This window comes from Leptodactylus fuscus, chromosome 6, assembly GCF_031893055.1.
Source record: "Leptodactylus fuscus isolate aLepFus1 chromosome 6, aLepFus1.hap2, whole genome shotgun sequence".
NCBI lineage: Eukaryota > Metazoa > Chordata > Amphibia > Anura > Leptodactylidae > Leptodactylus > Leptodactylus fuscus.
In genome coordinates, this window is record NC_134270.1 from 45,744,946 (window position 1) to 46,033,303 (window position 288,358).

General features: G+C 43.3%; 6 protein-coding genes across 7 annotated transcripts; 4 read left to right on the plus strand and 2 right to left on the minus strand.

Annotated features, from left to right (window-relative positions):
• Window positions 1-2,327: 2,327 nt before the first annotated feature.
• MRPS16 (mitochondrial ribosomal protein S16) lies at window positions 2,328-9,608 on the minus strand. The gene is made up of 4 exons (XM_075278500.1): window positions 9,494-9,608; window positions 9,374-9,406; window positions 7,832-8,092; window positions 2,328-2,574 (listed from the first exon to the last, which is right to left on the minus strand). Exons 2-4 carry the CDS (start codon window positions 9,384-9,386, stop codon window positions 2,453-2,455), a joined length of 396 nt encoding a protein of 131 aa, XP_075134601.1. The 5' UTR covers window positions 9,387-9,406; window positions 9,494-9,608; the 3' UTR covers window positions 2,328-2,452.
• A 178-nt stretch (window positions 9,609-9,786) lies between these two features.
• On the plus strand, window positions 9,787-187,420 carry VPS13D (vacuolar protein sorting 13 homolog D). Its single transcript, XM_075279845.1, has 71 exons — window positions 9,787-9,944; window positions 18,912-19,053; window positions 19,805-19,882; window positions 22,980-23,170; window positions 23,744-23,824; window positions 26,983-27,099; window positions 28,159-28,263; window positions 28,398-28,568; window positions 30,580-30,680; window positions 31,364-31,532; window positions 32,586-32,687; window positions 34,029-34,242; window positions 34,458-34,637; window positions 35,831-35,961; window positions 36,506-36,572; window positions 38,286-38,456; window positions 39,787-39,917; window positions 40,080-40,212; window positions 41,198-43,411; window positions 45,319-45,470; window positions 46,479-47,510; window positions 47,744-47,834; window positions 49,108-49,234; window positions 49,332-49,512; window positions 49,595-49,777; window positions 51,957-52,004; window positions 54,688-54,871; window positions 56,111-56,321; window positions 56,419-56,590; window positions 57,654-57,769; window positions 58,824-59,036; window positions 60,054-60,316; window positions 61,382-61,515; window positions 62,142-62,297; window positions 63,223-63,430; window positions 63,729-63,803; window positions 64,316-64,504; window positions 66,282-66,371; window positions 66,472-66,612; window positions 67,211-67,339; window positions 67,974-68,048; window positions 68,508-68,613; window positions 69,444-69,596; window positions 71,240-71,375; window positions 71,874-71,921; window positions 74,833-74,983; window positions 75,534-75,744; window positions 77,857-78,104; window positions 78,712-78,903; window positions 79,608-79,734; window positions 80,165-80,307; window positions 81,597-81,727; window positions 81,817-81,992; window positions 84,417-84,540; window positions 84,829-85,064; window positions 85,150-85,258; window positions 85,695-85,858; window positions 86,340-86,448; window positions 86,551-86,730; window positions 87,432-87,542; window positions 87,625-87,774; window positions 89,556-89,705; window positions 91,152-91,248; window positions 101,863-102,011; window positions 104,838-104,972; window positions 105,804-105,971; window positions 148,315-148,447; window positions 149,231-149,426; window positions 183,163-183,294; window positions 183,959-184,199; window positions 186,777-187,420. The coding sequence occupies exons 2-71, from the start codon at window positions 18,957-18,959 to the stop codon at window positions 186,906-186,908; spliced, it is 13,161 nt and encodes a 4,386-aa protein (XP_075135946.1). The 5' UTR covers window positions 9,787-9,944; window positions 18,912-18,956; the 3' UTR covers window positions 186,909-187,420.
• Window positions 187,421-215,330: 27,910 nt separating this feature from the next.
• On the minus strand, window positions 215,331-238,401 carry DHRS3 (dehydrogenase/reductase 3). Its single transcript, XM_075279863.1, has 6 exons — window positions 238,000-238,401; window positions 219,706-219,849; window positions 219,186-219,305; window positions 218,839-219,077; window positions 218,196-218,321; window positions 215,331-217,420 (listed from the first exon to the last, which is right to left on the minus strand). The coding sequence occupies exons 1-6, from the start codon at window positions 238,231-238,233 to the stop codon at window positions 217,336-217,338; spliced, it is 948 nt and encodes a 315-aa protein (XP_075135964.1). The 5' UTR covers window positions 238,234-238,401; the 3' UTR covers window positions 215,331-217,335.
• On the plus strand, window positions 235,632-266,125 carry LOC142210585 (arylacetamide deacetylase-like 4). 2 transcript variants are annotated; one of them, XM_075279854.1, is made up of 5 exons: window positions 235,632-236,356; window positions 257,923-258,203; window positions 260,079-260,301; window positions 263,996-264,059; window positions 265,369-266,125. In XM_075279854.1, coding segments are annotated over exons 1-5 (1,326 nt in total). In that variant the 5' UTR covers window positions 235,632-236,355. The 2 variants fall into 2 exon arrangements, with proteins under 2 accessions (XP_075135955.1, XP_075135956.1); XM_075279855.1 differs by having other exon boundaries at window positions 258,106-258,203.
• A 2,884-nt stretch (window positions 266,126-269,009) lies between these two features.
• On the plus strand, window positions 269,010-274,467 carry LOC142210588 (arylacetamide deacetylase-like 4). The gene is made up of 4 exons (XM_075279858.1): window positions 269,010-269,191; window positions 270,694-270,916; window positions 272,894-272,957; window positions 273,711-274,467. The coding sequence occupies exons 1-4, from the start codon at window positions 269,015-269,017 to the stop codon at window positions 274,465-274,467; spliced, it is 1,221 nt and encodes a 406-aa protein (XP_075135959.1). The 5' UTR covers window positions 269,010-269,014.
• Window positions 274,468-277,260: 2,793 nt separating this feature from the next.
• Window positions 277,261-282,014, plus strand: LOC142210591 (arylacetamide deacetylase-like 4). Its single transcript, XM_075279862.1, has 4 exons — window positions 277,261-277,443; window positions 278,797-279,019; window positions 280,547-280,610; window positions 281,258-282,014. Exons 1-4 carry the CDS (start codon window positions 277,267-277,269, stop codon window positions 282,012-282,014), a joined length of 1,221 nt encoding a protein of 406 aa, XP_075135963.1. The 5' UTR covers window positions 277,261-277,266.
• Window positions 282,015-288,358: the final 6,344 nt, after the last annotated feature.

Here is a 288,358-nt window from a genome sequence, read left to right on the forward strand (position 1 = left end):
CAGAATATTAGATCATCTCTGGTTATCAGGATCTTCTCTTTGGATGATCAGTTCTACAGGATGTTCTGGCTCCTGTGTCTTATCTATTCACTGCTGACTGTTCTGAATGTTTCCTGGCATTTCCATGTCTAATCCAAATTTCCCATGCCGGTGCAGACACTCCACATAAACACTGATTAATACATTATGGGAGGGCAGAGATAGCCATCAACTTTTAACGTCTCTAGTATTTTAGAAGTTAAAGCAGAACTCTAATCCTGCCCAGTCTATCCATGCCACCTTTGACCCCATGTGCCCTCACACCAAATAACACTTACATAGCTCCCTTTATGCCAACCATGTGCTTAGGTGTAGGGGGACCCACAAGAAACTCCTTCCTTGTTCCTACATAATGACAGCCGTTGGTTGAAAGATTGATCTCCAAAAGGGTGTCCATTTTGCATTGTTGTATCATCGTAGTGGCCAAAGGGATTATCAATATTCCCCACTGACCACACAGCATCATAGTTGCGCTTGTGCTACGTTTTTGTAGGCAGCAGGATAAGTGCTGTCTCTGCTGCTGCTACTGTGATACATCAGTGCACAAGGGACAGCCGTTTCAAGATCCTGAAGGATCAAGGAGGCAGGTGTCTGGTAAGTCGACAGATGTGGTCTGGGTTTGGACCAAAGTCAGCAGTTAAATGCCCCTGAACTAAATTGCCATCAGAGAGAATGTGTATCTAATAGAGGCTTAAAATCATATCACTGGGCAGCAACTTCATGGCATGGTTGTATATTGCGTACGCTTAGAGTCCGAGCTCCACATTAGAGTTTATTGAACTACTGATATGATTTAGCTTCAGTTGCTTCAAAATTTCTTGCTTGTAGGAGATATACCTGGTGACAGACTCCCAGCTAAGCCTACATGGTGATACACTGTTCTACGTCTCGTTATACACTCACCGGCCACTTTATTAGGTACACCTGTCCAACTGCTCGTTAACACTTAATTTCTAATCAGCCAATCACATGGCGGCAACTCAGTGCATTTAGGCATGTAGACATGGTCAAGACAATCTCCTGCAGTTCAAACCGAGCATCAGTATGGAGAAGAAAGGTGATTTGAGTGCCTTTGAACGTGGCATGGTTGTTGGTGCCAGAAGGGCTGGTCTGAGTATTTCAGAAACTGCTGATCTACTGAGATTTTCACGCACAACCATCTCTAGGGTTTACAGAGAATGGTCCGAAAAAGAAAAAACATCCAGTGAGCGGCAGTTCTGTGGGCGGAAATGCGTTGTTGATGCCAGAGGAGAATGGCCAGACTGGTTCGAGCTGATAGAAAGGCAACAGTGACTCAAATAGCCACCCGTTACAAGCAAGGTAGCCAGAAGAGCATCTCTGAACGCACAGTACGTCGAACTTTGAGGCAGATGGGCTACAGCAGCAGAAGACCACACCGGGTGCCACTCCTTTCAGCTAAGAACAGGAAACTGAGGCTACAATTTGCACAAGCTCATCGAAATTGGACAATTGAAGATTGGAAAAACGTTGCCTGGTCTGATGAGTCTCGATTTCTGCTGCGACATTCGGATGGTGGGGTCAGAATTTGGCGTCAACAACATGAAAGCATGGATCCATCCTGCCTTGTATCAACGGTTCAGGCTGGTGGTGGTGGTGTCATGGTGTGGGGAATATTTTCTTGGCACTCTTTGGGCCCCTTGGTACCAATTGAGCATCGTTGCAACGCCAAAGCCTACCTGAGTATTGTTGCTGACCATGTCCATCCCTTTATGACCACAATGTACCCAACATCTGATGGCTACTTTCAGCAGGATAATGCGCCATGTCATAAAGCTGGAATCATCTCAGACTGGTTTCTTGAACATGACAATGAGTTCACTGTACTCCAATGGCCTCCACAGTCACCAGATCTCAATCCAATAGAGCATCTTTGGGATGTGGTGGAACGGGAGATTCGCATCATGGATGTGCAGCCGACAAATCTGCGGCAACTGTGTGATGCCATCATGTCAATATGGACCAAAATCTCTGAGGAATGCTTCCAGCACCTTGTTGAATCTATGCCATGAAGAATTGAGGCAGTTCTGAAGGCAAAAGGGGGTCCAATCCGTTACTAGCATGGTGTACCTAATAAAGTGGCCGGTGAGTGTATGTCCTCTTCATCACTGCTTGGGTTATTAAAGCTAAAATATTGGAAAACTCAGGACTAACCAGACTTTAAAAAGGTGCACCATATAGGAGGTTCTATTCCAGTGAAGCAAGTAAAGATTCTCAGGCGACTACTGTCACATCCCCCCCGACTCCATTAATATCTAAACATATTAAAATACTTTTTCATTTTTATTCTATATAAACACAAAAACTGAAATAACATTCTCCTGATCCATATGTCATGGGAATCACAATGTAATAAAAATGTCTCTTAATTCCATGTAGGAGGTCCTGCTGAGGCTCAGGCTTCGGCCTCCTCCTTAGCGCTTTCCTCAGGTTGTGTAGGCGCCTGCTCCTTGGCTTTTCGCAACCTCTCAGCTTGTGTGATTGTCATCGGGTGCAAAGGAAAAAATCCTGCAAGTCCTAGAACATGGAAGGGAATAACAAAAATGTTACATGAAACCCACAGAAGTCTCTGGAGTCTGCCAGCAGTAAAATGGTTATAAAACTAATCACAGTGCCTTGTAAAGGAGATTCGACAGGTTTCAAATATACCTGTTATTGAGGGGAAAGGGCTTTGGGGTGTCTTAGCGCTAAGTTTAGGGCACCCCATCCTTTATGAGTCAGTCACCAAAAAAACACCTCTGAGGCCCACACTTTGGAAATGCAGCATTTTTTTGTTGCAGATTTTGTTGCAGTTTATTGAGCCAAAGCCAAGAATGACTACAAAAGGAATGGTCATTATATAACAAGTCACTTCTTCCTTCTGCTCAAACCTCTCCTGGGTTTTGCTAAAAAAAAACACAGCAAAATCTGCAAAATAAAAAACTGTGTTTCCGCAACATGGGGCCTGAGTCTTAAAAGGGATGTCTAATTCACTTCACTCACTCTATCTTGCATTCACCCTCAGGCTGCAAACTTAGCATAAATTGCCCCCAACACATAGGAGAGATCCTCCAAGATCCATGGAAACGAAAGGACTCTAAGTTACCAGGTGTTTTTGTTTTTTTCCTCCTTTTATTTTAAAAACTGTTTTGCTTGGTTGTTAGTAGCAGTGTGATTTGCGGTGCATGGACTGTGTTAGGGTGAGTTTGCAGCCTGAGAAAAGGGTGAGTGCGTGATTGAATGAGTGAAATGAATTGACCCCTGACAGCAGCACCTCTTCTTAGGTCTGAGCGAGTCCCGGAAGTGACAAAGAGATGGTAAGCAATATATTGGCTGTGTTACTTGAAAGATCATGCGGCCAGACTGGGTCAGAAAATGACAGAGAGTCTGACCCTGTGATCAAAGAAAGGAAACACTAATATACAGTCCTATGAAAAAGTTTGGGCACCCCTATTAATCTTAATCATTTTTTGTTCTAAATATTTTGGTGTTTGCAACAGCCATTTCAGTTTGATATATCTAATAACTGATGGACACAGTAATATTTCAGGATTGAAATGAGGTTTATTGTACTAACAGAAAATGTGCAATATGCATTAAACCAAAATTTGACCGGTGCTAAAGTATGGGCACCCTTATCATTTTATTGATTTGAATTCCCCTAACTACGTTTTACTGACTTACTGAAGCACAAAATTGGTTTTGTAACCTCAGTGAGCTTTGAACTTCATAGCCAGATGTATCCAATCATAAGAAAAGGTATTTAAGGTGGCCAATTGCAAGTTGATCTCCTATTTGAATCTCCTCTGAAGAGTGGCATCATGGGCTACTCAAAACAACTCTCAAATGATCTGAAAACAAAGATTGTTCAACATAGTTGTTCAGGGGAAGGATACAAAAAGTTGTCTCAGAGATTTAACCTGTCAGTTTCCACTGTGAGGAACATAGTAAGGAAATGGAAGACCACAGGGACAGTTCTTGTTAAGCCCAGAAGTGGCAGGCCAAGAAAAATATCAGAAAGGCAGAGAAGAAGAATGGTGAGAACAGTCAAGGACAATCCACAGACCACCTCCAAAAGCTGCAGCATCATCTTGCTGCAGATGGTGTCACTGTGCATCGGTCAACTATACAGCGCACTTTGCACAAATAGAAGCTGTATGGGAGAGTGATGAGAAAGAAGCCGTTTCTGCACGTACGCCACAAATAGAGTTGCCTGAGGTATGAAAAAGCACATTTGGACAAGGCAGCTTCATTTTGGAAACAAAAATTGAGTTGTTTGGTTATAAAAAAAGGCGTTATGCATGGCGTCCAAAAAGAAACAGCATTCCAAGAAAAATACATGCTACCCACTGTAAAATTTGGTGGAGGTTCCATCATGCTTTGGGGCTGTGTGGCCAGTGCCGGCATCGGGAATCTTGTTAAAGTTGAGAGTCGCATGGATTCCACTCAGTATCAGCAGATTCTTGAGAATAATGTTCAAGAATCAGTGACGAAGTTGAAGTTACGCCGGGGATGGATATTTCAGCAAGACAATGATCCAAAACACCGCTCCAAATCCTCAGGCATTCATGCAGAGGAACAATTACAATGTTCTGGAATGGCCATCCCAGTCCCCAGACCTGAATATCATTGAACATCTGTGGGATGATTTGAAGCGGGCTGTCCATGCTCGGCGACCATCTAACTTAACTGAACTTGAATTGTTTGTCCAAAATACCTTTATCCAGGATCCAGGAACTGATTAAAAGCTACAGGAAGCGACTAGAGGCTGTTATCTTTGCAAAAGGAGGATGTACTAAATATTAATGTCAATTTTCTGTTGAGGTGCCCATACTTTTGCACCGGTCAAATTTTGGTTTAATGCATATTGCACATTTTCTGTTAGTACAATAAACCTCATTTCAATCCTGAAATATTACTGTGTCCATCAGTTATTAGATATATCAAACTGAAATGGCTGTTGCAAATACCAAAATATTTAGAACTAAAAATGATTAAGATTAATAGGGGTGCCCAAACTTTTTCATAGGACTGTATATATATATATATATATTATATATATATATATATATATATATATATATATATATACACATACACACACTCACCGGCCACTTTATTAGGTACACCATGCTAGTAACGGGTTGGACCCCCTTTTGCCTTCAGAACTGCCTCAATTCTTCGTGGCATAGATTCAACAAGGTGCTGGAAGCATTCCTCAGAGATTTTGGTCCATATTGACATGATGGCATCACACAGTTGCCGCAGATTTGTCGGCTGCACATCCATGATGCGAATCTCCCGTTCCACCACATCCCAAAGATGCTCTATTGGATTGAGATCTGGTGACTGTGGAGGCCATTGGAGTACAGTGAACTCATTGTCATGTTCAAGAAACCAGTCTGAGATGATTCCAGCTTTATGACATGGCGCATTATCCTGCTGAAAGTAGCCATCAGATGTTGGGTACATTGTGGTCATAAAGGGATGGACATGGTCAGCAACAATACTCAGGTAGGCTTTGGCGTTGCAACGATGCTCAATTGGTACCAAGGGGCCCAAAGAGTGCCAAGAAAATATTCCCCACACCATGACACCACCACCACCAGCCTGAACCGTTGATACAAGGCAGGATGGATCCATGCTTTCATGTTGTTGACGCCAAATTCTGACCCTACCATCCGAATGTCGCAGCAGAAATCGAGACTCATCAGACCAGGCAACGTTTTTCCAATCTTCAATTGTCCAATTTCGATGAGCTTGTGCAAATTGTAGCCTCAGTTTCCTGTTCTTAGCTGAAAGGAGTGGCATCCGGTGTGGTCTTCTGCTGCTGTAGCCCATCTGCCTCAAAGTTCGACGTACTGTGCGTTCAGAGATGCTCTTCTGGCTACCTTGGTTGTAACGGGTGGCTATTTGAGTCACTGTTGCCTTTCTATCAGCTCGAACCAGTCTGGCCATTCTCCTCTGACCTCTGGCATCAACAACGCATTTCCGCCCACAGAACTGCCGCTCACTGGATGTTTTTTCTTTTTCGGACCATTCTCTGTAAACTCTAGAGATGGTTGTGCGTGAAAATCCCAGTAGATCAGCAGTTTCTGAAATACTCAGACCAGCCCTTCTGGCACCAACAACCATGCCACGTTCAAAGGCACTCAAATCACCTTTCTTCCCCATACTGATGCTCGGTTTGAACTGCAGGAGATTGTCTTGACCATGTCTACATGCCTAAATGCACTGAGTTGCCGCCATGTGATTGGCTGATTAGAAATTAAGTGTTAACGAGCAGTTGGACAGGTGTACCTAATAAAGTGGCCGGTGAGTGTATATATATATATATATATATATTTATTTTTTTACACTGATAACATACATAGACATCTATAAAGTCGTCTGTCCCCAGGAAACCTGATCTCAAACCAGCCACAGTGAATTGTAAAAGATATTATGCTAAACACCATCATACTATTAGATAGTGTAGCACCATTTCCTTGAAAAAGCAGAGTTTAGAAATATGCAAATGAGGCTTAAGTGCAAAGGTGCCTGTCTGACATGAATACAAAGCCCTCGGAGGTTCTGGCACGTCCCATTACACTTTGCATATTTCTAAAAACTGCTTTTACAAAGAAAATGTGCATCTACTGGAGCATGTAAAAGAACGCTGGTGCTCGGCCTAATGTTTCCTGTAGCGGGTTTGATATCTGGTTTACTTTGACAGACTCTCCCATGTTTTCTACTAGAAAAAAAATGAGCAAACAAAATTTCGAATTCAAATGTTCTTTTTAACATGTGATTAAATGGCGCTCAGCAGAATTTTGCCTATGCCGCATTGTGGCTGGTTTGACATTGGCTTTACTGATGACAGACTCTCTTTAACCACCAAAATTCATACAAATAAATAAATCAAAACAAACATTCCTCTCACTTTCCTATGTATTATGTAAAAATTTCTGGGGGTCCACCTATCCCCGGTGCTCCGGTGTTGTCGCTGCATAGTTCGGTCCTTCTGCTGTGCTGTCTTCAGGATGTGAAACTCCTCACTGGCTGTGCGTTTCCGCATCCCTTCTGCTGAAGCCACCGATTGGCCTCAGTGATCATGTGCAGCAGGGACTTCCAATGCAAGACAACAACGGATCCGGAGGCACCAGAGCACCGGGAAAAAGCAAGTATGTAATTTTTTTTTACCGGCCGATTTAAATAAAAAAGGTTTTTGCCTGGACAACCCCTTTAAACAAAGAGCACATTCCCTGTTTCTGGATCTTTTCTAGAAATGTAGCTTAACCACTCATCTTAAAGGGATTGTCCAGGAATTTTTTTTTAAATTAGGCACGGGAAAGTAAATAATTTTTTTTTTTACAAAAAATCCATACTCGCCTGTCTCTGGTGCTCAGTGTCTCCCAGCGCTGTCCAGTACTGCTGCTCCAATATTTATCTCCAGCCAGAGTCCCCGCCACACGACCGCGGAGGCCAATCAGTGGCTTCAGCAAAGGGATGCCAGTACCCGACACGTCCCATGATCTTTGGCTAGGATGCTGATTGGCCTGAGCAGTCATGTGACCGCTGAGGCAAATCAGTGGCCTAAGGTAAGGCACACGGGACATCACAGTGCGGCGAGGACAAGACAGCAGAGGAGGACTGGACCTCACTGGGAGACACCGGAGCACCAGTGACAGGTGAGTAATTTTTTTGTTTGTTTTTTCACCTTCTCTGTCCTAATATGATTTTTTTTATCCTGGACACCCTCTTTAACTTTCACAGCCCGTTTCCTAGACCTGTCATTCTAACCATTAGTAATCACCTAATAACTTGGCCACCGGTTTTGTGATATGGGCTCCACAAGCAATCCAGTATTTTATCCGATCAATGTTGAGGCTGACAAGCTTCTCATTGTAGACATTCGGTAATGGATCATATGTGCCAAGTTTGTCCAAGTGCTTCCCATCCCGTGCCCGCTTATTATGGGCAGCGACAATGCGATAAAAGGGTCTGTTAACGCAGCCACCAAGAGCCATTCTGATCACCACGTAACCTCCATGATAGCGCTTCAGGACCTGAGATGCTGGAAAATAAAGATGATAGAAATGTATTAATCATCCTGTGTTATAAGAATACTTGGGAAGATTCTCCCTCATTGTGTCAGGGGTACTAGGACGCTAGATTGTGGAGTTTCATTGATTAGACATATAGGACGCTGGGTTCACACTAGTGGCCGGAGTCCGTTTTCAGCTTTCCGTCTTCTGCATACAAGAAGACGGAAACCACAGACCGGGTCCGGCCGTGAGCGCCAGTGAGCGTTTTATGCTCTCCGACGCGAAACCTTTTTTTATTTAAATCGGACACAAAGTACTGCATGTCCGACTCTGTGTCCGATTTTAAAAAAATGGTTTCGCAGCGGAGAGCATAAAACGCTCACCGGCGCTCATGGCCGGACATCTTTCAAACCCATTCAAATGAATGGATGAGAAAGACTCCTGCAGGTTTCCGTCTCCTGCTCTGTTTTGTGCAGGAAACGGAAACCTGCAGAACGGAGACCGGGCACAGATGTAAACGAGCCCTGAGCGAAGATCCAATATCAGGGAGGACACTTAATTTTCTTTACAAATTACTGTGCACTGCCTCATATAAAGGAGATACTTTCTGAGAATTAACTCAGCAGAGCAAGATCTTTACAGACATGGAGCCGGTAGAGATAATTGGAAGATTTCAGCTCTGAAGTTTGTGGACGTGAGTACAGCTTTGAAGTATAATATTGGTTCTGACTCAGGATGGATACAAGATAAGTAATGTATGTACCCAGTGACTGCCCCAGCAGAATAGTGAGTACAGCTCTGGAGTATAATACAGGATGTAACTCAGCATCAGTACAAGATAAGTAATGTATATACACAGTGATTAAACCAGCAGAATAGTGAGTGCAGCTCTGCAGCATAATAAAGACTGTAACTCAGGATCAGTACAAGATAAGTAATGTATATACATGGTGACTACACCAGCAGAATAGTGAGTGCAGCTCTGGAGTATGATACAGACTATCACTTCAGACAAATTATGATTTAGTGTTATAAGGTTTTGAGTAGTTTAAAGGGCTTTCTGGCAGACATCTTCTACTTTCTTTATTACTGACACCCTTTATTCCTCTAGCGTACTGCTATATTATTTAGCCCCCAATACATGGACACTTCAGAACCAAGAAGAGCTGAATAGGGGCTGTACCTCAGAAACATGACCACCTGCGCTGTACTGCCCAAATAATCTATCTGATGAGAACTACAACTCCCAGGATGCTCAGGTGACAACCACATGGCTATATGGCCTTGGGGCAATGACGAGCATTACTCACTTAGATGAACCATGGTGTCTAGTCCTGGATGTCCTGAGGAGGAAACACAAGTGACAAGGTCAGAAGCGGCAGCATAAACCACGTGACATAGAACAGCGTCCACCGGTGTCCCAGTAATACCTGACTGGTCTCACACTAGTAGTGCCGGCAGGTTCATTGACTGCTCCACAGGCTGCCCTTCACTCTACAAACATGTAGTACCACAGGGTGCCGACATTGACAGGAAGTCGCTCGTGTTGACCCGGAAGGAGTTGTTTTGCCAGTAGTTCATGGTCCTGAGTTTACGGGAATTGCGAGTCATGACCACAGGCTCCTCTAGAGGGCGCGCAAAGGCTGTAAAACAAACATTGAATGACATTGACAGCCCCTGTATGCCCCACTTCCGGTGTAGAATACCAACCGACCGGAAATGGGGCATGCTCGCCGGTTGTAGAATGTGTCCGGCTAGTAGTTGTGCTGTACCGGAGTACAAACATGGCGGTGTGAGTGCGCAGCTCTTCTTGGTGGGACACTACGCCCTAAGCTACACTGGGAGCTACGAGTTGGTGCTGTAGGCCGCGTTTTGTTATTGGTGAGTGGTGGTTTAGGTGACAGGTGTTTCTGGAGGAGGGGGGAGAGAATATTCGGGACACGCCCCCTAGTGGGTGTAAGATGGAAAGTGCTTGAGCTGTCAGATGAGTCCCCTGTGACAGGCAGGTGTCTGACAGTATGTAGGGCTGTGGTTGTCATTACTGTGTGTGTCAGGGACATGGACGAGCACTTTCACTTTTACTGTCATTTCCTCTCATATTAGGACAAAATGACTCCCTGACAGCAGCCCCTGTGCAGGGCTCAATGAAAATGAAAGTAGTCAGCTGATTGGTTGTTGTCAGCGCCGGTGTGCGTATACTGTGGCCTGGTATATAGGACGTGTCTAGGCTGTGTGTTCTCCATAATGGCAGAGAGAAGTCCTATATCTTATATAAGGTTCTTCACAAAGTGGCGATGAGCGCTCCAGCTGGGGGGTTGTTTTGGGTGCGGTTTTTATGTCGCTGTGGTTTTTGAGGGTGCCCTCTTTAAAAATGTGTCTGAAATGGTAAAGGTCTTATGTGTTTTGATGTGGGTTTGACAGCGATCAAAAAAATGACTCCTGTAAATGTAACCTGTGGTGGGTTACAACACTTGCCCATTACTCACCTGGCTGACCCCGGCCCACCTCTCCTTGTTTATTGGCCTGCAGTGGTGACATGATGTACATACAGATAACTGGTGTCGCCATTCACTGGCCTTAGCGGTGACACTAGTATAAATAGCATGTGACTGGCCGCAGTGGTCATGTATACCATGTCATCAGTGCAGGGTGGCAAACAGACTGAGAGGGATTACTGACACAGCAGCGATGTGGGAGAACCATCAGCCAATTGTCAAACTCCCTGCAGCGCCAACACAGGTCATCAGTATGTAATCTGTGAGGGTCTGACGCCCAGACCCCACACAGTTCAGCTGCTCCGGCAACCTCCAGGTATCAGAAGCTGCTGCAGTGGACAAAGAGCACTTGCTGTTCAAGTAATAGGAGTGGCGCTGAAGCCCTGTCCATTGTATATCATGGTTTCCAATGCAGCACCACTCCTTTTAGTCTAAGTGTGCTCCCTGTCCACTGCTGTAACTTTCTGGTATCAGACTGCCACAGATCGTATCTTGTGGATAGGTCATCACTAAGAAAAATCAGCTGACTGAAGGGAGTCTGTCACCAGGAGGAAGCCAGCAACACAATTAGACAGGTCACGCTTAGCGGAATATAACGCTTTTTTCCCCCCATAAATAATCATGTCTATTTGGAAGGGAGATTAATATATTTTCCGAATATACAAGTGAGTAATCTGGAGCACTAAGGCCGTCTCCATTGCTCCCAACTGCTGCGCCCCACACTGCTCTGTTACACCCTCTACCCCCTTACTTCTTTGAATGACAGGGCCTGGTAAGATTTTAGCACAGCTCTGACCCTGTCATTCAGAGAAGGGAGGGGGTGAAGGAGGAAGTTCTTGGGCAGTGTAGGATATAGCAGTTTTGACCAAAAGAGCCGTCCTTGCTGCTCATTTGCATATTTTGAAATAAGTGAATATCTCTGCGATGTTGGCCCAAATTTTCATGGGGAAAAGGCATTACATTTAGGTGAACCTGACCTGTCTAACTGTATTGATGGTTTATGTGATGTGACGTCACTTCTGGCCGATGGTTGCTGTTATGCCTGAACCTTGGCGACCCTTGCTGTCTCATAAAGTCCTAACAGTTGGAACCTGATGAAGGGGTTGCGTTTTTACTGAACCCTAATTACACCCCAAAACACGTTATCTAATAAAATTTAAGTTGTTTGTGTACCTCACGGTTCCAGTCTGTTCTTACGAGGAGTGCACCCTGGTTTTACTATGGAATCATCCAGATTCCACCAAGTGTTTGTATTGATGGTTTAATAGAGTTCGCCCTGGTGACAGACTCTTCATGTAATACATGGATATATCGGGGTCCTTCAGAGTGACAGACCCTTTTTGTTGGCTTTCTATCTAATCGATGAAGATTCTTCACCCTCAGTAATGTACATTGGATGACTCTATGGATGGACTCAGCAGAGGGCTTTATCTACTTGGATATTGACTCCTCCTGCACTGGGCACATTGCACTGCAGGTTTTTGTTGTAGCCTGTAGATGAGATTTGGTCAAGTCTCTTTTGGTTATCTTGCTGTATGTCCTATATGGATGTATCCTACATTTTTATTTGCAAATTATTTATTAAAGGGTCTTTCCCATTGTATACCCTTATCCTCCATTCACAGAATACAGGATACATTTTCCGACTGCTGGAACCCCCATCAATAATGGGAACTGTAAACCTGTGTGAATGGAGCATTATGGTATGGATGGGACCACCACTCATTTTACTTGGCTGTCTCAGTCAGTCTCATAGAAGTGGAGGTCACCTATGTGCACTACTACTCTATTGACACAGGGGACCTGGCTCCCTCCATACTTGTGTTTGCTGGGGGCCCCTTGGTGATTAAACACTTATCATTTATCATGTGGATCGGGGATGAGAGTTGTTAGAAAATGGATGCAAACAAGAACATTTCCATTCACTAACAGCAGACAGACATCTTGAAAGCAGCGACGAATTGAAATACAAAATATGTTAGAAAACTTTAGAACATTCTCTGCTCTCTTCCTCTGGGAACATAACCCAGGTACGTGTATATCTAGCAGCACAGAGGCATTCCACAGATTCCTATGCTTTGTGTCTGTGCATCTCAATCATCTGCCCAGTGAATATGAGCGCCCACGCCCTAACTCAGCCCATGAGTCATTTTGACGTATTTTCAGTGTTTTTAGTGGAGCAATACAACAAATGTTTTCTGATGCAATAAAACTGCTTCAGTCCAGAATCAATAAAGCCTAATGGTGCCCTTGTCCAGGGCTTTTTAATTGATGATGTCATGTTCATTGGACACATGACTTGGTCGCAGCTCCTTCCTATTCCAGTCAATGGGCTGAGCAGTGATACTAAGCATTGCCCCTGCACACATGTACAGTGATGTGCTAGGTAAGTACTGAAAAGGCTGCAACACTCATAAGAATACCGTAGACCAACATCCCTATGGCCAGGGGCCTGGAACTGATGGGTCAATAGTTATTACGCCTAAAAAACCCTTTAAGGTAGGGTTCACACTACCATTGGTGACAGCTTAGAAGGTGTCCGTTTTTTTTTCTTTTTAAACGGACACCTATCATAATGGACACAAACAGACAGTAACTGATGGCCATAGACGTCAATGTTAAAAAAAAAAAAAAAAAAAAAGTCCTGCTTGTAGGATTTTTTTGTCCGCTTGAAAAAACGGACATGGTTGTAAACGGACACTAAAGGACACAAGATAAAATCCCATTGAAATGAATGGAAATTGCAAACGGACCAGCTAGTATCCGTTGCTAAAATCTTGTATGGACAATAGCCACGGACACTGCTGAGCAGGCACCAATGGTAGTGTGAACGCCCCCTAATAACCCCCCTGGATTATAGGATTGTCACTTACATGGATGGAGAAACCGGTTATTGAAAATAATGCCAATATTTATTTCCTCTAGCTCTTGTAGCACCAACATGTTCTGCCGCGCTGTACAGAGATTGCCATCACTCCCATCTGTCCCAATACCACATACTGCAAACCACTTGCAGTCTAATTTCCTAGTCTCATAATAGGGTTATTTCATATGAGGTTACTATCGGTGTTTGATAGAGATGAGCGAGTACTGTTCGGATCAGCCGATCCGAACAGCACGCTCCATAGAAATGAATGGATGCACCTGGTACTTCCGCTTTGACGGCGACCGGCTGCTTAACCCCCCGTGTGCCGGCTACGTCCATTCATTTCTATGCGAACGTGCTGTTCGGATCGGTTGATCCGAACAGTACTCGCTCATATCTAGTGTTTGAGGATATTGGAGGAATCCCATGAAACAAGTAGTGAGCCTACAACCTCCATGGTTGTATCACCAGACAGTCGTGCTAACCACTGAACCTCTGGGTCGCCCCTGCTGTAAGTACCTCTCTGGATTATCAGACTCTGGATTGGATCTGAGACTAAAGGGAATTTACTTTTATGGTGTTTTCCTTTGATATTTGTTTTCTGACCCCCGTTGGACCAAGGGCTGACAGCCCAAAATCATCCTGGTGTCCAGGTGGGTTCCATGGTGCATAAAGACAGTAGTCATTGGCTAGTACTTGTGCCCAGTCTGTTGTTATTCTGGTTGTGCTCACCACCGATTTCCTTACTAGTTCCTACTACATCATTGGTCCCATCCCGCTCACCTATAACCGGTCAGACCCCATGCAGTTGCCACCTCTCAGTGTAGACTTAGAATAAACCACCATATTTGCACTAGGCCAGCTCATTTCTTTCCATCCAGTCCTCTGTACTTGTCTATTCAAGGCTTTAGGAAATCCAAGTGGTGACCCCATTCTTAGTAGTGTCTGCCCTGATGACTTCATCCTGTCCTTTGTACTTGGCGTGCTGTATTGTGTTGCCTTTGACGTCTTGCAGTCACTACATATGCTCTTCAGATAAATTATTCATCTTACTGTGTTGTAAAGTACAAGGAGTAGTAATGTGATGTTTACTGTCTTATATATGTCTCTACATAGTGATAGCAGCCATGATGGGGGTGGGGAAGTATGGATTTGCCGTAAGCCACTGGGCCGGGGTTGGACATGGCCCAGTGCCCAATATGACTAATAAATCTGCTTGCCTTTTACTACTGATGTCTATGGACGGGTAGTTTCTGTCTAATAAAATAGTCAAGTTGGTTCTTGGAATGGTGAACTGGATCCCCAAGATTTATTAAAGTGTGCCCTTAAATTCAGAGAAAGTCTCATCTGTAGGAATTGGGGTGCTGAGACCCTGCTGATTGATGAAACAGAGGGGGTATACACACTCAGCTGAGTCTGTGTTTGTCTCTGTGTGTCTGATCCTCGGAGACTCGAGCCTGATGTGTGGACTCATGTTCTTTCTATGAGCCTGCTAACCCCTGTGTCTGAGGAGAGCTAAGCTGAGCTGGACACAGGTAAAGAAGTATATAGGGACGAGCTGAGCTCAGGTAATGAAGTATATAGGGCCGAGCTGATCACAGGTAATGAAGTATATAGGACCGAGCTGAGCTCAGGTAATGAAGTATATAGGGCCAAGCTGGACACAGATAAAGAAGTATATAGGGCTGCGCTGGACACAGATAAAGAAGTATATAGGGCCGAGCTGAGCTCAGGTAATGAAATATATAGGGCCGAGCTGAGCACGGGTAATGAAGTATATAGGGCTGAGCTGGACACAGGTAATGAAGTATATAGGGCCGAGCTGGACACAGGTAATGCAGTATATAGGGCTGAGCTGGACACAGGTAAAGAAGTATATAGGGCCGAGCTGATCACAGGTAATGAAGTATATAGGACCGAGCTGAGCTCAGGTAATGAAGTATATAGGGCCAAGCTGGACACAGATAAAGAAGTATATAGGGCTGCGCTGGACACAGATAAAGAAGTATATAGGGCCGAGCTGAGCTCAGGTAATGAAATATATAGGGCCGAGCTGAGCACGGGTAATGAAGTATATAGGGCTGAGCTGGACACAGGTAATGAAGTATATAGGGCTGAGCTGGACACAGGTAAAGAAGTATATAGGGCCGAGCTGATCACAGGTAATGAAGTATATAGGACCGAGCTGAGCTCAGGTAATGAAGTATATAGGGCCAAGCTGGACACAGATAAAGAAGTATATAGGGCTGCGCTGGACACAGATAAAGAAGTATATAGGGCCGAGCTGAGCTCAGGTAATGAAATATATAGGGCCGAGCTGAGCACGGGTAATGAAGTATATAGGGCCGAGCTGGACACAGGTAATGCAGTATATAGGGCTGAGCTGGACACAGGTAAAGAAGTATATAGGGCCGAGCTGATCACAGGTAATGAAGTATATAGGACCGAGCTGAGCTCAGGTAATGAAGTATATAGGGCCAAGCTGGACACAGATAAAGAAGTATATAGGGCTGCGCTGGACACAGATAAAGAAGTATATAGGGCCGAGCTGAGCTCAGGTAATGAAATATATAGGGCCGAGCTGAGCACGGGTAATGAAGTATATAGGGCTGAGCTGGACACAGGTAATGAAGTATATAGGGCCGAGCTGGACACAGGTAATGCAGTATATAGGGCTGAGCTGGACACAGGTAAAGAAGTATATAGGGCCGAGCTGGACACAGGTAAAGAAGTATATAGGGCCAAGCTGAGCTCAGGTAATGAAGTATATAGGGCTGAGCTGGACACAGGTAATGAAGTATATAGGGCTGAGCTGGACACAGGTAATGAAGTATATAGGGCTGAGCTGGACACAGGTAATGAAGTATATAGGGCCGAGCTGGACACAGGTAATGCAGTATATAGGGCTGAGCTGGACACAGGTAAAGAAGTATATAGGGCCGAGCTGGACACAGGTAAAGAAGTATATAGGGCCGAGCTGAGCTCAGGTAATGAAGTATATAGGGCTGAGCTGGACACAGGTAATGAAGTATATAGGGCTGAGCTGGACACAGGTAATGCAGTATATAGGGCTGAGCTGGACACAGGTAAAGAAGTATATAGGGCCGAGCTGGACACAGGTAAAGAAGTATATAGGGCCGAGCTGGACACAGGTAAAGAAGTATATAGGGCCGAGCTGAGCTCAGGTAATGAAGTATATAGGGCTGAGCTGGACACAGGTAATGAAGTATATAGGGCTGAGCTGGACACAGGTAATGAAGTATATAGGGCTGAGCTGGACACAGGTAATGAAGTATATAGGGCCGAGCTGGACACAGGTAATGCAGTATATAGGGCTGAGCTGGACACAGGTAATGAAGTATATAGGGCCGAGCTGAGCTCAGGTAATGAAGTATATAGGGCTGAGCTGGACACAGGTAATGAAGTATATAGGGCTGAGCTGGACACAGGTAATGAAGTATATAGGGCTGAGCTGGACACAGGTAATGAAGTATATAGGGCCGAGCTGGACACAGGTAAAGAAGTATATAGGGCCGAGCTGGACACAGGTAAAGAAGTATATAGGGCCGAGCTGAGCTCAGGTAATGAAGTATATAGGGCCGAGCTGGACACAGGTAATGAAGTATATAGGGCCGAGCTGGACACAGGTAAAGAAGTATATAGGGCCGAGCTGGACACAGGTAAAGAAGTATATAGGGCCGAGCTGAGCTCAGGTAATGAAGTATATAGGGCCGAGCTGAGCTCAGGTAATGAAGTATATAGGGCTGAGCTGGACACAGGTAATGAAGTATATAGGGCTGAGCTGGACACAGGTAATGCAGTATATAGGGCTGAGCTGGACACAGGTAATGAAGTATATAGGGCTGAGCTGGACACAGGTAATGCAGTATATAGGGCTGAGCTGGACACAGGTAAAGAAGTATATAGGGCCGAGCTGGACACAGGTAAAGAAGTATATAGGGCCGAGCTGAGCACAGGTAATGAAGTATATAGGGCTGAGCTGAGCACAGGTAAAGAAGTATATAGGGCCGAGCTGAGCTCAGGTAAAGAAGTATATAGGGCTGAGCTGAGCTCAGGTAATGAAGTATATAGGGCCGAGCTGAGCTCAGGGATTGAAGTATATAGGGCCGAGCTGAGCTCAGGTAAAGAAGTATATAGGGCCGAGCTGAGCTCAGGTAAAGAAGTATATAGGGCCGAGCTGAGCACAGGTAAAGAATAGAGATGAGCGAGTATATTCGATCAAATACCTCCCCTCCCCATAGACATTGGTGTTAAAAAAAAGGTGCCAGGGGAGGTTGGAGGGGAAACAAATATTTCCTGCCTTTCCGCGTGGTATTTGACACCAATAACTACACCAATAACTATGCAAATGGATTTTTTTGATCAAATACTACTATTCGATCGAATACTATTCGCTCATCTCTAGTAAAGAAGTATATAGGGCTGAGCTGAGCTCAGGTAAAGAAGTATATAGGGCTGAGCTGAGCACGGGTAATGCAGTATATAGGGCTGAGCTGGACACAGGTAAAGAAGTATATAGGGCTGAGCTGAGCGCTTACACCACTTGGTGCATCACGTGACTTGGCGCTGTGCATCATCTAAAGAAAGTGAGGAGAATGAATCACTACAAACGGAGAACTAGAAAACTATGAGGAATTTATACAGAGAGTATGTTGGAAAATTGTAAAACTTATTATACAAACAGTAACATTTATTTGCTGGAAGTGGACAACCCCTATTTTCTAATGCTGCATTCACACTAGCGTTCGAGCCTCCCCGCCCCAGATTCCACTTAAAATCGTCGAAAAGAAAAGTCCTGCAAGGCGCAAACCTGGTGGAGTCTCATTTTTTCACGTGTAACTGCTTTACACATTATGTTAAGTTTGATTGCGCCACACACACACACACACACACACACACACACACACACAGATTTATAGAATTTGTACTGTGACCTCGCAGCACTGGAGTCGTGGGTTCAAACTGACTAAGAGCAACATCTGCATGGGGTTTGTATATTCTTCTGTGTTTGTGCGGGTTACCTCCGGGTACTCCAGTTTCCTCTCGCATGCCAAAAATATACAATACAATATGTAAATTGACTACCCATAAAATAACTAACTCCTTGTGGATGTTGGGGGTCTCCCCTACTCTTTCTCTTGTGAGAGTAAAGTGCATTACAACTGTTTGTCATTGTTTTATGCACCAACCAACATCCTTGTGCACGGCCTGTGGAGGGAGAGAGTTTAACCAAAGGCCGGGCTCAGTTTAGTCTAGAGTTGCCGATATACCATTGGGGGGAGACTCCTACGGCAGTCACACATATGTCTGGGAGAAGGGGGAGCCGTAGCGGATATCTCCTGACTCCAGTAGGACTCTATTGACAGAAGAGGAGATGTTAAAGGAAGTATTGCGTTATTATTTTTGGGTATTTTTGATTGTTCTGCTTCTTCTCGACTCATACAATTGATATGCTTTTCATTTTAGGTGTCTACTATGAGCACATGATTGGAGGAGCCCCCTACAGCCGCCATGTTAGAGGGGTTGGTAGCCTGGGTTTTGAACACCTACCTGGGCAAATATGTCAATAACCTGAACACAGACCAGCTGTCTGTAGCTCTGCTGAAAGGTAATGTAAAACTTTCTCATTGTAATCTGTGCATTGTATCTAAATGTCTGCTCATAAATATTCTTTAGGTACCCAACCCTCCACCACCCAAATGAAGCCTCTTCACCTGACCGCTAACTGGCCCAACATGTTACCGTATACACTGCTGAGCAACACAGGACATGATTGGTCAAAGCTCTCACTGAAGTTTATATCTAAGACAGATCCCACTGTCTGCCAGTACAGTATCGCTGGTATAGAGGTTGCTGCACTTGGTTAAAAATAAACGGGCTGTGCAATCCAGCATATCCTCTTTGTTCTGACTATTAGTAGGGGCTTGGGAGTCAAACCGCACCAATCATACATTAGTTACCTATGAATCAGCTGGAAAATTCCTTTAAGCTTCTATCCGGGGTGAATCTAAGCTTGTGTATTGACTGGGACTGGTCTGACTAGGGACAAAAGCAGCAAAGCCCTTCCGTCCATCACCAGGATACTGTAATAGAAATCTATGGGGAAATCGCAATGTGTGCTTTTCTCTCTAGATAAGGTCTTGTATAAACTTGTCTCTTGCTATTACATTAGGCATTGTATGATTTATCAGGCAGACAAGCCTGCAGTATGTACACCCTGTTCTGGATGGATCACATTACTGGGTTAACCCTGTCTGGTGCTGACTCAGTTTCAGGAAGGCATGGTTACATAAGGCAGGATAATAATGCAGAGACATTTTTAGATCTGTTTCATAATCCTTCTATTAATGTTTCTATAGGGGCGGTGGAATTGGAGAACCTGCCATTAAAAAAAGATGCCCTGAAAGAGCTGGAACTACCATTTGAAGTAAAAGCAGGTATTGTATGAAATGTGGAACACTTGGATCTTATGAGACATCTCTGATGAAAGTGACTGAATATTCAGGTTATTATGTGGCTGCTAATGCAGACTCTAATGTCCATGAGAAATACTTAGAGCTTTTAGTTGCTGTGTTGCCTCATTTTCATGGAAAATTCCACATAAAAGGTAACTGAACACCAGAATCCATAAAAGTTACGGATTTTAGCTAAGATTAGAAGGTGACTGTTAGGAACTAACAGTGACCCCCTGTTGGGAAATGTAATAATAATACATTTTATTTATATAGCGCCAACATATTCTGCAGTGCTGTACAATTTGTAGGGTTCATGTACAGACAAAAAGATACATTACAAAGAAGGTCATTTCACACAATGGACTGAGGGCCCTGCTCACAAGAGCTTACAATCTAAGAGGTAGAGGGGGTGACACAAGAGGTAGCAGGGGCGACATCGAAGGTAGCATTGCTTATACAGTGGTCAGACAATTTTGGATTAGAGGTTACTGTCATTACACAAACATAAAACTGTATGAGCCATCACCAGTCATGTCTTTTAACATTGTGGATGGTGCCTGAACATATAAAGTTAGTCTGAAACAGCATCAAATCATGTGGGGTAATGTGGGAGCGGGGACAGAGGAGGGTTTGTTTTAGAGATTCTAATTACGGTACGGAAGGGTTTACATTAGGAATTGTGATAGGCCTGTCTGAAAAGATGTGTCTTTAGTTTGCGCTTGAAGCTGTAGAAATTGGGAGTTAATCTGATTGTCCAGGATAGAGTATTCCAGAGAAGTGGTGCAACTCGGGAGAAGTCTTGTATACGAGCGTGGGAGGTTCTGATAATAGAGGATGTAAGTTTTAGGTCATTAAGTGAGCGGAGAGCACGGTTTGGGCGGTAGACAGAGATGAGGGAGCAAATGTATGGAGGTGCGGCATTATGGAGAGCCTTGTGGATGAGGGTGATAAGTTTATATTGTATTCCGTAATGAATAGGCAGCCATTGTAGTGACTGGCACAGACCAGAGGCATCACTGTAGCGTCTAGACCAGGCATGTCAAACATGCGGACCACATGCGGCCCTTTACAGGCATATCTGCGGCCCGCACAAAAGTTTCAAACTTTGTCTCTAAGAGACAAAGTTTGAGACTTTTGTGCGGGGCCGCAGAGGTGCAATACTCACGCGGCTACTCGCTGCTACACACTGCTGTGTAGACGTGATGTGACGTGATGACGTCACATCGCGTCTAACTCTTCAGGCGGAAGCCGCGCGGGTTGAGCTGCGCGGCTTCCGTCCCCGGCAGCACCCTCCTATGTCGGCTCATTCATTTGAGCCGACAGTGCAGGGGAAAGCCGCGACCGCGATGGTCGCGGCAGGTGGGTTTTGACCAGAGAGAGACGCGGCTCACCGTGTCTCTCTCAGTGTCAAAACCCACGCGGGCAGTTCACGTGTGAACTAGCCCGAGAGAGAGAGTGCGGCGGGGGAGCGAGGACTCGGAGTCGTCAGAGAAGGTAAGTTTAATGTGTGTACGCATAGAGGTGGAACGTGAAACTGAGGGCAGATGAAGGAGGGGACGGCATGACACTGGGGGCAGAGATGGGGGGACATGAATCTGGGGGCAGAGATGTGGGACATGACACTGGGGGCAGAGATGGGGGGACATGAATCTGGGGGCAGAGATGTGGGACATGACACTGGGGGCAGAGATGGAGAGGACATGAATCTGGGGGCAGAGATGGAGGGGACATGAATCTGGGGGCAGAGATGGAGGGACATGAATCTGGGGGCAGAGATGGAGGGGACATGAATCTGGGGGCAGAGATGGGGGGGACATGAATCTGGGGGCAGAGATGGGGGGACATGAATATGGGGGGATATGAATCTGGGGGGCAGAGATGGGGGGATATGAATCTGGGGGGAAGAGATGGGAGGGACATAAGTCTAGGGACAGAGATGGAGGGGACATGAAACTGGGGGCAGATGAAGGGTGTATATGTAAACAGATAATTTTCTTTTATGAAACTAACAAAATCTTCTCAGAGAACAAGGTTGATAATCTAAAAACGATTGAAAAAAATGATAGCAAATAAATGTTTAGTTTTTAATTGCTGTATTTTTGTTAAATATATTAGTTGCTGTTACATATTACTACTTCATATCTTGTTTTCATGACTGCTGTTAAAATACGTGTGTGACATTAGCTGCTGTGTGCGGCCCTCGCAACAACCTCTTGTTACTCATGTGGCCCTCGGGGTACCCTGAGTTTTTTTTGTTTTGTTTTTTTATGTAAATTGTGAGCCCCACATAGAGCTCACAATGTACATTTTCCCCTATCAGTATGTCTTTTTGGAATATGGGATGGAAATCCACGCAAACACGGGGAGAACATACAAACTCCTTGCAGATGGTTTTATGCCCTCGGCGGGGTTTGAACACCAGGACTCCAGCGCTGCAAGGCTGCAGTGCTAACCACTGAGCCACCGTGTGGCCCCATTAGGGTGCCCTGAGTTTGACATGCCTGGTCTAGCCTGATAGATGAACCTGGCCGCTGCATTCAGAATAGATTGCAGAGGGGAGAGTTTAGTGAGAGGAAGACCGATTAGTAAGGAGTTACAGTAGTCAAGGCGAGAATGAATCAGAGAGACAATAAGTGTCTTTAGTGTATCTCTGGTGAGGAAAGGGCGTATTCTGGAGATGTTTTTGAGGTGAAGATGACATGAGCATACGAGTGATTGGATATGGGGGGGGGGTGAGGGAAAGGTCTGCTTCAAACACAACCCCGAATTGTCTAGTTTTACAACAGCTGCAGCGCTGAAGGTTGCCGAATAGTTTCCTATCCTGTTTACAACTATGCTGCTCCTCACCTAACCTTCTGGTTATCACTGTGCCTTACCTGCTTTGTCGAGTCCTCCAATGTATCTTCCAATCACTCCTGTGTTCAGACTTTTACTGGCAGAAAGTAACATTCTTTTGCAAAGCAGAGACTCCATGTTATACTTGGTTCACGACCCAAGAACTGCATTTGGTTTGTATTAAATGCTAAGTTGTCTGTTTGTATCCACTGCTCAGTAAGTGATCCCCTTTATTTACTACTAGGTTTTATTGGAAAGATTAGAATCCAGATCCCTTTTTACCGCCCACATTTGGATCCGTGGGTTATTTCGATCTCCAAGCTTCACCTAGTTGGATCACCTGACAAACAAGAAGATTTTGATGAATTGAAGGAAAAGTTATTAGAGAGCGCACACAAGAAAGCGCTGCTGAAAGCACTGGAAGAGAAATGGAAGGTATGTCAGCAGCCGTCATAGCTGGTGTTGTAACTACTGGGCCCCCCACCAGTTATGAGAATGTGGGTGCTATGCCATTCTCTGGTGAAAGTTGACCATGCATGTTCAGTCATCCTCTGTTTAAAGAGAATCTGTCACCAGGGATGAGCATACAAGTACTGCTAGGCAAGGTTCACACTGGAGGCTCCGTACAAGACTCCACCGCAGATGGATAGTCTTTGCATTGGTGAATTTGCTCTACACGGTTTATTTGCAGCATTTGGCTAAGACGGGCGCAGGGAGATGAAGGGGGATGTTTGGTGACATGCTAGTGTCACACATGGACTACTGAAGGTGTGATTGACATAGGGACATAGAGGACAGGCGGTATCTACCAATGAACAAGCTGATGTGATGACACTGAATTCATGTGTATTTATATCCCAATTATACTAGTTTTGCTTAAATTACTTACAGTGCATTAAACACTGAGTTCTATAAATTCTCTTATATTAACTCAGTTTTGAGATTTACGAGATTGTGTCTTCTATAATGTTGCGCCATATTTTCCATTTTCCATTTACTTCACTGCAGAGCGAAAGGGAACAAAAGGGAGAATCCTATTGGTATTCTGTCACTGCTTCTATCGTCACCAGAATTGTGGATAACATTGAAGTAAGTAAAATAAAAATATGATTTGTGTTTTCTACAGTTGTATACTGTATGTTTTTCTTATGTTGAACTCCAGATCTGCTGTTTAGCCATAGGGTTATACAGTCACTTACTTTTAACAAACCTTGCAGTAAAATAGAACAGAGCCTGCTGGAGATGTCAGTTAGTTTTCTGTCTCTCCTCAAGTGCTTTATTTACATCAGTAATGTCCTACAATATACACTCACCGGCCACTTTATTAGGTACACCTGTCCAACTGCTCGTTAACACTTAATTTCTAATCAGCCAATCACATGGCGGCAACTCAGTGCATTTAGGCATGTAGACATGGTCAAGACAATCTCCTGCAGTTCAAACCGAGCATCAGTATGGGGAAGAAAGGTGATTTGAGTGCCTTTGAACGTGGCATGGTTGTTGGTGCCAGAAGGGCTGGTCTGAGTATTTCAGAAACTGCTGATCTACTGGGATTTTCACACAAAACCATCTCTAGGGTTTACAGAGAATGGTCCGAAAAAGAAAAAACATCCAGTGAGCGGCAGTTCTGTGGGCGGAAATGCGTTGTTGATGCCAGAGGTCAGAGGAGAATGGCCAGACTGGTTCGAGCTGATAGAAAGGCAACAGTGACTCAAATAGCCACCCATTACAACCAAGGTAGCCAGAAGAGCATCTCTGAACGCACAGTACGTCGAACTTTGAGGCAGATGGGCTACAGCAGCAGAAGACCACACCGGGTGCCATTCCTTTCAGCTAAGAACAGGAAACTGAGGCTACAATTTGCACAAGCTCATCGAAATTGGACAATTGAAGATTGGAAAAACATTGCCTGGTCTGATGAGTCTCGATTTCTGCTGCGACATTCGGATGGTAGGGTCAGAATTTGGCGTCAACAACATGAAAGCATGGATCCATCCTGCCTTGTATCAACGGTTCAGGCTGGTGGTGGTGGTGTCATGGTGTGGGGAATATTTTCTTGGCACTCTTTGGGCCCCTTGGTACCAATTGAGCATCGTTGCAACACCAAAGCCTACCTGAGTATTGTTGCTGACCATGTCCATCCCTTTATGACCACAATGTACCCAACATCTGATGGCTACTTTCAGCAGGATAATGTGCCATGTCATAAAGCTGGAATCATCTCAGACTGGTTTCTTGAACATGACAATGAGTTCACTGTACTCCAATGGCCTCCACAGTCACCAGATCTCAATCCAATAGAGCATCTTTGGGATGTGGTGGAACGGGAGATTCGCATCATGGATGTGCAGCCGACAAATCTGCGGCAACTGTGTGATGCCATCATGTCAATATGGACCAAAATCTCTGAGGAATGCTTCCAGCACCTTGTTGAATCTATGCCACGAAGAATTGAGGCAGTTCTGAAGGCAAAAGGGGGTCCAACCCGTTACTAGCATGGTGTACCTAATAAAGTGGCCAGTGAGTGTATATTACTTCTGTTCCTGTATGAGAGAGTGTGAATTGGAGAGCAGAATCTCCTGTTTTCTCCATGTGCTAACAAAGCCAGACATACATAGTACAGGTAGTCCTCGGGTTCCGACGGTCTCGGCTTACAACGTTTCGTCGTTACGACAGCTCCCTTGTAACAGAAAACTGCCAGCACTCCCAGCTAGCAAGGACTAGCCTGCGGAAAATCAATGCTGGCAGCTTGCTGTTACAAGTGAGCTTGTAAAATAAAAGCCTGAAACAGAATGTGAAACTTACCGTACGGTGCAGGGCGGGCGGGCATTCAGGCCTCCTCTTTCTCCGATGTTCCGTCCTCCTCCGGCGCTCGCAAGCTGATAATGGCCAGGGCACATGCGCAGTATCATGATGCTTCTATTACGGCTACTGCGCATGCGCCCAGGCCATTATCAGCTTGCGAGTGCTGGAGGAGGACGGAACATCGGAGGAAGAGGAGGCCTGAATGCCCGCCCGCCCACCCTGCACCGTACGGTAAGTTTTAAAGGGGGGGAGGGAGGTTGATCCGTTCCTACGCGGCGTCGGTATGGTAGGTTCCGACTTACGTCGAAATTCGGTTTACGACGCCGCGCAGGAACGGATCAACGTCGTAAGTCGAGGACTACCTGTATTCACCCCCAGCTAAAGGTAAGTTGAGAATTATACTTATACATAGATGCTACAGAGATCAAAAATTCAGAAGACAAGTCATATAATGTCCAGAAACAGTGTTATTCCTCATGTACACACATCAGTTTTTCCCAAAATTTCATTTTCAGTGCTTTAAAGGGGCTCTATCAGCAAAATCATGCTGATAGAGCCTCACATATGCGTGAATAGCCTTTAAAAAGGCTATTCAGGCACCGTAAATGTTATATTAAACTACCCCCCAATTTTAAAATAAAACCCTAAAAAAGAATATCTACTTATGCATCGTGCACGCTGGATGTGTCTTTTTCTTCATCCACACCTCTTCTTCCTCTGATGTCCTCCGGTCCCGTCTTCCTCCGGCGCTTGCGAACTGACACTGATATAAAAAAATGGCCTGGGCGCATGCGCAGTAGCATGTGGCTTCTACTACGGCTACTGCGCAGGCGCCCAGGCCATTTCAGTGTCAGTTCGCGAGCGCCGGAGGAGGACGGGACCGGAGGACATCGGAGGAAGAAAAGGCGTGGATGAAGAAGACGGCGCACCCTGAATGCCCGCCCAGCGTGTACGATGGGTAAGTAGATAACATTCTTTTTTAGGGTATTATTTTAAAACGGGGGGGTAGTTTAATATAACATTTACGGTGCCTGAATAGCCTTTTTAAAGGCTATTCACGCATATGTGGGGCTCTAGCAGCATGATTTTGCTGATAGAGCCCCTTTAAAATAGAAAATGTTCTGTACCTGCTGCCACCACTAGAGGGAGCTCAAGGTTGCACTTCATTTAGTTGAATGTCTGCAGTAAGCTCCCAAGTTTCCTATAGAGGTTCCTGCAGAGTACCAGAAGATTAACATGTAAGTCTATGTTTATACAGGATATTTGAAACTCCAACTATAACTAAAACTGGTCTGCACAGAATGGCGGACCTGCCATGATGTTAATAGATGCAGATTTACTTTAATACCTTTTGTTGACCCACCTGATATGGACAACCTGACCTCCATGTGTAGAGATTTGACACTTGCAGTAATGTGTGCTGTTTCTTTTTACCATTATAGCTGAAAATTCAGGATGTCCATTTGAGATTTGAAGACGGTATAACTTATCCTTCCCATCCATTTGCATTTGGAGTCTGCATAAAAAATGTTGCAGTGCAAAACGCCAGTCATGAGCCGGTAAGGGAATACACAACATGGTTCTGCAGGTGATTTTTACAGGGTCCTGCTAGTTATTGTGTAGGACTGCTATTCTATTAGATTTTAGTACATGACTGTGGTGATTCACATTCATTGACGTCAGGAGGTCTGTACAAAGGTTAGAGGTGACAACCACAGCTGAGGTCACTGCAAACATGGCAGATTCTCTGGACACTTCTCTTCTAAATTGTTGCCACACTGCACATTATATAACATACCCATCTTATACAATGATGCTGTGTCTCTAGGATATGCAGTCACTTTATGACCAATGAACATCCAAACTCTGGAAAGCCTTAGATTGAAAAGGCCACAGTGATGGTTTAGCAATTTGCCCTTTCTAAATTTTCACCACACAGCCCCCTGTCTATGGAGAGAGCTATAGCGAGTGACATTCCCTGGGGCTGCACTGTAGTTCCCTGCAAAGAAATTCTTCACCCTAAGTCTCTTGTGGGAACATCTCTGCCCTTTCTATAGGCAAGATGGTTGGACAATACAATTATAGTCAACTGAAAACAAATGATCTTCCACATGTACTGATTTTATTGCAGTTTTGGAAGAGTTTTTTTGCGACCATTTCAGGTTCAAGGTGTTGCGCCTTGACATTTGTAGGTGGGCAGAAATTTAATAAACTAGTTTGTTGAAAATCCATTTTATATGCCATTAAGATCTGTGTAGATTGCTTAGCCATAAACTTGATTGTATGGATTATGATTGTTGTGTAAAGAGGTGCCCTTATGTGGACATTTATGGCTATATCTAAAGGCTGCCTGTCATTTCTGTAGCTCCCATACATGTGAATGGAGAGACCCAGTTAGGGATCTGTCCCTTCTCTGTGGTTGCAGAATGGGTTAGCGCGACCCCCGTTCTCACTGGTGGACAGATTAACATATTTGACATATTCTGTGGATATGGCCATAAATGTCCAAATGGAAATACTCTTTCAACTTGTTGAAGGGCTGTTTATGTGTTTTTGGTGCTATAGTGTATATATGTGTCCACTCACAAATCTATGCAATGTTTCTAATTGTTCTGCAGGTAGAGAGATTAATACGTAATAAACAACTGGAGATTGAAGATTTCAGCATATACTGGGATGTGAATAGCACTTTACTGGGTGACCTACCTCCTGGGGAGCTGCAGGTATACAGAGAACAAAAAGGATACCTAATTTTATACTTTATTGTAACTGTGAAATTCCTGGAAATGCCCGACACACATGACATCTTCTGTAAAAATGTCTTCTCTTGTTTTGTACCAATGTCTGCCCTGTGCAGGATGCAATGGACAAAAGCATGGAGAGTCGTGAGCACCAGTATATCCTGAAACCGGTGTGCACCTCTGCCCTCCTGAAAAGAAACTGCTCCAAAGAGCCGTTGCGGTCAAGACAGCAGCCACGAATAGAGTGCGACATATCTTTAAAGACAATACCTCTCACTCTTTCACAGGTAACCTTGTATTCCCATGTAATAAAAAGAGTTAAGATACGTTCACAAGATGGAATTTTTCCATTGCCCATTCATTTCAGTGAGAGGCGGATTCTTTTATTTCCACAAGCTGAAAAAAAGGCGCGAATGGGAAAAACTGGCGTCCTGCCTGATCCTCTGATTGAAGTGAAAGGGAGTAGAAATGCTTTATGCTGATGGAAGGGAGATTTTGGCTGTGGATTTTGCATCCCTTAAAGGACATCTAATCTATTATCATTACTTATGTTTTCATTCTTTAAAGGGGTATTCCCACATCGCATACTCACCAGTCTTCACTGTTGTAAAATTGTCTTTCTTTCTGGTTTCTTGCGTCATTTGGTGGGCGGGGTTTCACAGGCAACCTGCCTTTTAGCTCCGCCCCAAATTACCGTGTAGCTCCGCCCACCACATAGCATGATCCTATAGGGCGGCTGAAGGGCCTGTGATGTCATCAAAGGTCCTCAAACAACACTATATGCACAATATTGGACTATGAAGTACAGGCAGGAGCAACTCCATTCTGTGTTACATACAGAGACTGCCTGTCTCTGCCATAATGAACACAATTGAATTAGCTAGCCTGATAACTGGGAGAACAGAAGACGAGTTCAGAAATGAAAGCAGCTCCCCTCCTCTATCTGAGAGCAGGAAGCTAGGTCACGTGGTGTAGACACAGGAATAGCTAGATACACAGGCTCGCTCCCGTGCACTTAGCCCCTCCTCCCTCCCCCTGAGAGCAGCAGATACATTACTTGACTTTTGAGCAGATAAGTCAGGGCTGTGGCCACATAGAATTGAATAAAGTAAGATAGTGGACAAACAAAGCTGTGTTGCTGAAGCAGTGTATTTAGGGAAAGTCTTACATCCACATTAACAAGCAGTAGAGATAGGATCCTTGTGATGGGACAAACCCTTTAAGGCGGGGGACAATATATCTTGGGTAGAAGTCAGTGGAATTGTTGTCCATTTTGGAATATTACAAATAGGTTTCTTACCTGCTGTCCATTAGGAAAATAAGAGTCATCTCTATTCTTAATTCTATTCTGTGGACTGATGAGTAAGATGATAGTGTTTGCCCTTGTCTAGCCTTGATCATATCACTGCCCTGATCATGGAATAGCTCAGGGCTCGTTCACATCTGCGCCCGGACTCCGTTCTGCAGGTTTCCGTTTCTTGCACAAAACAATGGCAGGAGACGGAAACCTGCCAGCATGTTTCAATCCCATTCATTTGATTGGGCTTGGAAAGTCTCCGGCCATGTGCGCTGGTGAGCGTTTTATGCTCTCCGCGGCGAAACCGTTTTTTTTAAACCGGACACAGAGTCGGACATGCAGCGCTCACGGCCTGACTCAGCATGACAGGTTTCCGTCTTTTGCATGCAGAAAACGGAAACCTGAAAACGGAGTTCAGGCGCTGGTATGAACCCAGCGTCACTGTGTAGAGATGTGCAAGTAACTGGCTATCTGGGATTGTGTATAACTAATATCTGTGCGACTCCAAACAGGTAATCTTTTCTTTGATCACATGTATACACAGATCATGATCATGATGATCAGCTAGAGATAGCTAATAGGCTCCTATCTTCCCTATAGAATTGCCTGCACATTTGACCTGGTCAAGTCTCATACATGGAGCGGTGAACAACTCTTTATCCCCTTCTTTTTTTCTTCGGTCTTAGTTCATATTGATATAAAAAAAAAACCCTGAAACAAAAAACAATAGAAGCTTTTTCTGTAAGATTAGACCTGCCCTTGGTCCCCTTTACTATCCTGTGGCAAGTTGTAAGACAACTGGCTGGAGCAGAAGCCTCCTTTATTCCAGGTGGACTGTTTCAGGAACGATGTGGAGAATGCTACAGGCCGACAAGAATTTACATAATGAACTTCTCCCATTTACTTGTACTTATTGCTAGGTTTTGTCTTCCTTTACGTTATTAAACATGGTTATAAGACAGAGCACAGTTTTGTTCTAGATATCTTTATTTTTCATCCAGGCACAATATCAGCAAATTATGGAATTTGTTGACGAATTTGATAGAAAAGAACGACAGATGAAGTACAGAAAGTGGCGACCGAAGGTTCCAGTCTTAAAAAAGTAAGCCTTATGAAATCCAAATGCATTGAATAAAATCAATTGCTTCTTTGTGCAAAGGGTTTGTCTGATCGCAAACATTGGTGTATGTAATGCATGACAGTAGGAGATTATTAAAGGGTTTTCCCATAATGTAAAGTCAGCAGGACCTTTCTCCCAGTCCACATTGAACCTAAGTGCAGCCAGGCTGAAGGCGGATGGGACTGGTGACAGACAACATTCCCATATACTTCAGTTGGAGCGCTGGAGGTAGACAAGTGCTCTACTTGAATGGGAGCGCCAACCACTGCCAGTCCCACCCACTTTCAACATGGCTGCGCTCAGGATGAATGTGGAGTGGGAGAAAGGTCCTGCTGACTTTACATCAAGTGACAACCCCTTTAAGTCCTGCCCTTAGGGATTAGTAGGAAACACTGGTGTTTTCTGCATGTATAATCTTGTCTCTGAATATATGACTGTTTTATACTGGAAGCCAAAATGCTTTGCTGGGTCTGTCTCAAAACAGATACCAGTTTGGCCCCAGACAGAAGCCATATGACTAAAACTATAGGGTGTATTCTTATACTGTATTTTAGCAGCGATTTTCTCAGATCTCAATTAATTTAGCAAAACCTTTGCATATTTGTTATGATTTAGCAAAAATATGTGTGTTATCTAGTGTGAACCTTTGATCATTCCCCTGACAGCTGTAGAGAATGGTGGCTTTTTGCACTGAACGCAAACTTGTCTGAGATCCAAAAGCAGAGGCAGCGTTTACGCCTGGAGTTCTTGTTGCAGCGAGCTCGGGACTCAGTTTTTTACTGCAATAAACATTATAATCGTCTGCAGGGGATACAGCTATCTGAGGAGCATGAGGTAAGCATTGTTATGTTAAATCCTTATCAGCCACTTAGTCTCAGCAATCTGCAGCCAAATGCCAGGGATAATCTGACTACCATGGAGCTTAAAGGGATCCTATCATTGGATACCCTTTTTTTCTGACTAACATGTAGGAATAGCCTTAAGAAATCTGGATTTTCTTTGGTATGCAAATGAGTTCTCTCGCAGCACAGGGGGCGGGCCCCAGTGCTGAAACAGTACTGGGGGCGTCCCCAATGCTGCAAAGAGAACTCTTTAGCGACACCTCCCTCTTCTTCAGGAATGGCCTCTCCCTGTGTCTTCTTCCATCATGGGTTTCAATCTTCTAGGCCTCGGGCAGAGTGGCTGCGCATGCCCTGGCCACAAGAAAATGGCCGTTCCAGAAAAAGATGGATGTTGAGATGCTGTTTGAGCGCTTGGGACCTTCCCCACTGTTGTGAGATAACTTACTTGCATAACAAAGAAAACCCGCCGAAACAACGGGTGGAGAAGACATCTAAAGATAGGAGAAGAATAGCCTTTCTTAAGGCTATTCCTACGTGTTAGTCAGAAAAAAAGGAGTATCCAATGATAGGATCCCTTTAAACTTAGCAAGGGGACTCGTCTCAATGGACAACTCCTTAGAATATATAATGGTACAAGAATGCTAGAAAATCAGATGTTAACTGCTTTGTTACTGCTACAAGACCTCCACAACTACATGAACTCATTTCCTCTTAAGAGGTGGCTTGTGCCTGAATGCAACTTTCTCCATTGAAGTCCAAGAGGGTTTCATTCACAGATTCCACCTAAAATCACAGAGAACTTTTCTCTTCGCTGGTTTAAGTATAACACTGGCTGTAATCCTATGGACACCCAGTGGATCCCATTATAGTCTATGGGGTCTGCAGGTAACCGCATTTTTTAGCATGCAGAACCCCCACCCTGTTCCTTATAGAAGTCAGTGTAACTTAAAGCCACGTACAGCACATACCATGTAATATTAGCAGAGTAATTCCCTATTGTCATTTTGCTTGATAGTTTACAACCTTGGATCTGCTTATGTTTCAGGCTGAGCTCGATCGGATTGAAGAAGAACAATCGTTTGAAGAGTTAAAAATTTTGCGGCAGCAAGTACACGACCGATTCAGAAAGGAACAGGAACTGGCTGAGGTTAGACGTTACTGATGGCGTGTTTCTGTGGGGAGACGGACAAGAAGAAACGTATAAGAATTATTTTAATAGAAGTTAAAAATGTCTGGTTTGCAGTTGACGCTACAAATCATCCTAAAGGTGGTTGGATGGGGTTAAAGTCAAAGCTCTGTTCAGTTTTCCAGGATTTAGCTGTCTGCTTGAGAAATCGGACATCTTTGTAAATGGACACTTAAAGGGGTATTCCCACGTCGCGCACTCACCCGTCTTCGTTTCTGTCTTCGTTTCTTCCGGCTTTGTTGCGTCATTGGTGGGCGGGGTCACATATGCAAAGCCAAGCGGCGAGATGCCGCCGGCCCTGCGTGCGCGCTCATAGACCAGTCTAGCCTTCACAATGCAAATACAGACCCGACAGGGTGTCGGGTCTGTATTCGCATTGTGAAGGCTAGACTGGTCTATGAGCGTGCACGCAGGGCCGGCGGCATCTTGCCGCTTGGCTTTGCATATGTGACCGCGGAGCGGAATAACAGCATCGCTTCTGCCGCTGCTGGCTTCATGCAGGGCAGAAGCATAGCGATGTTGCTGGCTTCACCTGTGCCGGCGTCTTAACAGTCCCCAGTATCCGCCTCTCTATTACAGCGGATGCCGGGGAGTGTTAGACACCGGCACAGGTGAAGCCAGCAACATCGCTATGCTTCTGCCCTGCATGAAGCCAGCAGCGGCAGAAGCGATGCTGTTATTCCGCTCCTCCGCCCCTCCTGGCTTCATGCATGGCAGAAGCATAGCGATGTTGCTGACTTCACCTGTGCCGGCGTCTAACCCTGTATTGGCGGCCCCTCCCCCCCCAAAGGGTAAACTACCCCCCCCCCCCCCTCCAGGCTCGCTCCCGTGCACTTAGCCCCTCCTCCCTCCCCCCTGAGAGCAGGCTGATACATCACTTGACTCATGAGCAGCTAGGTCAGGGCTGTGGCCACAAAAAAATGAATAAAGTAATATAGTGGACAAACAAAGCAGTTTTGCTGAAGCAATGTATTTAGGAAAAGTCTTACATTCACATTAACAAGCATTATAGATAGGATCCTTTTGACGGGACAACCCCTTTAAGGACAGACACGGACAGTAAAGGACACTGCATGATGTCCCATTTAAAATAATGCAAAATGTAACGGACACGGCTAGTGTGCAATGCTAATGTCCACGCAAGATTTTGCACGGACATTAGCATCGGACACTAGCTGTCGAACACCGACGCTATTGTGAACCCTGCTTAACAAGCTTTTCTTAATGGAAGAGATTGTATGAGTTGTTCTGTGAAAATTTCCAATTTCAGTGCCACTGCTAAACTTCTTTGTCTTTGTACAGAGTGTGCGAGAACCTATGTCAGACCCCGCTAGTGGCTCTCCAGTGCCGAGCCCTACAGGCAGCCAGGGCAGTGGCATGCTGCAGTATCTCCAGTCCTGGTTCCCAGGCTGGGGAGGTTGGTATGGCAATCCCCAAGAAGCAAGAGAGGATTTAGAGCGGTTAACACAAGAACAGCGCCAGGAACAGAAGTCTTGGAATCCAGAGGACATTTTAGGTGTGTGCCAGGTCTCTTATATCATCGTTTTAACCTCTCGATGGTTTTTTGAAGGCCCATTTAAAGGGGATCTGCCATCACTTTATGGTTGGGGAGGTCTGAGCTTTTGAGACCTAGTGTAATAACATATCAGGCAGGATAGGATTCAGGGAAATCAGAAACACCAATGCAAATTTCTTGATTTACAAAACAAAATTGTTATTTGTTGTTTCTAGGAACTGAGGAGTTTTTCGATCCCACTTCTGATGCTGCAAATCTAAATACATTTACAAAAAGGGATCACGTGTTTGTAAAACTCAACTTCCGCTTGGAGGGTGGAACCATCACACTTCTGCACAAAGAGAAAAACAGCTCCCAGGCCTCGGAGGCCTCCTTTATGCAACTAGAATTCTCAGGTATGTGGCTCTTCCAAATGATCCCAGAAACAGAGCAGATTTATGATCTGCTCTGGGACCTGGTAAACTCCTTTAAAGGGATCCTATCATTCATATGCATTTTTTTCTGACAAAGACGTCGGAATAGCCTTAAGAAAGGCTATTCTTCTCCTACCTTTCGTTGTCTTCTCCGTGCTGCCGTTCGCCTGAAATCCCAGTTTTTGTCGGTATGCAAATGAGGTCTCTCTTAGCCCTGGGGGTGTCCCCAATGCTGCGAGAGAACTCTCTCCAGCGCCACCTCCATGTTTGTCAGCAACGGCCTCTTCACCTTCTTCTTCCAGCGCACAATGGGGCAAAATTCAACGCATACGCAAGTCGGCTCTGCCAGCGGGCCTTGGACAGAGCCAACTTCACATGCGGGCGGCCATTTTTTGTGGTTGCTTACGCGAGCATGCACAGTACTCTCCTGTAGTTCTATGGCTGTCTTAGTCAGAAAAAAATGCGTTTGAATGATAGGATCCCTTTAAAGGTGTTGTTCCATTAAGGACATTTATCCCCTATCACAGGACAGGGAATAAGTATCCAATCGCTGGGGCCTGATCACAGGTTCTTTCAGTGATCAGGACTGAAAGTCTCCCTAAGTTCTCCTTGTGATTTGAGCTTGTGTGACCGGCGCTTTATTCACTTCTCTGGGGCTGCTGAGACTATAATCTCTGGCAGCATACACAGTCCCATAGAAGTGAATGGATGACTGGCCAGTCAAGTGCACTGGCACTTCATTCCCAAGGCAGACTAAAGGGGAAATTTTAGTCCTCGACACTCCGGATCACTGGAGGACATGGTAATTGAGCCCACAACGATCGGACACTTATTCTCTGTTCTGTGGATAAGAGAGAAGTGTCCATAATGGGACAACTACTTAAATTCATGCCAACTGAGGTGCAGTTACCACCAATACTCCACCAGTACGTCTATCTTGTATGCAAGTGAGCAGCAATTGCTCTGCTCACTAAACCCTATGTCAGACCTCCAGTTATCTCCAATCCCATTTGTGGCAAGCTGGTGTCAGTTGTATGGCCACTCCTTCCACTCTATGTGTATTTGATGTATATGTTCGTCAGAGGTCGCTGAAGGGTTAAATATTGCACTTGCATCCCATATTTTATATGTAATATGCAGAATTGCTTTGACCTTTTTTATGTTTACTATTGAAGGCATGGCGGTCAGAGTGGAGTCTTCACCTCGAAGAGATTCATCTCTTTTATTGGTGCAGCTGGGTGGACTGTTCCTTCGAGACTTGGCTACACATGGGACCATATTTCCTGAACTGGTCTACCCTAATGCTGTAGGTAATTCGGTGTCTCTTTGTCTTCTTGGCTGCATATTCTAACTACTTCTAGTAAAACATGTCTAGGATGTGTTATCTTAGATCTCCACGTCTGGTCCTTTAGCTTAGTTTAGAAAGATGGTCCTGGCACGTGCTGGGTACTAGACAGTGACACCTTGCCCTAAGTGTTGTCTATGCAGCAGCATATTTGTAAGAACGGCTTTAATTAGGATTATCTAGTTTGACAAATCCATCTCCCAATGCTCTTCCACCTGTCTACTGCTGATGCGGGGGGTCTTATTGCTTGGATCGCCTATTATTGACTGTGGATCAGTCTGGATATTGTAATACACTTTCAGCTTGCTCTATCAGACGGTCACTTTTAAGTAATGTACAACTCACCACTGTTATTTGTCATCTAGTATAGTTGTTGTGTAATGAATTTCTTAAAAGTGCTCATTGTATGGAGATGCATTTACTTCTATTATGTATGTGTTGCTTTTATCTGTATGCAATAATTATATATATTTGTATGTTAAACATTCATAACTTTCTATTTTAGCATAAGGAAATGGCATGGTCCAAGCAGTCCAGTGTATTCATGGCAGACTTGCTAAGCCCCAGCAGTTGTGAGTTCTGTTTTTGTCTTCCTATCTTTAGTCCTTTCTGTTAATTCGTTTTTTATTTAATGTATTTACTTATAAAATAGATAATTTTGCAGCAGTGGCGTAACTACCGGGGTAGAAGCTGCCACAGGGCCCGGGACATTAGGGGCCCGGCGACAGCCGCTACCCCTGCGTTTTTTTTTTTTTTTCTTAATAGGCCGGTAACGGGCCCTATTTGCTTACTGATCCTGGCAGGGGCCAGAATCGGTAAGTGATGCTGCGGGCCCCACAAGCACTATTATTATACTCGGGGGTCTTTTCAGACCCCTGAGTATAATGATCGGAGGCCTGGAAGAGGTAAGGGAACATAACAAACAAAGTTACTTGCTTCTCCACGCTCCATACAGGCATCGGGCCTAGTTGTGTGACGTCACTTGACCGGGACCTGCGTCCCGGGTCATGTGATGTCCGTACGTCATTAAAGATGGCCGACACCACCGAAGACTGCAGCGGAGCCGGAGATAGGTATGTTTTTTATTTATGTATCCCCCGGGTCTCCGATTATTATACTCTGTGGTCTGAAAAGACTCCTGAGTATAATAATTGCTCATGGGTGTTCATTATGGGGCATAATAGTGTGTGCAGGGGCCACAATGGGGCATAATAGTGTGTGCAGGGGCCACAATGGGGCATAATAGTGTGTGCAGGGGCCACAATGGGGCATAATAGTGTGTGCAGGGGCCACAATGGGGCATAATAGTGTGTGCAGGGGCCACAATGGGGCATAATACTGTGTGCAGGGTCCACTATGGGGCATAATACTGTGTGCAGGGACCACTATAGGCATAATATTGTGTGCCGGGGCCACTATGGAGCATAATAGCGCAGGAATGCGGCAGGGGGTCGGTCAATCGAGGTCTTCGGTGTCGGTCAGGAAGTGGGGGGGGGGCATGTCAAAAGTTTGCTACGAGGCCTCGCCATTCCTAGTTACGCCACTGTTTTGCAGATTATCTAAAACGGGTTTCCCGGTTACAGGTATTATCCTACTGTTAGGATAGGTCATCATTGTGGGCCTGTCCTGTTATTAATATCTGAGAACCCTCTTTAAGCCATTGCTGATAACTTATGGTCGAGCACTTTGTCTGTATAGCTGAATGGCATAGCTCAGAGATTAGTCCTGTGCAGCACATACATGAGCTAGGTTAACAAGATTACAAATGGAGTTAGTCATGTGACCCTAGTTACATGACCACTGGCCAGACAATAGAACATGATTAAAGATGAGCGAGTACTATTCGAAACAGCAGTTTCGAATAGCATGCACCCATAGGAATGAATGGACGCAGCCGGCTCCATTCTTTGCTATGGGTGCGTGCTATTTGAAGCTGCCGTTTGAAATAGTACTTGCTCATCTCTAAACATGATGTGCTGTAGTCCTGTAATTCACCGCCGTGGGCATTGTGCTGGGCAAAGCAGTATTTCTGTACTTTTCAGCATATAAGCCTGCGATCTGCTGTTATTGCTGTGAAGATTATTATTGTCAATATATTTTCAGCAATTAATATTCCTGTAAAATTGAAAAATTTTATAAAATTAAGAATAAAAAAATAAACTTGGTAAAAATCGTCAGGTTAATATAGGTAGATAAATTAGTTCAGCGCATTGGGTGTTACTTGGGGTTTATTATACCAGAATTTTCCCTTATTTGTCCTCATTTCTTACCTGGTGTTTCCACAGCCACCACTGGAGAAGATCCTGTATTTAAAATGTTGTATGAAAAAAATCCAGCTCATAGTGTGTTTGAGCGACGTCTAGAAGTTAGCACAAGACCACTGAATATCATCTATAATCCTCAAGCCATTACTAAAGTGGCTGACTTCTTCTATCAAGGGAAAGTTCATAGTTCAGGTAAGGTATCTGCATGTCGTACTGTACCGCAATGCTTGACCAGACCTAGCCCTCAACTATGTTTCTTTTTTTATTTTATTTATTTTCAACTGTGATTTTTATTGAAAACTTTTTCCACAACAGTGTATACAATATAACAACCATAAACAGTAAAAAATGGGTAGAAGGTAAAACCCCCAGACCCCAAACAGTAGACTGCGAGGTACACAAAGGGTCAGAGGAAGTAAGAGGGGGAGACAGACAGACAGAGACAAGAGGGAGGAAAGGGGAAGAAAAATCTAGAGTCAGAGACCATGCAGAGTGCAGTATGTGTCCCAGGAGGACCAGATGGATTTGAAGGCATCCAGGGTGTTGTTCAGGTTGGCAGTCAGGGATTCAAGACACCGCACATCCTTGACCCGGGCTAGAAATTCAGTGACGGAAGGAGGGTTTGCACCTCGCCAATGTTTAGCGATGAGGGTCTTAGCGGCCGTACAAAGATATAAAAGTAGTCTGGAGGTCCTGCTACCCAGATGCCTGGGAGGGAGGTTCAAAAGGGGGATCTAAGGGGACCCCTGCAAAAAGAGGGCATCCGTTATAGCACTGACCTCCCTCCAGAAGCCCAGGATAACAAGACAAGTCCAAGAGATATGGTACAAAGTGCCGGTAGAGGAATTGCAACGTCAATAGCCCTAGGGAACTGCCGGGTTTAAGGCATGAAGAAGGGCTGGGGTGTGATCTCAACCATGTTTCTAGGATGTAGACAATAGAATGTTTGCCAGCCCATCTTTCTCTCTCCAACTCTTGTTTTCTGAATCTCTCCCTGTGGCTTCTTGTTTCTTTCTTGTCTCCATCCTTCAGGCTTTACGATACTTACTATATATCATCACTGTGGAGGTGTCTCTATCCCTTACTGTCTCCATCTTCCACTCTCCATAACTATCTCTGTATCCTCCATCCTTTACTCTCTCCATCTTGGGCGATTTGGCTTTGGCTCTGGCTTCTCCTTTATCCATCGTCGTCTTCTCTCTCTCTCCATGCTTCTCTTTTTCCATCTTTTGCTCTCCATCCCTCACTATGGCTTTTTCTCTTTCTCTCTGTCTCATTCCTTCTGTCTGTTTTTTCACTCCATTTCTCCATCATTCACACTCTCATCTTTTTTTCTATCTATCACTTGGGCCCCTCTCTTTTGCTGTATCTATCCCTCACTGTCTTTCTGCTTCTTTGTGTTTTATACTTCACTCTTTCTATCTCTTGCTCTCTATCCCTCTGTCTCCCTATTAATGATAAAGCTGTTTGCTAAGATCTTGCAGTCCATTATTTTTACACACAAGTTACTTTTCTCGTACAGGGTTTGGGTACCAGTCGGAGCTGGAGCTTAGGGTGGCTGAAGCTGCCAGAAGACAATACAATAAGTTAAAAATGCAAACAAAAGCTGAAATTCGGCAAACGATTGATCGACTACTGGTCGGGGAATTTATTGTAAGTGTTTCTATATTGTAGTGACGTAACTTAAATTACGGTAAAAGATTAGAGATGAGGATTTATCGTTTTACTAGGAAATATATTGCTTTAATTTCAAGATTCTGTGATCTCTAAAAGTCTTTTATTTGTATGTTTTTGACTATTGTTATCCTTCCTCAGGAAAACAGCAGGCGCTGGACATTACGCCTTGATATCTGTGCCCCTCAGGTCATCTTTCCTGATGACTTTTTGAGCAAGGATCCAGTTCTAGTCATGGTGGATTTAGGAAGAATCTTACTGACCAATTCTCAAGGTAATAAACTTGAGATTCGATTAAACATAACTCCATGTAACCTATTTCTTAATGTGAATTTTCTATTGTATTCATTCATCATTTTTGGTGCTTGTGACTGGGTTCACATCTACATCAGTGTCTCCATTTGTAGACTCTGTCACAGTGACTGTTGAAAGTCACTTGATGTAAGTCTGATTTTTTTTTTTCAGCCGACGGTTTCTGTTTAATAGGACGAACACGGGACGGATCCCATTATAAAACAGGTGTTAAAGGAATCCTATCATTAAAATTGTATTTTTTCTGTCTACCACATAGGAATAGCCTTAAGAAAGGCTATTCTTCTCCTACGTTTAGATGTCTTCTCCGGGCCACCATTTGGTATATAAACCAGTTTTTGTCAGTATGCAAATGAGTTCTCTCACAGCACTGGGGGCGGTCCCCAGCACTCAAACAGCACTGGGGGGTCCCCAATGCTGCAAGAGAAATCTCCAGCACCACCTTCATCTTCATCTGGAACGGCCTCTCTTCTTCCGGCTGACTGCCGGCTGAATGCCCTCCGGCCACAAGAAAATGGCCGCTTACACAGTAAGTGAAAGCAGCCATTTTTTGTGGCTGGCGGGCATGCACAGTTTGAACCCAGCGCCGAAAGAAGACACGAAGAGAGGCCGTTCCAAACGAAGATGGAAGCAGCGCTGGAGAGTTCTCTCACAGTATTGGGGACGCCCCCAGTGCTGTTTGAGCGCTGGGGACCTTCTCCAGGGCTTCAAGAGAACTCATTTACATACCGATGAAAACCGGGATTTCTACCAAAACTTGATACACTGATAATGTCATATATTCTCAGGAATGCTTATCTATATTTCCACCATTTAGGGAAGCGCGCAGTCTTTTGAAGTGGGGATATAAAGATCTTGCATTCACAGATTATCGTTTTACATATCTATGAGTGCACTTACTCTACAGGGCATATCACAAATGCTTATTGCTACTTTTTGTCTTACAGACCACTGCAAACGAAAAGTTTTAGATCAGTTTTCTGATGAAAGAAATGATATAAGCGATGACGAGTATAAAACCCCTTTAGCAACACCTACCAGCAGTCCTCCACCAGAGATGGATATCAAAGCTGGGATAGAAACATCTATGGGCAGTGGTAGTGAACTGAGTGAAGAGCAGTTAGAAGCCTATTTATTGAGCAACAAAATGTATGAAAAATACACCCTGTCCTTTAAGGACTTGCAGATCATGGTCGGACATGTGAAGGACAATTGGAAGCACATTCAAGACAATGAGGTTGGACCGACCCATGTTGTGGAAAAGTTCAATGTCCATTTACAACTTGAGCGCAGACTCATCTACACCTCAGATCCTCAGTACCCTGGTGCTGTACTTTCTGGTACCCTGCCGGATCTGAAAATCCATATTAATGAGGACAAGATATTCGCTTTGAGAAAATGCTTTACCAGCTTGTCCAATTCGGAGAACAGGACAGCAGATAATATGTTACTTAGGAAGGAGAAAATATTTATTGACACTGAGAACAATGGAAGAATCCAGGACTCCGTCATGAACCTGACCCAGAGCATAGTCACTCTAGAGCAGCACACCAGGGAAGTCCTTGTAGAGTCAAAACTTCTTCTCGCTGAGTTTAAAATCAACTACATGCAACTCGGTGTAGAAAGCTGTGGCCGCTATATTTCACTCCTTAAAGTCTTTGGCACTAATGCACATTTTGTAAAGAGACCGTATGACGCAGAGGTTTCTCTTACCGTCCATGGACTTCTCATGGTGGACACCATGCAGACATATGGATCTGACTTTGACCTTCTGATGGCTTCTCACAAAAATTTGTGTTTAGATGCCCCAACCGGAAGTCTACGTGAAAGCCGAGCACAGTCTCCAGTGTCTGATACCAATGACTTTTCACCATCTAATTCATGCATGAACCAAAATATATTTAACTCGCTTGAAAACATCAACTTGAAAGATCAAGAATCTCTTATCAAGATCGAATACCAGTTTGTGAGCTCAGAGTGCCCTTCAATGAACTTGGACAGCTCCTTGCAAGTGATGACTGTGCAGGTTAATAATCTAGACATCATTCTGAACCCTGAAACTATGGTAGAACTTATTGCCTTCCTTCAGAAGTCTTTCCCCCGAGATAATGATGATGGCAGTCCTCAGCCTTTAAAAGTTGACTTTGAGACACGTTATAGTGAACGGGAGTCTTACCAGTCGACGTATGAGCAGAACACCCAAGTAGCCATTGACATTAACAGGTTAAACATTCTCCTCTTCAGGACAATCACCATGCCTGATGGTAATAGCAGTGGGCGGAAAATTGCAACCGCTAGCATTGGTGGAACGAAAGTCAATGTCTCTTTAGGAAGTCGATTTTCCATCAATGGTTCCCTTGGTTGTCTCCAACTAATGGACCTGGCACAGGATTCTTCTAAAAACCAATATGTGATCAGCATAGGTAATACAGCAGCCTATGAGAATCAAGGAAGTGATGCCGAATGTTTTGAAAGTTTTTTTGTCCGAAGTGATTCAAACTACGTTCCAATGGAGGCCTTAAGTTTTACATTTATTGAGCAGTCCAAAGAAGAATTTGCCCTTGACCTTAAAATGGCGTCTTTACACTATAACCACTCCGCCAAGTTCCTCAAAGAGCTGACCTTATCCATGGATGAGCTTGAAGATAATTTCCGGAACATGCTGAAGACCGCTGCTTCCAAAGTGTCTTCCGTCCTTGCCACCAAGACAGCAGAGTACAGTGAGATGGTTTCGTTATTTGAAACCCCCCGTAAACATCGGGACTCTATGCAGTGCGAGGTGGATGAATATAATGGGATCTGTCCTGTGAACGTCAAATTGGACACTGTGAAACTTATCTTAAACATTAATATTGAGTCTCCAGTGGTGTCGATACCTCGCAGCCCTGGGAGTCATGAACTTCTGGTGGGCCATTTAGGACAGATATTTATCCAGAATTTTGTATCGGATGATGAGCAGTCAAGAAGCGACAGGTTACATGTCGAAATCAAAGATATTAAGCTCTACTCCTTGAATAGCAGTGTACTTAGTGGTCGCAAGGAATTCCAGTGCTCAGAGCAAGCGTCTTCACGGCCAACGTCCAGCTCTGCTAGTGTCAGCAGCCAGGAGGAACCACATTTTACCCGTAGTGATTTCTTTGAATCGCTGCAAAAGAATCAAGGTGAGCTAACTTTAGTATGTATAATATCTTATGGGAAGAATATGCAAATCTGTCTCCCAAGATGTAAACAGGGAGACAGTGCCTCTGTTATTCTGCCCTCTATAGCAAGCACCCTGAACATCATGCCCGACTTCCCAGAAGCCTTTGCTGCATAATGCGAGGTTATAACCAAATCAATTTCTCAGCTACGGACGGCACCGTTTCTGTCTCTTTGGACTTCATCAGTGCAGCCTAGAGAGAATTGATTTGGTTTAGGTGAGAGGCTGAAAGACCAGATTGTGGGGATAACGTCTTTCCTTAGGGAGAGACCACCTTCTCAGGTGTGTGGAGACTTATACAGCCATAGTTGCTCCACTGCAAGGGAACATGGGAAGAATATGCAAATCTGTCTCCCAAGATGTAAACAGGGAGACATCTTGGGAGACAGATTTGCATATATCATAATATAATATCTTATTAATAGGTTTATAATAGTGCATTCTAATGGTATTGCCATTGGCATTTATAATCTTGCTGCCCCCTCCTTAATGTATAGAACTTTCCAGAAGCTGTGTTACTATGCATGCGTCTCTTATAGTCACTGATTCTGAATGTGACCTTACTATCAGACATTGCCAGGACCTTCCGCAAAGCTAAAATTGAAGTGGAAGAACCACCAAGGAGCAACAATAACAATTTCCAATACACATATACAGTAATATTTCATATATCTGGTGGTCCAGTAATCTGGAAAATCCCAACGTCAGGCTATCCAATCTAATAATCCTGACTAGAGATGGGTGAACTGATATGTTCCAGACTGGATTCAACCTGAGTATACCAAACCAAACAATTGACGAATTTTAAATTTTCAATCTAAAATGGCTGCCGCAACTTGAATTGCGACAAATTATTATACTCTTTAGACACCCAGAGGATATTAGGTGGAGGTACAGGGGAGGTAAAAATAAATAAATAAAAAAAAACAACATTATACTCTCCGTTCCTTATCTATTTTGCATTTTCTTTCGGTGTCCAGTGCTGTCCTATTAACCTCATATGCTTGGGGGTCACTTCTTAGGCCTGTGATTGGGCCGCAGCAGTCACAAGGACATGCCGAAAGTCATGACATCATCTCTAGTCTAAACTGATGAATCCTGGGCCCCTGTTTACTATAAGAGTTATTACAGTACTTGTGTGGCCAAACTCTATAAAAGTGAATGGAAGTTATAGGGGTACTCTATAGTGCCTTGTATGACTGAGGGCGGGTTCACATCTGCGTCCGATCTCTGCTTTAGCCAATCCCTGACGGGTTTCCATCTTCTACCCTGAGAAACTGGACAGGGGACGGAAACCTGGCGGTCAGTTTTCATTCACTTGAATGGGTTTGCAAAGTGACCGCCCATGTGCGTCTTCTGCCTGTCCACGGCGAAACCGTTTTTTTTAACCGGACACAAAGTCGGATATGCAGGAATGGGTTTGAAAACTGACCACCAGGGTTACGTCCTCTGTCCAGTTTCTCGGGGCAAAAGACGGGAACCCACCAAATTGACTAAAGCGGAGATGGGGCACAGATGTGAACCTGCCCTGAGATCTGAAAGCCCATATGTCAGTGGCAGGTGGGGGTGTGGAAATAGCTGGGTGGGCTTTTCTTTGCTGTTTTGTTTCGTTCAATAGAAGTGAATGGGAATTCTAGAAACATTAATGTTTCTGTGCTCTCGGCTACCCCTTGCTGCCACAGATTGATGATTATTCCGATATCAGCCTTGAAATGCTGAGATAAGGAAACTGCCACTCATATAGATGTCTCTATATATCCTGCAGATGTGTGATGAGTGGGACATTGAGTGGACCCTGTGTAATACTTGTACAATGTGGCTTTAATCTTCCTAAACCGGCTCATTGATAAATTTTGGTTTCCTCTTCAGCTTTCCATATACTACACAACACTACCATACAGTTTAAGATGGAAAAGTTCAATATAGAGCGTGACTGTGAACTGACCTTTTCCTACCTGGAAGATTCCTTAGAGGTGGGAAGCATTCTGAAGATTGAGGGAAATTTTGTCAATTACGTTCAGGTAAGTAGATTTTATTATAATAAAACTTTGGCAAGGAGTCAAAGTCTTCTGCATATGAAAAAATACATACTTTGTAAACTTCTGCCCTTTAATGTGGCCGCAAGCCATTTTCCTTGTAGAATCCTGGTGGAAGAAGTGATATTAATGTGATGTATCTTCTGTATAATATAGTGGGTAACTAATAACCGATCACATGGATCCTGGGTAGTCACCAGTTCTCTCAACCTCCTGTTGCTAAGTAACAGTTGAAAGAATTTAGACAGAACCTTTAAAAAAAAATCATCATTTAGCACTACCCGTATTCTAATTGGCCAGAATTATGAATAAACATTTGATGGTCTAATCCAGTGATGGTGAATCTTTTAGAGACCGAGTGCCCAAACTGCAACCCAAAACCCACTAATTTATCACAAAGTGCCAGCATGGCAATTTTCCTTAATACTGAGCGGATCTACAATTGTGGGCTGTTACGGACCCGCAAAATATGGTCATGTGAATGGGGCTTTACAGAGATTTTAATGATACAATCAACTTTGTACTGCATTTGGTATAAGTTGAACAATTAATATTCACTTTTTACATCGCACAGATCTGTTTTCTAGTGAACGTGCAATGTTATTATGACCTATAATAATATCACGTCTGCTATAAAACAGATACTGTGTGATATAAATAGTGAAAGGGCCCCGACACAGTACAATCTGCTCCACAGTGGTCCCCACACAGTCCAATCTGCTCCACAATGGACCCAACACAGTACAATATGCTCCACAGAAGCCCCAACACAGTATAATCTGTTCCACAGAGAGGGCTCTGAGTGCCACCTCTGGTACCCGTGCCATAGGTTCGCCATCACGGGTCTAATCTGAAAAATCGTTGTGTTATTGGTGGGTGCCAAAACCCAATTGCCAATGTAAAGGAAGGGGGTGGTACTTCTGCACGTATCAGAGCCTCTTCAGCTATTCCATACATTTGCGAAGTTTCTTAACCTTGTGCTTTCCTCCTCAGGTGGTTCTAGCAAAACATGTGTATGAGCAGGTTCTGCAGACTCTAGATAACCTGGTATACAGTGAAGATGTCAACAAACTTCCTCAAAGCTCTGCCACTCCATCCAGCCCGGTGACGCCAGAAAAAGTTGTCAGCAAAGGTACCGATGTCTTCAGCGACCAAAGAGAGAGACATTTGTTTGACAGTAACAGCTTTAGGTCAATGTCCAGCAAATCTGTTTCTATTCACGAGAAGACGCCATTTACTCAGGTTCAAGCAAATTTTCGTATCTCCGAATTGCAGATTCAGCTCAGCGGGGATCTTACTCTTGGTGCTCAAGGCTTAGTAAGTTTGAAGTTTCAAGATTTTGACATTGAGTTTAATAAGGATCACCCGCACACATTAGCTATCCAGATTGCATTGCGCTCACTCCTCATGGAAGACCTGCTTGAAAAGAACCCAGATTCAAAGTACAAGAACCTCATGGTCTCAAGAGGAGCTCCTAAACCTTCAAGCTTGGCCCATAAAGAGTATCTGTCACAGTCATGTCCATTAGTGTCACATGTGGAATATCCAGACATGCCAAGGTCCTTACCATCTCATATGGAAGAGGCTCCAAATGTCTTTCAGTTATACCAAAGACCAACATGTCCTTCTCGCAAGAAACCAAGTGAAGAAATAGATTCTGAATACCCACTGACTCCACCACCTTCTCCTACAGCTGAGAGATCAAAGACATCTTATACAAAGGACGGTTTCGATGAGTCCTTGGTACATATAAGCGTCTTCCTGGTGGATAGAAAGCATTCAGAGTTTTCTTCGAAGTATAAACGCATCAATCGGAGCGTCAATGTGGATTTTAACTGTTTGGACGTGTTGGTCACGCTGCAAACATGGGTAGTGATTTTAGACTTTTTTGGAATTGGATCAACAGCTGATAACCACGCTTTGAAGCCTGAACCTACAGATCTTAGACAGTCGGTGAGATCAGAGACAAGCACAACCAGCGATACTGCTGTCCAAGAACATACAAACACAAAGCTGGATCTCAAGGTATGAGAAGGGATGAGATACAAAACTTCATAGACTGGCTTACACACACTGGCATTCACCCTATAGTTATCTTTCCCCCATTCTCCTCCATATATATGCAGGCTTCTCAAAAACTGAATTATTTGCATGTTAACATGTTGCACCTCCAACGCTTCTTTTGTCCCACATCTATTGTGCACGGTTACACTAAGTGATTGTGTTCTACGTAAATGTCATTTTTTTTATCTTTGTAGGTTCATTCGCTTTCATTGGTTCTAAAGAAGACATCTAGTGAACTGGCTAAAGCGAGTGTATCCAAGCTTACTGTCCACCTTGAAAATATCGGTGAGTGTGGATTAGATAGGAGTGTCAGCTCTCCTGATGTATCTGTTTTACTAAATACTTGTATTTTTGCCATGAATTTTGGAGCATCTTTGGAAAGAATTTTACATTGCTCCTTTATTAATCACCTTGGAAATGTATGACAAAAAATATTATCACAAAAAATAATGTCACAGTTTCCAATGGGAATGGTTGCAGCCAGTTATGAGTTTCGCTGTATGTTTTCAGAAGGAATAACAGACAACTCCTCATTAAATCGCTCTCTTCCATTTGTTCTCCTTTCACTTGTTCATGTGCCTACAGTGGGTTGGCAGGATCTCAGTGCATATAGAGTATACCATGATCGCAGCATCAGGAGATGCAGAGTTTTGCATAGAAGCCATGTACACAAGACTGTAATGTGTATAACTAAGGCCCGGTTCAGATCTGCATTCGGGTTTTCATTCGGGGAGTTCACTTGGGGACACCCCAGAACGGAAACATATCCTCATAATATAAAAAAAAAACGCGGACCCCATAGACTATAATGGGGTCCGTGTGGTTTCCTCTCTGTTTCCGCACGAAAAATACGAAGAGAAAAGTGCTGCTTGCGGGACTTTTCTCTCCACATATTTCATGCGGAGAGGAGAACGGTATGACCCGAACGCAGATGTGAACCAGGCCTAAGATTCTTTGCAAAATCGCTTCATTTTATATTTTAGAAGTGTTGAAACAAAAAACAGGTTTCTAAAGTCTGGATATGCCTTTGCTTTGCTTACGCTAGTTTCACACTACCATTCGAGTTTCCATTTGTAATGACTTCAAGAAGTATGAGGAGTCAGGGATGAAATCCAACAGCAACTTTGTTTATTTGCATCTCCACACATAGATCTGCAACTTCTTCCTAGCAAGCAATCCCCATCTCATTCCTAGTTCCTGTTCCCATGAGTCCCTGCTCTTAAAGAGACAGGACTGCTTGCTATATATTACACCATTCTTCAGGTCCGCTAGGGGCCCCCAAAAAATGATAACTATCTGCTTAAAAAGCGGTTACCTGCAGGAAACCAGCGCACCCATAGACCCGGTTTCTGCCAATTTTATACTGAAATCGGAGGAGAGAAAAATCCTGTTTGTAGGAATTTTCTCTCCACCTATATAAGGGGAGTTGGGGGTAAAACCCCTGAGTGCTAGTGTGAACCAATCTACCACTTAGTGGAGTCATGTTTAATTTTTTAACATTTTCATTGATTTGTGTGTTTTCGTCTTAATGTTCTTCATTTTCCTTTCCTTCACTTAGAGGGAGACTTAGCCTTGCAGGGAAGCATTGGCAGCCTGTCGCTGAGTGACCTGACTGTACACGGCGAGTTGTATACCGAGCGCTTCACCACTAGTGGAGATGAGGCTCTGATCTTCCACATTTTCAAGTATGATTTTTGTTACTTGTGTGTATATGGTATTATATTGTGCTATTTAAACTTTTCATTTTTAGTATAAGCAACATTGAATGTTTTTTTTCTGCAGATATGGCCCTCCTGATCCCAAACTGAAGCGAGAGTATGACATGCGTGTGAGCCTGAGGATGGCCTCTGTGCAGTACGTACACACTCAGCGCTTCCAATCTGAAGTCGTTTCCTTTATTCAGCACTTTACACAATTACAAGATGTCCTCGGCCGGCAGAGAGCGGCTATTCAAGGCCAAACTGTAAGTAGAGAAAATCTGAATTGTCCTGCAGTGTATAAAGGGAGAATATCCTGCATCTCAATCTCTTCTTGTGTTTATTAAGGTAAGAGACCAGGCGCAGAGGGCCTCTCGGATCTTGCTGGACATTGAGGCTGGAGCCCCTGTGTTGCTCATACCTGAGAGCTCACGATCTAATAACTTAATTGTTGCCAACCTTGGGAAACTCAAAGTGAAGAATCGCTTTCTGTTCTCGGGAGCCGCAGGGACATTCTGTTTAAAAGATAAGGTATTGAAAGTTAAACCTATTCTATAACCTGTATGTCCATCAGATGTACCTGTAATAGTATATGCACCATGAGTAGATTTTCCAGTATATAGACTGGGTGCGGTGAAGCATTGAAAGGGTTATGTCTTGAAGATAAACCCTTACATAAATATAGCTTCTCCATAAGCTGTGATGGTATTGGGAAGTTTTAGCTTGCCATACAGGCCAGCCATTCAGATGAATAGTTGTTCATGTAATAGATATACAGACGGTCTCTGAAAAGGCCGGAGCTGCTCTGGATCATTGTGGAGGTCCTGAGTGACCACCTCACTCCATTCCAGGACATACAGAAAGAGTAGACTTTAGAAAATGGCCTCCTTAGTCTTGGAGCGCGACCTTTATCCCCAGACATGAATATAATTTACCATTTGCTTGTACTGAATTTCCTTTAGTTATGATCCATTGTCTCCTAGTACTTACAGTAACTTACTTGAATTAGAAGCACATTCTTTGTCTTCCAGTCATTTGCGCCCACAGGATCCTTTTCCATTGCAGCTCCTAACCACCTTTGGATGAAGTTGTTGCATGGCCCAATTCTGAGAGGGCTACAGCTTCATGCACAGCTCGAAGGCCGGAAGCGCAGCTGAGCATGGGATGCAGCAGTAAACTAGTTTATGGATCCCCACTGATCATATGGTGATAATGGATGCTGGCATATGCTATCATTTTATGAGATGGGTAAACCCTTTAACAGCATAGTTCTCCAAGTTGGCCTAGATGCCTCATAGGTATACTGCTCTACTCTGCCACCCCATCTGCAAGTTTTGCAGGCTTGTATTAAAGGAATATTCCCATGTCCCTTACTCACCAGTCTTCGCTGCTGCAAAGACTTCTTTCTTCCTGGTTTTCGACGTCAATTGGTGGGCGGGGTTTCATATGCAAAGCCATACTGTCCGACTACCTCCAGTTTAGCTCCGCCCACAAATTAGCGTGTAGCTCCACCCAACACATAGCGTGATCCTATGGGACAACTGAAGGGCCTGTGATGTCATCAAAGGTCCTATAACACTTGGATTTAGCTTGTTCTACATAGAGTCAGCTAAATCCTAGTGGGCTAAGGGACCAGGTCCCACTAGGATTTAGACTGTTTTATATAAGAAAGCAGCACTCATTTCCCCCTTCCTTTATCTGAGAGCAGGAAGCTAGGTCACATGTGTGGTGCAGACACAGGAACAGCTACAGACACAGGCTCGCTCCCGTGCACTTAGCCCCTCCTCCCTCCCCCTGAGAGCAGGCAGCTACATCACTTGACATTTGAGCAGATAATCCCAAGGGCCATAAAAACGCAGTGTCAACAATGAAGTGAATAAATTAAGATAGTGGACAAATAAAGCAGTTTGCTGAAGCAGTGTATTTAGGAAAAGTCTTAAATCCACATTAACAAGCAGTATAGATAGGATCCTTGTGATGGGACAACCCCTTTAAGGATTCAGATTATTACTGAGAGAGGCCAGAATTCCCCATGTGGGACATTTAGGGCACATTCACAGGACCCATGTCCATTACAAAAACAAAGGGGTCCTGTGCCCATCTTGTGGCTGCAGCCAGTAGAGAGGTGGCCATGCATGGTTCTCTCCATTTATATCTATGGAAGTTCTTAAAATAGGCTTGCAGGGGAGCTCAGCTATTCTCATAACTTCCATAGCGAATGCAGAGAGCCAGACGTACATGGCCACCTCGCCACTTATTGCACTAGGGAGACAGAGGTCCGTCCTGTTCTCATGACAGGAGTACCCCTTTAGTTACACATATGCTAAGGAATTTCCTGTTGGTAACCAATTATAACTAAACGATTAGGTCTTTTATTAGTTTACAATGAGCTGCATCTGCTAAAATCTTAAAATCACCAAGGTACCAAGTATACAGAGCACCTGGCTTCATATTTCCAATTCCTCTGCAGCGCCACCACAGGGTAAATGAAGCATTACATGGTACCAAATGAAGTCAGCGGGCCTGCTCTTTGAATTTGCTGTGTACGCTTACTAAGGATCTTCCTATATATACTCCATAATAAATTATACAGGCTATTTTCATGTTGTCTTCACTGTCTGAGCTGTAATTGTTATGTCAGCACAGATCTTCTAGTTATTATGTCTCCTTCAGGAGTAAGATTTTTTTGTAATTTCTATTTGTTCTGAAGGACGTAATTTTACATGGGTCTTCCTACAAGGATCCTGTGTTATTAAAGGTATAGCATTTACTTCAAGGGTTTTTGAGTGCCTTTCTAAACCTTATGGAATTCTGCTGGATTATTCACTAAACTAAGTGTTCACATTGTGTCAATGAACCAAATGTACAATGTTAGGGGGCATTCACACGGAGTAACGCCGGGCGTGTATCACAGCTGTATACGCCTGCGTTACGGCAGACTGCCGAACACTTCCCATTCACTTCAATGGGAGCGCTCGTAACAGCGGCGTTTATGAGCGCTCCCATTGAAGTGAATGGGAAGTGTTTGGCAGTCTGCCGTAACGCCGGCGTGTACGGCTGTGATACACGCCCGGCGTTACTCCGTGTGAATGCCCCCTTACCTATGACATTGGCCCATAATTCCACCATTCTTTGATGATAAAGCGCTATAGATAGGTAAGGTGTATTGCAGACTACCTTAGATGCATGACAAGGTAAAAGCTAAATAAAACAGCCAACGATGAAGTAAATTAATAGTAGGTAAGCGCCACCTAGAGCCTGGGCATCTACGGCCGGCATCAGATGTAGCAGCACACGAGTCAACACACTTATGTACTTTGACCTAATAAAGAGCACAAATCTACATGTACATATTGCAGAACATAATCCAAGAATTCCCATAAGTGTGCGCTGCGGTTTTCCACTATTATTGCTATTATTTTTCTATAGCGTGTGCCAAAACTTTCTCTGGTTGGTTTATGTGATGCATATCTTATCCAAAGCTTTTCTCGGCCGGTGAGGGCTGACGTTCTGCTTCTCTTATTTCAGATGTGCAGTGTAAACCATGGGGAATGGATAGGGGTAAAGTAAAGATCAAACATTAAAGGGGATTCCCATATCATAATATGTAATGGCTTATCCTTGGTATATGGCTTTGATATCCAGTTGGTGGGGATCTGACTATTGGCACCCCAACCAATCATATGATTCAAGGGGGCATGATTCTCAGGCAAAGCCTATATCTTCCTCATTGTTTACAGCCCTCTATACACCAGTGTACACTTAGTAGCAGCTGCGCTGGCTATTGCGACATGGTCCCATTAACTTGAATGGAACGAAGGTGCAAGGCAAGAAAACATGGCGTTGTGCAGTTTGGACCAATGTAAATAATAAAGAGACCAAGGCACTCCCCAGAACTATTGGGGTGCTGAGAGAGGTCAGAAAGCCAATACTAAGCATAGGCTGTCACTATTGTAATCCTTGATTTAAAAAAGTCCACACATTGGAGAAAAGCTTCATTCTTTGTTGCAGATTTTCAGCTTTTTTTTCCACAATGTGTGTCCTCAGCCCAAATGGATTTTCTGGTATTTTAATATTGACCTATTCCATTGTGCTGATATTAGCAGCCAGGATGTAGGAATGTAGGGTACGCTATGTAGAGGCCGAGCTGGCCTGCAGTAACCCAGCTTGGCCATTACACAGTGTATGGCGCCGTGCACTTCCAGCTCCATACACTGAGGCACGTTTATGAAGACTCGTGATAAATGACACGTACCTTGTGCTGTTTGCCTGGTACACACAGTGCAGTTTGGAACAGAAAATCTGGTCCGTGTATCCGCCATATTTCCTGCTTTGAACCCAATCTGAAGAATGGAGACTGCTTGCATCATAGTGATTTGTAATCCTAGGAGTTTCTGCCTCTTTGCAGCTTCACTATCCCATGCTGTATATAGAGCTACAAGGAAGCAGAGACTCCACGTGACAGAACACTACGATGCAAGGAGTCCCATTCTCTGCCTAGGTTCGGGCTGGGAAATCTGGCCACTATACGGACCACATAGTCCAGTCTGGATTGGCCTGTTTACATGGGACCTCTCTTAGGAGGTTAGTTTGCGATTCCAATTGAATCCTGTACACCAATGGTCTTTACCATGTCATCCACCAGCTGTTACATCTTCCAGAATCAGATCAGTTTGAGAGGCTCTACTTTGTGTAGATGACACCTCATCTCAGATTTTTCCGTTTTTTGGGTTTTTTTGTCCTTTAGGTCTAGAGCTCCTACTTCTCTGCCTCTGATATTCCAGTTCTGTGCTATGCATGGGTTTTTGGTGGCCATACTGCATGCTTTTGATGGTTTGTTCAGTGGTTGCCTGATCCTGCCGTCATACTTTCTCCCCAATCCTTTAAGTTTTGGTGATGTGTTCAATGTATGTTGGGAACAGATGGAAAGAATTATGACAGCAGCGTCAGACTACCCGGGGTTTGTTTGTTGTCTGTTCCTATGGAGATACATAGATCTGTATAGAGCTATGGACCCCAAATGATAGAAAAAGTGTCATTAGGACCTATTGCAAAATGTCTCCTTTTTTCATTTAAATGTGTTAGGAATTTTTTTTGTGTGAAATCACCTTGAACTAATTTCATTAAGCAGGTTATCCATGGTTAGAAAAACTTGTCTACTTTCTTCCCAATATAGCATTACACTGATCCATGGTTAATTCTTGTATTATATCTCAACTGAAATGAATGTAGGTATAATACAGTATACTACCCGTGGATAGTTGTGAAGCTGAAAGCAGATATTTTTTTTCTAATCCTGGATAATCCCTTCAAGAGTAGTATTAGATCAATTAGAAATATAATATTGAATATTGAGAAACGATAACCTGATGGTTGGGAATACTTGAGGTATCAGCTAGACAAGAATGTTAGTCAGTAACTGTATGTTTCTCTTTTAATAGAGCCTGGGTAAATCTTCATCGCCCATTGTTACTCCAGAGCACAAACTCCATTCTAAAAGAAGTGACCACAGAACAAGTGTGGACTGTGATTCTGTGGAAGGTCTGGTTATGGCGTCAACCTCAAAGGCCAAGAAGGAAACAAAAATATCTAGTGCACCTGACTGTCCTGATCCAGGTAATCCAGGTAAGTACTGAGACAGCAGCCAATCCTTTCCCATTTGGACAAGCCCCTTTGCAAGACCATCTGGCAATCAGCTGATCGCTGTGAACCCAGCAGCTTAAAACCCCCAGCTGATCAGCAAGTTTTGGGCAGCTGTACAGCTGTTTTTCATGTGGCGGCCACTGCAGGATAAATATGGTATTGCATGAAGCTTTTTGATTTCATTTGGTGACAGTGCATTAGTTGTTGACACTGAGTCCTCCAGCTGTAAGCTTTGGATTAAATAGGGTCCCTAGAGGGACATCCCTCTCTCCCTGCCCCCAGTGACATTGTTTCCCTGATAGGGCATATATAAATGGACTAAGCTAATATAAAAACTGGTTTAAAAGATAATGGGTCACCAATAATAATAATAATAATACATTTTATTTATATAGCGCCAACATATTCCGCAGCGCTGTACAATTTGTAGGGTTAAAATACAGACAGATACATTACAAAGAGAATCATTTCACACAATGGGACTGAGGGCCCTGCTCGCAAGAGCTTACAATCTATGAGGTAGAGGGGGTGACACAAGAGGTAGCAGGGGCGGCATTACTTATACAGGGGTCAGACACTTCTGTAATAGAGGTGACTGTCATTACACAAACATAAAACTTTATGAGCCGTCACCAGTCGTGTCCTGTAACATGTGGATGGAGCTTGGACCTATAAAGTTAGCCTGAGATGACATCATATCATGTGGGGTAATGTGGGAACGGGGACAGAGGAGGGTTAAGGGTTTACGTTAGACATTGTGATAGGCTTGTCTGAAAAGATGCGTCTTTAGTTTGCGTTTGAAACTGTAGAAGTTGGGAGTTAATCTTATTGTCCGGGGTAGAGCATTCCAGAGAAGTGGTGCAGCTCGGGAGAAGTCTTGTATACAAGCGTGGGAGGTTCTGATAATAGAGGATGTAAGTGTTAGGTCATTGAGTGAGCGGAGAGCACGGGTTGGGCGGTAGACAGAGATGAGGGAGGAAATGTAGGGAGGTGCGGCATTATGGAGAGCCTTGTGGATGAGGGTGATAACTTTATATTTTATTCTATATTCTATATAAGTAAGTACCAAATAAGTACCCTGACCAAAAGAGGTCTATTGTCTTCTTCTGCAGCGATGAGACCCCACTTATCTGACTTCAGTATTTTCTCAAGTGGATAGATAAGTGTTTCTCACTTGTGTACCTGATTGGAAGATTTTTCTTATTTTTTCCCCCCACATAGATGAGCACGTCTGCTTGTTGGACTGCATTGTGGTTGACCTTCAGGACATGGACATCTTTGCTGCAGAGAGGCACCCTAGAAATATTGCTGACGGTCAGGAAAAATTACGGACAGACCTTTTGTTTCCCTCTTACGTGGTCAGACAGATGGGAGGGAGCCTTCTAACAGAACGATGCCGACTGAAGCTACAGCTAGAGAGGAACTTGGATAAGTAAGTCTGGAATTGGAAATGTGTTACAGATATAGTTAGATCATTAAAAAATGAGAATGAAACCTATGGGCTTTCTGCTTCTAATTTTATTTTCCAGAGAAATCAGCCACTCTGTTCCTGACATGTCAATCCATGGCAGTCTGTCCTCTGTACACTGCTCGCTTGATCTTGGTAAATATAAATTAATCAAAGGATTGCTGGAGAATAATTTAGGAGAACCTGTTGAAGATTTTATGCGGCCATATGACCTGCAGGATCCGAGGATTCATGTAAGAAGTTGTGTGTAATGTGTTTTATAGTTGTATAAAACTATACCTTACTCCTGTCATGTAAGACTTGGGCAACATGGATAATTTGCTGCCCAGCCTGTAAAAATTATTGGGAGTAGACCATGTTGCCATTGCCCATCTTTAACAGAGGTGCCAAGGAAATATTTGGAAATTGTATAATATCTTAGGTCTAAGTTTAAATGGGCTTGGTAATATTATCGATGGATGGCATAAGCTATCTAGATTTCATTGTCACAGACGCGACTGCTCAGGACCCCACTGCGGGAGCCTCACAGAAAGCAGACGGAAAGAAATAAGAGTAAGGCTGTGTTTAAAGGGATTGTTAGAACGGTCCTTTAAAGGGGTTGTACCATTACAGACACTTATCTCCTGTCCACAGGGTAATGATAAGTGCCGCATTGCGGGGGGGGGGGGGGGTTCAATTGCTGGGTCCCCCAGCAATGAGTGCAATAGAGGACTGAAAGTCTCCCCCCCCCCCCCTCCCTTTTGCACTTGTGGGAGTGGGCTCCATTCCCTGCTGCGGGGCTGCCAAAGATTGCAGTCATTCACAAGTAGGATGCATGGGTCCTTTTGGTTCCCCATTCTGCTATACCCAGCAATTGGACCCCCAGCAATGTGACAATTATCCCCTATCAATAATACGATCACAACGTGTCCTGATGCTGGAGTTGCCAGTGATCATCTGTTATCTGTGGGACACCTTGCTATAAGGCTACATGCACATGACACAACTGCTTCAGCTGATTGGTGGGGGCTCTGGGTCTCAGATCCCCAAATATCTGATTTAGAGGACAATGTTTATGAATAGACGATCAATATAAAATGCTTGAAGACTCACAGCAGATCTTCTGCGCACATTTCCCACCACTATTTCCCTGCAAACTACAATGCAGTGCTTGTTATTGGGGGTTTTGTATACATTTGCATAAATTCTATTTTAGATGAAATCTTTACATTTGATTCATATATATATATATATATATATATATATATATATATATAATTTATTTATTTTATTTTTTTTTTTTTTTCTTAACTACAGACTGTCCTGAGCGGGGAGGTTTACACTGGTGTTTCATTTCTTATTGATATGGTTAATGTCAGCCTTGAACTTCTTGAAGACATAGGAAAAGATGGAGTAAGCCATTCTCTGGCTCGGTAAGGAAAGAAAATGTCTGCATTTAAAGGGATTGTTCAGCAGTAAAAAATGATCACCTTTCTGTTGGATAGGTGATTAACATAAATTTTAGATTAGTGGGACTCCAATCACTGATCAATAGACCTCTGCCTCCCACCAGCTCAACTTTATGAAATGGTGATGTCTCATGTACATAGGCTGTTACTGTAATTCCCATATAGTTGGATGGAGCAGCAGCAAATGGAGCTTGAAAATTTCAACGCAAAGTATATTAGAAATCCCCATTAAAGAGGACCTTTCACCACTTTTGGGCACATGCAGTGTTATATACTGCTGGAAAGCTGACAGTGCGCTGAATTCAGCGCACTGTCGGCTTTCCCGATCTGTGCCCAGTGTGAAGAGCTTACGGTGCCGGTACCGTAGTGCTCTATGGTCAGAAGGGCGTTTCTGACAGTTAGCCAGGAACGTCCTTCTGCCTCGCGGCGCCAATCGTGCTGTGCTGTGGAGCGGGGAGGAACGCCCCCTCCCTCTGCTCACAGCGCATTTGCGCAGCGCAGTTCCTCCCCGCTCCACAGCACAGCGCATTTGGCGCCGCGAGGCAGAAGGACGTTCCTGGCTAACTGTCAGAAACGCCCTTCTGACCATAGAGCACTACGGTACCGGCACCGTAAGCTCTTCACACCGGGCACAGATCGGGAAAGCCGACAGTGCGCTGAATTCAGCGCACTGTCAGCTTTCCAGCAGTATATAACACTGCATGTGCCCAAAAGTGGTGAAAGGTCCTCTTTAATTTCTAAAATAGTTGTCTAGAATTAAACAAAAACATCTACTTTCTTCCATACACCGCACCACGCTTGTCCATAGGTTGTGAGTGGTATTGCAACTCCGCTCCAATAAAGTAGATTGGGGTCAGTTGTAACTCCACACACAACCTGTACACAGGCGAGGTACTGTTTATGTAAGAAACCAGCCATGTTTTTTCATTCCTGGCCTACACTGTTCAGAATATGTTAGAGCAATGGTTGATGTCATTGGTGCGTTTTGTTATTTCTAATTTATTTTCTTTAATTTTAGGTTTGACTTTAAAAAATCAAAGCTTCTTTTTGAGAGCTTTTCAAATCAGACTAAATCCATTAACCTGGTTTCCCACTCTATGATGGCCTTTGACACCCGCTACACAGGGCAGAAGCCACCCACCACCCAAAAGCCGAATGTCTTTAACTGCATCTTACAACCATCTAAAAGCTACAGCAACCCTGGCTCCTTACAGATAGAGTTACATCACAGGTAAGGAAGTAACACGTATAGTTTGCTGATATTTGAATGAATTACAATGCTATCAGCTATGTAGACTTGTCCAAACGTTCTAGTATGTACAATTTCTCCTTCTTATTTTTAAAGAGGACCTTTCACGTCCTCATAGATGTGCAGTAGAAAGCTGACAGTCTGCTGAATTTAGCGTATTGTTGGCTTTCCTTGCATGTGCCCCAATGCTGGAGATATTGGTGCCATTAATTTTGGCATCAATATCTCCCCACTGTCAGAAGAGCAGGCCTTACAGCTCCTCGTCATCGCAACACAGAGCTGTAAAGCCCGCCCTTCTGACAGTGAAGGGATATTGGTGCTGAAAATTCTGGCACCGGTATCTCTAGCATCAGGTCGCATACCTGGAATGCTGAGAGTGCACAGTATTCAGCGCCCCATTGGCTTTCTAATACCACCAGTGCCAGAGAACATGAAAGGTCCCCTTTTAAAGGGAATCTGTCACCAGGAAACTCTGCTTCAACCAGCCATGATGCATTGTAGGGGACATTACACTGAGCACCATCATACCTTTATACAGTGCTGTAGATGCCTCTGAGAGTCAGCTCTTCAATTCTGAATACAGAGCCCTTGCAGACTTTGGCGTGCCTCATTTCACTGGAGCTTCATTTGTATATGTTTAAAAATTACTTATTCAAGACATGGTGCATCTATTGGACTATCTAAGGTATGATGTGCTCATCACAATGTCCCCTACAATGCCCCGTGACTGCTCTGTTTTCTCTGGATTCAGCATTTCCAAAGAACTTTGAACACTCTGTATTTTATATCTAGTGCACATGTATGAATGAGTGTATGTAAATAGACATTCCCTAAGAATAGAAGCACAATATTATTTGTAGGATAGCCTAAAAGAGCGGTTGCATGTATCGCTGCAAGCTCCTGATCTACCAGCATAGCCCTGGCCAAAATGCTTGTGTGACCTATCAGTATTAAAGTATTTCTGGTTTTCCTCTATCAACCGTTTGTCATACATTGTAGATCCACAAAGGACACCTCCTGCTTCACCGTCGTCCTGAACAACCTCAGAGTCTTCTTAATATTTGATTGGTTGCTACTTGTGCACAAGTTTCTTCAAACGCCCAGTGAAACTAAGAAAGTAAACCTGAGCCATCAGCCTCTAGAAAGACAGAGCAGTTCATCAGCCGTGGTCCCTAAGACAGTGAAGTCTGGCGTTGTAACAAAGAGGTCTTCTGTACAAGTGACTCCTGAAAAGCAGCTGGAAGTGAAGATCAATGTGACTGGTGAGACATTCCCCTATACTTGCCTGTATATCATTATAGCACCATAAATTTTCCCTGCCAGTCTCTGGACCATGCACTGTGTTACAGGAGCAGAATCTGCCATTAAGATAATTGACTACAAAAAGGAAAGCCTAGGGCATGCTTCCCTTCTTTGGCTTTCAGTTTCCTCTTATGGATTAATAAAAGGAACAGTACTAAGGAATGGTGGCACTGGTTTGTTGATGCAATTATTAAAGGGGTTATCCAGTTTTCTAAAAATATCATGAGTCAAATAACAGGATGCATCAATACAAACCATTTCCAATATATATTCAGCATCGTTTGATTTATTTTCAGGTCATTGATCTCAGCTGTGATGTTTCATTTGCAATCTCACTACTCCTCACAGTGAGCAGTGCAGTCAGCAAAGGAAATGTCACAGCAATGACCTCGAACATGGGAGGGATTTATTATAAGTGATTTCATTGCAAGGGAGAGCGGACAAAGCAATGAAGGAACGAAGTTGAATCATTAAAAATGTAGTTTGCCCACGGCTTCACTGCATGCAAATAACAGTTGCAAGTAGAAAACACACAGTTGAAATTTTTTGTCTTGTCCCTATCAATCCCAAGCAATAAATGCTGTTAGTTTTGGTGCCTGATATAATATTTTGGCTCTGTACTGTCAAGGGGGTAGCAAGGGGTGTGAATCTGAGCTCTGACACTGGCAGACTCTGATTGGAGCTCTGAATCACATCCCCTGCCTGACAGTAGAGAGACTAAGTGGCATATCAGACACCAAAACTAACTGCACTGATTGCTCAGCAATGGGGGGGGGGGTATAAAGAAAATACAAACCGTGTCAGAATCATTGGAGTGGAGCTATTATCAGATGTTTAGAACTGGAGTTGGTGGAGGTGGTGAAAGGTCCTCTTTGAGCGCCCTCTAGTTAATATTTACTCCTTTCTGCCAGGTATGAAGTTTTACTAGTCCCATTTTCCGCACTAGACCTGATAATGTCTTTAGCTGATGTGTGTATATAATATATGTATGTCTTTGTATATAAGAATATTTGCTATTATTACAGGAACAGAGTTTGTGGTTGTTGAAGATGCATCTTGTATTGATACAAATGCTATAATTCTCAAGGGGACGACTGTTCTCACTTACAAACCCAAACTAGTGGATCGTCCATTTTCGGGCAGCTTATTTGGTATTGAGGTAAGCCGGTTGCTTAGTTGTTTTATCACGAACTCCACACAAACTAGTTGTAGAGTAACTGCAGTCAACGCCTTTTTCCTTTGATGTCATACATCCTAAGAAGCTGAGATCCGGGGGCGCATGGAGACTTCATATTAGAGAACTATTTTAAAGGGGTTGTCCAGTTCAGAAAACCAATTTTCATTTACTTTTGTAATTTTGAGTTGTTATAAAGGGGATTCCTATCCAGGCTCCTATCCTTTGTGCCAGTTATAAAGGGTGTGTCCTATTTTGACCTGTCCTGTTACATAGACAACTCATTGATTTGAATAAACACAGTGTAATGCTTAATTTCTCCTGTGGGAGCGCTGCAGGGAAGTTGAACACTCATTGCTAGGTTTCTGTGACAATAACACCGAATCTCTGGGGATTCAGCAGAGGGATGCTTTGTGATCAGCTTATTGTCAAGGCACCTTTAACTGTCAGTGATGAGCACAATTCTCCATGTCAGGCACTGTAACAACTCATGTCATCCTTGCCATTAGATTGTTGTATATTTGAGTTGGTTAAATAAAATACTATTGGCAAGGGCGACATGTTTTATTGAATTTTCACAATCATCATCTTCATCGTTGTTGTTGTTATAGGTATTTTCTTGCCGTTTGGGGAATGAACACGACACTGCTCTCTCCATCGTTGATCCCGTTCATGTGCAAGTAGAACTGGTTGGAAATTCAACCTACCAGAACAGCTCTGGCCTCATGGATGCATTTAATACTGAAGATTTCCCTCCAGTTCTAGAGGTAAAAGAAGAACTGCACCATTGTCCTCCTCCAACATCTTAGTTCCATGTTTTTATCAGAATGAAGGGATTTAAGGCTTCTTCAGCTATGATCAGCTTCTTTCAGCTCTCCTCGGAAGGACAAGTAGAGCGGTGGATGGAGTCATAGGATTATGACCCCTACATTGCTAACCTGCTTCTCCGAACATCAGCCATACAAAGCTGAATACAGCCAAAAGGGCATATCGCCTTCATCCTTCCACCGATGAGGTGTCTCTATTACTGGACCACCATAGTCCTAACTATCCCACTTCCTGTATTTCTCTCCTCCCCTTCCTCTCAGCTTGCTGAACCGTACAAGGAGGTATGCAGATCAGATAATATGAAGATGCTTGTAGAGAACAGACTTGGTGTTATCTGTGTGTTTGCATACAGAGATAACTGACAGGGCTTTATCAGCAAACTACAGTTAGCTGAGCTGATTGTCCTGCTGACATGGAGTAAGTGACATCACTTGTCCTATTTCATAGGCCCATGGTTATAGCAACACTGTATAAACAATGTAAGCAATAATTTCACATAGCAGGCAAACAAAGCAGCATTTCTAAAACAATATACTTAGGAAAAGTCTTCAATTTACATAAGCTACCAGTATAGATAGGATCGTTGAGATGGGACAATCCCTTTAAGGCTCTGTTCTCACTGCATTTTGCTTGAATGTCCAACACATATACTGGGAAAACTTCCTTTAACCTGACAGAGGCCAAGAGAGTTTTCCCTTGGCTGCCATTGAGCAGTATGTTTTGCATTTTTCTTTACAGTGGTCACTGCAAGAAAACATTTACCACATGATTTACACTTAAAGTTAAACAAAATGTGAACAGAGTCTAATCTGTAAATTGTGTTGTGCCTATGTAGTAATGTGTGGAGCTTGTTTCCATCACCAGATTCAGTTACAGACGCTGGACATCAGATTATCCTACAATGATGTGCAATTGTTTCTGGCGATTGCAAAATCCATTCCTGAGCAGACCAGCACCAGCGCCTCGGAGTCTGCAGTCTCTGATGTCTCTGACAGCGTTCAAGGCAACAACAAGGAGAATGAAGTTTTAACTGTGAAAGAAGTTCACAGACATGTGATGGATCCTCTTCTAGGTAAGAAGACATGTTATGCTGTCAACATCTGCATTGGAAGATCCCTGTTCTTTTTTTTGTCCAATAAATTATTGTACACTGATGGAAACCCAGTGAACCCCAAGTGGTGGTGGTGGGGGGTACATCTGATGCTGATGGTGTCATGCAATAGGTTTCACAATCCTTTCTTAAGATAGGCCATCAATATTACAAACTGAATAACCCCTTTAGTTTATGGAGCGTAACATATTGGGGATTTTTTAGTAGAAATATCCTGTATAACATCTGTAACATCTCATGGTGTTTGTTTTATCTTTAGAAAACCAACTTGCCCGTTTGCAGGAGCTGGGATTTGCTGTTGAGGACTGTCGAAAGGCGTTGCTAACTTGTCAAGGTAAACCATTGTAATGCCGGTGGTGTCATGTCTGGCTTTCATGTGATATTTTTAAAGTTGAAGCTCCTTTTACCCACAGCTGAAGTCCTTTGTTCCAGATTGTAATTCCAGCAGTTCCTAATAATTCATCCAGTAGGTTTGAATGGATTGCTGGTTGCCCATGTGTGCTCCCACTATTCAGAGCTCTGCTTGTCTCTCTCCATTAGTCTCATAGAGAATGGGTCAGCAGTGATATGACTGTCAGGACTCGGAGCCTCTCTTTTGTGATCAGTAGGGTTCCCTGTGAACAGACATATTTCATGGGGTAGTCTCAAATGGACAACCTCGTCTTAGACTGAAGATCCCCCAACAGTCTGTTGATCGTGCTATAACACATCATGTCTCTTTTTGTGACATTCATGTGTCTTTATAGGGGGGATTTTTGGCCAAACCCCCTTTTTAAAAAAGAATAAGTAAATTCTGTTTTAAGTGTGGCTACTTCCAGAAATTCATGACTTTTCCATCTCTTTAAGGTCAACTCAACAAAGCGGCTACATGGCTATTTAAGAATGCTGAGCCCCTCAAGCCTAATAAACAGAGCGCAGGAACCGGAGCCGTTCGCTGGATCTCTGGAGTGGAGCTAAAGGCGGAGAGTGTCTGCATCTGTTTCATTGATGACTGCATGGACTGCGATGTCCCCCTGGCAGAGATCACCTTTTCACGTCAGTATAGCAAGTGTTATTTCCAGTAGGATGCACAGTTGGGTAATGGATCCACTTCTGTGGATAGAGTGCTCTGTTACTTATACCTTGCACGTGCTTATTAGACGCCACAGGATAGGCTGTAAGGTAGTAGGATCTGTGCACTAGTACCAGGTTTATGCAAAGGAATCGTTTCAGTCCCATCATTAAAAATACCATAAAAAAACTCCAAATTTAGTAAACATCATCTTTGTAAGATATTATTAAAAATGTTGTTTACGTCTATTAATATGGTAATAACTTACCTGTAAGAGTGCCCCATAGTGTTTTAGAATTCCAGGGAGATGCATGTCCATACCTTATGGCTTATGCCTCTGGTCACACAGGTAGACTTCCAATTTTTGTTCCAGATTCTCAGGGGATAGCAGATTGATCTTTCAGTACATTACACTATGTTGTTAGGAAATGTATCCCTAGAAGCCTGGCTGACAGACATGTCAAACATTATTTAGCTGAAAAGATGGCAGTGGTGGCATGGAGTCACTTTTTTTTCATTCAATTTGGTTTATTGAACAAGTTGATGAAACACATCCAAAATGTATAACATTATCTTTACTGTGTGTTACAGCGTATCACAAGTAGTACCTGAGTGTACCTGTATATTTCCATAAGCAGGTCATTGTACATAATACTGACAGAATAGCTAAGGAAGGACAAGAAGACAAAGGAGACTTAGAGGGTCGAAGGGAACCCCAATCTGATCAGCCAACACAGGGGAGGGCATCTACCCAACTATGGTACTCGGCACTTACCAACCCCTCACTCAGTCCTTGAGCATGTAAATTGGTCATGTGAAAGAAGAAAAAGATGGTCCGCAAAGCACCGAATCTTCTAAAACTTAAAAATCTTTAATTTATCTTAGATTGAAATACAAAGTCCAAACAAAAAAGTGCAATAATAGGAAAACCATACATGGTGAATAGGGATAAAATTTCTTATATGTTAATTTGTCATTGGGGAGGCGCACCATCTACCCCAAACTGTTGAAATTTATTCAGAGTCCCTATTTTTATACACAATATTTTCGTAAGGGTCTGGTTGATCGGCTTCCTCCATTGTGTGAGCGTAGGCAATTTATCTCCCTTCCATGTCATAGCTATCGCTTTGTGTCCCAGAAACAAAACTTCCCTGAGGAAAATCCCTTTGTGGTGTGACCAGTGCCTCTTCAGGAATCAAGGAAACAGATAGCCCAAGACCTCAGCCATAATATCCACTACCTCCCTCCAAAACTGGGATATGGGTGGGCAAAACCACAACATATAATAGCAAGTCATTCTTATAGAATTATGTTATCTGATTTTATTTTAGTCCTCAGCCTGTACAAAATAAAATGGATAATGCCTAGAATATGAAAAACCGGGCAACACGTGAAGCTAATATAAAGATTGAAGTGACTTTGTATCTGTTTATATACGTATTCCGCTGCTATGTAGATCTCCATGATTACAGACTACAAATTTTGCTGAATGTTTGCTAGTAAGATGTCTGGGTCAGGTGGAAAGGCGTAGATCTGCAGATCAGAAAGCAAATTGTATTCCATATCTATATCCTACATCCGCATAGGGGCAAGGTAGACAATGCAGGATCATTTTAATCCTCTCTTCCAATGTGTATTTTTTATAGCAATATTGACCTATCATATTAAAGTATAGTAAATTGAGTAAATTAAAAATAAGATGTATAAGGCCCTTGTACCAGTGTAATTGTTATTAACACTTTGTTTTCTATTTGTTTTTAGGACTGAACTTTTTCCAACACTTGGTATCCAATCCTGATGGATCTGCTGAATTTGCACTCTCAGGGGATTATTACAATCGAGAACTGTCAGGTGTGATGTTTGTTTTGCTATGATTGGGGTTACAATGAATTATGGAAGATTTACCCCATCAATGCTCCTGGTTTATACGTATATTTCTGTTTATTTCAAGGTTGGGAACCGTTTATTGAGCCATGGCCTTGCTCAATATCCTGGCAGCAGCAAGAAGCAAGCCGACTCCATCCCTCTCGTCTAAAGATTGATCTGAAGGCTAAACAGCGACTGGACATCAATATCACCTCAGTGTTGATAGGTAGGTCCGCTGTTAGTGTATTCCTGGTGCCTTTTCACTGGTGGTTTCCAACGACATCTTCTAAATTTATGACCTCTAGTCAGAGTGGTTCCAGCAGTAGGGTTCCCCCAGATGATCTGAACTTCTAAGGCAAGCTGCACAAGGGCTTTTATGGTCCAGAAATTGTCCCATGTGCACCTCACCTCAGGGGCACTGCTACATAAACAAGTATTTTTTAGACATCCTCTTTGAGAATTTGAGTACATCATCCTTCTGCCGTCGTCTTACACCGTTAGCAAAGTTTACCTTGACACTTTTGTATGTCTTCTACAACTGTTGCAAATATATGCAGCTTAGACGGAAAGAGGTCATAATGAAAATAGGGGTATATGTCCTCAGATGTAATGATGGCTGCACCAAAAGTCTGTTTTAAGGTTCTGGCTCAACGTAAGCCAACTCTTACGTGATGTAAACTTAGTATAGACAGTCTAAAGGCGCATCATGTTTACTATCCAGCATCACCTGCTGTGATAAATCTGGCCCATTTTCATGCTATTAGTCTAAGCTTATGGTGTCTATTAGTAAATGTGAGCCATTGTGTTTTCTTTGTGCTTTGCAGAACAATATGTGAACACTAAGGAGTCCTGGATGGCGGATTACTGTAAACAGGAGAAAGAAGCCACCATCGAAACTGGAAATGAGGAGGAGTGGATGGGTTCTTCTGTAGACCCTCCATGCATTGGACCAAGTGAGTACATTTTACAATGTGAGAATATAAATGAATAGTAGTATTTTATGTGGATGGATAAGATCCATCTTAAGATCCATCCATGGTAAGATCTAACCTCAGATGCACGGAATACATTTTGTACTTGGAGAGAGATCTCATCTCTGAGATTCACAGCTATTACTGTGTGTGGTGACAGGCCACATGCACACTGAACACTGGTGAAATGGCCACTTCTTCTATTTTCTGTATACCAAGGACAATACATACATATATTGCATAAGGGCTGTGCAGATATGTCTCATTCACTTGAATAGGACCGAGCTGCCATTTTATTATGTGACCCACAAATATGATTTCATTGACACAAGAAAGTGACCTCTTCAAACCTCTGATCGACGGAGGTCCTGTCATATATGGATGACCTATTCTGAGGAGTCCTGGAAAGCCTCTTTAACCCTGTGAAAATGTGCTTTTCAAGTTTCCTAGCATTGTTTTAATATGTACAGATTATTACTATTCTTGTAAGTTCTCTGGTTTTCCATGATTCTGTTTCTCTCCTAACCCGTGTGTGTAGTGTCTTTGCAGTATTCCTCTCAGTTCCTCTTGTTTCCCCCTTTTTATTCTCTCTAATTTTGCCTTTCCTGTCTGCCAGGCCTTCCTCTATCCTACCTTAGAACTAGAAGCACAGCCAGTCTGACTAACCTAGAACATCAGGTCTATGCTAGAGGTACAGTACTAAAATCATAGGGGGACATACAGAAAAGTGTCTTCAAGATGTCTTAATTCAAATACAATCCAGACAGTCCTTCTTCCATGCAATCCATTATAGGATGTTTGGATGTCTTGTGGGGTCTGCTCCTCTATTCAGCAGAACTGCAGACTACCTGGCAATGGCTGCTGCCTTTTCTGACACCAAACACATGACAAGTGGTTTTCTGTGCAATGTTTGTCTAAATTAGCACTATGGTTGAGCGATCAAATGTTCTCACGTGTGATCATTATTAGTCTACGTTTGATCGCACTTTCACGTATGTCCCCTGTGAAGTAGATTGCGATTGTAAAAGCGGAATCTTATGTTTCTCGTTTTCCTTAGTTAACTATATCAGTTTTGCTTTACGGTCTCTTAGTTTATCATTTATGGGATGTTAAGAACATTAAATATTGATGTCTCTTCTTTCATTTACAGTTGAAATGAAGACTCCAAAGCGCAGACAGCCATTTATACCATTTGCTCTCAGGAATCACACAGGCTGCACCCTGTGGTTTGCCACTTTAACTACAACTCCCACCAGGTAACTAGCACTTTGGGTGCTGACCGTGCTTAACTATGTAAGGAAAAGAAGAAGGGTAACACCCAATTGTCAGTTCATTCATACATTTCCAGGAAGTACAGCAGAGGAACAACATATAAAGTTCTAAGAAAAGATGCTTCAGAACAGCTTATATGGGGTATTTCATAAAACAGTCAGGTCAGAGTGCACTCTTCACCATCACATCTGAGTTCTAAGACAAGTACATCAGGAGTATTCTCCCATGTAGAGCTCTGAGAAATCGATTCAACCTATACGTCTATGTAGGTGTTTTACAATGATAGTCAAAAGCTGACATATGGCCACACATTAGCAGAGTCTATGTCGCAGTAGTTGAATACACATTTCTCTACGGTGGCTCAGTGGTTAGCATGGTTGCCTTGCGGCTCTGGAGTTCTGAGTTCCAGTCCAGCCAAGGACAACATTTGCATGGAGTTTGTATGTTCTCCCCGTGTTTGCGTTTCCTCCCACACATTAAACATATACTTCTAGGGAATTTAGACTGTAAATCTTACTGGGGACAGTGAACGATGACAAAATCTGTGAAGCGCTGCAGAGTATGTTTGTGGTATACGTATGAAAAAAAAAATAAATTCATGGACACCGGCACAACATAGGCCAATAAAAAATACTCTTTCAGCCTCCTTTTGCTTAATGGAGCTAAATGGAAAGATTGGACTTATAGGGGAGAAGCTTCTCTAGCACGTACAAATACAGAAAATGTAGAGTTTGTTTGTAATCTCCAATATGGATGGGAAACACCGAAACACAATTCAATTGCATTTTCTACTTGTACCTTAATTCGGTTGCAGGGCTGCTTTATCACATAGTGGGAGTCCAGAAGTTGTTTCCGATGGCGATAGGAATTTTATGGATGACGCTCACAATGTGAGTCAATGGAGAGAAGTGCCCCCGGGAGAAGAGATACCATTTGAATTTGAGACAAGAGAAAAGCTGAGACACAGGTATTTCTATCGTAACAGAACAGCAATCTCAGATTTACATTATTGGGACACTGTTTGTTAAAGGGCCATATATTGCAATAATTTTTTAAGCATCAAAATGGCTTTCCTCTTTCATACGGCACCAAAAGCAAGTTTATACGTTTTATAATGTCCATGGTATAACTGATTGAAGTGACTCTCCCCACCTTCATTTTACCTACATGTTACACAGCCCCGTACTCCATACATAGTAAGGGTGCATTCACACGGAGTAACGTGCCGCGTGACCTGGCACGTGTACGCCGTGTGAGATTTTGAGCGCCGTATACGCTCCCATTGATTTCAATGGGAGCCTGGATCGTATACGCCGCGTTATTTTGCAGCCGTGATCACGGCAGCAAAATCACGGCCACAAAATAACGCGGCGTATATGAGACTAACTCCCATTGAAATCAATGGGAGCGTATACGGCACTCAAAATCTCACACGGCGTATACGTGCCAGGTCACGCGGCACGTTACTCCGTGTGAATGCACCCTAACATATAGCAAGAGGCAGAAACTGATCTCAATACAGAAACATACAAAATACATGATTTCACAGAAAGGATCCAAAATTTGTAAAGAAAATATATTACAAAATGTATTATTGACACAAAAACTGCCAGAAAATCAAAAGTTGTCTGAAAGTTTACACTTAGAATTTTAAACAGCTGCTGCTAAGAAAATGCTTAAAAGAAAACTACCAGCATGTTGTGTAATGCATTTACATTGATCAGAACCAAGTGCTTTACTAACACCCACATAAAGAGAATCTGTCTGTTTTCCAGACACATTGTTAAAGCGTTCCTCCAATGGTAAATCAACTTTTCCGGAATTGTACAAGTGAATTTAAGAAGTTTTAAAATCAATGAATTTTTTTATTTTTTTTACTTTATTTGTCTGTGGTAAGGGGTTGATGGTATCAGGGCTAGAGGAGTCAAGAGGTTGTTAATAACATTTCTGGGGGGTTAGGGGACTGAAGGAGACAATGATAACATTCCTGATTTTGTTTAAAGCATTAAAGGGGTCTAGGCCCATCAGTATTTGATTTGTGTTGGTCTGACATCTGGGCCCGGTGCTGATCAGATTTTCTGACTGTCTATGGGTGCTAGCAGGGGACAGTGTCAGATGCTTTCTGTTATCATCCCCTGTATAGCTTCTAGCATTCAGAGACAGCTGGTTGGTTTCCGACCCCACTGATCAGATACTGATAGCCTATCCTTTGGATAGCTAACTTAAACGAAAGTAAAAGCCAGCACCAAGCAGTGCATAGGGTAATACTGCATAGAGCACGCCGCGCCCACTGTAAAAATCCCAATAAAATATTGCATTAATGAGTGGGCTTTCACCTTGGCGGTCTCTAGATAGCTAATGATGTAGTATCGGTTTGTATGAGCACTTAGCCGGTCACATTGCAGCTCAGATATTTTTCATGGCTTTGTGATTGACTGAGACTATACTTTGATCTGTGAGAGATACTTAAAGTTTGTGACTATTAAGTGATAGCGTCATAATACCTCTTATGTCCTAGCTGAACAGAGCATGTATCCGCCTGAGGGCTGGTGTATTGGTCTGTTACACTATTGTTCTCTTCTCTCTTACTGACTTTGCTTGTCTTTGCAGACACACTCATGACTTGCGGATCCACCAGCTGCAGGTGCGGGTCAGTGGCTGGGAACAAGTCAGCCCGGTGTCTGTGGATAAAGTCGGGATCTTTTTCCGCTATGCAGCTCCTGATAAGAATACATCTTCATCCTCAGTAAGACTATTCATTTATGTTTAACATTGTTTTAATCTGTCATCCAATAGTTTACCAATTCCAATTGTCTGACCTTTGTGTTTCCAGAATAGGACTATTGATAATTTGTAATCCTGCCAGGCTAGTATCTCTGACTGCAGATTCTAGGAATTCTTGGGTGTCAGTTTTATAAACCTGTGTCCAAACAATCTGTCCTACTGGATCCAGGAATAGGTACGCTAGATTCACACCTGCATTGAGGTTTCCGTTTAGGCTCCAAAAACGGAAACCCTATCTGCTTAAAAAGCGGTTATCTGCAAAACCGACAGACCCCATAGACTGAAATGGTGTCTGCCAGGTCTCTGCCTAAAAAAAAAGGAGAGACGGAATCCCTGAACAGTTACGCAGGTGTGACCGTAGCCTTAGTCTATAATGAGCTGTATTCCTATGTATGGATATATATATATATCCCTATTATGTATACCTAGTGTGTCTCAATTGTTATATTTTTTTCTATAGGTTGGGAGTCCAATAAGCAGAACTAACATAATACATCCTCAGGTTTATGTAAGTTATGGTTATTTGCTTTCCTCTCTACTCTAAATCTGAAACTAGATCTATAAAGGAATAATGTTGATAAATGACCTTATCCGTTCTGGAGAATGATGGAGTAATGTGTTAGGACTTTTAATCATTGGTTGGAATTGTCACTCCCAGGATCTGTAGGTTCTCTTGGCTGTCAGGAACCATAGTTTTCTTCATAGACAGTGTCAGATTATTATGTCATGTTTGCCTGGAAACAAGCATTTGATAATCCTATTAATATAAATGTGAAAGTTTGTGGGTTTGTGTGTTTGGATGTTTGTTCCTCAATCACGCAAAACCCGCTCGACCGATTTGGCTGAAAGTTTCCACAAACATAGTTAATACACCCGATTGCGCAATAGGCTACATTTCGTCACAATAGCGCACATACGTTTGTGCCAGGACCCCCACAAAACCCAAACTCACACCACCATCTCTGCAATCTCACACACTTTGGACCATAGCAAGCCCCAAAATTCATATTGCCCTCTACAGCCTAGCCCCTAACCCCACACAATCACATATACATATACTTTACCACTTTGCCCCTCACCTTACCGATACTCCAGGAGGCTCTCTAACGCTCCGGAGCAGCCATGTTTGCCGACCCCCACCGCTCTGACAAGCCGCGACACCGCCCACCCATGTCAATACCCCTAGGCAGTCTAATAAATGCAAAAACAAAAAAAAGGAAAAAAAAATAAAATAAAAAATAAAAAGTATTACAAATTCAAATCACCCCCCTTTCCCTAGAACACATATAAAAGTAGTTAAATACTGTGAAACACATACATGTTAGGTATCTCTATGTCCGAAATTGCCCGCTCTTCAAAGCTATACAAATATTTTGCCTGGACGCTTAACGCCGTAGCGGCAAACATACTGAAAATTCAAAAAACGCTGTTTTTTCACTATTTTCATTATCATACAAATATCAATCAAAAGTGATCAAACCAATAGCATTTCCCGAAAATGCAACAACTAAAAACTGCACCCGGCCCCGCAAAAAAACACATCCCCCGACACAGACAAATAAAAAGTGACTGCTGTCAGAATATGGCAACTTTTAAAAACAAAAAAAATGTCAACACACTACTGGCAGAAAATACCAAATCATACAATGTCGTATATCGAGGTATATTAACTTTGAATACATCTGTCCCAAAGACACTATGTACAGTTTATACCAACACCGTATAGCAGCTGAAATATAAATTACATCCAACACAAAAGTCTCATGTATTCTCAGAATTACAGCAAAAACAAGATACACAGTTACATTTCATATCCCATACCTTATACACAGTACAAAAACCTTACCCATGCCTGTATATACCCACTTCTACAATCACCGCAGACGAAGTCGCGGGTACCAGCTAGTGATTTATATAGCTGATATACTGGGAGCGGCCTTGCATTTGCACGTAGGTTGAGCTATAAATATGGAGTTATTCTTAAAGGGATTCTATTATTAAAACGACATTTTTTTTCTGACTAACACGTAGGAATAGCCTTAAGAAAGGCTATTCTTCTCCTACCTTTAGATGTCTTCTCTGCAACGCCGTTTGATACAAATCCCAGTTTTCTTCGGTATGCAAATGAGTTCTCTCGCAGCACTGGGGACAGTCCCCAGCGCTCAAACAGCACAGTGGGCGTCCCCAATGCTGTGAGAGAACTCTCCAGCCTCACCTCCATCTTCTTCTGGAACAGCCTCTCTCTGCGTCTTCTTCTGGCGCTCTGTTCAAACTTCTACACATGTGCAGTCGGCTGTGCTGTCGGGCCTCGGGCAGAGCTAACTGCACATGCGCATGGCCATTTTCTTGTGGCCGCTTACACCAGTTTACTGTGTAAGTGGTCACAAGAAAATGGCCACTTACACCAGGCGGACATGTGCAGTCGGCTCTGCCTGAGGCCCGACGGCACAGCTGACTGCGCATAAACAGAGTGCCGGAAGAAGACGCAGAGAGAGAGAGACCATTCTAGAAGAAGATAGGGGCGGCGCTGGAGAGTTCTCTCGCAGCATTAGGTTGCCCCCATTGCTGCAAGAGAACTCATTTGCATACTGAAGAAAACTGGGATTTGTACTGAACGGCGGCGCGGAGAAGACATCTAAAGGTAGGAGAAGAATAGCCTTCCTACGTGTTAGTCAGAAAAAATGTTGTTTTAATGATAGGATTATTTTTATTTCTCTGACACATCTGTTTTCTCAATTGTTTGTGATGTCCCTCTATTATTCTTCCCGGAAATGTAAGCAAATCTAATGTGACACGTATAGAAGTTTGCCTTGTCTTATGATTGGCAAACAAATTTGTGGATAGGAGGGATGAAATTTATGTGTTTAAAAAAAAAATAAATTCCCATAATTTTCTTGTTATTGGAGCCTCTCCCTAGTTGTCCCTTTTTGATGTGTCCCTAAGAATGGTGTGCAGTGTATGATGGTCCTGTCACAGACCTTTTCCTTGGTGTCACTGCTAGGTTTTGTCTTTCCAACATATTTCTTCTTGTAGTGACACAATACTTATGTGGGGAAAGTTGGGATCCAAAGTGAGGAATACCATTTGGGGTGTCATACAGAATGTGATATGGACCTGGCTGTGTCTACAGGACACCTCATTGTTGGTTTGCTCTTACATTTCCAGGGCGAGTAACATAGGAACAGCAGAAAGCGTGGCTCTAAGAAAGGTTGTTTTAGAATTTATAATATTTGTGAAATAAAAGGATATTAGAAAAGATGACTGTTCCACTATCTGTATATGTCCTCACAACTACAAGTGTGCCGGTGCTACTACAAAGTCGCCTAAGTAACCTCCATATTACTGAAAGCCTATCTATGGGGACAGACGCTTTCACAGCTCACCTGATCTCCGCTGATCTTCCTCTTTTCTCTTTATAGTTCTCAGCGTTACCTCCAGTGCGGGTAGTGTTTGCTGTCACCATGGAGGGCAGTGCTCGTAAGGTGGTGACTGTCCGATCATCTCTAATTGTGAAAAACAAGCTTGAGATCCCTATGGAGCTTCGACTGGACAGCCCATCGGCCCCAGACAGTGAGTAGTTATGTCTGCCAGAGACTGACTGTCCATATAAAGCTTACAAGTAAAATAAAATACGTTATTATTATATCTTCTCTGCATGCTGCTCTTTGTTATGTTGGGACAGTAGCTCAGTATTCTCCTGTCCCCAAGTCTCAATTGTAAGTGTTGGCGACAACTGGTAAATTGTGGTTACCCTTCCTGTTTGCTGCCCTCTAGGGGTAGCTCCCTTAAACATCATGCCCGACTTTCCAACAAGCCTTTGCTGCAATGATACAGGTTTTTGCCAAGTTAGTATCCCAGCTGTGGACAGCGCCGGGAAGAGACTTCTAGACGAGGTTATGGGGATAAATATCCACAATCTGACAGACTTTTTACTATTAGGCATAAGGGGGCACACTGTCACACAAGTGCAAATAAAAAACGTACTTTTGCTTATAGTTGCCACTCAGCACAACTCTGATCTTGACAATAAGTTTTTGGTTATGCTAGTTCATATAGTTAACCATTGACATACTCTCTTTGCTGAATATGTCTGCCATACTATACTTCTGTGTATTTGTAGAGCCAGTGATTCTCCCTGCTGTAATGCCCGGTGATTCCTTTGCAATTCCATTACATCTCACATCCTGGAGATTGCAGGCTAGACCAAGAGGGATGGGAGTGTTCTTCTGTAAAACACCAATCCATTGGACGAATGTTACAAAGACCGGCGAAATTTCAAGCAGTAAACGCGAGTGTCACTCCATGGATACAGAGAACAGCAGATATTTCAGGTGATGATAAGTGAGGTTCTATATTTGGGGCTCGGTTCTACAAAGCTTTAGGATCTCTGCTAGCTTTCTGTGAAAGGGAATCCCATGACTTGGTACAAGATAGCATCCTGATGCAATGTAACTAGCCATACACTTGTCTCAGACATGGGTTTTCACTTTCCCTTAAAAGGGATTTCCAAGCTAAAATACTGATGACCTATCCTAAGGATAGGTTATTGGTGTCAGACTGGTGGGGATTTTGCACTTGGCATCTCAACCAACAATTGTCCTGATACACAGAGAATGGAGCAGGAAGCAGATAGCTATTATTATTATTATTGTTTATTTGTATAGCACCATTAATTCCATGGTGCTTTACATTTGGGGGTTACATACAGTACACAGAGTATACAGGCAGATATAATACTAACAGTGACCGACTGGCACAGTGGGGTAGAGGGCCCTGCCCGCAAGGGCTTACAGTCTATGAGGGAAGGGAGGGAAGACAGAAGGAGAGGGGGAGACAGTTCAGATGGTGGTGCGGTGATAGTGTTATTGGAGGTTGTAGGCCTTCCTGAATAGGTGAGTCTTCAGGGCCTTCTTGAAGGCTGTGATTGTGGGGGTCAGTCTTATGTGTCTTGGTAAGGAGTTCCAGAGTATGGGGGATACGTGTTACGTGTGGACAGGTAGCAGGAGATGAGGTCAGAGATATATGGAGGGGACAGGTTGTGGATGGCTTTGTATGTTAGCGTTAGTAACTTGAACTCAATTCGCTGGGCTATAGGTAGCCAGTGGAGGGACTGGCAGAGGGGAGCAGCCGATGAAGATCGGGGGGGTGAGGTGAATTAAACGAGCAGCACAGTTTTACGGTGGACTGGAGGGGGGCGAGGGTGTTTGCTGGGAGTCCATGGAGAAGGGTGTTGCAGTAATCTAGGTGGGAGATTATAAGGGCCTGGATGAGCATCTTAGTGGTTTCAGGGGTGAGGAAGGAGCAGATTCGGTGGATGTTCTTGAGTTGGAGGTGGCAGGAAGTGTTGAGGGTTTGAACGTGTGACTTGAAGATGGGTCGGAGTCCAGGGTTACCCCAAGGCATCAGGGACAGGGGTAATTGTGGTTCCATTAACTTTGATAGATGGGTCAGGTGGAGGGGCCATACGGGGTGGGGTGAAGATTATGAACTCTGTTTTCTCCATGTTGAGTTTGAGAAAGCAGGAGGAGAGGAAGGAGGCTACAGCTGCTAAACAATCTGGAAGTCTGGCCAGTAGAGAGGTAATGTCTGGTCCAGAGATGTAGATTTGGGTGTCATCGGCATAGCAGTGGTACTGGAAACCATGAGATTCTATGAGTTGGCCCAGGGTGTAGATGGAGAACAGGAGGGGTCCTAGGACGGAGCCTTGGGGGACACCTACAGAGAGAGGGCGAGGTGAGGAGGTGGTGTGCGAGTGGGAGACACTGAATGTGCGGTCGGTCAGGAATGAGGAGATCCAGGAAAGGGCCAGGTCTGAGATGCCAAAGGATGAGAGAATTTCTAACAGGAGGGAGTGGTCAACTATGTCAAAGGCAGAGGAGGGGTCAAGGAGGAAGAGGACAGAGTAATGGCGCTTGGCTTTGGCGGTTAGCAGGTCATTGGTGACTTTTGTTAGGGCAGTTTCAGTGGAGTGCCGGGGTCTGAAGCCTGACTGAAGTCTGTCAAAGAGCAGGTTGGACGAGAGATAGGAGGAGAGTTCTGAGTGGACGTGTTGCTCAAGCAGTTTTGAGGCGTACGGGAGTAGTGAGATGGGAGGATAGTTGTCTGGAGAGGACGGGTCGAGGGACGGTTTCTTAAGTATAGGAGTGACTGTGGCACGTTTGAAGGCGGAGGGGAAGGATCCATTGGCTAGAGATAGGTTAAAGGGTTAGGGCCGGAGTAATGACTTCAGTGTAGTGGCTACACCAGATTACTGCCATTCAGTACTTACTTTATTCTCTGTGTATCAGCTACTGAGAACACCTGTTCAGTGGTGGTGCCAGATGTTTGACCCCCTCCAATCTGATATCGATAAACTATCCTTAGAATAGGTCATCAATTTATTAGCCCAGAAAAGCCCTATGTCTCTTTCAATATGTAGAATATCTGTTTCTTTCATTTTTTAGGTTCTGCGTGGCTCTGAGAAAAGAAAACTACCCAGATTACATGCCGTCAAATATATTTTCTGACAGCGCTAAACAAATCTACAGACAGCCAGGCCATTCCATCTTCCTGTTGCCCACTGTGGTCATCTGCAACCTTCTGCCCTGTGAACTTAACTTTTATGTCAAAGCTTCACCTCTTAAAGGAACATTAAAATCTGGGAAAGAGATGGCCCTGCACACAGCTGATACATCCCAGAACTTTGAACTTGGTGAGCGCTCTTACTGTGAATACTGATGTGAAAACTAGTGCAGTGAGGGATCTGAGTTTGATGTCTACTTTGCTTAATGTTGTCTCTAAGGACAGTATTGTACAGCATTGTATTTGTCATCTAAAAATTAAGGAAAATATTGCATGTCTTCATTGTTTAGGATTCTAAATACTGATGGAAAATATGCAGAAAAATAGATAAATAATTAGATTGATGAAATGAATAGATAAATAGCGAGAAAATATTGATAATATAAGTGTCATGGTGATTGTAGAGAGGGACCTACTATTTTATAAAGTCCTGTTATTACTGAAAGAACACAGTCTTTACACTGTGTTGGAGGGGAGATGGTGAGGGGAGAGTGACAAGTGTGATGTGCGCTGTCTGGCTTGTAGAAGCAGTGACCATGACTGGGCTTCAGCTCCACTATATTTGCAAATTCACATGGAGGAATTTGCAATGGATTTGGGGGGTGGATTTCACCCACGTATCAGCTGCAGATTCCGCACAAATTCTGCCTCCCATTGTTTTCAATCGGAGGCAGAGATCGCAGCAGGACCACAAGAAACTACAAGTTTACAAGTTTGCTACTTGTTTTTTTCAACAGGAATCGCCGTAGAAAATTTTCAACATTGCAAAGAGCTGTTGATCCCTCCAGGCACTCAAAACTATATGGTTAGGATGCGACTTTACGACGCCAACAAGAGACAGCTGAACCTTACCATACGCATCATGTGCAGGGCAGAGGGCTCCTTGAAGATATTTATCTCAGCTCCTTATTGGTTAATTAATAAAACAGGTTAGTAATGATTAGCAATAATAAAGTTTATTGTGTAGCACTAACTGAGCAATGTCTGCTTGCCATGTAGCTGATACTAGCGCAAAGTAGTTTTGGGAGGGGGCGGGTTCCTCTGCTCTAGTTGTGTAACATAAACTTACTCCATCAGGGGTGTTATAGGAGTATCTATGACCCTGTAGCCTTCGCTAAAGGTTCAGCAGCAGATGTGTGCGTTAGTTATTGTGTACACAACAACAATCTCTACCTTAAAGTGTAACTAAAAATTTTGTTTTTCATAAATCCATGGTGCAGCTGAAAACATGCTTTGTAATTTACTTTATTAAGGTAAAATGCCTGTTACTTCAATTTGTACAATAGAAGTCTATGGAAAGGGTAGGAGGAGGTAAGGATAGCTCCTCAAAGTAGAGAGACAACTGTTCTATGGAGTGAATGGTTCATTTAATTCTGTAGACAACCTCATCTCTCTGTTGCTACCCCTTCCCTCTCCATAGACTTCATTGTAAACTGACACTGCTTGAGTACATACAAAAACACTCAGATAAGAGTGAAAAAGTATTAGTTAAAGACATTGGCATTTTTCGTTAGTGAAGTATATTACAACGTTTGTTCCTTTCACCTGCACTATTGGTTTAATGAAAAATGAAAGTATACTTATGCGTTAACAAGACTTTGAGGTGTGTATACACTCTTCATTCTGTTTGCAGGTTTGCCATTGATTTTTAGACAAGACAATGCCAAAACCGATGCTGCCGGTCAGTTTGAAGAACATGAACTTGCCAGGAGCCTGAGTCCTCTCTTATTCTGTTATGCAGATAAGGAGCTTCCAAACCTGTAAGTGAATTGTACAGAAAAACGTGAATATCTTTGGATTAGGTCACATGATTCTTTGCTCTCTATTTCATATCTATATATCAGATCCTTTTCCTTCTCACTGGGGATCACTGTATAATAAGTAAGGCCCAGCCACAAGGAGCAACACGGTGGCTCAGTGGTTAGCACTGCAGCCATGGCTTGAATCCCACCAGGAACAACATCTGCAAGGAGTTTGTATGTTCTCCCCGTGTTTGCATGGATTTCCTCCCATTCTACAAAGACATACTGATAGAGAAAAAAACATGTACATTGTGATCCCTATATGAGGCTCACAGTCTACATTTAAAAAAACGTAAGGCCCAGCCACTGTGATCTGATATACTCGGATATGATACAGGTGAAGGTGTTTGGGTTTTTTTTTTGTAAGTAGTTTTATTTTAATTCATAGCTGCACAATGAGAGTTGGAAAAGGTATCCATCCGGATGGCATTCCAGGATGGTGTCAGGGCTTTTCTCTTGATGGCGGTAGTGGAGTGCGAGCTTTGAAAGTGATCCAGCAAGGGAACCGTCCAGGCCTGATCTACAATATAGGTAAGTGGAGGTGAAGTTAAGCAATGGTTCTGCGTCCTAATGCTTGCTTATGCGTCTGCTATGTACACTATGTATTTTGCTGTTCTTGCCATCAGTCTTTTAGTTTCTTCCCTATATCTATCTGCTTTAGTTGATGCCAGTTCTCTTGTTTTCACCTTGTCACTTTCTTCAGTTGTGCCATTATTATTACTTACATTTCCCTTTGGACTTTCTGCCTATTTTTCCTCAATTATTTCCTTGTCTTTTCCTTTCCTCATTACTTAATTTTATCACTGATCTCTATTCATGTTTTCCACCAGATTGTTCCTCAACTTTTCCCCAGATCTTTTCCTGTTTGGTTTTTCCTCAACTTTTCCCTCCTGGCCTTTCCTCACTATTTCACTCCTGGTCTTTCTTCATCTTTTCCCTCCTGGTCTTTACTCACTATTTCACTCCTGGTCTTTCTTCATCTTTTCCCTCCTGGCCTTTCCTCACTATTTCACTCCTGGTCTTTTTTCATCTTTTCCCTCCTGGTCTTTACTCACTTTTCCCTCCTAGTCTTTCCTCACCTTTTCCCTCCTAGTCTTTCCTCACCATTTCCCTCCTGGTCTTTCCTCACCATTTCCCTCCTTGTCTTTACTCACTTTTCCCTCCTGATCTTTCCTCACCATTTCTTTTCCCTCCTGGGCTTTACTCACTTTTCCCTCCTGCTCTTTCCTCAACATTTCTTTTCCCTCCTGGTCTTTCTTCATCATTTCCTTTCTGATCTTTCCTCACTATTTATTTTCCCTCCTGGTCTTTACTAATTTTTCCCTCCTGGTCTTTCCTCACCATTTCCCTTCTTATCTTTCCTCGCTATTTATTTTCCCTCCTGGTCTTTCCTCACCATTTCCCTCCTGGTCTTTCCTCACCATTTCCCTCCTGGTCTTTCCTCACCATTTCCCTCCTGGTCTTCCTTCCTGTTTGTTCCTTACCTTTTCCCTCCTGGTCTTTACTCACTTTTCCCTCCTGCTCTTTACTCACTTTTCCCTTCTGGTCTTTACTCACTTTTCCCTTCTGGTCTTTCCTCAACTTTATAAAAAAAAAATTAACATTCCCCATTTGTCTGTCTTTCTTTTCCCCTCTTCTGTCCCCACCTTTTTTCCTCTTTGTCTTTCCTCAACTTTTTACTTTCCCTAGCTTTACCTTTTCTACTGTTCTTCCCTTATCTTTTCCTCCCAGTCCTTCCTTACCTTATATGTTTGCTACTTAATTCCCCGAATTATATAGTTTTATTACATGCCATCTTAAGAACTCAATAATCTCTTTAGGCATTGATGTTAAGAAAGGAAGAGGAAGGTACAGGGATACTTGTATGGTCACCTTTGCTCCTCGATACTTATTAATCAACAAATCTAGTCACAAACTTGCCTTTGCACAAAGAGAATTTGCGAGAGGTCAGGTAAGTGTACCTATAAAATTGCAAAAATCCTTGTTGGATACCCAGTACATGCCCTTCAGTATAGTCTAATGAGTGTCTCCTATTCCTAGGGCACCAACAACCCTGATGGTTATATCTCAACTCTTCCCGGCTCAAGTGTTGTTTTCCATTGGCCAAGAAATGATTATGACCAGTTACTATGCGTGCGATTAATGGATGTTTCTAACTGCACATGGTCTGGCGGCTTTGAGGTTAATAAAAATAACTCATTCCATATCAATATGAGGTAAATAACACTAAAAGAAATGTACATGTTTGGGTTGTGTCATTGACTGGATGAGCTTTTCACATTGATACATGGGACTTTTCTTTGTGTTTGACTAACGCTGGGTTCACACCAGCGTTCGGTGTCCATAGTCAGGTTTCCGTCTTCTGCCGGCAGAAGACGGAAAACTGTCAGACCGGGTCCGGCCGTGAGCGTTTTGAGCTCTTCGCGGCGAAACCATTTTTTTTTAAACCGGACAGAGTCCTGCATGTCCGACTTTGTGTCCGGTTAAAAAATCAGTTTCATCACGGAGAGCTCAAAACGCTCACCGGCGCTCACAGCCGGACAATTTTCAAACCTATTCAAATGAATAGGTTTGAAAATTGCCTGCAGGTTTCCGTTTTCTGCCCACTTCTGGGCTGGAAACGGAAACCTGTATGAACAGAGGCTGGGGCGCAGATGTGAATGAGCCCTTACTCTTCAGGAAATGAGACATTTTTCTAAATCCACTTATTATTTTACTAGCAGTTACCCGCGACTTCGTCTGCGGGTTGGCAGTGGCGCTGAACCACTTATATTTCTTGTCCTCCCATGTCTGCCTCTAGTTTCTTGGCCCCCCATCTCTGCCTCCAGTTTCTTGTCCCTCCCTGCATCTGCCCCCAGTTTCTTGTCCCCCCATTTCTGGCCCTAGTTTCTTGTCTCCCTGTAATATATAACACAAGCTTGGGCAAGATGGCTGCTTCCATACTCATATAAAGAAATGAAATTAAAAAAATATTACAGGTTTACAAAGTTTAGTTTACATGTTTAGTCTTCATATTGCACATTTATTGTGTTATTATTGAGGCCAGGATAAATGACGACTTCATAACCACAGCACTTCCCCAAATATGACGTCACCCAGCAGTTACATCCATAGGTACATATGGTGCAAAGAACATGCAACGTGTGTAATACCGTACAGCCACATGCACAGGGTGCAGAAAATCGACACACAGGAGCGAATTAATGAATACTGTCTAACTTGTAGACGGTGCAGTTAGACTAGATAGACAAACCTCAGCAGATTTTCCAAAGTGCTTGATACTATTTGCAAATCGTTTCTGACATCATTTTGATTGGTGCACAGTGTTGCATATTAAGCTCTGCCCCTTTTCCACAAGCCCCACCCACCTGACGAACACCGTGCAGAAATTGTTAGAATGTGTCTGAGACACACAGACTATGAGGTGTAAAGCCTGTGCACCAGTTTCTTTTGGCACAAATCCTATTGTTTGGATGTTCGGATGTTTGTTCCTCAATCACGCAAAACCCGCTCGACCGATTTGGCTGAAAGTTTCCACAAACATAGTTAATACACCCGATTAAACAATAGGCTACTTTTTGTCACAATAGCACACATATGTTTGTGCCAGGACCCCCACAAAACCCAAACTCACACCACCATCTCTGCAATCTCACACACTTTGGACCATAGCAAGCCCCAAAATTCATATTGCCCTCTACAGCCTAGCCCCTAACCCCACACAATCACATATACATATACTTTACCACTTTGCCCCTCACCTTACCGATACTCCAGGAGGCTCTCTTTAACGCTCCAGAGCAGCCATGTTTGCCGACCCCCACCGCTCTGACAATCCGCGACACCGCCCACCCATGTCAATACCCCTAGGCGGTCCAATAAATGCAAAAACAAAAAAAAAAGTAAAAAAAAAAAAAAAAGTATTACAAATTCAAATCCCCCCCTTTCCCTAGAGCACATATAAAAGTAGTTAAATACTGTGAAACACATACATGTTAGGTATCCCTGTGTCCGAAATCGCCCGCTCTACAAAGCTATACCAATATTTTGCCTGGACGCTTAACGCCGTAGCCGCAAACATACTGAAAATTCAAAAAACGCTGTTTTTTCACTATTTTCATTATCATACAAATATCAATCAAAAGTGATCTAACCAATAGCATTTCCCGAAAATGCAACAACTACAAACTACACCCGGCCCCGCAAAAAAAGACATCCCCGACACAGACAGAAAAGTGACTGCTGTCAGAATATGGCAACTTTTACAAACAAAAAAATGTCAACACACTACTGGCAGAAAATAACAAATCATACAATGTCGTATATCGAGGTCTATTAACCTGAAATACCGCTGTCCCAAAGACACTATGTACAGTTTCTCAGAACACCGTATATATAGCAGCTCAAATACAAATTAACTTCAACACAAAAGTCTCACGTATTCTCTGAATGACAGCAAAAACAAGATACACAGTTACATTTCATATCCCATCCCTTATACACAGTACGAAAACCTTACCCATGCCTGTATATACCCACTGCTACAATCACCGCAGATGAAGTCGCGGGTACCAGCTAGTTACCCTATAATTCTAGTGCATTTTCATTTTATCTTACCAAGCACTTCCATTTTGTCTTAGGGATACACTTGGAAAATGTTACTTTTTGAGGGTGGAAATTACATTGCAAGGAGCCACGTACCGAATCTCATTCAGTAACACCGATCAACTACCTCCTCCGTTTCGAGTGGATAATTTTTCTAAGGTAAGTCCAAAAAATGATTATTTCTAGTGTCTAAATTTCACAATAATTCACTGTTTTATCTAATGTCGCAGTCATTATGGGGAGCCTATATTTATACATTAGGATAGTGGTGTCCATTTTGTGGCTCGATGGCGGCTGCATAACTACAACCCACAACGCCAGTATAGCTTCAGGTTGCACAACTAAAATCCTATACCATGAATTTTTCTTTGGTCCATCACATTGAACTCTCTATATCTATCACAGCAATGTATATTATTTACTGATGTGATTCTTTACTATTTGCAGGTTCCAGTTATGTTTATGCAACATGGCGTTGTCGAGCCTCGGCTGCGGACAGAGGTGAAGGCCTCAAGCTCTCTGGACTATGCATGGGATGAGCCCATTTTACCATCATACATTACATTGACGGTGAAAGGAGCGGGGTCTTCAGAGGTTGTCTGCAACATGAATGACTTCCAGGACAGCAAGCAGCTTTACTATGAAAATTTCATCTACATTGCTGCCACCTATACGTTTTCAGGGTAAGAGTAGTTGGTGTGACGGGTGTCTCAGAGCTAAGAAGAGGTGGAGAGATCTGAGGCTTATTTCTATGTGTTTCCTTTACAGCTTGCAAGAAGGAAATGTCTTACCTGTCGCTCAGTCAAAGAATGTCATCTATGCAGAGTTGGTTCTGGATGTTCAGCCCAAAACCCTCAGGGTTGTTTTGAAGAAGAAGGTAGGGATAGCCTTGGTGGTGGATTTAAATAGTATTCCTGTTAGGTGGACCGTGACTACACAGACAGCTTTCAACTGTATGTGCATTGGCACATAGAACTGAAAGCATCGATTGCTCACCAGCGGGGAATCTTATACCGGATTCCCCATTGGAGAGCGATCTGGGCGACGACACGCATGCCAGCAGAGTGGGTTCTGCGTGTCTTCTCTGGCTCGTATGCCATAGGTTTGCCATCACAGGTCTATAGGGTCCGCGGGTAAACGCTTTTTTGAGCCATGAACAGAACCCAAAATGCAGGTGTGAATCTAGCATAAATATGGTAAACATGGAAGATTATTATTCAGGTTTCCACATGTGCTGGATGGGTATATAACTTCTATAACTCAAGTATAAGTGTTTTAATAGAATTCTGAACCATGTGTTTCTATAATCACAGGAGCCAGGTAAGAGGTCACAGCTTTGGAGAATGACAGGCAGTGGGATGCTGTGTCATGAAGGATCTTCACCACCCCATAACCCAAATAAGCCATCTACTACGCGATCTCTTGAGTCCTCCTTGGTGTTGGACATTGCTGGACTTGCAGCTGTTACAGACAACCGGTACAGTGACTTACTCCATAAATATCCGATACACATTTTTTCCAGGCAAGGTAGCAGCTACATCTAACTACAGGCTCAGTGGAGCAATGGTCACCCATGTACATAGAGTTCGCCATTCCATTTTATGGGAGATACAGGAAGATCCATGCTAGACTTGTTCTGAGTTTGCATTGTGAAACCAGTGAATGTCCAAGCAACACGTGTGTACATACCTGGGTTAGAATCACATATATGCTAACCATCTGCACATATATACAAAGATAGATCCCTGTACAAATCACATACAATGTGGTCAGTTACATAAGATGCCAGTGAGGTTTCAGTATGTTTTTTGAGTTAGGGTATAAACCAAAGTACCCTGTTCAAAACTCACACAAGCACAAGGAGCACAGCACATAAGCACAACATACTCTGTGTAAATGTTGCCCTGGTTAGAGCTAAACCCAGGACATCTGAGCAGTATATTGTCTTATATTCTTAGGTATGAACCACTGATGTTGAGGAGGCCTGATAGACGACGAAGTACCACCCAGACATGGTGTTTTCGGGATGGAAAATTAAGCTGCAGCTTACCTGGGTTGGTTGTCCAGGTCAGTTTGTATCTGCAACCATGTTATAGTCAACCATTAATGGATTTGTGAATTATTGCCTTGCTGCCGTGCAAATATCCTTACTGTTTGTGCTTATTTCAGGCAAGAAATGGGGTTTCTGGATTGTATGATGGAGCTGAGGTGGTGCTAGGACCAGATGCTTCATTAGATCATATGGGATCTGTCCCCAAAGAGCAGCAGTTTATAAACCAGAAGATGAGGCCGGGGTCTGGAGTGCTGTCCGTCAGAGTTATCCCTGATGGGCCTACAAGAGTGTTACAGGTACGTGTGTGTATATTTACAGATTGGTAACCACTAAATCACATCTCTGATGTCTAGCATGTTAATGTAGCACACTGGTCATTGCTTAAAGGGGTTGTCCAGAATATTTTAGTATTGCAGCAGGAGGCTAGGAAGGGTGGAAAGTAATTTAAGAAAAAAATCATACACACCTGTCCCTGGTGCTCTGGAGTTCCAGGTCACTCTCCTTCTTGTGGAGTCTCCGGTGGAAGTCCTTGCTACACGTGACCGCTTAGGACAATCACGGCCTAAGGAAAGGACACAGGATTTCATTTGCAGATGTCACAGGTGACTTCCTGGTTCCTTTCTTTAGGCCGCTGTTTGGCCTCAGCAGACATGTGCAGTAGAAACTTCCACTAGAAAAGTCCCTGGGACACCGAAGCAACTGGAACACCGTTTCTCCTCCTTTTCGCATGCGCTAGGCTCTATTACACTCTCCTTAGCAGCAGTCACTCTGAATAAGCAGAGCGGCTGTATAAAGAATGGTGGACAATTAGAGCAGCAGCCTGAGCATCTGATGACTCAGGAGCTTCATTCAGTCACAGACTGTAGAAATGCTCTAATGGAGTCAACCATAAGGACTATAAATAGCAGGCATTATCTTAAGATAGTGACTTAGACATGCTTTAGCTTTGTGCAGCCACCTCTGGACTTCATTGATATTATTACATTTCCATTTCCAGATTACAGACTTCCAGCAGCGCAGAGCTGAGCGGCTTTCAAGTGAAATTGATGAGCTTGGACAATTGGAGATCAAAAAATTCAAGTGTCCGGAGCTAGAGCAAGAATTGGAGGTGAGTGTGCTTCTAGGGAAGCAGCCATGTCTATCACGTGTTGTGCACCTATAACTATTTGTGCGGATGTGTCTTTTTTCAGGTGATTGTAAAATTGCAGGACGGGATTGGAATTTCACTGATCAATAAACTCCCGGAGGAGCTGGTGTTTGCAAGTTTCGAAGGCATTCATATTCATTACATGCATCAGGCCTCCAACCAGGTGCTGGAACTCCATATACAAAACGTTCAGGTACAGGACCGTGACACTTGTACATGTATTTGAGTACAGTAAAATGGAATAACTAATTTATTAATCATATATTTTATTTGAATTGCGCCAACATATTCCTAGGCACTTTACAAATCATAAGGTTTATGTACAGACAAAATGAGACCCTACAGAATAATAAATCAATTTATACAATAGAAGTTTACACCCTGCTTACAATATCTTACAATCTATTGCTTCCAACACCATCTGTATTGGCAGTTTTATATTGTAGGAGATACATGATCAAGTGTGACTGAGAATGGGAGAATTATTATATTCTTATTTTATTAGTATTATTTGACAGCTTTCTGTTTTGGCTCATAAAGGATTGTCAGGCAGGGAACCGCACTGTATGACACCTATTTGTTTTCAAGGACTTACCTTAAGTGTTACTGCCACATCCATAGGACATTGAAGTCTATGGGACAATTTACTACGGCCGCTATTAAAAGAATAGCGAGCACTGCAGCTAGCGCCAGCAGGGAGACAGCTGATATACGGGGTTATGGTAGTCAGATCTTATGTGTAGGACATCAATTTTAAAAGGCTTTAAAAAAGACCATGAATATCAGATTGGTGGGGATCTGAGTCCTGACACCCCCACTGATCAGTTGATTGAAATAGGCACAGAGCAGTGCTCACCCCAGCTCTGAGACCTCATAAGTCAGCTGACTACTGCCTGTAGTGCTATTATCTGATATCGGTGTACTATCTTTAGGGTAGGCCATGAATTTGTACAGTCATGAAAACGCCCCTTATTGTCCCAGCCTTGGCGTCTGCCATTTGTCTGCAGTTTTATTGAATGAGATGCTTTGATGTCTTCTTTGTTTCCTATGTACATTTCTATCGATGTTACTTGTTCACCAATCATCATAAAGACATGGCTCATGTAGAAGCGACAGTAGCTTCTCACTTATCACTATCATTTTGTGTTTTGCCTTACCTAGCCATCTCATTTTTCCACTGAGCTTTCCAATAACATTGAGTCACCGGCCAAATACAATAACTTCCCTCATAAACAGGCAGATTTTTCTTGGCTGAACATGTGTAGAAGATTGACGGCAGAATAAGATTACCTGGTCCATGTAGTCTTCCCCTATACAATTTCCTAAAGATAGAAATGTGCTTATCCCAGGCACGTATAATTTCACTTATTATAGATTCCCCAACAACATGAGCTGAGAGTATGTTCTAAGCCCCAACTACTCTTTCCGACATTGATCCCTAATTTCAGATTGTGCCCTCTCATTAGAAACACCTCCCCCCAGTACCTTTCCTTTGTAATGGGGTTTTCTAAGATTTTAATATTGATGTCACTGATATTTGATTGGTGGGGGTCTGACACTTGGCACCCCTATTAATCAGCTAAAGAGCCCATGCATTCAGGTGAACAAAACTGTTCAGCCATGTTCACTATTCACATTCACTTCAGCAGCTTGGCTCCATTCAAGTGAATGGGACTGAGCTTGCAAGCAACATTCAGCACTGTGCTTGGTCTGTGCAGTTGCAGGGTGTCAGACCACCACCCATTTGATATTGATGACCTATCTTAAAGATTATGGTTAGGATTAAGAATGTGAAGTTTCAGGAAAACCTCTTGAACATATTTAAAGGTTTTTATTTTGTGGGTCCTGGTGTCCCTGGACTGCAGCCATCCGGACACAGGCTTGCAGGGCCTATACATATTTATTGGCTGTAATTGTAATCTTCTCTCGAATGTCTGCGACCAATGGATACCTACTGTTTGTTATTCATCCCAGGTTGACAACCAGTTGATCGGTACCACTCAGCCCGCCATGCTTTTTGTAACACCGAAGAGCATTGAAACGGAAGAGATGGAGTCAGGACCTGCAATACAGGTCAATGCCATGAAAGTGCCCAGCAAAAATGCACTGACTGACCTGTACAAGGTGAGGCTGCTTCTTTTCTAATATTCACTCATAAGGCAATGAGTTTTTTTTTACCTGGCTCTTTCAGGTCTTCTATCTACGGGCAGTATGTGTTAGAGAGGGAGAATTTGGATTCAGGAATATGTAGATTTCTATAATCTGAATCTCCATTTTTATTTAAAAATCTGTGTAAATGTCACCAGGACTTCTAGAGAGAGGTCATGAGTTCTGTTTTCCATGTCCACACATAGAGGAAGCCTGAGAGTCCTGTATCCATGTCCACGCAAAGGAAAAATCTGCAATTCCTGCTTGTCCACACTAACATATAGAACATGCAAGTCCTCACATCTATGCGTCAAGAGGATCTGAGTGTCCTGCTTTCTGTTATACCCCTGCCCGCCTATACAGAGGGCTTGCAGGTCCTGTTCATACAGAAAGCCTTCAAGTTTTGCTTGCTTTACTCCACACACTTAAACAAAGAACTTGCAAGTCCTGCTTTCCCCAGCTGCCTAATAGTGAAACTGCGAATCCTTATATCCCATACTCACTGATAGAGCCTGAGAGTCCTACGATCCCTCACTCACTCATAGATAGATGCTATGAGTCCTGCGTTCTTTCACTTTTTCATAGATAAAGCCTATGAGTCCTGCGATCCCTCACTCACTCATAGATGGAGCCTGTGAGTCCTGTGTCCCCTCACTCACTCATAGATAGAGCCTGTGAGTCCTGCGTTCCCTCATTCACTCATAGATAAAGTCTATGAGTCCTGCGTCCCCTCACTCACTCATAGATGGAGCCTGTGAGTCCTGCGTCCCCTCACTCACTCATAGATAGAGCCTGTGAGTCCTGCGTCCCCTCACTCATACAGGCTGTGAGTCCTGTGTCCCCTCACTCAGTCATAGGTAGAGCCTGTGAGTCCTGCGTCCCCTCACTCACAGATAAAGCCTATGAGTCCTGCGTCCCCTCACTCACTCATAGATAGAGCCTGTGAGTCCTGAGTTCCCTCACTCACTCATAGATAGAGCCTGTGAGTCCTGCGTCCCCTCACTCACTCATAGATAGAGCCTATGAGTCTTGCAATCCCTCACTCACTCATAGATAGAGCTTATAAGTCCTGCGATCCCTCACTCACTCATAGATAGAGCCTGTGAGTCCTGCGTCCCCTCACTCATACAGGCTGTGAGTCCTGTGTCCCCTCACTCAGTCATAGCTAGAGCCTGTGAGTCCTGCGTCCCCTCACTCATAGATAAAACCTATGAGTCCTGCATCCCCTCTCTCACTCATAGATGGAGCCTGTGAGTCTTGCAATCCCTCACTCACTCATAGATAGAGCCTGTGAGTCCTGCCTTCCCCTGCCCTCCCACACAGAGATCGACATCTCTCCCTCTTCATTCTTCCTATTATTCCCTTTAAGCCATCTCCACTTTAATAACACTTCAATATAGGTTTTTCTTTTTTTATTCATAGCATCTGCTGATCACCGCTCAGAAGTTTACAGTCCAGATCGAGGAGAAGTTACTTCTAAAACTGCTAAGCTATTTCGGCTTTGGAAAATCAGAATCAGGTATGGCTTTATGTAATCCATTCCAACAGCACAAATACTAGACGTGACAATAAAATACACATACAGATCTGTGAATGGGTGATGCAAGTACTGTGTGATGTTAAGCAGAAATCCACCAGGTGGCGCACAAGACTTGTATAGCTTAAGTGAGCACCCTACAGCCAGGCCGTGTACTAATAGGGTTACATAGAGAACAGCGAGGGCAAATAAAGACATCCTTGTCGGTAACTGTATTAGTGGACAGTCGCCGTATTAGGCATAGAGGCTTAGTTGGAATATTTTGCTAATATTTCCTGCCCTAGGCTAAGAACAAATCCTCTTACAATAATTATAACAGTAAACTTGATCCTCATATGTGACTGCATTGTACCGTAATGGACTGGGACAAATGGTCCTTGTGTGTTTGCCATATATTGTGCAAATAGAATAGATTTATGGGACAATGGCTACATGTGTGCTTTCCCTCTTTTATGTCAATGATATTACTTTATTGGATAATGAAAGGTTCTTCTAATACACTATGGAGGAGATTTATCAAGACGGCCATTTCCTACACCTGTCTTGATCCCTCTGTATTACAGTAAGATGCATCCAATTTATTAAGACGCTCATGTCTGACAAAAAATTGTCTCTCTGCTATCAGTGAATGGGAACATTTCTGTTTTTGGCTCCCGGATGTAAGGAAGAATGTTTCCATCCAATGACTGCAACAGTCTTGACAAATTTAAGGAAAAGCTTCTGTATAAGAAAGGAGTCAGTTTTTTCTTTAAGATGGAGATGCTTGTTGATCAGTAATGTGCCCGTTTTTTAGAACACATTTCTGGCTATACAAGTAGGCGGTATAAACTTAGACTACATAGTGTAAAGATGCAGCACATTTATCATCTGGTATCGGCCACTGTGATAATATCAAGTCTGCACGGTCTATGAATTGGATGGGTTAGTAACTCTGCTTCTGTAGGCCTGCTATGTCCACGTTGTATCTGTAGATTCTTGTATACACCAGCCAATTTCAGGCCCATAATAATTGATGATCTAACAAATCGATTGGCACTTGTAAAGAGTCTTTACATGGCCCAAAGCATACTGTATAGTGGGCAAGCAAATGTTAGTACAATCATTCACCTCCAAACAGGGCTCTTATTATCAGTGGTACGTCCTCGGGTTAAAAGGATTCTGTCATTAAAATCACATTTTTTCTCGATTACACATAGGAATAGCTTTAAGAAAGGCTATTCTTCTCCTACCTTTAGATGTCTTCTCCGCGCTGCCATTCGGTAGAAATCCTGGTTTCCGTCTGTATGCAAATGAGTTCTCTCACAGCACTGGGGGCGGGCCCCAGCGCTCAAACAGCACTGGGGGCAGTCCTAATGCTGCGAGGGATATCTCCAGTGCCGCCTCCATCTTCTTCAGGAACGGCCACTCTGCGTGTCTTCTTCTGGAGCTGGGTTCAAACTTCTAGGCCCCTGGCAGAGCCGACTGCGCATGCCTGCCTGGTGTGAGCAACCATTTTGTTGTGGCCGCATATACAGTAAGCTGGGGTAAGCAGCCACAAAAAAAAAAAAATGGCTGCTCGCATGTGCAGTCGGCTCTGCCCGGGACCTGATGGCAGAGCCGACGACTGTGCATGCATAGAAGTTTGAATCCAGCTCTGGAAGAAGATGGAGGCGGCGCTGGAGATTTCTCTCGCAGCATTGGGACGAAAACCAGGATTTCTACAGAACGGCGGCGTTGAGAAGACATCTAAAGGAAGGGGTAGAATAGACTTTCTTAAGGCTATTCCTACATGTGATCGAGAAAAAATGTTATTTTAATGATAGAATCTCTTTAAACTGGGCATATTCTACCAGAAAATATCATTTTGTCCCTGCACAAACTGATGACTGCTCTGCTTACACGGGACTGTGATCTGAGTACTCATTGGCCTGTATGAGGGGCTCTCGCTGTGCAGTGGATGGCCCCGTGATACCTGTGTAACTCTGTGCTGTGTAATGCTATTTCCTGCTGTAGGTGAAAAGCACATTTAGCATTGAGTTTCCCTGCCGATTATGGGGTCCTACTGCAAGTCATGGTCCGCAAACAGTATGAACTCATTATGGACCTATAAAGGATATTCTCATCTTAGAAACTTATGGTATGTCCACTGGATATGCGGGGTGCTTCTATTTATAGCCAACAGCAGCCACCATTACTGTTGATATAAATGGAGATGTGGCTGTGCTTCCCTGTATCTCTGTCCAGTCAAATCCAAAGGTGCAAACATGCGTAGTCTACTTGGAGAGGGAAGTCATTGTGGGTATATACTTTATATAGGTGTCAGCTGGCCACTTGGTTGAATAAGGTTTATCTTCATGATACACATGTGGACCTGACTCGGCCGAGCAGTGCATGTGTCTGGAACGGAGAGTCAGGGAGAGACATCTCTCCAAGGAAAAAGGATCAGGCAATTAAAATGCAACTGCCCTATTCTTATCTACCCCGACATCTGTCAGCAAGGAAGAACCAGGAGGACTCCATACTCATTAGATGGTCGGCTAGACCCGTCTAGATCAGCAGGTTCACTCGATATACATCTAATGTGTACGGGCTACCAGACACCTGGGGGAACAAAGGGTGGAACACGATAAAATTGAACATGTTCGGTTTTTCTTTCCCTGACATCATCTTTCAAGAGCAAGTTTGAAGACCCCCATACACATAAGATAGTTGTCAAATCCTGTTGAAATATGCCGGTTCAAGTAACTTTTCTCTTATGTGTATGAGGCCTTAGCCTGGTCTTACACGGCTGTAATGTAAGTCCGCAAATGGGTTTTCAATTGCAGACACATTATATTCAATGCGCCCTCTTACACCACCGGATATTTTATCTGTGGTGTGGCCGGGCCGCAACCTTGGGCCGCAATTTATAGAACACTAGCTGGTACCCGCGACTTCGTCTGCGGTGATTGTAGAAGTGGGTATATACAGGCGCGGGTAAGGTTTTCGTACTGTGTATAAGGTATGGGATATGAAATGTAACTTTGTATCTTGTTTTTTCTATAATTCAGAGAATACGTGAGACTTTTGTGTTGAAGTTACTTTGTATTTGCGCTGCTATATATACGGTGTTGTGAGAAACGTTACATAGTGACTTTGGGACAGAGGTATTTGAAGTTAACCCCTTCCCGTCGATGGCTTTTTTTGATTTTGGTTTTTCATTTTTGACTCCCCTCCTTCTAAGCCCCATAACTTTTTTATTTCTCCGCTCCCAGAGTCATATGAGGTCTTAATTTTTCTTGGGACAAATTTTTCTTCATGATGCCACCATTAATTATTCTATATAATGTACTGGGAAGCAGGGAAAAAATGCTGAATGGGGTGGATTTGACAAAAAAATGCATTTCTGCGACTTTCTTAGGGGCTTTGGTTTTACGGCGTTCACTGTGCAACCAAAATGACATGTCCCCTGTATTCTGTGTTTCGTTACGATTACGGGGATACCAAATTTATATGGTTTTATTTACATTTTGACCCCTTAAAAAAAATCCAAAACTGTATTAAAACATTTTTTTTTTGAAAAGTCGTCATATTCCGACAGCCGTAACTTTTTTATACGTGCGTATACGGGGATGTATAGGGCGTCTTTTTTTGCGGGGCCGGGTGTACTTTTTAGTTCTACCATTTTCGGGAAATGTTATTGCTTTGATCACTTTTTGTTCAAATTTTTATCAGAATCAAAAGAGTGAAAAACGGCAGTTTGGAACTTTTGACCATTTTTCCCGCTACGGCGTTTACCGAACAGGAAAAATATTTGTATAGCTTTGTAGAGCGGGCGATTTCGGACGCGGGGATACCTAACATGTATGTGTTTCACAGTTTTTAACTACTTTTATATGTGTTCTAGGGAAAGGGGGGTGATTTGAATTTTTAATCCTTTTTATTTGTTTTTATATTTTTTTTACTTTTTTTTAAACTTTTTTTTTTTGCATTTATTAGACTTCCTAGGGGTATATTGACATGGGTGGGCGGTGTCGCAGATTGTCAGAGCGGTGGGGGTCGGCAAACATGGCTGCTCCAGAGCGTTAAAGAGAGCCTCCTGGAGTATCGTTAAGGGGAGGGGCAAAGTGGTAAAGTATATGTATATGAGATTGTGTGGGGTTAGGGGCGAGGCTGTAGAGGGCAATATGAATTTTGTGGCTTGCTATGGTCCAAAGTGTGTGAGATTGCAGAGATGGTGGTGTGAGTTTGGGTTTTGTGGAGGTCCTGGCACAAACGTATGTGCGCTGTTGTGACGAAAAGTAGCCTATTGCGCAATCGAGTGTAGTGACTATGTTTGTGGAAAATTTCAGCCAAATCGGTCGAGCGGGTTTTGCGTGATTGAGGAACAAACATCCAAACCCACAAACATCCAAACTCACAAACTTTCACATTTATAATATTAATAGGATGTCTGTAATGGCCGTGAATTGCAGCATTGCACGGACTCGCCCATAGAACTCTATAGGCGAGTACGGCAGGACACGGACGTCTGCAGAGTCTATGTTGCCGATCAGCAACTAGTGTCGCTTATCAGCAACTTGCGGACTGTACATTCAATACTGCGGTTCAGCAATTCTCATAGAGTAGAAAAATGGACGCTGAAAACATCTTTCTGTTAGCCTACTGCGGGTCACTATATAAGTCTCAATGGTGTGGAGTCCCATCTATCAGACATATGCCATAAATTCTATAGATTGAATCAATATGTGAAGGAACACTAAACCTTATGACCATATCATCACAGTTCTGTGTATGTAATATGCATAATATTTTCTGGTGTCAGCCATTTCAGCCTAGGCTGCTTCCTTCCCCCATCACTACTGATACCATAAGTAATAAGAACCTCCAGAAATCTTTACAGACGTGACTGTGAATGATCCCTGTATGCCCAGTGTTAGTTTTCATGGGCCTTTAAAATGTCAAAATTGGTAACCCAGGGGCATTCCGGAGCAGCCGCCACTATGTGTAGGCACTTAAAAGATTGCCGAAAATAAAGATCTATTCATTTCATTGTGTAAATCTCGGCATTCAGAGGAAGTCACCGACATCAGACACTAATGTTCCACTGAACTCTACATTTATCAAATGCGACATCCATTGAGCTCCATGAGAAAGCCGGTGTGATTCTGTTGCACATGTTTTGTTCAGACTGCGCTTTATTAGAGATCTAGAAAATAGTGTATTGTGATAATGACGGCAGATAACCTGCGCTGTAGATGGTCATTAGTCGTGCCCTGACAGCTGAGAAGGGGAGATCTATCTGTCCACACAATCGCCTTACTGTTGCCTGTGCTTATCGGACAATGAGAACCCCCTTTGTGATGCAGAGGAGATTGCCGGCTAAAGTACTGGCACTTCTCATTAGTTCTTAGGAGAATGGCCGCTCTTGGAGAAACTGATTTTCTTCTGATCGTTTCTTTAAAGGGGAATTCCTGTTCTCTTATAACACAGGTTCTGGTTCTGTAGACCTTAAAGGTGTATTTCCACGACGCTTGTTCACCAACCTGCAGCCTGTTGTGCTCTCTTCACTTCCTGCTTTTCTCGGCACATAGGTGGGCGGGGTTTCACTTGCACAGGATTGGTTGTAAATGAATTACCACAGTGTGAAGCTGATGTAGCAGAGCTGGATTTGAGTCAGTTTGCATTACATACAGAGGTAACGGACTCCCTATCTCAGCCCTTATCAGCCAAATTCAATTAATCCGACTGATAAGAGCTCAGAAATCCGGGAGCTCTCACCTCTCCTATCTGTGTCATTTAAATAGCGGAGCTTCTCAAACAGCTCAAAGCTGCTCCCAAATCCACATAAACTAGCAGTATAGATAGGATCCTTGTGATGGGACAACCCCTTTAATACAGGGGCCACTCGTAGAGGGCTATATCCACCTATGGTATAGGCCATGTGCATTGTATTCCTGGCTCCATTTTTCTAACACAGGGTAGCAATAGTGTTATAGGGGTATTCCCTGTAATAACAGGACAGGGAATAAGTGTCCTGGTTGGTATCTAAACTGCTGGATTCCCCACCAATGAATGGAGCAGTACTATCTCTGTCAGCTCCATAAAAGTAAATGTAGCTGTGGTCAAGCACTGTTGCTCTATTCACATAGGTCATTCAGGGATCGTTGTTCTGATCGTTTTGGATCCCTGTAGTTGTACCGCCAGATATCAGATCTTGCAAATAGAGAATAAGCATCTGTAGTGTGAAATCACCTTTAACAGATAACATTTTGCTGCCTGCGGACACCACTAGATGGAGCTCACTGCATTATTACTGCTTTGTTATGGAGTTCAATGTATACCAGTAACGCTAGGTTCACACTAGCGCTCGGGGTTTCCATCGTTCAGGTTCGCATGGGGACCCAAAAGACGGAGACCCTGTCTGCTTAAAAAGTGGTTACACGCGGAAACTGTATTAAGGTCCTCCAAGTTTCTTCTGTGGAGACTACAATGCAGGTGTGAAGTCAGCCTAAAACAGTAATCTAGAAATCTCCCTCTAGTGGCCGCCGCAGGCAGCTAATGTTATTTTTTTTTTAAATGTTTTACTAAGTGTGGCCAAAAAGTGCCAAAGGAGATGGGGGAAGTTTATATTAAAGGGGTTTCCTGGCCACAAATTGAAATATTATTTTGATGACCTATTGGGATCTGACACCTGGACCCCACACAGATCATCTGTTCTAGCAGCCTGTAGGTGTCAGAAGGTGACAGGCTGAGTGTACAGAGAGACTAGTGACTGGCTGCTGAGATCATGTAGACAGACAGGGACAAATAAACTAAGACCAACAGGGTTCACCAAACCAGCAGCGGCGGAACGTCCACAACATTATCAGGTAAGTATTGGTTCTTTTATGCCAGTTCTATATACCCCTTGGCAAGTTTTTGGCTGAATTGGCGACGGTGGATTTGGCGCTCTGTATCAGAATAAAAGGAGTACTAGGCAATATAAAGATGTATTAGGCTAAGGCCCCACATTGTGGAATCCAAAAGGAATCGAAATATCTAGGAAGTTCTTATACTTCTACCTTCTGCTCATTCCACTCCTGGCTTTGGCTCAAAAAACCAATGCAAAATCTGCAACAAAAAAGCTGTGTTTCCGCAACGTGGAATGTCATGAGTGCAGATTTTTGGTAGTAATATCATAATATCATTCTAATGACAAATGGAGATTCTTAATATTTAGGTGGCTGGCATGATTTCTACCAAGATACATTAAGAAATTTCCCATGCAAACCTCTCACATCTCATTGTTGGCACTGCCCAGTGTTATAATCCGCTCTCATCTCTGCACTTCCATTGCATTTGATTGAATACACAAAGCACTTGTACTGACAGTGAGCCGGCCATGGACACAGCCGGTCCTCAGCTTTGAAGATCCATCCTGCTCATGAGACCATCTGTACAAGATCTTACTCCATGTTTTGTTTTTGTTCATGTAAGGTCTGCTGGCACAACATACCTCCTGCCCAGCCCCAACACATACAGCATGTGCCAGTCAGTGTTATTCATGTGACCATGATCAGATTATTATCTATGTGTATCAGATATACAGGGCCATCTTTGATGCTGCAGTCTTTGGATAATTTCCATTTCCTCCTACTCTACTGTCTTAAAGTTCGCCTATTTATTGGGGAAGGGGTACGCTTTGTGCTTCAGAAAAATAAGCCCTACCGCTAATGAGACTTTCCCGGTAGAAAGGGTTTGTTATCATTACTGAACCACAAGAACCTCTCCGAGGGTATTACCACAATGGCACAGAGCTCCGTGCTGCTGCAGCACTTTCCTGCTTTTGTAGAGCTGCGTCTGACGTTAGCGCAGCACAATAGATGGAAAAAGGTGAAAAGTGCATGCTAAAACTGAGGGGACTGCGGATCATGAGATAGAAGCATTATTGAAGCCCTTACAAGTTGTTATTTAGCCCAGACATTCTGCTAAGCCAGAGTTCTGGCAGGACTTGAATAGCGAGAGTGCAGAACAGATTGCATAATGCTGTCATTGAATGCCCAGGGCAGGCTGGGAGGAAAGCTGTTCAGGGGAATGAGAGGGAAAAAAAACAGCTTAGTCGTTTAATTAGCCAGCACATCACAAAGCCCGGCTCAGCGCTTCGCCCATAGCACCTCCGCAGAATTAAGAGCGGCATGGAATAGTCTAACAGTATGAGCTGGGAGCTTAGGAAGCCTATATATGGCAGTATTTAGCCTGATCGCTGCAGGTCCGACTCCTCTATCCCCACTGATCTCTAGGGGTGAAAGATATTTTATAACTGGTCAGCTGGGTGAGGCAAAGTATACTCAGTTGTAGAGTAATAGAAAAGCCAACCCACCATATTCATATATCACCATTAGAGATGAGCAAGTAGTATTTGATCGAGTAGGTATTCGATGGAATACTACGGTATTCGAAATACTCGTACTCGATCGAATACCACGAAGTAAACGCAGTAAAAATCCGATTCCCCTCCCACCCTCCCTGGCGCTTTTTTTTACACCATTAACTATGCAGAGGAGGTGGGACAGGAATTAGAAAAACATAGGTATTGGAAAAATAACGTCATTGGCTGGCTAAATCAGCAGCAGCAATAATACAGGGACTTGGGCATGTTAGATGCACCCAGACATGCTTCCTCTGCTGTCCCAGTTGCATTCCAGAGGTGTTGGCATCATTTCCTGAGGTGTCATTGTGGACTTAGTGACTCCAATATGTCGAATTTTGATTTCCCCTGAAATGAGCATTTTTTTTCCCATAGACTATAATGGGATTCGATATTCGAACGAATCGTCGAATATTGAGGTCTACTCAAATTGAATTTTGAATTTTTGAATATTTCACTACTAGTTCATCTCTATTCACCATATCTGATACCCATAAGAGAGTCACATTGGTGAAGTCAGCCTACTCCTTCCTGTCTTATAGAAAAAAGAGGTCAAGCTCTTCTATGTCATATGATGGTTAAATGGCATTCCAATTTTGCGGAAAAGCTATGGGATTTTTTGTGTTTTTGTTTTTTAAATGAAAAGTCAAGAGTGACTTCAAAAGGGATGGAAAAAATACAAGGATCCCTTATACTTCTCCCTTCTGCTAAGACCACTCCTATCCAAAATCTACAACAAAAAAAACCCTGTTTTTCTACAATGTGTGGCCTTAGTCTTAGGGACCAATACATCTTTGTAGGGGGTACTGGTTCTTATTAAGACCCCATGGTTATAAAGGGATCCAGTCTGTACATTGGCACAGATTTTCCAACCAGAACCCCTGACATCATAGTGATCTGCAATGATAGGAGTCCCTATATAGTGTCTATATACAGTACAGGGGACAGTAAAGCTGTGGACAGGCAGGGACTCCTAACATCACAGATCACTATGGCACAAGGAGTCTCGGTCTCCTGACTGGGCTTGTGCCAGGAAATCCAGCCAATGTTCAGACTAGATTTTCTGGTCTGGATTTTCCGGTGTGCATAGAGGATAAGGAGACCAGTTATGTATGAAGTCTTATTGGCAATGCCAAATGGGAAAAACACATGCAAATTTGCTTTTTACTAGAAGAACAAAAATACCTCGCTTGTGCCACCTATACTAGAACAGATCAAACTCCAATAGGTTGCAATACTAAGATAGGTTTTGTTCTTGGGAGATGGTGAAGTTACATACAAAGAACTATTTACTTATATAATGAGGACAATACCAGAAATAACCTACAAGGCTGTGGGGAACACCCATATGTCTTTTCTGCAGGGTTATCAACAGACTGTAGACTTTTTTATTACTTTTATCCAGAAGATGGAAGAAGACTGACATCGGGTAACTTCATTACCTCCAGATAAAAAACATCAAAGTAACAAAGCAGTTTATACAGCAATTACACACGGAGGGCTATGAGTAAGGACCTGACAGGTCAGAAACGCGTCTTTCTAGTGATTCTAGTTACTTTGCCAATACTAATTGGTCTAATAAATAAAAGAGAGATTTATCCTGCGCCCGTCGTTCACTTTCTAAACTTGTTGCTACTGTAGATTACCCAGGATACAAGTACCTAGGATATGATATGAGAAGGGAACACGTGGGAATTATACCTATTTGCCCTTGGTCATGAACGATACGTCCTGCAATTCAAGGGGTTTCCTGGGCTAAAGATATTGATGATCTGTCCTAAAGTATAGGTCATCAATATCAGATCAGTGAGGGTCTGACACCCCCATGAATCTGCTTCTCTCAGTGTCTGATAGCAGAGAATGGATCAGGAAGCAGACAGCTGTGTTATCTGTGAAGTTGGGACATAAGGTACTGCACATCAGCTTCCATTAACTTTAATAGGAACTTAGCTGCAGTCCCTCGGTTCAGCCACTTCACAGAGAACAGCGCTGTCTGCTTCCTGGCCCATTCTCTGTGTATCAGCTGCTGAGAACAGATGTTTGCTGGGTGTGTTGGGTGTCACACTCCACAGATCTGATATCGATGACCTATCCTTTAAATTTTCTGACAAGTATGGAGCTTATCCACAAATTCTGTCTCAAGTGAAAGGATATCCTCATAATCTTATGTTGATATCTTTATCGTTTCTGACACATTCTAATTCATTACTTCTGTTTCCTTTCTTTAGAAGTTGAAAAGTGGGATGAAAATATCCATGAGAAAGCTGGAGAGGAAAACGCCACCCCGAAAAGATATTACTTTGAAAATCTGAAAATTTCATTGCCACAGATTAAGCTGAGCGTATTTACATCAAATAAGCTTCCTCCTGATCTGAAGGTAATTACTTTTACATTATGGTGTTCTCCTATAAGGTTTTATGGATGTTTGGAAAGAAAAGCCATGAGAATAAGACTACTCATATGTCAGGTTATTAATGGAGGGATTTTAGCTCCGGGCTCGTTCACATCTGTGCCCGGTCTCCGTTATACAGGTTTCCATTTCCTGCACAAAACTGAGCAGGAGACGGAAACCTGCAGGACTCTTTCATACCCATTCAATTGAATGGGTTTGAAAGCTGTCCGGCCGTGAGCAGCGGTGAGCGTTTTATGCTCTCCGCCGCGAAAGTGTTTTTTTTAAATTGGACACAGAGTCGGACATGCAGTACTCTGTGTCCGGTTTTAAAAATCCGGTTTCGCGGCGGAGAGCATAAAACGCTCACGGCCGGACCCGGTCTGACAGCTTTCCGTCTTCTGCATGCAGAAGACGGAAAGCTGAGAACGGAGACCCGAACGCTAGTGTGAACCTAGCGTCATCAGTGTATGATCACTGGATGATACACCTTCCTTGGGTTGTGTCCCACTGAAGTAAAAGTTTAATGAAGCCCCTACATTCAGTATATTGGGGTTTAAACCCCCAGCAATACACATGAAAAGCCTATCCCAAAAATAGCTCTTTAGGAAAAATTCCCCGAAAACCACTTTAGGCTGAGGCCCCACGTTGCGGAAACGCAGCTTTTTTTGTTGCAGATTTTGTTGCGGTTTTTTGAGCCAAAGCCAAGAATGGCTACAAAATGAATGGGAAATATATAGGAAGTCCTTATACTTCTACCATCTTCTCATTCCACTCCTGGGTTTGGCTCAAAAAACCGCAACAAAATTGGTATTCCTTCTCTTATACTGTAAACCACTCTGAAGTTTGGCCAAATTTGTTTTCCCTGGTCAAAAACCATTTTAATGTCATAACCCCTTTAATACGTATTTGGCAAACTCTTCCTTCACATTACTACCTGATGTAAAAGACCATACCCTCACTTACTGTCTCCTTGTAGATTGTAAGCTCTTGCGGGCAGGACGATCTATCCCTCACTTTACCAGCTGGTCACTATGTTATTTGTACAGTATGTGTGTATTGTATGTAATCCCCCATATGTACAACACATAGAATTAATGATGTCATAAAAATAATTAATGATGATGATTAGAATAGTTTCTGCTTTGTACAGTGCAGAACAGGATGCAGTTTCAGTGTGTGTGAATTCTAACCTATAAGAAAGGAAAGAGTTAGCCTTTTATTTGGCGGCTGCCAGTGCTGTGTTAATGGACCATTGCCCCCCAATACAGATCTGCCATTGTCTTTAGAGTGCATGTCCTCCAAGTCTTACTTTTCCACTGTCATCTTATCTTATTGAATTAATGCCTCAAATTATTTTCTGCAAGTACAGATGTTAAAGTTTCGTTACAAGGTCTCGTCACGCATCAGTTCTTCAAAAGTAAAACTCCAGCGACCCAGAAGAGGGTTTTCACACACATCATTAACTTTCATAGTGTTATGCTCCATTAAACTCCAAGTCCCTGTCTACAGGTGGCGGTATCAAGGAGAGCTAATACTTCCCATGTTACCGCTCATGTCTATGGGCTATGGAACTTGTACATTGTTGATTTGTTCTTCAATAGTTTATTTCCTTTTATCGTTATTTAAAAGGGGTTTCTCACAAACGCACATCAATTTGGAGATCATTAAAACTTAAACATTTTTGTAAATATAAGTAATTAAAAATTCTGCAGGGTTTTATAGGTTTTCTCTAACCATCTTAGTGGTGACAGTCTGTTGTCTTGATCAGTTGCCAATGGATATGAGCGTGAAGGCAGGAACTTTCTATGGTCTTGGACTTCTGAGAAACCCAGCCATGATTTCCTTATTGTGGCCGGGTTATCTTCTCATGCCTGATAGCCTGGCGACAATAAAGAAATCATGGCTGGTGCCAGGCCATAGAAAGTTTCTGCATGCATGGTCGTATCCTTTGGCAACAGACCAAGACAACAGGCTGTCGCCATTAAGACGGTTAGAGGAAATTTGTAAAATTCTACAGAATTTTTAAAGGGATTCTATCATTAGAATCCCGTTTTTAGCTAAACCCACTTTGGAATAGCCTTAAGAAAGGCTATTCTTCCCCTACCTTTAGAAGTCTTCTCCGCACCACCATTCGGTATATATTCCCGGTTTCTTCATTATGGTAATGAGTTTTCTGGCAGCACTGGGGGCGTCCCCTGTGCTGCAATAAAACTCTCCAGCGCCGCCGCCTTCTTCTTCTCTGCCTCCACTTCTTCTCTCTTGTTCAGCCACAGGAAAATAGCCAACTGCGCATGTCCGTCGGCCATTTTGCTGTGGCCGAATGGGAGAGGGGGCGACACTTGTCAGAAAAACAGCCATGATTTCCTTATTGTAGTTGCATTATCAGGCAGGGATGCTCCATGTATGAAAAGATAACCTGACCAAGGATCTGGATAAGGAAATCATGGCTGGGTTTCTGACAAGTGCCAGACCACAGAATATAAAAATGTGCAAAGTAAAATGTTTATCCGTATTTAGTAAAACAGACACGTCAGAGCTGATGTTTCCTCTTCCTATAGTAAAATTTATGCAAAAGAAAAACCTAGAAAATCTCCTGTTCTGTAAAGTATTTTTTAGGTGGGTGTTCAGGGAGCCGTGTCATTGTGCATTGATAACTCAGATAGGGGACGCAGATACATTAAAGTTGCGGCCTTTTTATTATCCGGGTCAGTTGGTTCCCGAGGTCAGACCGTTACCATTCATAAGTGCTGGTATTTAATATCACTTTATAAGTTAGAAGACCTCTTTAATATGTTTTGGGGGGTTTTTCAGGCTTTGAAGAGCACACTGGGATTTCCTCTCATCAAATTTGAGGATGCGGTTATTGATGTGGATCCTTACACAAGAGTTCATCCATACGAATCCCGGGAATTCATCATCAATGATGTCCTCAAACACTTTCAAGAGGTGAGCCGTATTCACTTTGTATCTGGGAAACTCCTGTCGGCAGAATACTGTTAGTAATATGGATATTATTCACTGACTACTGGCTGGTGTTAAATTAATGGACAATCCCTTCTTGGGTCCCCTTCTTTGTATAAGCAGACCACAAGGTTTTCCCCTGTTCACACCCGGGAGTGATCACCTGTAACTTGTAGGTAATCCCGGCAGTAAGGGTTTACTTTCCCGGCAGTGCCGCCATCGGGGAAATAAAACATTTTTCCACATCGGTGGGTTGTGTGTGTAACGGATAGGATAGGTCCTCCGAAATAAGAGACACTCTAACCCCTCTACACCCTGGCCAAGAGATGAAGATTCTGGACAGAGAACCCCTCTATTAACTCAGAATTCGCTAATATGGTGTATAAAAATGGTTTTTGGATCATAGCTGGGTCTCTGACAAGTCCTAGGCCATGGACAGTTCCTTCATTGACGGTCATATCCATTGACAACCGTTCAAGACTAGAGATTGTCCCTACTAAATTTGTGAAATTGCTAAAAAAAAATTTATTGATATTTTAAAAAATGCTCAACTTTCTAATTCTCTACTAATTTAAATAAGTTTATGTCCATGGAAAGCCCCTTTAAGGTAAAAAAAATTTCCGACTGTGTTGGAATCTGCATTCGCCTATTATTCAATCTGTAGGATCCCAGAACAAAACCTTTAGGCTCTTGGCATGATTTGTCTCCCCAAGCTCTCCTCTATTTCCCATTAAAATGTCTGAGTACACACTGATCAGCATGTGATGGCGCTGCTGAGTTGTCTGACTAACCTCCTTGTTTTATTGTGTCTCAAAGGAGTTGCTCAGTCAAGCAGCAAAAATTTTGGGCTCTGTAGATTTCCTTGGCAATCCAATGGGCCTGTTGAATGATGTGTCTGAAGGAGTATCCGGTCTTATAAAGTATGGAAATGTTGGCGGCTTAATCCGAAATGTCACACACGGCGTTTCCAACTCTGCTGCAAAGGTACTTGTCTAAGATTTATTTATGGAGGGAGTCACAAGAGATGTCATGTCTGTTTTACTGATCTATATTATAGGGCTTAGGCGTTTGCAAACACAGAATGACTATACTGTATGTGTCATGCCATATGTCATTGTCAGTCCCTGGAAGTACATGAGAGCTCGTGTGTTACAGCTTTACAGAGCAGACCTGAAGCAGAGGATTAATATTTTAGCAGCGCCTTGTAGTGCAGGCCTGTTTAAATATTTAGTATAGTCTGCTATAAGGTAGTGGACATTACGGGAATGGAGACCACAACTGGGAGGGGTAGCAGTAGATGTTGTATATGTGTTCCTATCTTCAAAGAGGTATTTGCATCTTACAAAGTGATGGCTCATCACTAGGCAATATCATTACTTGTCTTCAAAAACCTCTGTTTTTACATTGATTCTTAGAATAATGGGTCCATAGTTCTGCTTTTAGCACTGCGCCCCCTTTCAATTGCAGCAGATAAGCTGTCACGGAATCAGCAGCAGCGTTGCAATCTACTATGGCAGTACTTGATACAAGACTCATTCACGTGCTGAGACCAAATGACTTGTAATTTGGGTTTTAAAGGGGTTGTCCAGAGAGTTTTATACTTAAAGAGGTTGTCCAGGATAAACTGTTAATTAACCCCTAAACTAAACTCCCCCCGCCCCACCTAACTTCTAATTCACATCAATTAAAAATAAATGTATAATTACCCATATCCCTGAAGCCGTCATATGACCACTCCAGGGATGCTGTCTGATAATCCATTGATGTTCCGTTTCAACACTTCTGAAATGGAACGTCACCATCACTCTTCCCCTATCCCCTGGTCTACTTACCAAGCCTTCCTGTGTCCGGGGAATGGGTCCTCTCCCTCTTCCTGTCTTCTAGTAGTGGGCGGAATAGCTTAGCTAGGGAGATAGAGAAAGTGGGAGGGACTATTAATGGGCAGGATCAATAAACTTAATGAGCTAGTTGATGGAAGCGGCTAGTAAATGGGCAGGGTCGTTAGTTAGTGAGAGTGGGAGGGGCTAGGCTTAGTGACACAGGCAGGGTGGAAGGGGCTAGGCTAGTGAGACAGAGGGTTTTGTAATGGAGTTAGACAGGAGAAGGAGTCATTGACATCACATTTTGATCAGTCAGGTTTTAACAGATGCGACTTATGGATGCTAAAGACAGATGTAAACTTGGCCATTGGTTCATGTTCAATAAATCAATGATCCGCTTTTTTGTAGGACACAAAAGTGTAATATGTCCTGCACAGAAATATATATATATGTCCCCAACACAGACCTTATACCTGTGTCTGGCAGATGTCTGAGTGGCAGTCATAAGAGTAGCACGGTTATCTTCATCTCCTTCATCAGGCTCCTTCTGAGGAGAAACAGGACATCCTGTAGAATTCCCTCTAGGTTTCTTGGCCAGTCCTTATCCCTAATCCTCATCAGTCTGGTATTCCATTGTGGACTGTGTATAATATGTGGTGAGACTGGTGTGACGGCATCAAAGATATGCCTCGAAAAGATGAGCCTTGCAAAACTACAGATCCAGCTTTATATTGGAACTTTCCACCCGCTGTAGTTGGCAATAAAGTATTAAGTATTAATAAAATATAAAGTGTAGTGCATTGTGCCCTAGCATTGCCCTAGCCTGCACATACACCGTAAGATCCTCACTACTCTCTGTGGTTAGTGACACTCGTTCTTATCCAATGTCAGTCTGTTTAACCAGTCTACCAGAGGATCCTACAGCAGGCTCAGATACAAAGCCCTAAAGTTTCAGACCCCATTTGGTGATGTCTTTAGAGCCATTCAAAGGGCACTAGAAATCTCATTCTGCAGTATTGAGCTCAGTACTGAATGGAATGGCAAGTTCAGCCTAGTCAAATGATGTATAAGCTGCTCAAAGCTGTAACAATGCATTTACCTGACAAGAATCTGCTTAACAAATCATATGCCAAATACTTGCATGTCAAATTTATGTACAAAGATAGCCAAGATGATTGTCTAGAAAATCATGGTTGTCACGTAGTGGATGGTGAAATATGGAGCCTGAAAGTCAAAAGTTCAGTTTTTTTACTTTTGCTTGTCAGTGTATTTCTACTACAAACCTTTAAACCCAGTTGGACTTTGTTTACTTGGTTGGGGCAATGACGCATACCTCCCAACTTTTGAAGAACTGAAAGAGGGACAAAATGTGCGGCGCGCGTCGTGGCAAATTTAGCCCCACCCACTTTTGTGTTGACTCCGCCCACTCGTTAATTTTTCATGTGCCCGCACACAGTATAATCCTCCTACAGTCACCCGTAAATTATATGTCCCCCTTTATCTCTCCCCCAGTTTCATATACACCCTTCATCTTCCCCCAGTTTTATGTCCCCCTTCCATCTCTGCCCCCAGATTCATGTCCCCACATCTCTGCCCCCAGTTTCATGTCCCCTCCATCTCTGCCCTCAGATTCATGTCCCCCATCTCTGCCCCCAGATTCATGTCCCCCCATCTCTGCCCCCAGATTGTCTCTGCCCCCAGATTCATGTCCCTTCCCTACATCTCTGCCCCCAGTGTCATGCCGTCCTCTCCTTCATCTGCCCCGATTCACGTTCCACCTCCACATTACACTTACCTTCTCCTCTGCTCCCTCGCCACTCTCTGCGCGCCTCTCTCTCTGACACATATGCGGCTGAAGCATGGAGCTGACATAGGTCAGCTCCTCGCTTCGCCGCTGCGTGTCTCTCTCGCTGACACATATGTCAGCAGCAGCCGCATATGTGTCAGCGAGAGAGACACGCAGCGGCGAAGCGAGGAGCTGACCTATGTCAGCTCCATGCTTCAGCCGCATATGTGTCAGCGAGAGACACGCAGCGGCGAAGCGAGGAGCTGACCTGTTTCAGCTCCTTCCTTCAGCCGCATGTGTCAGCGAGAGAGGTGTGCAGCGGCGAAGCGAGGAGCTCACCTGTGTCAGCTCCTTGCTTCAGCCGCGTATGTGTTCAACTCAGATCAGCGTCCTCTGGACGCCGATCTGAGTTGAAATCGGGACATACCTCCCTCCAATCGGGACCGCGGGACATGTCACCCAAATCGTGAATGTCCCGCGGAAATCGGGATGGTTGGGAGGTATGATGACGTGTCTTGTTCACATGATTACTGCAGCCACATGATCATGAACTTGAGTTTCGGTGAACGTGTGGATAGATGGACATGTCAATTTGGTCCAGTTTTATTCTTTTTCTATAGGAAAACTTCTTTAAAGAAGACCTTTCACCACTTTTGGGCACATGCAGTGTTATATACTGCCAGAAAGCCGACAGTGCGCTGAATTCAGCGCACTGTCGGCTTTCCCGATCTGTGCCCGGTGTACAGAGCTTACGGTGCCAGTACCGTAGTGCTCTATGGTCAGAAGGGCGTTTCTGACCATTAGCCAGAGACGTCCTTCTGCCTCGCGGCGCCTATCGCGCTGTGCTGTGGAGCCGGGAGGAACGCCCCCTCCCTCTGCTCACACAGCTCGTCCATAGACGAGTATTATCAGGAGAGGGAGGGGGCGTTCCTCCCTGCTCCACATCACAGCGCGTTAGGCGCCGTGAGGCAGAAGGACGTCTCTGGCTAATGGTCAGAAACGCCCTTCTGACCATAGAGCACTACGGTACCGGCACCGTAAGCTCTGTACACCGGGCACAGATCGGGAAAGCCGATAGTGCGCTGAATTCAGCGCACTGTCGGCTTTCTGGCAGTATATAACACTGCATGTGCCCAAAAGTGGTGAAAGGTCCTCTTTAAATGATAACATTCCTATTGTTGGCACTAGAGAGAGCTTTCCTGTAATAATACAATGTGGGGCACATTTCTCCATACTGTCTATCTTTGCAATGTTTCTAGAAGCTCCAAAATTCTGGCTCACCATGAGACGAATATTTGGCGTAAGATATAACGGTATAACATAACTAGACAAAAATCATCCCTCGCTTATTTAGACAAATATGTGGCGCACAACAGGAATTTTTGGCGCATGATGAAAATTGTCGTAAATTCTTTACACCATTTTAAACGTAATCTACTTTGTGCAGGAAATCTGCGCCTTATTCGTTCTTTTCTGTTTCATAAATGTGCCGTAAAGTGAGACACTTTTAAACCATGCCCATTCTGTTTTAAACCACTCCTATTCTGTTCCAAACCACGCCAATTCTGGTGCTCATTTTTGAAAAGTGTCTAGCCTGTCGTATTTTTATTTTCTTTCTTGTGCATACTATTCAGTATTGTCGTAAATGTTGTGCATTACTTTGGCGCAAATATAGTCAGACAGTTGTCAGACTTGGACTGATAGATTTGCTCCTGTATGCAGTGAGCATGTCAGCGCCACCTTCTGGTGAAATAAGGCAGACTGAATTCAAATGGCTAGATGTTTGATTTGCAAATGAGATTGAGCAAAACTTCCTAACATAGTTGAATGACGAAAACCGTGCTAGTCCTGTAGTCCATGAAGTTCCAACGCAGAAGTGATATCCCCTGCCCCCTGTATGGCTGATGTGCTAGAAGGGGCTAGCTGTACTTCTCAGGTTTTTAGGTTAGCCTTCCGCAGCCTATATCAACTGTAATGGAGAAGAGGGGTTACTTAGGCAATGAATCAGGCAGCCAGACCTTTTCTAGTACATTGGTGACACAGAGTCCGAGGGAGGTCTCCGCTGTGTGGACTGCGGGCACCAGTACTGAAATTGTGACACTGGTGCAGCTTTTATAACTGAACTACTGGTATATTACTAAGGTTTATTACATTACATTTGTCCCAGGAAAACCTCTTCCGTTACTCCGTTTTTATGCCCCATAGAAGTGTTGAGCAGCAGATGATTTACTACTTATTCTGACGTTTGCTTTTCATGTAATTTTTTGGTCTTTTACCGTAGCTTTTTTGCTTTTTCGCCTCAACCACATCTCCTTAAAATTTTTTTTCCTTTAAACAGGATCTATAAATAAGCCTTGTCATTTTTAAGACCTTCAGGCACCATCTATTCACGAAGAAACCAATGTGCCGTAAATGGTATTGTCCCCGGTTTTGGAGGGTTTTATCATGAGAAGCAGATTTCTGTCGAGTTGCCCTGGTTTCGCTTATTCGCTCTTTATTCCCTGTAACTTTTAAAGACCTAAAGACTCTTAAAAAGTCTGCATGAGTTGGAAGCGTAAGCTGTTTATGAGTTGTATCTGGTTTGGCCATTTTATGGCTTTTTCGTTTTATAGTGCTGTTGTTTGTGCCGGTAATGGCTTTTCCATGTATCGGAGAGCACGCAGTGGGTAAAATGCCTTCTCTAAAGTGAAGAGGTTCGGCGTATTTAAATTGGCATACAGCGGCAGGTTAAATAAAGTTCAGCCTGCTTGGATTTAGCTGCGCTGTCTCCCTCTTCTGTTCTGCTATTATGTCTTCACATTTTTCTGTTTTCCACTTGGATCCTCATCAGTCAATGGGGATGAGTCACTTTTTTTGGGATCCAGTCTTTTTGCCTTTGTTTTTGCTCTGTCCGTCATCGATCAGAAGGATAAAACCTTCAGTATTTTACCATTCGAGATGTGTCGGATAGTTATTCTGAGAAGCAGGATCAATGCAGCTGAGCGTCCAATGCTTCCGGACAGATCTCTGTATGGAAAGGGACATAAATAGATATTTATTCACTTTGGCTTCATGGTTGCTGCTTTGATTTCTAAAAGGTGAAATGGAGCGTCTTAAAGGGATTCTGTTATTAAAATTGTATTTTTCTGCCTAACACGTCGGAATAGCCTTAAGAAAGGCTAGTCTTCTCCTACCTTTAGATGTCTTCTCCGCGCCGCCGTTCAGTAGAAATCCCAGTTTCCGTCAGTATGCAAATGAATTCTCTTGCAGCGCTGGGGGCGGGCCCCAGCGCTCAAACAGCACTAGGGACGTCCCCAATTCTGCGAGAGAACTCTCCAGCGCCGCCTCCATCTTCGTCTGGAACTGCCTCTCTTTGCCTCTTCTTCCAGCGCTGAGTTCAAATTGCACATGCCCGCTGGCCACAGTATTATTATTTTTATTATTTATTATGGTTACTTATATAGCGCCATCATATTTCGCAGCGCTTTACAGACATTGACAGTCACTGTCCCATATAGGGCTCACAATCTAAATTCCCTATCAGTATGTCTTTGGTGTGTGGGAGGAAACCGGAGTACCCGCAGGAAACCCACGCAAACACGGGGAGAACATACAAACTCCAGTGTAAGCGGCCATTTTCTTGTGGCCGACGTACATGCGCAGTCAGCTTCGCCCGAAGCCTAGAAGTTTGAACCCAGCTCTGGAAGAAGACGCGACGAGAGGCCATTCCAGACAAAGATGAAGGCGTCGCTGGAGATTTCTCTCGCATCATTGGCGACGCCCCCAGTGTTCTTTGAGTGCTGGGGCCCGCCCCCAGTGCTGTGAGAGAACTAATTTGCATACAGACGAAAACCAGGATTTCTACCAAACGGCAGCCCGGAGAAGAATAGCCTTTCCTAAGGCTATTCCGAGGTGGTAGGCAGAAAAAATATAATTTTAATGATAGAATCCCTTTAAAGGCAGTCTTTCACCAGAACCCGGTATATCAACCCATCCCTGTAGATATTGTAGACAGGTTAGGGCACTTGAATTATATAATGTGTCCCCTTCATGAATCGGTGCCTCCATTTCCAATAAATTGCAATTTTTGTCAATATTGGCAAATAAGCTGTTTGTAGAAGTGAGGATGTTGCCACTTACCTGTTTGGAGCAATGACAATGCCCTTGTTGCTCCAAAGTTCTCATTAACACTGATATCTCAGCAATGGAGCGGGTTAATACGCTTTGATTCAGGTGACGCTAACCTATCTGTGGGCTGGGTTGAGGTGCTATGTCCTGGTGAGACACTCCCTTTAAAGGGATTTTAGCATTAGAATTCCCTTTTTTAACGAAGTACACATCGGAATAGCCTTAAGAAAGGCTATTCTTCTCTTACCTTTATTATTCTGATCCGCACCGCTGTTCCTGAGAAATTTCTTCTTTCTTCCTTATGTAAATGAGTTTTCAGACTGCACTGGGGGTGTCCTCTATGCTTTCCAAAAACTCTTCAGCGACGCTTCTGTCTTCTTCTCCAGACTGCCTCTTCTCCCTTGTCATCATCGCATCTTTATCCAAAAGCGCCGACTGCACATGTCCGTCGGCCATTTTCCTGTGGCCAAACGAGAGAGGCCACAGGAAAATGGACATGCATAGTTGGTGCTTTTGGATGAAGACGCGACGGTGATGCAAGAGAAGAGGCGGAGAAGAAAATGGGCACTCTGTCCCAGCATTTTCGTCAGGGCTGTGGAGATGGACTTCAGCTTCAAAATAAAACAATTAGTTATTAATTGATTAACTGGTCATTAATTGAATTCATTGTATGCATAGTTTGTTGTATATTTACTTTAATGAGAATTCGATCACTGACTTTTTTTTATTTTCTGAATTAGAGGAGCTTTATTGCTTGTGGTCAGCCATTTATAGAAGCCAGAGTCGGGATGTCTTAGGCAATGTCAGTGGTTTGGCTTACCAACTACACAACGCCGGCCATGACATCTACTATAAACATGAATTTACCACTTGTGAATGGAAATGTAGAATTTGTTATATTGACTCGTTGGGAATATCTTGGTCCCTGACACCACTCGTGCTGGCCGCTATATCATTGCACCGCCCAGTGCATTGCGAGACAATGATAGCCGACAAGGTCTTCGCAAGGGTTAGATTGGTAAGAAACCTGGTGCCATTTTATGATTCTGATGATTTGGAGATTTCTTGCAGTATGAAAGGGGAAAAGGGGTTCATCGCTGCAAGATATTGTTTCATATTAGAAGCTGAGAGCGTTAAGTGTGACTAAGGAGATTATAAGATAACTGATCTTTCATGTGTCTCATGCAGAGCGAATTAACATCTGTTCAGATATCCAGGATTAGATCCATTTGGGGCAAAGTATCCCTCGATTATGTTCAATGGAATGTATAGCATTTCATTTTTCGCGCAGCAGAAGGTGTATGTTAAAGCAACAATTCTGCATCTGTGGATGTGGCTTAGCCGCCTCTTCATGGTTCACGCTACTCATTCATAGTTTACTGTAGGAGCAGAATTTTTTCCGGCCATTCATATTATTTCAGTCGATAAATTTTTATTTTATGTCTTTCTATCATGTGCTGGAATTTTTAATTTGGTAGAGTTTCATGATAGTCCCGCAACACTCTCTATATAATCTGGCACAATAATTTGTTGTCCATAGTGACTGCGCTCCACCAAGTGTCCCCATGGACAAAACAAGTTTGTCATTGGTGATCCCATGTTATTTGCATTATTTGTGAAAACAATTCCCCCTCTTGCACCCCTGCTTGGTTCACACTACCATTTTTAATGTCTGCTTCTCATAGTGGGAATGGACGCAGATGGAAGGGACTTAAAGGGATCCTATCATACAAACACTTTTTTTTCTCATTAACATGTCGGTATAGTCTTAAGAAAGGCTATTCTTCTCTTACCTTTCTTTGTCATCTCCGCGCCGCTGTTCCGTAGGAATCCCGGTTTTTGATGGTATACAAATGAGTTCTCTCTCCAGTGTTGCCTCCATCTTAGTCAGCAACGTCCTCTTCTTCCAGCGCAGGTTTCAAACTTCTAGGCCTTGGGCAGAGCAGACTGCGCATGCCCACAGGCCACAAGAAAATGGGCGCTTACAATACTGTGTTAGCAGCCATTTTCTTGTGGCCTGTGGGCATGTGCAGTCTGCTCTGCCCGAGACCTAGAAGTCTGAAACCTGCGCCAGAAGAGGAGGATGAAGAGTCATTGCTGACAAAGATAGAGGCGGCGCTGGAGAGAATTTTCTCGCAGCATTGGGGACGCCCCCTGTCCTGCGAGAGAACTCATTTGTATACCGACAAAAACCGGGATTCCTACGAAACGGCGGCACAGAGAAGACAACGAAAAGTAGGAGAAGAATAGCCCTTCTTAAGGCTATTCCGACGTGTTAATGAGAAAATAAAGCGTTTGTATGATCGGATCCCTTTAATGTCCATTGCTCTCCTTAGACGTATGAGTGTGATGGGCATTCATAATGGTTGTGGAAACATCCTCTGAGGTGGTCATAGATATACGATGATATACATCATGTACAGTCAGATCACGCAGGCATGCACGTATATGTCTGTTTAGCCATGATAACAATTCCTATTCATGCCAAAAGAAACAAAAAGATGTATAACTTGTATGGCTTTGAGCTGAAAGGACACGTATTCATCGCCAGTCTTTACATGTAACTATTCACTGACCATAGCTGGCAATAAACTGGTGTAAAAGATATTACATTTAGTGGAATTCCCTTGTTACTGTCACTTTCCGGAAAGAGCCTGGGAGGCACAAAAGCGCCAGTTGCGCCAAACCCAAGGTTTGTGACTTATCTATGTAAGAAATCTGACATTGAATAAAAAATCTGGCCCACTTTATATCCAGGGTTTATTTATACACTACAAGTGTTGTATATGATTTGGCGTGGCATTTTGGTTTGACGTCTGGCTTCCTCTACTGAAGATTTCATCTGCATTGCTTACAATGTAGGGGTTGTGTTAAGAAACGCCTTACTGTGGTTTATGGCTCCATACTAGTTGGTTTGGTCTAGGGCCACACTTCTACTGAGCTCAAATCCTGTTCACTGTCTATTTTGAAGCTTTTGGGCGGCCCAGACTTTTCCTATTACCTAAACACCCAGTGGTTTGAAATTGCTTCACCAATCGTACATTTACCAGATTTATTCAGAAAGTTTTGCTGTGCTCTCACAACAGACCCAGTTCTTGCAAATTCTAAGCGCCCCTTCTTTTGTCACACTAAGTTAACACATTTCGCATTTGGCTATTGAAAAAATGAAAGCTGAGCTATACATCACAGTGGAGTACATGGTACTATACATATCAGTGGAGTAGTATATGGTACTATACGTCTCAGTGGAGTAGTACATGGTACTATACGTCTCAGTGGAGTAGTACATGGTACTATACGTCTCAGTGGAGTAGTACATGGTACTATATGTATCAGTGGAGTAGTGTATGGTACTATACGTCTCAGTGGAGTAGTACATGGTACTATACGTCACAGTGGAGTAGTACATGGTACTATACGTCTCAGTGGAGTAGTACATGGTACTATACGTCTCAGTGGAGTAGTACATGGTACTATACGTCTCAGTGGAGTAGTACATGGTACTATACGTCTCAGTGGAGTAGTACATGGTACTATACGTCTCAGTGGAGTAGTGTATGGTACTATACGTATCAGTGGAGTAGTACATGGTACTATACGTCACAGTGGAGTAGTACATGGTACTATACGTCTCAGTGGAGTAGTACATGGTACTATACATCTCAGTGGAGTAGTACATGGTACTATACGTCTCAGTGGAGTAGTGTATGGTAAAATATGTCTCGGTGGAGTAGTACATGGTACTATACGTCTCAGTGGAGTAGTACATGGTACTATACGTCTCAGTGGAGTAGTACATGGTACTATACGTCTCAGTGGAGTAGTACATGGTACTATACGTCTCAGTGGAGTAGTGTATGGTAAAATATGTCTCGGTGGAGTAGTACATGGTACTATACGTCTCAGTGGAGTAGTACATGGTACTATACGTCTCAGTGGAGTAGTGTATGGTAAAATATGTCTCGGTGGAGTAGTACATGGTACTATACGTCTCAGTGGAGTAGTACATGGTACTATACGTCTCAGTGGAGTAGTACATGGTACTATACGTCTCAGTGGAGTAGTACATGGTACTATACGTCTCAGTGGAGTAGTACATGGTACTATACGTCTCAGTGGAGTAGTACATGGTACTATACGTCTCAGTGGAGTAGTACATGGTACTATACGTCTCAGTGGAGTAGTGTATGGTACTTTATGTCTCGGTGGAGTAGTACATGGTACTATACGTCTCAGTGGAGTAGTGTATGGTACTATACGTCTCAGTGGAGTAGTACATGGTACTATACGTCTCAGTGGAGTAGTACATGGTACTATACGTCTCAGTGGAGTAGTGTATGGTAAAATATGTCTCGGTGGAGTAGTACATGGTACTATACGTATCAGTGGAGTAGTACATGGTACTATACGTCTCAGTGGAGTAGTACATGGTACTATACGTCGCAGTGGAGTAGTACATGGTACTATACGTCTCAGTGGAGTAGTACATGGTACTATACGTCTCAGTGGAGTAGTACATGGTACTATACATCTCAGTGGAGTAGTACATGGTACTATACGTCTCAGTGGAGTAGTACATGGTACTATACGTCTCAGTGGAGTAGTGTATGGTACTATACGTATCAGTGGAGTAGTACATGGTACTATACGTCACAGTGGAGTAGTACATGGTACTATACGTCTCAGTGGAGTAGTACATGGTACTATACGTCTCAGTGGAGTAGTGTATGGTAAAATATGTCTCGGTGGAGTAGTACATGGTACTATACGTCTCAGTGGAGTAGTACATGGTACTATACGTCTCAGTGGAGTAGTACATGGTACTATACGTCTCAGTGGAGTAGTACATGGTACTATACGTCTCAGTGGAGTAGTACATGGTACGATACGTCTCAGTGGAGTAGTACATGGTACTATACGTATCAGTGGAGTAGTGTATGGTACAATATGTCTCGGTGGAGTAGTACATGGTACTATACGTCTCAGTGGAGTAGTACATGGTACTATACGTCTCAGTGGAGTAGTGTATGGTACTATACGTCTCAGTGGAGTAGTACATGGTACTATACGTCTCAGTGGAGTAGTACATGGTACTATACGTCTCAGTGGAGTAGTACATGGTACTATACGTCTCAGTGGAGTAGTACATGGTACTATACGTCTCAGTGGAGTAGTGTATGGTACAATATGTCTCGGTGGAGTAGTACATGGTACTATACATCTCAGTGGAGTAGTACATGGTACTATACGTCTCAGTGGAGTAGTACATGGTACTATACGTCTCAGTGGAGTAGTACATGGTACTATACGTCTCAGTGGAGTAGTACATGGTACGATACGTCTCAGTGGAGTAGTACATGGTACTATACGTATCAGTGGAGTAGTGTATGGTACAATATGTCTCGGTGGAGTAGTACATGGTACTATACGTCTCAGTGGAGTAGTACATGGTACTATACGTCTCAGTGGAGTAGTGTATGGTACTATACGTCTCAGTGGAGTAGTACATGGTACTATACGTCTCAGTGGAGTAGTACATGGTACTATACGTCTCAGTGGAGTAGTGTATGGTACTTTATGTCTCGGTGGAGTAGTACATGGTACTATACGTCTCAGTGGAGTAGTGTATGGTACTATACGTCTCAGTGGAGTAGTACATGGTACTATACGTCTCAGTGGAGTAGTACATGGTACTATACGTCTCAGTGGAGTAGTGTATGGTAAAATATGTCTCGGTGGAGTAGTACATGGTACTATACGTATCAGTGGAGTAGTATATGGTACTATACGTCTCAGTGGAGTAGTACATGGTACTATACGTCTCAGTGGAGTAGTACATGGTACTATACGTCTCAGTGGAGTAGTGTATGGTACTATACGTCTCAGTGGAGTAGTGTATGGTACTTTATGTCTCGGTGGAGTAGTACATGGTACTATACGTCTCAGTGGAGTAGTGTATGGTACTTTATGTCTCGGTGGAGTAGTACATGGTACTATACGTCTCAGTGGAGTAGTGCATGGTCCTATACATTTCAGTTTAATAACACATTTTTGCCATGCCAGTAATCCAGAGGTTTTCCATTAACTTGCTATTAGATTGTAGGTGAATAGTACCTTGTGCTAGGCATTACTGCAAATACAAACGCATGCAATGAAAAAAACATAAAAACATGTGACCCCAACCTAGTAATCCAAAAAACTCCCGTCCCCCACTGTTTACTAAACAGGTGCAGTTGTCTGAACCGTGTTTCCCTCCTTGTCATGTACAATAACACTATCTTCACTTTTATACCTTTATTCTATTATCTGTATCCAACCTGTAAATTGCAGCTCACCCTTATGGTGGGACTGGTAAAGGATCCCCCCCCCCCCTCCCAGTGACAAGGGTTAATTGCAGGAAATGTTGCAGCCCCTCCATGTATGCGGGGAGACCAGCAGGCCCCGATTACATAAATAACATTCAGGACAAATCTGCATTGGGAGGCGTAATAGAACCAATGCTTTGTCTGCTAATAAAACTATTTTGCAGACAAGTAAGCGAAGTGTCGCTGTCAGGAACTATTACCCTACGCCTGGGGCTTCTGTGGGTTAGGAAGGGGGGTAAAGGCAGGGGTAGTAAGGGCAGCTGCGGAGCGCCATGGGTTAATGTGTCTGGCTCTGGTGAAAGTTATCTGCTAGGAGTATTAGTTGTGTTTAATAAAGCGCAGTTGCCCTCTCCATGAACCCATCGTGACTCTACAGTTGGGGTCATTCCAAGTTCAGGCTTTGGACTTTTGACTGCCTTCTGTGTATGTGAAAACAGTCCGCAGCTCCTGCAGGGATCACTTATTCAGCCTGTAACACAAAACTATTGCCAGCGGGCACCTGCTGGGAGCACTTCACAGGAGGTCCATGGGGGGAAGCTACCAAACTGACAGATAAGACCAGCAGGGGGGGCTCCTCTATGGGATAAGGGGGCTAATCAAGGCCTCATTGTCTGGCCCAACAATAGGATGTCAGCTAATTAATGGGGCTCTAATTAGTGCTGATAACGTGGAGATAAAGTCACTCAGCCCCAAAACCAGGTCTTTTTTCTTTTTTGTTTGTAAAGTTGGGTCAAATTTGAATCTTTTGTCTCCCTGCTCTCATCTCCATTATACCTATACGCTAAGCATATCCAATCCGTCTCAGAATATAGCAAAAAGACGCACTTACATTGGGGCCAGATGTGCCAGGATAGCTTTATTGCTGTACTAGATAGTAGACTACACTATTCCAAACAATGCAGGGCATTGCTATAGAGGGTGCAGCGGTAGACGTTTGCATCTTGAGTGGGCCCCAAAGGTCCTTCTGTTGCAGAAAATACACTGTCATTCTCAGTGGCATTAGGTAGGTAGAAGCCCCATTTTGCACTGGGGCTCAGAATCTTCAAGTGCTTCTGAAATTGTGGTATAGTGTAGTCATTTTGTAAGGGGAATGTATGACAGATGCATTTCACTATGTGCAATATACAGCGGGGTGTATATGCCTCAGAAGGAAGGCTCCAAGAGGCCAAAAATATGGGTGACCTATCCTAAAGAAAGATCACAAATATCAGATCAGTGGGGGACTCCCGACGCCCCCATCGTACAGCTTCATTGTGTATCTGATACACGCAGAGCAGAAATGTACTTACTATGTATGCTGTATTTTTATCGATGTCATGGAGGGGTGCATCCTCTTTATGTCATTGATGAGAGTGGACCTTGCCCATCCATTTATTATATCAAATAACATTTATTTGAACGGTCGCCATGTAGGACTATAAATGTATTGGTGACTGCAACTTCTTCAGGAGTTTTCTGGGTTCTTCAATTGCCCGTCCTTAGTCATTTAGCTTGTCACTGGCTTCATTTCAGAGAATGGTCCTCTTCATGAGTCAATCCCTTTAATAGTATTATATGAAACACTCCAGTGTTGCTGCTATACCTGGATGCAACCCAAGCGTCTCTAGTGATGATTAGAAAGATGGCGCAGTGGCTCACTAGTTAGCACTTCAGCTTTACAGCGCTGGAGTCCTGGGTTCAAATCAAACCAAGGACAACATCTCCAAGGAGTTTGTATGTTCTCCCCGTGTTTGTGTGGATTTCCTCTCATACTCCAAAGGCAAAAAAAAGTGATGACTAGAGTGCTGTAATAATTTCTCACACTGGTGTGGCTATCAGAGTTAATCTATCCTAAGGATACATCCGTGTTCAAGTCCTGGATTGTATCAACTCAACCAAATGAAAAGTTGGTACAACCTGCAGCTTTCGGCTACTTTGACCCTATGCATAGTCCTATCCTACTAAACTTATAAATGTGAACGTTTGTGTGTTTTGAATGTTTGTTCCTTAATCACAGCCAAACGGCTGAACGGATTTGGCTGAGATTTCACACATACATAGATTTTCACCAGGAAGGAAACATAGGCTACTTCATATGCAGTACACTCCATCGAAATCCCGACCGCCACCAGCAAAAGTATGCTCCGGCTCTGCTGCAGGACCTGAGATGATGTCATCACAGGTCTTTCAGCCGGGCTCTGATTGGTTTGCGGCAATCTGTGGGCAGGCCGAAGGAGAAGCAGCGCGGCCCGATACATTCGCAGCATTGTGTGATTGGAGAACATGACGGCTGGTCGCAGCTCTGGAGTGACGCTACCATGCCATCTGGCTGTGCAGGGCTCGACAAGTTCAACAGCGGTAGAGAGTTTGCGCCCCTGAGAAGATGGTGCATACTCACAGCTCATGGGGCAATGCTGATGCGCGGCCTGACTCTACGGGGGACAACACGTCAATCGGGTGTGCCGGCTGTGTGAGTACACCGAGGGATTGTGGGGTGCTGGTCCGTGGGGCCAACCGTGGGGCCGACAAGGCGTTTAAGGGGCCTGGGGAGCACACGGGAGATGGTTTTAGGGGGACAGAGGGGTGCCCGGGGCAGGGAGGGCACGGGGGAGGGGTTTGGGGGGCGCACAAGATGGCTTAGAGTGGCCCAGGGAAAGTACGGGGCTGTGTAGTAGGTGACCCATGGGGGAGGAGTGTATGGTGTGCCGCGCGGGAGAGGTGGGCGCGAAAGATAACTTTGAGGGTGGGCAGCAGGGCCGCGGGTGCATCGTCCCCCACCAACGACCCGTGGACGAAGTCATGGGCAAATGCTAGTGAGTTATATGTACCTAGCCAGATCCTAAAAATGGCCATACACATTAGATGAACATGGGCTAAATCCAGTAACCATCTAAAGTTTATGGGGAAGTCTTGACTGTCCCGACGGCAGAAGTAAGTGGATCTCCTCTGTTGGATTTTGGCATGCCCAGTTCTATTTCTCATCAGAGGTAAGCTGCTACCAGAGGTGACTGACAGCGGCTTATTCTCTTCTCCCTATTAGGAATACTATGTACACTTGTGAGGAATAGTTGTCTGCTGAACTATTGTATTTAACATTTCCTAAACCAGTTTCAGAGCAACTGCCTTATCTATAAAATGTCTCAAAGGTTATAACATCTATAATTATTAGGTCTGTACAGTAGAATAGCCCGGTTAGTTATAGGTTGCTAGTCACATGTCCATTTGGTAGATGGTATTGATCTTTGCTGCTTACTGGGGGAAAAGTACTGTATAATAAGGCACAGACCCGGAAGCAGAGAACTGTTCTGTGTGTAGTGCTGAGTTACTGCAGGAATCTGCTTCTTGCACTGTCCTCTGTATAGCGGTTGCGGAGAGCAGCTGATCAGCTTTGGTTCCGGGTGGTATCAATATCATTTGTCCAGAAAAACCATTTATTGGCCAATGCTCTGATTTTTATCCTAGTACCATGTTCTAGCGACCTCTCCAGTGCATGCAATTCAGTACAGTACTCTTGAGTTGGCAGCAGATTGGAAGCCTCATTTTCCTCCAGTACCATTGGTTGGGGAACACTACAGTGTCTGGTTGGGGAACACTACAGTGTCTGGTTGGGAACATCTGCAGTATCTAAACAAAAAACAGCAATGTGTTTTCCAAGCACACGTTTGGGTAAAAATCATCTAAACCTGACGAGATCAAATTTTTCACAGGTTCTCTGAATCTCAATTAATCACGTGCGTTGTTCTTTGTTACCATGGCCAAGCCAATTGTCCATCATCTATGGTGAAGGCAGGAGAAGCAGCTCTCTCTCTGTAGAACAGGTGTTTTTGACCAACGGCTGTCTCACGAGTTTGGCCACCTTTAGATGTTTGAAGATAATGTTGACTAAAGTCAATGTCCATCCTCTAAAAACGTAAAACTTTGGCACATCACTTAGATTTTTCATGTATTCCTTACCTCGGTAGATCATGTACTCTACGTGGGAGATGTGTGAGAACTTTATAAACACCTGTATCTAGTTGGACATCTGTCATAGTTTATTTTGTAGCTACATCTTCAGAAGGATGGAAGTGACACCATAGACTCCAGATTTTCTGTGGCTTTCAACCCAAGAACTTGTGTTCTCATCCATTTCTTTCCTTTTAATCCGCAATCGAATTTCTTTGGGAAGGTGAACTTTTCACCCAGACAATATGGATTTTTCAAACTGGAGTTTACAAAGAAAACGGAATCCTTATCTGGCCATTAAATAGGATTTTGTGTAAGCTAGCAGATGTTCGGCTTTCCTTCAAATACGGGAGTGAGGGGAAAGTGGTGAAAGATGCGAGGAGGAATCCGGCAGTAGCCCGCAGGGTGCCAGCCTTACTAATCACACCTGTGTACACACTTTGTTAGCGAAAGAGATCATTTTGCCTCAGTGCCCCTCTGCTAATCCTTTTACCGCCAATTATTGCTTTGATTAAAACAGATCATATTATAGGCTAATTGTTTGCTTGCACCTTGGCTGAAATTCCAGAGGTCAAGCAGAGTTCCTGGCGAATGTTTGGAAGTTTCTTCATTCCTTCTCAAGATATTTCTCTCCTTCAAGTATTCAAAATACATTTCGTTGTTTAGTTACTGACCATCTAATGGGGACATTCCTACAGTATAGATTTAGGCATGTGATGGGGTTTACTTTATTTACTATGGCGCTAATAGTTTTCCATTTTACATAGAGAATCACATTCTATCATTTTTATTTTTTTTTTTGCCCACAAATGTGCAACTTTTGACCATTTTGGTATTGCTATGTACAGTATAAATGGGACATTATCTACGGACCCAGGTTGCAGAAATGCAGTTTATTTTGTTGCGGTTTTTGGGGGATTTTAGCCAAAGCCAAGAATGGCTACAAAAGGTATAGGAAAAATATAGCAAGTTCTTATGCTTATCCTTCTGCTCAATCCACTCCTGGCTTTGGCTCAAAAAACTGCAGTATTTCCACAATGTGGGGCCTTAGCCTTTAAAGATGCACAGGATATGCGGTTTCCACAATGTGGGACCTCAGCCTTAAAGGGATACACTGGGTATGCGGTAAATGGCTGATGGATGCAAGTCCCAGCAAACTGTAAAATGAACCCCATTTCCCATCAATGAGGTCATGGTGAGGTAGAGCCCAGTGACACAAACTGGTGGGTCAGTTTAGAGATAGGTGCAAGTTCCAGAGATAGGACCCACATCTACAGTCCTATGAAAAAGTTTGGGCACCCCTATTAATCTTAATCATTTTTAGTTCTAAATATTTTGGTGTTTATAACAGCCATTTCAGTTTGATATATCTAATAACTGATGGACACAGTAATATTTCAGGACTGAAATGAGGTTTATTGTACTAACAGAAAATGTGCAATATGCATTAAACCAAAATTTGACCGGTGCAAAAGTATGGGCACCTCAACAGAAAAGTGACATTAATATTTAGTAGATGCTCCTTTTGCAAAGATAACAGCCTCTAGTCGCTTCCTGTAGCTTTTAATCAGTTCCTGGATCCTCGATAAAGGTATTTTGGACAAACAATTCAAGTTCAGTTAAGTTAGATGGTCGCCGAGCATGGACAGCCCACTTCCAATCATCCCACAGATGTTCAATGATATTCAGGTCTGGGGACTGGGATGGCCATTCCAGAACATTGTAATTGTTCCTCTGCATGAATGCCTGAGGATTTGGAGCGGTGTTTTGGATCATTGTCTTGCTGAAATATCCATCCCCGGCGTAACTTCAACTTCGTCACTGATTCTTGAACATTATTCTCAAGAATCTGCTGATACTGAGTGGAATCCATGCGACTCTCAACTTTAACAAGATTCCCGATGCCGGCATTGGCCACACAGCCCCAAAGCATGATGGAACCTCCACCAAATTTTACAGTGGGTAGCATGTGTTTTTCTTGGAATGCTGTTTCTTTTTGGACGCCATGCATAACGCCTTTTTTTATAACCAAACAACTCAATTTTTGTTTCCAAAATGAAGCTGCCTTGTCCAAATGTGCTTTTTCATACCTCAGGCAACTCTATTTGTGGCGTACGTGCAGAAACGGCTTCTTTCTCATCACTCTCCCATACAGCTTCTCCTTGTGCAAAGTGCGCTGTATAGTTGACCGATGCACAGTGACACCATCTGCAGCAAGATGATGCTGCAGCTCTTTGGAGGTGGTCTGTGGATTGTCCTTGACTGTTCTCACCATTCTTCTTCTCTGCCTTTCTGATATTTTTCTTGGCCTGCCACTTCTGGGCTTAACAAGAACTGTCCCTGTGGTCTTCCATTTCCTTACTATGTTCCTCACAGTGGAAACTGACAGGTTAAATCTCTGAGACAACTTTTTGTATCCTTCCCCTGAACAACTATGTTGAACAATCTTTGTTTTCAGATCATTTGAGAGTTGTTTTGAGTAGCCCATGATGCCACTCTTCAGAGGAGATTCAAATAGGAGATCAACTTGCAATTGGCCACCTTAAATACCTTTTCTTATGATTGGATACATCTGGCTGTGAAGTTCAAAGCTCACTGAGGTTACAAAACCAATTTTGTGCTTCAGTAAGTCAGTAAAAAGTAGTTAGGGGAATTCAAATCAATAAAATGATAAGGGTGCCCATACTTTTGCACCGGTCAAATTTTGGTTTAATGCATATTGCGCATTTTCTGTTAGTACAATAAACCTCATTTCAATCCTGAAATATTACTGTGTCCATCAGTTATTAGATATATCAAACTGAAATGGCTGTTGCAAACACCAAAATATTTAGAACAAAAAAATGATTAAGATTAATAGGGGTGCCCAAACTTTTTCATAGGACTGTATAAGACATTTATGGCACATCCTGTGAATATGCCATAAGTGTCTTTCATAGGCAAACCCCCATAGCTGTAGTACCAGACATACATCATTGACAACCCTCCTTCTGTTTTTTTTTCTATTCCTAGACACCCTATGGTCTGGTTCACATTACCCATATTATGACTATGGACATGTAAGGTGCCCAAAACTTATAGGTGTTCAGACAAAATTGCCAACTGGTTTTCCTGTGCTTTTTCTATGGGTGTATTTAGACAGTACAATTGGGAGCTGTTAAAACAGGTTGAAAACTTGCGTTGGAAAAAACTTCATGCAGCTTCAATTCTGTTTTTGGCACCATTTCTTAATTTTACAGGTGAATTGCATATATTTACAATACTTCTTCACCTGTTAAATTAAGAAATTGTACCAAAAACTGCATACATTTTTTCAGGCTCTGTTGTTATCCAGTTTTAACTATACCCAAGAGAGGGGCCATACATGGCCTATCTAACCCACTACAATATATAGTAGATGGGATTTGAACAAATCCTGTCCACCCTCTACTGAAAGAAAACAACAGTGCAAAGTGTCTTGCGCCGTGGCCTTCAATCTTTGCAGTGCAAAAATAAAAAACCAGGGTTGTGAAAATAAAAGTTTTTTTATATAACTCGCTTCCATACCGGGTTGTTTTTTTTTTTTTTTTTTTTTTTTTTTTTTCTTTAAATGTAGATTGTGAGCCCCATATAGAGCTCACAATGTACATTTTTCCCTATCAGTATGTCTTTTTGGAATATGGGATGGAAATCCATGCAAACACGGGGAGAACATACAAACTCCTTGCAGATGGTTTTATGCCCTTGGCGGGATTTGAACACCAGGACTCCAGCGCTGCAAGGCTGCAGTGCTAACCACTGAGCCACCGTGTGGCCCCATACCGGGTTGTTTGTCACATCCACAAGTTGCCTAGGAAAAGTCAAGTCTTGTTACTCAGTGGCACTCCATCGCTCAGCAGTGCCAAACATATTGTAGTGCTATCCATATCTCGACAATGTTCATTCTACTATGAGTATAGTCAGTACATATAATGCATGGTATAGAGAGCTAGCATATCCCTGTATGGGGCGGCATAGTTGTTGAATCCTGATAGTTTCCAAAAATCCTTTATGTCATTTTTGTAAAGGAAACAATTTCATTTGTATCTTCCAAAAACACAATGGGACAAAGTTATTAAAACCAGTGCAGAGGGATTGATAAATTCCCCCAATTACAGCCAAACTAGAGGTTTTAATGGCAGTACTATGTATGTCTGGTGGCTTCTCTCTTCTTTACACGTGCTCTAGGCCCTTTCAGGTCTGATGCCCATAAACATGAGATAGCTGCCTGACAGATGCATGCTCGGCTTAGAACAGCCAGTCCCACCTTTAATCGGCAATGAGATTTTGTTTGAGGGGGCCCTACATGTTAGATGGTTGGCTGGTCCCATTGAAAGTTGACTGATGTTAATGTAAAGTATGTGGCCAGCTATTAAAACCATCCATTTGGTAAGGAGTTCCCATCATCTGTTCATAGCGCTCAGGCTTGTGATGTCATGTTCATAAGTCACATGATGTAAATGCCAAGCCGCTATACAATGACTGTACTTGGTAAGCAGTAGAGAGGCTGCTGTACTTGTCTGAACACTATGGCCGCTTCAAACAGCTCATCGTGACTGACCTCCATTGGCTTGATATTGATGACATATCCTAAGCACAGGTCATTAACATTGTAGTCTCCGAAAACCTTTTTATGGCCCCTTGCACATGACCAATTGTGCCATCCGAGGGGCTCTCCATGCTCTGTTCCGTTTCAATGATTATAAAACAGGTCCTATCCTGCTCTGTGATATTGGAATGGAACAGAAGCCCTCATAGAAATGAGTGGGGACAGAAGTCATTCTGCTATAAGATTGTCCCCCCACCCTCAGTTTGTACACTTGATCACATGCACAATACTTAAGAAGTAATGTCATTTGGGGTATGTCTTCTGTCTATTCAGCCTGCATGTTATAGAGTCAAGCATTTTTCATTACCTTTCTTATCGGATTGTCTTTTGGAGAAACAGTGAGGCTTTTGTTGCAGTGTTTTTTGGTCTGTGTTCTGGTCAGATACACTGGGGAACATTGTGACCTTAGGATAGAATGCACTAAAGTACATTAGATCAGATTTAGAGAACCTAAAATGAATGTCCAATTTCTACTTGAAGAACCTGAGCATGACCCTGAAACAATTTGTGGCTGCGTTCCAGCGTGCACTTCTCAAGTGGCCACTAGAGGATATTAAGCAAGGACAGAAAACGGCAGTTTCTTCCCAGAATGCGGTTCACCCACAGTGCACAGCTCATCCAGAAAGCAAGTATCATTGCTATTTCATTGCCACTCACATCATTGTCTATGTATTCAATAGCAATCATGGTAAGTGGCATGTTCTGTGCACAGAGCTGCAGGATTTCGTGTCAATGTATATGAATAGCAGAGACGAAACAAAACAACTCACATTAAAGGTGTCTCTGTATGAGGGTCTCCTAATGCATGTTTTTTTCAGCAAAAAGAGACACTCTCTTATCTCTGATATCTCCTATTGGGGAGATGGCCGACAGACCTCTATACATATAAGGTCGTTGGCCATTTCCAACAAAAAAGCACATTCAGGTGGCTTCTATAAGGTGTATGGTCTCAGTTCTCCCGCCCCCAAGAAATGCGATAAACTCTATACTTGGGGGGGGGGGGGGGGTAACACTGTCATGTGAGACACGTCTGTCAGGTGTTTATGCCAAAATGAGAATATTGCTTTATGCTGGCCATACATATTAGCAGGAGCAGACAACCATCTAATATGGCAGTATATAGGGGTCTGCCAAATACAGTTTGTGCTCCAACTGTCTGCAACTTCCTCCTGTTACCTATTCAGGAGAGGTTCAGTGCTTTGCCAAGCATACTTGTGTTTGTACATTAAGGGTAGTCTGTCACCTCCCCCGTGTATATTTACCTGTTACCACTACAGGCCACATTACAATGATGCATAACATATCTTTGTCACATATGTAGTGTGGGGAAGTTCGTTCGGTAGAAGCAGTGGTGCGGACCCAAACAGTCAAGACAGGGACACAAAATGTGCAGCAAATTGGTTTATTTAGAAAAAAATAAATAAAAGAAAAATAAATAAACCTTGACTTCAGGCACAAAATGAGCAAAACAAAATATAGCCTTAACTTCAGGCAAAAACTAAATTAATACCTGCTCGTCTGAGCCACTAACTAAACAGAATGGATGTCCCTAACTATACGTGTGGCTTACTTCCAGGCACATGAACAAAACAGGAGCAATAATGTGTCAGCGGACTCAGGGTTACAGGACAGAACCTCACACCTCCTGTCACCTCATGGAGCTGCAGGATCTGCAGCCTTTCATGGGTCAGTAATGGGCCCAGGATCCCGATAGGATCGGGGGACAGAGCTTCTTATGTCTCCATTAGGTCAGTTATGGCAGGTTTAGAGTTTTTCCAATACAGATTTATGCATCAAATCCAAATAGATAGAGATAGATAGATAGATAGATAGATAGATAGATAGATAGATAGAGGTATATATATACACTGAATGTGCCATGTACAAAGTCTGAGATAATTCCTCCATATAATGGACTGGAATCCATGGAAAAATCTGCAACAATATCTGCAAAGTCTTGACCTGGCCTTGTGGTTTCTGTTTTTTGTGATCCCAGTCACCAAAAGGATGAATATATAGATTCAGAAATGGATTCTTCTGTCACTCGGGGCAGATTTTATAATGGAATATCCAGGTCTATAGCAATCATCAAGGTTACATGGGAATAAAATGATCTATGTGTTAAAATGTACAAATGTCAGCAGCAAACATCACTTACAAATGACGACCCCTGTTTAACCTTCCTGGAAGCTTATAGGAATGCTGTATAGTAACATGGTTATCTTATACTACATATATTCTGGAAGCCCTAAGACAAATAGTCTTGTCACAGAAGACTATGAAATTCAAAACATGGCAGCTGCTACAAAATCAAAGTCAAGGAGCGTAGCATTTCCTTGTGGTAACACGGCATGCAAAAGCTACATAAGTAACGCAGAAAATATGGTGGAACGAGAATGAAAAGACACATGTTCCTGCTCCAGATACAGTTTAGATGATATGCATCCTGATATTGGACCAACATATACTGCTAAGCAAGGAACACTTGTTTAATCTTCTTCCGTTTAACATATACAGCTTGTATGCAGACATTTGTGTTTAGTCATGTCACCCATCATTGCATTTTCCTGTTTAAATACAGTTGAGAAGAAGGTATTTAATATATTAGCCTTTTCCTCATCCTCTTCCACCATAACTACCAGATTTTTTTTTGTACTCCCATATATAATGAATGGAATGGCAAGACGCATACTAGGCCTGCCGCTCCACTAGGATGGAGAAACTGGACCCCTGTTCTCAGAATCCATATATAATTAAATTATCCATAATTGCCAGATTGCATTACAATGTTTTGGAATTAAATTTCTTCATCAGGCATAAATCAGAAGTTTAAGGACGTAGCAATGATGTCTTTGAAAGCAGGAGACAAGCCATTGGCGGGTGGTCAACAGGGATTGTACCAAATTTGAAGATAACTTCACCAATCTTGAAGTTATCCCCTTTCCTATAGATAGGGGATGACTTGAAAATTTGCTGCAACCCCTTTAAGCAGTAACAGACACCACCCCCAGATAAGAATGTTGCTATTTCTCAGGGGAAAAAAATTAGATGTAATGATTAGAGATGAGCGAACAGTGTTCTATCGAACTCATGTTCGATCGGATATTAGGCTGTTCGGCATGTTCGAATCGAATCGAACACCGCGTGGTAAAGTGCGCCATTACTCGATTCCCCTCCCACCTTCCCTGGCGCCTTTTTTGCTCCAATAACAGCACAGGGTAGGTGGGACAGGAACTACGACACCGGTGACGTTGAAAAAAGTAGGCAAAACCCATTGGCTGCCGAAAACATGTGACCTCTAATTTAAAAGAACAGCGCCGCCCAGCTTCGCGTCATTCTGAGCTTGCAATTCACCGAGGACGGAGGTTTCCGTCCAGTTAGCTAGGGGTTAGATTCTGGGTAGGCAGGGACAGGCTAGGATAGGAAGGAGAAGACAACCAACAGCTCTTATAAGAGCTAAATTCCAGGGAGAAGCTTGTCAGTGTAACGTGGCACTGACGGGCTCAATCGCCGCAACCCAGCTTTCCCAGGATCCTGAATGGAATACACTGTCAGTGTATTCCCGTATACCCGATATATACCCCCGATACCCGTTCCAACGGTGTGCCCCCCCACCTTCACCCCAGAAATACCCTGCAAGTCCCCTAGCAATAGAATTGGGGCTATATACACCCACTATTTTTGCTACTGCCATATAGTGCCATTGTCTCACTGGGAATTCAAAGAATATATTGGGCTTACATATAACTTCAATTCCAGGGAGAAGCTTGTCAGTGTAACGTGGCACTGACGGGCTCAATCGCCGCAACCCAGCTTTCCCAGGATCCTGAATGGAACACACTGACAGTGTATTCCCGTATACCCCATATATACACCCCAAATCCCCGTTCCAACGGTGTGCCCCCCCACCTTCACCTCAGAAATACCCTGCAAGTCCCCTAGCAATAGAATTGGGGCTATATACACCCACAATTTTTGCTACTGGTATATAGTGCCATTGTCTGACTGGGAATTCAAAGAATATATTGGGGTGACGTGCACCCACAATTTTTGCTACTGCTATACAGTGCCATTGTCTCACTGGGAATTCAAAGAATATATGGGGGTTATGTGCACCCACAATTTTTAATACTGGTATACAGTGCCATTGTCTGACTGGGAATTCAAAGAATATATGGGGGTTACGTGCACCCACAATTTTTAATACTGCTATACAGTGCCATTGTCTGACTGGGAATTCAAAGAATATATGGGGGTTACGTGCACCCACAATTTTTAATACTGCTATACAGTTCCTTTGTCTCACTGGGAATTCAAAGAATATATGGGGGTTATGTGCACCCACAATTTTTAATACTGGTATACAGTGCCATTGTCTGACTGGGAATTCAAAGAATATATGGGGGTTATGTGCACCCACAATTTTTACTACTGGTATACAGTGCCATTGTCTGACTGGGAATTCAAAGAATATATGGGGGTTATGTGCACCCACAATTTTTAATACTGGTATATAGTGCCATTGTCTGACTGGGAATTCAAAGAATATATGGGGGTTACGTGCACCCACAATTTTTACTACTGGTATACAGTGCCATTGTCTCACTGGGAATTCAAAGAATATATGGGGGTTATGTGCACCCACAATTTTTACTACTGGTATACAGTGCCATTGTCTGACTGGGAATTCAAAGAATATATGGGGGTTATGTGCACCCACAATTTTTAATACTGGTATATAGTGCCATTGTCTGACTGGGAATTCAAAGAATATATGGGGGTTACGTGCACCCACAATTTTTACTACTGGTATACAGTGCCATTGTCTGACTGGGAATTCAAAGAATATATGGGGGTTACGTGCACCCACAATTTTTAATACTGCTATACAGTTCCATTGTCTCACTGGGAATTCAAAGAATATATGGGGGTTATGTGCACCCACAATTTTTAATACTGGTATACAGTGCCATTGTCTGACTGGGAATTCAAAGAATATATGGGGGTTACGTGCACCCACAATTTTTAATACTGCTATACAGTTCCATTGTCTCACTGGGAATTCAAAGAATATATGGGGGTTATGTGCACCCACAATTTTTAATACTGGTATATAGTGCCATTGTCTGACTGGGAATTCAAAGAATATATGGGGGTTACGTGCACCCACAATTTTTGCTACTGCTATACAGTTCCATTGTCTCACTGGGAATTCAAAGAATATATGGGGGTTATGTGCACCCACAATTTTTAATACTGGTATACAGTGCCATTGTCTGACTGGGAATTCAAAGAATATATGGGGGTTACGTGCACCCACAATTTTTAATACTGCTATACAGTTCCTTTGTCTCACTGGGAATTCAAAGAATATATGGGGGTTATGTGCACCCACAATTTTTAATACTGGTATACAGTGCCATTGTCTGACTGGGAATTCAAAGAATATATGGGGGTTACGTGCACCCACAATTTTTAATACTGCTATACAGTTCCTTTGTCTCACTGGGAATTCAAAGAATATATGGGGGTTATGTGCACCCACAATTTTTAATACTGGTATACAGTGCCATTGTCTGACTGGGAATTCAAAGAATATATGGGGGTTATGTGCACCCACAATTTTTAATACTGGTATACAGTGCCATTGTCTGACTGGGAATTCAAAGAATATATGGGGGTTATGTGCACCCACAATTTTTACTACTGGTATACAGTGCCATTGTCTGACTGGGAATTCAAAGAATATATTGGGGTGACGTGCACCCACAATTTTTAATACTGGTATACAGTGCCATTGTCTGACTGGGAATTCAAAGAATATATGGGGGTTACGTGCACCCACAATTTTTAATACTGCTATACAGTTCCTTTGTCTCACTGGGAATTCAAAGAATATATGGGGGTTATGTGCACCCACAATTTTTAATACTGGTATACAGTGCCATTGTCTGACTGGGAATTCAAAGAATATATTGGGGTTATGTGCACCCACAATTTTTAATACTGGTATACAGTGCCATTGTCTGACTGGGAATTCAAAGAATATATGGGGGTTACGTGCACCCACAATTTTTAATACTGCTATACAGTTCCTTTGTCTCACTGGGAATTCAAAGAATATATGGGGGTTATGTGCACCCACAATTTTTAATACTGGTATACAGTGCCATTGTCTGACTGGGAATTCAAAGAATATATGGGGGTTATGTGCACCCACAATTTTTAATACTGGTATACAGTGCCATTGTCTGACTGGGAATTCAAAGAATATATGGGGGTTATGTGCACCCACAATTTTTAATACTGGTATACAGTGCCATTGTCTGACTGGGAATTCAAAGAATATATTGGGGTTATGTGCACCCACAATTTTTACTACTGGTATATAGTGCCATTGTCTGACTGGGAATTCAAAGAATATATGGGGGTTATGTGCACCCACAATTTTTAATACTGGTATACAGTGCCATTGTCTGACTGGGAATTCAAAGAATATATTGGGGTTATGTGCACCCACAATTTTTACTACTGGTATATAGTGCCATTGTCTGACTGGGAATTCAAAGAATATATGGGGGTTATGTGCACCCACAATTTTTAATACTGGTATACAGTGCCATTGTCTGACTGGGAATTCAAAGAATATATTGGGGTTATGTGCACCCACAATTTTTACTACTGGTATATAGTGCCATTGTCTGACTGGGAATTCAAAGAATATATGGGGGTTATGTGCACCCACAATTTTTAATACTGGTATACAGTGCCATTGTCTGACTGGGAATTCAAAGAATATATGGGGGTTACGTGCACCCACAATTTTTAATACTGCTATACAGTTCCTTTGTCTCACTGGGAATTCAAAGAATATATGGGGGTTATGTGCACCCACAATTTTTACTACTGGTATACAGTGCCATTGTCTGACTGGGAATTCAAAGAATATATTGGGGTTATGTGCACCCACAATTTTTACTACTGGTATATAGTGCCATTGTCTGACTGGGAATTCAAAGAATATATGGGGGTTATGTGCACCCACAATTTTTACTACTGGTATACAGTGCCATTGTCTGACTGGGAATTCAAAGAATATATGGGGGTTACGTGCACCCACAATTTTTAATACTGCTATACAGTTCCTTTGTCTCACTGGGAATTCAAAGAATATATGGGGGTTACGTGCACCCACAATTTTTAATACTGGTATACAGTGCCATTGTCTGACTGGGAATTCAAAGAATATATGGGGGTTATGTGCACCCACAATTTTTAATACTGGTATACAGTGCCATTGTCTGACTGGGAATTCAAAGAATATATGGGGGTTATGTGCACCCACAATTTTTAATACTGGTATACAGTGCCATTGTCTGACTGGGAATTCAAAGAATATATTGGGGTTATGTGCACCCACAATTTTTACTACTGGTATATAGTGCCATTGTCTGACTGGGAATTCAAAGAATATATGGGGGTTATGTGCACCCACAATTTTTACTACTGGTATATAGTGCCATTGTCTGACTGGGAATTCAAAGAATATATGGGGGTTATGTGCACCCACAATTTTTAATACTGGTATACAGTGCCATTGTCTGACTGGGAATTCAAAGAATATATTGGGGTTATGTGCACCCACAATTTTTAATACTGGTATATAGTGCCATTGTCTGACTGGGAATTCAAAGAATATATGGGGGTTACGTGCACCCACAATTTTTGCTACTGCTATACAGTTCCATTGTCTCACTGGGAATTCAAAGAATATATGGGGGTTATGTGCACCCACAATTTTTAATACTGGTATACAGTGCCATTGTCTGACTGGGAATTCAAAGAATATATGGGGGTTACGTGCACCCACAATTTTTAATACTGCTATACAGTTCCTTTGTCTCACTGGGAATTCAAAGAATATATGGGGGTTATGTGCACCCACAATTTTTAATACTGGTATACAGTGCCATTGTCTGACTGGGAATTCAAAGAATATATGGGGGTTACGTGCACCCACAATTTTTAATACTGGTATACAGTGCCATTGTCTGACTGGGAATTCAAAGAATATATTGGGGTTATGTGCACCCACAATTTTTACTACTGGTATATAGTGCCATTGTCTGACTGGGAATTCAAAGAATATATGGGGGTTATGTGCACCCACAATTTTTAATACTGGTATACAGTGCCATTGTCTGACTGGGAATTCAAAGAATATATGGGGGTTACGTGCACCCACAATTTTTAATACTGCTATACAGTTCCTTTGTCTCACTGGGAATTCAAAGAATATATGGGGGTTATGTGCACCCACAATTTTTACTACTGGTATACAGTGTCATTGTCTGACTGGGAATTCAAAGAATATATGGGGGTTACGTGCACCCACAATTTTTGCTACTGCTATACAGTTCCATTGTCTCACTGGGAATTCAAAGAATATATGGGGGTTATGTGCACCCACAATTTTTAATACTGGTATACAGTGCCATTGTCTGACTGGGAATTCAAAGAATATATGGGGGTTACGTGCACCCACAATTTTTAATACTGCTATACAGTTCCTTTGTCTCACTGGGAATTCAAAGAATATATGGGGGTTACGTGCACCCACAATTTTTAATACTGGTATACAGTGCCATTGTCTGACTGGGAATTCAAAGAATATATGGGGGTTATGTGCACCCACAATTTTTAATACTGGTATACAGTGCCATTGTCTGACTGGGAATTCAAAGAATATATGGGGGTTATGTGCACCCACAATTTTTAATACTGGTATACAGTGCCATTGTCTGACTGGGAATTCAAAGAATATATTGGGGTTATGTGCACCCACAATTTTTACTACTGGTATATAGTGCCATTGTCTGACTGGGAATTCAAAGAATATATGGGGGTTATGTGCACCCACAATTTTTACTACTGGTATATAGTGCCATTGTCTGACTGGGAATTCAAAGAATATATGGGGGTTATGTGCACCCACAATTTTTAATACTGGTATACAGTGCCATTGTCTGACTGGGAATTCAAAGAATATATTGGGGTTATGTGCACCCACAATTTTTAATACTGGTATATAGTGCCATTGTCTGACTGGGAATTCAAAGAATATATGGGGGTTACGTGCACCCACAATTTTTGCTACTGCTATACAGTTCCATTGTCTCACTGGGAATTCAAAGAATATATGGGGGTTATGTGCACCCACAATTTTTAATACTGGTATACAGTGCCATTGTCTGACTGGGAATTCAAAGAATATATGGGGGTTACGTGCACCCACAATTTTTAATACTGCTATACAGTTCCTTTGTCTCACTGGGAATTCAAAGAATATATGGGGGTTATGTGCACCCACAATTTTTAATACTGGTATACAGTGCCATTGTCTGACTGGGAATTCAAAGAATATATGGGGGTTACGTGCACCCACAATTTTTAATACTGGTATACAGTGCCATTGTCTGACTGGGAATTCAAAGAATATATTGGGGTTATGTGCACCCACAATTTTTACTACTGGTATATAGTGCCATTGTCTGACTGGGAATTCAAAGAATATATGGGGGTTATGTGCACCCACAATTTTTAATACTGGTATACAGTGCCATTGTCTGACTGGGAATTCAAAGAATATATTGGGGTTATGTGCACCCACAATTTTTACTACTGGTATATAGTGCCATTGTCTGACTGGGAATTCAAAGAATATATGGGGGTTATGTGCACCCACAATTTTTAATACTGGTATACAGTGCCATTGTCTGACTGGGAATTCAAAGAATATATGGGGGTTACGTGCACCCACAATTTTTAATACTGCTATACAGTTCCTTTGTCTCACTGGGAATTCAAAGAATATATGGGGGTTATGTGCACCCACAATTTTTACTACTGGTATACAGTGCCATTGTCTGACTGGGAATTCAAAGAATATATGGGGGTTACGTGCACCCACAATTTTTGCTACTGCTATACAGTTCCATTGTCTCACTGGGAATTCAAAGAATATATGGGGGTTATGTGCACCCACAATTTTTAATACTGGTATACAGTGCCATTGTCTGACTGGGAATTCAAAGAATATATGGGGGTTACGTGCACCCACAATTTTTAATACTGCTATACAGTTCCTTTGTCTCACTGGGAATTCAAAGAATATATGGGGGTTATGTGCACCCACAATTTTTAATACTGGTATACAGTGCCATTGTCTGACTGGGAATTCAAAGAATATATGGGGGTTATGTGCACCCACAATTTTTAATACTGGTATACAGTGCCATTGTCTGACTGGGAATTCAAAGAATATATGGGGGTTATGTGCACCCACAATTTTTAATACTGGTATACAGTGCCATTGTCTGACTGGGAATTCAAAGAATATATTGGGGTTATGTGCACCCACAATTTTTACTACTGGTATATAGTGCCATTGTCTGACTGGGAATTCAAAGAATATATGGGGGTTATGTGCACCCACAATTTTTAATACTGGTATACAGTGCCATTGTCTGACTGGGAATTCAAAGAATATATTGGGGTTATGTGCACCCACAATTTTTACTACTGGTATATAGTGCCATTGTCTGACTGGGAATTCAAAGAATATATGGGGGTTATGTGCACCCACAATTTTTAATACTGGTATACAGTGCCATTGTCTGACTGGGAATTCAAAGAATATATGGGGGTTACGTGCACCCACAATTTTTAATACTGCTATACAGTTCCTTTGTCTCACTGGGAATTCAAAGAATATATGGGGGTTATGTGCACCCACAATTTTTACTACTGGTATACAGTGCCATTGTCTGACTGGGAATTCAAAGAATATATGGGGGTTACGTGCACCCACAATTTTTAATACTGCTATACAGTTCCTTTGTCTCACTGGGAATTCAAAGAATATATGGGGGTTATGTGCACCCACAATTTTTACTACTGGTATACAGTGCCATTGTCTGACTGGGAATTCAAAGAATATATTGGGGTTATGTGCACCCACAATTTTTACTACTGGTATACAGTGCCATTGTCTGACTGGGAATTCAAAGAATATATGGGGGTTACGTGCACCCACAATTTTTAATACTGCTATACAGTTCCTTTGTCTCACTGGGAATTCAAAGAATATATGGGGGTTATGTGCACCCACAATTTTTACTACTGGTATACAGTGCCATTGTCTGACTGGGAATTCAAAGAATATATTGGGGTTATGTGCACCCACAATTTTTACTACTGGTATACAGTGCCATTGTCTGACTGGGAATTCAAAGAATATATGGGGGTTACGTGCACCCACAATTTTTAATACTGCTATACAGTTCCTTTGTCTCACTGGGAATTCAAAGAATATATGGGGGTTATGTGCACCCACAATTTTTAATACTGGTATACAGTGCCATTGTCTGACTGGGAATTCAAAGAATATATTGGGGTTATGTGCACCCACAATTTTTAATACTGCTATACAGTTCCTTTGTCTCACTGGGAATTCAAAGAATATATGGGGGTTATGTGCACCCACAATTTTTAATACTGGTATACAGTGCCATTGTCTGACTGGGAATTCAAAGAATATATGGGGGTTATGTGCACCCACAATTTTTAATACTGGTATACAGTGCCATTGTCTCACTGGGAATTCCACAAATAATTTGGGGATTCATTCACCCTACATCTCAGGCTCTTGCCATATTCACCCAGGTTGTCAGTGCTGCACCAGCTCGTTCCCAGACAGCTCGGCCCGAAAAACACGTTACCTATATAGAGGATTTGGACAATGAAGACAACATGTTCTAAATCTAATGTCTGCACCTTCTCCAGAATTAAAATAAAGGCAGCGTTTAACTTTCAAATAGCACTGCACAAAGGAAGAGCTTATCAGCTTGTCTCATGACATGCTACTGAAAATTTTCATTTGTGTATCTTAATGTAAATATAGTTGTATAAGCTTTTTGGGTTTTAGGCACTGCCAAGTTATTTATTACCACCCGCTCCCTTATAATGATGATGACGCCAAAGTCACTGTGGGTGTTCAGAGCTCACAGCTTTGGGTGACATTTGTCTTGCTCTCTGTCGGTACCAGCTGTCTTTTTGGATACCGTAAAGTTATGTTGACTTTATTAACAGCTATAGAAGCTTTAGCCAGGTTGTGACGGTGTGTAACCCTAACAACACTAAGTGGGATACACATTAATAGTCAGTCTATGTACGCTAAACGTATCACTGAAGTAATTTTTTTTCCCTCTCCCCTAATATAAGAAAGGAACAGACATTAGACCTAGACCGGGGTTCGAGGCTTGAAAAAATCCAGTATTATTTGTTCTTCATGATGTGAAATATGTGTTGAAAAGCAACCCAAGATGAAGTCAGCCATGTGTGCCAGTGTGTTACTTGGCATGCCTTTGCTGGCCCCAACTGTAAGGGTCACTCTCCATTTCCTCCATTTTCCACTCCCCTTCACACCATTTGTGGTGAAGCAATGGGATGCACTGAAGTGCACCCTCTAGCCTCGTGTGGGATAGGGACATCAGATGCCACTCCAACCCCCTCGTCTTTCTCCGCCAGCCAACGGTGCGAAGATGAGAGGAGTGTGCTCTGAATGTTTTCTGCCTAGCAGAGGCTAGTTCTCACTTACGAAAATGGCCCCACTTTGACCTGTATATCAGGCACAATGGTGTAGGTTTCAAAGAAACATGGCACCAACAAGTTGGAAAACGTGGGACATGCGTGGACCGTGTTTGAGTCTGGCAAGCTCCAGATCTGCTACCAGGTTCCAGCCATTATCACAGGCGCAAAAATGCCAGGCCCCAGGTGTAGCAGGGAAAAAAAAATGCCATCTCAGCCAGGATGGCATCCCTGACCTCGGAGGCACTGTGCTGTCTGTCCCCCAAGCTGATCAGTTTCAGCACGGCCTACTGACATCTCCCCATGCCAGTGTTACAGTGTTTTCCGCTAGTAGCTGGGGTGGAGGTTGCAGCTTCGTAGGGTTTCAGTCTACTCCTGCCATGAATTTTGGCCTGGGAGAGGAGATAGGCCACCCCAGTTTGCACCCGGGGAACAGACTCCACCACATTCACCCTGCCTGTCATTAAAGATAAGCACTGCAGCATCCCTGACCACAGGCGCTTGTCCATGTGTCGGTGGTCAAGTGGACCTTGCAGCAAAGCGCAGAGCTCTGGGCCCGACTGATGTTATGGGACACATGCAGGCGCAAGGCAGAGACAGCACACCAAGAGAAGTAGTAACGGCTAGGCCCAGCATAGGGAGGTGCCCCAGCTGCCATCTGCTGACGGAAGGCCTGGGTCTCCAGAAGCATAAACAAACACCAACATCTCCAGGGCCAGCAGTTTATCGATGAGGCTGTTACAGGCTTGGGCATGGGGGTGGGTTGTATTGTACTTCTGCCTGCAATGAAAAGCTTGGGAAATGTGGAGTGGCTGGGAAGAGGCGCATGATGGTGCAGGCCAAAAGGGCGCATGAGGGTGAACTCCCCAATGTGTCAGAGATAGGTGTGTAGGTGTCCTTGCATCATATACTTGCACCATATTTGGCTTTGGAAGTTAATTTTGTGCCAAAAAGTGGTTAAGACAGCGATCCCTCAGCTACTCCCGTTACACTGTCTATTGAAGTTACCATCTGTGGAAGTGGACCACCATTTCTAAGATCCCAAAGGAAGCAGGCAAGAGATGTGCAGTTCAGAAAAAAAGATGAGAAAATAAGTTTAGGCTGTAGAGCACAGAGGGATCGGAGAGGACAGAGCTGGTGTCGGCCAGGTATTCCCACAACATGCGCCTATACTTGTCCCTCCTGGTGACACTAGGCCCCTGAGTGGCAGTAATTTGTCCAGGGGGGCCATTAACGTGTTCCAGACCTAGGAATAAGTCTTCCAACAGGGTAGAGTTTTGCATGCCTTTGCTTCTACCCACTGTTTTTGCTGCTTAGCTTCCCTCCACATCTACTCTGCTTTCACCCCTAAACATCACCCCAGTTTATGCCTTTGCTTCTACCCAGGTTTTTTGTTGATCTAGCTTCCCTCTACATCTACACTGCTTTAGCCCCTAGACATCACCCCTGTCCATGTGGGGTCGGTGGCCTCGTCATCCACCAACTCCTCTTCCAATTGCGCACTGCCCCCTTACTGCAAACCGCACATGACCACAGCTTGCCTTGATGGCAACTGTGTCTCATGATCCCCACTTAGGTCCAGACAAGTCGGTGGCGGGTCCAAAACCCCAAAATTGGAAGGAAATGGCAGATGCTGCAGTATTTCTAACACCTGTTCCTGGTGCTCGGGCCTGGTCTGTGTTGTACCCTGCACCCTGCTTAACGCATCTGCCATATCCGAAGTTGTGCTGAGCGCATGCTAATGTTTCGTGTCCAGTGCAATGGATGGGATGGGATTTCACATAAGTCTGCCACCCATGGCCACTCATGGTTGAGCAACTGAGGGAGTTGACTTTGACGAACCCGAGGGTTTTGGAGTTGGAACTACATCAAAGGTCTGTGCTGCTCACACACTCTGCTCAACACATGATATGTTTAGTGCCAGCAGTGTGGAGACGTCGCACAACAGCCGTTGTTCCAGCAGGTACAGGCGTTGTAGGAGTGCATAGAGGCTAGCAGCGGCAACTATACACTTTAAAAACTATCCGCACAAGCGCCACACTTTCACCAGTAGCTCAGGAACATTGGGGTACCTTTTTCAAAAGATTAGCAGCAATGAGTTAAAAACGTGGCCCAGGCATGGAATATGTTGCAGGCTGCCAAGCTACAGAGCCAATCCCAGGTTACGGCCATTATCACACATGACAACATGCCTGGGCCCAGGTGCAGTGGCAAAAACCACATTGCCGTCTCATCGAGGATGGCATGACTCACTTTGTAGGCAGTGTGCTGTCTGGCCCCCAAGCTGATGAGCTTCAGCACGGCCCGCTGACGTCTCCCCACACCAGTGTTGCAGCGTTTCCAGCTCGTAGCTGGGGTCAATTTAACAGCGGAGGAGGGTGGTGTTTCAGCCCTCCTCCCAGGAATGTTGTGTGGGGAGACAAGTCAGGCCACCACATTTTGCGACCCGGTCCACGCCTCAACTACATTCAACCACTGTGCCCAAATTGAAAGGTAGCGTCCCTGTCCGCATGCACTTGTCCATTCGTAACTGGTCACATGGAACTTTAGGGCTAAGCGCTGAATTTAGGGACCGCCTCATGTTTGGGGGAAAGTGCTGGTGTGGACGGCACAGTGCGGTGGCGCAGTAGACACTCTGCCCAAAAAGGGCAGAGTGTCCCCCAGCCGGGATTCCAACATCTCCTGGGCCAGATTTCTTGAGATGAGGCCGTTGAAGCCTTGGGCATGTGGGTGGGTTGCGCTGTACTTTAGCATGAAATGAAAGGCTTGGGAGATGGGGAGTTGCTGGGAAGAGGCGCATGATGGCGCGGGCAAAAGGAGAAATGGCAGGAAAAGGTGAGGATAAGGGTGAACTCCCCAAAGTGTCAGAGGCAGATGTAGAGGTGTCCTGGCTCCTGGTCTGGACTGCAGCGCCAGCCCTGTCAACAGTGGAAGAGGCAGTGGCCGCCAGGCCAAACGACGATTATCCTGCGCTTGCTCTCACCCACTGAGCCCAGGGCTTGCCTTCCAAATGATGGCACCCGCAAGAGGTGGTGAGATTCCTCTCCGCAGATCTCCAAACCATCTTGGACTTGCAAATTGCACTAAATTTGTCATGTAACTGACATGTATATGATGAGTCTATCCATTGTCTGTTCATTTTGGTGAAAGTCAGCCTGTCAGCTGACAGACAGCTGTGCTTGTCAGTGATGATGTCACCGGCTGCTTGTACCCCCAGTTTTTGCTGCTTAGCTTGCCTCCACATCCACACTGCTTTTGCCCCTACACATCACCCCTATCCATGCCTGTGCCTCTAGCCATAAGTCTGCCACCCATGGAAACTCATGGTGCAGAAAGTGAGGGAGCTGACTCTGAGGAACCCTTGGGTTTTGTAGCTGGTACTCCATCAAAGGTCTCTGCTGCTCACACACCCTGCTGAACATACGGTATCTAGGGTTAGAGCGTGTGGTGACCTCGCACAACAGTAGGTGCTTCAGGCAGATGTAGGCCTTGCTGGAGTGTATTGCGGCTAGCTCCAGGTACTGTAGACTTGGGAAAGTGGGTGTCCAAGTGCCGCACTTTCACCCTTAGCTCAGCTAATTTGGGGTATGTTTTTAAAAATCATTGCACCACTACATTGAACATGTGGGCCAGGCATGGAACGTGTTGGAGGCTGGCAAGCTCCAGAGCCCTCCAACAAGCTAAAAAACCTGGCCCCAGGGGCAGCGGGGATAAACAAATTGCCATCTCATCCAGGATGGCATCCCTGACCTCAGAGGCAGTGTGCTGTCCGTCTCCCAAGCTGATGAGCTTCAGCCCAGCCTGCTGACGTCTCCCCACACCAGTGTTGCAGCGTTTTCAGCTCGTAGCTGGGGTAAATCTAACAGCGGAGGAGGAGGAGGGTGGTGTTTCAGCCCTCCTCCCAGGAATGTTTTGTGGGGAAACAAGTCAGGAAAATTCTTGAAACGGGAGAGTTTTGCATCTTTGCCCTTGCTGCCTATGGACATCCCTTTGCCTCTAGCCACCATTTTCCCTGCTTTGCTTGCCTCCACATCCACACTGCTTTTGCCCCTAGACATCACCCCAGTCCATGCCTTAGCTTGTACCCCCAGTTTTTCCTGCTTAGCTTGCCTCCACATCCACACTGCTTTTGCCCCTAGACATCACCCCAGTCCATGCCTTAGCTTGTACCCCCAGTTTTTCCTGCTTAGCTTGCCTCCACATCCACACTGCTTTTGCCCCTAGACATCACCCCAGTCCATGCCTTAGCTTGTACCCCCAGTTTTTCCTGCTTAGCTTGCCTCCACATCCACACTGCTTTTGCCCCTAGACATCACCCCAGTCCATGCCTTAGCTTGTATCCCCAGTTTTTCCTGCTTAGCTTGCCTCCACATCCACACTGCTTTTGCCCCTAGACATCACCCCAGTCCATGCCTTAGCTTGTACCCCCAGTTTTTCCTGCTTAGCTTGCCTCCACATCCACACTGCTTTTGCCCCTAGACATCATCCCTATCCATGCCTCTTCCCCTAGCCATAACTCTGCCACCCCTGGAAACTCATGGTGCAGAAACTTTGGTTGCTGACTTTGAGGAACCCTTGGGTTTTGTAGATGGAACTCCATCAAAGGTCTGTGCAGCTCACACACCCTGCTCAAGATATGGTATTGTAGGGTTTCAGCGTGTGTGAATGACGGACAACAGCCTGTGTTTGGACAGATGTAGGCCTTGCTAGAGTGTTTTTAGGCTAGCAGCGACTCCTGTGCACTTGCAAAAGTGGGCGCACAAGCGCCGCATTTTCAACAGTAGCTTCGGTACATTTGGGTATGTTTTTAAAAAACTTTGCACCACTAGGTTAGACGTGGGCCAAACATGGAACGTGTTGGAGGCTGGCAAGCTCCAGAGCCGCTACCAGGTTCCAGCCATTATCACAGGCGTAAAAATGCCAGGCCCCAGGTGTAGCAGGGAAAAAAAAATGCCATCTCAGCCAGGATGGCATCCCTGACCTCGGAGGCACTGTGCTGTCTGTCCCCCAAGCTGATGAGCTTCAGCACCGCCTGCTGACGTCTCCCCACACCAGTGTTTTAGCGTTTGCCGCTAGTAGCTGTGGTGGAGGTTGCAGCGTCGTAGGGTTTCAGTCTACTCCTGCCATGAATTTTGGCCTGGGAGAGGAGATAGGCCACCCCAGTTTGCACCCGGGGAACAGACTCCACCACATTCACCCTGCCTGTCATTAAAGATAAGCACTGCAGCATCCCTGACCACAGGCGCTTGTCCAAGTGTCGGTGGTCAAGTGGACCTTGCAGCAAAGCGCGGAACTAAGGGCCCACCTGATGTTGAGTGACACGTGCTGGTGCAAGGCGGGGACGCCACACCGGGAGAAGTTGAGACGGCTAGGGACGGCATAGTGAGGTGCCACAGTTGCCATCAGGTCCGGGAAGGCGGGAGTTTCAACAAGCCGGAACGCCAACCTCTCCTGGGCCAGCAGTTTAGCGATGTTGGCGTTCTAGGCTTGCGTGGGTGGGTGGTTAGCGGTGTATTTCTGCCGGCGCTCCAATGTCTGAGAGATGGTGGGTTGTTGTAAAGAAGCGCCTGATGGTGCCTTTGATGGTGCAGGAGAAGGAGATAAGACAGAAACAGGGGAGGATGAGGGAGAAGTCAACAAAGTGGCGGAGGCAGATGAAGTGATGTCCTGGCTCGTCCTCTGGAGTGCATCGCCAGCACTGTGAGCAGAGGCAGTGGCATGAACGGCGGGCGACGTTTGTCCTGCCGTTGCTGCCTGCCACTGATTCCATTGCTTGGATTCCAAATGACGGTGCATTGAAGTGGTGGACAGGTTGCTCTTCTCAGGGCCCCTACTCGATTTCGAGAGGCAAATTGTGTAGACGACACTATATCTGTCCTCGGCGCATTCCTTGAAAAAACTCTACACCTTCAAGAAACGTGCCCTCGATGGGGGAGTTTTTCTGGGCTGGGTACAAAAGGGAACATCTTCGGACATTCCGGGTCTGGCCTGGCTTCGGCAAAGCAGCTGACCTCTGCCTCTGGACATGTCTCTGCCTCTAGCTACCCTTTTTGGTGCTGCACCTGCCTCAACATCCACACTACTTTCCCAGCTTGACATCTGCCTTGTCCAGGTGGGGTCGGTGTCCTCGTCATCCACCACCTCCTCTTCCAACTCCTGTCTCGCCTCCTCCTCCTGCACAATGCGCATGTCAACTGGCTGCCCTGACAGCAACTGCGTCTCATCGTCGTCGATGAGGGTGGGTTGCTGGTCATCCGCCACCAAATCGACCGGAGATGGAATGGAGGAGACTCTAGTGTTTGAGCATCTGGACACAGATACTCGTCTGTTAGGTCCGTGGAATCGCGAAATGGAGGGGCAGGTTGCGGTACAGTCAAAGGAAGGGAGAACAGCTCTGGGGAGCAGGGACAGTTGGGGTTATTGTTCTGAGAAGATTGGGAATTTTGGGTGGAAGGAGGACAAGACTGTTGGGTAAGAGGAGGTAGAGGCTGACTGGCTGGTGGACAATGTGCTTTAAGCGTTATCCGACAGCCATTGCAAGACCTGTTCCTGGTTCTCGGGCCTACTAATCTTTGTACCATTCAGCCTAGTTAATGTGGAACTTTTGTGCAAAGCGCAGAACTTAGGGCCCGCCTGATGTTAAGGGACACACGCTGGTACAAGGCTCAACTCACCCTAAGTGCCAAAAACACTGCTGGTGCAAGGCTCTACTCATGCCAAGGGCCTCAATCTCTGCTGGTAGCTCAGCTTAAGGTCATGTAACTTTGTTTGGAAGGGCTCATGTTAAGGGCTAGAAAAGTGAATTTTGGAAGGTCTTACCACATCACACACACACACACACACACACACACACACTCAAAATGACAGTTAAGGGTGAGGGCTTTTGGAATTCCCATTGCCTATTCCATTTGTGGTTGTCATGGGGAACGTGATTTAAAGGGGTGGTTGTTACTGTTTGTTGAGCTTAAATTGGGGTTTGTGTCCATCCATTTGGGGAGTAAAGAAGGTTTCCAGGTATTTTCCCACTTTGATAGAGGTTTTTTTGAATGTGGAAAGTGTGTAGTTGTTAGGCAGTGATGTTGGGGTAATAGAGGGTCTTTGGTGTGTTAGATGCCCCCAGGCATGCTTCCCCTGCTGTCCCAGTGTCATTCCAGAGGTGTTGGCATCATTTCCTGGGCTGTCATAGTGGACTTGGTGACCCTCCAGACACGGATTTGGGTTTCCCCCTTAACGAGTATCTGTTCCCCATAGACTATAATGGGGTTCGAAACCCGTTCGAACACACGAACATTGAGCGGCTGTTCGAATCGAATTTCGAACCTCGAACATTTTAGTGTTCGCTCATCTCTAGTAATGATTCCTTTTCCATGGGATGAATTTAGAGGAAAATACTCTTACATAGACTTCATAATGTGAAAGTAATTGTGGTTCTCATTTAGTTGTTAATGTTACTGACGACAAGGATATAAATAAAAATGTACTGGATATGCGGGAATATTTCTCAACCGTAATTCATGTTTGATCAAAAACAACAGCAACTGTTTGTATGAGCGATTCCCATGAGTAAGGCTAGTAGGGGTCACCAGAAGCCAAGCGTCCATGAAGAAGGAAGACAGCCCATGGAGACACTAATATTAGTAAGCAAAATTCATACAAATAGCTGAGCAGTGGAGATGTCTGGACCAAGCAATACAAATATAATTTCATAGATTTTATGCACCTTATGATACTGCCATATCTATTGAAAGAAGCTGTCCTATGTTGAAGACCAGTTTTGATTTGCAGGCCATCGATTTCCCTGCAGAGCCACCTCAATGGAAACCATTACTCTGTTCCTATTAAACATCAATGGCCTACCCATGTGATTTCTGCTCAGGCGCAAATCCCTTTTTGTAATCCATTTTGTGCCAAGGACCTCATGGAGGAACCCATTGCTATTGTGATATATTAATTAGGTCGACATAGTCCCCATGAAAGACTGGTAGCACAAAAGCCAACCACAATATAACCATGCATTATTCAGATAATAACATTGTGTTGTTTGTTGCAGTTTGCCGGAACGCTTTCTGATGGACTGGGAAAGACTATGGACAACAGACATCAGACAGAGAGAGAATACATCCGCTATCATGCTGCAACCAGTGGGGAGCATTTAGTCGCTGGGATTCATGGACTTGCTCATGGTATGAATGAATAAATTGTCTTATAACGGGAGATCATGTTATGTGGTGTAAAGTTTGTGTTCGTATTATAAACGGCCCCATTCGCTATATTGGAGTAGAGCATCAACCAGGCCTTTAAAGAGGACCTTTCACCATATCCGGGCACAGGCAGTTCTATATACTGCCAGAAAGCTGACAGTGCGCTGAATTCAGCGCACTGTCGGCTTTCCCGATCTGTGCCCGGTGTGAAGAGCTTACGGCCCGGTACCGTAGCTCTTCTATGGTCAGAAGGGCGTTTCTGACCATTAGCCAGAGACGTCCTTCTGCCTCGCGGCGCCAATCGCGCTGTGCTGTGGAGCCGGGAGGAACGCCCCCTCCCTCTGCTCACACAGCTTGTCCGTAGACTAGCATTATCAGGAGAGGGAGGGGGCGTTCCTCCCCGCTCCACAGCACAGCGCGATTGGCGCCGCGAGGCAGAAGGACGTCTCTGGCTAATGGTCAGAAACGCCCTTCTGACTGTAAAGCGCTACGGTACCGGGACCGATAGCGCTTTACACCGGGCACAGATCGGGAAAGCCGACAGTGCGCTGAATTCAGCGCACTGTCAGCTTTCTGGCAGTATATAACACTGCCTGTGCCCAGATATGGTGAAAGGTCCTCTTTAAGGTTTGTTTATGGATCGAGCTTCAGAAACTAGGTCTATAGACCTACACTTGAGGCAAGAGCTGAAGAAATCTGGTACATGTGACGTGTCTATGGCCTTGGACACATCATTAACATTACTTAAAACTCTTACCCCTTTAGGTATCATCGGTGGGCTGACAAGTGTGATCACGTCCACTGTGGAAGGTGTTAAAAATGAAGGTGGTGTCAGCGGCTTCATCTCTGGATTAGGAAAAGGCTTAGTTGGAACTGTCACCAAACCCGTTGCTGGTGCTTTGGATTTTGCTTCAGAAACAGCTCAAGCTGTGCGAGATACAGCAACCCTTAGCGGGCACAGGTTAGTACCGGTGTTTTTATTCAATGAAACGTGTTGTATCTAGGTATGATCATGCCACGCCCTTAGCTTGTGCTGTAGCCATCTTATATCTCTAAATTTGAGGATATCCAAGTGATGAAAAACCTCTCTCTCTCGATTAAGGTCTTTTTCTATTAACAATGTTCGGCATCAATGGCAGGGTTCAGCTGGGTTGAGGTTTTCGCTTGGCAAATCGTATATTGCGCAATATTGTAGCCTATTTGAAGACTTGGCTCCAGAATTAGGTCATGTAAGGAGAGATGACTAATGAGCTCAGAATTCACAAAATTGTGTAAAGACATTTTTCAACAAAATTGCGGTGGAAAAAAAAAAAAAACTATTGTATTCATGGCCAGAAGGGGAAAGAACAAGAGATTCATCAGCCAGAAAAGTTGGGAAATATTATTCGCATTCAGTCAGCTGTGAAACTCAGTCCATGTGATGACCGGATTACAGTACCAGTATGGGACAGTATGTTGTGGAGTTGCAGGGACTCCTAGCAGCATAGATAACTGCATTGCTATACCTCTCCTGGCATTATGTACAGGACAATAAATCCAGCCAACACAGTCTGAGTTTCATAGCTGAAATGCTGTCATGTGAATGCGCCCTTCAGTGGAACATCTTTCCTTCAGTGGAAGATGTAGGTTATTTCTTTTCATTCCCCGTAGCATACCAGCCAGGGATAGAAATAGACTTGACAGGACAATTAGAAGGGCCAGCTCTGTCCTGGGGAGCCCCCTGGACCCAGTACAGGTGGAGGGTGACAGAAGGATACTGTACATGGTGAGCTCCATGCTGGAGAACAACTCCCGTCCCATGTATGAGACCGTGATGGCACTGGGCTGTACTGTCAGTGACCGACTGCTTCACCCCAAGTGTGAGAAGGAGCACTATTGGAGATCCTTCCTTCCAACCGCGGTCAGGCTGTATAATCAGCATCAGGCTAAGTGGAGATCACTCCGCACAGAGAACTAAATGATCCTGAGTCTTTCTTTTCTTCCTAGTTGCTATGCCTCCTAGTATCTTTTGTATCTGCTATGAGCTTGTATGTGTTCTTTCTTGTAATATATTACTGTATTATCCATGCTGCTGTAACACACTGAATTTCCTCATGGTGGAACTATTAAAAGATTATCTTATCGGGGAAGTTACCAAGTATGGGCAAAATTTTAACCAATTGGATCCTTGTTTTGTTGACAGTAGGTGTGAGCAGAATGATCCTACAATCTTCGTTGTTGTCAGTGGCCAACTTTACACATGTATCGCATTGATCACCTTCGAGTTCTTTTTCCAGGAGAACCTTAGCAGTACTGATGGGATATTTTCTATCTGTACCTAAAGCAGGTCTAGATGGTTCCAAAAGTCTTTATTGCATCCATCATACATGTAATTTAGGTGATTTTGTCCCTTAAAACCGGATGACTGGTTCAGAGGTGGCTAACCCTTTTCCGCAAAGTCTTTTTGTGAAGATGGTTTCATAGGTAAGCTTCATACTAGACATCCATTAGATAAATACAATTAAATTATGACGATAACCCCCACTTGTACCATATATAGCTCCATATACACCCATTTATATATTTGCCACCCACATACATACAGTGAAAAGGAACAAGAAATCTAAATGGCTGCAGGATCCTATGGGGAGGTGGGAAACAGAGGACAACAAAGTGTTTTAACTTCATTTGGCAGAGCTGCACCATAGTCCCCCAGGGCATTTGTTCATTGCTCAGCTATGTGTGGTTTGGAATCCAATTCTAATGCTGCTCCAAATGACTCTTTGCTGGCTCCGTTCGCTGTTTGTCAAGCCACGGTCATTTTTTGTTCTCCCTCACAGAAGGCCGATGCTGCCAGGCCTTTCTTGTTTTCTAACAGCTTGATTTATAAAGTGCCCACAGGGCCTACAAAATGTCACACAAGATTTTTAACATAAATAGCATTTCAAGTCACAAACATGGCCCCAACTGAAAGCGAGAACCCACTTTTGAAATTCCTCAGCAGAGTCAAGCAGAGTACAAAAGTTTACAGTGGAAAATCGTCTGGTTCTAGCACGTTTTCTGCATTTGTTTATTTGGCAGCAACGTAAACCTCACAGCAGTAAAAATCAAAAATAAACAAAAATGTGGCTCATATAAAGCACAAAAGAATCTGCCCAACCACCTATTAAAATGTATTTCCCAGCAGTTTTTGTAGGGTGGTTCTTTAAGATGTCAGGGGACTTTGTAGGATTATTCTATGCAGCTTGCATCCTTGCACAATATGATCTCTTACAGCGTGAGGCTAACATTGGGTTCAATAAAAACTAGCTGCGGAGGATTGACCCATGGTTCAGGTTGTGCTGGCACTTTACCTGCACAGTAGTAAATACACAGTCCAGTCACATTAATGCGACCACCTGTCAAAGTCCAGAATAACCACCTTTCGCAGAGCGGATCGCTGCGAGACGTGCAGGAAGAGAGGGAATGTTGTGATGATGTTCACTGGGATGTTGAGCCATGATGACTCCAGTGCCGTGGCCAGCTGCGCTAGGTTATGTAGTTGAGCATCTATGGCACGAAAAACCCAATTGAGGTGGTCCCACAGTTTCTCAATTGGGTTCAAGTCCGGGGAATTTGCTGGCCAAGGGAGTACAGTAAACTCATCCTGGTGCTCCTCGAACCATGCACATACACTGCGAGCTTTATGTCACGTGACATTGTCCTGCTGGTAGATGCCATCATCCTGAGGAAAAACAATTCACATGTAGGGGTGAACATGGTCCGCAAGGATAGATGCATACTTGTGTTGATCCATCGTGCCTTCCACAATGATGAGTGCACCCAGATGGCTGATGACACGTTTGTTAGGCCTCACGACAAAAGTGCCCCATTTGCAAAAGACAATGAGTGATGCAATGATCAAGAACATTCATTCATGCAGCAATCCTGGGACGTTCTTTCCCCTAAAGGCTGCATTCATTGGCAGCCATGTTTACATGGGGTGATGTCCTGCCACCAACAATGACCTTAGGCACAGCAGAAAAGACAAGATCACCTGACAAACAAGCCTTGTTGGCTGATCAGTGACAGTGTTACATGGTCCTGGTAGCGGGTATAACCGTTACTAGTATTGGTAGTTCCTGATAACTGGCTTGTATAAATTAGTCTTAGGGTGCTTTCACACTGAGAATACGTTGACTGATTCTGAACGTTAAAACACGTTCAGAATCAGCGCGTACAAAGCAGATCCCATTCATTTCAATGGGAGCCGGCATACATGCACTCCCCATTGAAATGAATGGGCTGCTTTTTTCCCTATTGGTTTCAATGTGATATGCGCGTATCCATCTCCATTTTCTCCTCTTCTGCCACAATATTTACTTTTCTGACATAAGAAAAAGTTGTGCATGCAGTAAACAGCCATGACTTAAAGCATCTGTCCTGTTGTGTACACTTGACTCAACGGGAATGGACACAGACGGAGGGGGCTTACTTCTTTACAGTTAATGTACGTTGCTGTCATCCTACAACTGATGACAGCAATGTACATTAATAACGGTAGCGTGAACGTATTTAGGATTCCTTACTGCTTTAAAATGTATTTTATAGACCTGACAGCCTTTTAGTATCCACATAAAATCTAATGGAAAGTAGCAAGGAAAAAAATTTGACTTCCAAAATTTCACTTTATCATCATACGGTTATTTTTATTCAGTTTTTTCCTCCCTTTTAACTCCTGACATTTGATTTTAGTGTCCTGTGTGTTAGGATGGACAGTACAGGTGACTGAATGGTCGGCTGTGAAACGCGGCAGCTTGTTTCTTCTTTATTGCGCTCCTAACTTCTCACAGCAGGACATAAGACAGCAAATTGGTATGTGTATATCGTTTCTTTACTAAGGAACCAGTCAATGTAATGAAAAGCAGTTGTGGTCAAGGCCACAAAGCGTCTTCTGTTCTCTTTTACAGTTTGTTACCTTCCAAAGTCATGGACTGTTCAAAGCCTTATTTATGGCATATCGTGGCTGGCATGAGCTTTATGGCAAGGGTTGTAAATCCAGCCCCGTAAAGCTCGGTGATATTTGTAGTTCACAATTACCACTTTGCTTTTTCAAAAGGCTCCTTATTAATGAAAGGACTTTTCCTTCTGTTTGGCTGAACTCTAAAATGCTCCCAACCCTCCAAAGCCCAGAACAATACATTTCTCATTACAGCCGGAGTATGAAACCTTCTTAGTTCCTGTGGAAAAATAAAATGAACAATATTTTTTGGAATAAAATAAGTGTCTTGGGACAATATGATTCAGCCATATTTTCTCTCTATTTTTTTATGGCGTTGCAAAAATATTATAGGCCATACAAATCCGATATTTAGTGAATTTTGGAATAAAACATATTGAGGATTATCAGTGATGGAAAAACAAAGTACATCCTCTTTGAATTCTATGGTTTTACTTATCAGAACATACTAAAAAAAAATAAAAACATCTGGTCCTTAGATGGTCCAGAAACGGATTTCTTATTTACTTAAAAATAAGGTGCCCCCAATAAAACAGTAGCTTGGAGAACCATCTATAGCATTAATACCATGAAGCAATGGTTTTCTGTACGACTTTATCAGTCTCTCACATCGTTCGGGAGGAATTTTGGCCCACTCTTTACAGTGTTGCAACAGGTTTTTTTTAGGTTTGTGGGCATCCATTTCTACACGCTTTTCTCTAGGTCTAGGTATAGAGAGGAGTTCATGGTCAACTCAATGAGCGCAAGGTGCCAAGTTCTGAGGCTGGCTCACAGTTTGTATAAAGTCTGATATGCTGTGTTTGGTCTTCTATCCAAAGGACATTGTTACAGAAGTCTTGTGGTTTGCTCAGCCTCTCACTTCTACCAAATCAATTCTCTCTAGGCTGCGCTGATGAAGTTCAACTAGACAGAAACGGTGCCGACCGTAGCTGAGAAATTGATTTGGTTATAACCCCGCATTATGCAGTAAAGACTTCTGGGAAAGTCAGGAATGATGTTCAGGGTGCTTCCCATAGAGGGCAGCATAACAGAGGCACTGTCTCCCTGTTTACATCTTGGGAGACAGATTTGCATATTCCTCCCAGATTAATTTTTTCCCTGCAGTACTTCCACCCCTTCCCAGCTCTTGCTCTGTCATGAACTTGAAAGACTTACTAACTGAGACTTAGGTGTAGCCCTTGGATTGCAATTTCTATTAAGATTGCACAGTTTCAGCCTGGACTGAATTTGCTATTAAGATTGTCTCGAGTGTTTTCTATTTCTGAATAATCTTCTCAATAATGGATGTTATGTTGTTTGGAAGAGGCCTTATAACTCTTCCGATGCATTGTAACAGTTGCTTCTCTAAGATAATTGCTGATGCCTTTCCTCTTTAATATTGTGTTATTATACACCTGAATGCTCCAGACCAGCAAACTGCCAAAAACTACTTCTTTTAAAGAGGGGGTAACACTTACTGATGATCAGTTAATCAAGGGCTGATTAGCAGAACTTGACTGTTACTTACTATTTTAATTCCTATGGCGCAGTAAGATTGTACTTAATGTTTCACACACAATTTCTGTATTTTAGCTTAATTTTTAAGTTAGCAACGGCATAATGTAATTGTCATATGTTATTGTTCATATGAGGTTCCCTTACTTTTTCTTATAAGTGTTTATTGCCGTGGATAGGACTTCTTAAACTCCCCACTATAGCCACTGTAGATTAAATGGATTTTCAAGATCTGTAAGTATTCAAGTTGTTGCACCCCCACTGTTCATATGCCGATGACCTATCCTATCCTAAGGATAGGTCGTCAATATGGAAGTCCCAGAAAACCCCCTTAAGTGGACCTCTATGAAATATGCAGGCTAGGTCCACCAGAGCGGGAGCAGAAAGAAGAGAGGGATGAACAAGGGATTGTTAGTGATTGAGAAGGAAAATATATATCTACGTACATCAGAGACACAATTTTACACAACATACTGGGACAGACACTGCCCCTCCACCTACCCATTCATGACTTTAAAGTTGGGGCCAAGAAGCCCATTCTCTACAACAACACATATCAACCCCTGTCAGCCACTTATGTAATATATACAGTGTATATACACAAACCTGTCCTGAAATAAAGACAACATAGCTTTATATGGTTATTGTAACCATGCCACATTTTGGGTAATCCACATCTAAGTCAATTTACCTTTTGGACTAACACATAGAGACAAAAACCTTTTAATTCTTGGCAATTGCCTGAAGAGTCGTCCCTGTGTGCATGGAAGAAAATACTTAACGCCAACTGAGAGGCTTATTCATGGAAAGGTTGTTCTTCCCCCGGTCGATTATTGACTTAGAATGTAATCTTGGCAAAGTGGATACAGAAGTGTATGCACAATAAGGAACATTTTCAGCAATACAGACTGTTTACTGGACGGCGTCCAAGTCTTGCTTTCCTTTTTTTTTTAAAAAAAAAAGTGTATAAAGTATAAATATATGTTTATATATATATATATATATATATATATATATACACTCACCGGCCACTTTATTAGGTACACCATGCTAGTAACGGGTTGGACCCCCTTTTGCCTTCAGAACTGCCTCAATTCTTCGTGGCATAGATTCAACAAGGTGCTGGAAGCATTCCTCAGAGATTTTGGTCCATATTGACATGATGGCATCACACAGTTGCCACAGATTTGTCGGCTGCACATCCATGATGCGAATCTCCCGTTCCACCACATCCCAAAGATGCTCTATTGGATTGAGATCTGGTGACTGTGGAGGCCATTGGAGTACAGTGAACTCATTGTCATGTTCAAGAAACCAGTCTGAGAAGATTCCAGCTTTATGACATGGCGCATTATCCTGCTGAAAGTAGCCATCAGATGTTGGGTATATTGTGGTCATAAAGGGATGGACATGGTCAGCAACAATACTCAGGTAGGCTTTGGCGTTGCAACGATGCTCAATTGGTACCAAGGGGCCCAAAGAGTGCCAAGAAAATATTCCCCACACCATGACACCACCACCACCAGCCTGAACCGTTGATACAAGGCAGGATGGATCCATGCTTTCATGTTGTTGACGCCAAATTCTGACCCTACCATCCGAATGTCGCAGCAGAAATCGAGACTCATCAGACCAGGCAACGTTTTTCCAATCTTCAATTGTCCAATTTCGATGAGCTTGTGCAAATTGTAGCCTCAGTTTCCTGTTCTTAGCTGAAAGGAGTGGCACCCGGTGTGGTCTTCTGCTGCTGTAGCCCATCTGCCTCAAAGTTCGACGTACTGTGCGTTCAGAGATGCTCTTCTGGCTACCTTGGTTGTAACGGGTGGCTATTTGAGTCACTGTTGCCTTTCTATCAGCTCGAACCAGTCTGGCCATTCTCCTCTGACCTCTGGCATCAACAACGCATTTCCGCCCACAGAACTGCCGCTCACTGGATGTTTTTTCTTTATCGGACCATTCTCTGTAAACCCTAGAGATGGTTGTGCGTGAAAATCCCAGTAGATCAGCAGTTTCTGAAATACTCAGACCAGCCCTTCTGGCACCAACAACCATGCCACGTTCAAAGGCACTCAAATCACCTTTCTTCCCCATACTGATGCTCGGTTTGAACTGCAGGAGATTGTCTTGACCATGTCTTGACATGCCTAAATGCACTGAGTTGCCGCCATGTGATTGGCTGATTAGAAATTAAGTGTTAACGAGCAGTTGGACAGGTGTACCTAATAAAGTGGCCGGTGAGTGTATATATATATATATATATATATATATATATATATATATATATATATATATTTAACATGCAAATTTCAGTTATTTTTTCATCCTAAGTATGTGCTCCGAGGCAGTTCAATGTCGCCCTTATTCCGTCCTCTCTAATAGTATGAATATTACTAAATGGCCTATGCAGAGAAATCAGCTTTGTCCACCTCCCCCTAAATTACATGATTGTGAGGGTATGTTCTTCCTGCTACAGTTTCATGCAACATACTATGTTCTGTGCACTTGTCAGTAACAAGACAATAGGGTAGATCCATGAAGACTGGCATTACTAAGGTCACCATCGCTGGTGAAGAGTGTGCCTCATATATGACGTACTCCTTCCCATAAATGAGGCAAACCTCTCCAAGCCATATGTAAATGATGATAAATTTGTGAAAGTGGCAAGGGCAGTGCAAAAAAACAGTCACACATTGTTATGCCTTGTATGCCTGAAAACTGGCCTACAAGCAATAATAAATCTGCCACAATAAGTAAGGAACATGAACATCGCCCCATCTATCATTCTCTTCTAGTACATGTCACATTCCGAAGGAGGCAAAAATTACAATTGTTGTGTCACTTATCTGTATACAAGAAGGCATCCAGTCGCTATCTGAGAGGCAGCTTGCAGTAGCAGATACCTTTGAAAAAAATTTCTGCCATGTAGGCCAAGTAAATCTTCACCTCTTTAATATTCCTAATGAAAATTAAAAGTATTTTTGCAGAATTTAATGTTGAACACAACTCCTTTGGATAAATCAACAATGTCAGTGGTTTTCCAACTCACTGCACCTCTGCTGATCAGCTGTTTGAAGGAGCTGTGGCACAACTCTGTACAGTACAGCTGGGAATGAAACTGCAGTTCAGGTGACTCTTACCAATATGACATTGATGGCCTGACAAGAAAATCCCTGTAAATGGTCAGTAACTTTTCGCATACTTTGAGTTTTGCCTCTTATGAGGCTCCATCCCCTCCCTTTGCGAAAATTACTTTTACTCTGAAAATCCGTTATATCTATCTTAAGTTGGTCTTACACGACCATAATGCATTTACGGTCCGCATGTTGCTGTTGCATAGAGTTCTATGGGCGAGTCCATGCAGTGCCGTGAATTGCGGCCATTACGGACATGTTCTAGAAAGTGCAGACCTCGGTTGCGGCCCGGCAAACCACGGATAAAATATCCAGTGGTGTAAGAGGCCGCATTGAGTATAATGTGTCCGCAATTGAAAACCCTCAATTGCGGACCATTTGCGGTCTTAAATTACGGTTGTGTAAGACTAGCCTTAAGACTGATTTCACATGTCTATAGAAATTTGTGGAAGGGGATTGAGCAGGAATTGTAGGCGATAAGAGAACAAAGACGGGTTAGGTTTGATGCTGGAGCTAAATAGAAGCTTTCTAACACGACCATTACAGGTCAGTACTTCTTTATATATGACCTGCATGATCCTGTTTTTGACAGTGAAAAAGAGACACTTCTATTTACTGTGTGCAGTGTTTGGCAGCTAGTTTCTGCCCACCAGCTTAGAGAGAAATAAGGATTAGGGCTTGGTCCGGATCTTGACGCGGGAAGCCGTGTCAGAATCCGGACCAAAATGCGCCCGCCACGGCTAGCCGTGACTGTCTTAGCTTCCGACAGTCGCGGCTTCCTGCTCTGGACTAGGCCCAAATGAATGGGCCTAGTACGGAGGGATTGTCTTGACGCGGGTGCCGCAGTGCCTTCTGCCACGTAATCCGTGTCATGATAGGGCAGGTCGCTTCTTTTTCTGTGAGTGGTAGAATACCGCTCGTGGAAAAAGGAAATACTGGCTCCTATTTAATTTGTGTCAAAATCCAGACCAAAGAATTAGTTTCTCAGCAATTATAACCTAATCTTACAGTAGATACTTTAGATTGAGCATAAACATTTTTTGTGTCCTTCTTTAATATGGATTATATCAGCACTTTGTGCAAATTTTACTTTCAGCCTCCAAATCAGGACAACCCCACAAGAATGTGGAGCTGAGTTATTAGTGTTGACTCCCCAAACATTTTACAGTTTTGAGAGATGCTGCACAATGTCAAGAAGGGGTGTAAAAGCTTCGGCTTAGAATTTCTCATGGATCTTTAAAATGTAACACGTGTATATTTATCATATGTCCTGCCATGTCCTCATTATATATATAATGAGTACCGCGCCGCTGAAAGACTCGCTGATATCAACGTTGTCTTCAGACATTTTAACACATCGAAACCATATAACTCATCCCAAACTATTTCATCGCCCTCTAAGGTTGTTATTTTAGGAGTGATATTTCTCTTGAGAAAGATACAGTGTTATAAAATCTAACACATGTTGTAAATGTGACTGCCATATTTAAAACATAACCTTCAAATAAAACAAACTCCACTTCAATACCACATAAATATTCGGTTCTTTAAGAGAAGTAAAAGAAGCCCACGCGATGTTTCGGGATCCCCTGCATTAGGCGAGTTGGTAAGCCAAGGTACCGGTTGTCCTGACTCCTGCCCTGAGTTTACTTGTTGGAATGTAGGTCTTGAACTATGATTTGAGGGGATGGTCTTAGATAACACATTTTATTTTCTAATATGTTATTAAAGAATTATACATTGTTGTGGCCCTGACTAGCCCAAACATAGAGTGGCTAGAGAATATTCTTTGTGCATAGCACTCAGTTGAGTCCAGAAAGAAGTCGCTGGTACCGCACACAAGTCCATCGATGTCATTGGGCACAATGTAATGCTTCATTTCTCCTGTGGAGGCACTGCAGGTGAAACTGACCTTTTACTGCTTTCCTCTCAGATACCCAAAGCAGACAAGCCTCTTCCCGAGTAAATGACAAAGGGTGGTCTTGGGCAAGGCTTCTCAAACTTTCTTGACTTGGGCCTCACCAGTCAATCTATTTTGATGTCAGACCCTCGCCAGCAATGAAGTACTTCATAGAATGCCAAACAAATGCTAAGTGTACTGTACATGTAATACACTTAATAGCAGCAACCAAATCCGCATGGCAGCACAATATACCTCCCTAACAGCATCAAACATCAGTGTCCAGCAGAAGCACCAAACACCACCAATGTGGCATCACAGGTAGAAGCATTGTCCCTTGGTACCGTCTCCCCTTTCTACCTCAAGCCCATTCGCAGCAGCAATCTAACCAAATAAAACCTTCCAAACTTGCAGCAAATCTTCCCCCAATTCCACACCTTTCTCTTTGTTAGGAGCAGATAATAGAAGAACCTCCTATATCCTGTACCAATCTAAGGCTAGGTTTACATTTGCATTGGAGTATAGGACACCCCGCCACAGATTCCACCTAAAATTACTATAAAATCTATGGACCCCATGATAGCGGATGGGCTCTCCATCGTTCAGGTTCCCATGCAAACTTAAATGAGGGTGTGCCGAACACTAGAGTGAACCTAGCATGTGATGCCTTTGTCTCCGGTTTTAGAGCCTTCACGCTGCCTACTATGGCTGAATTTCTGTGTAGGATCTGTGGACTCTTGTTGATGATGTCATCATGGGTCTTTTAGCCATAGAGACTGGTATTATATTTGCAGCGCCTGCTTGAAAGTCCCTGCTTTGTACTGAAGCTGATACCGGCAGGAACCTGCGCCTCACCGGGCGTAAAGTTAGTAATAAACTGTGCAGCACGATGACTATCCCGGATGGGATCCCTGATTCGAATCGGACCAAGGACATCTGCATGGAGTTTATATGTTCTCCTCCAGGTACTCCAGTTTCCTCTCACATGGCAAAAGTGTATTGATAGATACACTGACTTCCTGTAAAAACAGCTGACCCTTGTGTTGGGGATGAGCACCAACTATCTCCCCTAATCCACAATGCTCCCTGTGCTTTGAGTCCCTTGTTTGGGGAAGTATATATATATTTGTATTTATACGTACATCACATACAACGCTATGTCTTCTCCAGCTAGGATGTAGATCCAGGAATCAGTTTTGCTCTTGGACCCTGGTCCGTGCAGGTGCCATTGTGTTGCATCGGTCTTTATATTTGTCTCCTTCCTATTTCCTATCTGTGGCTCGCTCTGGTTGTTTTCAGGAAATGTACTGTGAAGGGGGGAGGAAAAGAAAGGTGTGCAGGGACACGAACTTACTTTGAACCCTCCGTCTGAAGCAGGTGATCATAGCACAATTGTTTGTGTGTACTGTAAATGATATTCTGCTCAGGTTCAAGCAGAGTTCAGCCAGTAACCCCACATGACGGTAGAACTACATTTCAGGGTAGAGCGCAGTTGCCAAAATACCTGCGAGACATCTGCATTTCTTTTACGCAATGCAATCCTGATGAGCCCGGGGAAGTTCAATAAGACCGCTGCATTGTGCAGAGTGACATATTCTACATTAAAGGCTGGGGAAGAGAAATATCTTGTGTTAATCTGCTGTAAATGTATCCTGTGCACTCACTGCAGAATAATCCAGTTCCATTCATTGCATTGTGCAACACGTAATGTTTGTGTTATATTATTTCTGTACTTTTTATTATTATCAAAGCTTATTTACAAATCAGAGGAAAATTTATTACCATTTTGTGTATACAGTTGCCATGTTCATATGCACCAGGTACGTACAGCTGCTGGTCCATGGATGCAGGCTTAAAACAAACCATGTATATAGCCTGATCCTAGAGTTATGTAGTATTCTACTGCCTTGTATATCCCTACTGGTGACCCCTGTGTCTGTGCTCAGACAGGTAATACATATGGTTAAATCTGGTGTTGAGCAAATAGTATTCATCGAATACCCTCGCTCCCATAGGAATGCATGTAAGCCAAACAACGAGGGGTTAAGCGCAGTGAATATTTGACGGCCGCTTACACGCATTCCTATGAGAGCGAGGTATTCGACCGAATACTATTCACTCAACACTAGTTAAAAATGAGAACTTTAGTTGTTTGGTCTACAGATATAGCCCTATTCAGTGGGATTAAGTGTTGCTTTTTTTCTTGTGACGTAGACACAAAATCCTTTATGCTTTGCAGAGTAATTCCACTGTGCTCTGAACTTGCAGCTTCACAAGCAAGCATGGAGAAAACAGGTCTTAAATTTCTGCAGTGGGTTATTTTACATACACATGTGGACAAAAATGTTGGTCCCCCTTGTTTAATGAAAGAAAAACCCACAATGGTCACAGAAATAACTTGAATCTGATAAAAGTAATAATAAAATTCTATGAAAATGAACAAAGGAAAGTCAGACATTGCTTTTCGCTTCAACAGAATTTTTTGAAAAATAAAACTCATGACACAGGCCTGGACAGAAATGATGGTTGCCGTAACTTAATGTTTTGTTGCACAACCTTTTGAGGCAATCCCTGCAATCCAACGATTCCTGTAACTGTCAATGAGACTTCTGCACCTCTCAGGAGGTATATTGGCCCCTCCTCATGAGCAAACTGCTCCAGTTGTCTCGGGTGTGAAGGGTGCTTTTTCCAGACTCCATGTTTCAGCTGCTTCCAAAGATGCTCAATAGGATTTAGGTCAGGGCTCACAGAAGGCCACTTCAGAATAGTCCAATGTTTTCCTCTTCGCCATTCTGGGGTGTTTTTAGCTGTGTTTTGGGTCATTATCTTGTTACAAGATCCATGACCTGCGACTGAGACCAAGCTTTCTAACACTGGGCAGCACATTTCTCTCTAGAATTCCTTGATAGTCTTGAGATTTCATTGTACCCTGCACAGATTCAAGACACCTTGTGCCAGATGGCGCATAGCAGCCCCAGAACATAACAGAGCCTCCTCCATGTTTCACAGTAGGGACAGTCTTCTTTTCAAGATATGCTTCATTTTTCCATCTGTGAACATAGAGCTGATGTGCCTTGCCAAAAAGTTTGATTTTTGTCTCCTCTGTCCATAGGAGATTCTCCCAGGAGCTTTGTGGCTTGTCAACATGTGGTTTGGTTATTATTACTTTTGTCAGATTCAAGTTATTTCTGCGACCATTGTAGGTTTTTCTTTCATTAAACAATGGGTACCAACAATTTTGTCCACGTGTGTATATATACATTTTTATTGCGCATAGATCATGGAGTCCTGGACCCTTACCAATGCACTGAACAAGTTTGTGTTCTTCCTCCAATTTGGGGAGCATGCCCACATACATACAGTTCTCCTTTGGAATGAATGGTCATTTCTCAGAGGCTTTCAGCCCCCAAAATCATTGTGAATAATTTCTTATAACTTTTTATATGGACAGATTGTTGGTCCCTTTTTTTGAGTATTCAATATGACTGTATGTCTGGCTTTCTATATACAAGCGCACACCTGGCATTTCTGTATGTGTGTAATATGTCAGGTACTCAGGACGCTTGTAATAGTGTGAGATGTGTTTTTCTTCACATAATATTTTTCTATCCTCAAGACTGATGAGGAGCTCAGGTGAGAAGTCCTAAGAGCCAGAAATAGCAGATCACAGAGAAAGTGTGACATTTGGCTCGACTATAACTGTATAACATTTCATGCATCAGTCTTGACATGGCATGGAAACCTTGACAAGGATATTAAAGTAACGCCTTCACATATTGGATCATGCTGGATTTAGGTTTGCTTGGCTCGGTGCCTCTAATTCGATGTGCTCGCTACATTCCTGAACACCTTGTCTAGTTCTCCTCACTGTGTCCGCTTAATAAGATTTTATGCAAGTTGACTTGGCTTTTTCTTTCTTATTTTGATAGTCTCTGGTATGTGGCTCGCCTTAATTCTTACAATGTGCTACAGAAGCAGTGTGATGGCTTCCCATACTTACTACAATTCAGTTTTATGTACAATATTATGCAAACTAAGGCTCTGTTCACATCTCGTTTCATTGCTCTGTAGAAGTATATGCATTTCCTCAGATGCAAAGCCCCAATATATGCCATTGCATAGACATACACTTCAGAATTTTAACATAAAACTGGACCATAATACCTGTACCAGACCCTTAACTCTAAGACACAGATGGGCCGCCCAAGGCTCTCGAGCCTAGGTAAAACCACCTTTACACCACATCTAATTACAACCCTGTACTTCACCCAAAGGTTCCCATTGTAATTTTTTTTCTGCTGGATGTACAGTACAGTTTGTATCTTTGTGTGTTTGTTACTCAATCATGTAAAAATGGCTGAACGGATTTGGATGAAATTTGGCACATAGTTTGTAACCTCGATTAACACATAGACTACTTTTTATCCCAGTAAATGACATGGCTTCACGACTGTTATGAATTTATGTTCATGTACTATATTAAACTGCTTTTGCTGCCAGGACTATCAACACTTTGCTGATAAAGCCAGGTCTGTTATCTCTCTATGTAAACACACAGATAAGACTGAGCCCATTGTGTACAAGTATTTGCATATTATCAGATCTGCTCCAGTACTGACACACTCAGATGGGAAAACATCTTTAATCCAAATTGGCAGTTTCCTAATTTTAAACATGCAGGGAAGAAGAAAATCTAATTTGTTGCAAAATTTGAAAACAACGAGAGCTATGAAGGAAGCCAGAAGTCACAGACTTCTCTTCAATCGGAGCTCAGGAGGATTGAGCAAGCAAGGCGTCAAGCGGCTCTTAGAGCAGCTGAAACACCGGAGCACGCGGATCATCGACACCAACAACGTGCTCGTTATATGGCGTCCCAGCCAGCTGCTGAGATACCGGAACAATCACAGGCGCAAGGAACAAGTTCAGCAGCAGGACAGCTTGAGAACTGCCGAAACGCCAAGTGAAACATTGATGGCAGCAATTTGCTGAATATAAGCGGATCATCGAGCCAACAACATGCAGACGAAGTCACGGGCAGAGTCTAGTTATACAATGTGTTATAGGAAATAGTATGATTTTTTTCTTTTACAACAGCTTGTTTCTCTGTGCTTTTCTCCCTCATTGGTTTTTTCCTCTATCTCCGCGCCCCCTGTTGTGTCCCTTATCACATTTTGTTTTTTAAACTGTTCACCCATTCAAAAGATATGGCCCTTAGAAGGTTATATGTAAAGAAAAGATCATTCACCTAAAGGGTTACTGCCCACTTGGTGAATAAGAGATACTTTACATATAATGGTCCATGGGTGATTTTTTTGGAATAGGTGGACAGTTTAAAAACACCAACTTGATCAGGAGCCCAGCGAGAAGCAATTGACGTATGGCATATAGTATTTTGTACTTGGTGACAGGTCCCCTTTAAGTGTTTTAAGCTCGCTTATTGTATGACTTACCGATTTGGTCCTCTGAGGACACGTTTTAGACAGAGCTTAAAGACACAGCTGTGTTTGTTTACATAGCAACAGCCATGTATGCAACCCTCAGGGGCTCCGGATGACCTGCATACATTTGTCATCCTCAATACATGGACATGACTATGTAAACCACAACTGGCCATAGACTTATTTATTTTAAGACTGAGAAAATTCAGATGGGATCTGTGGGCAATCTGTGGTCCACCATGGACATTACATTTATGGCAAACCCCACCAATATTGTTCGATATTTTTTGCAATAGGTACAGATATGCTTATGCCATATTATATTGTATATATCTACATTACAGTCTACATAGGAGACTCCACCGCAGATCCCACCTAAATTGGTGTAGGAAAGTCCTGCACAGAGGACATTTCTCTCCGCTGATTTCAGTATAAATCCAGTGAAACCCCAGTGGACCCCGTTCTAATCTATGGAGTCCGCGGGTAACTGCTCTTTTTAGTTGACCTGAACAACGTAGAGACCAACGCTAGTGTGAACTTAACCTTAATGAGGTCCATGACTCCGTTCCTGAGATGTGCTTCTGAGGGTACATCAATTTTTACTGAAGGTTTATCAGTTTATAGTTGATGACGATTTTATTTTTCTTAACGCTATGTTCACACTAGTGTCGCCTTTTTGTTGTTTGGGTCTACCGGGGGGCCCATACAAAGAAGAAATGGACTGCTAAAATAGCGGTCACGCACGAAGCCCAGCAGACTCATGGACTATAATGGCATCTGTCAGGTCTCCGTTATTTTTAAGCTCAAACTGGCAGAGGAAAAAATTTCTCTGTGCAGCACTTTTTCTTCGATTTTGTTTGGACGCTACAAAAAAGTATCCAACAGAGTATCTGGCACCGATGGGAACGCAGCCAAGGCTAGAAATTCTCCTTCTTCTGTCAGTAAGCATCCTATCCTACTGTACTTGGAGGTCAGTAAATGACCTTCACCACGATGGCACTGCTTGACCAGTCATTGTATTTCTATCGACTCAGGCAGTAACCCCAGATCAGATATTTATTGCCCAGAAGGACTTTGTGGTAGTCACAATTTTTAATAATATTGGACCAGTTTGGATGTGTTTAAGCATAAATTCCTAGTATTGTGATTGGCTCACATTGCAAATGGATGCATTGAGATACCTGGAGATTGTGCTGAAGAATTTGGTATGTGCTTTCTAAGTAAATAGATTCCAAGCTGTTTGTTGTCCCTCGCACAGTTGAGGTACGGGGCTGGAATAAGTACTGCAGTCATTACTCACATTCTTTTTAGGAAAAAATATTTTTGTAACCTTAGACTAATAAAAAGGCACTTGTATTTTTTGTTTTATGTTTGTTGGCATTAAACTGAGGACATATCAGCAGGAAGAGGTGTCCCATTCTGTTCAAGCCACCAGGCATATTTCTTCTTGTGCTATATTGATGGTAGAGGTCACTTTGTTCTCCCACATTCCTGCATCTTGGTTTCCTCACAGCAGTGTGTTAATACAGATAATACACACATAGCTTTTAGATTTGCACATAAATTGATATGCACATTTGGAGCATGAGCCACCATCTGTAGGACTAGCAACTGTCAAGTCTTATGGGCGATTACCACGAACAGAATCAGAATCCTGGATACAGGTCGGCATCAATGGTCCAGTCAGGGTCGTTGCAAGGCCCCAAGACCGTTCCCAACCTGCCATGCCGAAGACAGCAGTACAAAGCAGATGTGGTCACAGGTAACACCAGAAAAATCCTTTACATCCAGTGAGTCAGAGATGACTAGATTACCCACATTACTTTATGTACACATGTGCTTTGCCACTGCACTACTAGCACACTGACCCATTATCTTCTATGGCCCCATTCACACATCTGGGTCTGTGCATTAGACTGTGAGCCCCAGGCAGATTTCAGAACAGGTCCTCTACATGTCTGTTTTACAGTGTGGGGTCACTGCAGTAAATCAATGGATCCATTTAGGCATGAGCAGCCCATAGATATCATCCATGTGCTGTTTTACCACAGATCCAGCACATGCACAAGCCAAATACTGCAACCGTATTATATATCCCCTGAAAATGTTAATATCACCAACAGTGCCCTCAGAAATAAGAGTACCAATGAAATAGTATAGCCCATAGTAATAATTCTCCCAGTTGTGCCCAGTAGCAAGTGCACCCGACGCAGTATAATGTAACTTTTGTGCCTCCCACACACTATTATGCCCACATAGTATAACACCCTTTTAGTGGCCTCCACACAGTATAATGCCCCCTCAGTGGAGCCCACACAGTATAATATCCCTCAGTGGAACCCACACAGTATAATGCCCCCTCAGTGAAATCCACACAGTACAATGCCCCCTCAGTGGAGCCCACACAGTATAATATCCCTCAGTGGAACCCACACAGTATAATGCGCCCAAAGTGGAACCCACACAGTATAATGCCCCTCAGTGGAACCCACACAGTATAATGCCCCCACAGTGGAACCCACACAGTATAATGCTCCCTCAGCATAATGCTCTCCAGTACACACACACACTATATTGAATACGGTCTACAAGTCTGATATCAGACATACCCCTAACAGCTAGGCTGATCTATAAAATGGTGACTGTACAGAGCCTGGTATAAGGATGATACTTCCTAGAGCAATCACCATTTGATCAAATGCTGAAGAAGGAGAAAGGATTAGAGCCCATGACAGAATTGTGAATGATGATGATACCATTTTTTCTCTACTTTCTGTGTTGATAAATTTGATATTTATTCTTGCCAGTAGCATATAAAAGGTGGAAACACATGAAATAATAATGTAGATCTAACAAATATGCCAAATTTGTCCATGCACTTGTATTGGCAGATTAGATACGCTGTGCAATTGTGGTAAAGGCAACTAAACATATGATAAATGTCAGCCATACCAACCACATACAGTGGGACTAGTCTACAATTGAATCTGTATTAGATGTCTGGCATTATTCAGCCAATGTTGGTGGGAATTGGGCATGTTGGATCTAAACTTGTTGACTAGGGAGCTTAGCTGCTTAGGCTGTTCTTATACATTAGATTTTGGACGCATCTTCCATCCTACCCTTGCACTGCCTAGTTCCCTATCTTTGTATGTATGGCTGTCAAAGGCTCTGGCATTATCCAGTCTGCAGAGACGACATCCCACTGAATTTTCTGACCAATAATAACATCCATTCTGTATCACTGTATGCCCTGGTTCACATGTGTTCATTGTGTAGGTTCCACATAACTGCTTTTAGAAATCCTGTTTGTTGGGTATCGAGGGGGCAATGTTCCTCTACCTTTTGCTTCACTTTGAAGACGTCACACTTGTAGGCTCGGTGCAGAGAACATTTTGAAAGATTTCGCTCTGAGTAATTTCAGTGACGCCGTCTAAAAATGAATCAGAAAATCAAATGTATGAAGACATTAATCTGGGTCATGGTACGTCAGTTTTCCAGTCACATGTAGAGAAGAGATTTCTCATCCTTTTCTTTACATGACGGTTGGCGTAATCCAAACATTCATTACAGTCTTCATTTGCATGAATCATCCGCTTTATAATTAACACTTTCTCATCTCTATTCTCTGGGGTTGAAGAGAAGTCGTTATCATAGACACTGACGACATCTTCCCAACATATGGCACCAGTGTCTAATGGGTGGAGGTCCAACCTCTGTAGTCCCAGCCGATCAGAAGACTGCTCATTTAGCTAAAAGTCCTATTAACCTGTCCAATATTAAAGAGGACCTTTCATGGTTTGGGGCACAGGCAGTTTTATATACTGCTGGAAAGCAAACAGTGCTCTGAATTCAGCGCTCTGTCGGCTTTCCCGATCTGTGCCCTGGGTAAAGAGCTTTCAGTCCCGGTACCGTAGCTCTTTACAGTCAGAAGGGCGTTCCTGACAGTCAGAGAGGTACATCCTTCTCCACAGCAACGCCTATCGCGCTGTACAGTGTGAGCGGAGAGGAACGCCCCCTCCCTCTGCTCACAGTGCTCATCCATAGACGAGTATTATCAGGAGTTCCTCCCCGCTCACACTGTACAGCGCGATAGGCGTTGCTGTGGAGAAGGACGTACCTCACTGACTGTCAGAAACGCCCTTCTGACTGTAAAGAGCTACGGTACCGGGACTGAAAGCTCTTTAAACTGGGCAAAGATCGGGAAAGCCAACAGTGCGCTGAATTCAATGCACTTTCGGCTTTCTAGCAGTATATAGAACTGCTTGTGCCCCAAACCATGAAACGTCCTCTTTAAGGGTGATTAATTATAACAATGTGAAAAATTATTGTCTGGTCTAGATGTTCTGCTGGTCATCTGACCAATGTTCAAGCAGCATAAAAAAAAAAATGGAGCTTATCGGTGGCACATCACCCTGTGCGAACAGGGATGTGCTTCCGATAATCAGTGGAGCTGTCTTTGTAATAGACTGATGGAAACCGGTGCCAATCAATGCTCATTCTGTGCCTCTATATGCAGGCCTTTCTTCCCTATTTCCTTCAACCATTCATCCTCCCGTTGCCTATCTCATGACCAGCTGTCTATCCCATGTGGGTTATGTTAAATTTGGTAAGCTTGATATTCAGTGTTGGTACTTTGTAGATGACCTTATTCCTTTCCTATGTTAGAATTAAATGTAACTACAAATGGCATAGCATAGTGATATCCCACCAATGTCTATGATCAGATAGCTCCTTTAAAGAGGACCTTTCACCAACTTCAGTTCTTAGCATCTGTTAATAAGTTAGTAAGAATTTTTTCATCTCTAGTCCCCACCATTCCTGAGCAATCATTGCTGTTATTTTTGGTGTCTCATATACTATTTAGTCTCTGTACTGTCAAGAGGGCGGTGTCAGGCAGGAGCAGACAATGGCTGCCACTGATTGGAGCTCTGAATCACACCCCCTGCCTGACACCACCCTTCAGACATTACAGTGCTTAAATAGTATATCAGGCATCAAAACTACCTGTACTTGTTGCTCTGGAATGGCGGAGACCAGATAGAAAATTCCAACTGTGCTAGAATCAGTGGAGCAGTGCTAAGAACCTGAATTGGTGGAGGTGGTGAAATGTCGTCTCTAAGCTGTGTAATGTCAGAAGGGCAGTGTCGCTCCAATCACAGTCAGCCAGTGTCAGAGCTCAGAATCACACCCTTTGTCTGCTCCTGCCTGACACCATCCACCTGACAGTACAGAGCCTAAATAGTATATCAGGGACCAAATCTAACAGCATAGATTGCTCAGGAATGGTGAGGGCTAGAGAAAAAATTCTAATGGCACCAGAATCAGTGGAGCTGGGCCTATTACAAGATTCTAATTGGAACTGGAGTTGTAGAGGCGGTGAAAGGTCGTCTTTAATTAGCACATCAAGCTCAGAAATTAACTGTGCTTGTTGCTTGGGAACCGTGGGGTGGGGGCTAGAGACACAATTTCAACTGCGCTGAAATCAATGAGGCGGCACCTGTCACACAATGATGCCACAACCAACTGTCTAGCAACAGGAAATAATAGAAATAAAAGGAAGTCAAACTTCCTCCCTAAACATGGAGCTGCTTCTATTTCAATCCCTATATGTTTTCCTGGAATGTTCTCATGACCTCCCACATCTAATAAGCGTAATGACTTGACTCTATGATGAGATGCCGCGGTTTAAGCCTTAATGTTATGTTTTCCTGACCAGACGAGAGGCCGCCTATTAGATTCCAGTGCCTGCTGGGATAGCGTTTTACACGTGTCCTCTCCTTTTGCCCTATTATTGAACTTTTCAACTTTCAAAAAACGAACAAGTACAGTAAACTGAACTAAGGACCTCGCAAGCCACCGCAGCGCCACTCGCCAGAGAAAAGGAGGCCCGCGTGGGCCGGCCGCGGCCAATCATTGCAGCTTTTATGGTGTTGGGTCTCTGTTTTTTTTTTACCCTTAAGTGAATGAAGGGGGAACATGGGTTGAAACAGAGATAGAAAGCTTGAGGATGATCTGAGAAGAAGAGGGGGGGATATGTGTGTCACGTTGATTGCGGTTTGGCCGACTGCCAGCTCCTAAGCCTGACCGGCAGTTGAACCATATAGTTAAGGCGTGTTATACAGCTGAAAACTTGTACCGCAGCCAATAAGTACACATCCAAAGGGCAAAAGTTTATAAAGAGTTGAGGCTGCGCTGTTTAACCCTCTCACACTGCATGTAATGTACACTCCAGCTATTCATAAAAGGCATCTTTCAATAACAATTACAGTCAGAGCCCTGACAGGCATGTGTGTTCCCTCTCCAAACCTACTGCAGTCTTTCCCAATAGCTTATTTTTTTCTATTTGTGACTTGACAAAAAAAAAAGAAATGTTTTTGTATTTTTAAGGTCTTTTTTTTTCTTTTTTTGGTTCACTGCTGTTGAGAAACATGTGTTTTTAGTATTATTTTAACTTACTTGCAGTAATTCTTCCTTTGTGAAGGGCAGAACACGCTGTTCAAAATGGAGCAAAGTCTGCATTATTTACATGCAAATGAATCCAGCCGGTGACTCACATGTGGAACTAACACACAGCAACTGGGGACAGCCAGATCCTGTTGGGTTGGATAGTCTGCACGTCAGCCAGGTTTTACTAACACACAGCACCTGGGGCACTTAGATCCTGCTAGTGGTGATAGTCTGCAAGTCAGCTGGGTCTTACTAACAGCAGCGGGGCAGTTAGATCCTATTGGGGGTGATGGTCTGCAAGTCAGATGGGTCTTACTAACACTCAGCATTGGGGCGGTTAGATCAATATTGGAGGTGATGGTCTGCACGTCAGCTGGGTCTTACGTATGCTTAGAACCTGGAGTCAGTGATAGTCTGCAGGTTCGCTGAGTTTTATTTATACCTTTATTATATAGTGAGGTTGAGCAGTCCAAGCCTTTCATTATACTGTATCTTAAAAGGAGTTGCCCAGGATCATAAAAAATGCATTTAATTTATTTATTTTAATCTGTTTGTTTTCCCCCTATAAAACAGTGCCACTCCAATATGTGGACTGTGTGTGGTACTGCAACTTAGTCTCAACTGAATGGAGCTGAGCTATAATACAGGATCAAACCTGTGTTCGAGAGAGTTGTGTTTGCTTTAGTAAATACTTATATTCTCAATAGTCTCTACGTAAAACTTTGTGTTGTGCCGACCCTCTTTGAGTCCTCCTGGAAAGGTATAAATTGACAACTGAGCAATACATTTTCTTTTGTCAGTGGTGCATGCCGGTACTGATTGGACAGGGTCAGGTTATGTAGGAAATGCCCAATTTCCAGGGGGAAATGGTGCTTTATTGGTAGTCACAGCACAACACCATTCTGTAAGGATCATTGCCATAAACAATGGCCTCCATAATATGATCCATCTATCTGATCGGCCTGCAGCAAAATTAAGATATATCCCTAATACAGTAAAATTACATGAAACCAAATAGCTCACTCTCTTTTAGCCCTTAAAGGGGCTCTATCAGCAAAATCACATATGCGTGAATAGCCTTTTAAAAGGCTATTCAGGCACTGTAAATGTTATATTAAACTACCACCGCCATTTTAAAATAAAACCCTAAAACAGAATGTGATAAACTTACCCATCGTGCACGGTGGGCGGGCATTCAGGGTGCGCCGTCTTTTTCATCCACGCCTCTTCTTCCTCCGATGTCCTCGTGTCCCGTCCTCCTCCGGCGCTCGCGAACTGACATTGCTTAAAAAAAATGGCCTGGGCGCATGCGCAGTAGCATGCGGCTTCTACTGGTCCTGGCTTGCCACAAAGTCTCTAAGGGGGAGGGGTTCACACCTGCACTTTTTGTCCAGTTTGTGCGATCCAGCCGGTTTCCATCTTCTTCCTCGCAAAACTGGACAGAAGATGGAAACCCGATGGTCAGTTTTAAAACCCATTCTCTTGAATGGGTTTGCAAAGCTGACCGCTTATGTGCGTCTTCTACCTGTCCGCGGGGAAACTGTTTTTTTTAAGCCGGACACAAAGTCGGACATGCAGGACAGTGTGGCTGCCCTCTTGCTCAAGTCCCTCTCCTATATATCCTAGGTGTTCATTAGAGAAGTATTGTTTATTACCAGCTTTCTAAAGCTTAGCCATATCTTCTGTTAGCCAGCAACTTGTTTGACCGACTGTCTCTTCCATACACATGCACACTCGGTTTGACTGAGCCTTGCATGTGTGCTGAACTGGAAGAGGTGCCTTCAGCTGCCCAATCCTTATCTTCCCCACCATCTGCCATTGTGGAAGAGTTAGAAGGCCTCCATATGCTTTAAATGTTCATGAAAACCTCGCAAAGGGAAAGGCTGGGATTCAGACGGATTTGGTTTTAGGTCAGTGGATGGCCAGCCAGTGGATGCCTGGTAAAAATTACTAATTTGAGGGTTAGTTATGTGTTTACTGGTCTAGTAAAAAGGTTGTAGGGGTTGGTGAGGTAGCAGCCACTGGTGCCTTAGGGAGCCCACATATAAAGGCACCAGTATTATAAGTTAGCACGTGGTGGGGGGTCCTGTGCCTCTACCGGTAATGTAACTTTGCAGATGAAGCTTCCTGCATTTTCCGGCCCATGATTGTGGGGCTTTTCTCAGTTAATATTTCCCTTCAGCGAGCTCATATTATAAATGCAAGCATACCATAAACAGACGTGAGATCTTGTTTTATTTGGGATTTGCTGCTTCTACTTCTTCTGTTCCCTCTGAAATCCAGTGACTCAACAAGCTTAGGATAGGAGGTCAAATGTGCCTTTGTTGAATAACAGGGTTTAATTGCCAGAAACAATAGCAAAACATGTCAAGTGGATTAAAGAGCAACACGAATCGACACTCAGGGGAACTCGTTCTGAAGCAAGCACTTTACAGTTTGTTGAGGAGAGGGAATACAGATGTACTCTCGGCAAATAGTGGATATGCCTGGAAGACCCAGAATTTACTATCAAGCGCACTCTGTGTTCAAAACCGCGGGGAAAGACAAGCTGTTCTTATCATAGGAACACCATGGACATTGTGCATATCAACAACTTGTTACACCATCTTGAACTTGTTTTCGCATTTAATCCAGACTATATATTTATTATTGCTTACGAGTATTGTGTTCACTTATATCACTATACCATAGAGTTTTATCACCATCTAAGATGGATAGAGATAATGGCCATATATCCATTTACATAATGTTCAGACCTATTAGATCTGATTATTTTCTGGCCTCAGAGGGATCCTAGTATGAAAGCCAATTCTAAAAAGACAAACCTTACAGTAAAATCCAAAAAGAGGGGCGATTAGTACCTGTATTATAGAAAACAAAGGCAAAATATTATATGCCAACCATTCCCAGGATGATAGATGGTTGACACAAATTGCAAAAGCGGCCAAGAGGAAATCCAATTTACTATAAGATCATTTTTTGTCTCAGCGATTTACAATTGGTGAGACTACCATTATTTGCTGGGGTAAGAAGACCCTCTCGGCCTACGTGGCGATAGCAAAGCCTGGAAGGTAACTGGGTTAAAGAATCTCATGATCAACACACTTCTGGTTTGCCTATGATCAGAGGTGCAGTGTGAAGCTTCTAAGCCTCAATGCAAAATCTATTGATAAATACTTTATTAATCCACAAAGGAAATTCAGTGCCGCAACCCCTAAACACAACAATACTGACAGCTCCATAATGTATAACATCATAGAATCAGATGATGAGCAGAAACACATTGTTAACGGTGGGGAGGGGGGTTGTTGCTGGAGGGTGGGGGGTGTGACTGGACAGTCAGCATTAGGGTAGAGGATGGAGAATTGGTTATGGGAAGGTGGGGTGAGTGTTGAATAATTACAAGAACAGGGGAGTGAGGGAGCTGGGACAACTTCTTGACCATGGCTGGTTTGGCACAGTGTTCATGGTGATTCAGCTTGTTGGTGACTGTTCAATTGAAGAAAGATATAGCGGTGGGAACAAGCGACCCCCTGAGCCTTTCGCTGCAGCCACAGAGCTGGACAAAACTCCCGTTGAAGGTACTCTGTTGGCAGATCACAGTCTGATGCAGGGAGTGGAATAGACAACCCTGAATTTAGTTCAGTTTCTTGAGAATCCTACGCTTCTCCGCCATGTCTCCGTTGTCCAGTTGGGTTCCCGTCACAGACCTGGCCCTCCTTATTAGCTTATCCAGCTTCATTACGTCTGCCAGTCTTGTGTTATTCTTCCACGCTGCAAAGAATAATGCTCTGACCACGGAGTGATAGAATGTATCCACGAGTCTGCTGCCGACCGGAAAAGACCTAAATTGACGGAGGAAGATCAGCTTACTAGTGTCCTTCCTGTAGACCTTCTCAACCTTTGCACACCAGTCCAGCTTATGATCAATGAAGATGCCCCAGTACTTTCAGACAAAGACCCTCTCAACCCTGACTCGTGGTGGTATGATGACTAGGTAGTCCATTATCCAATTCATCTATAGACTAAGACTATAGAACCAATGGTTCATGGATGCCCCTCCATAATATGGACCTGTTCAGATCATAGATGTTCTTTAGTCACTGGCCAACTATTGCTTGGCCCCAACTAAAACTCGATGGCCCAGTCTACGGTTCATTATAGGTTGCAACTTGAGACAAAGCTCTGATTAATATGTAATACATGGCCTCAAGTCTGACCTCTCTGTTACACCATAACTAAAAAATGAAGCGCCATTACATGAAGTCATCTGGCGCTACATGCTTAGGTAATCTTGACTCTTTCAATCAGATGGAAGGAAAGGGAAAAAAATAAACACCCTTTATGAAAACACTTGTGGTGCATGAGATTATTTGCTTCACATGTTTCTGAATGGTCTATTAAATCCAGGCTCGATGGGACTGGTTTGTGTTAAGCTTCCCTCCAGGAGCAGAGTGTGCTGCAATCTCTGTTCTCGGCAGAGCTGGCCATCAGTCTCTGGTTGACATTATATATGCTGTAAAATGGAAATTTTGAGATAAGCTTCCATTAATTTGTCAAGGATCTCACACAGACACATACTTTATCCTACTTTAGGGCAGCACTTTTGCTTTTAATCATTAGTGGTTGAATAACAATGAAACACCAGTCAATTACACCCCGCCATGATCTACCCTGATGTACTGCTCACTGTAACACCATAATGAGGTCAAAGGAATAAAAAGGGAATATTTGACATCTGATTTATTTCTTACGTGTTCACGAACCGCAGGCCATTCACTCGGACTGTTCTAAATGCTTCTTTTGCTAGTTCTATAGTGGTCATATAGAACCTATGCTTTTCAAAACTACAACCCCCAGCATGCCTTCCCCAAGTTATATCTTGTAGTCCTACTGTAAAGTAAGACCGTATTGATTCCCGTTTTTACAGCATGTTGTTTTAGATTACAACTTAAGATAGGTGATAAATGCCTGGTGAGGGTCCGACTGCTGGAACACCCAAAGATCACAGGAATAGGGGTCCCGCTCTCTGAATAAAGCATTGGTCATGCATGAGTGCTTTCAACTCTATTCCTATTCTGCTTCTTTTCACCAGTTCCATAGAGTTGAATAGAGTGGCGCATGCTCAGCCTGCACTCCCGTCAAACCGGGGGACATAAACTGTATACAGTAAATTGTGTGCAGTAAGTTTATCAGCACCCCCTAGTGATAATGCAATGTGGAGGCAACAAGGGATTTGGATCTGTGTAAAAGAAAAATTGAGCTCTATACAGATATATTTAAAATTAAAGGGATCCTATCATTGGATACCCTTTTTTTCTGATTAAAACGTAGGAATAGCCTCAAGAAAGGCTATTCTTCCTGCACCCTTAGATGTCTTCTCTGTGCCACCGTTCGGTAGAAATCCAGGTTTTCTTCGCTACGCAAATGAGTTCTTTTGCAGCAGCGGGGGCGGTCCCCAGCGCTCAAACAGTACTGGGGGTGTCCCCAATGCTGCGAGAGAAATCTCCATCAACGCCTCTACCTTCTTCTGGAACGCCCTCCCCGCGATGTCTTCTTCCGTCCTGGGGTTCAGTCTTCTAGGCATGCGCAGTTTACTCTGTCCTCGGCAGAGCCAACTGCTCTTGCCCGCGACCACAAGAAAATGGCTGCTTACACAGTAAACTGTGTAAGCAGCCATTTTCTTGTGGCCATGGGCATGTGCATTTGGCTCTGCCTGAGGCCGGATAGCAGAGCCGATTACGCATGCCTAGAAGATTGAAACCCAGAACGGAAGAAGACACAGGAACAGGGCGTTCCAGAAGAAGATGGAGGCATCGCTGGAGAGTTCTCTGGCAGCATTAGGGACACCCCCAGTGCTACAAGAGAATTCATTTGCATACCGAAGAAAACCTGGATTTCTACCGAACGGCGGCGTGGAGAAGACATCTAAAGGTAGTGGAAGAATAGCCTTTCTTAAGGCTATTCCTATGTGTTAGCCAGAAAAAAAGGGTGTCCAATGATAGGATCCCTTTAATCTGCCCATATTTTGGGGTAATATTTAGATTTTAAAAATCACAAAAAAGTTCACAGCTCATCCTCCAATGTATGGGATAAATGGCAAAGCATTGAACTGTGAATAGGTCATTGGCATCAGATTGGCAAGGATCTGACAAGACTCCCCCCACCAGTCAGCTGTTCTCAGCGGCTAGGGTATGGAGCGGGAAGCAGACAGCGCCGTTGTCAGTGCAGTGGCCAGACCAAGATACTGCAAATCAGCTCCCAGTCACCGAAGTCTGAGGCCAGATTTATTAATTTTCCAATGGACTAAGAGGTCATTCTGGATGTTGGACACAGCAGGGTATTCCCTTTAAGGGCAACTATAATCAGAAAAATCCTTCTAGTTTAGAAAATTCTGGGAAAAGAGAATGCTGAAATATAAAACTCTCTGCGTTATCTGTGAAAGTACAGGTTTGATTGTAGTCTTTAACCACGAAGATACACTTATCACACACACGTCTTTAAAAAAAAAAAAAAAAAAGAAGATAATTTGCAAAGTTATTTTAATTTTTATTTATTTTAGATGCATAACAATCTATTTTATGGGCTGGGTTGATATGCGGGAACCGGTGACACACTCTCTTTTAGAAATATTGATCATCTTGTAGTGTGTGGTCCAAGCAGAGTCCCATCTCAAAGACTTCTTATCCCGATAGAGCATCTTCTCTGTACTTGATGAATCCTTAATAAAGAGCTGACTGGTAATGAGATTATATACATTAATATAGTGGAGGCCTCTCTATCAATGTGTCATCTGCTTGTGATTATAAGATCCATGAGTGATTCATTACTGCCCGCTGTTAATCCTACTCTTATGGCTCATCTCTTGGCACACGAGTAAATTTCTCTAGTTCCATTATGCAATGAAAATTCTTCAATGCAATGGAAAATACATTTTCCATTCTACGTGAAGACACCTCTGCTGACATGGGTCAGAAGGCGCAGTCATGTCGTAGAACAGGTTCTTCTTATGTAAGGTATGTATATGTGTTCTAGAAGCATAGGTTCACCTTTAGTGAACCTGTGGAGATGCTTTAGGGAACGTCTTAAATATAATTTCTCCAATATAGTATGTGTTAATTTCAAGCCAAGTGCTGTTGAGCATCCTCCGGCCATTTCATGGACTGTCCCTACCAAACTGCCCACAGCGCTAGGTAGGAATCCTGACAGCCGGCACATTGGTGGGTGGTTTTAGAAGCAACATGACCTATAATGTGCTGGTGACAGAGAAGAGAGGAAGGGTGCGGAGTAGTTTTACCTTAGGTAGCTGAGACTAACTTAGTGACACTCTGCAGTTTAGGCCTATTCATCTGAGCCTACTCATGGGTGAAAGCTGTGGAGGGTAGAAATCTGCCTCAATACCCTTAGGCTGGTCTTACACGACCGTAATGATTCTACGGTCCGTATGTTGCTGATGAGCAACATACACTCCGCAGATGTCCATGTCCTGCCGCACTCGCCCATCGAGTTCTATGGGCGAGTCCGTGCAGTGCTGCAATTCACGGGCATTACGGACATGCTCTATAAATTGCGAACCACGGTTGCGGCCCGGCCACAACACGGATAAAATATCCGGTGGTGTAAGAGGCCGCATTGAGTATAATGTGTCCGCAAATGAGGGTTTTCATTTGCGGACTTACATTACGGTCGTGTAAGACCAGCCATACACAGGTCGCCAGGTCTTCTACAGAATCTAGTAGTCAGCAGTTTTGCAAAGGTTAAAACTGCTGACTTACTTGATTTAGGGTAGGGCTGGATTCCTGTCAATCATAATGTTGTAGCATATCTGATCAATATGCCATAAAATATACAATGGAAATACCCCTTTAACCGCAATCGCAGATAAAAAGTATGGTTGTATGCATGAGGCCTAAGTGTGTTTACAATGTGGGGCCGTTGCGGTTTTTCCTGCAGTACGAAACGTCCCGTGGGGCCTTCGCCTAAAGAGAGTTTTCTTATGTAGACATCCCATTCAAACCCTCTCTTAGGGCATATGGATATCATAGACTACATTGTGCAAGCCAGAATGGTCTGTAGTAGGGGGTTTCCTACTCTGATGGGGTCAATCAATCCTTGAAGTGGGTGGCCAGGACTGATTCAGCCAATATTACTGTAGGAAGCCCATCATTGCTCCCATATAAAGGGGTTGTATGTAGACATAGTTATTGTCATTATAAAGGAAACACTTCAAACAGAAACAAATCTAAACCTTGTGTATAGGGAAATAAAATGTTCAGTAATATTGTATTTTCAGTATTGGGTCGTCCTGCTGTTTATAACCTGCCCCTCAGTAAATACCACAGCCTGTCATTACCATTGACAATGGAGACACAATACAAGATGCCTGGCCGCCTCAGCTGAATAAACATTGTATGAAGTAGCTTATGACAGTGGCCGGCTCCTGCCAGGCTGAGACGTGACCAAGTGATTGGCAGCCTTCACTACTGCTCAGAAAGCTCCATATTGCTATACTCTTGTTACCTGTAATGTATAGTAAATGACCCAGAAACAAAGTATTGGAACCTGGCAACATTGTACAATGCATTAATGGACACTACAACCCAAAATGTTTATATGACCCTATATACCAGGGCAGAAGTTAGTGACCAATTATATGGAAATCTCTTTGTTACACAGACCAAGCTATTCATTTGAGTTGAAACCATGTAATGCATTATTTCCCCTGTGGAGGTGCTGCAGGGGAAAATAAGACTTGCTAATGGTCTATATTGCAGATTTCAGGTGAATCCCAGTAGCCAAACATTCTGTGATCAGCTTTTTTTATGGAGGGCCCTTCTAATGTTAGGTTCACACCTAACATTGGTTCCCCAACAGAACCACTGAAACAGCGGTTCCACACTGAACCTTGTGGAGCCATTGAATACAAATGGATCTGCCAGGTTGTCCATCATTTTTAAACTGAGACCGGAGGATGAAAAAAGTCTCTGCAGGACTCTCTCCTCCGCCAATTTTCAATGGATGTTGCGAGACTCTAGCGTGGATGTTGAACATAGATCAACAAAGTCATTTGTATGAGGCAGGCTTTTTGTTTAAGGGTTAGTTATCATTGGCAGAAAGTACCCCTACTGCCATTCACTTCAATGGGAGCTTTGGGTGGAATCTGCCCAAAGATCGAGCAGGATTCTTCTTTTTTTTTTTTTTTACTGCTAGCTGATATTTTTTGGGTAGTGGAAAATGAAGCATGTTTCTTCTAAGGGCTCGTTCACACGGCGGAAAATTTTCCGTCTTGTGGTTTTGTGGCACGGCTAGCCGCGACGGGATGCCAATGTAGTACATCGTGGCATCCCGCTCCTGATTAGGCCTAAACAGAGGCATGTCTTGAACCGCAGACATTGCAGGTGACTCAGCCACAGAATCCGCGGCAAGATAGGTCATGTCGCATGTTTTTGTCCGCTACTAGCTAGTGGAAAAAAAAAGCAAGTGGTTCCCATTGAAGTCAATGGGAGCCATTTTTGCAGGCGGATTTTGAGGCAGTTTCCACATCAAAATCCGCCTGCAGAAACCTCCATGTGAACATACCCTAAAGAAGTGAGTATAAGGTAGAATTTTTTTCAACCGATTCTGCCACAAAAACTCCTCTGTGTGAATGTGCCCTTAGGGTACAACATATTAGGCAATAGCAAGATAGCAATTTTATACAGCACTTCAATTACCATGGCAGCCCATCAGCAGACACTGGCTGTTTTATGGCAGCCTGGACTTTCTGCAGAAGACGACAGATTTGCTGGACAACAATCATAATAAATGAATTAATCTAGAAAATGTATTATTGGATCTGTCTTCATCACCAGTTTCCATTGGCTCTGAAGTTTTACCTCTACAGTGAGTCACATGAAATATCCGAAAGAACTGTAATGTTCAGCGCCACGCCAGAAGTTTACGGTAAACTGTGAGTGCACCCCTAGCAAATTAAAGAAATGTGTCCGTTTCGTATAATACATCTTGGAGAATTCTGGCCTTGCTTGACCTCCATGTCTGACCTCAGGTAGAGTACATCTCCTGAAGTGAGCACCACAATTTCGTATTAGTATGGAATTACACTTGAAGTCGCGGAAGGTATATAAAAACTCCAAAGGACATCATGTCGATATTTCACGAGCTTCTGCCGGCGTCGTATTTTGGAGTACGGAGTAAGGACACTTATGTTAGGCAGTCTCTGGCTGAAGCCTCTGCATTTTCTCTTCTTCACAGTAAGGCTCTGTACCCGTGCTTGAACTTTCTGACACCATCCCTGGTCTCTTTTTGTCTCTTCATTGAGCCGTGCTCTCCCCCGCTGCGACCAGCAGACATTGGGGCATTTCTGTCTTGTATTGCCTTTGTGTGCTCATTAAAAAAGAATCAGAAAATCTATTGAGTGCATGTTTAATGTAACACAGATGTGAGCCACACTAGGGTTTGCTCTGCTTTTCAAATTTTCAACTTTTTTTTTTTTTTTTTTTTTTGAGATTCATCAGTGTTTCTTATTATTTACAGAAAGAAACTTGAGACAGCGGAACAGACTGTAGTTTATAAGAAAAAAAAAAATAATATATCACATAGTGTGGAATGTGGCTCGTCTTCCAGACCAAACCAACAAGTTTGGCAGGCACTGATGGACTGTGACAATCCTTGCTGTTCATTCTAACACTTGGAGAAATAAGTGTGAAACCCCATTACACTTGAGGGTCCTTAGTGACACATTCTATTACCAAGTTGAATGTTATGCTACCAGGAGTTGCTGGATACAGAAGTATCTTTGTTCTCGGGCCTGATTTTTCCCTCTCCCCCATTTCCTCTGTATACATTCCTTTTAACTTAATACTAAAAAAAGTTTTCTGGAGCCCAGTGAATTCTATTCCATATGCAAGAATAAATTTTATGGCCTTAACTTTTAACTGAATAGAATGGAGAGAGAGAGAGAGTTACTTTTCATCGAGAGGGATCTTTGACGTTCTTTGTTCTCCCCTTTGCATTGGATTAATGTCATATTTGCCAGTAGTAAAAGCCAGTTACGGAAATGTTTGAGTATGTGTTGGGTGGATTTTCTTTTACAGCTTGGCTCTGATCCTTCTAAGGTAAAAAACGTTGGCAGTTTGTACAGCAGAATCTTGGAATTTTCTCCAAGACATTCTCAAGTGTTCAACTATTCTTTGGCCATGTTGAGTCCATTACTGGTTAGTTCTTGGGCCGTCTTTCCAAAAAACAAGACACTTCTATCTGAAGTACTTTATAATAGCCTAAATATTTTTCTCCTTGGGTCTCTGTAGAATGCAAATTCAGAGGATAAGAAGGCCACGATGCTGCACCAGTCCACAGGGTCTCCTTCCGCGGTATTCAGAAACCCAAGCTGAGGGACAGGAGCAACTGTTCAGACTGACAGACAATATCCAGGATGAGTTGTAAGTTATATACATCTTTATCAATGAAATGGACTCTATTTGCTTGGTTTAAGTGAGCCCCATAACCCTTGTGCCACTGGACTATTTAAAACATAGCTAGTAAAGCCCTACAATCCCACATGTCCCTATTCACCTATTCACTGGAGAAATTTGGTGCATACATTACTGGGTATGTTCATTTGCAGATATTTTTGGAGTGAATGCCACCTCTGGGTTATCATCACCTTAGCCATGTTGGTGCCCTAGCACTTGTAAAAAAAATTGTCCTTTAAAAGGTGTGTACCAAGTTTCCCATTGAGAATGATTGGAGCTGCAGAGCACATGCCCAGCCTGCTTAGACGAGAGAACCGGACCTTGGTTGTCTAGATGGTTTGGGGACCCAAGTGGTAAGATTCCCACCAATCATGAAGTTATACACTATTGACATGGAATAATGTCCATCCCTTTAATGCCTCATCATTTTTACTTTCATAAGTAAGGTAGATCAGAGGTCCTCAACCTGTTGCAAAACCACTACACCCATCATATGTTCTACAGCTGCCAGGTCATACTAAGGGTTGTAGTTTTGCAAAAGTTGGAGAGCTCATATAGAGTCTTATTATGTAGTTATATGAGATGATGGTTTGCCATTTTTGATTCACACTCTCATTCTTTTACTTGATAGTTTCATCGCTGTTGAACACATAGACAGCTACTGCGTTCTCATCTCATCCAAAGCCGTCTACTTTCTTAAATGGGGCGAGTATGTGGACCGCGATGCAATCTTTTTGGAAATTAAGTATGATGATCTCTATCACTGTCTTGTTTCAAAAGATCACGGGAAAATTTATGTTCAGCTGACTAAGAAAGCTGAAACAACAAGCAGTGGAATAGCTATACCGGGGCCATCACACCAGAAACCCATGGTAAGATGTGATTTATGCTGACTTAGTGTTAATTCATTTTTGGATGATTTTTAGATTTATTTATTTTATTTTTAACATTGATGTCTATATAAATGGATGGCCACACATTTGCTTACATTTTTTGCACCTGTTAGTATCTAAATAGAGACTAATTCTGCCTGAAGTATCTTTAAAACCGGAAACAAATAGCTAAGAAAAGCCCAAATTAGCATAATATAGAAGATCCAGGAACACTGGAAAATACCTGCAGGCATGATACAGCTAAAACGGTCCCTGACACAGGAACAGTGCAGTCTATATAGAGTATAGTCAGGAAAGCTGTTTGTTTGTGAATAATACAATGTCTACCAATAAGTATTTGGACACCCAGTAAAGTTCTGCGGAGGTGGAGTTATGGTCTGGGGTGTTTCTCCTGGTATGGACTGGGACCCTTGGTCCCAGTGCATGGTAAACTCCACGCTGACGCCTATTACACTATTTTAGATAACAGTGTGCTTCATACATTATGGCGGTTCTATGGGTCGGACCAATGTAACTTCCAGGATGACAATGCCAGCTGTCATATAGCGAGGGCTGCCATGGCTTAGTACAGTGACAATCAGGTTAACCAACTGGACTGGCCAGCCCAGACTTGAACCCTATCGAGCACCTCTGGGACGAGTTGGATTGCCGAACTAAGGGGTGCAGCAGCCGACCAAAATCGATGAAAGAACTTACCTGTCTTCTGCAAGCCGAATGGAATAAAATACCACTAGCCGTCATACAAGGACTTGTGGAAAGCCCCAGAGGGTTGAGGCTGTAATTGCCGCTTGTACTGCTTGGAGCACAGGTGTCCAAATACTTACTGGTAGACAGTGTATACCATCTGTAATCACACACGCAGCCAGAAAAAGTTACAAGTACATAGAAGGCTTTTTTTTTTTTTTTACATTGTAAGCTGCTGAGAATGTTCAGTGCAGTACCCAGACAAAGCCGTTTGCAGACAAGTGTTGAGGTTGTGTGAAGAATCAGCCCCTCCACTCTCTAGTCAGTGTGTGAAGAACAGAACAGAACCTCTCCCACCACTCACTGTGAACCCTTCTTGCATCTATGGATGGAAGCTCCCTAGTAACAGGGAGTGAACTGCAAAATAGATAGAAGGAAGATACCTAGCGGCAGTAACTTTAGAGAGATTTTTGAGGTAGAAAGCAACAATATGTTTAATTTAAAGTACCTTACATTTTGATCCCGAAATATATGCTCTATGAAATGAGACTAACACCAGGTTCATACTAGCGTTGGGGTTTTACGTTCTTCGGGTCTGACTGGGGACTTTCTCTCCAACTATTTAAAGCGGAATGGGGGATGGAGTCCCTGGATACTAATGTGAACCTAGTGTAAGTTATCTGAAAAGTTAGTGACCATTTAAAGCAGCTATCATCCTTATTTCTTGCCCTGGTAGTGACATTATCAGATTAGTTGCCCATGTCTTACTAGATTCTTGTATGTCTGACTGTTTTTATCAGATATTTAAAGCATAACTAAACCTTTGATTTTCTGGAAGCATTTGTGACCTTTTGGCTCCTTTCTGTGAAATTCTGTGCCAAAATCCACTCTCTGACCCCTATTTTTTTTTTCCATTTCTACATAACTTAAAGAGGACCTTTCACCACTTGAGACACATGCGGTTTTATATACCGCGAGAAAGCCGACGGTACCGGCACCGATAGCTCTTCACCAGGGCACAGATCGTGAAAGCTGAATTCAGCGCACTGTCGGCTTTCTAGCGGTATATAAAACCGCATGTGCCCCAAGTGGTGAAAGGTCCTCTTTAAATTTGTACCCTGCTTCTCACTGGAGTACAGATGGGTCGGCTGTTGTATAGTGTAGGAAAGTTTAGGCTGGGGGGCCTTCAAACAGTTGTATCGCTGGCATTGTAAAGCTTAGAACAACGGTGTCTTGTAAAAGAAGAGATTCTCAGCTTTCATTATATATCAAGACTGCAATTCTACCTGTATTATTTCTAGAGATGTCACCAGTAGAAAACATAGTCAGGACTGGTATATTTATATGCAGCTGCTCCCATAGGAGGTAGGACTTTCATATGACACCAGAACCACTGTTCTAAATTGTATAACGCCAGAGATATAACTGTTTAAAGTGACCACGCTCAAGTCTCAGCTTTCTTACATTACACAGGAGCCCACCCCTCCATACACACAGTGAGGGGATTTCCAATGGCAGTAGAAAAAGGGGAAAAAATATAGAAAAGATGCAAAATTTTACATAAAGTATCTAAAATTTGTTTTGAAACGACCACCCAAAATTGTACTAAAAAGTGGTCACTAAGTGAGTGGTCTTCTCAAAGAAGACTTCTGATTGTAGTTACTTGAAATTAGACAAAAGGTTTTTTGTTTTTTTGTTGTTTTTTTTTTCAATTTTCTAAAATAGCACCACTCTTGGCCATGGCTCACCAGTGGTATTACAGCATACTCTCATTTACCTGAATATTGCAATACCCAACATAGCCTTGCACAGGAGTGGCGCTGTTTCTGGAAGAATGTGAATGTTTGTTCTTTTATTTTTTTCCTTCTTCAGGTCCATGTAAAATCTGAAGCACTTGCAGTGAAAATATCCCAGGAGATAAATTACGCCAAGAGTCTGTACTACGAGCAGCAGCTGATGTTAAGACAAACAGAGGAACAAGAGAACTTGGACTTGAATTATTAATAAGAAGCACAGAGGTCCGAGCATCTCCCTGCCAGCTTCACACGAACATGTAATCTCCTGTAACATACATGTGTATAAATATGTTGCTGTGTGAATATGTAAACCTGTATATGCATACAGTACTACTATTGTTGTGTGAAGAACACTACTACTGCCTTTCCAGTATACTGAGGTGGGGGTGGGGTGGGGGGATAATTTATAATGTGGGTAATGACTATTTAATATGGTATATAATTATAAATAGATGAATTTGAACCAATTTTGAAAAAATCCCTTTATTTTGTTAAACCTGTAAATATGTACATCTGTGGTATGATGTAAATATATGACAATATGAAACCTGGATTGTGCAACGCGTCACATTTGTTTGTGTTCCGGATAGAACATATTTGATAACTTGCACTAAATCTACATATCTGCAGCACGACGTGACGGCGTTCGTGTTTGCTTATATATTGAATGTTCTATATATTTAGTATGGCTATGAAATCATGTCTGGTTCATATCCAAAGCTGGCACACGATAAATACTGATGTTTTATATTCCGATCAATTGGACGGCCATTAAATGAGCTGCAGCGCATGGCTACCGGTTGTTTGCAGTCATTGGTGCTGGTTGCTGGTGCTGTGGACCAATCCACAAAGACTGTGCAGATCCAAGAATAACATATATTCAATTCTTTATTCCAGAAAACACCAGTCAAACACACAACGTGTTTCAGGCTCTTAGATGCCCATTTTTCAAGCGTGTATCACACTTTAACTTTAGGAATCACCGGAGTGAAGAAAGATAAACCTTTATATACCTTCTTATGTATATCTTTCTTCACTCCGGTGATCCCTAAACTTAAAGTGTGGAATAAAGAATTGGATATATGTTATTTTTTGGATGTGCGTAGTCTTTGTGGATTGGTCCCAGGGCCTTTATTAAATCTGGGTTGTGAAACACCTGTCTTAATAAATCTGCCTTATTTTGTGAAGACGCTGTGTGACTATTCGGTTCAGCCTACCTACTTGTGTTATGCAATAATCCAGTCTATGTAGATATTATCAGTAAATGGACCTTTGTGAAGAGCTCTGCAACATTCAGCGTGACACATTGGCTTCCACCTTCATAAGACACAATTGCATCAAGTTTCCGACCTGCTAGATCAGCCCAAGAAAACTGTGAAAGTGACCACACCATTTAGATAGATGTCAGCAGACGCTCATTGTTCCAACCAACCCTATACACATAAGATGGTCTCTTAGTCCCACCAAATCTGCAGCGTCTGCAGACAACACTGTAATACAGTGGCCAGTGGGGTGGCCATATATACAGTCCTATGAAAAAGTTTGGGCACCCCTATTAATCTTAATCATCTTTAGTTCTAAATATTTTGGTGTTTGCAGCAGCCATTTCAGTTTGATATATCTAATAACTGATGGACACAGTAATATTTCAGGATTGAAATGAGGTTTATTGTACTAACAGAAAATGTGCAATATGCATGAAACCAAAATTTGACTGATGCATAAATTTTGGTACCCTTATAATTTTATTGATTTGAATACTCCTAGCTACTTTTTACTGACTTACTGAAGCACAAAATTGGTTTTGTAACCTCACTGAGCTTTGAACTTCATAGCCAGGTGTATCCAATCACGAGAAAAGGTATTTAAGGTGGCCAATTGCAAGTTGTTCTCCTATTTGAATCTCCTCTGAAGAGTGGCATCATGGGCTACTCAAAACGACTCTCAAAGGATCTGAAAACAAAGATTGTTCAACATAGTTGTTCAGGGCAAGGATACAAAAAGTTGTCTCAGAGATTTAACCTGTCAGTTTCCACTGTGAGGGACATAGTAAGGAAATGGAAGACCACAGGGACAGTTCTTGTTAAGCCCAGAAGTGGCAAGCCAAGAAAAATATCAGAAGGGCAGAGAAGAAGAATGGTGAGAACAGTCAAGGACAATCCACAGACCACCTCCAAAGAGCTGCAGCATCATCTTGCTGCAGATTGTGTCACTGTGCATCGGTCAACAATACAGCACACTTTGCACAAGGAGAAGCTGTATGGGAGAGTGATGAGAAAGAAGCCGTTTCTGCAAGCACGCCATAAACAGAGTCGCCTGAGGTATGCAAAAGCACATTTGGACAAGCCAGCTTCATTTTGGAAGAAGGTCCTGTGGACTGATGAAACAAAGAGTGTTATGCATGGCGTCCAAAAAAAAACAGCATTCCAAGAAAAACACTTGCTACCCACTGTAAAATTTGGTGGAGGTTCCATCATGCTTTGGGGCTGTGTGGCCAATGCCGGCACCAGGAATCTGGTTAAAGTTGAGAGTCGCATGGATTCCACTCAGTATCAGCAGATTCTAATAATGTTCAAGAATCAGTGATGAAGTTGAAGTTACGCCGGGGATGGATATTTCAGCAAGACAATGATCCAAAACACCGCTCCAAATCAACTCAGGCATTCATGCAGAGGAACAATTACAATGTTCTGGAATGGCCATCCCAGTCCCCAAACCTGAATATCATTGAACATCTGTGGGATGATTTGAAGCGGGCTGTCCATGCTCGGCGACCATCAAACTTAACTGAACTTGAATTGTTTTGTAAAGAGGAATGGTCCAAAATACCTTCATCCAGGATCCAGGAACTGATTAAAAGCTACAGGAAGCGACTAGAGGCAAAAGGAGGATCTACTAAATATTAATGTCACTTTTCTGTTGAGGTGCCCATACTTTTGCACCAGTCACATTTTGGTTTAATGCATATTGAACATTTTCTGTTAGTACAATAAACCTCATTTCAATCCTGAAATATTACTGTGTCCATCAGTTATTAGATATATAAAACTGAAATGGCTGCTGCAAACTCCAAAATATTTAGAACTAAAAATGATTAAGATTAATAGGGGTGCCCAAACGTTTTCATAGGACTGTATATATGGCCACCCCAGGCATGCTTGATAGACTGGACCATCAAGTGGTGAAGTGCATACTATCTGCAAATGATATGATGGAAATACACTTCGTCTCCGCTTTTATTAAATTGTAATTCTTGTAGACATTCTGTATAGCTATTACTGGGAAACAGATTGCAGCTTCACCATAGGCTGTCACCAGCTGCTGAATGTCTTATATTTTTAGTGATATAGTCCGTAATTTCATCATCAATCAGATTTTCCACTTTGGAAATCTGTCCTATAGTAACTGGCAATTTTTATGATCTTCTGTCGTCAAGATCTTTTCTCCAAATGTTGTGATGTAGGAACCACTTCCTTGCCCATGCATACATAGTGATATGTATCATCCTAGCTAGTAAGGCATGCTGGGATCTGTAGTTCTGCGGCAGCTGGAGCACAACGGGGTACATACTCTACTGTACAATGTGCGTCGCTCTAGTAGTGATCCCTATTAGGATTAATTGAAGGCTAAAGGCCACTGAATACTATTAGTCAAAAAATTGCCTCCCTGTCTGCTTTTCCTAAGAATCTGTTTCCTGACAGATCTAATTGTTACCATGCGTTCCCGGCCGCAGCCCGCTGTGCTCCTACTCTGGTTTTCCTTTGAAAAAATACACACCACATAAAAAGTATGAAGTAAACAGCAAGTATGTGTCTCCCCTTAGAAAATGCCCGGGTCAGTGAGAGGACAGCAGCAAGATTAAAAGATGGAATAGAAGATTTTTTTTCCAGTTTATAAACCTTGTCCACAGGCTGGAGCGAGGACTTCACATTCCTGATGGTTTTGGCTTAGGATTTTTTTTATTTTTTGTTCCCATATACTGACGGTCATTATTAAATTCCTTCTATGCCTAATACGATAAATTTATAATGTCCTACCTACAACTAAGATCCTACCTAATAGTGCACAAAGGCCTACCAACAACTAACATCCTACCTAAAAGTGCACAAAGGCCTACCAACAACTAACATCCTACCTAAAAGTGCACAAAGGCCTACCAACAACTAACATCCTACCTAATAGTGGACAAAAGCCTACCAACAACTAACATCCTACCTAATAGTGGACAAAAGCCTACCAACAACTAAGATCCTACCTAATAGTGGACAAAAGCCTACCAACAACTAAGATCCTACCTAATAGTGCACAAAGGCCTACCAACAACTAACATCCTACCTAAAAGTGCACAAAGGCCTACCAACAACTAACATCCTACCTAATAGTGCACAAAGGCCTACCAACAACTAACATCCTACCTAATAGTGGACAAAAGCCTACCAACAACTAAGATCCTACCTAATAGTGGACAAAAGCCTACCAACAACTAAGATCCTACCTAATAGTGCACAAAGGCCTACCAACAACTAACATCCTACCTAAAAGTGCACAAAGGCCTACCAACAACTAACATCCTACCTAATAGTGGACAAAAGCCTACCAACAACTAAGATCCTACCTAATAGTGCACAAAGGCCTACCAACAACTAACATCCTACCTAAAAGTGCACAAAGGCCTACCAACAACTAACATCCTACCTAATAGTGCATAAAGGCCTACCAACAACTAACATCCTACCTAAAAGTGCACAAAGGCCTACCTACAACTAACATCCTACCTTATAGTGCACAAAGGCCTACCATCAACTAACATCCTACCTAATAGTGCACAAAGGCCTACCATCAACTAACATCCTGCCTAATAGTGCACAAAGGCCTACCAACAACTAACATCCTACCTAAAAGTGCACAAAGGCCTACCAACAACTAACATCCTACCTAATAGTGGACAAAAGCCTACCAACAACTAAGATCCTACCTAATAGTGCACAAAGGCCTACCAAAAACTAACATCCTACCTAAAAGTGCACAAAGGCCTACCAACAACTAACATCCTACCTAATAGTGCACAAAGGCCTACCAACAACTAACATCCTACCTAATAGTGGACAAAAGCCTACCAACAACTAAGATCCTACCTAATAGTGGACAAAAGCCTTCCAACAACTAAGATCCTACCTAATAGTGCACAAAGGCCTACCATCAACTAACATCCTACCTAATAGTGCACAAAGGCCTACCATCAACTAACATCCTATCTAATAGTGCACAAAGGCCTACCAACAACTAACATCCTACCTAACAATGCACAAAGGCCTACCAACAACTAACATCCTACCTAATAGTGCACAAAGGCCTACCAACAACTAACATCCTACCTAATAGTGCACAAAGGCCTACCAACAACTAACATCCTACCTAACAATGCACAAAGGCCTACCATCAACTAACATCCTGCCTAATAGTGGACAAAAGCCTACCAACAGCTAAGATCCTACCTAATAGTGGACAAAAGCCTACCAACAACTAAGATCCTACCTAATAGTGCACAAAGGCCTACCAACAACTAACATCCTACCTAAAAGTGCACAAAGGCCTACCAACAACTAACATCCTACCTAATAGTGGACAAAAGCCTACCAACAACTAAGATCCTACCTAATAGTGCACAAAGGCCTACCAACAACTAACATCCTACCTAAAAGTGCACAAAGGCCTACCAACAACTAACATCCTACCTAATAGTGCATAAAGGCCTACCAACAACTAACATCCTACCTAAAAGTGCACAAAGGCCTACCTACAACTAACATCCTACCTTATAGTGCACAAAGGCCTACCATCAACTAACATCCTACCTAATAGTGCACAAAGGCCTACCATCAACTAACATCCTACATAACAATGCACAAAGGCCTACCATCAACTAACATCCTGCCTAATAGTGCACAAAGGCCTACCAACAACTAACATCCTACCTAAAAGTGCACAAAGGCCTACCAACAACTAACATCCTACCTAATAGTGGACAAAAGCCTACCAACAACTAAGATCCTACCTAATAGTGCACAAAGGCCTACCAAAAACTAACATCCTACCTAAAAGTGCACAAAGGCCTACCAACAACTAACATCCTACCTAATAGTGCACAAAGGCCTACCAACAACTAACATCCTACCTAATAGTGGACAAAAGCCTACCAACAACTAAGATCCTACCTAATAGTGGACAAAAGCCTTCCAACAACTAAGATCCTACCTAATAGTGCACAAAGGCCTACCATCAACTAACATCCTACCTAATAGTGCACAAAGGCCTACCATCAACTAACATCCTATCTAATAGTGCACAAAGGCCTACCAACAACTAACATCCTACCTAACAATGCACAAAGGCCTACCAACAACTAACATCCTACCTAATAGTGCACAAAGGCCTACCAACAACTAACATCCTACCTAATAGTGCACAAAGGCCTACCAACAACTAACATCCTACCTAACAATGCACAAAGGCCTACCATCAACTAACATCCTGCCTAATAGTGGACAAAAGCCTACCAACAGCTAAGATCCTACCTAATAGTGGACAAAAGCCTACCAACAACTAAGATCCTACCTAATAGTGCACAAAGGCCTACCAACAACTAACATCCTACCTAAAAGTGCACAAAGGCCTACCAACAACTAACATCCTACCTAATAGTGGACAAAAGCCTACCAACAACTAAGATCCTACCTAATAGTGCACAAAGGCCTACCAACAACTAACATCCTACCTAAAAGTGCACAAAGGCCTACCAACAACTAACATCCTACCTAATAGTGCATAAAGGCCTACCAACAACTAACATCCTACCTAAAAGTGCACAAAGGCCTACCTACAACTAACATCCTACCTTATAGTGCACAAAGGCCTACCATCAACTAACATCCTACCTAATAGTGCACAAAGGCCTACCATCAACTAACATCCTACATAACAATGCACAAAGGCCTACCATCAACTAACATCCTGCCTAATAGTGCACAAAGGCCTACCAACAACTAACATCCTACCTAAAAGTGCACAAAGGCCTACCAACAACTAACATCCTACCTAATAGTGGACAAAAGCCTACCAACAACTAAGATCCTACCTAATAGTGCACAAAGGCCTACCAACAACTAACATCCTACCTAATAGTGCACAAAGGCCTACCAACAACTAACATCCTACCTAATAGTGGACAAAAGCCTACCAACAACTAAGATCCTACCTAATAGTGGACAAAAGCCTTCCAACAACTAAGATCCTACCTAATAGTGCACAAAGGCCTACCATCAACTAACATCCTACCTAATAGTGCACAAAGGCCTACCATCAACTAACATCCTATCTAATAGTGCACAAAGGCCTACCAACAACTAACATCCTACCTAACAATGCACAAAGGCCTACCAACAACTAACATCCTACCTAATAGTGCACAAAGGCCTACCAACAACTAACATCCTACCTAATAGTGCACAAAGGCCTACCAACAACTAACATCCTACCTAACAATGCACAAAGGCCTACCAACAACTAACATCCTACCTAAAAGTGCACAAAGGCCTACCAACAACTAACATCCTACCTAATAGTGCACAAAGGCCTACCAACAACTAACATCCTACCTAATAGTGGACAAAAGCCTACCAACAACTAAGATCCTACCTAATAGTGGACAAAAGCCTACCAACAACTAAGATCCTACCTAATAGTGCACAAAGGCCTACCAACAACTAACATCCTACCTAAAAGTGCACAAAGGCCTACCAACAACTAACATCCTACCTAATAGTGGACAAAAGCCTACCAACAACTAAGATCCTACCTAATAGTGCACAAAGGCCTACCAACAACTAACATCCTACCTAAAAGTGCACAAAGGCCTACCAACAACTAACATCCTACCTAAAAGTGCACAAAGGCCTACCTACAACTAACATCCTACCTTATAGTGCACAAAGGCCTACCATCAACTAACATCCTACCTAATAGTGCACAAAGGCCTACCATCAACTAACATCCTGCCTAATAGTGCACAAAGGCCTACCAACAACTAACATCCTACCTAAAAGTGCACAAAGGCCTACCAACAACTAACATCCTACCTAATAGTGGACAAAAGCCTACCAACAACTAAGATCCTACCTAATAGTGGACAAAAGCCTTCCAACAACTAAGATCCTACCTAATAGTGCACAAAGGCCTACCATCAACTAACATCCTACCTAATAGTGCACAAAGGCCTACCATCAACTAACATCCTATCTAATAGTGCACAAAGGCCTACCAACAACTAACATCCTACCTAACAATGCACAAAGGCCTACCATCAACTAACATCCTGCCTAATAGTGGACAAAAGCCTACCAACAGCTAAGATCCTACCTAATAGTGGACAAAAGCCTACCAACAACTAAGATCCTACCTAATAGTGCACAAAGGCCTACCAACAACTAACATCCTACCTAAAAGTGCACAAAGGCCTACCAACAACTAACATCCTACCTAATAGTGGACAAAAGCCTACCAACAACTAAGATCCTACCTAATAGTGCACAAAGGCCTACCAACAACTAACATCCTACCTAAAAGTGCACAAAGGCCTACCAACAACTAACATCCTACCTAATAGTGCATAAAGGCCTACCAACAACTAACATCCTACCTAAAAGTGCACAAAGGCCTACCTACAACTAACATCCTACCTTATAGTGCACAAAGGCCTACCATCAACTAACATCCTACCTAATAGTGCACAAAGGCCTACCATCAACTAACATCCTACATAACAATGCACAAAGGCCTACCATCAACTAACATCCTGCCTAATAGTGCACAAAGGCCTACCAACAACTAACATCCTACCTAACAATGCACAAAGACCTACCAACAACTAACATCCTACCTAATAGTGCACAAAGGCCTACCAACAACTAACATCCTACCTAATAGTGCACAAAGGCCTACCAACAACTAACATCCTACCTAAAAGTGCACAAAGGCCTACCTACAACTAACATCCTACCTTATAGTGCACAAAGGCCTACCAACAACTAACATCCTACATAACAATGCACAAAGGCCTACCATCAACTAACATCCTGCCTAATAGTGGACAAAAGCCTACCAACAGCTAAGATCCTACCTAATAGTGCACAAAGGCCTACCAACAACTAACATCCTACCTAAAAGTGCCCAAAGGCCTACCATCAACTAACATCCTACCTAATAGTGGACAAAAGCCTACCAACAACTAAGATCCTACCTAATAGTGCACATAGGCCTACCAACAACTAACATCCTACCTAAAAGTGCACAAAGGCCTAACTACAACTAACATCCTACCTAATAGTGCACAAAGGCATACCAACAACTAACATCCTACCTAATAGTGCACAAAGGCCTACCAACAACTAACATCCTACCTAACAGTGCACAAAGGCATACCAACAACTAACATCCTACCTAATAGTGCACAAAGGCCTACCAACAACTAACATCCTACCTAATAGTGGACAAAAGCCTACCAACAACTAAGATCCTACCTAATAATGCACAAAGGCCTACCATCAACTAACATCCTACCTAATAGTGCACAAAGGCCTACCAACAACTAACATCCTACCTAATAGTGCACAAAGGCCTACCAACAACTAACATCCTACCTAATAGTGCACAAAGGCCTACCATCAACTAACATCCTATCTAATAGTGCACAAAGGCCTACCAACAACTAACATCCTACCTAATAGTGCACAAAGGCCTACCAACAACTAACATCCTACCTAATAGTGCACAAAGGCCTACCAACAACTAACATCCTACCTAATAGTGGACAAAAGCCTACCAACAACTAAGATCCTACCTAATAATGCACAAAGGCCTACCAACAACTAACATCCTACCTAAAAGTGCACAAAGGCCTACCAACAACTAACATCCTACCTAATAGTGCACAAAGGCCTACCAACAAGTAATATTCTACCGTATTCTCGCAGTGTAATATTCAGCTAATGGACACGTAATGTCCGGCCTACCAACAAGTAATGTCATACCTGCCAATAGATTACGACTTACCTACCAACATGGAAAGGCCTGCCTACAAGACAAGTGATATTCTGCCTACAGACAAGTGATATTCTGCCTACCCTTCATTTTAGCTTGGAAAACCCTCTTAACTTGTTCACTAACTTCCCATTTATAGGTATTATACATTGGCCCTAGTGAAATTCTCCAGTATATCAATGTATCTGTTTGTCTTGGGAGGCTGCTCTTTCCCTGTATTAGTTTTAGTGGTTCCCAGTTGTTACTGTGATCCCGGAAACCCTGAACTATAAATGTCTTTCATATGGATTCACTCAGAAATGACCAGTTCTCTGTTATTTTCCATTGAATTATTATTCACTTTGAGAATCTGAACTGGAAATGTCTTGGTCGAGTTTACTGTAGAATAACCAGACGCAGATGTAAGAGTCAGTTCACTTGGCTACATGATCTTACAAAGAAAACCAAACCAATTTCAATATGGAAGATGTATCACGTACTTGTCATTTAAACAGACTATCCAATGTGTGTGTGTGTATATATATATATATATATATATATACTCATAAAGAGTCTGCCTTGGGTGCCTGGTGCCAGGAGGACACCAATGTAGGTGATAGATGCGGGAATGCAATGTTAGATTTATATCTATCACATCATCTAGACAGAAATGTATGCCCTTGAAACATTACTGGCTTCAAGAAACATCATAAACTGTAAGTACTAAAGAAAATGTCTTAGAATGCTGTATATATAACATTGAATTATACAAATAATATTCTTGAGTCTCTGGAACCGGAAAATCCCTTTAAATGTGCGTTCCTATCTTACGTATTTATGTCTATAGTCCTGTAGCAGCCTCAAATATACTGCATTCAGAACCCCTGGCTACAAACGGGGGCCTCATTGTCAAAATAGATTCATGTCCCAGAGTTAGGGCCGCCATCCTTCATGCATTTAGCCAGAAATGTCAAGAAGAGAATACACCTTTAAGGCTAAGACCCCACGGGGCGTCCCGCAGCAAGAAGGCGCTGTGAGAAAAACCACAGCAGCAATGCATCGCGGTTCTTCCCACAGCGCTTTAGACAGAAAGTTCGCTTAGGTTTCCTCTCCAGACTTTCTGTTACAATTCTACCTATAGGGAAACTGTCGGCCTCTCCGTAGGTTTCATTGACATGTTGTGAATTCCAAAACCGTGCTAGTTTTCGAAATCACGGCATGTCTGCACTATGGTATTTACCTTAAAGTGGGCATGGGCTTTGCTAGAATCTAAGGGTAGGAGCAAGGGTCAGAGAACGTTACGTGTACTTTCGGCTGCAGGTCCACAGTACACCTATAGGTGGAACAAGAACAAATGATCTCACCCTGGTGTCCTCGCACAATCCACTGACTATATGGCCTCCGGTCTTGCATTTATATGTTTATTTTATTTCCAATTTAATACTTTCTCTGTTATTTCTGGTTTCTTTGTGGCCACCCTCAAAAATAATACATGACAATACAAGGTGGACCTTTCCTCTAATACTGCGGGGCTTATCTTAAGTTAACATAAACTTTAAACCCGTGTCAAGGTTCGCCGTTCCTCTGATAGATGCTACGGAGAGATTTTTGTTCCTCTTTACTGTACAATTTCTTTACATTGGCCGAATGCCCATTCATTTCACAGTCTCCTCCACTACAACAGCTGTATTGGTGACCTGCGGGTTAACCAGTGATGTTCTGTTTGGATGTCTTCTGACCTTTATGCTGAATAATTTCTCTCCGGAGATTACTATTGCACTGTTTATTGCACTAGATTGAAGTTTGATGTCGCAGAATTAGAACAAAAAAAAGCAAATAATCTGTATTTATAGAAATCATAGTCAACCCAGAGCTCCACCTGTCCACCACTTTACATAACTAGGACATGCCATAAAAGTGTGACCGCAATAATGACGTCCTGGCACCTAGAAACCCTTCTCTACTGAAATGTATGGGGGATACGGCAACCGCTTACTGTATGGTGCATTTACTATATGGGGGGTGTTAGATCTATGTTATATTGCAGATGATAGATCAGTCACCCAGGCCCCCATTGTTGGTCTTGAAGACACCTCTAATGGAACATTTGATGGAACATGGCTATGACCTTCACCTCTCTCAGAAGCCTTTAACAGTTTCCTGACCTTAAATTCCATTTGTCATCTTTAAGGATGAGACACGGCAGGAGATGCAGACAAACGTTCTTCCTCCCAGTCTGCAATCCATAGCAAAATTCGGAAATATTCCTAATATTTAAGAGGGAAAAAGGAGACTTCACTGGTATTAGATAGGTGAAGTTCATAATTTATAGCTTTGATAAGAAGAACATGCTGTCATAGTAGTTGCTTCTTTTCGAGCTACCACCTCAATGCAATGTCATCTAAATATTAGTCCTCGTCCATATGACAAAGCTGTAAGCAATGCCATCATGTGTCCCTATAGCACCTTATTACAGCAATCCTAGGCTACATTATCTCCATATGAAATAGGACTCATCAAGGTACGGTATGGTCAGTATGGCTCCAGTCAATTATAATATGACCTTTTTGGGTGGCCACAGAAATATTGTGCATTTTTTCATCACTCGTGTGGATATATATACTGGGGCATGTAAGTGCATTTTCTTTTCTTTTTTTCCCTTTTTTTTTTTGACTTTTCTATTATATGGTGTGTAGTTGGGCTGTTTATGTAAAATTTTCTTTTTTGGATCACAGAAATATCTCAACAACTTTAGCAAATGCATGCCACTAAGGGTGCATACCCATATATATGTCTCTACAGTCAGTTTCTTTCTAGCGTGGTGTACACGAGCCGGAGGGAAACTGATGCCATAACAGATCCCATAGTATACTATGAAATTGGTTCTGGCACAAGAGTCATCAGTTCTGGCACCGTAGGGCACCGGATCTGTGCTACCTGCAGCATTTATCCATCCAGCTCCTTTAAAATTTCTGCAGAGCCAAGTGCTACCTGAAGAAGTTGCGGAGTTCTGCTTAGTCCTTGTATTGCAATTGTCGCTTCACTACTGTACCCTAGAAGGGGTTGCTTTCCTGGGCTCAGCAGCTCCTCCTGCACTCCTGCCACTATCATTATGACTGTTGTCCCTCCCCACTCGCTAGCACTAGCCACAGTAGGGATCAGTAATCATCCCTGCTGCCTTCACACGTGGGCTCTTGTGTAGGCAGCAGAGACGTAGTAGACTTTGCTACACACCGAAATTTGGCAGAGAGAAAAAACATGGAGAGCCCATCCGTGCAACCTGACAGACCCCCGACGTCCCCCTTATAGTCTATGAGGTTTGGGGGTAACTGTTCTTATAGTGGACGGGCTCTCTGTCGTTCAGGAGCCAGGCAAAAGTGTGATCCTAGCCTAAGAGATCAGTGCTTGGGAGGTAAATGTTCTGCCCAGCCACTGTTAATGTAAATTATATATGGGAGCACTAATGGGCTAATTATACTGTGGATGGATGGGGGAATACTAAGGAGCATACTGCTTGGAGGCACAATAATGGGGCATTATACTGTGCCTATTAGTGCCCCACAGTAAAATGCTCCTTAATGTCCCCGCTGACGGTATAAATGTCCCTTAGTGCCCCCTACACAGTGTGTTGTCACATTAGTTGCCCCCACCCTGGATAATGGCATATTAGTTGACCCTGAACAGTATAATGCCAAATTACGTTAGTTGCCCCCTATACAGTATAATGGCGCATTTGTGCCCCCCGCACAGTATAAACTGTATGACTGTAAGTACTGGATGTGTTCAGCATACATCCGCAATGTTTAAAGCCAACCTAAGGAACATTCCTATGACTAGTCTAAAGCTGATAACCCATTTAAAGGACCCTGAAAATTTGCCTGGTGGGGGGCCCGCAATCTTCATATAGCCCAAGGCCCATGTTAGTCTTAATCCGCCCCTGATAAAACCATAGTAGAGCCATACACACGAGGCCCCTTGCTCCATCCCTTATATCCCCCATACACATCTTTTTTCCCTAAAATCAGGTCCCGTTGACTTGTAGGGGAGTAAAGGACAAGTGTACATGAAGCCTTATATTAACTTCAAATATATTTAGTAATTGTGAGACCGGCATTTTACATCGAGCTCTTCTGGAACCTCCAGCTAATAATTTGTAAGCTCAATTTCTACAGCCTTGGTTGTTTTCTCAAGTAGACCTTGGATTTGAGTACAAGAAGTCTGACCGCTCTAACCAGGCATTTTAATTTCTAATTGTGCGGTTTTAAAGTTACTTTATAATAACAGGCAACTTCCTTTGTAAATTTATGGCCGCCTCGGGATCTACACGGTATGGTATTTTTCTAAAAGAGAAAAATTGCTTATGCCTGGAAAGGAGTAGATGAGTCATTTCTAGCATTTAGAATAAAGTCGTTATACGGTGTTTTCTCAACCTTCAGGCGACTTTTTCAGGTCCACTATAGTGTAAACATTGAATTACCTGCAATATGAAAGATACTTTTTTCTTAGTTGGTATTAAAATTCTTCACACTTTCAGTTTACAAGTTCTGTCTAGACCAACAAAATCCTCAGCTGTAAGACTTATTATGGTGGAATGAAAGAGAACGTTGTCTCGGTTCAGGTAGCGTTACTTATCAAATCAATCATAAAACTGCTCGATTAGCACACAGCCAATGAAGATATTTTATGTACGTGTTTGTTAAGATCTGCCAGTACTGTACGGAGGAAAAAACTGAATGTGTGTTATGCCTAATGCTGGGCCTTAGGGGGTGGAACTTTACAAAGGACTCCTCTCATTGGTGTCCCGTTAATCCCTATGTCATGGTCCTCCACCTGGGGCCCTGCACTAAGCATAACACAGTATTCAGGCAGAGATACCTTGACCAAATCAGTCAACTGACAGGTTGTCAAGAATCAAAATATCCATGCTCCTCCTTCATCTAGCAGTTGTCATTCTCTGGGAGGATTCTGTATGGCAACTGCATATGCCACATTGCTATAGTTTTATGGTTGCTATGCTTACTAATCAAACTTTGGCTGGTTCTGTTCAACCAGTCAGAGGTTAGAGCCAATTAGGGTTCTACTTTAGCATCCAAACCAGGGCTGAGGCAGGGATTTTTAATCTAACACATTCCTTACTCAGGTACCTGTGATTCCTTTTTCTAGACTCCTTATTCCCAGTTCATTTCCCTGTTATCTGAAGATTCCCTGGTTTGCTTTCCCTGTTATTTCCTCTCTTGCTGATTTGTCTTCATCTGTGACCTCCTGGACTTGACCATGGCCTGGACTTCTGTTATTCCTCTGTGTTTGTTTAGGCTATTCTCGCACTTGCCTTATTTTTGACCCTGGCTTATGTATTACTTGGTTTCCAGTCTAGTCTCTAGCCAGCAAGTACGCCTTCTTCTGGGGTTACAACATGGGCCCAGTTACAGAGCAGTGTGCCACACTATCTCTTCCTGCACTATCAACCACAGGAAGACAGCTGTGACTGACTCTGGGCCACATTTACTAACAGTTTATGTAAACCTAGACTAGTCAGTCTTAAAATATGCCAGATTGAAGACAGCGGCTGATTCTGGTTGACAAAGTATATCTATAGACTGTTAGGCCTAGTTCACACGGGGTTCTGCGTGAACACATTCTGTCGTGGCTGCCGAGACGGGATGGCGCTGGCACTGGCATCCCATTGCGGCTTTTTTTCTGCGAGCAGGAACAAACCGCTAGCAGAAAAAAGAACGTTAGCGGTCTACATAGAACTCTATTGTGAGGGGGCGCATTTTGAGGTGGATTCCACATCAAAATTCTCCCCCTCTTGCCACTTGTGAAGGAGCCCTTAGTAGAGTCACTTTCAGCTAGAATGTTGCCACAATCGGGTCTCACATTGTACCATCTTAGAGAATCTGGAGTCAACCACTCATAGTGTATGAGTCTACCCAGACTTGGGGTCTTTTGGAGCCAAAGTCCATTGGCCTGAGCTCCTGTACAAGTCTCTTATCTGTAAAGTAGCCAGGAGGAATGTCCTAATGACACAACCTCGAGTAGGCATGGAATTTTTTGTAGGGAGAGGAGGGGGGACCCTCTGAGAAAAGCTGTTTAGATTTTGGCTTGTAAAAGTCTCACAGTTTGAAAACAATGGAAGTTCACAGAGCTGGGATTCTTTCCCTCTGTTTCATTACTCTTTTTGATTGACACTTTAATGAGGGCGCCAGGGGTCGACACCCTGCCAGGGGGCCGGTTCATGCCCCGTTTATCTCACAGTCCTCTAAGACTAAAATAACACGCCAGGCTGAGTTTCACTGGCTTGTGATCCAACAGCCCACCATGATGAATTGAGTGCCTGCAGCAAGCTGGCAGCTGAAGTGTGGTGTAACAGAATCTTCCTGTCATCACAATACAATGGATTTGCTGAACGCTGGACTTTCTCACTGTTCACCATCGCGCCATGAGCACAGAAGTTCCTAAAGTTCATTTTCCGAGGCTTTGGAAAGTGATCATAAATAACCGGCGAGGTTACTCGAGGCCTTTAATTGCTGCAATCCTGTTACTGAATATATAGGTGAAGTATTACCCAGGAAGGCCATAAATTCCCGCTCTTGTCTATGAGGTTCACAGCAGCAGATGAGGCAGCAGCGGTGGCATTTTTGTGATTTGCACAAGCGGCAAATGGCAGCGAGGTTTTTTATGGCGCGCCAAATACCTATAAATTTGAGAATCGAGCATTTAATACAAAAAGTAGCTGATATTAAAACAAATAAATTAAAACAAATTGGATTCATTGAAATATACGGCGGCGCACCGGGACACCTTCCCCTTTTTAGTTTTTGATATATGCCCACTTTAAGGTTGGTAATTTATAGATCGCCCGACAACGTCTTTGTGCAGTTATGATATACATCCACTTTATTCTGCCGACTATGGGTTTTAATAAAATGAAATTCTTTTCTTGATTTATGTGAATTAAATGAACATTTTTGAAGTGATGGAGAATTTTTGGATTGCAGTCAGCTGTTTCGATTGGAATTTATACTCGGACAATCTTGATTTGTAAAGAATACGAATAGACACTTGTAGAATCTGCTTAGGACAGATCATAGTTTTATTGGGATACCTCATGAAAACCCAGAAATTCAGAGGTGCAGAATGCTGAGATTGCTAAAATTTGGCAGGGTGCATAGTCCCAATGAAGTGCGTAATGCAGATTAGGCACCCTATTTGCAAGAAAAATCCCATGTACAGGGGCCTGCACACGGAGTTACGCTCCACTCATTCTGAACGTAAAACTCGTTCAGAATGAGCGCGTAAAAACCAGATCCCACTGATTTCTATGGGTGCCGGCATACTGCGCTACCCATCGAAATCAATGGGAGGGTTTTTTCCCTATTGCTTTCAATGGGATCTGGTTTTTATGCGCTCATTCTGAACAAGTTTTACGTTCAGAATGAGCGGAGTGTAACTCCGTGTGCAGGCTCCCTTACACGATCTGGCTGATATATATGCCATAAATAACCACCTTTACAACCAAATTTATTTTTTGTCTAATTGCATCTAAAATTAAAGAGGTCGAGCCATTAAGGACCCTTATTCCTTATCCACATGACAGGAGATAACTTGAGGCCTAACCACAGGGTCAGGAGAAAGAGGGACCAAAAATCCTCCTAAAGCCTGCCAGCACGACTGGTGCTCCATTAGCTATTATGGGGCTGTGGGCGCTGCCAAAGAATACATTTTAGACACCTCCATAGCAGTGAATGGAGCACCAGTCACTCAAGCTCTCCACTCACAAGGGGGCTTTAGGGGGACTTTCGGTCCCCTGTTCTCCTTATCGCCAGGGCCCTGACTGCTTGTGGATAGGGGATAAGTGTCCTTAGCACCCCACAAACCCTTTAAGTAATGGGAAAAAATCCTCCCCATGCGCCTTTTTAGGACACATCTTTACATCCCAGCCTTTTGGGTGCAGTGGGTGCTTACATGTAAATGTTCTAAAATGCATCTAAATGGTTTCAGAGGAAGGGGCTCTCTTTCTTACTTCATTGACCCCTCATAACATGGTCGTGGCCTCTAGAACAGCCAGAGGCAGGGACTATTAAGCTGCCTTTCAGCAAACAGGTGACAGGGATAACAAGCTATGAGCTGTTCCGGATATTAGGTAAGCAATAAAACAATCACATGTACAAGTTAAATTTTTTTTTTTTTTAGGTTTTTCTTGTTTTTAAAGGGATTCAATCATTAAAACTGCATTTTTTCTCGCTAGCACGTAGGAGTAGCCTTTAGAAAGGTTATTCTTCTCCTACCTTTAGATGTCTTCTCCGCATCGCCATTCCGTAGATATCCCTGTTTTCATCGGTATGCAAATGAGTTTTCTTGCAGCACTGGGGGCGGTCCCCAGCGCTCAAACAGCACTGGGGGCGTCCCCAGTGCTGCGAGAGAACTCTCCAGCAACGGCCTCTTCTTCCTCTGCCATGCCTGCGGCCATTTTCTTGTGGCCGCTTGCACAGTACACCTTTAAAATAGCAAACGTCAAAGGTGCCCAATGGACCCCACTGACTATAATGGGATCCATCAGGTGACTCTTCTTGTAAACTGAAACTGCCGGACGAAAAAGTCGGAATTGCAGCACTTTCATCTGGCAATTTTCGGATGAAGTCTCCAAATGTGATGTGAACCCAGCATTGTGTATTTCCATGCTAACAACCTAGAAATCTGTATAATCTTATCGTGAATTCATACTTTCTTCCATCTCTTGATAATTTTATGCTATGATATATTCAATAGATTACTAAAAGGTATCAGAATGATGGAAGAAAGCATGACTGTAAGATCAGACTACTACATAGTGTTTGTAGTCTTTTACCATGGAGACTACTACTTTTGGTAGGCAGGATAGTCTATGTGATTGTGCCACACCTCTCTATAGTCTTTACATGGTACTGCAACTCAGGTCAGACTATTCACTTTAATATCAGACACCGCCCATGGACAAGATGGCACTTTCACACTTTATTCTTATTTAGAGTCAAGATACATTGTACACAGAGAATGACTTCTCTTAGGCCCGGTTCACATCTGTATTCAGTATTGCACTCGGGGAGTCCGCTTGGGGACGCCCGAACGGAATACCAATCGCATTGACAACTGGTAAGCAATGAACGCACACGGACCCCATAGACTAGAATGGGGTCCGTGTGTTTTCCATGCAGTGTCCGTATGAGTCATGCGGACAGCGCGCAGAATACATAAGGACCCCATTTTAGTCTATGGGGTGCATGTACTCTCATAAGCTCACCACTTGTCAATGCATAACACCTATAATTCAGGTACTCCCCAATTCCCATTGTGTGGCGTACCCCTAATTGTTGTGTAACATCTGCTGCCATGTCTACCGGGAACATCTTGACTCATTTAATCATTGTACTTAGTATCATTGCCTGTTTGGAGCTACAATACATTTTTTGTCTTACACAGTGATATTTTCCCTCCTGACTCTGGATGATTCTGGACTGAGATACGGTGCCAAATAGTGGGAACAAAGATTACTTTGACTCATAGTAAATTGCATGTGCACGCCAAGTCAAATCAAATGTAACCCAAACCTGGGTGTAGCAGATTGTTATCTGCTTTGTGTTATTACCATTTTACACGTGCACATGTTCTGTATTTAATGAGAATTTTTGATGCTCTGTGTTTCTATATCCTATATAGAATTAATTATATAGATATTTTTGTAGTATTTTTTCCATAATATCTTAATTTTTCTGCTTAATGTATTCTTGAAATACATCTCCACATGTCTTTTTTGTAGGCCCAACATTTTGAGCTGTATATCTTCATATATTTGTTTGTGTGGAAGATGTTATTTTTCTGATCCAGAAGTCCAAATCCTCTGCATTATTATAGATTCTAAATTTCTTACTACCTTCAGCCACCACTTGAGGGTGCTATGTGCATCTTGTGTTCTTATTGGACACATAAGTAGCATGTAGTAAGCTCCTAAGCATTATCCCTCTTGGCTAGCTAGCTACAACCCCTTTGGAAGACTTCATGTCAGCCATATTGATTTGTACTCAGTTTAGACTCAGACTATAACTTCTTTACTTCCAGCTCCGTAAACTTTGCCAGCTTTGGTGGCTGTGCCTCCTGATATCAGCAAACCGGTGGGAGTGACACATATCAGACCCCCACAATCTCATATTGTTGACCTAGCCGATGGATAAATCATCGGTATCTAAATCCTGTATCTAAAACTCCTTTAGGCTAAGGCCACGTTGTACAGAAAAAACACTATGTTTTACAGTCCCAGCAAAGTCAAAGAGACTTTTTATTTTTATGAAGGACCGAGGTCATGCCTTCTTTCACCCAGAAAAGTGGGGATGTGCCACGTAAAAAAATATATATATATACAAGGCAAACGTTCTGAAAATAGAAGAAGGGTCACCAACCCTCGGAGCCAAAAGGCCCTAAAAGGGTCATGGCACAAATGGCCGCCCCACACTGAAGCAAGGGAGACATGTCTTGCTCCAGGCTCTCACCCCAGTGTTCACCCAGTAGCCAGCACAATACCCACCTCTACAAAAGCAGAGGGGGAATGGGTAGCAGGGGAGGAGAGAACCTAATGGCCACAAAACTCCTCCCCCTAGACCTCAGGAAGGTCCCAAAAGCGCAACCACATTCCTCAGTCCTGTGACAAAAATGTAACAAACAAAGGTGAATATACAAAAAAAAATAAATAATTGGGAGCCGTGTGACACAGCTCAGTCATCTCTCCGCTCTATAAAAATTCGGCACCTGGAGCCTTCAGGCTCATGAACCTAGTGGCTTTGAGCCGGTGGCCCCTTCCATACCCCTGTGTGTTCTCTGCCCTCCATCACTGACACTCTTTTCCCTCCCTTCTGAGGGGTGACCAGTCCCACTGGTGGAGGTAAGTACTATCCAATGATAAGAACAGATTTTTGTTTTTCCTGAGATTGTGCTCTTTCATCCAAAGAAAATGGGGATGTACCACACTAAAAAAAAGTGTGGATGGCTGTGTTTATCATAAGCCCTCTGTAAGAATAGAGGAGCACCCGAACAAAACCCCAACCCTCCTAACCAAAAGGCACCGGAAGGGTCAGGGCACCAATGGTCTCCCCGCCGAAGCAAGGGAGACCTCTTGTTCCTGGCCTCCACATGGGCTCTTACCCCAGTGTACTACCAGGAGCCAACATCCAAAGTGAGAAGTGTCTTCAAAAGGAATAAAGAATGTAAAATAAGTGCTTCTTATACTTCTCCCTTCTCCTAAATCCTCTCCTGGGTTTGGCCCAATGTACCTCGTGTCCTTATCTATCCATATAAGATTGTCCAAAATAAAAAAATTAAAAAAACTGTGAAACTTCCTCTTATAAAGTCATACGGGTCACGTAAGACAATGGAGGCGAAAATATTTTAGCACCGTTTTCTATTTCAGCCTCCATTGGGTTATATGACAGAAATACAACTCAATAAAAGCACAACAGCCTGTCTACAAGACACTAGCACAGCAATTTTTTTTGGCTGATTTGTTCATTTCAAAAATTCCCGAAACAAATTATTTTGCTAAAAGCAGTGGGGATCAAGAGACGTCTCTCTGGATTGTATGTACTCTATTCAGACCTACAGTATATTCCTGTCCATCTGTAGCCTACTTCTCGCTAATGTACTTTCACTAGACTGAGGGGGTTTGTCACGGACATGAATCTGCATAGGAGCTGTATACACAATACGGTCGGATAATTTCAGCGTGTTGTAAAGTTATATATTATTGACCAATTATGACTAATGAACAATTATTACATTTGATTTATTTGAGCAATATAAAGTATGGATAACAGGAATCAAACTAATAGCGATAATGTAGCCATAACCAGATCAATATCACAGGTCATTGAAAGTTTATAATTCTGCCCCGCTGGCTGACCCAACATTAGTTCTGGAAATTTTTTAAGAAAATGACTATCCTGGTATGAATTCTCTTGCTATTGCCAAGTCATAAATTGTACCTTCATAATCTGCAGGAATTCAGCACTGGGCATCTTTCCTACTTGTAAATTGCCAGGATAATTTTGTATAATCAAATAACATCTTACATAATCCCAGTTCTGACGAGACCCGTCTGCTGTCACTAGGATCATATTGTATTAGCTGCCATAGCACAAATGTGGGCAGATATCTCGGTCTACAGTGCCAGGAGCCTCTTTCCTCCCCCGCATCCGTCCTCAATGATTGGCAATGACTCATGTGGCCACCCTCAAAGTGAAGAGGACTTGGTGATATCATACACCTTCAGTAGCTGTCAGTCAAAGCTTGTTTGGCTGACAGCCATTCCTTCCAACTCGTCTATACCCATACACACCTGGCTTAGTCAATGGAGAGAGGGCATAGGGTTTGGGGGTGTTTCGATTCAACATCTGCTGTTTGCTGGTTGAGAGTCAGGACAACTCCACCGATTGTGGCAAAATTGGTAGAGTTGGCCGACTTTTCTCTTGGCCTTTAGTCTTGATGAAATGAAACGTTATGAGAAAACCAAATTTACCTTGTGCCGATGACACTGCAACCATCCCAAAAAAGGAGAGTGCGGAGTAACTCAATATTTGGTAGTGTTAGTGTCAGTGTATATAGATGGCTGCCCATTGCTGAGGACCACCCAATAGACAAAGCTCTATATCAGGTTGTCTTCTGATGAAACTCTGGTTCCTTGTGTCATGTCGCTGGAGGATATTGTGGTCCTCTCCAGAGCCAACTCCATCTCCATCCAATCCTGGACACTTCATTGGTTGTGGTTCCTAACGTTTCTCATTTTAGACTCACTTTTCCCTGGGTGATTTCTGCATTCTCCGGACAGTAGATATTTCAGGCAGTTCCTGGGAAGATGTTAATGAGGCCAAGAGCAATTTTCTCCCAGAGGAAAGTACATTTTGTGAATGCTCAAGGAGGCTGGAGGAGTGGGGCTTGCCTTGTGCACTGGTTGCACTCCACCTGTGCTGGGCCGGGTGAGGAGCAGGTTAGCTGGGTAAAGAGTTCATGGAGAGGTGAGCTGTCTGTTTGTCCTGCCTAATTTATCCACTATTTGGCTAACCCTGATCTGAACCTAGCCCCCATTACCCCCTTCCTCTTGTCCCCCAGCAGGCTCATGTCAGCATCAGATCCCCCTCCATCTGACCCAGGGTAAGAAAAAAACGACATCAAGGATGGAAAACTCAAGAATTCTTTCAGTTTGACTTCTTCCTGTAGAATAATATTGCAGTTCTGCTTGTGCAGTAATTTTTTTATCACTGAGGCTCTGGAATTCTTCATTTTTACTGTATCCCCAACTGAGAAGACTGGCTGCATTTTCCTGCAGGGTGACTTGTGTAGCTGTCATGTTCTCTTTTATCTCTTCATCTGTCTCTTGTTGATACAACCCATTAGTGAACATTTAAAAATGGCCATAAAATGTTGTAATAATAATCGTACAGAGTGGCAGTCTATACAGAAACATCTAAGAGACAGGACAGAAAGAGGAGACTGAGAAGGAATGGATTGACACTTCTATTTATTTACTAGCCTCTACCCGCAACTTCATCTTCGTGTTGTTGACGTCGATGATTTGCTTATATTCAGCAAATTACTGCCATCGATGGTTCTCCTGCTCCGGTGTTTCGGCAGCTCTCAAGCTGTCCTGCTGCTGAACTCATTGCTTGCGCCATGCCTGTGATTGTTCCGGCATCTCAGCAGCTGGCTGGGACACCATATAATCATATAATGAGCGTGTTGTTGGCATTTATGATCTGCCTACTCTGGCGTTTCAGCAGCTGTCAAGCTGGTCTGCCGCTGAACTCATTGTTCGCGCCGTGTCCATGATTGTTCCAGCATCTCAGCAGCTCGCTGGGATGTCATATAATAAGCGTTTTGTTGGGGTCAATGATCCACCTGCTTCGGTGTTTCAGCAGCTGTCAAGCTGGCCTGCCGCTGAACTTGTTCCTCGCGTTGTGCCTGTGATTGTTCCAGCATCTCAGCAGCTCGCTTGGACGCCATATAATGAGTGTGTTGTTGGTGTTGATCCCCCTGAACTCCGCTTGAGGAGAAGTCTGTGACTTCTGGCTACCTTCATAGCTCTTATTGTATTAGAATGGGCAAACTGCCAATTTGGATTAAAGAGGTTTGTGAGAACACTGCCTGAAGCAGATCAGAAACTATGCAGTGGGCTCAGTGGTATCTGTGTGTTTACATAGAGAAATAAAGGCAGGTCTGTTATCAGCAAAGTGCAATTAGTGAGATAAGCTGCTGCAAGAGCAGTGTAATATAGTATATGAACATAAATTCATAACAGACTCCCGAAACGCAGGTGCAGGTGTGAGCCACCATGTTGAGGTCACCTGGAAAGTGTTATATGCATGCTCTGTGCAGGGAAAGGGAGTAGATGAGGTGTGACATTCTCAGTAGTGGGTGCAATAATGGGCCAGTGGTTTTATCTACAGTAGTGTTATGTTCTGTTGTAATCCTGTCTGTAGTATAAATATGTCTACTGAAAACCCCTATAGAATTGGCATTTCAGTCTATTAGTATATTTAGTGGTCAGAGTAAAAATATTGGGATGTACTGTGTTCTTAAAATATAGACAGTGACATGGAAAATGTAAAAAGAACATTGACAAAAATATGTTTTACATTAAAAACTTGGTTTAAAAAATAGGTTTTTTTGGTGACACATTTCCTTTAAGAACCGTCAGAAGGTTCCCTCTGATTCCAAGGGTGAAGGGAACATGAATGGTTTGAGGTTGCAATAACTTGGAATTTCCTTTGAAAATGATATTAACCATTGGCATTGAAATCAACCAGCTCCGGGAAGCTTCATATGAAAGTGGTCACCTCCAAACCACTGTGTTTTTATATAGTTTATTTCTGCCCATTTAATGGGCCATGTCCCCACCCTACAGCATTGGAAATTAACATAGTCAAATAGTGGCTACAATGCGATTATTTTGTTATCCATCCATAAATACTTATTCCTTCAGACCCAACATAGAAACTTCCCATGGCCCCTAAACCGATCAAGACTCTGAACCCCATAAATAAATACAGATCTCAATTCAAATCCTCCTTACAAAAGACCATAAATCAAACCCCCTACGGACCCCAGATATGGTCCATAAAGACCCCAAATCAGACCCACTTTATATAAGGCTTATTGGCTAAAATGAGTTTGGCATCGCCTGCCATACATAGTAGATCAATGTCTCCACCTATAGCAGAGTTAGGGATGGACTAGGCTTTTGGATTTCAACATATCCCATGTCTTTGTTCTCACGGAAGACAATCTGGCGCAGCGTATTTCCATCTTCCCATTCAGAAAACATGGATGCTCAGCTGAGCTAAGTGTGCGGGTGTATGGGGGAGTCAGAAGAGAAAGCCAGCTAAGTAAAGCCGAACTGTCCCACTGCATTGTAGGAGTTCAGATAAGCTGTTTGGGTGTAGCTCACGGTAAGTTTCTACGAGGGTTGAATCCCGATGCTGACAGTCAATGTTCCCCTTCATCTCAAGCCTGTTACTATGTTTGTTTCCCATGTTATGTTACAACCATGTATATATGTATACCATAGTAATGACTATACTGCTACTGAATGTAATGTATATTATATTGGCATAATACCCTAAGTGTAGGGCTGGCACACCTAGATATTGTGTGGGAAACAAGCATTATATTGTATGGTTGTATAGCTTTTAGTGTAAGCCACAGCGCTGGGTCAGCATACTGCCTTTCTCTGCAGACCTAGCTGACTGGCTACCTCTAGGGATGCTCCAATCTCTTTAACAATTTGTGTACTCACATGCTTACGTCCTCCTGCCAATCCCTGTGTGTCTATATGTAAGTAATTCTACTTCTTTTGCCCCATGGTTACTGAGAAATAAGTTTTCTTACCTGTTCATGATCTGTTGCAGGCATGCTGATCTGCCGTTTTATTCCAGAGTCTTTGTCTGTTTTAGGCAAGTACGTTGTTCTTTTCCTGTTGGGCTAAGGCTTCTGTTTCTGCTACTTGTTACCTTATGGTCATGTTGGCCTATGGGTGCTGTTTGTGTTATCTACTCGGCCTATGGTTTCTGTTATGTGTTTGGTCTATGACTTGTCCTTATGCTCCTCTTATGGCTTCTGTTTCTGCTCTGTGGCCTTTGGGCTTCTGCTACCTATCCTATGTCCTGCCCTGGATTCCTGGTTGACACCTGATTTCTATTATCCATATGCTCTCTATTCCTGTCAGCTTTCAGCCTGTATTGTGTCCACTTAGATTTTAGCATTTTTATTGGTTTCTGTGGCACACTGTACCGTAGTCCAGACCCACACAGACAGTTACTACTAAACCGGACTGCCTCATGAGGTAGCGACCTAGCAGACTCATCACAGCAAAGATCAGATCAAAGTCTGCTTGAAAAAACACCCTTAGGGAGCCTTCACACGATGTAACACTGCGTTCATTCTGATCGCAAAAACACGTTCAGAATGAGCGCGTAAAAAGCAGCTCCCATTGACTTGAATGGGAGTCGGCATACGTGTGCTCCCCATTGAAATCAATGGGAGCCTTTTTTCCCTACTCTTTCAATGTGATACGCGCGTAATACATTGAAAGCATAGGGGGAAAAAAAGCCTCCTATTGATTTCAATGGGGAGCACACGTATGCCGACTCCCATTCAAGTCAATGGGAGCTGCTTTTTACGCGCTCATTCTGAACGTGTTTTTACGATCAGAATGAGTGCAGCGTTACATCGTGTGAAGGCTCCCTTAGAGGTGGCTATAAGGCAAACTGGTTTGGTAGCACAGTGACTCCTAGATTCACTGCCTGTTACAGGATCATGCAGCACACTTACATGGACCTGCTCTATATATTAGGGTGCCAATGTGCATCTTATGGCAGTAATTAGATAGTATTAAGGGGGGAAAAAGAACTCACATCTGACTCTAGACTGCTAGATGCAGCATCTGATCAGTGACAATATGGCAGCCCTACAACCACCATGCCCAGTCTGAGCTCCTGAGCTGCCACCCGAACACTAATACCTGAAGGTCACCCCAAGTCACCCTTGCACATTGAAGGACAGACACTTTGTTCTTCACTGAAGTCCCCTTTACTGGGGTAGATAATGGCAGTACAGAATATGTAAGAAGGCAAGCCGCAGAAGCAAACAGCACACCTCTGCTGTCATGGGACATGCCCTACCCATCCTGGGAAAAACCATCCTCTTACCTATGAATGTCCTAAGCTGCCCTATTAGCAGAACCAGATAGCATTTTGTGGCAAGGAGACTTTCCCTCTCAAACTCCCCAGTGGACTCTCAAGTTGGTTCCACTTACAAGTTTGTCCTCCATCCAAGATGGCTCACTCTCCGTGGGTGAAGAATTGGGCTTTAAATATGGAACCATTCCAGCCCCTGACATCAGCAAATAACACCACAATGGAGCAACAAATAACTTCTCTTGAATACTGAAAAGTGCTGCAAGTCCAACATTTATCGTCGGTAGTTTCACTTTGAAGCAATGGGCAACCTGAGAATCCCATTATAGTCATTGGGCGCTGTTGGTGTCCACAGGTTTAGCAGTCTGTGTGTCCATTGTTCTGTTGTGTGGAAACTATGGAGTGTACCACACAAAGACCAGTGTATGTACTGAGCCAAATGGTGTGGGGAAAAAAAAAAAAAATTATGTGAGGTCAGAACAGCACAAGACTACTGTGGTGTCGCCATTTGAGAAACCTGCTTTGAGAGAGGGATCCATTATACAGGATTACTACTGTCAGGGTGTGCGAGAACGGAACTGTGTGGTCACCAGCAAATGTCCAATGGAGTTACATACAAGACACTGCTGCTTTACAGACATACAAAGAATGGAACCGCCAAGCCTGTGCCTTCATTGATATGGTTTGTAACTGCCAAACCGGCTGCCTTATACAGCAGCGTAAACCTGTTGTGTCTAGTTGACAGATTTCATTGACTACCTGCAGGAACTATGAATGTAGCTCTGAAATCTAAAATTTACGGAGGTTACAGTGTATTATATTGTGCCTTATAGCACAGACTTGTGGAATTTGGAACCTAAGGCTGAGTTCACACAGTGTTTTTGGTCAGGAATCCACCTCAAAAAAAAAAAAAAAGTCTCCCAATAGACCGGCATCCAGTCACACACTCTGCTCCAGATTAGGCCCAAAGGAATGGGCCTAGTCGGGAGTGTCGACTCCGCCTGAAGAATGAGCATGTCCGTTCTTTTTTCTGGGAGCTGAAACAAACAGCTCCTGGAAAAGAGAACGGACCGGTTCGCGGAAAAAAGACCTGACCGGCTCCCATTGATTTCAATGGGAGCGGTCTGTTTGATCAGGATTTAGAGGGAAATACGGCCTCGCAATCCTGACCAAGATACCCGGTGTGAATTCAGCCTCTGGCTTGTACAGTAACAATTGTGACAGGACTATGGAAGGGGGACAGTTGTGTGGATTTGGTAAAAAATTAACAAATCTTTCAAAATAAAATTATTAATATTGTATAATGAATCAATTCCCCTGATTATAACGATACACAGACTCTGCTTTATTAATATTTTTATTTATTTTTTTTCAAATATTTTAAAATTTCAAGAAACAAGTCACTAAAACAATCGCACTTGTGTTGCTCTGATGAAAATACAATGCTGATGATTTATTGTCGTTTTTGACATCTGATTTACGTCTACATAAATGTCAAAGCAAGAACAAAAGGTTCCTCCTCGCTATTTTTAAATAGGACTTAAGACAAACAAAACTGTACAAAACCTGATTTTCTTCTTCAAGCCCAAAAAAACAAAAAAAAAACAAAAAAAAAAAAACACTTCAAGATGTTAAACGTCAAGAAGTTTAGTTCTATAGAAAAAAAAACTACTTCATAGTAAGGTGAATTACAGCGAGATTGCCTTATTTTTTGAGTGAATAAAAACAAAAAAAAAAAAAAAAAACAATTGGTACAAACAAATGGAATGAAGACAGGAAAAAAAAAAAAAGCCACACAACATATTTAAATGGGGAATTCTATAAGCAAAATGTAAGTACTGACAGACCACAAAGGCAGAGAGAAAACAGGAGAAAAAAAAAAACTAAAAAAAATACTTTAATAAAATATAGGAAACGTAAAGAAAAGCAACAATCATTGAGGGAAAAAAAAAGGTTTTCTGGTGTTTTTTTTCCATGCCCAAAAATACTGTGGTCAACTCTACATGCAAGCCTACAGCAAAATATAAAAGCATTGCAAACAATGCATTTTTATGTTAGTTTGATGGTGGTTTTTGGGGCAGTGATTTTTTTTCTAATGCTGGGTTCTTGCCTTGACATGGAGGACACCTCAGAATCCAGTCCAAAAAATGGCTAGCTGCAACTGGATGCCAGTGAAGTGCACCAGCATCCAGTCGCTCACTCCGCTCCTGATTAGGCCCCAATGAATGGGCCTAGTCGGGAGAGAGCGTCGCCGCGGAATCCACCTGAATCCATGTTGCTTCTTTTTTCCGCGAGCGGAAACAAACTGCTTGCAGAAAAAGGAACCCATTGAATTCAATGGGAGGTGGTGTTTTCAGCCAGATCTTGACGCGGATTCTGCATCAAAATACAGATCAAAACCCCCCCGAGTGACCCCCGCCTAAGGCTCTGGGTACAGGGTTATGGAGTCATGAAAAAGACGCTAAATTATAATTGTACATATCCATTCACATTTGTATGGCATATCCCTCAAGGTAGCCCAGAGAAGCAGGATGGAAACCGATGTCAGAATGGATCCCACAGTCTTCTTTGGGATCAGTGCATTAGTTGATGTGCAGCTTTTTACTGCCCGGCTCCTTGCAAGTCTACGCCTGAGCCTGGTGCATTGGCTGGACAGCGGATTCCTCCATCCTGGAATTTAATTTTCTTCTGGCGTTTCTGTACTATAATGGAGGTGGAATGTGTGTGGACATAGCCTTAATGTTAAAAAACAAACAAAAAATACATACAACCCCTCCCACACACACACACCCCAAAAAGGCTTCTAAAAATATATTTTTTAAAAACAAAAAAAAACCTCACACAAATGTGTTGCAAAAATTTCCGCCACATCCCCATTTACACGTATTGAACAGTCATTGTATGTAAATATGGCATAAGAGACACAAGGACAACAAAGAATAAAATTTGAGAAAAATAACAGCGACAATATAACGGGCTCATTCCTTGAGGGCTGAAAGTCAAGATGACATTACACAAGTGACCAGCAGAATAATCCAATTAAAACACAGAACAATAAAACAGACGTGTAAGTCGTTACACTATTGGCCGATTAAAAAAAAAATAAAAAAAAAAATTAACATTTAAAAACATAACTCGGCCTTTAACCTCCAGAAACTTTACAGTTCAGCAATTTCTAGGCCTGAACAGAGGCCGTACTGCAATGTCTGTGATCCGGAAGATCAACCTTGCTTCAAAAGCATTTATAGATCCGAAGACACCAAGCTTCTCAACCATGGTCTAGATGGTTTTTTGGGGAGGGGTCTTCGTTTCCGCTTCATTAACCATTCCTTTATTCTTTAGCTGGATCTATGTCCTCCCTTTGAAAGTGTTCATGCAAGTATAAGACCCAGAAAACCTGTGGATTTCTTCAAATGCTGACTGGGGAAGAATGCTGCAGAAACACAAGATAAACAAACTGTATCACGTCTGGCTCTGGAGAAGAAAGGATGTGAAACTCACACTACCTGTGGTTTCATGTCTACAAAAGGGGAAGGAAATGCTACTGGTCTTACTGCTGACAAGGAGGAGACAGGATGCTGAAAGAAGCCTTTAACAGGACTTAAGAAAATATAAAGGGTGGGGGAAGGGAAGAGAAAAAACAGGCAAGAAGAGGCATGGTAGTGTAAGGAGGGGTAGAGAAGATGTGGGGCCCATCGAGTAATAGCAAATGTGGATATTTAAGATTAAGATTGGGCGTGTGCATGGGAGTATGGCCAATAGTCATCTCTTCTGATCCCCCAAATACACACTGGACAAGCAGCAAGTAGTTGCCAAACCCCTAAGGCCAGGATCACATCTGTGCCAGAGTCTCCGCAGAATTGGTGGAGAAAAAAGTCCTGCACGAAGGTCTTTATTCTCCACCAGTTTCACTTTTAGAATGGCCGACATCATGTCAGTGTGTATCCGCTATTTTAGTGGTACTGTGAATAGATGACCTCAAAATAGTGGGATGGGCTAACATGATGTATGGCCAGCTTAAGCCATGATGCAGCAAATAGATGACATTTTCATGGTGGAGTGGGGTCCCATTCAAGTTCAACTCTGGACCCACTGATTATTTGGGACATCCCTAGTAGTAACTCATTTATACAGGAGTGAATTTGTTGATATTCCTTTTTCCCTAAGCCTTGGAAACCCCATCATGAGCTACGTATGAGAACACTAACCTTTTTAGGATAACAAGAAGGTGCATGGTCCAGGGGAGCAGTAAGAGAGCGTGGTTCTTCTGAACGGCTTCCACCGTCCTCCTAGCTACAGTTTCTGGTTTCAGAGGAGGGAATAAATTAGGAAACCTAGAAAATGAAGAAGACATATAGATTTATAACTATGTCTGGTATGGAACACATTTTATTAATTTTTTCGTGAGTCTTCCACACGGCCAAATAGAGGACATGGGCATTTACAGGTTGCATCTATAACACTTTCCTTGTCGTTACATACTGACAGTCATTGTATCACTGCCCCACACCCAAAATCTCAGCAATGAATAGAGCTCACGTATCAGAGGCGGCAGTGAACACACTGCATTGAGTCATGTTGATTATTCTGGAAGGGACCCAATTTTTCTTAGGTGGAACCTCAAGTGTCATTAGATCACTTGACAGGAACAGGATATTATTTGAAGAATTAATACACAGTATAAGTTTTAGGTTCCCCATGCAAGTACATTGATGCCCACATGTAGCAGAGGTGACGTTATAATTTAACGGGTTTTTTTCTCCACTACTGCCGGCCACGTCACACAATAACTTTAGTGGCTTCACCACTGACAGAGGAAACAAATCTCCAAAATATGGAATCTGCACAAACCTGACTCTCATTCCTTGAAACATCTCAGTGTTCGTATGGAAGGGTAATACTGTTGTGGCATTGACTCCCGGGCAGTCCAACAGCCCCAAGGTCAAGCTTTCCATAAAGGCGAAGGAGGAAGCTTTAGATGTGCAGTAGTCAATGGCGCCAGGGATTGCTGATAAGGCCAGCACAGAGTTTATGCAGACAATGTGGCCATTCTGCAATTCCAACATACGTGGCAGGAAAGCTTTAGTGGTCTGCAAGACAAAAACATTGCGGTCAGAGCCCTTGTACCGAGCATGGCGTGCAATTTTAATATGAAAAATACAGTTTTACGCAATGTATTGAGTGGAAAAATAACTTACCCAAAATTGTCCTAATGTATTAATGTGCTGGGACTTCAGAAGAGCATCATCATCGCTGTCTATTAAGCTCTTCCCATGAACCACCGCAGCATTATTTACTAAGATGGTGACATCACCAACCTGGAAAATGAAAAAGTGTGTCATTTTCAGATCAATGGACTAAGGTATTGTATGGATTATACCAGATTAAAATATATGCACATGGCTAGGCTGGTGTATCTGTACTGGGAAGTAGTGTATATCAATAGGGTAAAGCTCTAGCCCCTGTAAGAACTGACCTTGGTGGCCTTGGCTGTGTGCTATACAGAGGAAGCAGCCCCCATAGCAATGATTTAAAGATCCTTTTAGAAGATGTTTGAGACTAAGACATCACTAACCGTCCAGGCCGGGGGTCCTAGTGCCCCCATCCCATTTTCATGTCTCTAGTAACTTACATGGAGACCACATCTCAGTACGTAAAGAGGATCAGAAAAATTTGGACATGGGCCCCACTTATACAAGGTACACACTTGGGTCTTACCTTTTCCCTGACTGCCTTTGCCTGCTGGTAAACTTCTTCTCTGTTGCCAACATCACAGATAAAATAATGGCATTCAGTCCCCATCTGCTTAATTTCTGAAGCCGTCTCCTGTAAGCATTTTTCTGTCCGTCCCCATAAAATTACCTACAAATATAAAAAGAAAGAAAATTATATAAGGATTCAGCATAGACAGACGCACACAGGTTAGTAGTGAAGTACTGAGGATGTGAAATGAAGGACTGACCCCGGTTTTAAGCCATCGTCGGTGAAAACATCTTTTTAGACATTGGTCAAAATGGTAGATTTAACCAATAATGTGCACATTGACCCAGCTAAAAGGGAAGGGTTTACCAGACAGGATGGGGAGTGGGCCAGCGTTTTCATTCTGTACTACTATGTGGCCCAATTTCCTCCTTAGAGGTTTGGCAACTTTGTCGATAAGCATTAATACGAGACTTAGCTCTTGAGAACTGTATAAATCTTTACATCAGTGGAGCCATTTACCGCCCACTCTACCAAAGTAGTTCTGCTGACATCTCCAAGATTAATTGTAATTCGGTGGTCTTTAGCTAAAAGAGTAGTGGTCAGTGACATGTTTAAAAACTGCAACTTCCACCAAACTTTGTCATCTTGTAGCGGTCATACCATGCTCATGCTCGGAGTAGTAGTTTCACAACAGGTTGGAGAACACTGACCTAATAGAAAGGTGGTCAGAAGGTCAGGTCATTGGATTGTTCCAACACGTCCTTGGCAGGATGTGAGAAGTGGTGGACATAAAGTAATGACCAATTAGCTTCATGTAGATGACCATACTAGACTTTGATCCTTCTCCTGGCTGGAGCACAATGCCACATGATCAAAGTCTGTTTATAGCCCTGATGATCCCCTCCAGACATGTAGGTATATTACTGGCTTATTGTGGCCATAAAAAGGAAGTATGGGGTAGACCTTATGGCCCTAGTAGACATACTACTGAATGTGAGGGCAGGCTATTTTGCAGAACTTTCTGTGTATTGTAATAGTCAAACAATGTACAGATCATATACAGTACATCTGCAGATGAGTCTATACAATCTATATGGGACACCATGGCCTCAGGCATCCTGAGGCATCCTACAAACCTGATCATCCTGTTATAGGAGCTGGCTGAGTTCCAGCAGATCACATGCACTTTATAGTGTACTTATTGGCTTACAACATATATATATTGTAGTGTATGTGTTATTGGGCCATTGTTAAGTCAGGACTGTAGAGTCGGAGCTAGAACCAATTTTGGCTGGAGTCGGCTTTGGATAAAGTTGCTGACTCAGGCTTCAAACATAAAGTGATTGATGTTGTATAATTTGATTTGTACACATTTACTTTTATTGGGGCTTTTTAATGAATTAGATTATCTTTACGGCTATTGACCACGTTTGTCAGCCATTTGTGAAGGCGATGGAGTCAAGAGTAGGAGTCGGAGATTTGGTCTACGTTAGACCATGGCTAAATCCCAGTCAATGGAGATTAGAAAAACTATACAGAAACGTACTGATAATCCAGCAGATGCTTACAGCTAGCAAATATAGTCAGTTTTCTTCTAGAAGTGATCACTAGGGAGACCGGGGGGGGCTTGAGTGCCAACAGTAACCAGTCTGTAAAAATAGCAGAGCTGGTTGTAAAGAGAGATTATACAAGTTTTCCATGTTTAGAAACACATGACTGCTTTCTTCCAAAAATAGCACCACACCTGTCCAAAGGCTGGGCGTGGTATTACAGCTTAACCCTAGTGGAGCTGCCTCACCAGACACTGGAACCGCATTCAATGGCCACCAATCCTCAATCATCTCACACATTCCCCATTCTAGTAATTCCTCCAGAACATATAAATTACACGTGCCCTTCGCTTCTCACAAAAAGAGGATAAACTCTCTAAAAATAAATCCACGTGTCTAAACACTCATCAGCGCAATGACATTGCCACCCCCCTGCCCCCGAATCTGATCATATCCGCCTAGTGCTTGCCGTACATGAAGGTCACCATGTCTTCATTATAACTACCAGATGTTTCTAACATATAGGCCAAAAGTTCACTGTCTGTATTGCTCCAGGATTAAAAAGGAACAAAGAGACTTTTCGTTTACACCACACAGTGGATGACCTCATAAAAATTAACAATGCACTGGTCACCTACAGAACAGACATGGTAGGTAATAAAGGTTTCATTACAGTTTACGGGAAGTGTGGTTTTACTGGAAATTCAAAGGGAAAGAAATTAAAATGAAAAAAAGTTTTGCACATTTTGTAAAGTTCATGGACAGATCCGTTCCTCTCCCCTGGATGGGATCCAGACACTATTCCCTTTGATTCCCTCCCTACAGAACAAGACACGCTCTTCTTTCAAATAATTACTGACCAGAAAATTGACTAGGGCAGCGGCCCGGTGAGGCGGCAAATCCCCGTAGAGTCAGGACTGCCCTGAAAAGCATTCTGCCCTGGTGTTACCTCTCACTGACCCCAGGGGGGCCCCGACAGCCCTCGAGGCAGGTGGAATGTGCAAGTATTATTCCAAAGCGGACAATGTAAGCCACCTGATAACCAGGACTCAGTAGATGGCAACGATCCTAGAGGCCACCTGAAACTACTCGCCGAGTTTCCCTCCACCTCTTTTAATTAGCACAAATTACGCTGGACAATACGGAGGTTTGATAAGGTTACAGAATTGGTAATATGTTATATCATCATGAATAGTGAAAGGCCAGTTTCATCGGTACGTCCCATTTCTGAAGAATGGTAGGTTATCAAATGGAACCGCTGTCTATCAAGAGAAGAGTCAGATCACCAGGATATTCCACAACAGGCACAATGCGCCTGGTATTCAAACCCCCCCCCCCCCCCCCCCGAAACCTTCACGCTCGTGTTCGGCACTCCATTCCAGAGCCTGCTTAAAATCGGCAAAGAGAAAAATCCTGCAAGGTTTGTTCTCTGCCAATTTCAGTATAAAATTGTCGGAAACGGGGCAGACCCAATTATAGTCTATGGGGTCCACAGGTTTTTTGTGTTTATTCGCATTTTAAGCAGATAGGGTTTCCATCTTTTGCGTCTCCAAGAGGATCAGAAGGTCAGAAACCTAGTGTGAACCTAGTGTTATACTGTATATGATTGTGGGGTTTAGCCTAGTATCTGACATGATGATACAGTCAGTCAAGAGCATAGCTATAGGCAGTGCATAGGCACCCACGGACTGATACCTAGGAATCCCAAAATCCCTTTTGCTATATGGGACACCAGTAATATAAATGACAGGTGTGGGTGACATTACAGATTTTGCATTGAGGATCTTCAGGCTACATCTCAGTTTAATAAAAGTTGAATTGCGATACTATCTGCATCGGGACATCTTAAAGGACAAATATTACTATCAAGGTAGACTTACACTAGAGAAGACTTCTATATGAGTTTTACACCTCTTAACGTTGGTTTTTAGATATAATATTGGCACAGTTGTCTCAGATTCTGTCTCATCCTATTGAGGTGGACACCCATGTTTTGTCTGGTCTACAAGTCAACTCCTACTTCTGACTGAGTGCTAAGTACAGGAAGCTGCTTAAAATAGGAAACTATGTTATCTTATCCGGTCCATCCAGACCAAAGTTTAGTGAAAAAAATAAATTATTCAGGATGGCATGAATCAGGATATAATAGAGTTGTCTTCAGCTCTCCATTACAATGAACATTAGTCTTGTCCCAATAGATTTAAGAAGGGGTGATGGTTGATTCACTTCTAGACTACGGATGCCAAGCATCTTGGAAGACATGAGGAGTAGATTAGGACAGTCATTAGAACCTAGATTATGGCTACTGAAGTAGTTTGCATTTTGCCCCCACAGCCGTTTGGCTCTTACCTTGTGGTCCACTGAGGTTAAGATCACTTTTGATGAAAAGAAACCTTAATAAACCCCCAACAGACCCCTATAACGCGTCCACTGACATCATATGCCAAATCCAGTCATAGAGTCTGCTATGAATGGATCCCATACCACCAGTTTCAGAGCCTTATAGGGCGTTTGCTCACCAATGCAACCTATCCACAGCATAGGGAATAAGCCGCAGATTGGTGGGTGTGCGATGGCTCAATGACAACAAAAACAGGGGTGCGTTGCACCTCAGTCTAAACAGAGCGGTGTTCGGCCAGATGTGTTGCAGCTCCATTCAGTTCTATGAAACAGATGAAGTACTATGGGGGAGGTGGGGGAAGTATTGAAGTACTGGTGGGAAAAACCCTTTAAAAAGAGGTCTTCCTACAATGAACCATGTGCGATTGAGAATAAAGAGGACACCATGCTTTACCAGATATATAGTAGCACTGCTTCCATCCATGAACCAAGTGAATTGAGGTGACTGCTATACTAGCCATCATGGAGTTTCCAAGCGCCTTAGTACTCACAATCATGGGGTCACTGAATCAGTGGTCCTATATGTGCTTATTTTCCATTCACAAATCAAAGCCTTTATTGTATAAAACAGACTACCAGACTACTACAATCTGAATTGTTCCATATCACCATTATAAAGGGACTTCTCTAGATCCATGTTAGCAATGTAAAAAGGCTTCATCTAGATAAAACTGATAGAAATGCGTCCATGTGGTAAAACCAGTCAGGCCGAATTTTTGACAATGAAGCCCATGCAAAGGTTTAATGCTAATGGCGGCTAATCTGCTAACACTTTGCAATTAGTTTCAGCCAAAAACAAATCACTTGTTTCTGTCGCCCATTGTTATCCAAATACAGCATTGTGGAGGTGGCAGGGTGGGCCATTGACCAGTCCTCAATATGCACAACTGCAGATTAAGCCTCACATTCCCATTCTTTTGCAGAATTATTATAACAAGGGAGGGCTTGGGTTGTTTGCAAAAAAAAAAGGTCAAGTAAGAGTCAACTTTTGCAATCCTATTAACACAGGTTAGGGTCATTGAAAGTGCAGCCTCCCTAAAGCATCAAGGGGCTCGAAAACTTATCCTGCAAAACTCAGGCAAAAAGGGAGGTAAAGACCACAAGCAACAGTTGTATCAAGATGCTGGTCCTGCGTCAGGAAACCATGGAAAAGGACGTTGGAATAGATGGCTAATACTTGAAAGTATGGGCAAGTTTTTCCATCTTTGAGACAATATTTGTTAATGATAAACTCATATTATAAGGTGTAGGTATTACGGAAAGGCGCCATAACCGGCACATCAACCTCTAATATGGAGGGGTGGTCAACGCTGGGGACCATGAAAAAGGTCAATGTATCACAATCTTCAAGGGTCTAAACCCACGGTAGGGAACCTTTGGCACTCCAGCTGCTGTGAAACTACAACTCCTAACATTCTCCATTCACGTATGAGTTTCCCATGCATGCTGGGAATTGTAGTTTGCAACAGCTGGAGAGCCATACGTTCCCTACCCCTGGTCTAAACCAATCATATGGTGCAGGGTGGGAAGGGAGGATACTCTGCATGGGTAGGATAAGCCCATTGCTACGAGACTGGTTATTGCTTTATTTCCTAGACCAATCTATTGACTACACTTTTTATATTGTACCATGTAAGAAGACTGAATCCATATTTGATAGGTGAAGGTTCCAGACATGTCATTTTATGACACGCGAGACTTCCCTCCATTATTCATGGCTTTCCACTGTAAAACCATAGAAATTGCAACTAAAGATGAGAAGCGGCGGGCATCAGTAAACTTGCTAATTATTAGGTTGGCCAGATTGGAGCGGTGCCAGTCATTTGCTGTAGGCGATGTGGTGCCATTACCTGGTCCATGCACTGTCTGGCATAGTCCTTGCTACGTACTGGAGCCCATCGTTGCTGCACTTCCTCGGAGACTGGTAAACAAGTGTAGTGATGTCATTAAGAGTTGGCTGACCTGCCGATGAACCCTGGGCTGTAAATGAGAAGGTGCCAACTCTCTCTCGCCTGCTATACGCAGACTCACGCAGGGGCTAAAGTGTCACTGACCAAACCACAAGAGCTTCACAAAGACAGAAAGACAATGGACACATCACAAGTGTTCTTTCTCCATTTTATGTGTCTTGGGGACCGGGTGTTTGACACAGGATATGTTTTTTGGACGTCATAAAAACTGGTGGGAAATGACACATTGAGTTCCTGAGAAGTGGCCGCTGGGTGTTAGAAAGGGATGTCAAGAAAGGAGACACATGGAGCCAGCCATTTTATGGGCTGAAGGAGAAAATGTGACTAGGGACTGCCAACAAGTGTTTTTGTTTTTTTTTACAAGGATGACTATTAATACTAGAAGGATCCGCATTACAAATGGCCATGTATACTAAGGACTAGGACCTCATAAGGAATCTTCCTTCTGCGATCCATCTTGACTTTGCCATCCCATCCCCAGGATTTCACCTCTGACCCCCTTAAGGTGACTTGACAATACCTAAACAGAACAACAATGAATACAATAATGTCCTGACATTTTAAGCCAAGCCATGACTGAACTTCAAATAAATCGTCCAGATTTTTTAGAGGCGAAAACCACAACTGCAGAAGCAAAATAATGTGTTTGTTCTGGAAAACTATGACTAGATCAATCCAAGTCTAGAGGCCGAGGCGGCTACTTCCTAAAACCACACATTACATGTTCAGATATAAAACAAATCTTCATAAAGAGGTCACCTAAATCCCTTTATCAGAAGGCTAAACGCAATGTGTGATGAATAAACCCAATAATCAGACCCAGCCATGAGTCACTCCTTTCATCTTCCCTTTGGGGCAAAAAGATTGCTTCTAATTCTAGAAGTTTTAGACTCTGGAGAAGCGGTCTTATCATTCCTGGAATCGTTCTACACAATTCGATTACACAAATGATGGAGTGAGCGCTGTACAAATGGTGGCCTACAGCTATAAGCTTTCAACAGCTTTCATAGTGACAGCGTCAAAACCAGTCCCACATATTGTGTATTATTTTAACACTAAAGGACGGACCTCTGAGGTTATTGAAGGAGGTTTCCATAGCTTAGTATGTCACTCAGCTATGTAACACTTGCCAGTGGTGAACTGGTCATAAGTACCCAACCATGGCATACGATCAGTCTGTTAACTAGCAGACGTTCTTTGGGATACAGTAGAGTAAGGCCTTGTTCACACGGGGCACGGGACCGCGTATTTTGGTCCCCGATTCTGATGCGGGAAGCCGTGTCAGAATAGGACCAAAATGTGCCTGCCATGGCTTCCAACAGTTGCGGCTTCCTGCTCCGGAGTAGGCCCAAATGAATGGGCCTAGTGCAGAAGGTCCTGTCGCGAGGCGGACGCCGGGGCTGAATCAGCCATGGAATCCTCCTGAAGAAAGAACATCTAGCGGTCTACATAAAATACAATAGACCTCTATTGTAAGGGGGTGGATTCGACATCAGAATCTGCCCCCTCTTGCCCCGTGTGAATGAGCCCTTATTCGTAGCCAGGTTTAGAAATTAACATAGTAAGGAACCCCTTCAGTTAGGGAAAAAAAAAAAAAAAAGTGTTTGAAAGATTATCCAAGAGGTTATCAAAGCAATGGTTACCAATGGCTAAGAATTCAAACCCAACTTGACCAACTATTGAACAAATATAGAATGGAAATAAGTATATAGAGCAGTATATATTTATAGGGAAGATCTGCATCATCTTAAAAGATGGATTAGTGGTCATATGATATTGTAGGGGCACCAAAGTCATACCCCAACCAAGCACCATCCATTGGAATTTTACTATTACATAGAGAACAGTAAACAGTATACAAATGTCGAAGACACCACCATCTTTGGGGATGCCATATGAGAAATCCTACCCAGTTTAGGTTCTACTGTTGTAGTAGCCATTGGGAGAGGATCTGGAAATGCCACAGAAATGAACCAACTTAAAAAGGTCTAGGACTAGCTGAATTCACCCAAACTGGGATCTCTCTAGACAGATACGCTGGAATGAATGAAGTGTAACCACTATCTGGTCAGTAGCTCAGCTTACACACTGCTCTTCCCAAATGGTCAATGGCTCAATGCTTTAAATTAGATCTACTTCTTGGAGACAGGGAGATGGGTTCTGTATAGAGACAGCCAGGACATCAAAGGCTGCTAGAGTTCAAGGCCTTTTTATAGAACACTCAGTCAACTCTTCAAATAAGATAAGACCGTAATCTTTGGGTCACAATGGCCTAACAAAACCCTATAAGCTTTTGAAGTCCTTTGAAATGAGCACAGTTACATGATAACTCTTTAGAGGTGAAGTAGAGAAATGGTACAAAAAAAAAAAAAAAAAAGTTGGATACATGGGCTAAATCACCACTTCTTCCCGATTTCTAGGAAACCAATGGGATGACACATTCTAAGTCTCCATTATATCACAATGCATATGATTCAGGTCATTAGTGATGTATCATCCACCAACACGACACCAATGGAAATCTACAGGAATGGTGGCTTAGGGCTCCGCACATTATCCTGGATCATAATGATAGTTATGGCTAACCCTGTATCCTTTAAGCACTGGAGTCCTGGATTCGAATTCAGCCAAGGAACTGTACAAGGAGGTCTATATTCCCCCCATGTTTATGTCCTCCCACACTCCAAAGACGTACTGATAGGGACTGTAGATGGGACAGTGATGGACAATATCTGTAAAACGTTATAGAATATGATGGTGCTATAAAAGTAAGAAAAATAAAATGGTTTCATTGGTCCATGTTCAATAATCAAGAATGACCATTACTATGAAATATATTAAATTATTATGTGAGAATTCAGCGGGGCCCATTTTACTATAGCCTGAATGCCAGCTGGAGTCCTCTAGAAACCATCATGAAGAGTTCATGGCCAAAAATAATGACGGTTTACAATATCCCTGTGGCAAGACTGTATACTGCTGAGAAGCCATTATTACGGATTTTTCATTACCTATTCCGCCTTTCTTTGCTGTACTGAAAGAGTCCCCCACCCACTGACTTATATAATGGAAAGAAAGCCAGTGCGCTCCCGAAGGCTAAGAAGAAAGAAATTAGCAACTGAAAGATGCTGCCCGAAAACCAAGAGGGGCTTCAGAAGGAACGAAAAGCTCTTTTCAAAAACAGTACTTTGCAAAGGCAGAGGTGTTAAACTACCACCCCAGGAGGGTTCTCATACATTGTGGTCGCAGATGAAAAACGACTTATGAGGTGCAGTTTTTATGGTCACCATTATGCATCCTATAGGCCATCATCACGTGTTGAACAACCCTCTAATCTAAAGCTTGGATCACATCTGTGCCATGAGTTCTGTTCTGTCATAGCTGCAGAAAAACTACATTTTATTGCTGCTATACATCTGTCACATGACGTTGTCCAATGGGCCCCAATGACTTGTAAAAGGGTCTATCGGGTTTCCATTATTTCAGCCGAGAAAATAATGCCAATACAATTTTCTCTGCCACGTTTGAGAGAACAGAGAGGAGACTATCATGAAAGCTACATGCCAGTCAGTGTCTGAGATAAGGTAGCCACAGGGAGACTAGAATAATCCACTACTATTCTTTTAATAGTCTACAACCCCATTAAGTCTAAAGACTCACGTTGCGGAAACGCAGCTTTTTTTGGTGCCTTTTTTTTTTAGCCAAAACCAAGAGGGGATTGAGCAGAAGGTAGAACTATAAGAACTTCCTATATATTCCCCATTCCTTTTGTAGCCATTTTTGGCTTTGGTTCAACAAAATGCAACAAAAAAAGCTGTGTTTCCACAATGTGGGGCCTCAGTCTAAGGCCACTTTTACATCTGTGTCGGTAAGCCGTTCAGTGTGCAATGAAAGCACACGGACCCCATAGACTATAATGGCGTCCGTGTGCTCAGAGAACAGGCAGACAGGAAAGTACTTCACAATCTACTTTTCTGTCCGCATGACTCAGGAGATCTCGCGGCAAGCACACAGACCCCATTATAGTCTATGAGCTCCATGTGCTTTCACTGCATACCGCTTGCAAATGTGTTCGGTATTCGGTTTGGGAAGGAAGGGGTCCCTCGAACGGATTACCAAACGCAGATATGAACTAACCCCAAGAAGCTAAATCTCAAAAATGACTGAATAAACGCTATAAGATGTCATAACTCTAGTCATATATTTCATTCCATAGACAATCTTTTATACACCAAGTTATATATGAAGAAGGATAACAATTAGATCACAGGCTAGAAGTGCGGCAGAGGAAAAAAAAAATGATAATAGCAAATTACGTAACTTGACTTCAAGCGAAAAGAAAATGAAGGTCACAAATCCATGTTGATGTGAAGGAGTGCTGCCCTGCCGAGTTCACCCTTGTTCATCGCGCGCCCACTGGCATTTAGAAAGCCATTTCATGACTAATATCTGTAATGGTATTTTTATAGACAAATAGCCGAGCTTCAGCACTTGATAATTCAAACTCAATGTACTGTGAAAAAAAAATCAATAGGAACCATAAATCCTGGAGAGCTCGGAGCTTCTATCCCAGGCGGAATAAATTGCCTAGTCTTGGATCATCGTCAAAAGTGGATGTCTGACAGAACTGAAGATCTCCTTCCTCTAGAAGGGGGAATGCATTCTCAGCCCTGTTATCTGAAATGGAGGACAATTATCTGCAATTCTGACTGTTTGCTGTCTACAAGGACAAGAAAGGAAGTTAGGGAAACGTTCAACAACTTCAAGGCCTCCAGGGGGAACAACGTTTTGTCAGTAACAATTATTGATGACCATAGAAAGAAACAGAGCTGGTAGGAAATGAAGGGTAGAGATTGTAAGCCGAGACCGGCGACTGTCAAATAAGGTTTACTAATGGCGCGGCTGATGATGTTGGACATGGAGAACGAGAAGGTCTGATACTCCGTAATGGCTTACATTACAACTCTACTTTACGTCATGGTTCCTGTGCTTTTGCTGACCTAGGGGTTTTCTGCCAAATTTAGATTTCGACTTGAAGCAGAAAAGTTTAAGGCTAAGAATTTTTTGAAAGTGGATAATAAGAACAATACTAGAGGTTATATTACCGCTATGTACCGGTCTAAGTGGTATGGAGTCATAATAGGACATCCATATTAATCCATGAACCTGCATGGGGCCATGGATGTCATCTATGTACTATCCAATCATGGCTCGGTGACACGCACATGGTCGTGTTCATGTCACCTTACTTCTATGGACAATACTCCTATAATATGGTGCCATAGGTAGACACAGCTTCCAAAAACTTGTGGTCAGAAGCAAACCTGAAGGGTTCTAGCTAGCTCTTTTATAGTTTTAGGTTACACCGGCCATATCCAGAGCTGCATTCAGACTTCTCCTGGTTGCCATTGGTGTACATTCTAGAACAGGGGTAGGGAACCTTCGGCTCTCCAGCTGCTGTGAAGCTCCAACTCCCAACATGCTCCATTCACTTCCATGCGAGTTCCAAGAACAGCAGAGCGAGTATGCATGCTGGGAGTTGTAGTCTTGCAACAGCTGGAGAGCTGAAGGTTCCCTATCCCTGCTCTATAACAATATTAAAGTACACAAGGACAGGTTGTAAGAAACAAAAGGCTCTTCTTTCCAAAGAACATTCAAGATAAGCAAAAAAAAAAAAAAAAATGCATTTTCATTCTCAAGTCTGTGGACTGGAGATAATATTGACCAGCTTTTTTTTTTTTAAACTCTTCAGGGCTTTATTAGAATTTTCTCGTATTGGAGCAAAACACAAAAACAGACCATCACGGGTGGCAGAGGGTTGGCAACATGGTGTTAATGGGCACCACCAGCTAGGAGTTTAGTTCTCTGTAACTAGATGCATCAATGAGATGGTAAGGAGCGCCAATAACTTGAGATTCTGGGCAATATCTGCTGCCGATATCCAGTAGTATATATTGTAGCCCATCACTGGAAGTATTCATCAAGAAACCCTCTCCAAGTGGGATCTGAACAGAGCCTAAAGTGAACCCAACTCATTTCTGGTGAGAAAATACTGTCAAGAAGAAATCTGTTCCAAATACTCGAAAGACAGTTGACTTTTCTATGTTGGAATATAAGGGATCGTTCACACGGGGCAAGTGGGGGTGGATTTAGATGCCGAATCCACCTCAGAATCTGGCCCCTCACAATACAGGTCTATATAGTCCCCTAGCTTTCTTTTTTCCCGTGAGCTGTATGTTCCCGCTCACGGAAAAAAGAAGTGAGCTGCCCCTTCTTCAGGCAGATTCTGTGGCTGATTCAGTCCCAGCGTCCACCTTGCAACAGCACCCTCCGGACTAGGCCCAGTCATTTGGGCCTATGCCGGAGCGGGAAGCTGCGGCTGTCGGAAGCCGCGACAGGCGCATTTTGGTCCTATTCTGACACGGCTTCCCGCATCAAAATCAGGACCAAAATATGCGGTCCTGTGCCCTGTGTGAATGGAGCCTAAGAATCTGAAGGAAATCTAAAGGGACATACAAACTCCACGTAAATGTTGTTCTGGTTAGCTTCCAACTCAGGAGCTACAGATCAGCCACGCTAATCCACTGGTGACCCAATAATATCATATGGTCTTCATAATGTCATGTTTCTAGAATCTCTGTAGAAAGTTCACTTCATTCTTTAGTCTTCAAAAGCCACAAGTAAGGGGGCAGGCTCCATGTGTTCACCAGCTTAGAATAACTTTGGTAGCTGTGAGGACAGACTGTTCACAACTCCCTGACAAAGGTACATTTACGAGGATGACAGGTTAAGTTTCACACGTTCAGTTCCCAAACCCTCATAGAAGTGCAGTTAAAAATGACACTCGGCACCGGAGACAAGAAAGCGACAAGCTGCAGCTAAGGAACACTTTAAGCCTTGTGCTACAATTCATTAGGAGGGGAAGAAAATCTCAATGGATTCCCAAGATCACAAGAATGAGTTTCAAATAATTGCCTCCACATGCGGCAGACTCGAACAATGCCCCTTTATGCCAGTGTGAAGTTCTTGGGAGTGCAGCTTGCTACATGTGAAGTGAGAGGCATGCTTGTCCTCAAAATATGTTCCAGTCACTCTGCAAGGGAGTCTTCTTTCTAGCTCTAAGGGGAACAGCAGCAGATTTGGAACTAAGAGAGACAGTTTTATTTACGACATTGCTTGGCGTCTTTCTTGGTGATACATCATCCATATGACTTGAAGATATGTCTTAGCTGACATTCCTTCAGCCAACAAAACAACTTAAAGGAGCTCTAGCATTTGGAAATCGTGTGTTTACAGGTGCTGTTAGTAGATTTTGAAAAGGCCCCCGTTTTATTTTTTCTTTTACATATCAGTAAAACTGATATGCAAATGAGCCTCTCATGCACCCTGGGCGTTCCCCAAGCCATCGTGCACCCCCCAGCGTTATACCTTTGTAACGCCCCCTCCTTTAGTTGTGCACAAAGATGGCCCGCTCCTCCGTAGGTGTAACCGGGCATCTTGGAGCACAAGCAAAGGAGGGGGCGTTACAAAGGTATAACGCTGGGGGGTGCACGATGGCTTGGGGAACGCCTTAAGGTGCATGGAGAGATTCATTTGCATGTAATAAAACAGGGGGGGGGGGAGAGGTGTCTTTTCAAAATCTACTAGCAGCACCTGAATAGCTTTTTTTTAAAGGCTATTTGTGCATATCACTATGTAAATACAGGATTTCGAAATAATATAGCCCTTTAAACCTATGAGAAAAGTCTTACAGTTAACGGACCAGCTGAGATGTCTTTTATTTACTGCAAACCCAATTCTGAAGGGCCCTGATCAGCACCTCATAAGATCAGGACATGGCAAGATCCAACAAACTTCTGCCACCAAAGAAGATAGACCTTGGCTGGACCTCCAAATAAGTCATCCAAACCCTCTAGTCACACACCTAGCCCTTTGCTCCAGTTGAAGATAAGCAGCTGCCAGACCCTTCTCCCCACTGAGATGAACATGGACCCCCTCCTTACAGCTATTGTCAGTATATAGTGGGCTCAATATCCCTGTCAACCCACCACAGACCCATCAAAGTGTCCGACTTCTCCAAGGAATATCTAGTGTCTACATCCATCCTTATCGCTTAAGGCTGGTCTTACACGACCGTAGTGGTTTTTGCGGTCCGCAATTTGCGGATCCGCAACACAAATTTCACTTTAAAAATTAATTCCGCAGACATCCGCAAAGTGCATCCGCAACGTTCCGTGTGCATCAGTATTATGCGGATCCGCAAAAAACAAAACTCACCACAAAACACACATGTTGATATCCGCAATTGCGGATATACACTGATGTATGTTCAGTGTATATCCGCAAAAATGCACGCGCCCATAGACTTCTATTGGACCTTCCGTGCCGTGCAAGCACGGCCATTACGGACATGCGGTTTACTGTCCGGACCACGGTTGCGGCACGCCACACCACTGACAAAATCTCCGATTGTGTAAGAGGCCTCATAGAAAATTATGGGACCGTAAATGGTCCGCAATTTTGAACCTGCAATTGCGGACCATTTGTGGTGCAAAACTACAGTCGTGTAAGACCAGCCTAAGTCAAGGACTCTCCCCATAAAGTAGAGTGTTTGTATTCAATGCTACATTTAAAGGTTTCAAAAAGTTGCAACTAGTCACTTGAAGAGTCCCCTCCCCCCATCATATTCCATTTCTCCTCATGCAAAGGGAGTATTATTAGTGACCTGGCATCTCAAGATAGTCGTACCCTTAGAAGGATTTCTTACACCTAAGGCAGTGACCTTACACAACCATATTTAAGGTCCACATTCTCATTGTATGTTTTTATTGAAGGTAAAGATTTCTATTCTGCCCTCTGGTGACAGCGAGAGAGAACACAGGCCACAAATCTGGCCAAGTATACAAGGCCTATAGTGGATGAGCAGCTACGAGGGCAGACATGAGGCAAGTAAGCGTCTTCCAAGGCAGAAAGAGTTACTGCCCCTTGTATGGAGGACAGCACAGCATGCCACTTACACCAGCTCCTAATCTCATATATGATGGAGACCCAAAGCTTGGACTCTGATGAGGAACTCTAAAACCCAGCGACAGACTGCTCTCCTGTAACACGGCATATCCACTTATGTATATAGCAGGGCGATTACAATTATGTCATTGTTATTTACCCCCCCCCCCCCCATTATATGGCTAATGTTGTAATTGCACCGGGTACGGGCAGAGGCATTCGCAGTACTATGTAGTGGAATTGCTATGTATATCAAGATTACATATTGAAACATTCGACGTACTTCACAATGAGCCAATTTTTCCAAAATGTAACAAAATAAATCCTGATGTCACGTCGCCCACAGGCAGGAGGTCTCGAACTGGAGAAAGTGCCAAGCGCTGGACTTCTGCCAATGCACGGAGAGATTACATTGTAGTTACATTAGAGGCCATTGACAAGTAGCTTCTGAAGCTCATAAAGCAGACATGATATAAACACGGAGCGCTGACCACTTGAGTCACTGCTTATGAAGTGGGGGAGACGGATGACAACCATATGGTGCACATTCACGGCCATCATTGCTTGGCTATGCTGCGCGGTGAGCGAAGGCAAGTATCGGACACTAAGGCTGAGGACACACTGCAGAGTTTCCGTCAGGGCACCGCAAATGATAAAAGCTACAGCAATAATGGATATGCTGCGGGTTCCATTCCCATAGGTCACAGGTCAGTTTGTGCTCCAGGTTGTATGTCCCCAGCCTTAAAGGAATTGTCCAAAATTGGAAAAACATGTCTGCTGTCTTCCCCCGAAAAAGTGCCACACCAGTCCATAAATTGTGTCTGGTATTACAGCTCAGTCCCGTCAAAGGGCAATAGGCTGAACTGTAATATCACACACAACCTGTGCACACATGGGGCACTATATTTAGAAGAAAGCAGCCATTATATTCATGAAATTGGACAAAGTTGTTTTCTAGATCCCAGTAAATGATTATATATAGTTATCAGTCTCCGGTATGGTTAGGTTAGACCTCTCCTTACCGTCATCCAGGCCAGTCACAGATATGAGTGCTTGTTATGTTTTATGCAAGACCAATAATCACTGTGTAAATAGGCTTTTACGATGTCCTACTATGATCCACACCCTACAAAGTTCCTCGAGTATTGACGCAAGAAAGACAGACTACTTTTGTGGTGACTCTTCTACGCCCAGCACGTATGGCATCTGGAATACATGCCTAGTTTGTTTACAGGGCACATACAGTAATGCACATTACCATGAGGCCGCCCATAGTCAATGAATGGCGGAAGGAAGCAGCAGACTGTCTGGGGCTGATCTAGCATTTTAAATGTGCCAAGATCTAATGTTCCACCCAGATCTATTTCTAGAGAAGATCATGAGGTTGAACCACCTGACTGCAACAAGCGGCTGGTTTATTCTCAGTACACACAGGCATGCATCTACCATTAGGGTCTAAAGATCAGGCTGTGTCCTCAATGTGGACCTTGCACCGAGTCTTCTCACAGCAACATGCAAACCAAATATAGTTACAAGGACAGAACTACAAGTGACTCAATGCAAAGCTCCGCTCACAGTGCTACTCTGTATGGTGCCCTGAAGGCTCAATGCAACGTGGGGCACTGCCAAATGACCTCAGCCTGCAGTCACCTCTCCTGCCTAAACCTTGACGCCACTTAAGACAGGCAAGGGAAGGTGCAAGTGATCTCAGACTGTCTTGGCTTCTCTTCAACTATCCAAGTAAGCATACACACAACACTAGAGCAGAAAAAAAAACAAAAAACATAAGCTGCCAGACGAGTCTGCTCGCTCTAGTACCTGGGTTGGTGTTAGTAGCAGTCAGTCAAGGGAAGTCAATTCACAAGCCAGCTCTGCAGCTAAGGGGGCAGATGATACCAGGGGTAAAGATGGGCATACCAACAAAAATGTGTCCCCAGGGCTTAACAACAAAATTCAGACCCACTAAGATGGCATGAAGTATGGATGCCTAATAGTTTAACCAATACACTGCCATACCAGCTCCACTGAAGCAACCTGTTTGGTATCCATAGTTAGTGCCATGCTGTCTACAGAATCAATGTCTACAATGAGATCTCTTCAGATAGGTGGTAACCCATGCCAATGTACCTTGAACTTATATTAGTTAGTGCCAGTATAGGTGTGCACTGCAGTGTGTGTGCTGCACTAGCAGAATATGAGGCAGATCATGCCAATCTGGATATACAGAGACTGCTATGCAAATAGGTAACAAGCCGTGCCATGTATATATCACAGTCCTATATACTGGGAGAAACAGCTCTAAGCCATGCCAGTGCCATCACCAGATGATATACAACGAGGTGGTAGTTGTGCCCATGCTTGAGTTATTGCTTTATTCATGTGGGGATAATGCCAGTCTGGGTATGCACTGAAATATAAGTGGGTGCTATATACATAGCAGTGCACCATTATACAACTAGATAGAGATCGTGGCAATGCTTCCTATATATGCCAGTCTGTGTATGCACTGAGGTATATAGGTACAGTATACAAGATACAGATCCTGGCAATGCTTCCTATATATACCAGTCTGTGTATGCACTGAGGTATATAGGTACAGTATACAAGATACAGATCCTGGCAATGCTTCCTATATATACCAGTCTGTGTATGCACTGAGGTATATAGGTACAGTATACAAGATACAGTCCCTGGCAGTGCTTCCTATATATGCCAGTCTGTGTATGCACTGAGGTATAAGGGGGTACAGTATACAAGATACAGATCCTGGCAGTGCTTCCTATATATGCCAGTCTGGGTATGCACTGAGGTATATAGGTACAGTATACAAGATACAGATCCTGGCACTGCGTCCTATATATGCCAGTCTGGGTATGCACTGAGGTATAAGGGGGTGCATTATATGAGAAGGTACAGATCCTGGCACTGCTTCCTATATATGCCAGTCTGGGTATGCAAGTGGGTACAGTATACAAGATACAGATCCTGGCAGTGCTTCCTATATATGCCAGTCTGGGTATGCACTGAGGTATATAGGTACAGTATACAAGATCCTGGCACTGCTTCCTATATATGCCAGTCTATGTATGCACTGAGGTATAAGGGGTGCATTATACAAGATACAGTCCCTGGCATTGCTTCCTATAGATGCCAGTCTGGCTATGCTTTCCATTCAGTGGTGCTGCACAGACGATACAGCACAGCCTTTGTTGATTGCATTGACCTTATACCCATTTAATGCCAGTCTGTGAGGGCTACAAAGACCCCTCTAACCAATGCCCAGGCTTTTAATAGAGACATTACACAATATAAGAGAGGGCTACCAGACCACGTAACTAAGTAGTCAGTCACTGACTTGGCATGACTTCCAGGTGGGCACTTACCTTCTTGGCTCCTTGCTTGGCGAACTCCTTGGCTAGGTGCCTGCCGATGCCCCTGCCCCCGCCGGTGATGAGCACGGTGTCCCCCCGCAGGTCTCTCAGCCGGGTGGGCACTAGCAGGCAGGCGGCAGCCTTCAGCACACACAGGACCATCTGCACCGGTAGAAGTAGCAGCCTGCCCAGACAGCGCCAGTCCATGCTGATGTCTCCGTGCCAGTCCGCCACAAACTTTAGCATCCAGTTGTAGGAGTGGGCGCCAGTCAGCTGTGCCACATGCAGTGACAGGAGCCCCGGAGCGCAGTGCCAGGCTCAGCCGCTAGCCCTGATGCCCGGCCAGTGCAGGGTAACTTTCTGGCTGGCTGCAGCTTTTATACCCCATTAAGCCTGATTGACGGATAAAGTGTTGGGATGACTATGTTGTGAGCGGCTCCTGCTTGTAGTTGGTCCCCTCCCCCCTGAGCACAGGAGACACACTCCTTCCTCCTGCCTCTCTCCTCCCTCCCTCAGGGCTGTCTGCATGAAAGGACTTGTATAGGAGCCACGTTACCTCACAGCTGGGGCTCAGACCTGTGTGCTGTGAGGTGGGACATGGAGCAGACCCTCTAACACCTCCAAATATCAGCAGCTGGGAAAGCTGGGTGACAACCAATATGGCCCTTCTACCACTCCACATCAGTGTCAGTCATGTCTAATACCGCAGCCATACGTATTCTGCCCTTACAGTTTGGTGGCAGCTGTACCACTCACAATTGCATTAAAGTCATCGTCACAATATCTGCCTGAAATTGGCGTATGAAAAAGTCGAGTTTTATTGTCCGCTTCTTTCAGTTTAAAAACAGAGGACCCCATTATAGTCAATGGGCTCCGAATGTAACCACTAGTGACTAAAATGGGGTTCGCCTGAGCAAAAGTCCTGATGTGAATCCAGTCTTAGGCCCGGTTCACATCTGCGTCCGGGTTTCCGTTCATGGAGTCCTCTTGGGGGCCCCCCAAATGGAAACCTATTCACATAAAAAAGCGGTGACCTAAAGAAACCCACAGACCCCATAGACTATGATGGAGTCCATGTGGTTTCCTCACAAAAAGTGCAGAGAGAAGAGCGCTGCTTGCAGGACATTTCCGCATATTTAATGCTGATAGGAGAACGGAATGGCCCTAACGCAGATATGAACTGGACCTTACGCTGGGTTCACACCAGCGTCCGGTCTCCGTTCTCAGGTTGCCTGCAGAAGACGTAAACCTGTCAGACCGTGTCCGGCCATGAGCGCCGGTGAGCGTTTTATGCCCTCCACGGCGAAACTGTTTTTTTTTAACCGGACACAAAGTCCTGCATGTCCAATTTTGTGTCCGGTTAAAAAAAAACAAAAAACGGTTTTGCCACGGAGAGCATAAAACGCTCACGGCCGGACACTTTTCAAACCCATCAAATGAATGGGTTTAAAAAATGCCTGCAGGTTTCCGTCTCCTGTCAAGTTTCGGGCAGGAAACGGAAACCTGAAAGCGGAGACGCCAGCGCAGATGTGAACGAGCCCTGACTGTTTTTACGTCCGTTAAAAAACGGACCCATTGATATCTATTGGGCATCAAAACAGGCAAATATAGAATTTGTGTATGTCCGTAAATAAGCGACACAGGAATACACTCATTCGCTGTCATTGTTTTTAAAATGGTCACGTCATGGATGTTAAAAAAAAAAATGGCTGTCCCCCTATATAAATTAGCCATAGACGTCCCATCACTCTGATCTGTTCTACATTTCCTTCCTTCTCATTGCTAACTGGTTTCATGTCCTTGCCAGTGGTATTATTTATCTGCATATAGGTCACTAGATGGCAGTATTATCTGGGAATTATACAGTATATACACTGTATGATATGAGGAGATGTTATCTGGGTCCTGTCATGTATACACTATATGGCTCTATTATTTGGGAATCATATGGCAGTATTATTTCAGCTTTGTACTAAGAAGTGGGAGAAGGAGCCAGCGGTGTAGGTGTGGATAACCATGCAGAGCTGTATACCATTCAGGCTCTGTGGAAAGTTGGGGCACAGCTTCTATGGACAATGTTTCAGGACTGTGCTGACGGACAGGTCTGCAGCGTTTGTTACATGTTGGTTTCTTTTCTGGGAATCCCTATGTACTCTGCTGTCAGGTCATGTGCCGGGCTCCATGTGCCTGAAAATGTTACTTTAAGTGTCACTGTATCCATTGTCTGCCATGTCATAGTGTGTACTTCTTCAGTGGCTTTATGACATGTGCTGAATGGAGGATGGTCTGCTCATTGAGGCCAGAGTGGTAATACAAAGTTAAAATTTAATTAAAAAAGATCAGTTTTGTAAAATTTTTTGTTTTCTTAAAGGAACAGTAACCTCTAATTTCACCGACACCTTGGCTTATATTGGTTGCCTTTTAAGGGAAGACAAACTCTTTTTTAAAGTTGCTCTGGCAGTGTGCTGTTACCAGGGGGTATAAATTGTTTGGTGCGCTGTATCGGCATCTAGGCACGGCTAGCCGGTTCTTGTTCTGGAATCTGAGGCGGCCTCCGCATCATTCAATTCACATCTGAACTTAGACTAAGGGCAAGTTCACACAGGGCTAGGGACCGCATATTTTGGTCCTGATTTTGACACGAGAAGCTGCGCCAGAATAGGACCAAAATGTCCCTTCCGCGACTGTTGCGGCTTCCAATAGTCGCGGCTTCCCGCTCCGTAGTAGGCCCAAATGAATGGGCCTAGTCCGGAGGGCGCTGTCACGAGATGGACGCCGCGGAAGAATCAGCCGCGGAATCTGCCTGAAGAAAAGGACGCTAGCGGTCTACATAGACCTCTATTGTGAGGGGGCAGATTTTAAAGTGGATTTGGCGTCAAAATCCGCCCCCTCTTGCCCCGTGTGAAGGAGCCCTAAGGCCCTATATATGAACATGGCTCCACTTGCTATATCAGCAATTGACACTGAATATGATATTGGCCCATGTTAAAAACACCCTCTCTTAGTGGCTTTTCTCTGACCTTACCACCATGATGTCCATATGTCCTGGTTGGCCATGTGGATAGAAATTTTCAGCTATCCCCTAACTACAACGATCCCATTGGCGAGTGTCCCCGCACGTCCGTCCGTCACCTCGTGTTAATTATCTCCCACAACTTCATTACTTTACAGGGCTGCAAGTCAAACATTGTGATGAGAAGTAAATATTCCTCGCTGAGATGTTTGTGTTCCCAAAGCACAGAAAACCTGTTGGCCTAAAGCTGTGCCCCTCTGCTAAATGGATTCTCCTGTGCTGGGTACATAAACCAATTAAACCATTAGGCTTCAGTGACAAAGACAATTTCTGGTGCTGTGATGACATCATCAGAATCAACAGTGATATCAGCACAATCAATTTTTTTGGTTTTATGTTATAATTAGAGATGAGCGAGTAGTATTCAATCGAGTAGGTATTCGATCGAATACTATGGTATTCGAAATATTCGTACTCGATCGAATACTACTAGCTATTCGCAATAAATATTCGATTCAGAGCCAGCGTTGATTGGCTGAATGCTATACAGTGTATAGCATTCGGTCAAGGAACGCTGGTTCTGCAGCAGGCTCGTCCTTGCTAGTCGGGAGAGCTGGAAGCTTGCTGTTTCAAGGTAGCTGACTTTTTCTCATAGGAATGAATTGACCAGCGTTGATTGGCCAGTGTACAACATTCGGCCAATCAACGCTGGTTCTGCCGGAGGCTCGTCTGTGAGGAGGCGGAGTCTAAGATCGGACCACAGCAGTCTCCATTGTGGTCTGGTTTTAGACTCCACCTCCTCACAGACAAGTCTCCAGCAGAACCAGCGTTGATTGGCCGAATGCTGTACACTGGCCAATCAATGCTGGTCAATTAATTCCTATGAGAAAAAGTCAGCTCCCTCATAACAGCAAGCTGCCAGCTCTCCTGACTAGCAAGGACGAGCCTGCTGCAGAACCAGCGTTGATTTTCTGCAGGCTCGTCTTTGCTAGTCAGGAGAGCTGGCAGCTTGCGGTTACGAAGGAGCTTACTTTTTATCAGCGCAACTGCAAGCGCTGTGCAGTTAAAGCGCACGGACCCCATAGACTATAATGGGGTCTGTGCGCTTCAACTGCACAGCGCTCCTCCTAAACACTCTCCTCCTGCTACTCGTGGAATTGGTAACTTTTCTTTGGTCGAATAGTGGTTTCCCCTGAAACGAACATTTTTTCCCATAGACTATAATGGGATTCGATATTCAATCGAGTAGTCGAATACTGAGGCTCTACTCGAAACGAATATCGAATCTCGAATATTTCACTGTTCACTCATCTCTAGTTATAATCTATGGTGGTCGCATAATCAGGGATTTAACCATAAAGGGATGCAGTCTTAACCTTGAAAGGTTATTCCCATTTCGGCAAATCGCTGCTCTCTACACTGTCCCGTAACTCCTATAGACTAGAATGGGAGCTACAGAAACAGTTTAGCACCCCTAGCTAATCTGAAGTTACAGAAACTGCCTCGTTCCCATTCTCCTCTATGAAGGTACAGGTACAACGTAGCTGATTGGCTGTTCCTGTAAGTCCCGGGCATAGAGGATGGGAAGGGGATCAGTTATTCCCATCTCGGGAGCACACAGGAAAATCGGATCAAAACCATAGAAAGTCCAAAAAAATCAGTAGGACTTTGTGCCGAGGTAAAACAACCCTGTTCACACAGGACAATTTGCTTCCTATAATCTGCAACTTTTGTACTTCACAAGAGATACGGTCAGACGATAAAAGAGTGTCGGCTGCTCAGGAGGACATTTATACCATTGTGAGCTCTTGTACCTGATAATAGGGACATGCAACGGGGCCTTAAGGTTGGGCAAACTTGCTAATTTCGCTAGAACCAAAGCCTTAAACGGGTCTTCCCATCTGGGCATAGGGGATAATCTGCAGATCGGTGGGGGTCTAACAGCTCAGACCCCCACTGACCAGGAGAATGGGGAATTTCTGTCCTGTGTTTTGAATGGAGCAGTGGTCATGTGATGGTTGGGCAGTGCACAGCACTCCACTCAATGGAGTCCCATTGAAATGACTTACCGCCCGACCATTGCTCAGACATGGCTCCACTCAGAATGGGGGACCAAAATCTACCTTCTGCTCAATCCACTTCCTGGCTCAAATAAGGAGCCAAATTTGCATCAGAAAAAGCAGCTTTTCTTTAAGGTTCAAGTCCCTACAATACCTGTTGGCTGAACTTGTTTGACCAGCACCTATTGTTTCTGACTCCCCCATACAAAACTCTCCTGAGCACTTTTGTGTTTTCTGTGGACTGGCAATGGTCCCTGCTGGACACATCTGAGGGCAGCTTATCTCAAAGGGGACAAAAGGATCACCTGGAGGTTCCCATATACAATGGATAGTCTGCGGGTCCCATTAATGTGTATGACCACCATTATTCCTTCCAGGCCTATTGCTCTTATCTCACCCTACACAGTACAAATGAGATAATAGCATTCAATCAATGGATGCAGAGATAAAGCCTAGCACTAGGTCCACAGGTCTTATGGATGAATATATAACCGAGCGTTCAGGATTCTGCTGGTGGACATTGACCGTGATGGGGGAACTCTATAGGTTATGTAACTTTAAGGCCTCCTGCACATGAGCGTAGTTTGTAATCTGCAATTGTGGATAAAAATATGGACCCATTCATGTGTATGGGCCCTGATACATGACCTCATATTTTGTGGCCATGTGTCCGCGCCATATACAAGGGTGTGCATACTGTGATCTGAGCTTTGCTCCTGCATTGTAGCAGTGCAATACTATCAACTATAAGGTGGACCCGAAAATTTAAGTAAATTAAACCACAATATAAGGGATACTTCAGGAAAATAAATGATCCCATTACCACCTAATGCCTTGTCTGATCCCCTCCTGCTGCATGATTGCAATGGGGCCGGGGTCTAAGCATGCACATTATTCTTCCATTCTAAGCCTATGGAAGTGACGGCAGGAGCCGATGCTGAGGATATCCCTTTAAGTAACTTAAGGAAAGTCATTTTCGCCTTGATTTCTTTCTGGGCAGCTGAATTTTCCTGTAAAGAGAAGTGATGAAAGGTGTTAGGTTTTCCATTGCTAAACATCACAAGTGTAGCCAAAAAAGCAGCATCAGTTAATCCTTAATGTATACATCAGTGTTTCCATTACATGGATGTAACAGCTTAAGGGTGTAGTCGATGTGAACATCTATTAAAGGGAAAGACTGCGTAAACCTTCTGTCATCTCTATGGGAAAACGCTGATTTATTCTTGGTCGCCAATTATTTTACAAGGAAAACAGTACAAACCAGTTTACCGTGTAACTGGGGGTCTCTGTATACAACCACTGGTGCCCAGTTTACTCTCCGCAGCATGCCATACAACTCTTCCCTATAGTGTACCCTTATAGCAAACCCCTGATCTGCAGAGGTGCCTGCCAAGAATTGGATCCCACTGATCTGATATTGATGACTAAGGCTTGCCATACACAAGATATTTATCTGCAGATCATTGGCAGATTCAGCTTTTTTTTTAGTTAATATTATGTGTATGATCACCAAAGACAACAGATTCTCATCAGATTTCACAAATTACCTGGATCTGCAGATAAATATCTGTATGGTCAGTTTACCTCTGGGCCATTAATATCCTAATCCAATAAAACCCCTTTATATTAACTTCACCCAGATGGATTTGGTCCAGGAAATAAAAACTGTGGAAAAAAAACCATGATGTGTTTCCGCCTCTTTTCTGCCGCTCTTTTTGGCTGTGGCTCGCTACGTGGGGCCCCTTGCCTTTAGGCTGAGTTCACACAGAGTTTTTTTGGTCAGGATTCTGAGGCTGTATCCGCCTCAAAATCCTGACCAAAAAGACAGCTCCCATTGAAATCAAAGACTCTCGGAAAAAATAACGGACATTCTCATTCTTCAGGCTGAGTCACCTCGCAAATCCACCTGAAGACACTCCCTCCTGACTAGACCCATTCATTTAGGCCTAATCTGGAGCGGAGAGACGCGACTGGATGCCAGTGCAGTGCACCGGCATCCAGTAGCAGCTACCTGTATTTTGGACCAGGACCTGAGGTGGCCTCCTTCTCAGGTTCCGAACCTAAAAACCCCGTGTGAACTAAGCCTTAAGGGTAGAAACACTATTGGTCTCCTTCAGCTACCATGGTTTAGAGTGTAACAAGGCCTGGTCTGATTTGCCCTTGGTTTTATCCTGCACAACATATAGTAACAGGACACGCGCCTATTACATCTCTGCTACCATGTGCAAAAACTTTTTTACATATATTTGTCAAACGGAAAAAATGGCATTAAAATGGCAAAAACGCCCTGTACCCTGGCCTTACAGAGCAGGTAGATACGTGTTTGTTAATAGGTTCAGTGGGATATATATGAAATGGATTGGGATCTTTCAGCTCCGGGGGCCAAGCCTCTTAAGGCTCATGATAAATGCAAGTTTAAGTGTTACTTCTATGGAGGCTTTTATCACAGTTGTCCCCAGGGATAAATTGGAAACAAAACAGCAGTGAGCCCCCCTGTGGTTATCGGTAATTAATCAGGTCCTCAAGGAGAGGTCAAGGGTTGATCTAGAGCTCAGGGGTATGTAGCCTGGGGTGTTACTGGTTGCCTGTGCCTGCTCTGAATAATACATTATAACAAAGGAGGTAAAATAGCCCTGAAATGAGGCACAATGTGCAGAATATTTATAGACCTACAGGAACTTAGTAATATATATTTTGTATGGAAATAGTGCCACAACCAATAAGACCTCTAGTACTGCTCCTATGTGAATGGCTAATCTACCAAGCCGTCCGGCTATGAAGGTGTGTAAGATATACTGGAAGTCTCATGTAGTTTTTTGGTCAGGATTTTGAGGCCGAATTCTCCTAAAAATCCTGACCAAAAAGACGGCTCCTATTGAAATCAATGGGATCCAGTCAGCAACATGCTCATTCTTCAGGCGGCCTCTGCCACAGTTTCCGGACCATAGAACCCCGTGTGAACCAGCCTAAGCCACATGGTGTAAATGTCGCGGTTTGGCCACGGCTACAGCCCATCATTAATTAAAATGAGTTGGATAATCCCTTTAAACACTCCAGGTGAAACTGATATACTGTGGTATTACTATTGTTAGGCCTGGTGTGTGTATGATGGCGGCACTTGGCATTATTTCTGTGTCCCCTCAGGCCCTGCACTGGACATAACACAGTAGGCCTCATTCATCTAACCTGTCTAACAGTAAGACCTCTGCTTTTTACCTGGAGAAATGCTTTGGACCACAGAGACAGCCTAAGGCTGAAGCCCCACGTTGCAGAGATGCAGATTTTGCCATGTTTTTTTTAGTTAAATCCTGGAGTGGATTGAGCAGAATGTAGAAGTTTAAGAACTTCCTATATCTTTACCATTCCTTTTGTAGTCATTCTTCGCTTTGGCTCAAAGAAGTGCAGAGAAATCTGCAACAAAAAAAGCTTCATTTCCGCAACATGGGCCTCAGCCTTAGGGTATGTTCACACAGAGGAATTAGTAGCTGATACTGAGGCAGATTCTGGCTAATCCCACCCAGAAAAAATTGCAAGTGTGGTTTCCATATATTATTATTTATTATTATTATTATTGTTCATTTATATAGCACCATAGCACCATTAATTCCATGGTGCTTTACATTTGGGGGTTACATACAGTACACAGAATATACAGGTAGATATAATACTAACAGTGACCGACTGGCCCAGTGGGGTAGAGGGCCCTGCCCGCGAGGGCTTACAGTCTATGAGGGAAGAGGAGAGAGACAGAAGGAGAGGGGGGAGGCTGTGCAGATGGCAGTGCGGTGATAGTGTTATTGGAGGTTGTAGGCCTTCCTGAATAGGTGAGTCTTCAGGGCCTTCTTGAATCCTGTGATTGTGGTCTTATGTGTCTTGGTAAGGAGTTCCAGAGTATGGGGGATGCACGGGAGAAATCTTGGAGACGGTTGTGTGAGGAGCGGATGAGAGCAGAACGGAGTAGGAGGTCATTGGAGGATCTGAGGTTACGTGTGGGCAGGTAGCGGGAGATTAGGTCAGAGATATATGGAGGGGCCAGGTTGTGGATAAATAGAAGCAGAAAGTCCACAGTGAATAACTCTGTGGACTTTCTCTGAAAAACGCAATTCGTTTCGGCCGCAGTCTCTTCCGCAGTGTTTTCTGGCTGTGGCCTAAAGGAAGATTCTGCCTCAAATTCCCATTGCAATGAATAGGGGGTCGATTTTGGAGAAGTTTTTTTGAAGCAGATTTTCAGAATCCGCATTAAAATCTACTTGAAATTCCCTGATACAGATTTTTCTGACTGACCAAATTCTTCCATGTGAACATACCCTTATTATTTATCAGTTTTGAGAAGTGAAGCCTATAGTATATTACTTCTGGTCTGAATTCTTCTTTATCTCTCTAGTTTGTCCAGATAGTGATATTTTGGCCAACTGTGATAAAGTCAACGGATTGACAATGAATCTGGAGCCATTTGTTAACACCCGTCTTCATAGCCCCATCACCGGTCTCATATATGACAAAATGAACACTTCACCGAGCTGTGCTCCTGGACGCAAATGTACACCAGGTCATAACCAGATGACCCATGTCTTGTGCCCCCTTTTCAGGATAATGGTAAAGGCAGAGCAGAAAACAAAAAGTTGGAATTTTTGTTTCCACAAAACGCCGATTTTTGCACAAATGCGTCTATTTATATCTTGTATGCCAGAAAATCTGTTCCGTATCTCCTAGCTACATTGTGCTCATCTCTCCATGTAAATTGGAATTTGGGTTTGTGGAGCCCTCTAGTGGTCATTGTGTATAATAGCTATATTAGGGGTCTATGTAGTGCTGATCCCCACTTATTGCACTGCTCCTGGCAATGCCCTCTCAGACAATTCATATTATTACAACTGGAATATCCCTTTAATGGAGTCGAGGTGCAAAAACCAGACACAACCTATGGACAGATGTGGAGTTGGTTCTGGAAGAAAAAGCAGCAATGTATTTCTAATCTTGGACAACCCCTTTAAGACTGAGGCCCCACCATGCAGAAACATAGCTTTTTTATTGCAGATTTTGCTACTTTTTTTTTTTTTTTTTTTTAAATCCATGCTAAGAATGGGAAATACAGTATATAGGAAGTTCTTATACTTCTTCCTTGCACTCAATCTGTTCCTGGATTTGGCTCAAAAAACTGCAGTAAAATCTGCAACAAAAAAGCTGCATTTCTGCAATGTGGGGCCTCAGCATAAATGGGTATCCCTATTTTGGTATCTATGGTTATATCCATGTGATAAATCCCTGATAGATACAAGTCTCACCTCTAGGAACTACAGCGGCCTGCGTCTCGTTATTCATTTGCAGGTTGTTACAGAAATTACTTAGTCCTAAGGGCTAATTCACACGGGGGGCGGTATAGCCGGTTTTGTCCCTGAGAGTGACTCTCTGGTCAAAACCCGCCTGCCACGATTGTCGCGGCTTCTGTCCCTGGAGTCAGCTCAAATGAATGGGCTGAGCCTGGAGGTTGCTGCCGCCAGGCGGATGCCGCGGCTCAGTGAGACAAGACATTCTGTGAATGTGCCATAAATGACCCACATAGGAAGAACCTTTTAAATTGTGCTAGTGGGCCCTTTAGAAGATTTGCAGGGTGGCCCAGGGAAGGTAACATTCCCTAAAAGTTCTGCATGTATATGGCGTGAGGGATATAAGATGCTTCCGATCACAAAACAGAGCTGATAGATCTGAGATCACTATTCCTTTCAAACCCAATATCCACTGAGCTCAATAGTTTACCCTTTACTCTATGGTGGGTTTTGGGGCCCTCTAGTGGATGAGGATTAGAATGCCGGCTAAATTACCTGCCGTCTCATATAATACAGACAAAAGTTCTCATACTCAAAAATACTCCTACCTGTAAGGAAGTGACTTACAAAATACATCATACAGACACCTATAAAGAATTTGTCAATTTCAGGATGAGGAAACATTCAGGAACCTTCTCAAACCTAAAAGTATGGCAGGATATCGGAGTCCTGATCAACATTCATTCAATTATAGCGTATAGGAGATATAGAAACACGAAGCTTGCACCGCAGTAGTTATATGTCCTGCTCACTACAATGAAGGGTGACTGTGTATGTGCAGTAAACAGGGGAGAATTGACATAAAAACACTTAGTTCCATTAGGCGGACATGTCTGCCATGTCTGTGATTTCTGGGCATACCCCCAAAATAAGGCAGTGATTCCAATGAAGGTCTGGATCCAGGCACTCTCTCCGAGAAGGGGGGATAGGTTTGAGAGTACTGGGAACCGCTGTGCCCTTGATAACAAACTTAAAGGGGTATTCCAGTAATATGAGGTTGTAATCCATCCACTGCTGGATTGGGTCTGATGCTGGGAGCTCCACTGTTTAACAGAATGGGGTCCTTTGTCCCTTTGATAACTTGATATCAAAATACCCCATTAAGTGATAAAATTATTTAAGGTCAGAAAGCGGCGCCTTCAATGCAGATGTGAACACAGCCTTATAATGGGGTCCTTTGGGGTCATGTTACAGATAGTTTATAGCACTATATACAGTTGTCCTTGCTAGGTATTTCCCTGTGTATTTTGCATTGAAAGTGACTATGGAAAGTAAATACAAGGCACATTCTTCCAGATTATACAGGTATATAGAGATAAGACAGCGGTGACCTTGATAAGGGGATGTGGGGTAAGGTTCACTGGCGCCTGCGGGTGACTAAACTATGTAAAGTCTATTTCGGCTGCTCTTACACTTACATACACCATTATATTGTGGGGAGATAAAATCACTATAGCAAACAAAGGTGCTTTGCTCCATGCAGTGACAAAGGAGTCTGACCTCTGATGTGTCCTATTTCCTAACAAATTAGGAGTCCAGAAATTCTGAGAATCCTGTATGTGTGTTATCCAACTGGAAGCCCTCTAGTAAACAGGGGCGTAACTATCGGGGTAGCAGTAGTAGCAGCAGTGCCCGGGACATCAGGGGGCCCAGCAGCAGCCGCTGCAGATTTTTTTTTTTAATATTCCATTACCCACTGGAGTAACTCCAGCAGGTAATGGGCCCTATTTACTTATTGATCCCGGCTCCTGCTCACTGCTGCCGGTGCTTCCCCTTCTGCAGATGCGGCTGTGAGCAGGAGCCGAGATCTGAAAGTGAGGCCCATGAACCAGACAAACTCTATCATTGGACACGAGGGATCTTTTGAGACCCGCGAGTATAATGATTGAAGGCCCAGGTGAGGTGAGGGAACCTAAAAAACACTGTTACTTACCTCTCCTGGGATCCGGCAGTCTTACAGCCTACTTGGGTGACATCCCAGATGTCACATTGGCCAGGCTTGCGTTGTTATGCATCGTGACACAAGCCCCTGCTCATCTGACATCCAGCACATCATTGAAGATGGCTGACATCAGCAGGTAGTGCACCGGAGCCCAAGAGAGGTAAGTAACAGTGTTTTTTATGTTTGTATCCTTCCCTGGGTTTCTGATTATTATACTCTGGGGTCTGAAAAGATCTCAGAGTATAATAATTGTTCATGAGTGTCCACAATGGGGCACAATACTGTATGAAGGGGCCCCTATACTGTGTGCAGAAATGTGGGGGTGGGGCCCCATGTCAAAAGTTCGCCACAGGGCCCCGCCATTCCTAGTTACGCCACTGCTAGGAAAGTACTTTTTTTTATATAACAAGCAGGTAATTGAGAACTTTTGATACTTTGACACCTTCCAGGTCCAATTATTAGTGGATTAAAGATATTGAGGGGAATTTATTAACCTATCTATGCCAGTATACCAAAGCCTTTTGATCATTCAGACGCACCTCATGCCAGTTGGGGCCTTTATTAAGACTGGTGTAGGAGACTTCTTAAGAAATTCCCCCCATTTATGTAAATTTGTAATCTGTTCCTTAATTGTCTAATTTTAGATTTCTTGGCATTTATCGAAAAACCAAGAAACACATCACAATGAGAACATCAATGCAGCTGGTCTGAAAATCTTCAAATATGGAAAAAAAACCTGAATAAATGTTCAATATGTGAATGGTGAGGGAAGCCAGATCACCTCTAAGAGTATCACATAAATCAGAAAGCATTGCACCTAGCCAGGGATTTATGTAGTCGTCTTCTTGTCTGCTGAAGCAGAGTCCTGCGAAGACTTGAGCGCCAGTGAAGCTGCGCGCTAATCTCCAGGATGGGATTCTGCACATATTGAGCACATATGTGGGAGAGTTCAGCCAGCTTCCTCGCAGAATATCACTGACTTCACTGCCATGAATCAGATCGAGATTGAATGACAATGCTGCTGCATCCAGAGCCAAGACACAGAGGTGGGGTAAGGTTATGTTTGGCCCAGGGCAAAAGCTGAAAACTGATTTTACAGTATGTCTACCAAGGAGGGGAATATGCAGATGAATATTGTAAATGCAGTAATTGCTAGGGAGGGGACCTTATATAATTCTGTAACGCCAGACCTCAGACAGTTCACATGCCTTAGACTGTATTTACATCTGTGTTTGAGGCTTTATTAGAATTGCACAGTTCTGTCTATTTTCCTTCTATGGTGGTTCCAAAAATAGCTGAGCAGGTGTAGACGGAGAAGTGAATGAAGGTAACAACGTGTTCATGGTCATCTCTCCTTTCACATACAGGATAATACACAGTAATATATTATAGACATAGACACACATAAGCTGAGAAGAGAAGATATACTAGGAGTCCATAGCAGCTAAGGAACAGAAGAAGAAAGAAGGAAGATTTCATAATCATTTAGTTTTCTGTGCGGAGTGATCTTCGCTTGGTCTGATGTAGATTATACAGCCTGGTCGCGGTTGGAATGAAGGACTTGCGATAGCGCTCCTTCTCACACTTGGGGTGAAGCAGACGGTCACTTACAGTGCTGCCAAGTGCCATCACGGTCTCATACATGGGATGGGATTTGTTCTACCGCATGGAGCTCACCACGGACAGTATCCGTCTGTCACCCACCACCTGTACTGGGTCCAGGGGGCTCCTCAGAACAGAGCTGGCCCTTCTGATCATCCTGTCAAGTCTATTTCTGTCCCTGGTTGATATCCTGCTACCCCAGTAGGCCACACTGAAAAAGATGGCTGAGGCAACCACAGGGTTGAAAAAGACCCTAAGAAGTGGCCCCTGGACTCCGAAGACCCTCAGTCTCCTGAGCAGGTAGAGTCTGCTGTGGCCCTTTCTGTGCAGCGCCTCCAGGTGATCAGCCCAGTCTAGTTTATTATTGAGGAGCACATCCAGATACTTATAGGTCCTGACTATCTCAGTGCATGTCCCTTGGATCTCCACCGGGATCAGAGCATGTGTCTGCTTACTAAAGTCCACCACCATCTCCTTGGTCTTCCCAGCATGGTGGTTCTGCTGGCACCATTCAACAAAATCTAGGTTTAAGTCTCTGTATTCCTTATCACCATCAGTGATAAGGCCTACTATAGCAGAGTCATCGGAGTACTTCTGTAAGTAACAGCTGGATGAGTTGTGCCTAAAGTCAGCAGTGTACAGTGTGAAGAGAAATGGGGAAAGAACTGTACCTTGTGGTGCCCCCGTACTACAGATCACAGTGTCAGACACTTGTTGGTCCACTCCAAGAAGGTTCAGCTTCTCCCTCAGTATCCCTGGCTGAATGGTGTTGAACGCACTGGAGAAATCAAAGAACATTATTCCCACAGTGTTCCTGGGTTTTCAGGTGAGAGAAAGCTCTGTGAAGAAGGTGGATGATGGCGTCATCTACCCCAAAGCCCGGCCGATAGGCAAACTGGAGGGGGTCCAGAGCGGAGCACACTAGAGGGCATAGGTGTGTCAGGACCAGTCTCTCTAGGACCTCCATCAGGTGAGATGTCAGTGCTACAGGTCGGTAGTCATTGTAGCCCATTGGATTGGGTTTCTTTGGGACTAGTACCACGCAAGTTGTTTTCCACAGTTGAGGTACCACTCCCAGCTTTAGACTGCACAGACCTCATAGACTATAATGGGGTTCATGTGTTTTCCGTGCACTGTCCGCACGAATCATGCAGAGAGAAAAGTGCTACTTGAAGTACTGGTTTCTCTGCTAACTGCTTTTTAATGCGAATGCGTTCGGTATTCCATTTGTGAGGGGGTCCCCAAGCGGACTCCCCGAATGGAATACTAAACGCAGATGTGAACCAGGCCTTAGACTAAGGCCCCATGTAGCAGGCTGTAGCTAAAAAGTGCTGTGGGAAAAAATGCGTCAGAGTTTTCCTCTGCAAATTTTCTGCTTCAATTATACCTATAGAGAGACCGCTGTTATTTCTGTAGGTATAATTGACATGCTGTGATTTCCAAAAACGCAACAACTTCAGAAATCATAGCATTTCCGCTGCGGCTATTTGCGATGTGCGGATGGGATTCACTTGTCCACTTTGCAAGGTCTGTGTGCATGTGTCTGCTCCACAGTAAAATGGCATAGACGGCACAGGGATGTCACCTGTCTGCTGCTCGCACCTCCACGGACCCATTCACTTCATCTAGTGAGCTCATGACGCAAAATGGATCGGTAAAACACATGGTCATGCGAATAGAGCCTTGGTCTGGGGCTGAATTTAGAAAAAAAAAAGTTCAATGTTCAAAAGTTTATTGTAATCATTTCCTTTTTTGCCAAAATATATATTTGCATAGAATATGTTGCAAAACTGTATCGGCATAACCTAAGATTCTGAACAAGTTCTTATGACATTGGCTTTACTGTTGTTAAATCCTAAGAAATATTTTAATGCAGCCTGGGAAACAGACCTTACATTGTTAGACTTTCCACTCTCATTCAGGAATTTGCACAAAAATTAAAAGTAATCACATTCCTTCCCTGCATATTAAGCCGCTCCAAACAAGTGCACATTGAGATATCAGAGGCTAGATTCAAGTATTCTTACATAAGAGGTTAAGCTTTTTTGTACATTAGCCATCTTACTGTATGAACTGACTTTTAGCACACTGTAAACCCATATACTCTCTGGAAAAAACATGCGCTACACAATGGCCCAGATTTACTAAGGCTGTTACGACTAGACATTGGCATAGACATGGCACCTCCAGTTTAGGCTAAAAAAATTTATTTCCTAGACAAATGGGTGTGGAGTCCCAGAAAAAGGGAGCATGATTTACCAAAAATGCATCAAAATTGTGCTGTAAAATTCTGGCTCAAATCATCCAGCATCAGCCATTGTGGTAAATCTGGTGCACTTTCAGTCTCTCTACAGTCTTTTGCACACATACACATTAACTTAAATTTTTTTTGTGGCCACTAACGCGAGTGTACAGCCCGGGGCCCGATTGCAGAGCAGACTGTGCATGCGTAGAAGTTTGACCTCAGCGCCGGAAGAAGACTCGGAGAGAGACCATTCCAGACGAAGATTGAGGTGGCGCTGGAGATTTCTCTCACAGCATTGGGGATTCCCCCAGTGCTGTTTGAGCGCTGAGGACCGCCCCCAGTGCTGTGAGAGAACTAATTTGCATACCGAAGAAAACTCGGATTTCTACTGAACGGCGGCACAGAGAACACATCTAAAGGTAGGAGAATAATAGCCTTTCTTAAGGCTATTCTTACGTGTTAGTCAGAAAAAATAGCAATTTACTGATAGGATCCCTTTAAGGCTAAGGTCCCATGTAGCGAGATGCAGAAAAAAAGAAAAAAAAAACACTGCAGAAAAAAAACATGCTGAAAACGCTTCACATTTTTTGTGCAGTATTTTTCTACAGAAAGTCTGCAAAAAATATTTTTTTGCCCAGAAAACCCCTTTAATTTTTTCATGCCTATACCCTATCCAGCCTCCAGGCATCAGATACAGCAGCAGTGCAAGCTGCTCCTGTTCAAGTTATAGGAGTGGGCCTGTATCCGTGTCCACTGCATAGCGGGGGTTCTGGGGAATTGCAGTGCCGCCTCTGTTATTTGAATAACAGCAAACTGCACTTGCTCCCTTTCCACCGTATCGGCTTCTGGTGCCTTGAGGCTTGTGGAACAGCTGATCTGTGCGGTGTCCACTCGTCCTGTGGTTATGTCATGAGTGTTAAAAAATCTGACTTCTCAAAGATCTCAGACCAGTGTTATCTATATACTCAGCATTATACCACAGCACACATGAAAAAGTAACACGCAGCAGCAAATTACATCATCTTTTCACTAGGGGTCGCTGTACTGCAGTAACTGGTGCACAATGTGAATGCACACTAATCCTATTTTATATAATCCCAAACCTAAGGAGAAGTAGACCTTTGCAAAAAATCCCAGCAAATAGATAAAGCCTGGTGCTGTAAATTTATGTGAGCTTGGCTGGGTTTACACAATGCTTATAAATTGAAAAACTACATACAGTCTTTAATTGAGTAGTGCATGTTACTCTGCATTACATCCATATTAACCCTTTCCCAACATCCACCGTAATAGTATGACGGATGTGGAGTATTTAAATATGCCGCCAGCTCAGGACCTGAACATCTACCATAGCCACTCTGTCTCCACTGTATTATACTGATTGTGGGCAAGATCGGCTCCGAAGCTGAGTGGCCGCCATAGCCAAAGGGTCTCTACTAAAGAGCAGAAACCCGGCACTAATGCCCACATTTAGTGCCCACACTGATTGCATTAAAGGGGTTGTCCAGGATAACTGGAAAGCCCTACACTAATCTTAAAGGGGTATTCCCATGATGCTTGTTCACTAACCTGCAGCCTGTTGTGCTCTCTTCACTTCCTGCTTTTCTCGGCACATAGGTGGGCGGGGTTTCACTTGCACGGGATTGGTTGTAAATGAATTACCACAGTGTGAAGCTGATGTAGCAGAGCTGGATTTGAGTCAGTATGCATTACATACAGAGGTAACAGACTCCCTATCTCAGCCCTTATCAGCCAAATTCAATTAAACCGACTGATAAGAGCTCAGAAATCCAGGAGCTCTCACCTCCCCTATCTGTGTCATTTAAGTAGCAGAGCTTCTCAAACAGCTCAGAGCTGCTCCCAACCCCTCCCTCCCCCCTGAGAGCAGGCAGCTACATCACTTGACAAATGAGCAGATAATCCCAAGCGCCATAGAAACGGAGTGTAAACAATGAAGTGAATAAATTAAGATAGTGGCCAAACAAAGTAGTTTTGATAAAGCAATGCATTTAGGAAAAGTCTTAAATCCACCTAAACTAGCAGTATAGATAGGATCCTTGTGATGGGACAACCCCTTTAACACCCTCCCCGCTCCTACTTCCTAAATAGCATAATTAATCAAAAATGTATATTTACCCATGTGACTGCCCAGGGACATTTTCTGATTATCTGGTGACGATCCGTTTCCATGAGGGCAGATTTTTTGTTTTAAAAATTGTGCATTGCAGGCACTGTACTTACTACAGCGGGCCGTTACCTTCCAAACCATGGGCAGTTGACTTATTGCAGAGACCTAGTCGGCAGGTTAGCAGACTTTAGTGAGGAGGTCGTGATTCTCGGGGAGGACATTAACTTTGTTCTTGACCCAGCAGCTGAAACCACCCCATCTTGCCCTTCTCACTCTTAGGATGCATGCACACTACGTAACGCCGGGCGTGTATGAGAGCCGTACACGCCGACATTACAGCAGACTGCCGAACACTTCCCATTCACTTCAATGGGAGCGCTCGTAAACGCCGCTGTTACGAGCGCTCCCATTGAAGTGAATGGGAAGTGTTCGGCAGTCTGCTGTAATGCCGGCGTGTACGGCTCTCATACACGCCCGGCGTTACGTAGTGTGCATGCACCCTTAGTCGCACTTTGCCAAGATTCATTCTGTTGAATGGACACACAAGCAGAGGTGCTCTCAGGACACCCTGACCGAGCTTCCCAATGCTACGGAGGAATTCCGCGCCTACCTCGGAACAATGTACCTGCATTCTTGAGACTGCGTTAAGAAACACTACTGTGAATTTGCGGATAAATGTGGCTTATCCTTAGCTTGTTGCCCGCAACCCATTGGCAAGCACATGTCAACAAAAAAATTTCCATTAATCAATTAGCCTATATTATGAAAACAAGCTGAGTGAAGCGGCAACAAACAAAAAGCGGACTCTATGTCTGACTTTGCTAGTAGAGCCCCTGATCCTGCTCTATGAACTAACCAAAATCGCCAGAAAGATGTGTACAATACTGATGCTTCCTCTTTTCAGATCCCATCATTCTTTATTTTTTTTAAATGTAGATTGTGAGCCCACAATGTACATTTTTTTCTTTCCTATCAGTATGTCTTTTTGGAATATGGGATGAAAATCCATGCTGACACGGGGAGAACATATAAACTCCTTGCAGATGGTTATTTTGCCCTTGGTGGGATTTGAGCACCAGGACTCCAGCGCTGCAAGGCTGCAGTGCTAACCACTGAGCCACCGTGTGGCCCCTGCATGCAGAAGACGGAAACCTGTCATGCCGAGTCCGGCTGTGAGCACCGGTGAGCGTTTTATGCTCTCTGCGGCGAAACCGTTTTTTTAAAACCGGACACAGAGTACTGCATGTCCGACTCTGTGTCCGTTTAGAAAAAAAAAAAACGGTCAAATGAATGGGTTTGAAAGATGCCGGCAGGTTTCTGTCTCCTGCCCCTGTTTTGTGCAGGAATCAGAGACCTGCAGAACGGACTCCCAGGCGCAGATGTGAACGAGCCCTGATATATTATTTTAGCTGCACAGTAACGCCATAAAAATAAAGCCCATAGGAAAGTTGCACAAACACAGTTTTTCTCCAATTCCCCCCATTCTGAATTTTTCTGAATTTTTACAGTTGTTAACCTATCGTATGCTGTATGTGTCTCAATGAAGTTATTGCTGAAATACTCTACATTGCCTTAGGAAATAATCATCATAAAGACCTAGTGTTCTGTCTCCTTTAAGTGCCGCTCAAGCTACCCTGCAATCACTACAAGGCGATTACTATTCAGAGGATCCAGGAAGTACAAAGTTTTACAGTGAACTCTCAAGCAACAAAAGCTGCAAGAATGCTGGAAGTATTAGTTCCTCTGTTGGGTGTAATGACGATTCTTCTTGTTTTTTGTCTACTGATTTTTTTGGGAGTAGTTTGGTATGAATCCTCAAAAGCGGAGATCCCACCAAGGATTGCAGATCCTACAATTCTTCGGAGAATGCATAAACTTTCCACTGGTTCATTCATCCTGGTGAGTCAGTGTCCGGTGTCCTGAAACTTAGATAAAGATTTGTTACTTGTGTTGTTTCCTGAAATTGCATTATGCAGTTTATATCACTTCAACGTTTTTGCTGGGTTTATGTTGCTAGAGCCAGTGGCGTAACTAGGAATGACAGGGCCCCATGGCGAACTTTTGACATGGGGCCCCACCTGACCGACGCCAAAGACCCGACCGAACCCCCCCCCCCCCCCCGCATTCCTACGCGCTCTATTATGCCCCATAGTGGCCCCTGCACACAGTATTATGCCCCGTCATGGACACCCATGAGCAATTATTATACTCTGGGGTCTTTTCAGACCCCAGAGTGTGATAATCGGAGACCAAGGGGGGTTTCGAACATAAAAAAAACACTGTTACCTATTCCTAGTTCCTCTGCACTCCTCGGTGGTGTCTGCGATCTTCAATAACGTCCGGGACGTCACATGACCTGGGACGCAGGCCCCGGTCATGTGACGTCAGGGACGTCACAGAAGTAGGCCCGAAACATGTCTGGATCCCGGAGAGGTGAATAACAGTGTTCTTTATGTTCTCTTACCTCTCCAGGGCCTCCGATCATTATACTTGGGGGTCTGAAAACCCCCCGAGTATAATAGTAGTGTTTGTGGGGCCCGCGGCGTCACTTACTGATCCCAGCCACTGCCAGGATCGGTAAGTAAATAGGGCCCGTTACCGGCTGGCGTAATGGCCTATTAAGACAAAAAACGGAACGTAGCGGCTGTCGCCGGGCCCCTAATGACCTGGGGCCCAGTTGTAGCTGGATAATTACGCCCCTGGCTGTGGCCAAATGTTGCTCTGTAGTGAATGAGATTTTATGAAATTCCATATGCACAATATGTTTTAAAAATCTGCATAGGGTAATTAAGGTATTTTTTTTTATATTTTTGGCAAATTTTTGCTATAGTTTTGTGTGTTTTACCTTGTCTTTAAAAAATCTCACTTGAAAACCATGGTTATGTAGCAAAGTAAAAGTCACAGTCATGTAATACTGCATGTAGTATCTGGTATACACATATATACTATACAAAACCATTATGTTCTAATAATGCAACTATTTGCAGTAAATGAAACTTGCAGGAGTCTACAGCCAAAACTTGTCATGTTATTCAAAGAGCTGTAGCTAGACTTTTCGTCATCTGGGACAAAGGTTCATTCCACTGCCCTTACGCTAGGTTCACACTAGTGTTCAATTTTCCATCTTTCGGGTCTGCATGGGAACTTAACGGACGGAAACCCTGACCGCTTGAAAAGCAGTTACACGTGGAAATCGACGGAGCCCATAGAATATAATTGGGTCCGCTGGGTTTCCTCCCGGTTTCCACTGATTTTATACTGTAACCGGTGGAGAGAAAAGTCCTCCGTACAGGACTTTTTTCTCCAACAATTTTTAGCAGAATCTGGGACAGAGTCTCCTATAGAACCTAGCCTGACACTGTATCTAAATGGCTGAAAGTGGCCTGTTCCCCGCCCGACATCCAGTACCCAGGCACAAGCCCCAGTTGCCCCATCCCATAGTTATGCCCCTTTTTATGCTTTTAGGCCAAGACCAATAACCATCACAGGAGTATACTTAGGGCCCCTTCACACGGCCGTACACGCGAGCGTGTCTAAACACTTCCCATTCACTTCAATGGGAGTGCGCGTAAAGCCGAGCGCTTACGCCGTGTGAAGGGGCCCTTAGGAAATACATAGATGACTAAAGTCAGTCAGATGTGTGGCCCAGTCTTTCCTAGTTATACCCATGTACCAATCAATAACTGATTGTGTTGGGAGACTTGCAACATGGACAGTCCTATTAAAGCTAATTTCTCTTTATTTTTGTTTGTTTTTTTCTCACTGAATCTATAGGGGAAACTTCTGGATAAACTCGGATTATTGAACAGTACAGAGTTTTTTCAATTTCTAGCAAAATTTGCCATTCCAAAGCAGAATGATGATCCAGAGATTTTCACGAAAGACTTAGAATTTGAAGGAGTTCCAGTGAGAGTCTACCAGCCCCGATCTCCTTCTGTTGGTGGCAGAAAAGGAGTCATGTTCTTTCATGGAGGAGGATTTATGTTTGGAAGTATTGGTAAGTAATTCAAAACCTGATCCATACAGAGAACTTTTTTCTAGTACCAGGATATCTGGAGGCCACAAAACACATTAGAATGATAGCCAATTCCACTAAAATTAACGTATGTTGCTCATTGGCCACCTCAAAACCTTGTGTAAAAACCGCCCAGCTGTGTTAAACTTAGGTAAACCTCAGCAGACTGCAAGACCCAAAGGCATGGGGGACCTAAATTGGTAATCGTGGGAAGGTGTTTTTTTTTTTTTTCTTTTAACAAATGTTCTATGAAGATGTAGTGAACATGGAGCCAATGGTCCACTACTCTCAGGGGCGGTTGGGTCTTCCCAATTCACAAAAATTACAAGTGCAGATATAAATATAGGTCTAAACCTGGTCATAGACATTACAGTCCTATGAAAAAGTTTGGGCACCCCTATTAATCTTAATCATTTTTAGTTCTAAATATTTTGGTGTTTGCAGCAGCCATTTCAGTTTGATATATCTAATAACTGATGGACACAGTAATATTTCAGGATTGAAATGAGGTTTATTGTACTAACAGAAAATGTGCAATATGCATTAAACCAAAATTTGACCGGTGCAAAAGTATGGGCACCTCAACAGAAAAGTGACATTAATATTTAGTAGATCCTCCTTTTGCAAAGATAACAGCCTCTAGTCGCTTCCTGTAGCTTTTAATCAGTTCCTGGATCCTGGATAAAGGTATTTTGGACAAACAATTCAAGTTCAGTTAAGTTAGATGGTGGCCGAGCATGGACAGCCCGCTTCAAATCATCCCACAGATGTTCAATGATATTCAGGTCTGGGGACTGGGATGGCCATTTCAGAACATTGTAATTGTTCCTCTGCATGAATGCCTGAGTTGATTTGGAGCAGTGTTTTGGATCATTGTCTTGCTGAAATATCCATCCCCGGCGTAACTTCAACTTCGTCACTGATTCTTGAACATTATTCTCAAGAATCTGCTGATACTGAGTGGAATCCATGCAACCCTCAACTTTAACAAGATTCCCGATGCCGGCATTGGCCACACAGCCCCAAAGCATGATGGAACCTCCACCAAATTTTACAGTGGGTAGCAAGTGTTTTTCTTGGAATGCTGTTTCTTTTTGGACGCCATGCATAACGCCTTTTTTTATAACCAAACAACTCAATCTTTGTTTCCAAAATGAAGTTGGCTTCTCCAAATGTGCTTTTGCATACCTCAGGCAACTCTATTTGTGGCGTACGTGCAGAAACGGCTTCTTTCTCATCACTCTCCCATACAGCTTCTATTTGTGCAAAGTGCGCTGTATTGCTGACTGATGCACAGTGACACCATCTGCAGCAAGATGATGCTGCAGCTCTTTGGAGGTGGTCTGTGGATTGTCCTTGACTGTTCTCACCATTCTTCTTCTCTGCCTTTCTGATATTTTTCTTGGCCTGCCACTTCTGGGCTTAACAAGAACTGTCCCTGTGGTCTTCCATTTCCTTACTATGTTCCTCACAGTGGAAACTGACAGGTTAAATCTCTGAGACAACGTTTTGTATCCTTCCCCTGAACAACTATGTTGAACAATCTTTGTTTTCAGATCATTTGAGAGCGGGCTGTCCATGTTCGGCGACCATCTAACTTAACTGAACTTGAATTGTTTTGTAGAAAGAAATGGTCCAAAATACCTTCATCCAGGATCCAGGAACTGATTAAAAGCTACAGGAAGCGACTAGAGGCTGTTATCTTTGCAAAAGGAGGATCTACTAAATATTAATGTCACTTTTCTGTTGAGGTGCCCATATTTTTGCACCGGTCAAATTTTGGTTTAATGCATAATGCGCATTTTCTGATAGTACAATAAACCTCATTTCAATCCTGAAATATTACTGTGTCCATCAGTTATTAGATATATCAAACTGAAATGGCTGCTGCAAACACCAAAATATTTAGAACTAAAAATGATTAAGATTAATAGGGGTGCCCAAACTTTTTCATAGGACTGTATATATTTATTGGTGTACCCAACCAATTGTGACTAGATCTGCTGAAATCTAGTATCTATAGAAAGAGAGATAAGACGATCAATTCCTCCTCAGTATTCTCCACTCTATTGGCCTCAAGGACATTGCTCTCTTATGGTTTTCTTACTACCTCTCTGAATGCTTGTATCTCCTCTCTGCTTTCTCTATATTGATCAAAATATACAGTACACATATTGGTTTTCAATACTATCTCTATGCTGATGACAATTACTGTATATACCACTCCATTGACATGACCTTCGCTCTACTATAAAACACCATTGTCTATGTGTTTGCACTCTCTGTAATAGCATGTCTTCTCTCCATCTGAAAACTAAAGTGGTGCAGTAAAGACACTTAATCTCTATCTGCACGATAGAGGATAAGTGTCCGATAGCTGTAAAAAAAAGTGTTAAAGGGACTCTATCATTGCGATTTTACTTAAAGGTATTCTACCATTAAAAACTTTTTTTTTTCTCCCTAACACGTCGGAATAGCCTTAAGAAAGGCTATTCGTCTCCTACCTTTAGATGTCTTCTCCTCCCTGCCGTTCGGTTAAAATCCCGTTTTCCGCCGGTAGGCAAATGAGTTCTCTCGCAGCACTGGGGGCGGGCCCCAGCACTCAAACAGCACTGGGGGTGTCCCCAATGCTGCAAGAGAACTCTCCAGTGCCGCCTCCATCTTCTTCAGGAACAGGGTCTTGACGCGTCTTCTTCCGGGGGTTGGATTCAAACTTCTAGGCCTCGTTCCTAAGGCAAAGCCAACTGCGCATGCCTGTGGCCACAAGAAAAACGGCCACTTACACAGTATTGTAAGCGGCCATTTTCTTAGCTTTTCTTAAGGCTATTCCAAGATGTTAGGGAGAAAGAAAAAGTTTTTAATGGTAGAATTCCTTTAAGCCCTGGTTCAAATAGCCTTTAGAAAGGCTATTGTAGGCATGCCTTTTATTTGCAGATTGTTGCAGCCATTTGCCTAAAAAAAAATCCGGATTATTGTTATGCAAATTAGCATAACAATAAAACTTATGCTTTTTTACAATTTCATCTCACAACAAATTTTTCCCCACTTCACTATACTTATATATAAAAACATGGTCCTAAAAGGGATACACTTATCATTCCTACTCACAAATGTCTCCACAGATGTAGTCCTCCCTACATCTACTCCCTCATCTATATCTACCATCCTACTTATGGTTTTCGTTCTGCCAATGATCTAAAACTAACATCTTCCATAATTCAACCCCCCATTCCTGTCTTCAAGGCTTCTCTCAACTTGTACGAGTTCCCTGAAATGTGTTGTTCTGATGAACACATGGGACGTCATATATGTGTGACAGGTGGAGAGGCGTCTAACTTCTGACACATCCATCTTCCAGTAGAACAAGAGCCCTGTAACCCTCATTGTCCACATTGGAAGACATTGCATATACCCAGCTTTATTTAGTTTAGAAGATACAAAAACTGCTGAACCCACCTACTCTCTGAACAAGCCATAAATGTCTAATATTGTACGTATTAATACATAATATAAAGCATAGTAGTCATAATACAAGAGAATCATTTTACATGCTATAACTAGGGTATCTAGTGATAATCTCCATGTGAATAGTATTGCTTGCTATGGGTGACAGAGAATTTTTTGACACTGATGGATGTTAATCCGAGCAAGTAATGTCTTATTTACTTGGTTTTAGACATGTATGACATTACCTGCCGATACATAACCAAGAATTCGGGAGCTGTGGTTGTCTCTGTTGGGTAAGGTGACATAATTCCTCATATATTTCCTAATGATCTAGTTATGGTAAATTTATAATTTTCATAGGTTTAGTTTGCAGATATTGTGACAACTAGTGTGGCTATAAGTGTCCAAAGTAACCAATCCAATTAAGGGTCTAATTAATGTGCTAATTATTAGTAAAAAGCTTACATAGAAATAGTGAAACATTTATTGATTGTAGCATCCACTTTCTGCCCTTCGGACTATACTTCCTGGCCTTGCTTGTAGGCTGCTGGCCTGGGTAGAAACTCTGAGGGTTTAGTTCACATGGAGAAATTTGCAATGGATTTCGGTGTGGATTTTGCCGCTGAATCCATGGCGGATTCCATCCAGATTCTGCCTCCTGTTGTTTTCAATGGCAGGCAGAGATCACCAGGACGTTTAAAAAATAAGTGTCCTGCTCTGCGGCTTCTGCGACTTGAGACTTCCTACTGATTAGACCCATTTATCTGGGCCTAGTAAGCAGTGGAAAGCCGCAACGGAATGCCATCGTGGGTATCCCATGGGCAGAAGATGAAGAGGAATTCTTCTTCATTTTCCTTTGTGAACCTACCCTAAACCGTGTAGCCTGTTGCCAGTCAATCCCCTTGTGGACGCCTTATTTTAATACCTGACATTACGGTGGATGTCGGGAAGGGGTTAATAGCAGTCCCCTCATACACAGGTGATGTTATAAACTGGGGGGGGGCACTGTTACAGTAATATTGCCCCGTGATGGTCCCCCCTGCCCTACCCATACTTTTATTACAGGGGCTGTCCATACTTATGCTACCATACAGTGTATATATATGCTACCAATAAGTTATGCATTATATGGATAGAGATCTCCCTTAATAAAGTATAGGCAAATGTATAAATGTAATCATTAAATATACACTTTATTGTGTTTACTTATGAGCCACCCAATGGCCCCCAACCCGCAGGGCCACAAAATCTACAAGCCTACATTAAAGTGGTCCTTGGAACAAAAAAGGTTGGGGACCACTGTATTAGGCAACTACTCATTCATGTAGCAATTTGAGGTGCTAGATGGTGTCCCTTATTTGATAGCCAAGGCAGAGAGAAGTAACAAAACTGGTACTTCCTGAGGAGAACCTCCATTGTGGCTCATTGATCTCAGTGAGCATTGTGTACCGCGGCAGAGGAGTTGTGTATTTGCTTTTAATGTAATTCCCTTTAACATCATGTAACATACGTAGGGGTGGTGAACTATACATATGGTGTACTCAGATAATGTTTCTAGTATCATCAAAGTTTTAATGGTAAATTTTTGATTCTTAATTTTAGTTACCGTCTTTCACCAAAACACTTATACCCTGCTGCCTTTGATGACTGTCTCACGGCTACAGTTCACTTTCTGAAGACGGCACAAGAACATGGAGTCGATCCTTCTTCTGTTATTATATGTGGAGACAGTGCTGGGGGTAATCTCACTGCTGGGGTTTGTCAGGCCCTTGTGGGGATATCCGATATCCCAAAGCCTCTTGCCCAAGTGATGATATATCCAGTGCTCCAGATGGCTGACTTACATCTACCCTCATATCAACAAAACAAGATGGTCCCTTTGTTACCCCAAGAATGTGCTGTATACTACTATATGATATATATATGTGGCCATCTCTCTTTATCAAAAGAAATTTTACGTGGTAGTCATGTTCCTCCCGAAATAAGAGAGAAGGTAAGCAAATGGTTGAGTTCTGAGGAGTTCAAGGTCAAAGGCTCCAAACCACACACCATGGCGCCCTTTAATAAAAAGGTTTATGAGAAAGTCAAGAAAGCTCTTGACTATTCATGTTCTCCATTGCTTTCTGATGATGATGTGTTCCAACAACTACCAAAGGCCTACATACTGACATGTGAGTTTGATGTACTCCGTGATGAAGGGATACTCTACAAGAAACGTCTGGAGGACAATGGCGTCCCGGTCACATGGTATCATGTTAAAGATGGCTTCCATGGAATTCTGAGTTTCTTTGATCAGCCTGAGGCAGTAACTGGGAAGCTAGCTATGGATAATGTCATTACTTATATTAAAAACCTTTAAGACCTTGTAATTGTGGCTTTTGCATTTATGTTATGAGTCTTATTACTAATGGCATAGTCTCACGAAGACCACTAGATACCATGGAGGCATTGTTTTTCCTTCTATGAATCTGAGGGAAGAGCAACTGTAAGGGGAAATACATAGGGAGTTTTCCATCTCATATTCTGTAGTAATCTTGCCAAATCTTGGTATATAGGCTATTTATTTTCATGGATATACCGTATTTTTCGGACTATAAGACGCACCTAGGTTTTAGAGGAGGAAAATAGGGAAAAAAAAATTTGAAGCAAAAACTGGTAAAATATTTAATATATGGGAGTTGTAGTTTTGCAACAGCTGCAAGGCCACATTGACAGGTGACCCTGCAGCTGTACGGGGACGCATAGAGTGTTTTTTTTTTGCAGGTCCAGAAGTACTTTTTAGTTTACCATTTTGGGGAATATCTATTGCTTAGATCACCTTTTATTGAAAAAAAAAAACGGTGGTTTATGATATATGATTTTCTACTTTTTTATATATATATTCTAGGGACAGGAGGTGATTTAGAACTTTTATTTATTTCATATTTTTATTATATATTTTTAAAGCTTTTTTTTTTACTATTTTATCCCTCCCCCCGGGGCTTGAGCCTGCGGTCACTTGATTGCAAGTCCCATAGACGGCAATACAACTGTATTGCCGTCTATGGGACATTCTGTGTATTAGTATTACGGCTGGTCATAGACCCAGCCGCAATACTAATATATAGCAGTGACAGGCCTGGGAGCCTCATTAGGCTCCCGGCTGTCACCCGAACAGGTCAGCTCCTGTGATATCGCCGCGCAGGAGCCGGCCTGCAACTTTACAGGTACGGGGCCGGTGGGGACCGGCCCCGGGGGAGAAGGGGCCGCTGATACTGACCCGGCATCCGCTGTACTAGAGAGGCGGATGCCGGGGAGGGATAGACGCCAGGGCCTGAGACATCGCTGCCCTGCCCTGCATGAAGCCAGCGGCGGGGGGGACGGAGGAGCGGAATAGAATCGCCGCTGCTGGCTTCATGCAGGGCACAGGAGCGCAGCGATGTCGCAGGCCCCGGCACCTGTAATGGCGTCTATCCCTTGCCGGCTTCCGCCTCTCTATTACAGCGGATGCCAGGCGCCACATTCGTACTATAAGACGCACCCTTCTTTTCCCCCCAAATTTGGGGGAAAAAAAGTGCGTCTTATAGTCCGAAAAATACGGTATGTTCTAATGAAAAAGCTTTATACTCTCCCTGTCACTGTACTCCTTTCACACCAGCATTGTCCTTCACTGAAGCCAGTACACCTTGGCTTCACTACACATGCCACTTACCACTGGCACCTGTGCAATGAAGTCGTGGTGGATGTCCTCAGCTTCACTGAAAAATCTCAGGAGCACCAGAGGTGGTGGGATCGGACTCCTCTCTAGATAAGTATAAAGGTTTGTTTTCTTATGGGCACAGATGCATTTAGAGGAGGGCGATTTGGGACACTAAGCCCAAGATCTTTAAGGATAAAAAGATAAACTTAATCCCATATTTACACAATTTATCAATTCACTTACTATTTCACATGATTTGCAGGGACATTAACAAGAGAGGATGATAACCACCTCTTTGCACCCCTTAAAACCATAAAAATGTGTTTTTTTCCACCCTAAACTGCCCGAGCATGTGCAACATAATATAATGAACTTTCTTCCTCTGCTTCTCACTTAGGTTTCTGTTATTAAAAAGCTATGTTACAACATTTTAGAACCTTAGATCGATAAGTGGAAATTTACTAAAACTAGTCATAATACATTCACTGGAAGATCAACTTGCCACTTCACACAACCAAAGTGATTGGGATAACCTGAAACAGAAAAAGGATAAAGCCTTACAAGAGTATCATAAGGGCAGAGAATTGCATTAACGGGAAAGATTTCAGAAGGATTCCACCGACTACAAGACGCACCGAGTATACAGATGGAAAGATTCACCTTCTCCAAACTACATATACAGTCCACACCACGATTCAAGCTCTGGCAGCAATTAGAGATGAACAAACACTGTTCGGATCAGAAGTTCCGAACAGCACGCTCCCATAGAAATGAATGGAAGCAGCTGGCATGTACACTTTGCTGGCGGCCGGTCGCTTAACCCCCCCACGTGCCGGCTACGTCCATTCATTTCTATGGGAGCGTGCTGTTCGGAACGGCTGTGCTGAACTGTGTTCGCTCATCTCTAGCAGCAATACCGACCTAGATGACTGTCCATCCCATTTTTTAAGCCTCAGAAGAGCAAGAGGCATCCCGCGAGAAGGAACAGGGGATTCAAACACAATCCCAGGTAGGCCCAACAATCTGGTCTTATAGTCTATATTGTACCCAAACTGCACCTTCTACAGAGGGGACTATCCTATTGCACTTCCTAACACAATGAAATTGTAATAAGAATTATCAGGTTTTTTTTACGGATTCTACCCCATGTTGGTCTGGATACCCCATCCACTACACCTACCAGTACAATGGCCAGCTTTCCCTTTCATCTCTTGGGGGAATGAGCGGAGGCAGGATACATAATAAGGAGGGCACCTGGAGAGTGACTTAAAGCTTTCTAACAATTCGTATAGTTTTTTTTTTCTAAATGCTTATTAAAATATATGTAAAACAGTTCCCTTAATTTAGAAAACCTCAAAGTTAATAAATCATCTCGGGAACACTACATTCTAGCAGCCAGCTCAGATTAGATTACTGACTCCTCCTGTACTCGCTCCATTCTAGCCTCCTGAACTGACTATATCACTGACCCCAGAGTGATGGCCTCCTTCCAATAAATTTTGATTCAGACTCTCCCTTATTACTGAGAGATCCCGGAAGTACAAAGTCACACTGAACACACAAGCAACAATGTTGGGAGTATTAGCTGCTGCACTGGGAGTGATCAGTATTTTTCTTGTCTTGTGTCTGCTGATATTTTTGGGGGTAGCCTGGTATGAATGCTCAAAAGCTGTTTTCCCACCGGGGATTGCAAATCCTAAATTTCTTTGGAAACTTCAGTTGTTTTCCGGTGGTGCTTTAATCCTGGTGAGTTCATGACCTTATTCTTAGATTGTGTTGCTACTTGTGTTTTCTCTGCAATCTATATTATATTATATATCTCATTATGCTGGTTATTATGGTCGTGTTTACATGCAATGGTTTTGCTGCTGCAACCAAATGAGCTGTAGCACATTGGATTTTATGAAATTCAGTTTGCAGAATGTGGTTGAAACCAGAGACAATTCAGCATTTTATTATTTGCCAAATTTTTGCTGTGATTTTGCCACAAATTACCCAAAAACCTTGTTATTGACAATTTAATGTACAAGCCAGGGTCATGTACAGTAGTATCTGATGGTAAATGTATCTTTTAAAAATCCATTACTATACTGTTAAGAAGATAAAATTGTACTTCTTTTTAAAGGTAATCTGTTACCAAAACCCAGCATATCAGCATGGCACATCAGATAGATAGGTTAGGGTCACCTGACTTAGTGTTTCCCTTGTGAATATGCACCTATGAGATATCACCATTTATGTCAATGTATAATCAGCTATTTGGAGCAACAAGAGCATTGCCGTTGATCTAAAGAGGTAAGCCTTCCATGCCCTCTGCCCCTTCCTCCTCCCTCTTATTGACAAGCCCAGGCAGTGTACACCTCACCTCACCTGACCTTCAGTTCTGTTGCACTTGCTGATGTTCATATTCTCAGGGCATGTACAGTGCATATGACTCAGATCAGACAAGTATCACAGCAGTATTGCGCATGTGTTGAGTGTATGAGCAGAACCAGGTGAGTTCTGGCCCAGTCAACCAGATGAAGGAGGCAGTGGTAGGCAAAGAGTGGTGGAAGGCTTAACTTTTTGTAGCAACGGCAATGCCCTCATAGCTCCAAAGTGACAATTTGCATATTAACAAAAATTCTCCAACGTGGGTATCAATTCACAAGGGTAAAACTCCATTTGACTCAGGTGATCCTAACCTATGTATCTGCAAGGCCACTCCTGTATGGGGGACATTTCAGTATAAAAGCGGCGGATACCTAAGCGATGTCCACAGGTGATTTTGTGGTCAGTCTCCCTTCCCTTCGGACCTCAAACTGCTGGTGACTGCTATATCGCTTTCATTCTCCGCGATGCAGACAGTGTGACCCCTCATTCACATCTGCGTTTGGTATTCCGTTCAGGGAATCTACATGGGGACCCCCGGAACAAAATACCAAACGCAACTACAAGCGCTGGGCAGTGAAAGCACACGGGCCCCATACACTATAATGGGGTCCGTATGCTTTCACTGCACAGCGCTTGCAGTTGTGTTCGGTATTCCGTTCAGAGGGGGTTCTCAAGTGGACTCCAACGAATGGAATACCAGCGCAGATGTGAACGAGGCCTGACTTTGATCTGTGGCCGTGTGATGTGTCAGCCCCAGAGTTGGACCGAAGTCCCTGTGTATTAGCCCTTGCCCTTACTGATAGTGATGCAGACCTGCATTATGGACAGTCTTATTATGGTAATTTCTACTTTCTAATTTGATGTTTATTCATTAGGGGAAGATTCTTAATCAGCTTGGAATACAGAAGAGCGGAGAGTTTTTTAATTTTCTACAAAATTTAAACAAGCCTAAGTTTAATGACTATCCAGAGATCTTCAAGAAAGACTTAGAATTTGAAGGAGTACCGGTGAGAGTCTACCAGCCCCGATCTTCTTCTGCTGGTGGCAGAAAAGGAGTCATATTCCTTCATGGAGGAGGGTTTCTGTATGGAAGTATTGGTAAGTACATCAAAAGTTTAATTTTCTCAACAAATACCAGGATATCTGGACAGTTGTGGGACCCCAATATGTATTACATTATTGGCCAATCCCAATGAAATTGACATATGTTGGCCAGTGGACCCCACTGTAAAAAATGTATACAACTCTGTGTCCGCAAATGTAACAGACTAGGGTTTCCTATGCCAAAACAAAACACAAACTGACTTGTACCTGACCTTTGTATACTGTAAGGAGAGTCTTATTATATGACAAGCAAATGGGGTCCTATGGATGGAAGTGAAGCTTATGCATTGGGAGCCTGACTGGAGCATATACTGAATGTAGTTAAAATAAGTAGAGTGAACATGGACCAGAACTGGGTTGTTTGAAGTGTTACTGTTTTGCAGTGGATGGACTTACCGTACCTACCAACTTTGTGGTCTGGGGAATAGTGGACAAACTCTCTAGGACCACTCCCCTGGACTGCACTAATTTGGTCTTACATGCCGATTTCGGATCATTGTTGGGCAAACATGGCCACTTTAAGGACAGGACATGCCCAAATTTGCCAGCATTGTTACTGAAAATTTGGGACAGTCCCAGCAAATTCGGGACAATTGTGGATTTTTGCAAGGGGGCAGCACTGCGTTTCCGCCGTGGTCTTTTCCGCAGAGGTTTTTGTTTGTGGCTCACTACAGATGACCTTAGCCTCAAGTGGTTTTCTTCCAAAAAAGCTCTACAACTGTTGAACATACCAGAAATGTCTATCACCTTAATATATAACATTAATAATAATGGGGCGTGGCATAGCAAAACTAGGGATGCCAAATTTTAGGTCAAAGATCTGGGGCAAAGTATGCAAACTGATGTGTGGTGTAAACTTAAACCTGAAAGTTTGAAGGTATATCAGATTTATCATCCAGGGTCAGGACTGAGCCCAAGTATAAAGATGGCGCTTTAGTAAGGCAATAGTTTTATATGCCAGCCTTAATCCAAACTCTGCTGGAGGCAGATGTACCATGGTCATTAAAGGGGTGGTCCAGTTTAAGACCAATATTAAGAGATAAATGTAATTGTTTGTATAATGAAAAGTTCTACAATTTTCCAATATACTTTCTGTATCAATTCCTCTCAGTTTTCTAGATCTTATCTTGCTGTCATTGAGTCTGCTTACTCCAAGTGGAAAAAAAATAAGTCCATGGTCATGTGATATACAGTGCATGGTCATGTGATATACAGTCCATGGTCATGTGATATATAGTCCATGGTCATGTGATATACAGTCCATGATCATGTGATATACAGTCCATAGTCATGTGATATATAGTCCATGGTCATGTGATATACAGTGCATAGTCATGTGATATATAGTCCATGGTCATGTGATATACAGTGCATAGTCATGTGATATATAGTCCATGGTCATGTGATATACAGTGCATAGTCATGTGATATATAGTCCATGGTCATGTGATATACAGTGCATAGTCATGTGATATATAGTCCATGGTCATGTGATATACAGTCCATGATCATGTGATATACAGTCCATGGTCATGTGATATATAGTCCATGGTCATGTGATATACAGTCCATGGTCATGTGATATACAGTCCATGGTCATGTGATATACAGTCCATGCTCATGTGATATACAGTCCATGCTCATGTGATATACAGTCCATGGTCATGTGATATACAGTTCATAGTCATGTGATGTACTTAATCCTGCACAGAAATAATAAATTTGCCCCAATGTCTAATAGTCAGAACACAACAATAAAATAGTTTTACATGGTAACTGGTCATGTGATTCAAGTAATTTCAGTAGCTTCCACCGTAAACCTTGACATATAAATATGATTGGTTGTTATGGATTACAGAACAGTTTCTAAATGTATTTACTTATTTTTTTACATGTATCCTAGTGTGGCAGAATTGTTTACAATGACGTACAATGATCCCTGCAACTAATACTTAGCTTATTTGATTTCAGACAGCCATGATATTATGTGCCAATACCTAACAAAGAATTCTGGAGCCGTGGTTGTCTCTGTTGGGTAAGGTGGTATCATTCCTTTTACATATCTTTTAATAGCTAATGACATAGCGAGTTTGATTGTTTTTAGGAGTCTGCCATGTTTTTTTCTGTAGTAGTTTTCAAATAGAAAAAGACAAGAAAATTGATTAGAAAGCCAACAGCGGAGGATTTGCTCCTAAGAACCACCCACATTTCAGCTGTCATTTATGGAAAATCAAACCGATGCTAGGTTCACAATGGCATTTGAGTCTCCGTAAGAGACTCCGTCCCAGATTTTGCTTAAAATCGCTATTTTTAGTATAAAAATAGTGGAAATCGGGCAAACCCCATAAACAATAATGGATTTCTGTGTGTAACTGCTTTCTAATCGGACAAGGCCTCTGTCTTTTGGGTCCTCATGTGGAAACCCAAACACTAGTGTGAACCTAGCGTTACTTTCATATTCCCTAGAATAATGTTAATAAAAGTGTTGTTTGCTATAGACAAGGCTAGTTCATATAACTTTCATGTAACACTTTAGGGTAATAGACGGTGTCACCTACTTGGTACTCACCTCCATTAGCCAGGACATGTATAAGATGTATCTCTCCCTCTGGAGGCCCCAATGTGACTAATTCTGTTAATTATTCTAGTTTATGCTAATTTATTTTAATAGTCATTGGGTACCACTCCAGGGCTTATGATGGTTGCTATTAATGTAATTTTCTAATACCATATGCAAAGTATTTCTGAACTGATAGAGGGACTAACCATTTTTGATTCTTAATTTTAGTTACCGTCTGGCACCGAAACACTTATACCCTGCTGCCTTTGATGACTGTCTCACGGCTACGGTTCACTTTCTGAAGACGGCACAAGAACATGGAGTCGATCCTTCTTCTGTTATTATATCTGGAGACAGTGCTGGGGGTAATCTCACTGCTGGGGTATGTCAGGCCCTTGTGGGTAGATCCGATATCCCAAAGCCTCTTGCACAGGTGATGATATATCCAGTGCTCCAGATGGCTGACTTACATCTACCCTCATATCAACAAAACAAGGTGGTCCCTTTGTTATACCAAGACTACATTGTGTATTTGTTAATGACATACCTTGGTTGTGATCTTTCTTTATCAAAAGAAATTTTACAGGGCAGCCATGTTCCTCCTGAAATAAGAAAGAAGTTAAGCAAATGGTTGAGTTCTGAGGAGTTCAAGGTCAAAGACCGCAAAGGAAACATCATGGTGCCCTTTAATAAAGAGGTTTATGAGAAAGTTAAGAAAGCTTTCGACTTTCCATTCTCTCCATTGTTTTCTGATGACGCTGTGATCCGGCAACTACCAAAGGCCTACATACTGACATGTGAGTTTGATGTTCTCCGTGATGATGGGATACTCTACAAGAAACGTCTGGAGGACAATGGCGTCCCGGTTACATGGTATCATGTTAAAGATGGCTTCCATGGAACTGTCAGCTTCTTTGATCAGCCTGAGGTGGTGTCTGGAAAGCCAGCTATGGATAATGTCATTACTTATATTAAAAACCTTTAAGATCTGATATTTGTGTTTTTTCTCTTTTTTAGGTAACACAATGTTGTACACATTCATATTACAGGTATATAAATAATAAGCAGTTCTCTCTTATAAATAATAGTCCCATTATAAATACTACTGCTCCCTTATAAACAGATCCCCTTATAAATAATAGTTCCCTCTAATAAATAATATTCCCATTATAAATAATGAGTCCTGCCAGGGGTGTAACTAGAAAAGTTAACTAGCAAACTTTTGACTTTGGTCTCCCCATCCACAATATAGCGCCCCCTCTCCTGGCCCCCACACAGTATAACGCCTTATTTACACATTTATATATGGCCCTTTCATACAGTATAATGTCCATTAGTGACCCCTCCACATAGTATAATACTCCATAGTGACCCCTCCACATAGTATAATATAATGTCCCTTAGTGACCCCGCCACACAGTATAATGTTCCATAGTGACCCCTCCACATAGTATAATGTCCCTTAGTGACCCCTCCACATAGTATAATGTCTCATAGTGGCCCTTGCACACAGTATAATGTCATTTAGTGGACCCTCCACACAGTATAATGTCCTATAGTGGCCCTTTCATACAGTATAATGTCCATTAGTGACCCCGCCACACAGTATAATGTTCCATAGTGACCCTCCACATAGTATAATATAATGTCCCTTAGTGACCCCGCCACACAGTATAATGTTCCATAGTGACCCCTCCACATAGTATAATGTCCCTTAGTGACCCCTCCACATAGTATAATGTCTCATAGTGGCCCCTGCACACAGTATAATGTCATTTAGTTGACCCTCCACACAGTATAGTGTCCTATAGCGGCCTCACCACGCAATATAATGTCTCATAGTGGCCCCTGCACAAATGATAATTTTCGATAGCAGCCTCCATACGGTATTATGCCCCATAGTGGCTCCTCCACACATTATGATGTCTAACAGTGACCCCTCTACACAGTATTATATGCCATAGTGACCCCTCCATACAGTAATGTCTCATAAGTCCCCTCCACACAGTATTATGTCCCATCGTGGCCCCAATGGCTTCCGTTTCATTCAGCAGAACCCAACATTTTTGGGATACACCACCCACAAACTATTATTATACTCTAGTTTTTTCAGACCTCAGAGTATAATGATTGGAAGCCCAGGGGAGGTGACAAACATAAAAACCAGTGGTACTCACCTCTCCGGGGCTCCTCCACAGTCCCCTTCAAAGACATCACAAACGTGGGTTATGCTGGCGTCGTTATATGTCACGACCCCGGTCTTTGATGTCACTACAGGGGCTAAACAATACATATTCGCTCACCTTCCCTGGATCTATGATCATTATACTCTGGGGTCTGAAGAGAGCACAATCTATAATCATAGCAGTATTTGATGGGGTCCACCCAACAAATACTCTTGCCGCAGCTTTACATGGGGGAAGACTGGCCATATATGTCACTTGTTTGCACTGAAATCTATGCCGGCTCACCGGCGTACAAGACATAATAAATCTGACTTCTAATAATGCTGGAAATTATAAGGTGACAACAGAGACAAATAGCTCAATGCTGGTCTCAAACCAGGGAACATGACAGCCATACAATCAACACAAGAAGTTATCAAATGTTATAATAGTAATTAACAGAACAACATGTCCATAAGCAAGATGGCTGCCACAATAGTCCTTTGGTGTCAAAAAAGTGGTATTGTAGAGTGTGGGGAACGTCTTCTACTTTGTAGGGTTAATAGGCTAGCACTCCATACCTGCAGCCTTACTCTCCAATGTGGAAGTCACTGGTAAACTGGTCATGGAGTACAAGAACCTGAGTGTTACCCCTTCCACTTTCTATGCTTCTGGACAGTGAGAGGACAGTTTGCTCCTGCCCCTCTTCTTTGTATCCTTCCAGCTCTATTTGGTCCAAAATTGAAGTGAAGACATGCTCACAACGTGTCTGTGCATATACGATTCCTACAATTCCTATCATCCATCGGTGCCACCCACATAATAATCATGCCCCCTTATGTGCCACTGTCTCCTCCACAGAATCCCTCCTTTACTATATGTTGCTGACTGTTATTTTTAGCCAATTAAAGGGTTAATTCCAACCTTTCTGACAGTGGACGGCTGTGTATGATAAATCTTCTCACTCCAGCTCATAAAGAAGGGTCATAAACTTTCAAGCAAAAACTTTCAGCCATTATCAGAAAAGAAATGAAAGATGTTTATCCAGCCCTAGTGTGTGAGGGTGACCTGTAGGGCCAGCTGATTTCTGGGTCCACTTGAAGGTGTGAAAGTTACGTCAGTGATGAGGGGCATGACTCTGCTTACATAATGTGGTCTAAGACTAATATGTGACGGCCATTTATGTGTTGAAGACAGGGGAGCAGAATGGGGGAAAGTACAGAGCTAGGATAGATTATAAGGAGGGCACCAGGTATGTTGAGTATACATTGTACGATGTATAGTCAAACTTTCAGTTTGGACTTGAGGGTCACGTAAAGCTATTTAACAATTAAAATATTTTTTTTTCTAAATGTATATTAATATATATCAAAAACAGTTTCCCTAATTCAGATTATCTTGAATTTACTAAGTCACTTCATTCTTGTATGCTTGGGTTAGATTTCCGATTTCTTCATGTATAATCTCTGTCCTAGCTGCTGTACACTAGACTAGATCACTGACTCCGGAGGATGGGCCTCCTCCACACAACTCGTAACGTTCAACCTTCCCATACTATTCGGAGGATCCAGGAAGTACAAAGTTTCCCAGTCGCCAAACATACAAGATAAGCTGTAAGAATGCTGGGAGTATTATCTGCTCCGCTGGGAGTCATCACTATTTTACTTCTTCTGTGCCTGATAATATTTTTGGGAGCAGTTTGGTATGAATCTTCAAAAACCAAGATCCCACCGGGGATTGCAAATCCTACATTACTAAAGAGAGTTAATGTATTTTCCACTGGTGTGTTTATCCTGGTGAGCTTGCATTCTTATTTTATTTTTATATTTGTGTTTCTACTTCGCCTTGTTATATTACAGATCTCAGATTGCTGGTTATGACTGTGTTTACATGCAGAGGTTTTGTACTCGCAACCAAATGTTATACTGTGGCTAATGGGATTTCACACCATTCTGTTTGCACAGTGTGGTTCCATAACATGCAGCTTTCAGGGTGCCCTGCACTTTATTGTTTGGCACATTTTTAATGTGATTTTGTCACAATAACCTGATAAACTTTAGTAGACGGCAATTAATTATTACAAATCAGGTGTAAAGTTCATGGTCATATACAGCAGTACCTTAATGTCGAAGGTAAGTGTCTCTTTTATTAGTTACTGTGCCATTAATAAGTCTAATATCATCTAAATAGATGGTACTGTGATGCTTTTAGCCAAGATCAATATGTATCTTATGGGACTGGGGTAGAAAACTGAACTTTTGCAGCAGGTGAGTAAAAGTCTCGCTACAACTCTGCACAATGCTGTTTAATGTGTCCCTGACTAGTCACCTGGCACTTCTCCAAGCACTTTTCCAATATTTACATTAGCAAGAGAAAAATTTCTAAATTGTTTCTCCCCGAGGGCTACGCAGTGACTTTGCCCATGATATGTGTTGCACATGTCACAGCTGAACTGTGGATGTCAGACTATGCCAATCTCATGTTGAAGACCTATCCCTTTTTGAACTAAGACAACGTCATAATAATCTTAAGAAAGGCTATTCTTCTCCTACCTTTATTCTTCTGATCCATGCCGCTGTTCCGGTGTTATTTTGGGTTTTTCGCCATATGCAAATGAGTCTTCAGAAAGCACAGGTGGCATTCCCCTTTGCTCCATCTTCTTCTCCCGACCTCCTCTTCACCACATCATCAGCCGCGTCTTCAGCTGAAAGTGCCGACTGTGCATGTCCGTCAGCCATTTTCCTGTGGCCGACTGGATGCTCGTGTAAGAGGCCACAGGAGAATGACCAACAGACATGTGCAGTCGACTCTTCAGCTGAAGTCGCGGCGAAGAGGTGGTTGGGAGAAGAAGATTGAGGCGTCGCTGGAGAGTCATCGGACAGCACAAGGGACACCCCTGTGCTTTTTGAGCATAGAGTAACGCCCCCTGTTCTTTCTGAAATCTCATTTGCATATGGCAAAAATACAAAATAACACCGGAATGGCGGAATCAGAAGAATAAAGGTAGGCAAAGAATAACCTTTCTTAAGGCTATTCTGATATAGTCTTAGTTCTAAAAAAGATTCTAATGATATAATCCCTTTAACTCCCAGAAAACCCCTTTGAAGTCATTTTTGTTAAATGTTATTGTTTCTTTACTTGAACTATAGGGGGAGATTCTTGATAAATTTGGAATAGTGAATGCTACAGGGATTTTTAATTTTATACAAAAAATATCCAAACCAAAGCCCAAGGACGATTCTGAGATCTTCACGAAAGACTTAACATTTGAAGGAGTTCCAGTGAGAGTCTACCAGCCCCGATCACCTTCTGCAGGTGGCAGAAAAGGAATCATGTTCTTTCATGGAGGAGGATTTGTCTATGGAGACATTGGTAAGAAAATCAAAATCTGATCCTTACTTAAAGGGGCTCTATCAGCAAAATCATTCTGCTAGAGCCCCACATATGCATGAATAGCCTTTAAAAAGGCTATTCAGGCACCGTAAATGTTATATTACACTACCCCCCCCCCCCCCCCCCCCCCCCGTTTTAAAATAATAACCTAAAAAAGAATGTGCTCTACTTACCGAACGTGCACGCTGGGCGGGCATTCAGGGTGTGTCTTCATCTTCATCCACGCCTCTTCTTCCTCCGATGTCCTCCGGTCCCGTCCTCCTCCAGCTCTCGCGAACGGACTTCGATAAAAAAAAATGACCTGGGCGCATGCGCAGTAGCTGTAGTAGAAGCCGCATGCACATTCTTTTTTAGGTTATTATTTTAAAACGGGGGGGTGGGGGGGAGTTTAATATAACATTTACGGTGCCTGAATAGCCTTTTTAAAGGCTATTCACGCATATGTGGGGCTCTATCAGCAAAATCATGCTGATAGAGCCCCTTTAAAGATTTTATTCCCAACAAATACTAATATATGAAAAGACAGTTGTGAGGACCTAATACATATTAGATGTGTAGTGACCATGGGTTGGGCCAATGAAACAAATGGGTAAGGCCTCAGATGAAAGACATGCTGGTCAATACCAATGGTCATAACAGTGTAATGTGTTGGGGTAGATGTCCGGTTGTGCCATGTAATGGTAAAGGGAACGCCCCACAGATGAAAGTCCAGAGACTGTGAGCTGGTAGTATGTGATACAATGCATCTCACTTTACTTGGATCAGTGTTGCACATAAAGCATGGTGGTTACACACAGTGGCGTAACTAGGAATGGCGGGGCCCTGTGGCGAACTCTTGACATGGTGCCCCCCGACCGACGCTGAAGTCCCCGGCCAGCCGACTTCCTCCTGCACGCACTATTATGCCCCATAGTGGCCCCTGTACACAATATTATACTCCATAGTGACCCCTGCATACAGTATTATGGCCCATAGTAGCCCCTGTACACAATATTGTACTCCATAGTGACCCCTGCACACAGTATTATGCCCCATACTAGCTCTTGCACACAGTATTATGCCCCATAGTGGCCCCTACACACAATATTATGCCTCATAGTGGCCCCTGCACACACAGTATGGTGCCCCATAGTGGCCCCTGCACACAATATTATGCCCCATAGTACCCCCCTGCATTCACAGTAGGGTGCCTCATAGTGGCCCCTGCACACAGTATTATGTCCCGTTGTGAACACCCATAAACAATTATTATACTCTGGGGTCTGGGGTACAGTAATAGGAGTTGCTTAGGGCCTCAAAGCCTGCAACTATTTTATGCCAAAAAACTAGAAAAGCTGAAAGGTTGATGTATTCTCCCTGAAATGTGAAGTAATCTTATTGAAAGACATATATTGAATTTACATGGTGGTCATATGATTATATGAATTTTTGTGAAAATCAATATGCAGATATTGATTAATTAAAAATTAAATGAAAATAATTAATTTCTTGTTTATTTGGGTTTAGACATGTATGACATTACCTGCCGTCACCTAACAAAGAATTCTGGAGCCGTGGTTGTATCAGTTGGGTAAGGGGCCGTAAATCCGCTAACATTTCCTTATAAATTAGTGTAATTAATAAGTAATTTTCATGGATTCAGGTTGCAGCAGGGTCGTAATGATCAGGGGGAAAGCCTGGTTATTGACTGCTATACATACTAGCCCAGGGGAGGGGACTTAAAATAATAAATAGATATACTCACCTCTCCGGTGATCTTCCGTCTCGTGACTGAGGCCTGTGATTAGGCCCCAGCGGTCACATGGAGCGTGGCAGCGTAATGACGTTGGTATGTCGGGAAGATGGCCAAAGATGCTGGAGCCAGGAAAGGTGAGGCAAGGTGAGTATTAGTGTTTGTTATTTTTATTCACCTTCTCGGGGCCTCCGATTATTATTATACTCCAGGGTCTGAGGAGACCACAGGGTATAATAATAGCACCAGAGTGAAGGAGGGCTGTTGGGAGCATATAATAATGTGTGTGTGTGGGGGGGAGGGGGGTTGGAGGTGGGTACTACTGGGCATATAATACTGTGGGGGAAGACACTGCCGGGCATATAATACTAGGTTGGGGACGGGACACTGCAAATGGACACCCAGATAATGACCATTGTTTCTTACATCATTAGAGACTTGTGGTTAATTTGGTAAAGTGGTAAATGTATAATTCTTAATTTTAGTTACCGTCTGGCACCAAAACACATATACCCTGCTGCCTTTGATGACTGTCTCACAGCTACGGTTCACTTTCTGAAGACGGCACAAGAACATGGAGTCGATCCTTCTTCTGTTATTATATGTGGAGACAGTGCTGGGGGTAATCTCACTGCTGGGGTATGTCAGGCCCTTGTGGGTAGATCAGATATCCCAAAGCCCCTTGCCCAAGTGATGATATATCCAGCTGTCCAGATGACTGACTTACATCTACCCTCATATCAACAAAACAAGGTGGCCCCTTTGTTATCCCAGGAATATGTGGTATACTTCTTTTTGACATACCTAGGTGGTGATCTATCTTTATCAAAAGAAATTTTAAAGGGCAGCCATGTTCCTCCTGCAATAAGACAAAAATTGAGCAAATGGTTGAGTTCTGAGGAGTTTAAGGTCAAAGGCTGCAAACCACACACCATGGCGCCCTTTAATAAAGAAGTTTATGAGAAAGTTCCGAAAGCTTTTGACTTTCCATGTTCTCCATTGCTTTCTGATGATGATGTGTTCCAACAACTACCAAAGGCCTACATACTGACATGTGAGTTTGATGTTCTCCGTGATGAAGGGATACTCTACAAGAAACGGCTGGAGGACAATGGTGTCCCGGTCACATGGTATCATGTTAAAGATGGCTTCCATGGAATTCTCAATTTCTTTGATCAACCTGAGGTGGTGTCTGCAAAACTAGCTATGGATAATATCCTTACTTTTATTAAAAATTTATAAGCCCTTGTATTTGTGTATTTGTGTTTGAGGTAACACGAGATCTGATAAATTACGCATTTTGGTTTTATGTTATACAAAATTGTAACAATTATTAAAATAGTTTTATTGCTAAGACAACCATTGCCAAGAGCTCCATTCGGCCACATACAGTCCTATGAAAAAGTTTGGGCACCCCTATTAATCTTAATCATTTTTAGTTCTAAATATTTTGGTGTTTGCAACAGCCATTTCAGTTTGATATATCTAATAACTGATGGACACAGTAATATTTCAGGATTGAAATGAGGTTTATTGTACTAACAGAAAATGCGCAATATGCATTAAACCAAAATTTGACCGATGCAAAAATATGGGCACCTCAACAGAAAAGTGACATTAATATTTAGTACATCCTCCTTTTGCAAAGATAACAGCCTCTAATTGCTTCCTGTAGCTTTTAATCAGTTCCTGGATCCTGGATGAAGGTATTTTGGACCATTTCTTTCTACAAAACAATTCAAGTTCAGTTAAGTTAGATGGTCGCCGAACATGGACAGCCCACTCTCAAATGATCTGAAAACAAAGATTGTTCAACATAGTTGTTCAGGGGAAGGATACAAAACGTTGTCTCAGAGATTTAACCTGTCAGTTTCCACTGTGAGGAACATAGTAAGGAAATGGAAGACCACAGGGACAGTTCTTGTTAAGCCCAGAAGTGGCAGGCCAAGAAAAATATCAGAAAGGCAGAGAAGAAGAATGGTGAGAACAGTCAAGGACAATCCACAGACCACCTCCAAAGAGCTGCAGCATCATCTTGCTGCAGATGGTGTCACTGTGCATCGGTCAACTATACAGCGCACTTTGCACAAGGAGAAGCTGTATGGGAGAGTGATGAGAAAGAAGCCGTTTCTGCACGTACGCCACAAATAGAGTTGCCTGAGGTATGCAAAAGCACATTTGGAGAAGCCAACTTCATTTTGGAAACAAAGATTGAGTTGTTTGGTTATAAAAAAAAGGCGTTATGCATGGCGTCCAAAAAGAAACAGCATTCCAAAAAAAACACTTGCTACCCACTGTAAAATTTGGTGGAGGTTCCATCATGCTTTGGGGCTGTGTGGCCAATGCCGGCACCGAGAATCTTGTTAAAGTTGAGGGTCGCATGGATTCCACTCAGTATCAGCAGATTCTTGAGAATAATGTTCAAGAATCAGTGACGAAGTTGAAGTTACGCCGGGGATGGATATTTCAGCAAGACAATGATCCAAAACACCGCTCCAAATCAACTCAGGCATTCATGCAGAGGAACAATTACAATGTTCTGGAATGGCCATCCCAGTCCCCAGACCTGAATATCATTGAACATCTGTGGGATGATTTGAAGCGGGCTGTCCATGCTCGGCCACCATCTAACTTAACTGAACTTGAATTGTTTGTCCAAAATACCTTTATCCAGGATCCAGGAACTGATTAAAAGCTACAGGAAGCGACTAGAGGCTGTTATCTTTGCAAAAGGAGGATCTACTAAATATTAATGTCACTTTTCTGTTGAGGTGCCCATACTTTTGCACCGATCAAATTTTGGTTTAATGCATATTGCACATTTTCTGTTAGTACAATAAACCTCATTTCAATCCTGAAATATTACTGTGTCCATCAGTTATTAGATATATCAAACTGAAATGGCTGCTGCAAACACCAAAATATTTAGAACTAAAAATGATTAAGATTAATAGGGGTGCCCAAACTTTTTCATAGGACTGTATGTCATGTTTAGAGATGAGCGAACACTGTTCGGAACAGCCGTTCCGAACAGCACGCTCCCTTAGAAATGAATGGACGTAGCCGGCACGCAGGGGGTTTAGCGACCGGCTGCCGGCAAAGTCTATGTGCCAGCTGCTTCCATTCATCTCTATGGGAGCTTGATGTTCGGAACGGCTGATCCGAACAGTGTTCGCTCATCATGTTATCTTTCTGTGAGTTTGGGTGTAGAGCAACAGATGCAGCAGGGGAAATGTATGGCTAGATAACAAAAGTTCCTGTTAAATACACCAAAGTATAAATAGTATCGAAATAAAGCTCCATTTTCAGCCTCCATCAGCAGCTATGTCAGATTTGAAGGAAAGAATAGCATAGCATGCAGTACTATTCTTCCCATCAATGTCACAAACAGTATAGTGGCCCCTAAGTGCCCCCACACATAGTATAAAGCTTCCGTCAGTGCCCCCACATACAGTATGATGGCTCCCTCAGTGCCTCCACACATAGTATAATGTTTCCGTCAGTGCCTCCAGATACAGTATGATGGCTCCTTCAGTGCCCCCACACACAGTTTAAAGGGGTATTCCCACGTCGCATACTCACCAGTCTTCGCTGCTGTAAAATCTTCTTTCTTCCTGCTTTGTTGCGTCATTGGTGGGCAGGGTTACATATGCAAAGCCAGCGGCGAGAAGACGTCACTTCTATGCCGCTGGCCCTGCGTGTGCGCTCCTGATGCAGCTAGGCATCGGACGTACAGCCTTCACAATGCAATACAGACCCGGCATCCACTGTAATAGAGAGGCGGATGCCGGGGAGTGTAGACGCCGGCACAGGTGCCTGCAACATCGCTACGCTCCTGCCCTGCATGAAGCCAGCAACGGCAGGAGCGATGCTGCTATTCCGGAGCGGAGGGGGGGGGGGGGGGGGGGGCGGAGGAGCGGAATAGCAGCATCGCTCCTGCCGCTGCTGGCTTCATGCAGGGCAGGAGCGTAGCGATGTTGCAGGCACCTGTGCCGGCGTCTAACCCTCTCCGGCATCTGCCTCTCTATTACAGCGGATGCCGGGTCTGTATTGGCGGCCCCTTCCCCCCCCAAAGTGTAAACTACCCCCCCCCCCCCTTCCAGGCTCGCTCCCATGCACTTCGCCCCTTTTCCCTCCCCCCTGGCAGCAGGCAGATACATTACTTGACTTTTGACCAGATAAGTCAAGGGATGTGTCAACAAAGAAATGAATAAAGTAATATAGTGGACAAACAAAGCAGTTTTGCTGAAACAATGTATTTAGGAAAAGTCTTACATTCACATTAACAAGCAGTATAGATAGGATCCTTGTGATGGGACAACCCCTTTAATGCTCCCGTCACTGCCACCGTACACAGCTGTCAGGATTCTCTATCCGGCTGCTGTACCTTTAATGTTACCTGGACAACCAGGAAAGCTTTTGCAGTTCCAGATGCTACCTGGCTTGGTCCAGACAGCAGCAGAGGAGGCCTATAAAAGGCCACGCCCTCCTGACTCATGTGTGGACTATTAGTTCAGTTTGCTCCTGATTTTTTTATAGTAACCTCTATACTGACCTCTGGTTATGTTTTCGGATTCCCCTCTGTCTGATGATTTGGTTCTGGCGTTCCCGTTTGGTTTTGACTTGTGATTTGATGACCAGTCCATGTTCTGTGTCCTGGTGAGCAGTGTGTGGATTTGATGTTTGGTTTCTGCTGCAGTGCATCTATTTGTAGTACACTTTTCTGTTTTGGTAACAATACCTGTCCCCAGATTCAACTAAAGTCCATTTGTTCTTGTGAGGAGCTCTGGTGAAGGCGTCTGGGGCTGGTCTGGGCTTGCAGAGGTGTGTTGCATGTAGGTAGCATATTTTATTGCTTGCAGTTGTCAGCCCATTTCTGCTGCTACTCTCCTAAAGCCTGTTCTTTACCAACCTTGTTATTGTGGCCTTGCATCTGAATACTAACAACAGCATAATGCCCCCTCTCAGCGCCCCCACACAGCATAATGCTCCCATCCGTGCCTCCACGCATAGTATAATGGACTTAGTATCATACGCGCGTCTCGCAAGTTTTTGTATAGACATTATAATGGTCCCATCAGTGCCTCCAAACACAGCATAATACCCCCTCAGTTCCCCTGCACACAGTATAATGCTCCCATCAATGCTTCTACATGTAGTACAATAGCTCCCTAGGTGCCCCCATACATAGTATAATGGCTCCCTCGGTGCCCCCAGACACAGTAAAATGACCAGAGAGATGGATCCATTACTCACCGCTCTTCTCTGCCCTGGTGTATGACGTGATATCAGTGCTTGGTTCCCGAAGCAGAGAGTGAGCGAAAAGCAGAAGAATAAGAAAAAGAAGGATAAGAAAAAGAGCGGTGAATAGTGATCATTACTCACGTTGCTTCAGAGCATTGGTTTTCTCAGCTGTGGCTCACTCTCCCTAGGAACATGGCAGGCATACCCCTGGGGTACACGAATCACAGGCTTAGAAACAATGATGTAGAGGGAATGTCTATCCAGACAAGACTTTCCCTGACATAATCAGCTATGTGTGAAAAGTGGGGAAAAGGAATGGGGGGCAAGAGCATAATGGAGTGGGCACTGAGCTGTCACCATTAGAGATGAGCGAACAGTGTTCTATCGAACACATGTTCGATCGGATATCGGGGTGTTCGCTATGTTCGAATCGAATCGAACACCGCGTGGTAAAGTGCGCCAAAATTCGATTCCCCTCCCACCTTCCCTGGCGCCTTTTTTGCACCAATAACAGTGCAGGGGAGGTGGGACAGGAACTACGACACCGGGGGCATTGAAAAAAATTGGAAAAAGTCATTGGCTGCCGAAATCAGGTGACCTCCATTTTAGACGAATAGTGGATTTCAAATCCGGGTCATATGAGAATGTGAACTTTGTGACTATGAGACAGGGATAGCTGTACAGGCAGGGATAGCTAGGGATAACCTTTATTTAGGGGGGAATGTTATTAAAAATAACTTTTTGGGGCTCTATCGGGTGTGTAATTGTGATTTTTGTGAGATAAACTTTTTCCCATAGGGATGCATTGGCCAGCGCTGATTGGCCAGAGTACGGAACTCGACCAATCAGCGCTGGCTCTGCTGGAGGAGGCGGAGTCTAAGATCGCTCCACACCAGTCTCCATTCAGGTCCGACCTTAGACTCCGCCTCCTCCAGCAGAGCCAGCGCTGATTGGCCGAATTCCGTACTCTGGCCAATCAGCACTGGCTAATGCATTGTATTGGCGTGATGAAGCAGTGCTGAATGTGTGTGCTTAGCACACACATTCAGCTCTACTTCATCGGGCTAATAGAATGCATTGGCCAATCAGCGCTGGCCAATGCATTCTATTAGCTTGATGAAGCAGAGTGTGCACAAGGGTTCAAGCGCACCCTCGGCTCTGATGTAGCAGAGCCGAGGCTGCACAAGGGTTCAAGCGCACCCTCGGCTCTGATGTAGCAGAGCCGAGGGTGCACTTGAACCCTTGTGCAGCCTCGGCTCTGCTACATCAGAGCCGAGGGTGCGCTTGAACCCTTGTGCACCCTCGGCTCTGCTACATCAGAGCCGAGGGTGCGCTTGAACCCTTGTGCACACTCTGCTTCATCAAGCTAATAGAATGCATTGGCCAGCGCTGATTGGCCAATGCATTCTATTAGCCCGATGAAGTAGAGCTGAATGTGTGTGCTAAGCACACACATTCAGCACTGCTTCATCACGCCAATACAATGCATTAGCCAGTGCTGATTGGCCAGAGTACGGAATTCGGCCAATCAGCGCTGGCTCTGCTGGAGGAGGCGGAGTCTAAGGTCGGACCTGAATGGAGACTGGTGTGGAGCGATCTTAGACTCTGCCTCCTCCAGCAGAGCCAGCGCTGATTGGTCGAGTTCCGTACTCTGGCCAATCAGCGCTGGCCAATGCATTCTATTAGCCCGATGAAGTAGAGCTGAATGTGTGTGCTTAGCACACACATTCAGCTCTACTTCATCGGGCTAATAGAATGCATTGGCCAATCAGCGCTGGCCAATGCATTCTATTAGCGTGAACTGAGTTTGCACAGGGGTTCTAGTGCACCCTCGGCTCTGCTACATCAGATTGCTACATCTGATGTAGCAGTGCCGAGTGTGCATCAGATGTGTAGTTGAGCAAAATTGACTCAGCACTGCTAAGTCTCTGCATTCGCATAGGAATGCATTGGCCAGCCTTCGGCCAATCAGCGCTGGCTCTGCCGGAGGAGGCGGAGTCTAAGGTCGGACCTGAATGGAGACTGGTGTGGAGCGATCTTAGACTCCGCCTCCTCCAGCAGAGCCAGCGCTGATTGGTCGAGTTCCGTACTCTGGCCAATCAGCACTGGCCAATGCATTTCTATGGGGAAAAGTTAGCTTGCGAAAATCGCAAACTGACAGGGATTTCCATGAAATAAAGTGACTTTTATGCCCCCAGACATGCTTCCCCTGCTGTCCCAGTGTCATTCCAGGGTGTTGGGATCATTTCCTGGGGTGTCATAGTGGACTTGGTGACCCTCCAGACACGAATTTGGGTTTCCCCCTTAACGAGTATATGTTCCCCATAGACTATAATGGGGTT

Bases quoted from the DNA above. Each gene is read 5' to 3' on its own strand.
- MRPS16 (XM_075278500.1), bottom strand. The intron at 2,575-7,831 runs GTGATTACTAAT...TCCATGTTCTAG, and splicing joins ACCGGTGGCCAAGTTATTAG to GACTTGCAGGATTTTTTCCT.
- VPS13D (XM_075279845.1), top strand. From the start codon at position 18,957: ATGTTAGAGGGGTTGGTAGCCTGGGTTTTGAACACCTACCTGGGCAAA. The intron at 19,883-22,979 runs GTATTGTATGAA...ATTTACTACTAG, and splicing joins ACCATTTGAAGTAAAAGCAG to GTTTTATTGGAAAGATTAGA. The intron at 36,573-38,285 runs GTGAGTTCTGTT...GTGTTTCCACAG, and splicing joins CTTGCTAAGCCCCAGCAGTT to CCACCACTGGAGAAGATCCT.
- LOC142210585 (XM_075279854.1), top strand. The intron at 258,204-260,078 runs GTGAGTCAGTGT...CTGAATCTATAG, and splicing joins CCACTGGTTCATTCATCCTG to GGGAAACTTCTGGATAAACT. The intron at 260,302-263,995 runs GTAAGTAATTCA...ACTTGGTTTTAG, and splicing joins ATTTATGTTTGGAAGTATTG to ACATGTATGACATTACCTGC.
- DHRS3 (XM_075279863.1), bottom strand. From the start codon at position 238,233: ATGCTAAAGTTTGTGGCGGACTGGCACGGAGACATCAGCATGGACTGG. The intron at 219,306-219,705 runs GTAAGACCCAAG...TTCATTTTCCAG, and splicing joins CAAAGGCAGTCAGGGAAAAG to GTTGGTGATGTCACCATCTT. The intron at 217,421-218,195 runs GTTAGTGTTCTC...GTGTTTCTGCAG, and splicing joins CTTCTTGTTATCCTAAAAAG to CATTCTTCCCCAGTCAGCAT.
- LOC142210588 (XM_075279858.1), top strand. From the start codon at position 269,015: ATGTTGGGAGTATTAGCTGCTGCACTGGGAGTGATCAGTATTTTTCTT. The intron at 269,192-270,693 runs GTGAGTTCATGA...TTTATTCATTAG, and splicing joins CCGGTGGTGCTTTAATCCTG to GGGAAGATTCTTAATCAGCT. The intron at 270,917-272,893 runs GTAAGTACATCA...ATTTGATTTCAG, and splicing joins GTTTCTGTATGGAAGTATTG to ACAGCCATGATATTATGTGC.
- LOC142210591 (XM_075279862.1), top strand. From the start codon at position 277,267: ATGCTGGGAGTATTATCTGCTCCGCTGGGAGTCATCACTATTTTACTT. The intron at 277,444-278,796 runs GTGAGCTTGCAT...CTTGAACTATAG, and splicing joins CCACTGGTGTGTTTATCCTG to GGGGAGATTCTTGATAAATT. The intron at 279,020-280,546 runs GTAAGAAAATCA...ATTTGGGTTTAG, and splicing joins ATTTGTCTATGGAGACATTG to ACATGTATGACATTACCTGC.